The sequence below is a fragment of the Narcine bancroftii genome, chromosome 12 (genome assembly GCF_036971445.1).
Source record: "Narcine bancroftii isolate sNarBan1 chromosome 12, sNarBan1.hap1, whole genome shotgun sequence".
Classification (NCBI taxonomy): Eukaryota; Metazoa; Chordata; class Chondrichthyes; order Torpediniformes; family Narcinidae; genus Narcine; species Narcine bancroftii.
The window spans coordinates 52,648,410-52,936,767 of NC_091480.1; the positions used below are offsets into that span (position 1 = coordinate 52,648,410).

The 288,358-nt window shown below is 41.6% G+C and overlaps 3 protein-coding genes and 1 long non-coding RNA gene across 17 annotated transcripts; 2 read left to right on the plus strand and 2 right to left on the minus strand.

Moving 5' to 3' along the window:
* Positions 1–16,975: 16,975 nt before the first annotated feature.
* ikzf4 (IKAROS family zinc finger 4) lies at positions 16,976–162,833 on the minus strand. Of its 9 annotated transcripts, none has more exons than XM_069905500.1 (9): positions 162,271–162,516; positions 126,177–126,239; positions 84,968–85,022; positions 72,954–73,058; positions 56,655–56,915; positions 54,338–54,505; positions 36,508–36,657; positions 30,894–31,028; positions 16,976–29,927 (listed from the first exon to the last, which is right to left on the minus strand). In XM_069905500.1, the coding sequence occupies exons 3-9, from the start codon at positions 85,005–85,007 to the stop codon at positions 29,203–29,205; spliced, it is 1,584 nt and encodes a 527-aa protein (XP_069761601.1). In that variant the 5' UTR covers positions 85,008–85,022; positions 126,177–126,239; positions 162,271–162,516; the 3' UTR covers positions 16,976–29,202. The 9 variants fall into 9 exon arrangements, with proteins under 9 accessions (XP_069761601.1, XP_069761600.1, XP_069761599.1 ...); XM_069905499.1 differs by lacking the exon at positions 162,271–162,516 and adding an exon at positions 130,141–130,162; XM_069905498.1 differs by lacking the exons at positions 126,177–126,239; positions 162,271–162,516 and adding an exon at positions 162,747–162,833.
* LOC138746893 (uncharacterized) lies at positions 162,002–190,479 on the plus strand. Its single transcript, XM_069905508.1, has 2 exons — positions 162,002–162,095; positions 189,489–190,479. The coding sequence occupies exon 2, from the start codon at positions 189,516–189,518 to the stop codon at positions 190,329–190,331; it is 816 nt and encodes a 271-aa protein (XP_069761609.1). The 5' UTR covers positions 162,002–162,095; positions 189,489–189,515; the 3' UTR covers positions 190,332–190,479.
* A 26,680-nt stretch (positions 190,480–217,159) lies between these two features.
* suox (sulfite oxidase) lies at positions 217,160–237,480 on the minus strand. Of its 3 annotated transcripts, none has more exons than XM_069905532.1 (5): positions 237,415–237,480; positions 233,867–234,033; positions 233,720–233,781; positions 222,502–222,694; positions 217,160–220,321 (listed from the first exon to the last, which is right to left on the minus strand). In XM_069905532.1, exons 3-5 carry the CDS (start codon positions 233,776–233,778, stop codon positions 218,873–218,875), a joined length of 1,701 nt encoding a protein of 566 aa, XP_069761633.1. In that variant the 5' UTR covers positions 233,779–233,781; positions 233,867–234,033; positions 237,415–237,480; the 3' UTR covers positions 217,160–218,872. The 3 variants fall into 3 exon arrangements, with proteins under 3 accessions (XP_069761633.1, XP_069761632.1, XP_069761634.1); XM_069905531.1 differs by having other exon boundaries at positions 237,373–237,474; XM_069905533.1 differs by lacking the exons at positions 222,502–222,694; positions 233,720–233,781; positions 233,867–234,033; positions 237,415–237,480 and adding an exon at positions 221,933–221,986.
* Positions 237,481–237,515: 35 nt separating this feature from the next.
* On the plus strand, positions 237,516–249,952 carry LOC138747676 (uncharacterized). 4 transcript variants are annotated; one of them, XR_011347606.1, is made up of 3 exons: positions 237,516–237,603; positions 248,241–248,379; positions 249,520–249,952. It is a non-coding gene; the product is annotated as an uncharacterized lncRNA (long non-coding RNA). The 4 variants fall into 4 exon arrangements; XR_011347607.1 differs by having other exon boundaries at positions 237,539–237,689; XR_011347609.1 differs by lacking the exon at positions 237,516–237,603 and adding an exon at positions 240,476–240,580.
* The last annotated feature ends 38,406 nt before the right edge of the window (positions 249,953–288,358 follow it).

Below are 288,358 nucleotides of genomic sequence, written 5' to 3' on the forward strand. Positions count from 1 at the left end.
CTATGAATCTCTTTTAGCCCCTCCAGCTGAGCACCAGCAGCAGATCATGACAATGCGTCAGAGGGATCATTTAACCTGCCTAGTCTGTACTGGATCTCAAAATTATAAGTTGAGAATTCTATTCGCCAGCGTGCCATCTTATCGTTCTTGATTTTACTTTTGTGTTTAGTACTGAACATGTAGGCTACAGATTTCTGATCAGTGACAAGAGTAAATTTTCTGCCGGCTAGAAAGTGTCTCCAGTAGTGAACAGCTTCAATAATAACCTGGGCTTTTTTTTTAAATGGATATTTGGTGGTAAGTTGCTTTGAGGTCGATAGTGGAGTACACTTTGAATTGCGCTATCTGATTAACCATTTTATTGATGCGTGGCAGGGGGTAGGCATCCAGGTTAGTGAAACGGTTGATTGTCTGGCTGTAGTCAATAGCCAGTTGTTTCTTAGTGTGATTTTTCACAACCACCACCTGGGCTCGCCACGGACTCTTACTAGGTTCAATTACTCCCTCTTTAAGCAATCTCTGGGTCTCAGCTTTGATAAACTCACAATCCTCCTTGTTGTAAGGACGACGCTTAGTGGCAATCGGCCGACACTCGGGGGATAAATCACTGAAAAGGGAGGGAGCTTTGATCTTTAATGTGGGCACACCGCAGTAACTAGCGCAGTAACTAGTGTAGGTAGTGGCCCATCAAAATTTAACACTACACTGTTCATCTGAGATTGAATATCTAACCCCAGTACCACAGGGGCGCAGAGCTCCAGCATAATAAATAGCCACACATCAGTCAGGGAATGTCCCTGCAAATTTAAAGTAACTTTACACTTGTCTCATACAGTTTTTGTAAGTTCACTACAAGCCATCGATATCTTTCAGTTCGCTGGATATCTCCGCAAATTTAAGGATCTGGCAACTCTCTCGTGGATGTAGCTGTCAGCACTCCCCGAGTCTATTAGACAATCAAGAGTCTCACCATTCACCTCCCCCTTCATAGTCGACGGTTCCAGTCCATAACATCCCTCAAGCTTTGGAGTCAATTGAGCTATGACAGGGAATCTCACCTCGCCATCACGAAGTCGATTCAGCCTGCTCGTCTGAAGATTCCCCCTTTTCATAGTTGTCTTCTATTCCTACAGCTCCAGGACACATTTTCTTGGTGCTTCTCCTCTTCTTCTTATCAGTGGGAGTACTTTTCACCTTACACGCTTTAGCAAAGTGGCCGACTTTCCCACAATAGCTGCAGGTAGCAAATCAAGCCAGGCACTTCTGTCTGGAGTGCCAGCTATTATCACAGAAGTAGCATTTTTCAGTTCGCCTTTTTCTTTCCTTCGGGGTTCCAGCACTCCTGGATGTTTCCTTTTCGGTTTCTAGCATTTCACTGGAACGCATGGTACTTCTCAGTGTTTTGGCTAGAGTGAAGAAGTCAGGAAACTGACTAAAAGCTGTCCTGTTTGTGCAGAATGCAAACCACAATACTTCAAAGCTCCAGAGGCCACTCTCATCAAGGCAACCTGACCTTTTTGAGAGGATTAGCTTAGATTTTAAAGGGCCGTTACCTTCCAACATCAAAAATGTATATTTCCTTACTGTAATTGACGAATATTCCAGGTTTCCCTTTGCGATACCCTGCTCTGACGTTTCGTCAGCATCTGTCATTAAATGACTTGACAGAATTTCTCAGCATTTTTGGTTTTCCAAATTACATTCATTCCCAAAGGCTCACCATTCATGAGCGCTGAACTGCGGTGAGCCCTGCTACGAAAAGGAATTGCCACCAGCCGTACCACGAGCTACAACCCGCAGGGCAATGGGCAGGTTAAAAGGGCTAATGCTACAGTCTGGAAGACTGTTAATCTTGCTTTAAAAACACATGGTTACCCTGTAACCCGGTGGCAGGAGGTGCTGCCTGAGTCACTACATTCTATTCAGTCTGTTTAGGCCAGCCTGTTTATCTGAGCCTGGAACCATGCTGCTGAAGAGCCACGCTCGGGTGCGTAAAACAGACCCCCTAGTTCAACCAGTTCAGCTACTGCATACTAACCCCAACTATGCTCATGTTAGATTCCCAGATGGGAGTACTGACACTGTACCCCTAAGAGATCTGGCCTCACCTGGTTCGCCCCTTCCTCGCACCCCTATTCAGAGGAAGCCTGAGAGGTTGGACTCACCCCCCCCCCCAGCCTGTGACCCTTAGTAAGCTTTCAGATGGCCATGCTGAGACTCCACTGCCTCATGCTGGCGATTCTGGAGCGGGTCCAGAAGTCAGTCCTTCCCACACTACAGACTCAGGACCTGTACCAGTTCCCAAGGTTGCAAAGGAACCACCTGTTTTGAGACAAAGCACTAGAATTCGTAAACAACCTGATAGGCTGACATATTCATAAAACATCTCATAAAATATTTCAATTGCTTGCTGGATACTGGCATATTTTGGCTGTTAAGAGTATCTCAAGGCCAAACATGGTATCCATGTATCACTTGCTTCAGTCTTTCCTAGCAGCTGTCCTTTTGATTTCAACCCTTATTCTGCCAGGGGGAGACTGTGGTGAATGTCTGCAAAGCTGCCTGTCTCCCCCCTCTGGCGAGCCTTGCTGTACTAACATTGGCTGTGCATTATCTCTACTGTTAAGGACACTCCCCTTGGAATATAACTGTATACGCACCTATTGTCTTTCATTATTGTACCACGAGTTTCTGCTAATAAAAGCCATGATTATTGTTTGACCACATCGTCTTTGTCTACTTCATCAACTGGCACTTCATAAACCACCTGTAAAAATGTGTGAAGGTGTTTAAACCACCAGTGGAGTTTTCTCTCAATTGTGGCATGATAACATTCAGGTTTTGACTGACACTTGCATTACCATCTCCAGTAAGATGGTCTCTTGGCACCTACCCTGATACTTAATGGCGTTGCCATCATCAAATCCCCCATGATTAACACCCTGGAGGTTTCCATTGACTAACGACGTTACAAAACTAGCATCCTGCATTCGGCCACTTAATTCTTAATGCCATCACAGGCAGCAGACTTCACTCCATCGAGGACATCTACATGAGGTGGTATCTTAAAAACGCAGCCTCTATCCTCAAAGACCCCTACCACCCAGGCCATGCCCTCTTCACTGCTACCATCGGGGAAAAGGTACAGGAGCCTAAAGATGGGGACTCAGCGGCACAAGGACAGCTTCTTCCCCTCCGCCATCAGATTCCTGAATAATTAATGAACCAAAGACACCGCCTGACTTTGACTTTTGGTGCACTATTTTCATTTATTTTTGTCAGGTGGTTTATATGAATGTTTACCCTGTGAAGTTGCTGCAAAACACTGAATTTCATGACTTGTTCCTGACAATTAATCCTGATTCTAATTCCAGGCCTCCTTAAAATCCTCATCTGTCACAAGGCACATCAGGAGTACAAGGGAATAATCTTCATTTGCACCTCCAAATGCTCTCAAGGACCTGTTATCCAGGGCACAAGTAGCCTTCACCTCATCCACCACACTAAATATTCATTACCTCATCGACTAGTACCCATGCTCTACTCTCTGTACTATGTATAAAATGCACAAGAATTCAACAGGAACAGAAGAAATAGACACAGGACATCATGCCTGCTGTAATCAAGCTAGGTTTGGATCCATTTAGCCAGTTCACCTTGGATCCTATGTGCCTTCACATGTGGGATTTTTGCAAATGTCTTACTAAAGTCCATGTAGACAACGTCTACTTCCCTGCTTTCAATCTTCTTAGTTACCAGCTCAAAAATTTAATGAAGTTCGTGAGGCAGTGTTTCCCCAACACAAAGCCACCACCACCTTCCAAAAAATACTTAAATTCTATCCCTTGCCTGTCTCTCCACTGATGAGACTGATGCAAGACCCACCAGTCTATCGTTGCCTATCCCTGATGGCTTCCTTAAATAAAGGAACAACACTAGCCATCCACCAATCTTCTGGCACTTGACCTGTGGCTAACAAAGATCCAAACATCTTTGAAAATGCTCTAGCTATCTCTTCTCTTGTTTCCCAAAGCCACCTGGGGTAGACCTTATCTCAGGTTGCAATGGGGTAGATAGTGCAGTATAACTTCAAATCAAGTGATAAATTGCTCTATTAAGTTTGCCCCATTATAATATTCTGAAGTTTAGGTTGTATTCTGGCACAACACCAGAAAACATGGCCAATTTCTACAGAGGTGTGGTGGAAAATGCACTGACTGGCTGGATCATGGTCTGGTATGGAGGACACCAATACCCCTGAGCTCAAAGCCCTCCAAAAGGTAGTGGACACAGCCCAGGACATCACAGGCAAAACCTTCCCCACTATCAAGTACATCTACAGGGAATGAGAGGAGCAGCAATCATCAACGATCCACACCACACAGCACACACTCTGTTCTCGCTGCTGCCATCAGGAAAGAGGTGTAGGTGCCACAAGACTCACACCACCAGGTTCAGGAACAGCTGCTCCCCCTCCACCATCAGATTCCTCAACAACAAACTCAATCAGGGACTCTCACTTATGCACTTTATTTATTTTCTTTGTTCTCTCTGTATTGCACAGTCAGTTTGTTTACATTCGTTATCTGTTTACAGTTCTTTATTTGTTTACGTGTTTACACTGTGTACAGTTTATATTTTTTGCACTACCAATTAGTGGTAATTCTGCCACACCCACAGGATAAAGGAATCTCAGGGTCGTATGTGATGTCCTGTATGTACTCTGACAATAAATATGGAATCTGACATCTGACACTTAACAACACAAAATCTGGCATCTTTAGAAAGGATAGAGGGAGGTTTGTGGAGCCTTAAAACTATCATAAGCTTGCTAAGTAGAATTTATACTTTGAGTCACATCACCTAATTATCATCTGCAACTGTTCCACTGACACCTATTACTCCCTTGGCCTGCCCAAATTGTTATTATTTATATGTTTTGAGTGGAAGTGGAACATTTACCCACAGGCACAATCCAGTTCTAACCTGCAGTCCCAACTTGCACTCTTTCACTCAGCACTAGAACTTCCATCAGCTAAAGGCAACGAAGAACTGTGTGTTCTGTAGTGAACTGGGATTCACTAGAGGTGTCCTGCACTGACGATTGGTCCCGCCTCCCGGCCCCTCCTCCCTGGAGGCCCATATATAACCCTGGTTTCCCACCTAAACCTGAACTCCTCTGAAGCCTGTTCATGAACCCTACCTGTGTTGTAAGCTAATAAAAGCGTTAGTTCTCCCTCCAGTTGAGTGTGAGCTTTTATCTACACTACAATTTTATTATTTTACAAATAAGGATGGAGGTGTTGCTCAAGCTCAGTTTGCTGCTAATAGATCCCCAGTCCCCCGACGTGGCTGAGGAGTTAGCATATTGGCTAGATTGCTTCCAGGCCTACCTGAACGCAACCAGGGATGTTTTCCATACAGATGAGCTCTGGAAGTTGGCGCTCATCTCAAAGATAGGAACGAAAGGGTATGCAGTCGTCTGAGACTGTCTGATGCCGCCATCAAGGCACTGAAGGCCCGCGACATGAAGGCCCTGAATAAGGTCCTAGTGAGGCTCCGGCTCACTCTACGTTGCCAACGGCCTGGAGAGTCGATTGACGACAACCTGCTGGATCTGTGGATCCTGGCTAAGAAGTGCAGGTATGAGGCCGCTTCGGGCCATGTCCGGGAAGATGAACAGATCTGGGGCACTCTAGTCACAGGGGTCCGCTCGAGATACGTCAGGCAACGACTGCTCGAGTCAGGAAGGAAGGACCTCACTAGCCTCGTCAAGCTGGCCAAATCACTGGAACAGGCCAGTCTCAAGAATTACGACCTCGAGGCCAGCGACCTTGTGCTCTCGGGTGAGCACCTCCAAGGACCAGCTGCTCTTGCTACGGCAGCCCCCGCTTCCCACGACAGGGAGTGGTTTTTCTACAGCAAGGGACAGCACCCCCATGCCTGCTGCCCAGCCAAAGACTTGGTGTGCTCCAGCTGTAAGAAGAAGGGACATTGGGCGAGGGTCTGCCGCACGAAGGGAGGTCCAGGGAAGTCCACAGCCTCTACCACTGCTGGATCCAATTCCAGCCCCAAGCTGTTTGCCCGGACTCGCCCAAGATCACCTGCTGCACAACCCGCCACCTACGAAACACGAAAATGCCTGGTGGCCATCTTGCAGTGGCCCGATTTTGAATTCAGCGCCATCATCATCAGAGGAGGAAGAAGGGCAGCCATCAGATGGTGCCGACCACGAGGTCAACTCAGGACGGAGGGGCCCACTCGAGGGAAGAACATAGTGTCTCCGCCAACCCGGCATCGCTGGTCCTCGACTAGAATAGACTTCACCAGCTCAGCAACTTGATGGTGACGGTGAAGGTAAATGGACATTCGACCAAGTGCCTGATTGACACAGGCTCCACGGAAAGTTTCATAGACTCATGGACTATAACTTTAAAATGTACCCCTCTAATTACCGAATCTTCCTAGCGTCCCAGTCCCATTCGGCATGTGTACAGAAACATTGTATATTTCATCAGTCATTTGAAGGGGGATCATTTTGTAAATTTTGCATGTACATTTTAGATGAATTGTGTGCTCCAGTATTGTTGGGTCTGGACTTCACCTTAAAAGCATGACCTTGGAGCTTTCTGGTCCCCTTTCTGGGTAATGGTTTGGAACTGAGGACCCACTTGCAGCCTCTCCACGCTGAACATCAACCCCCCCCGCCTCTGTTTCCAAACCTGTTTGCCAACTGTAAGTCCATCGCCACCAAGAGCAGGAGGTACAGTGCAGCCGACAGGGAGTTTATAAAGACTGAGACCCAGCGCCTGCTGGAGGAGGGGATCATCAAACCCAGCACCAGCCCGTGGAGAGCACAAGTGGTGGAAGTAAAGGGGGAAAACAAGTCCAGGTTAGTGATTGACTATAGCCAAACAATTAACAGATACACACTCCTGGATGCATACCCCTTCCCTCACATTTCAGATACAGTGAATATCGCGCAGTATCGGGTCTATTCAACCATCAACCTGAAAGCTGCCAATCCGTTCTGAGGACCACCCGTACACAGCATTTGAGGCTAATGGTTGACTCTATCGGTTCCGGACGGTCCCTTACGGTATTACCAATGGGGTGTCTATTTTCCAGCGGCAGATGGACAGGATGGTGGACGAGTACAATGTCACAATCTGTGGCCACACTGTGGAAGGCCATATCGCCAATCTCCAGAGCTTTATCCACGTGGCAAGAGCCCTGAATCTCACTTACAATTCTGACAAAGGTGTATTCAGGACTACACGACTGTCTATCCTTGGCTACGTGATGGAGAATTGCCCTGACCCTGTTAGAGCTCCCCCTCCCAGGAACCACATAGGCTTTGAGGAGATGCCAGGTGTTTTTCTCATATTACACCCAGTGGGTCCCTCAATATGCCAAGAAGGTTCATCCCCTGTTAAAGGCCACCACTTTCCCCCTTTCGCCTGAAGCCCAGACGGCTTTTAATTACCTCCGAAGTTACATTGTGAAAACCGCCATACACGTGGTAGACGAGAATGTACATTTCCAAGTGGAAAGTGACGCTTCGGACGTAGCCCTGTCTGCTACTGTCAATCAGGCGGGCAGCTGGTTGCCTTTATCTCATGGACATTACAAGGCCACAAGCTCTGGAACCAGTCTGTGGAAAAGGAGGCTCAGGCCATTGTAGAAACCATAAAGCATTAGAGGTACTACCTGGCAGGTAGAAGATTTACGCTCCTCACGGACCAGCGCTTGGTCGCATTTATATTCAGCAGCGCCAAGAGGGGAAAAATCAAGAATGACAAAATTGCTAGGTGGAGGATCAAACTCTCCACCTAAAATTTTGACATCACTTAATGGCCAGGGGCCCTTAACGACTCTCCAGATGACTTGTCCAGGGGATGCTGTGCCTTCGCACACACCGGTCAACTGCGGACCATACACAATGAGCTCTGCCATCCAGGGGTCACCCACATGGCTCATTTTGTCAAGTCCCACAATTTGCCCTGCTCAATAGAAGACGTCAGGGAAATGACCAGGTCATGCCAGGCCTGTGCTGAGTGCAAGCCGCACTTTTATCGCCCCGCAAAAGCGCACATGATTAAATCATCCAGGCCCTTCAAATGGCTCAGAGTCGATTTTAAGGGACCTCTCCCCTCTATGAACAGGAACATCTACTTTCTATCGGTCATTAACGTGCACTCCTGCTTCTCATTCACCATCCCATGCCCAGACACGTTTGCCTCATCTGTTATGAAGGTCCAAGACTCTACTTTCACCCTGTTCGGGTATCTTGGCTATATTCATGAGCAACGAACTGCGTCAGTACCTGCTGGTGAGGGGCATCGTGTCCAGCAGGACAACCAGTTACAACCCCCAGGGGAACAGGCAGGTTGAAAAAGAGAATGCCACGATCTGGAAGGCTGTCAAACTTGTCCTGAAGAAAAGAGGCCTTCCAGACTTGCGCTGGCAGGATGTCCTCCCCATCGCGCTCTATTCAATTTGGACACTACACTGCACTGCGACCAATGCTACTCCTCATGAGCTCATGTTTACATTCGACAGAAGATCAGCATCAGGGACTACACTCCCATCCTGGCTCACTAGTCCTGGTCCAGTCCTCAAGAACCATGTGAGAAGCAAACCGATCCCCTGGTGAAATTGCTCGACGCCAACGTGGAGTACCTGAATGACAGGTAGGACACAGTCTCCATCAGGGACCTGGTACCCACCAGAACCGAGGATCTGTTGCCTCAGGTGCCCCATGAGCTACCAAGCTTTTTCTCCCCACTCCTGCTCATGGCCTCAGGGGACCCAGTTCAGGAGGAGAGTGAGCCCCACTCTATCATTGAACCGGAGCCCCAGCCCACTACCCTTCCATCACAGGCAGACTAGGAGACTCAAGGACCCCAAGGCCTCCCAGTGCTAAGGCGCTCCACCAGGATCTCCAGACCCCCGGACCGCCTGAATCAGTAAATAGTATTGTAAATATTTCTCTTCTGTGTTTATTACCGGCTTATGATCCTTGTTCTCTTCATTCACAGACCCTTAATTCTGAAGGGATGAATGTAGTGAACTGGGATTCACTAGAGGTGTCCTGTACTGATGACTGGTCCCGCCTCCCAGCCCCTCCCCCCGGGGGCCCGTATATAACCCTGGTTTCCCGCCTAAAACCTGAATCCCTCTGAAGCCTGTTCATGTTGTAAGCTAATAAAAGCGTTAGTTCTCCCTCCAGTCGAGTGTGAGCTTTTATCTATGCTACAGTTTCTCCTTCCTCAGCTGAGTAAGGGACATAGGCCAGCCAGCTTGATGACCAGAGATGAAGGAACCATGTTCCCAAACAGAATAAACAGAAACTCTGACTTGAAGTAGTATGTGACTAAACCAGTCTGTTGTGAGATTAAAGATAGCCAGTACCAAATCCATCTACCACAGGTTTTAAAAAAAGCTATGGATTGAAACAGGTTTAAATCTTAACACATTTTTTCCCCTTCAGTGGATTGACAGATTGTAAGAAAATAAAACTAGTTTCTAAACTTGCATAATCCATGCAAGATGTATATTTTCCATATAGTTAAACAAACATCTGCAGACACCGTGGTTGAGGTAAAAACACAACGCTGGAGAAACTCAGCAGGTCAAACAGTGTCCCTTATATAGCAATGGTAAAGATACAGAACCAACGTTTCGGGCTTGAGCCCTTCATCAAGGTATCATTTTGAGATTTCATAGAGAAAGGAACAAAAACCTCAGTTAAATTAATTTCAAATTGTTAAGCCTAATTAGGTGTGAATATTGTACAGTTTTACAAATCTCTTGTCTTAGTAGCTACATTGTTCAACTGGTAATGGAATGGTACATGGTCGATATTGTCCCAGTCTATGTGGTTTGAGCCAATTAGAGTTTGGGGAGCAGTAGGTTCAACAATCCAGACCCAAGAGACCAAACAATATCAAGCTTGAGTTTCTTCTTCTGAGAGCATTCCAATAATCCTTAAATAGAAAGGTTATATTTGCAAAAACTGGATAATGATCAGTTGGGAGAGATCCACAATGCAGCTGAGGCAAATGAAATGAATGAGAAGTTAGGTGAGCTATCAGAGAGCAGCAAGTGCCCAAACCATACATCATGATTATTGTAGAAACACAAACTGCTGGAGAAACTCAGCAGTGTCCTTTATGTAGTAAAGAGCTTGAGCCCTTCATTAAGGTACAGACAAAATGTGGGCAGGTGCCCGAATAAAAATGTGTGGGGGGGGGAGCAGGGGGAGGAGCACAGGCAGAAGGTAATAAGTGGAGAAGGGAGGGAGGGATTACTACAGAGTGATCAGCAGCAGGAACTATAGCCATTTCCCCAACTCCCTCATCTGAACCAATGGCTTTTCCCTGATTGCTACCTTGAGATCTGTTCATCCAGGAGGCAGAATTGAACCTGACTGCTGTCCAATCTGACTGGCACCAGGTGGATAATTGACCCATCATTCCATCAGGACATATATATATGTGTGCAATTATATTGTGCTTCTTTGAACAGACTATTTTTAGTTCTCAATATACTGCAACCTTTGAAAACCTTACTGGCCCACAAATCAGATAATTGTGTAAAAATAGTTCATTAATAATAATCTCTTCCTCATCCAAAGACCATAGTCAGTATGAATTTGAAACATCTCCTCCTCACTGACGATCAACACAGGCGCACTTGAAGGATATGTGTCTGGCCCACTCATTATACACCCATGACTGTGTGCCAGGCACAATTCCAATGCTTTCTGCATATTTGCCGACGACTCCGCACTTGTCTGCAGAACCACAAACGGTAATGAGGAAGTGTACAGAAGGGAGATAGATCAGCTCGTTGAATGGTGTAATGACAACAACCTTGTGTTCAACGTCAGCAAAAACAGCAAGATGATTGTGGACATCATAAGGAAGTCAGGGGAACACGGCCTAGTCCTCATCAAGGGCTCTACAGTGGAGAGGGTCAAGAACTTCAAATTTCTCGGTGTCAGTATCTCTGAAAATCTGTTCTGGAGCCTCTATGTTGATGCATGAAGATGGCTCACCAGCGGCTATATTCGGTGAGGTGTTTGAGGAGATTGGGTACGTCACTGAAGACTCTCGTAAACTTCTACAGGTGTACCATGGAGAACATTGTGGCTGGTTGTGCCACTGTCTGGTATGAAGGTGCCTATGCTCAGGACAGTAAAAAGCTCCAGAGGGTTGTTAACTTGACCTGCAGCCTCCTGGGCACCAGTCTTCACTCCATCGAGGTCATCTACAGGAGTATAAATGTAATTTATAGCAATTTTGCACCTGTGATGCTGCCGCAAAACAACGAATTTTGTGGCATACACATGACAACTAATTCTGATTCTCTGCAATAACTACTTTGGTGTTTTTCTTTTTAGTTAGAAGAGTACCAGGACTGTGTGGAAATGTCAAACTTAGATAACCATCATGACAAGTTGAAATCATCCACCACATCAATGAAGCATTTTGAACATTATGATCTGGTGTACCCAGGGACAGAAAAGATTCAGGGTACACACATCCACCTGCAATAACAAAGAGGCATTAGATAGTAACCAACCTTCATGCTGCAACATTTCAGTGTAAGCAATTTTAAATTTTAGCTGTTTGGGCTTTCAATTAACCTTTTCAAACATGAATAAAATCCTTTTCTGATCCACCATCACTTCTAAACCTCAATAACAACCCATCTGCTGGAAGGATCACAGCAGTTAAAAGTCTAGTATTTGAAAATTAAGGCAGGTTTGCTTTCATTACCTCTTTGATGGTGGAGAATGCAAGTCTTGAATAGTCATGACTCAAAGCTTGTTCCTTCCACAATCCTCTCCACCACGGACTTGATCCAACCCATTTAATCTCCTGAGGACTGAATCTGGGATCCTTCTGGTCTGTCATGGCTTAGCACTACAACATACCCAACCAAGTAACAAAACATATTTTGAATTATAAATGATGTTGCATAAAACATGAAGTTACAATGTCACTTACTCTATCCCCTTTTCTGGAGAATCACTGAAATGTGAGACAGTCTTAAAATTTATATAATTAGCTAAAACATTTAAATTTAGACATAGCATGGTAACAGACCCTTTCAGCCCATGAGCCCGTGCCGCCCAATTGCACCCAATCGACCTGAGCGTTTTGAAGGGTGGGAGGAAAATGGAGAACCTGAAGGAAACCCATGCAGACACGGGAGAACAAACAAACTCCTTACAGTCAGTTGCTGACACTGTAATCGCATTGCACAGCTATGCCACCCCAACTATTACTATATTAGCGAGAGCACATGAAAGGTGATCTGTAAATCTGAAATATTAAATATTAATTTGGTAAACTTGTCCTTGGAGAAAATTTCCACACAGTCCTGGTACTCTTCTAACTAAAAAGAAAAACACCAAAGTAGTTATTGCAGAGAATCAGAATTAGTTGTCATGTGTATGCCACAAAATTCGTTGTTTTGCGGCAGCATCACAGGTGCAAAATTGCTAATTTAAAATGTCTAAATTAGTGGTTCTCAACCTTTTTTTTTCCACTCACATCCCACTTTAAGTAATCCCTGTGCCATCGGTGCTCTGTGATTAGTAAGGGATTGCTTAAAGTGGGATGTGAGTGGGAAGGTTGAGAACCACTGCTCTGGACCCAATTGTTATTGAAATATTTTGCTTGAGAAAAATTGTTATTGGCCCATTTCCTTTGGAGTTATGAAACCATGCACATCATGAGTCAATTAGGGACGATTAAAACAGTGGGTTTCAAACTTTTTCTTTCCATTCATATCCCACCTTAAGCAATCCATATAACCATATAACCACTTACAGCACAGAACAGGCCAGTTCAGCCCTACTCGTCCATGCTGTAACAAATCCCCACCCTCCTAGTCCCACTGACCAGCACCCGGTCCATACCCCTCCTCTCCTCTCCATGTAACTATTCAGTCTATCCTTAAATGTAACCAATGATCCCGCCTCGACCACGTCTGCCGGAAGCTCATTCCACATCCCTACCACCTTTTGCGTAAAGAAATTTCCCCTCATGTTCCCCTTATAATTTTCCCCCTTCAATCTTAAACCATGTCCTCTAGTTTGAATCTCCCCCTTTCTTAATTGAAAAAGCCTATCCACATTTACTCTGTCTGTCCCTTTTAAAATCTTAAACACCTCTATCAAGTCCCCCCTCAATCTTCTACGTTCCAGAGAAAAAACCCCTAGTCTGCACAACCTTTCCCTGTAACTCAAACCTTGAAATCCTGTCAACATTCTTGTGAACCTTCTCTGTACTCTCTTTGTTTTGTTCATATCTTTCCTATAATTTGGTGACCAAAGCTGTACACAGTACTCCAAATTTGGCCTCACCAATGCCTTGTACAATTTCATCATAACCTCCCTACTCTTGAATTCAATACTCTGATTTATGAAGGCCAACATTCCAAATGCCTTCTTCACCACACCATCTACCTGAGTATCAGCCTTGAGGGTACTATTTACCATCACTCCTAAATCCCTTTGTTGCTCTGCACATCTCAATAATCTACCATTTAATGCTTATGACCTATTTACATTTGCTTTACAAAAGCTTTACTAAAGTCTAAATAGACAACATCCACAGCTTTCCCTTCATCAACCTTTTTTGTAACCCCCTCAAAAAACTCAATCAGGTTTGTCAAGCATGATCTACCCCTGACAAAACCATGCTGATTACTCCCTATCAATCCCTGTACCTCCAAATATTTGTAAATACCATCCCTCAGAACACTTTCCATCAGTTGATGGAATACCCACCACAGACGTCAGACTCACGGGCCTATAATTCCCAGGTTTACATTTGGACCCTTTCTTAAACAGCGGAACCTCATGCGCCACCCTCCAATCCTTTGGCACTACCCCCGTGACCAGTGACATCCTAAATATCTCTGTTAATGGCCCCACTATCTGTCCACAAGCCTCCCTGAGTGTCCTTGGGAATATTTTGTCCGGTCCCGGAGATTTATCCACCTTTATCTTTTTCAACACAGCCATCACTACCTCCTCGGTTATCCTTATATGCTTCATGACCTCCCCACTATTTTTCTTTACTTCAACTGGTTCAATATTTCTTACCCTAGTGAATACCGAGGCAAAGAAATCATTCAAAATTTCCCCCATTTCCTCTGACTTCTCACTCAGCCTACCCTCGCTATCTACAAGGGGTCCAATTTTATCCCTCACTAATCTTTTACTTTTAATGTACCTATAGAAACCCTTTGGATTTATTCTTACTCTGTCTGCCAAAGCCTCTTCGTGCTTTTTTTTGGCCTTTCTAATTTCTTTCTTAAGATTCCTTCTACACTCCTTGTAGTCCTCCTTCAAATTCTCAGCTCCCTGCTCTTTATACCTCTTGTACACCACCCTTTTTCTCCTAACCAAATTTCCAACATTCCTTGAAAACCAAGCCTCCCTATGACTGCCAGCCTTTCCTTTGATCCTCACTGGGACATATCTACTCTGTACCAGCAAAATTTCTTTTTTGAATATCTTCCATTTTTCATTTACATCCTTACCTGAAAATATCCTGTCCCACTCAATACTCCCCAAATCCCTTCTTATTCCTTTGAAATTTGCTCTTCTCCAATCCAGAACCTCAACTTTAGGCCCCTCCTTGCTCTTCCCTAAAACTACCCTTACTAATCTCAGAGCACCAATGGCATAGGGATTGCTTAAAGTGGGATGTGAGTGGAAAGTAAAAGGTTGAGAACCACTGATCTAAATAGACTTCCCCAAATCAGACACATTGGTTCAATACATACTTCAGACCCTTCAGCTTTGCTGCATTATCTCTCACATATGCAGTTAATAGTTTTATGCTCTACCCTCAAGCACTAGAGCAATTTACGACCCAAATTAATTTATTACTCTTCCTGTTAGGTATGTGACACTTCAATTCAGTCTCAGCTGAATGCAAAATGTTCTCAAGAGAATAGTCTTTGATTGCATTACAACCCAAGACTGCTAATGTCAATTTGCTGGAGTTGACGCCTTTTTTTATTTTCCTGTTGCATGGTGTAAGTCAACATATCAGAGGAATTAATGGGAAAATTGGCCAGATTTTTACAGACAGAATTTGGGTGTCAACATTCGTTCTCATCAAGGTGAAGGTCATCAATGGTGAAAGTGGAAATGATCTATTTTTGACATTGTCAGACAGCTCCGTGAAAACTAAGCGACTCTGGCTCTTGTTCAGTTCAATCCTTCAAGCAACTTGTTCATGTTAACTGCCAATTTTAAGGATAAAATGGTGGCATTTTGTGCTGTGGACTCAGCAAACACTAAACTGATGCTGAATAAACCATTTCTACATGGGGGGGAAAACATTTCACTTGAAATGCAGCCCAGCACATCAGTCCAAGTCTGCTCATTCACAACATCACCTGGAAACTCCTTTTTACCTCTGAGAGGCAAGCAAATGGAGTCCAATTATTGCTTCTTACCACAAGCATACATCGAAAATTGTTTAAAATATCAAATTAAATTCTGACTCAAAGTGATCAAAATATGAAATTGCACTGTCAAGCAATTTTAAGATTTTGCTAGAGCTTTCTCATTGTGCCCTTGGTGCAGTTATGTTTAGGTCAGATTCATTGGAACCACACCATATAATACCAACTACAGTGTCTCCCAGCATACGAGCATGAGTTTCAGTGGCAAGTCAGAAAATTTCCAGTTTAACTCATTTCCCCAGAATTATCTCAGATCAGTTGAGTGTGTATTGAAGAAGTGCTGCATAATTGGAGATGGCATCTTTCAGTTGAGTTGTTAAATTAACTGCTCTCTTATAGGCATTTTACCCTCTAAGGAATCTGCGGAGGTTTGGCGTGACATCGAAAACCGTGGCAAATTTCTAGAGGTGTGGTGGAAAGTGTGCTGACCGCCTGCATCACGGTCTGATGTGGGAGCACCAATACCCCTGAGCCCAGGACATCACAGGCAAAACCCTCCCTACCATCCAAAACATTTACAGGGAACGCTGCTATCAGAGAGCAGCAGTGATCATTAGGATTCTCGCTGCTGCTATCAGGAAAGAGGTGTAGGTGCCACAAAACTCGCACCACCAGGTTCAGGAACAGCTGCTACCCCTCCACCATCAGACTCCTCAACAACAAATTCAATCAGGGACTCATTTAAGGGCTCTTACTTTGCACATTATTTAATATTGAATATATATTTTCTGTATTGCACAGGTTGTTTGCATTTTTGTTTTACATTTCTCTCTTCTGAATACGTATTTTTTTTTCAGTATAGTTTTTTGTACTACTGATAAGTAGAAATTGTGCAGGACCCACTGGATAAAGAATCTCAGGGATGTATGTGATGTCACGTACGTACTCTGATAATAATTCTGAACTTTGAACACTAAAAAGTTTTACAGGTTACCCAGAGAGCAGAGAAATTCTCCTGTGTCCTGGCCAACATTCTTCCATAGACAAGTCAAAATCAACTTAACTAGTCATCTCATTTGCACTTTGTGCGCAACATGGTAACTGGGTTTGCCTACGAGTGAATGCACGCAAAGCATTTCAATGTATATGAGGCAGATTGAATGTTTCTGGGAGACATAATTAAGCACGTTATAAATGCAAGATATCCCTCAACCAAAATAAATGCGATAGTTTTTCATCTCATTGCTCTTTGTGGGCCCTTGTGCGCAGATTGACAGCCGCATTTGCCTTTGTACCAACAGTGATTAAATCACAAGAAGCGCAAGCTACTTTGTCACATCCTGAGATGTGAAAAGCACCATGAATGCAAGATTTTTATTAGATCAAGATAAAAAAAAACAGCAACACAAACTCCCTTGCATTTATGGTACAGACATGGATGGTTATCTGGCCAAATTCATAAAAAAATAAGGTGATCAGAGCTCCAAGTCGCAGGTAAAGTATAATTTTTAAAATAACACAACTTGTCAACGGATTCCTGAGTTTCTCAAGTTTATTTAAGTAGACCTTCAGCCATGACAGTACAAAACTTACAGTAGTTTTTCTCCAGTACACAAATATATATAATTATAATATAATACATGTACAAAGGCTCTGGAGCAGTTTTTAAGAGCAACATAATGCAATTCATATTGATCACAGGAGAAAAAAAATGTCAAGACAATAATGGTCTGTTATCGTACTTACACACGAACGTATACGAATAAGTCCATCAAGAAAACTACTGTAGAGAGGGACAGTGGAGTATTGCACTTGGAATTCCATACATTGTATAAAAACACACGATTTACGCATTTTAAACACGCTATGAGTCAGCTTTTTTTGAGGCAGCACATCTTTATTAAGATTACATTTTACTGTCCTCAGACCAATTAACAGTTTCAAACTAAACAAAATTTACATCTACAGGTTAAAAAACTGCTTGCAAAAAAATCAAATCAGCAAGGTATAACAACTGCGATTATTTATAATTGATAGTCAATCCAGAAGTCAGTTTATCATTAATGTCATATTCACATTTTCATGAGGTATATAAGAATATGTGCATGTTATTTTTTAAATTAAAAAATTGAAATCCAAGGACTGGGGCTTACCTCTATCCTCATCAGAAGTGGGCCTTTTCTTAGAATTGCTCTAAATAGCCAAAGACATGCAGTGTACTCCACTTCAGCAGGTTTCTAGTTTGCATACACAAAGTGTATAAGGTTTTAAAAATGTTTCCCTCCAAGCAACGGAATCTTCCTCTTTCGGCTGGTGAAGTATATCATTAACCACTCCACACAAACACACAGTGAAATTAAATGCAGAAAATAATGGCAATCTGCAGGCCAGTGAGCACCCAAATAGACTTACACCCAGATAGTACCATTGACTTCTTTCATTTGGTTGCCAGCATTCCCACGTTTTATTTTGAATCCATGCAGACTGCGCACAAGTGAACCAAAATGTCTCACATTCTCTCCACAGCAAATTAAAATGTTATCATTTATTTCAATGAAGTATTTTAACCAAAGGAATACACCTCAAGGCAAGCCTCAAAATCCGTGCACATTACTCCATAATTAACCAGTTGGATTTGCATTTTGTATTTATTGTAATATAAACTATAAGATCTTTCAGCATTCCTCAACTACCGGGTCTTCAATCCAGGAACATCACCTTGTGAATAACCATACATTACATCCTTAGCTGACCTCATTGATGAGATACAAAAAAACCCCAGCACCCTTCACTAATAGTGGGCATATTTAGAATATTGGCACAAACACTGCAAACAAAGGTTTGTGCTCATATACCGTAATTCACCTGCTAAAATGGGGATAGACTATCAAACACATACCACTTGCACCATTCAGCTCAAAATGCTAGCATATGACCAAAATGAAAGTGACAATAATATGTTGTCTACCAAGGTCTACCAAGACCTTCATTTGAAGGAGTCTTATCACTTATCATTAAAATCAGGTGACCAAACATTATTCAACTGTTCCATGCTCTCTATTTCAGACTGTAAAACTCCAAAATTGAGCACCGTCAAATCAACTACTACCACTATCCTAAACACAGAGGAAGACTGCTAATGGTGGAAAATACAAAACATATTTTTCGTTAATTTCCAACAATAGGAACTTGGAGAGCTAAAAAGATAACTTGGACAGTTATTTTTGAGCAAATTGTTCAGAATAACAAGGTGGTCCAATTCTGGACCTTTGGATGTAGGAAGTATTCTCAGCATGCAGGTCAGGAATAAATAAAAGTGGGAGCGATCACTAACTATGCCCCTGTAATACTGCTTCGGCATTTCTCCAGTATTCTTGCTGGGACACATCCTGGCCTGCACCTGCTGAAGGCCAAAGAATGCTATTTAAATGAGTCAGAATGGGTGTTCCTAGCCTTTGGGCTTAGTTCTCAATTGTAATACTTGGTGGGAACTTTAGCATAAGAGTACCTAGTAAAAGCTGATGCTAGCAAATGCCACTAATTTCAAATTAGTTCTAATTTTTTTTTGGTGCTGTGCTAATTTAATAGACCTTCATGAACAGGTAGAAGCCAGAAGCTCTGTGCACATCCAAAGGTCTTGAATTGGCCTGAAATATTCCCAGGCCACATAAATGATCTGGGAAAGGAAGTATTTGCAAGTGCAGGGTTCAAGAAGTGTGGTTTACATTTAACATCCAGAGAGGGAGAAAATAAATCCTAAAAGTTGTTAGTACAACTAAATTTAAATCTTTAGAAACTGGAAGGTAATAAAGCTGACAATCATTTGTGGATATTTTAAAGATCTTAATGCAAGTTCTTTTAGTGCTGAATAATTCAGCTGAATACCCCAGAAGAGTAAAGCTCTCATGGTTTCAAGTAGCAACATAGAATATTTGGGTAAACTGCAGTGGAGAAATGTTTAAAAACTTGCACAAAATCTGTGTTGCATCTTTTTGAAAGGTGACTTATCTCAGCAGACAGCAGAACGTATTGTACAATGGACTCAGATCCATTGGGAAGATCAAATGACCTCTAATGGGAAGCAGATCAAGGATTATAGTCCAAACCACAATGCACTGCATTCATTTAGATAGCAACTTTGAAAGGACAACAGTGAATAGGGGTGAATATTTTCAGAGACAGCAGAAGATCACTGGCAAGTATGTGGATATTTGACACAGTACGAGCCATAGACAATCTAATAGCATGCACTACAAATAAATCATATATTATTTTGGAACTCCCTACAAATAAATCATATATTATTTTGGAACTCCCAGACTCTCAAGATGAAAGATATCAGGAGCTGATATCACTTTTATATTAGATGTACCAAATGCTAAAACTGAGCTCTCCCAGAGGAGGTAAAACACCAAGATTCAGTTAGCCTGTCAGAATGACCCATTGCCTTATTGCACAGGTGCAACTATGTTCATTTTTTATATACTATGTACTTGGAAATTTGCACACAGCTTTATGCTACAGATCTGAGACACCTTCCATCAGAGTTAAGACTAACTAAATCCATTGCAAATAAAACCCTTTCAGCATGCTGAACAGCAAAACCTCTGTCTCTCATAGCCCTGTCTCGATTTCAATCCAGTCCTTAAAAGTGAAAATGCATTGAGTGTATCTGTGGCATTAACTTAACCTAAAATGTATTCAGATATTATGTAAGCCATCACAAGTGTGGAGTGCTTCTTTAAGAAAAAAATAGTCCAACAAGAGAGTCAAGTAAATCAGGCCCTTTTGATATCAACCAGGACAAAGCAGCAAATTTGACTGATATCCCAACACCCTAGATATTCACTTCTTCCACCAAGGCTGCAATGTGAACCATCTTTATAAGGCATTGCAGCAATGTGACATCTTCCAAACTCAAACTTGACTGTCCAAAAGAATGCAACAGGCACACGGGAACACCACCACCCACAGACACCTGGCCACATTGCACACCACCCTGACTTGGAAATATGTCGCCATAACTTGAATTATCACTGCCTCCAAATTCTAGGCCTCCTTGCTGAATCTATTTTTAAGAGTACATTCTCCAGCAGTTCAAGATGATCTTTTCAAGTCCAATTAGAGAAGGACATTAAAGGCTGGCTTGTTTGGGAACACCCACATTCTGGTATAGGCTTGATGGCATTAATTGCCTCGTTATATTCCATAAATATTTTTATGAATATAAAGCACCTTCCTGCTACATTTTGTTTCTCTAAATTGGCTTCCAATGTAATCATTATTTCCAGAGCAGATACATTAAGCTAGGGATACAGCCATTTTCTAATACTGCTTTCCCAGCAAAGGGAAGGCCAGATTGATTAAGGAAATAAATAAATGCTGCGATACTTTTAAATTTCAATTTACAAGGTTTCTCAACAATTCAGCTCTTTGACCCCTCTTCAATTTTACCTTCCCAATACAGAATTTTCCCAGTTGTAAAGTACTTTGGAACATATTTTCAATATTAAAAGCGCTTCAGAAAACACATACATTTTGTTTAGAGTCACAAATCAAAATGAGGTGTAAAATTAAGAGCAACTATAAAACATGGTTACATTTCAATGTATCCTAAAAAATAAAAAAATATTTGAAAATGCTTTATAAATGTTACAAATTATTTATTAAGAAAGGAAATTTTAAATAAAATCATTTTTGGTGTTTTTAGTCAAAAATGACAAATTCCAAGAATCAACTGACTATAGAGTGATCGATTATCAAGTTCTTTGAGTAATTCAGCCAAACAACCACTAATCACTGCACCAGCTTTAAATATTGACAAAGTGCTTTGGAAAGCTGATCGAAAAATGGTTCAAGTTGTTAGCTCTTGAGTGTGGGACTTGAAAAACGCTGATTACTTGAGAAATCAAATACTTTCTTGTACAAAACTACATCTTTTATACAAAGACCAGTGTTCCAATTATACACAGGCAGAACCACAAATTTATTTGTTTTGTAATGTTTTCTGGCCTACAATCAAGAGGCTAAATTAAAATTGGAGACAGTTATAATCATTTACTGCAACACCAGTACATGTATACAGAACATATAAATATGTATGTGTATTTTTATATATATAAAATACACACACACACACACACACACACACACACTTATGCAATGGTGGACATTATTTGCATTTCATGTTCAATCAACATAGGGTTACACTCAAGTCTCTATTAGGTCTTTCTCATCAACAATTCATACAAAAGGAATAATTTAACAAAAGGAATAATTTCATAAAAGGAAGTTTTGGGTACCGTAAAACAAATGGATGCCCTTTTTTGTTCTACAAGGAGCAGCCTCAGGCTTGATAATATACTATTGACCAAATCTAACAGCCATACAATTCAACATGAAATCAATGTTTTTAAACTCTTGAATCAAATAGTGAACATAGAATGTGTTCTGCAAAAATCACTATATCCACCTGTAAACAGTTAGCCGACATTCAAGGAAGGACCAGCAAACGTGATATAATCTCTATATTATCAATTATTTAAATAGGATGCAGTGGTCATTGGGTGTCAGCAATAAGATGAGTTGCCTTGTCTCTTTCAGCACTAACATAACAAAACTACTTTTTTCTGCCAGGTAAAAATGATTTTTTGGAAATACTAGATCATGGCAAAAGAAAATTACCAACGTTACTATTTTCAGTTCAGCTCTCATTGAATTTTTTGTCTATTAAGGTCTACAGTGATATCTACAAGTAACCTCCAATGATTCCTACCTCTTATACCTTTTCGATGTGCCCTTTAAACACATTTTGTTTTCAATTTCATTAAATTGAGCTTGAGGTTCCTGCTTTTCATTCTTCTTTTCCATAATGTAACACTGAGGAAAAGTCATTTCAGATACAAGTTAGGCTCTGTTTGCATCAAGATCCACAATTGGATCCAATTCACGCACAGGTCCATGACAAAATATACAGTGATCAAAAAACCACAGATGCTGGTGAAAAATTAACGACTCCTGGAAATGCTCAGCAGGTCCAGAAGCAGATGTGGAGGGAGAAACAAGAGTTAACCCTTCAAGTTGATAACCTTTCATCAGAACAAGATTATAGTGAAATAGTTCTGATGAAAGTCAGCCACCCTGTTTCTCTCTCCACTGGTGCTGCCCAACCATCTATGCTTTTCCAGAATCTTCAGTTTTCACTCAAGTATACAGATCAACAATTTGAACCAAATTTCTTGCCTGGTGTAAATAAAAAAAAAACCACAGCATTTGTTTCTGCAGTACTTATTTATCAGTCACAGGTCTTTGCCCTTCATGCTTCATTGGGCTGTTCTTCAAGATTATACACAAGTTCGAGCAGCAAGGCGTTGAAGAATGAACATGACGTGCCAACATTTCAGTCAAATACTGATAAAGGGAAAAGTTCTCAATTTCAGAAAGAATTTTGTTGCTGCGATTGGAAAATCTTACTCCCCTCAGTATTGACTATTTTACAAATTGGCCAGGAAGCTATATGGGGAAATTCCAGCTGCAGTAGCAACAATCACAAGGCAGTCACACACTGGTTGTTGATCTGTGGCTTTATACATATTTTATAATTTTTAAAAAATCTTTCCTCTTTTCTCCTCATACCAAGGTTTTTTTTGCCCTCTTCCAACCTTAAAGTTAATCCTTGTGGCTCCCAACCCAAACTGTTTTTTCGTGCCAGAAGAGACTTGGAAACTGAAAATGAGTTTTGATGCTGATGTGAGAATATCACTTTGTGTAGATTAAATGGTACGAACACCACACTTGCATCAGAATAGCATCAATCTGAACTCCTTCATGCTGCACACAGAGAGTGGGGCTGAGAAGGATGATTGGAAAAGAAAAAGTGTGCACCAAGCAATCTAAAATAATCAATGATACCATATCAATGGAAGCAATTTTAAAACCCCAAAGCTACCACACACGGGGAAGGGACGACAATACCTGAGGAATTTCAAACTATATTTTTGGTGACTTGCTCAGCATATTACACAATGCTCTTTGGAAAGATTAGGGATGAAAAATGATTCGGGATGAATTTTTGCAAGGCATACAAACACTTCCAGCAGTCAGATACCAAGATTTGTTGGTAACTACCTCATTGTGCAGCTTTTCCAAATTATCAATGGATCTGAAAACACTTGCATTTCAAATTTCCCACATCAGATTAAATCAGACTTCAAAAATAAAAAAAAACACTAAAACATGACATAACCACTACAACAGCTATAACAGAGAAAATGGAACCAAAGACAATAACTTTGCTGAGTCTGTACATTAGTGAACAACAATACAAGCTTCATTCTGTCATTACTGTCTTATAATTCACTTGCCAGTACTCATTACTCTACAATACATTAACAGATCACAACATATCAAATGGCCTTTTCAATGGGATTGGGGATTGGGGTGGAAGTTGGTAACTGCAGTGCTAAATAAAAACACAGCCAGGGAAGAACTAAGATCACAAGGAAATGTCAGCATAAAATGCATTCATTAAAAAAAAACTGCAAGAGCTGAACGACTCAAAATGTTGCTCTCTCTACCCATCTGAAACTTTGAGCTCAGTTTGGACAGAAAGGATTAAATTCATCAACAATCCCTGCTAATTTGAAGCTTTGTTTTTTTAAAACTCTAAAAACAATTGTACAAATTATAAATAAAATAAAGCTACAAGGAGGAAGCAAGTGACTAATTGGGAAGATCCTAGCTCACTATTTAGTCTTGGTTCCTGCAAACTTCCAAGATTTCCAATACACATTTCGTGAGAGATGTCCATGCTTAACAATGGCGATAGGCATTGAAAAAAGAGAACTAAAAATAATTACATGGGAATACATTTCTGAGCATTCTTGAAGGCAGTAAATGCCCCAAAGATGTCTCGCAATTAGGACTAATTGAGAGCACATTATTTTATTGGCTTGCTGTTTTTCATCTGCATCAGCATACAAATTGTCAATAGCAAAATAAACCTCAGAGGTGTATAGAAAAGTGAAATTTGGGAGTAGGTTGTGAAAATCAAAATGCCACATCTGCCAAAAATGAATCTTGATGTTAAACAGAGATTGAAATCTCCTTGTGCACAATTCAGTGGGATGTTTCACCTCATTGAAGGTTTTAACATTGCAGACCGAAGTGCTTCATCAAACCAACAGCTCAATTAATGACCAAATCTTATATTAATGAGTTCGGACTTTTTTTAAATTTCAAGTTTAATTCAAAATAAAATCCTCATGCAACTGTGAGGATGGCGGGGAGGAAAATGAAGAAAATTTTCTTGTACATTACTGATCACAAGGATAAATGGCTTTACAGTCATGCTCAAGGACATATATTCTCCATAGTCCAACTCCATTGTGTCCACACTGATGTACACACCATTCAGAACCAAGTCTTGTGCACTCAAATAGGTTAACTGGCTAGAATTTTACAAAGATCATCAAATTATCCTCAAGATAAAGCCAATTGAGGTCTTTACCCAAATGTTCAGAGTAGCAGTATGGGTGGTGATTTTAATTGCAAGATTCCTTGCTGTGTATTCAGATGTGCAAGACAGTAGAAATTTATTTAGAAAGTTGGGAGAAAGCTGCTGAAAGGTCACAGCAGTTACTAGAAATGTCAACAAAAAATCACGTTATTTTCACTGGAGACTAATTTATGCAGAAAAAATGTTGATCATCACAGAAGCCAAGATATATCCATTTTGGTGGAATGTTTTCAAAAAACACTTCGAACAAGGGTTTGTGCAACTTTGAACACTTTCAGTGCAGAAAAAATGAAATAGTGCTGCAGGTAAAAGTCTCATGATCAGAAATTTGTTCTTTTCAGAAAAACATATTCAACCATGTCCCTTTAATTAAAGAAGAATAGGATTGCATCTGCTCATCTCTGGTGTAGATAGTCACATCAGTGTGACTAGGTAGGGCCATATGCACCAACCAGATGAACAGTTTTTAATCCATAGTCCCAAATGGGATTGAAAAGTACACAAAGATTACAAATACAAAACATATTACAATGCTCTATAATTAAAGGCACAAAGGCTACATTTCAAGTTACGATTACCGTATTTTGAAAGTGCTTCAAGATTAAAAATAGATAAACTGCGAGTTAAACTTGAAAACGTTTCTTTTACATTACAGATGATATCAACTGAAAGTCATTTTATTGGATTACTAATGTCCCCCGACAATTAGGGAAAAATGCTAAATCTAATCTGGTTCAAATGTACTTTACCTGATTCGGACACTTTATGGACTGCTGGTTTGGTGTAGGTTTTTCTCCCCTTCGATCTGCTCAATGCCACAATAAATCATCATTTTGGAAGTGACATTTCAAGGTCAGTTTGAGTTACATTGCCTTGATAATATGCTCAGATACCAAACATTCAAATACATTGATTCTACATGGGCAGAAGTTTCCCCTTGTAGATACCTGACCATTCTTGCCTTTTGCAGTACAATTGCAGGCTTAGCGCAAAACTTAATTTGCAAGAACAGTACCATTAAGCGACAAGAGCAAGTACAAAAAAAAAGCGCAAATAAAAAAAGGAAGTGGGAAAGATGAATTTATGGTCTCAAGTACAAACATCTCCTATATTGCCGCCGCTGCCTTGGATTTCCTACAGTTCAAAGCAGCCTGCCATCTTAATTTCCACAAGCAGCAACTTTTATTTATTTTTAATTTCATTAAAATGTTGGTTCAGAAATAATGACATTTAAAGCTTGCTCCCTTCACGGCTAACTCAATTGATGCAGAACATTTAAACTATTTCTTCATTTCTGTACCCCACAGCTTAGACCAGCCATTCTCAATGGGGCCCTATGGGCCCCTTGGGGGACACAGCACACTGAAGTAAAAGTGTTATTTTCCTTTCACCTCATGTAACATAAATTTTTTTAATGCTTTATGTAGTTGGTAGGGCAAAGGTACAGAAGAAACCAAAATGTGACTGCTTCCCAGGGAAGGGGGCCCCATAAACTTTGAGCAGAGTCCCAAGGGGACCACAGCCAAAAAAAAAGGTTGAGAATGGCTGGCTTAGAGGACAGCAGTAACAGTGGCTTCAGCTCCCCATTGTAAATTTGCCCATTCCTTCAGAGACTAGAAACTCGGGAGTATACGGGGGTATAAATTTCTATTAATGCAGCAGGGTTCCTTAAAGTCGATTTTGCATAAGTGTACCTTGCACAATCTTAAAAACTTGCTTAAAGTAACTGGAACAAGCAAAAGAAAATTAATTATGACATTAGATCTACACTGATAGGAAGCTAATAAGCTGCTCTAACAGTGTGAAACTAATGCAGAAATATCTGCATTAAACTGATGTGCAAGACAATTTAAATAAACAAATTCAGAAAACAATTCTTGATGTGTCAGTTCAAAATAAATTAATTAAATAACTGACAATATGGGATTTAAAAAAGCACTAGAGTTGGACAACCCATTAAGCTCCCCATCAAAAGGTACAATCTACAATTTGCCCTGGCGTGCTTGAAACTGATGTCACAGTTTTCTTCTTTACAAAAGTCTATCAATTCCATAAAACCATTCTGAATAAACTCTCGCATATGGCTGTGCACATTCATCCAATATCCTTTACTAAAGACAAACAGAATGCAATATCCTTCCAGTTCTCTTCATTCTTAAACAAGTTTCTCAGTTCTTTTCCTCCCCACTGAGCCCAGCAAAGAAACATTTTCCCGCCTCTCACCTAACAATATTCATATCCAGTCACCTGACTGACAACTGGCTACTATTCACCTTTAATGTGGTTATATGCCAGATGGGACTTGAACCACAGGAGTGTGAAGTTTTTACAGAACAGAATATTAAAATTATAAATATGTATGCAGACACTATTTAAAAGTCAACATTTGGAGAAGTCCTTTTAATAGATAACATTAATTGCTTAAAATATATTAACCCTCTGCCTGTAAACCTTATTTGGTCCAAAGTAAAATATTTATTACATGATTAAAGTTTTAAAACTGCAGATTCCTAGATAAACACCCAGACTTCATCACAGCTTCTAGTATAAATGCTGCTCCAGTGTTGGTGCGCATGAACACAGATGACTGCCTCTTCTCACAGAGTAAGGAGGATTGCAGTGTTTCAGCCAAAAACTAAAGAAACTCAACAGGTACATGGTAGTTAATGGATTGGAATACTGACTTTGGAGAAGGTTTGAACTTCAGAAAGTATACACATTAGCTGTACTGTCAGGCCAAAAGTCAACATTTTATGCAAACAGGGCGCTGGTGCTTTCAAGCACGGAAAGTACTGAACAAGAGAAACTATCATGCACCAGCAAGACTGAGCATTTCAAATTTGTGTACACTTTCTAAGTGGTTGGCGACACTGTGACAACAAACAGCTTGGTGAGGGGATGGGGACTAAGAAAGTATTACTTCGCTATCACCATTAGCCACCAATTCAAAGCCTTTCATCAGCCAAGGTTGCATCATGGTAGTTATTAGATTGAATAGCTAGAACGAGGTAGTTTGGATTGCTTATGACACTAATTTCATAAATTGTTCAATTTCACCACAAAAGCTCCTCAAATTCCATTCTCATGCCCCATGGCTTAATTACCCTGTATGTTGTCAGGGTAGTCCGTGGCTCAGCATACAGGCTGGTCATTTGACACAGAACTAGATGGTGCATTGGTTCAACCCAGGTTTTGCTAAACTCACCACACTTTCAGGCAAGTGCATGTGAACCACATGAATTTGTAACCACAGCGACAAAGGAGGCACATTCACTACTACATGATTGGGCATCTTCAAACCGAAGCAGTTAAAATCTTGCTTTTTTTTAAAAAAAAGGGTTACTCTTGCTGACAAATTACCACTAAGCAAGTGCCCACCCCTCCCTCCTCAAAACGTTATTATAGAATCTGGATGGACACCCTAACTGTGTAACTGATAGCAAGTCACAATGGTTGGGGATTAATTCACAGTTTTTGAACTAGTTTTAAGAAAACAATTACAGGCATAATTTTTTTTCATCATTGAAAAAATGTCAAAATTGCCAAGATATTTAGATAGATCAACTCCTAACCTTAATGGTGTTTAAAAAAGGGCATTTATAAAACATCAAACTTCAAAGACAAATTCCACAAAGGCATAAACATAGGTAGTTCTCTTTGATGCAGGTCATTTGGATAAATTACTGCTACTTATCTAGGTTAAGAATTCATACGACACTAAAAAGGGTCAGTAGTTTCCACTGGATGATTCTCTTCTAAATTTACACAAGGTCTTTAGAATCAAAGAACAATTGAACACTTAATTATCTAGAAGGTTAAAATAGAGTTGAAGCCCATTAATTGGGGAGTTTTGATAGGAATTGAAGCCTCATTTTGAATTCATCCTATTACATAAAACCCAACTAACTGCCTTATATACATTTACATGTAAATCAGTGCTTGAAAAAAGTACCATAATTTGAATTTTCATTAACTGTAAAATTGGGCCCCTCGGAGTATGGATTTATTTCCTCCTCTGAAATTCAACTAAATAGTTTAAGCAAGCATATTTTTGTCAAAGATGCAACAAAAAAAAATTCCAAATGGAGGACACTTAGTTTTACTTGGAGCCGAATTTAACCCTCGTTTATTCTGTAGATTAATCCCTGAAAACAATTATCTTGTCCAACCCTAGTAAGAGCACCTCCTTCTTTAGATGAAGTCAGGGCAAGGGGAGTAGAAAAGTGTAGTCCATGTGGCCCTCTCTAACTCACTTTATGCTCTCCTCGGACAATGTGCGAGGAGAATTCGTACCGATCTTGGCTGTGGTGGCCGCAGATGTTGCACTCAAAAGGGTCTCTGAATCCATGGCAACCCATGTGTATGGTAAACATTACATGGTCAAGAAAGAGAACCCGGCAGTGGTTACAATTATAAGCCTTAACTTGTTCTCCATCTTCATTTAAGACTCTTAGGACCTCTTTGGCTGAGCTTTGAGCTGCTTTGGCAGATGATGGAGGCTCCTGTGCCTTGGGGTCCTCTTTGGAATATGCCGGGCTTTGCCTTGTGACATAGTTACTCGGGAAAGCATGGGCATTCCTGTCTTCATGGCTGCTTTCTGTATCAGTGGAATCATGACAACCATTGCTTGGAGACACTCCAAGCTCTACCAGTTGATTTTTTGCTCGAGAATTCAGATTTTCTGGCACGTCTTCATGACCTTCTGCTGCCTCTCGACTTCCCTGTGCCTCAGCTCGATTGTGGATGGGATGTACATTGGAGTAGACAGCACTGATCACAGGTGTGATCTCTGGCAAACAACTGGTCATGGGCAACCTTGGAGGCCTCATTGCTTCTGTTCCTAGATAGGACAGTGCACTGCCCAGATTCTGGTCCATGGGGTGAGGAGCCATCATCTCTACATCCTTCTCAAAACTGGAGTTCATCTCAAAGTGAACATCGGATAGGTTGAGGCGCATGTGTTTATCACCTGAAAAGAAAGGATTAGAGTTTAAAATCAGAAAGCACAGAAAATAATCTGCCAGGAAATCAAAAGGTAAATTTACAATCAACACTCTCCCACCCATCAGTTCTGTTGGATCCATATGCTTTAAACAAATGTCACAATTTGGGTAACATTATGGCATTAGCAAGTAGGCTGTACCATTATGTTCCTTCAGAAAACCAAATAGCTTTCAAGACTAAATGGTCTTGTCAGTAAATTGATCCTGTCAAAATTCAGGATCAAAAATTATCAAATCCTTGTTGGACTTTGTTTCACCAACACAATACAGGTATCTGCAAAAGTAAAGAACTTTGAAATGATTTTAAGAAGAATTAGTCTATTTCATAAATAGAGATAATATGGATGAGCCGGACTAAGATGAGACAATGGTCAGGGATTCAACTTTGAAATAGTTCTGGCATCAAAACTTAGAAATACAGTCTTAAAGCAATCAAGAAGATTTCACATTCCTACCTGCCAGTGACAGAAAACTTGAGAACAAACAGAATTCCTCCTGATTTACACAGTCACAAAATTCAAACTGGAGGTATGTTGGACAGTGGATGATTGAAACACCCTTTCATTTGGCTGCAGGGCATTAATAAGCGTTTATAATTTGATTTAAAATTATATTGCCCACAGAACAAAATCCAAATTTTTACTTTTGGAAAGCCCCAAACCAAATCTATGTGCATTGAGGTAAAGCGGAATACACTGAATGGGATTGTTTCTTTTGTACATTATAGTACTGCACAAGAAACTTCAAGATTCAGTTTGCTTTCTCTTGGGTGAAGTCCCTCTAAATTTAGCTGCAGGTATAGAAAGACATTTAGTGTTGCTGACAGGCAGGTATCCTGGAGGTTCAAGACATGCGGAAATAGTCGTACACACCCTAACCATCCACTGCCCTTCTGGGGTATTATAGGGAAAAGAATACATGTAAGCTCTTACCAACAAATTTCTGTGGTGTAGATCTCTTTCTTTTTGCAATGCTGTTAGCAAGCCTATCTATAAAAGAAGGCCTGTCAGGGGCTGGCTGAAGGATATGGTCAGGCATCACATCGATGTCACGGCTCTCCTCCCCTGCTGATGAGAGAAAGCACCCTAAAATCTGGTGATCAACTGATGCACATTGTACAGCCAGCATTGGGAAAAAAAAACAGTGGAACTTGCTTTAGCGATCATTTTATATTGCACAAGTGTTTAAGTTCCTGTTAAGGAATTCCACTTTGGCAACAAGAATAAATTAGAGCTCCATTACATTTTACGAGGCATTTTGCGCATTTGCGCCATAATTACGGAGACCAATGAACTGTCGACAATTCCATAGTTTTTCAGCTCCTAATTATAATTGTGCAAGGGTGTTGTACAAGCAAAATTCATTTTAGTTTTCTTTAGTGCAGCATATGAGATATGCAACATGAAGCCACATTGAAGTCACTCACAGCATTCACTCCAAATGACATGCATTCTCAATGCAGTTGCAGCTTATTGATTTATTCCATTTGAGTAGCGCCAGGTCTTATCTAGGTGCCATGTGAAATGTGCTTGGACCGCTTCAACCCAGGTTCAAGTAGCAATGAGCCCACAGCACAAAATTGTCCCTAATTCAACACTCATGGGCCATAATGATTGCTAGTGTGAAAAATGAAAACATTCCTACAGTTCAACTTTTGAAGCTTAAGTGCCAAAGAACAGAAAAGACTTGCTTGGGTGTGCTCAATGCCAATACTGGGAGGAAAATGGAAATTGCTCCACTTCCTTGTCCAAACATCTTTTACCTCGATGACAACTAAATTCATTTGAAACTTTTCAATGACAGTCGCAAGTCTGAACAAGAGGACAAACTTTTGTTTGCACTAAATATTTAAAAGCAAATTTCCCAGTCTCCATGGAGAACATTAAATTGGTAGAGATAGTGAAAATAACAGAAGTTCAGTGAAAGATTGGAACGCCCAATCCTTGTTGGTGTAACATCCTCAATTATTTGCTACCAGTGACTCGCCAAGGTCTTTCCAGTTTCTTAAAAGAGACAAGAGTTGCAAATTTGTATTGGCCATTCAAATTTTGAATTGATAGCACAAATTTATTAACACTATACAGATCAATAGTTTGGACTGTACTAAACTGAAATAAGTCACAGGCAATTTCAGATTTGGACTAATAGTCGGGGTTATCACAGCATTGCAGAGAAGGTAAGAGCAGTGGAAGAAGCCAATCAAAAAAATAGTAAGGAAATTCCTGGGGATTGTATTGTATCATGGATTTAAATTTTGATTGAGAACTAAAGACATGTCTTTGGGTAGTAAGCAATCTTCTTATTTTTCAAAGATTTATAGAGCTGTACAGCATGAAAACTGGCCCCTTGGCCCAATTTGCCCATGCTGACAAATGCTCATCTCATTTGCCTGTGTTTGACCAATATCTCTCTAACCTTCCCTATTCGTATGCAACATTGAAGGGACAAGTACAATTACCACCTCCTTTGGGAGCTTGCTCCATATGCCCACCATCCTTTTTGTGGAAAAACGTGTCTTTTATGTCCCCTTAAAATCTTTCCTCTCTCAACTATTCAGTATTTATCTATTAACTCTGTACTGCTCAGTGCATGAAGAAAACCAGTAACACATTAAATAACAGTAATGGAAATTTTGATCTAACGGCTTCAACATAGCTATGACATAAAATGTTCCTTCAAGCCAAACATTGGCCTCACTCATGCTGAAATGTGTTCTCCAATTGGGTGCAATTGGTGGATTGGCACCTATTTTGTTTTAATTCTCCCTCCAACCACTCTCTCCTGAAGTCACAGACTCGTGTTTGGACAAACTAGGTATCCTTTGCAAGTTCTGGAGAGCTTGCTCTCTCAAAGAAAAGATTCCATTTGGAAGCATGTTGACAAGGGCATCCTTCTGGTACCTCAGCCAAGTGGCTCCCCTACAGGGATAAACCCAGACTCTAAATTGATTAGGTTCATGATTGACTCTGTCATAGTTTCATCGCTGAGCACAGGATATCAACCAACAGTAGGGACCATAACTGGTACTTCCTGTTTCTAAACATGGGAATATTTAGCAGCCAACTGCTCTGGGAACATTATACAGCAAGAAGCTTCAAGGTTTAAATGATGCCATCAGATGCACATATTGCATGATATTTTAGCATCAGAGTGTGGTTGATGGTCAACTGGAAAAGTCAGAGAGCAGGGATATGGGCCGAATCACTGAAACATTATCTGGAATGAAGAAAACTATTTCTTAAAGGGCTACAATTTCAGAATGGGCAGACAATAAACAAAGTGATAACTCAATTCCATGAAAACCAGTGATCTACTCAATTTTCAAGCACAGAAATTAATTTAAAATACAACAATTTCAAAACTATATTTATGCAAACTGTCAAATATCAATATTCTGACACTTTGATTAATGAATAATGCAAACTTGGCAAAAAAAAATCCAATATGAAGCATCAGTGAAAGCCACAGGAATTCAGCTACAGTAAAATTCTTCCACTTACTAATAGTTTCACACAGTGCCACTACAAATATTCAAAAATTTATCAAAATTGAGCCAGTTTTCAAACTGTTTGTTAACAGAGATATTATGTGCATTGCACAAGTCTGCTGCAAATTGTCTTGAATATTTTTGTGCCTCCTCAATTTATTCAATTAATTCTAAAATGTCATTCTGGAATTTGAACTCTCGACCTCCCTCTAACTGTTTAAATTCATTACCACGATGCAACCACATCCCCAGGGTAATACTGCAAATAATAGTTTCTCATCTTGAATGTGGCATTGTTTAGCATACTCAACTTTTCACAAAACAATTACTTGTGCAGTGTCACATGGCCACTTTGCTCTTCCTTGTACCAGCCATATATTCTACACCTTGCTTAAAAGGATGAGAGACCAAATTAATGTATTCCCAAGCCTCCAATCTGCAAATAGCCAAAAGAGACAGTAGCCTTTCTGATCCAATGTCCCATCCTGTTGAGGACTTCTCCAACATTGCTGAAATTAGGAAAGTCTCATGTGGGTGTCACAGGAAAAAGATAAATTATCTACCTTGTACATTCTTCATGATTCGTCACATAATAGAATCCCTAACAGGCCATAGGACAGTGGTTCTCAACTTTTTTTCCCTACTCAAATGCCACCTTAAGTAATCCCTTACTAACCACAGAGCACCTATGGTGCAAGTGCTCTGTAGTTAGTAAGGGATTATTTAAGGTGGTATATGAGTGGAAAAACAGGTTGAGAACACTTCCATAGTGGCTTGCCCAATCATGATTAGTCCTCAAAATCACATGGTCTTTGATTGGGGCATCATTGAGAGCATGTGACATCCTGCCCTCACACTGTATAAAGATAATTCAGCTATTTTTGACCTACAAAAACCTACACACCCTTAATGAGACCCCAACCATGCAAAATATAATTGGTCAGAGGGAATGGTGATGTACAAAAAAATTGCACAATTCAAAGAATGAAGACTTTACAAAGAAGTTATTACCTCAACATTCAAGCAATCCTCACACAATATAGGAGTCATAGTAGCAATGTCTGAAAAAGGTCCCCACTACAAAGCTACATATTCTGCTGCCAAAAATAGATAAGAGAAAACCTGAATGTTTCCTAAATTTTACTATGTCTGGCAAATGTGCAAGGAACAATCTGCCAAGAAAAATCAATGAAGAAAAGCCCAAGTAACATGGTTTATAAGAAAGCAGCTTAAAACAATCAGCTTGAAAATGTTTCAATGGCAGTGCATGAACTTATAAGTTCTTAAGAGATACAATGGTCTGCGTCTCAATTGTTCTGATAGGAAATTTCTTGTCAACTCACTTCCTTTGATTTGTTTTCAAGAAAATGGATGACCCCAGTGATCCAATATTTGCCACCTCCAAGAGCATTGAGTCACCCATAAGGTTTAAGATGAATAGGCACATTTTCCTGCTTTGAAGGAGATGAATGAACAAGGCGAACCTTCACAAGAATCATGCTGGTGGTAATCAACAGCTATAGAAAGGTATCAATTACTTGCTGGGATGTCTCAATGAACTAATTGATCAAAAATGAATACACGGCAGGCTTGGGTGCTCCAGAAAGTATCTGAAAGAGTGATAAAAGCCAACTGATTCTTTACAGGTAACAGATCGATACCCAAGAAACTATTGATATAGGATTAATGAAAAACATGCATTCATATTGGTTAATCTAAAACCAGGAGGAATTTGTTCCAACCAATTAGAATTTGAGGAACTGACAGTTTTGTAAATTCCAAAATGTAGTTCTAAGGTCATTTAGCTACAAGTTATAGGTGCAAAAACCCAATATTGTGGCAAGGAAAGCATGAATTTCAGAGATAACTTATTTTGGAAACTGCCCTGAAGACAAGTTGGCATGCAGGTGATATAAATGTACAATCCAAGAAAAATAGCTGGTACAGACTGCAAATGAAGAAAGTAATGTTCGATAATTGGTACCAAAATCTTAGGTCGCTGAGTAACTTAAGCTGTTGATAAATAATGAATGTGTGGGAGGGCATCCAAGCTCGAAGAACTAATCAGAGCCCCAGTAAAATCAATGGCAAAATATGTTCTGCTGACTAAATCATTAGAGCCACTTAGAGTTACTATAGAATGGCTCTAGAAGGCTTAAATCAGTAGGAAATTGCTCAGCAGTTTTTCCAAGGTTCTGCCTTCTTTACAGTTTCATTCGAATCTGGTCTGAACAGCATCATACAATAAATGTTGAAAGTCAGATATGTTCTAATTTTTCCCCAAACTGATGTTAACATTAAAAAAAAATGAGATTGTGCACTAAACACTAACATTTAATGAAATATGGTTCGGGATTAAGCACTGTTCCCGAGACAATCCTAGGCATTCAGGTTCCCTACTTAATGCAGAGTTAGACATTTACACTGTGTCAGTACAAAATCAGTCAAATTAAATTTACTGGGATACTCTGGCTATGCATATTATAACTTGTCCTCGTGTTACCAGATTGGAGCCATTGATCTGAAACAAATCTCTATTAAAATTGTGCATTGACCAATCTATATATTACACTGACCACACTGCTTCCAATTCACCCCTTTGCTGATGTATTTTAATAGTTACCAACAAATTTTCACATAAATGTGCTACTAAATATATTGTTTGGTCATTGGGCCATCAGAGAGACACTGGGCCTTTATACAGTTTTGTCCGGCAAGGGGTCAAGGTTTGTCACCCAAGAGGTGGTCTTAATGATGCCATTAAATAAAGTTGTGTTTCTCAGAACAATTATATTAAAACAAAAGCAAGATTGAACAAGTTCTTGTGATATGTCAATGACACCTGAGTGATAAAAATGCACATTTTCAAACACAAATACACTGCAATGTATCCAAGTAATGGCTAATTCTGAAGGTATTGCTCTTGCTGACAAGATCGCTATGCAACAGTTTTATCCTTGTGATGCTGTTGGTTAATGGCCTCACTGTCCTTTTATAACTGACTCTCTAGGTACAGTTCTTGCTGCCTCAGGCTAACTGTGACATTGCTGGTTACAGACCTTGCTGAGTTGATGGCTGTAGGGGCTCAGCATTCAGGCTCTGCAGGTAATTGTGGCAACGTTCCTTGTGCTCTTCCAGCGAACTCTGCTGCTTATAACTCCGCCCACAGTAGTTACATTTATACGGCTTGCCGACAGTGGGGGAAGAGACTAGAAAGAAAGAAAAAAATTATCAGATGAGTATTGCCAAAAACTCCCACCGGATTTTCCCCCTCATCTCCGCACCAAGGGTAAGCACATGCTTTTGGGTCATCGGGGAGGGGGGCACACGGATCTAACCTGGGTCTCTGGAGTCACGGACCAGCACCTCTACCCACAGAGCATGTGATAGGTGCTACAGAAATGCACCTCTCTCAACCTGTAATGAAACCACCCTGGAGACTGGCCTGGAGGTTTTGCAAAAGAGACTCTTGGAGTTTGCCAAGAATTCAGCCACTGAAGTTGGAATTCAAGGGCCAAACTCATCGGGACCATTGCCTGAAGAGGGCGCACAAAATCAGTGAACCGGTGTGGACTCGAAAGGCCAACATGGCCTGTTTCCGCTTCGTAAATGGTTATATGGTTATATGGTTAATATTCAGTCATGCAAAAACAGATTTCAATCAGATGTTACATTGAATTGGATACCATGCAGGATCAAAACAGAAAATGCTGGAAATTCCAGAATGAACCCCTTCATTACGACGCTTTTGTTTTTTTTCCAGATTTGTAGTATGATCAGTTTTCACCTGAGATTGCCAACAGCAGTACACCTTGTCACCATAATGATCAGAAGTGTTCAGGGGAAAAAAGGCACCAGCTTTTTCTTCATGTTAATATTTTAATATTTCACAGGCTATTAACAAGTACTGTGTGAGAACAACTGAGATGTAACAGAACTGTAACGCTGCATGTAGAAAATGAGATGGAGTCGCACAAAAGTAACTCACAATCACAATAGCCGCAATCTTATTGAATGGAGGCGACTCAAAGAATCAATGGCCTCCTCCTGTTCCTAATTCACATTCCCAAAATGTTGGCTACCCTTTACTTCCTTTGGATGCTGCGTGAGCTGCTGAGTTTCTCCAACATGTTTGCATATTGCACCCAGTACCAACCCTGCAGCATAATACTGGTCACGGGCCCCAATCAGAAAAAAAAATCCATAGAACACTATGGCACAGTACAGGCCCTTCAGCCCTCGATGTTGCGCTGACCCATCCTAGAAGTATTAAACCCTCCCTACCCCGTAACCTTCTATTTTACTTCCATCTATGTGCCTGTCTAAGAGTCTCTTAAATGTCCCCAATGTTTCAGCCTCCACCACCATCCCAGGCAAGGCATCCCATGCACCCACAACTCTATGTGTAAAAAAAACTTACCCCGATATCTCCCTAAACTTTCCTCCCTTCACTTCACTGGTGTTTGCTGATCCTACCCTGGGAAGCAGATGCTGGCTGTCCACCCTATCTATGCCTCTCATAATCTTGTAGACCTCCATGAAGTCTCCTCTCATCCTTCTATGCTCCAAAGAGAAAAGTCCCAGCTCTGCTAATCTTGCCTCATAAGATTTGTTTCCCAATACAGGTAACTTCCTGGTAAATCTCCTGTGCACCCCCTCCATAGCTTCCACATCCTTCCTATAATGAGGTGACCAGAACTGAACACAATACCAAGTCTGGCCTTACCAAGGATTTGTAGAGTTCCAACATGACCTCTCGACTTCTGAATTAAATCCCCTATTAATAAATCCCAACATCCTATAGGCCTTCTTAACTATCCTATCAACCTGTGCAGCGACCTTGAGGCATGTATAGATTTGAACCCCAAGGTCCCTTTGTTCATCCACACCAATGGTTTTTCTTTCCACTCACATACCACTTTAAGTAATCCCTGGGCCATAGGATGGTAAGGGAGTGGGAAGGTTGAGAATCACTGCTTGAAACCCACTTGTTACTGAAATATTCTGCTTGAGAAAAATTGTCATTGCCCCATTTCCTTTGGCGTTATGAAACTGTGCACATAACAAGTCAATTAGGTATGATTAAAACAGTGGTTTAAAAACTTTTTCCACCCACATACCACTTTAAGCAATCCCTTACTATTCACAGAGCACTGATGGTATAGGGAATACTTAAGTGGTATGCAAGTGGAAAGAAAAAGGTTGAGAACCACTGATCCACACTCTTCAGTAACCTACCATTAACCCTATACTCAGCCTTCTGGTTTGTCCTTCCAAAATGCATCACCTCACACTTATCTGAATTTAAATCCATCTGCCACTTTTCTTCCCACTCTGCATCCTGTCTATATCCTCTTGTAACCTTCGACAACCTGTAACTCCATCCACAACTCCTCCAACCTTCGAGTCATCCACAAACTTATTGACCCATCCTTCCACCTCTTCACCCAGGTCATTTATAAAAATCACAAAGAGCAGGGGTCCCAGAACATATCCCTGCAGCACTCCACTCGTCACTGACCTCCAGGCAGAATACTTTTCGTCCATTACTACTCTCTGCTTTCTTCCAACAAGCCCATTTTTACCCACACAGCCAAGGTTCCACTGATCTCATGCCTCACGACTTTCTGAATGAGTCTCTCATGGGGGACCTAGCCAAATGCCTTACTAAAATCCACGTAGACCATATCTACCGCCCTACCTTCATCAATTCCTTTTGTTACCTTCTCAAAAATCTCAATTAAATTTGTGAGGCACAACCTTCCCTTCACAAAGACATGCTGACTATCCCTGAGTAGATTGTATTTCTCCAAATACTCATAGATCCTATCCTCTCCAATAGTTTAGACTCACTGGTCTATAATTCCCAAGATTCTCCCTTTTACCTTTTTTTAAACAAGGGGACTACATTTGCCGTTCTCCAATCCTCTGGCACCTCCGCTGCAGCCAAAGAGGATTCAAAGATCATAGTTACTGCCCCAGCTATCTCACTTCCCACAGCAGCCTGGGGTATATCACGTCTGGCCACAGGGACTTATCAATCACGATGTTTTTAAGAAGATCCACTTCCCTTATATTAATATTTTATTTATGTTTTTGAAATCACAATTAAATTATTAATAATAAATTGAAAAATCAATACATATGTGGTATATATCCCCTCCCTCCCCCCCAACACCACCCCTAAACCCCTAATAAAAAAAAGAGGAAAAAAAGAGAGTGATGTCAAAAATACATATATAACTTCCAATTCAATAACTGTGGAGCTGAAAATCACCACCAGAACAAGTCTTTGAGAGCTCCAAATCTTCAAACCAACATATTGTAAATATAGGCTCCATATTTTTAAAAAAATATTTTTTAAATTTATTACATAGATTACGTTATTTTTTTCAAGTGGAATTCAGCATGCCATCTCTGTATTCCTAAATCTACATCTGATTTCCAAGTAATGGCTACTCATTTCCTAGAAATAGCTAAAGCTAATTGTCAAAATTCAATTTGATACAGTCTTGATTTAAGACTAATCATTTTAATATTACCCAACAAATATAAAATCGGGTCAAGCGGGAGTTTTACCTTTAATATTTATTTCCAAGATTATTTTCACCTCTATCCAGAAAGGTTTAACCTTAGAACATTGCCAGGTAGAATGGAAAAAAAAATGAAGCTACTTCTTGATCACATCTAAAACATAAATCTGACAATGATGAATTAAATCTTTTCAATTTTTGAGGAATTAAATATAACTGATGTAAAAAAATTATATTGAACCAATCTATATCTTACATTAATAATTTTTGGTCATATTATCATTACATAACTGTTTCCAATCATTCTCATCTATTGATCGAAATCAACCTCCCATCTTAATCTTGATTTATGAATAACTAACTTAGGAGCTTTCCTTTAAAGTAATTTTTACATTTCTGAAATAAATTTATTCATATTACCCTTAGTAATAATAATTCTAACTCATTCTTTCTAGATAATCTTAAATTTTGACCTAATTTATCAATTTAAAAACCCATAACTTGAGAATAACAAAAAAAGTATTATTCTGAATATTAAACTTTTCCTTCATTCAGTGAAAAGTATTAAAATTACCAGCTTCAAAACAATCTTCTATTTTTTTTTTAAATCCCCATTTGGTTCCAAATCTTCAAAAATTGGTTATTCTAAGTAAAAGGGAAAAGTTTATTTTATAAAGGCATTTTATGTGAGATCAAACCTTTTCCACCTATCTCATAATCCATTTTATTCATAATTCAATTAAATGTTTCAATATAGCTATATCCTTAGTACCTATTAACAATTTTGAGTTTCATTTATAAATAAATTCTTGCATATATTTTTCATCTATTTTACTTAATTTTTTTTAGCCTAAGTTTAAGATTTCTCTAAATCAAGCATCCCATTAATAAACTTCAATTGAGCTGCTTTATAATAATTTTCAAAATGTGGAAGTTGTAAACCTCCTAATTTACACTTCCAGGTTAACTTTACTAAACAAACTCTAGCTATCTTCCCTTTCCATAAAAAATTCCTAATAATTGAATTCAAATCTTTTTTAAAAATTCTGAGGTATACTACAAGGAATAGATTGAAAAATCCTTGGAAAAATATTCATTTTAATACAATTTACTCTACCCATTTATGGGTAAATCATTCCATCTATTTAAATCATCCTTAATTTTATTAAATAATGGTAAATAATTCAACTTAAGTCCTTTCTTAAGCTCCTTCCTGGCTACCATATACTTCTAATGAGCCCTTCTTGTTCCCTGCTAATGCAGTGGTTGTCAACCTTTTTCTTTCCACTCACATCCCACTTTAAGTAATTCCTATGCCATTGGTGCTCTGTGATTAGTAAGGGATTGCTTAAGGTGGGATGTGAGTGGGAAGGGAAGGTTGAGAATCACTGCTTGAAACCCAATTGCTACTGAAATATTTTGCTTGAGAAAAATTGCTATTGGCCCATTTCCTTTGGAGTTATGAAACTGTGCACATAACAAGTCAATTAGGAACGATTAAAAGAGTGGGTTTCAAACTTTTTCTTTTCACCCACATACCACCATAAGCAATCCCTTATTTATCACAGAGCACTGATGGTATAGGGAATACTTAGAGGTATGTGAGTGGAAAGAAAAAGGTCGAGAACCACTGATCTAATGTATGCTTCCTTCTTCTTCTTGACTAGTTGTCTGACCTGTTTCTTCAGAATGGTTCCCTTTTCCTACCATCTTTTCCTTGTCCCAGTGGGACAAACCCATCTTGAACCTGCACAAGTGGTCTCTAAAGTTCTTCGACATTACCTCTGTGCTTTCACCCTTGAACATCAGTTTCCAATTTATTCTCACTATTTCCTACCTCGTCCCTTCATAATTAGCCCTTCCCCAGTTTAGCACTATCCTAGTTTGACTGTTTCTATCTTTTTCTGCAACTATGTTGAAGGGAGTTGTGGTCACTCTCACCAAAATGCTCCCCCACCGAGAGGTCCACCACCTGACCAGATTCATTCCCCAGAATCAGATCTAGTACGGCCTCTCCACATACTGTGTCAGGAATCCTTCTTGTAAACACCTGACAAATTCAGTCCCATCTATCCCTCTTTCAGTCAGTAGGTCAACTCTTCCTCACTTGTGAATTCTTGTATTAGAGAATTTTAAATCACCCATAAATACAACCCTATATTTCCTGCACCATTCCAAAATCTGACTGCTTATCTGCTCCTCAGGGTCCCGAGGTCTATTTGGGCCATCTAGCCAACTCCCAGCCAACTGATAGCTCCCTTCCTATTTCTGACTTCCACCTACACTGTCTCAGTGGACACTCCCTCTGCAGTGTCCTCCCTTTCTATAGCCGTAATACTAACCCTGACCAGTAATGCTCTTTCCTCACCCCCACCCCCGCCCTTTCTACCTCCCATCCTATTATTTTAAAAACACCTTAACTCAGGTACCTTCCTCCTGCCATGTTTCAGTAATGGCCACATCATTGTAGTTCCATGTACTGATCCAAGCTCTAAGTTCATTCCCTATATTCCTGATATGCCTAGCGTTGAAATAGACACATTTCAACCCCTCTAAGTGGCTACCTTTATGTTTTGTCCCCTGCCTGTCCTTTCTCACCAACTCAGAGCACACAGCATCATACTTGTGTCCTTCTACCCTAATCTCTGGCCTCACATTCTGATGCCCACCCCCCTGCCAAATTAGTTTAAACCCTCCCCAACAGCTCTAGCAAACCTGCCCACCAGGATATTGGTACCCCTCCAGTTCAGGTTCAGCCCGTCCTTTTTGTACAGGTCAGACCTTCTCCAGAAGAGATCCCAAAGATCCACAAATCTGAACCCCTGCCCCTTGCATCAACTCTTCAGCCACAACGTCCTGCAACTTTTCTTGCGCTTGGCATAGGCAGCAATCCTAACACTGACACCAAATACATTTCTCCTTGAACCCATTGGACTGGTCAACTCTTCCTCACTTGTGAATTCTTGTATATGGATCATCAACATTTATCATTGATTACATTTTGGTTTTTTTCTGAGCATATTGACATTAACCTCTCTGGCCAGTAAAAGCAGCAACTCATACCAAAATGGCAAATTAAATAGAAAATTGTGGGATGCAATAATTACTTTAAAAAAAGGATGCATTAACAAAGCAGCTTTTAGAAACCTACCATCCCAAAGCACTTTGCAGCCAATTTGCACAGGGCAAGGACCAACAATTAAGAATGAGATGACTGTCACATTATCTGTTTCAGTGACAGTTGAGGAATAAATAATCGCCAGCAAACTGGGTGATCTCTCACTGTTGGGCATACCCGAGCTCCTCTGCTCTGGTGCATCTTAAATTCTTATGGCTAGATCAGTACCAGCTACTGATAGTTAGATAGGTTTGAAAATATTTGAGGTCAGTTTCCTCAGGATTAGATCCAGATTTATACCACCATATTAACCATATAACCATTTACAGCACGGAAACAGGCCATGTCGGCCCTTCAAGTCCGTACCGGTTCACTTGAACAACTCCACTAACTCCACTAACATCTTTTTCTTTTCAATGCCACAAACGAGCCTGCAGCTGACGTGGACTTTTTACCCCCTCCATAAATCTTCGTCCGCGAAGCCAAGCCAAAGATTTTTATTGAAATTGAGGTTCCACATTGAAAAATAGAGTATACAAGAAAACATGTTAAAAGTTTTTTAAAAATAGTACATTACCCTTAGATCATACCAGTTCATCCAAGGTAGCCACATTTTCAATTAAACAAATTATATTACAGTAATATTTTATTATTTCATTATTAAAAAAGATCTAAACCCACTACCAAAAACGAAGCTGCTTGGCAAGGAAGTCTTGCTTCTTTTGAACAAATACTCTTTTTTTTGTTATTTACAGATTAGAGATTTTTTTGTGATATCAATTACATACCCTATGAGCACTGATTAGAACTTAATAGATGTAATTTTTAATTTACAACCTATTTATAATAGTTCAATATCTAACATTATGGCATGTTGTTGAGAATAAGAGAGGCTTCTTGAAATAACTTTTAAAAAGCGTGGGAACAGGATCTTCAGCTTTTAATCTCTGAAGAAACTTGGAATGCAATTTTAAAATTGGTTGTCATTCATCTTTAAGGTTTAACCTTAACCAAATACTTTGAGGATGGGATAACTTTGAAGTCACATAGTTTCACCTAATAGCCTGAATATGCCTGGGATTGTCTGATCTCAGAAGCTAAGCAGACACAGGATTGGTCAGTACTGGGAGGGGAGACAGCCTGGGAACACCAGGTGGTGTAAGTTTCTGTGAGGGGTGCTGGACAAGTGGTGAGTCTCTGTCTGCCTCATGGTAGACAAAAGTTAAAGAACTTCATGTATCCTACATTCTAAATGTATTACGTGACAATAATGGAACCTTTACCTTTTTACCTTTAATGTGCATGATAGCTCATTTTTCTCTAATATTAGTTGCTTTTTTTTGAAGTCCAATCAGATCAGAATTTTGAAGATCCGTTCATAATCTAAAGATTATTCTCCAATGAAGTTGGAAACTAGGAAACTCTTTCTCTAGCTAGGCCTCGGTTTATGCTCTCAGCAAAGGAAACAAAATGTAATTTCATGGTTGTGCATTAAAGTAAATACAGAAAAGTAATACAGTAAATTCAAGTGATTTTAGTGCATTTAGAAACCTTGCTGCCACCAATATGTACATTTTCAAGGACCATGCTTGTGGTTCCCCAAGTCACACATCAAGAAACTTAAATACCTTTCCCCCTTATCAGGGCCAGAACTTCTCTGTCTTGGTCTTACCTTGACAGTTGACAGTTCCATTCATCGACCACAATGTATTGTCCAATCTTTTCCAACCACTCATGAGAATACTTTTGGTAATCATGTACCATCAATGTTCACACATAGCTTTCACAGCCAAAGAACAAGAATCCATTTCCCCTACTATCCTGAACAGGTATCCACATTTGACAGCCCTTCACCCACATGACAGAGATCAACACCAGAATTGCCAGCACTTAACATATCTTTCTCACTTTTAACAAACCCTGGTATCTCCTACTCTGCTTCTTCACATCTCACAACTTCTTCCAGTGTACTTGAACAAGTTGCAATTTTTTTTCACTGGTTTAACAGCATCATTAGTGCTCCCACATCTAATTCACCAGTCATCAAAACACTAGGAACAACTTCCGGATTACCAATCAACAAGTCCTCTATCATGTGTAATTCCTGCAAATGTCCTCCAGTGGCCAGCATCACCTGCCTCAACTCTCCTGATCTCTTGAAAAAATAGACCAAAATAATTACATTTAGCAAATAACATTGAATAGGAACCAAAGCAACTGATTTGATTTCCACACAAATAACCACAAGGTTTAACTATTGTCCAAAATGACCAATAAAACAAGTTAATTTTTTCATACACCATGCCATCTTTTAACACACCAAGCTCATACAGCACCGGAGATGCAGACCCAAAGAGCTGGGGTGGAGGGGGGGGTGGGGTAAAGAGAGACGCAATGCTCCTCTGCAGGGTCCAACTGCCTGGTCCAATTGCTCTTGTACAGGCTTCAAACAATCTATTAAAGGAGCCAATGCTGTTTCCATTTAAAATCCTGTACCTGTGTGGCCTGTGCCCAAGATGGCTATACCTGTGTGGCCTGTGCCCAAGATGGCTGTACCCGTGTGGCCTGTGCCCAAGATGGCGGCACCTATGCTGCCAGCAGTCTGGTGGGGTTGCAGACTTTGGGTGAGCAGCGGACTGGTGCAGGGCAAACGGGGAGAAACACCCCCCCCCCCCCCCCCCGCCGGTTGAGAAGGAGATGATCCTACAGGACAGTAACCATGGCAGCTGATCAACAAAGGGCTCAAGCAGCTGAAGGACCAGCACAGGGTGCTAGAGACCAGCTCATGGGAACAATGTATCAGAACCGGGATGCAAGAGAATGCTGAGAGCAAGAAAGGCTCTCGAAGGGCCTTGGGTGTTGAAGGCTTCCTGATCGTGTCAGAAACTTGGATCTGGAGCTCAGGGAGAACAGGAATCTATGCGGCCTCAGAGACTGCGGGAAGCAAATCCACAGACACTGGGAGTCTGAAGGGACTCTCTTTTGCTTCTCTTTCTCTTACTGTAAGGGGTACCGGGGCAATGCTCATGGCAAATCTTCGTATGCATTATGGAAAAGTAAAGGAATTTTTGTGTAATATTACATTTTCTATTTCATTACATGACAATAAAAAAATCCACAGGAGTGCCATTATTAAGATAAAATTGTTTGAAGATGACTGGTTATACTGATGAGTCATATTTTTAATAGTTTGTGAATGATACACAAGTAGAAAATAATTTATTTGAAATTTTGACATCAATAGGGGATTGTATTAGAGACTTCCCTACACCATTGCAATGTGCATTTGACTAACTCAAATGACAGGAGAAAGATCCCATCTGATGGACAAGCAGTTCAAATGAAAAGAGTCAGCCAGTTCAGACAAGATCTGAACACTGTCTGACTGATGTTTACCAATAGCTTGAGAGCAGGCACTGGAAATTACTTTGCATTATTTATTATCCTGTCTCGAGAGGTCTATAAACTCATTCACTATTACAGTTTACTCACTTAACAAACAACACGTTGTCAAATAACTGGATTTTTATAAAATCCCTGTCCAAAGGATGCTATTGACCATGCTTTGGAGTTGTTGGACAGACACTCTTGTTATTAGCCAGTACTCTAGAAAGAGGCTTTGTGTAGGTCAAGCACTTTCCTTTTTAACCCTGTGGACTCTGTGTCCCCATTTTCTGGGACTGGTTTTATATATATCCAACCACCAGCTGGTTGGTACTGGTGTTCATACTGTAGTCTCGAGTATATATAGTGAAAGGTTAAAAATGGCTGGAGTCCAAAGGGAAGACCCAATTAATCAACAATACATTGTGCAACAGGAATGTAACAAAATTATACTTTGTTGTACAAAGAGATGAAGCAGTTTATCCATAAATAAACACAAGTATTTTGTGCATCCTCTCAAATCTCTTCTGCTATTCAATAAGATCAACTCCATTTTATTGCCAGATTCCAATAATTCTAGATTACTAAGTATCTTAGTGTGTGTTGGAATACATTAAATGACCCAGAGCTCTGTGAGGCAGAGAATCCCAAAAATTTGCACCAAATGTCATTCAAAAGATGCATATGGTATAAATTTATCCTTGATGACTTTCACTGAAAAAGACAAACAGCAATTAAAAAAGTATACCTTCAAAATATAATACTACAGTATTGTGACAAATTTAGATTAAGATAGAACAACAATGAAACAAGCTCAAAGGTCCATTTACAAGTATTACTTCCCCAGAGGGTAAAACTGCTTTATACATTAGCCATAGAAATAAAATGCTCATTTGACATGTAGAGAGTGCAATCCACTCTTTCATTTTCATGTTGTGTTATTACTTGAAACATTGATTTCATCCATTCCATCCTTCCTACCACATTGGCTTGAAACAGTTTAAAAATGTCAAAACACACTGGAGAAATGCTGGAGGAACTCAGCCAGACTTGCAACGTCCATAGGAGGTAAAAATACATTATTGACATTTCGGGCTTGATCCTCTTATTCAAGGGTTGAATAAAAAGCAGGCAGGTGTCTCAATAAAGACCGAGAGAAAAGGGGGGAAGAAAAGAAAGGGGAGAGTCCAGACCAACATTTTTACATTTTGCAAGGTCCATTAGGTCTTGCTCAGTCACACTTCATTTTTTTTTAAATAGCAAACTACTTTGTGGTATTTCACTTAACGTAACCTACAAAAGTCTTTCATTTATTTTTAACCAGCATTGTTTCTAGAATCTGTAGATGTTTCAGATTTTCATTTGTTGACTGAAGAGTATTCCATCAAGTAATCAGTCAACCTTCCCTTTGTTTCATAATATAATAGGGTACAACAGCATGAGCAGTAAAGTGCTCTGTATTTTCATCTCAAAAGAACTCTTTGGGATACAGGATAATGGAAGCATGACCTAAGATACTTCAATTCGATCTTCTGCCCAGATGGTTATATTTAACATAGTGTACCCAATTCTATGTTATCTTGATTGTGCATTATGTTTAAACCTTAGCTGTGTCATTTTAAATAATATTAGGCCAGAGTAAAGGTTAATAAATTAGTTTGAATTATTTTCCCTTTTGTTTGAAAAATGACCTCCTGACGTGCACAGAGGATGCTGCGGGAATTGCAGTGGACATTGAGGGTGGCCAATACAGCTGCCAAGTGTGCTGGGGAAGGAATGGTCCCTTTGGAATTCCGAAAGGGGAGGAAACACATTTGGCAATGCTTTCATGCTGGATCTGGCAAAATGGCACAAGGTGAATGAATGTGTGGGAGCCATCAGTAAGGGAGGCTTTATGGACATGTTAGCCTTCTCACAATAGCTTTGAAGATCGTAGTCACAAGACTTCCATTTATTTCAATGGGAGAAGACAGATCCAGTACAAGCTTACCTGTCAAACTAACAATCTGAACAAGCATCCTTCCTTCAAAATAATTACAAATGTTCTTCATTTACTGTTACCATTCATTACGATGGAGTTACACAGATTTATATTGTAGCTCTGTTGGTCAGCAATATAACTAAGAAAAGGAATATATTTCAAGATCTTTACTGTCAGGCCAATAAGTTGTAAAATACAGGTTTGCGTGGCTGATAGTCATCTAATTCCAGATGCACAAAATCAAATGCTCACATTAACAGGAATGGATATTGTTCAAAGGCTCTAACTAAATTCAAGGCCAAATGAACAAATGAACATGGGATTGGTTATTAACAGCATATAATTTTTTAAATATCCTTTTGTTTACAATTTACAAACATTATTACAATCTCAACTCCTGTTACACTGCAATCATCAGCTCATTTTCAGTAGTTAAGAACACTGGAAAGAATAAGTTTCTATTTTCTTGGGGAAAATAATTTACAAAAAATGGTACATAAAAGTTTATCATGCACTGATTTCTTACATCTTCTGTTAAGAATATTTAATACCTGCAACATAATTATATACCTAGCTTGGCCTGTACACAAAGGAGTAAATGCACACAAGTTTCTGGAAGTTAGCAAAGAAGAATTGTCCACAGACTCCCCACTTATAGTTACTGTACTAAATTAATACATACATAAAAGGAATATAATGAGCAAACAATTTAATGAACTGAAATAAAGTAACATGAAAAGCAAATGCTTGCAAGATTCATTGATCATTTGCCACAGGTACTCAGTTAGCTATGAAGTGCTTCAGGATGTCATGGTCACGAAAGGCACCATGTAATCAAACCAAGTTCTGTTGTAATGTAAAAGAAGGAACATTTCAGTTCTAGAGGCAGTAGAGGTTCCGCAGAGCTCAATTCAAAGAAAATTTTTCATCAGCGTTGTGTTCACCTTTTCTAAAATATTTGGGTTTCCGTCATCCTCTATTCCACTATTATCACTTCCCACCCACAGTATTCAAGATCACGACAGCCCTTGTGTTAAAGGCTACCTTTTTGTAAAAGCATGGATTTGTAACCCAGCTGATTTTACCTTCTGAACTGCCACCCTGTACAACGTAACACATTATGATTACTTTTAAATTTAGGGGATTTTTTTCATCTGTTTTTACAGAAAAAATGGCATCTAAACAACTGACAAGAATGAAAATACACTATGTCAGTGCTGCATATCAGAAATGACTGGCACAAATCATTTGAGTTAGTACCAGAGCACATATTTATGTCATAAAACTTTGTAAAAAGATTCCAACTAGAATGTGCTTAGTTTAGTTTCCTTGCTTTTAAAAAAATGTACACGTTGATCTAAACTGAATGACAGCAGTTAGGGTAAAAAAAAATTGGGACAGAATGCACCATGCTGTTCAGCAGACCATCAGTTGATCTGTATTCTTAGGAATCCTATTCTATTTCAGTAATTCCAGAAGAAAAGGGAAACCAGAGATAAAGAAAAATAATTTTTCCCAGATAGTCAACAGCAATCTCACAAACCTCTGTGTTATCAAAGCCACAGTACAATCTGCATCCTTGATTGTAGCTGGCTACATTCCATGAACATATTTTCATGCTCTTTGTACCATTGTGCTCCATCTATCAATTTTCCATCTGTTAATTCTCCAACTGCGTATCCTCTTAGCCTTGAAATCATGCCTTCTGTTTCTTCTCAGGATATTTAATAAATCCCTTTTGCAAGGAGTACATCAATGTGCCATCAAGTGTGTTTGCCATGCTTATTAAGCTTATCTTCGACTCGATGTGAAGGACCAGGCATGGAACTTACTTATACCTTCACGTGAGTTTTATGTTCAAATCAAGATCCAACTTTGCCAATCACCTTGTAGTACACAACTAATACATCCCATCTTCTGTCCTGCAAGCATTGCAAATTATTTAAACATGTCCCCTGCAAGATTAGACAACTACCAAATTCTATCTTAAAATTAACATTTGCAGTTGACAATTGTTGCGTGGGTATGGTCAAAAACATGTCTGAGCTTCACTTTCAAACATCAATGTACAACCTGACCTGTTAGTACACACATCCAAGGAAGCCTCAAGTGTCTCTAAAACTAAAACCCACATCTCCTCCATTTCTGCACATCAGCCCTGGTCCCCTCGGCCCCTAGATGCCACAAGGACAAGTTGTCCTTACCTACCATTTCACCAGCCACCGCATCCACCACATCTTTCCCTCTCCACCTTTGGTAGGGACCGCTCATCTCTTCCCACTAATTGCCACCTTGGTAATACCCATGTCACCACAGGAACTACTACACTTGCGCCCACATTCAGGGCCCCAGACAGTCCTTCCAAGTAAAGCAACAATTCACATAAATTTGAAGGGGTCATATACTGCATCCAGTGTTCGCACTTCTCTTCATCGGAGAGACTGGACACAGCCTGGGAGACTGATTTGTTAACAACCTTCACCCTGTCTGATCTCCCAGTGGGCAGTTATTTCAATTCTGCAGTCCATTCCTGTGCTGACATGTCTGTCCATGGCCTCAATTACTGTCAAACTAAAGCCACTCGCAAATTCGAGGAACAACACCTAATATTCCAGCTGGGCACTCTCCAACCGAATGGCATCAACATCAGCCAATGGTTTCTGTAAGGTCACTCCCCCGTCTCCCTCTCTTCTCTATCCGCCCACCTACTTTCCTCCAATTCTCCATCCCCTTCCCTCTCCATTCAGAGAGCTATCACTTCGCAGATTTTTACTCTTGTGCCCTCCCATTCATATCCACCTATGACCTTCTGCCTGTGGGACTGTGCTCCTCCCCCTCCCCTGATCCCACCATTTTATTCAGGCTCCTGTCTGCTTCTTGCACCTACCTTGATGAAGGGCTCAGTGTTATGGGCCCAGAGGACCCCAAAACCCAGCAGCAAGATAATCGCCAAGACAAATGGTTACTTAAACAAAAGTTGTTTTCAATTATCTTTAAACATGAAAACAGAATCACACTTTAACTTATCATTTTTGACTTAACTTAACCCCCTTCTAATTCTAAGCACACGTATATGTAATGTATGTGTAAGTTTAGAAAAGTTCTTTGATTCAGAGTCCAATCTCACTTCTCAGTCCTCCAAGTTCACTGGTTGCAGGCAATTCTGTGGACAGAATTTAACATTTATGAATTTCACCAGGCTTTGGTGCTTAAAAGGTAAATGGGGTTCTTGTCAGTTTCCAGAGAGGGATGTGTTGTTCCAGGACACACACAAATGGATTCCTTCCGATCAGCTACTTCAGTGTCTTGCCGAAGAAACTTTCCCCATCAGGGTTTCCAGATGATAACCTCTTTCTTTCAGGTCTTTCATTATGCAGCCAGTCCTCTCCTCTTGTATGGACCACAGGGCTTTGATTAGGCTGAAGTAAGAACTCACAATCCGTCTTCCAAATGGGGTTTTCCACAAGCTTGCCAGCTTGTTCTGTTCCAGTCCCAGCTGCTGCTGCTGAACTTTAGAACTGAATTCTCTCTCTCTCACTCACTTACTCAGAGAATACCACATGACCCTCTTAGAACAACAAATTGCATTCAGACTGCGGCACTAGACCCAATCTTCTGAGTTTGTTCATCTGTTGCTTTCCAAAACAATAATCCATTACTCCACAGCATGTTCAATTAACACCAACTTGTCAAGTCCTTATAGGCATTCTTCAAAGTTTTTTCAAAGGCTGTCTGGCTTGAGCAGAGCTCTGGCATTTTAAATGAGATCTGTTTTGAAGTGTTTGTATGTGACCTACACTAAAAAAAACCTGCCACAATTTATCTCCTTTTAAAACATATCTATATACAATATAAAATATAACATAATCCGCCACACTCAGACCTGAAACATTGGCAATGTATCTTTACCTTTGCTACAGAAAAAGCGCTGCGTGACTTGCTGAGTTTATCCAGCATTTTTGTGTAAACCTCAAATGTCTCTGTACGATACAAAATTAGAGAGATAAGAATGTAAAGAGGCCTCAAGGGGATGTAAAGAACCCATGTTTATGGATGAGAATATAGCAGATGTTATATAATGAGGTAGTCTACTTTGATACACAAAGCAGAAAAGCAAAGAATTTTTTTTATTAATCAGAATCATGAAATTTGGTGTTCTGCGGCATCAATCATAATGCAAACATTTATATTATAACCATCTTACAAGATTACTATAAATTAAAAAAATAAAAATAATAGTGCTCAAAGATTAAGGCAACATCTTTAGTTCATTGATCATTCAGGAATCTGATGGCAGCAGGGTGGAAGCTGTCCTTGTGCCGCTGAGTGCTCGTCTTTAGGCTCCTGTACCTCCTTCCAGATGGTAGAAGTGAAGGGGGCGTGGCCTGGGTAGTGGATGGTCTTTGAGGATAGAGGTTGCTTTTATAAGACACCACCTCCCGTAGATATCCTCGATGGAGTGAAGACTGGTGCTCATGATGTTGCAGGCCGAGTTAACAAAACTCTGGAGTTTATTCTTGTCCTGAGAGTTGGTGCCTTCATTCCAGGCAGTGATGCAAACAGCCAGCATGCTCTCCACGGTACATCTGTACAAGTTTACGAGAGTCTTCAGTGATATATTGAATCTCCTCAAACACCTCACGAAGTATAGCCGCTGGTGAGCCTTCTTGTGATTGCATCAATATCAAGGCTCTAGGACAGTTCCTCAGAGATGTTGACACCCAGGAATTTTATGTTCTCGACCCTCTCCACTACTGAGCCCTTGTTGAAGACTGGGTCGTGTTCCCCTGACTTCCTCCTGAAGTCCACAATCATCTCCTTTGTTTTGCTGACAATGAGCACAAGGTTGTTGTCGCTACACCATTCAACGAGCTGATCTATCTCCCTCCTGTATGCTTCCTCATTACTGTTTGTGATGGTGACAGATCAGGAAACATTCATAACAAAAAACAAACAAACATGTAGATACATACAGCAAATGATTAGGAAGACAAATATTGTGCAGACAATTATTATAAGAGGAATTGAATACAGAAGATGTTGTAGCAAAATTATAAATGACCTTGGCAAGAGAACACCTGGAGCAATGTAGTCTTGGTCTCTGGCTAAAAATAAGCATATAGTTGCCAAAGGAAGACTGCAATAAAGGTTTATCAGACTGGTTCTATTGCTCATAGAAAGGATAGACTTCACTAGCGCAATATTTTGTAAAGCTGAGAAGACTGAGAAATCATCTCATTGAGACTTACATAATTCTTTCAAGATGGGTACTTGCTGGGGTGGGGTGGGGTGACTAGAGCAAGGGATACCTCATTTAGACCTGCATTCTTCACTCAGAGGGGTGGTTTGTGAATCTTTAGAATTCTCTACCCAAGTGCTTGAGTTTGTTTTCAGTAGGCTCAATAGATTTTTGGAATCTTAAGGCATCAGGGTATATAGTTGCAAGGTAGGAAAATTGAGCTGTGTTCGAAACATAGCTATCGTCTTGATAAGTGACAAGGCAGCTCAAAGGGCTAGATGGGCCATCCAGTTTTCAATTCTGATGTTCTATGGTTCTTACCTATTTGAGACTCAAACAGGAATATTAATGATTAAAAGCAAGATGTTCTTGAAGATTTTTAGAAACTGAAACATGCCCTGGATAAATAGATTTTTTTAAAAAAAACAAAATCTTTGCAGTATGCCACGGGCAGAGAACAGAAATTGAAAGCTGGAATATCCTGAATTCTTATACCTTACCCTCAGCAACGTTTCATTGTTTTTGAGGGGGTATTTACTCAACCTTGCTTTCAATCTTTGGAACAACTGTTGTACAAGGAGGTCAAAATTAAGTTCACTGCTCTCATGCTCTGATCAGGATTCTGCCCACTAACCTGCATGTGTTCGGAGGTGTCCACTGAGAGCATCTCTTCTCCGACAGGCATAATTACAGAAAGGACATTTAAAAGGCTTCTCCCCAGAGTGCAATTTGATGTGACGCAGGAGGTTTCCTTTTTGTGTGAATGAGGCACCACACTGGTTGCAGTGGAAGGGGCGTTCACCTGAGGAAGAAAGATAGGCCAAAAAGTCAAAGGGTGAAGCAGAGAAATAGGTTAAAAATGTCATCAGCAGCTTTTCAACACAAAATGTCTGCATTCAAATGAGATGAACTACGATAATGCTCAAAAACAAGGGATTTTCCACTTTCTGGAATTCAAGGTTATGTAATGCTGATGGTCGGAAATGTGAAATATGGAATGTCAAACTGAATACATGGCCATAGAAAACAAATAAATAATGTCTATTGAAAGCTCCTTTAACACGGCCAGTTGAACGTGAGTTGAACCTGTCAATCTACCGAGAATTTAGCAGTTCACCTGCAAGTGTAAATGCTCTGTACCCGGTAGGGTTGGGTGACAAATCAAGCTGGTACTGATACAATCCAGAAGGTTGTATCAGAGCCGAGACTCGGCTCCAATGTGATGGGCCAATGTCACCACTGGAGGTTGGGGCCCCCTGAGATCCGCATAGTGAGTATTTAATGGACCTGGGATTTCATGGACCTGGGACTTCATGGTCCAGTGTGAACAGTCCACGGTATTTCAAGATGGGTCGTTCACACGCTTATTTAGCGGGTTGGCAGTGTGAAAGGGGCACAAGATAACATCACGTCTCAGGGCATTCCACAATACTGCATTTACAATCAATTTCTTCGGAGAACAGATACTTGTGCAAATGCAGCAGCCATTTTTTTTTGCATAGTGAAGCTCCCACATACAGTTGAAAGGAGGAAGTGAGGAACAACAATTTGCTGGTCATTAAATAGTGCCACTAAATTCAACATCCACTTGCATCACCTTTAAAATGTGCAAGTGTGATGCTGAAGAGTATCACAGGAAGTCTCACCCAAAGAATGGCACTTCTGACAATCCACTTGGTGTTGTAATCTCGATTTTGTACTGAGGTGTTGGAGTCGGTTCAAATTGAGAACCATCCAAGGTGAGAATTTTGACAACTAAGCCAGGCTGACAATGAATCAAATAACCTCAGGAAAGACCAGATACAAGAAGGATTCAAACCTTCAGATTACTCATAAGCAAAGTTAGTTGATGCAGAAATCACATGATTGAAATTGCATTTTAACAACTTATTTCATCTTATCTATTACCAAAATTATTAGTTACATACTCAAGTTAATGTCAAGTTGAATAGTTGATCATGCTGTCAAATGTAACCTGGTTCTTAAAATGCTAATGCAACAGCACTTGAAAAATATACAAGGAACACAGTAAAAAAGTACAAGAACCAACTCAGCATTTGAACACTAGTATCATCAAAACTGACTGAAAATTCATGATTACAAATCTAAGAGATGCTCAATTCTAGCCTTTTCAAGTCAGTTACAAAAGGGAGAAATTGTCCACATGATCAAGAAAAAAAAATCTAACCCTCCAAGGACTGAACATTTTGTTTTCAGCTTTCTTGCCATACACAAGTTAAAAGTGAATAGAAAACAAATGTCATTAGCCATCTTCTGTGAACATCACATTCTGGTAATAAACAATTCCATTTTTTTCTAGAAACTTTTGTGCTCACGCTGAGGGACATCAATACTGGGAAAGAGATTTTGTTAAGAAAAAATAATTTGCATCTGGCAATCCCAGATCTGATGCAATATAGGTCAGACACACAATAAAACTTGCTCTGTCTCAATGCACCTCAACTAGAGAACCATTCCTGCTGTTGCAGTGCAATTATTTCCATTCACCATGCAAACCAACCACATGAGCCATCATTGAATAGAGTGCCAACTCTTTGTAGTTGTGTACTGCAAAACCAAATTCCTCCTAAACTAGTTACATTTTGCATGCTGCAGTTATGTTGCTGAAGTCCTCATTTGGGCCAAGAAAGAAAAAGTACAAACAGCAAGAACCAAAAAAAAGATGCTCCAAGAACATTTGCAGGAAGTTTTCCCAAAGGAAATATATCCAAGTTGAATTCTAATATCCTTAACAGGTTCAGATGCTCAAGCTGGGTGAACTCTACAATTTTCATCTGTCAGCTTCTACAAGCAAAGGTTCCGAGGGGCAGAAATAAACGGTCGTGGGAAAATAAATCATCAGCAAGTTCAAACAACTGCCACCAGAGACAAGAGACTTTAAATCCCCACTACACGTCACTCCATTTCCGTACTTGTGTAAGTATACTTACCAGTGTGGCTCCTCTTATGTACCATAAGAACATTCGGTCCGATGCAGACCATTCCGCATAGATCACACTTCAGTTTTCCATTAGGAAGGCGAATCCCTCCAGGAGAATGAGGTCCCTGCCCCGTGCCCTCACAGAATCTTAGCGGCTCCATCAAAGACTCATCCGCAATGACTGCTTCATCTTTATCACTAGCGCCATCCTCCTGTGCCAGTGGTTTCCCTGCCTCTTCATCGCTGTACATCTCAACCTTGATGGAGTTGGCTGCAAATGAACATCAGAAATGTCAGATGGAGCCATAAGATGAGAGGGCTAGCTAGACACCAGGTACAGGCGTTGTTCAAGATGGGCCAGGTGGCAACAAGTGTGCAGCAACCATAATTTGAGCACCCTCCTGGAGCATCTTTAGTTAAATTTATTTGCAAGTTTGAAGCAAGAGAGGACCTGGCACAATAGATGACTCGTGCTAAATCTCACTCAGATGATTGCTCACAGAAAATATGGGAAGAAAAGAAAATCTAATTCTACAGCACTGTTGTCCTTCAGCTTAAGAGCATAGAGTGAACACAAATAAAAACACAAATGCACAGCCATTTTAATGAACTGTGTAACTGCAATATTTTATTGACTTTGATGATAGCACAGTAGACCTGGAAATGAAGCAATAAATGGGACTAAGTACATCAAAGATCCAAAGAACAGAGTTTGGAAATGGATAAAATTGGACTGAAGTAACAAGTACCATCAAGAGAATAGGAGAGCAATAAGTTGAAAATGCCAGGCAAAAATTGTGACACAGTTACAACAGACACATTTTGAAAGGAAGTCATCGCTTGCTGAGATAAAGAACAAATTACCAAGAAAAAAAATGGAACTTCCTGCAACTGTCCTTTAACTTCACTTCCCCGTTTTCTCCTGTTCCCAACTGCTCACTAGTAAACACTGCCTCCTCCTAAAAGGCAGTAAATATGGAGCACAAACTTTCCCCAACAACCAAAGTAATAAACATAGATATAGAACATAGAACATTACAGCCCTTCAGCCCTCAATGTTGTGCCAAACAGAAAAAAAGTACTACCTTGTAACCCTCTATTTTTCTTCCATCCATGTGCCTGTCCACAAGTCTTTTAAATTCCCCTATTGTTCCAGCCTCCACCACCATCCCCTGGCAAGGCATTCCAGGCATCCACAACTCTCTGTGTAAAAACACTTACCCCTAACAACTCCCCTAAACCTCCCTCCCTTCACTTTGTGTTTGTGTGCCCAGGGAAAAAAAAAGCACTGGCTGTCCATCCACCCTTTCAGAATCTTGTAGACCTCCATTAAGTCTCCTCTCATCCTTCTGCACTCCAAAGAGAAAAGTCCCAGCTCTGCTAACCTTGCATCATAAGACTTGTTTTCCAATCCAGGTAACATCTTGGTAAATCTCCTCTGCACCCTCTCCATAGCTTCCACATTCTTCCTATAATGAGGTGACCAGAACTAAACACAATACTCTACGTCCAGTCTTTCCAGAGATTTGTAGTGTTCAATCATGACCTTTCAACTCTTGAACTCAATCCCCTATTAATGAAGCCCAACATCCCATAGGCCTTCTTAACTGTCCTATCAACCTGCACAGCGATCATGAGGGATGTATGATTTTGGATCCCAAAGTCCTTCTGTTCATCCACACAAATGAGCAAATATAACAAGTGAAATCATTTTTAAAACTTGCAATTTTCATGCTACCATCCAGCATTTGAGATGTATGGTTTATTTTATATAAACAAAACTATGCTGAAAATGTACATTTTGTTCCAGTCAAAGTAAAAGTAATTTGTTCCAGTCAAAGGGCTGGGAAATGAAATGTTTCCTCCTTTTTTTCTAGTCTGCATCAGGTACAGGTATTGAGAACAAATAAAATTTTTAAATGATCCCTGTACAGTGTCCCAAATTTGCATTAAAGTAACTTGTGCACATGGCGATTTCTGTAAGAATAGCTTGTAAAGTGGACCTATACCTCTCAAGAGATGGATAATATGTCTGAAAATCATTTCAGGGAGAACAGGTGGTGATGGTGGAGAGTAATTCTTTTACTTTCAGGGTTTGTGAAAAGCCATATCCTGGAGTTGGCAGCAAACAACTCACCCATGGGTGAGTGAAATTAGAGAAACAGACCATTTGGGAGATAATTCATAAGTATACCATTAAAGATTAATCTGTTCAGGATAACTTAACTCCACCTCCTCCCTCTACATTTGAGATCCTACCAAAGCTCATCTTTCAGCCAGATTAGCCAGTTCAGACAGAAGCCTTTATCTAAACTAGTCAGAATGCTGAGATTTAGAGAAAAGTAACATTCCCATTTCTTTACCACTACTTGTTATGGAACACTCATGATGAGCACTAGATTGGTCGAGACTGGGATTCAAATTCAACTTTTTGGACAGAAGCCCAGCTTCTACCATATTCAGTTCAATCTCAAGACCAATCACGTGACACAATTAGCACTGCATCAAGACCACAATAGAATTTAATACAAGACTTCCTTAAACTTACTGCTTTCTAACAAAGTAAAAAAAAACAAGCCAAGTTTAAAATAACCCAGATTTTAAAAATAAAACATTACCTGCAACTTGACATTTATTTTTCCTTAAAATTCGATGAAGATTCATAATTAGACTCAAGCAGCTTGAGTGCCAATGAGATAACAGGTAAATTTGAAACTAAAAACACAAAAAAATGCAGTTTCTTAAGAGTTCACATTGCTTTCCAGTTGTCTGGGCAAGAGTTTATCCAATTCAACTTGAGGGATTAAATTCACAAATGCATTCAGTTTAAAAGAAAAAGGCACTAGAACAAATTCAATCGTGTAGATGAAATGCATCCATGCGATTCATCATTGTGCTCGAGTCATAAGCCAAACTGACAGAATCAACAAACCTTCCCCACAGAAGGATTCCCACAATCCCTAGCCTTTCGGTTCTACGAATGCAAAATTAGTCTGAATAAAAAACAAAGACTTTCTACTTTATGTATTAAAATATCCAATTCAAAAACTGTCATGGCAACCAGTAGATTTGCCATGGTAGCAGACCACTCTGGTCCTGTAGTAAATGCCTGCTGAGAACCAACTGGAACTCTCGAAAATAACGAGCAAAAACAAACTGCCATTTAAAATGCAGGTCATATTTTCCATCTGTTTCTTTTTATCTATTTGTGTCTTTTCAATTTTCTCCTTTTGTGCATTTGCTGGGATACAGTTTTACTGCGGATGCAGTACCTTGCCCAGGTGTCTATTCATTTGAAAGCTTTGACGCAAGTGTTAGTAGCTTATTTATTCAAAGTTTTCATTCAAAGAAGATTCAAGGAGAGGGAGGAGGAAAGAAGAGGGGGGTGGTGGGAACAAAAATATTACAGCTGAGCTCAATCTGCCCTCAATATAAAGGAGCGTCCGGAGCTGGAATCATGACTGGTTTAATAATCCCTTCCCAGTCACAGAAGCACTGAAGCTCACATGACATCAGTTACATTAACATAATAAGACAAGTCAAATTAGGAGCAAAAGACAAACGACCGGAGAAACTCAGTGGGTCAGGCAGCTTCAATGGAGAGAAAGAGACAGTTGATGGTTCGAGTCAAAACTTTGCATTGGGACTGAGAATGTAAATAGGAGAGGGGTGAGGCAGGAAGTGGCAAACGAAAGATGGTTCTGGACCAGGAGGGTTTGATAGGCAGGTGGAGCCAAGTGTGAGAGGGAAGAGGAAGTGGGTGGGGGGGGGAATAGAAGAGAGGCAGTTCATGGAGACAAAGGGCTGCAGCTTACTGAATCTGATAAGGAAGCTGCAAGCCTTTTTAACTCCCCACCCCATATCATCCTATCTGCCTTGGGTTCCTCCACTGCCAGGGTGAAGTCAAATGCAAACTAGAGAAACAACACCTCATATTCTGCCTTGGTTATCTACAACCAGGCAGCATAATTATCCATTTCAGGTTACCTGCACCCCTACAATGCTTTTCCCTCACCTTTTGGTCCATCCAGGTCCTCTCCCTTCTTTCCAAACTCCCCCTTCCCCACGTAATGTTACCTAGTTTCCTTCCCTTCCCTAACCTGTCTCCATATGCCCACCATCTACACTCTCCTCATACTCTTCCTGTTGCTCCCATTGGACAACATCCCTCATTTGGTTCATTACCTTCCTTATCAAGATATCACAATCTGCAACTCTTTGTTGTCTCCACTTCAATCCCCATCTCCCATCTGTCACCATCTCCATATGCCCTTCAATCTCTCTTCACCTGGATCACTTGCCAGCTCCCAATTTACATTTGGCCCTTTATCACACTCTCAGTCCAGATGCAGGGTCCTGACTCAAAACATCAACCATTTCTTTCCCTCCACAGATGCTGCCTGAACTGAGTTCCTCCAGTGGATCATTTTTTGCTCCATATTTCATCATCTGCACTCTTGAATCAAATCTGAAACCTTCCATTCAGGAGCTTTGGAAGACATTCAAGCTGGTGGCACATCAATTAAGTTGGTTGCCCTCCCTTTGCTACTTCAACATCTTTCTAATTTCTGACATTATACACACGTCATTTTGATTTACACATCTCCTAACTTGAACAAGGCTGCTCTTAAGACAGCAAGGGCTCTATCATAATCCTGGGGCAACTGAGCTGGATATTTCCATTCTGCTCAAGCATCACTCAATGACACAGAATGTAATGCGAAAACTTTTATTGTTGTGCAGAGGAAAAGTGACAATAGGCCGATTTGACACAACACAAATAGGAGGAGAAGGAAACAATCTACTCTCTTGAGCCTCCTTTATCACTCATTAACATCAAGGCTGATCTTAATCCTCACCATCCTTTTCCAGCACCATCTCCATAAGCCACAATTCTCTTCATGCCGAGAAATCTATCGATCTTGGTTTTGAATGAACATAATGACCAAGTCCTCATAAGCCTGCGGAGCAGAGAATTCCAAAGGCTCCCGACTGTGTGAGTGGTGAAGAAATTTTTCATCTCGATCCTAAACAATCTTTATTTTCAAACTGTGTCCCTGGGCCTGGACTCCTCAGGCTGATGAACAATCTACCCTGCATTGAGACTGTCAAACATTTTTAGAATTTAGCACATTTCCACAAGATCTCTACCCATCCTTCTGAAGTCCCAGTCTATTTAATCTCTCCTCATATGGGCCAACCGATCATCCTTGGAATGGATACAGTGAACACTTGTTCTCAACTGATTCAGCTTTTCTATAGCACTTTGAACCTTTACACCCTCCTCTGAACTCTCAATCTCACCTACTTTAGTATCATCAGTAAACTTAGAAATACAAGTTTGTCGACCTCAGCTTAATCAACTTCTAAGTACTTCTAGTACGCTTTTTATAGTACTATTTCTTGGTTAGCACTTTTGTTCCTTATTCTCACTCACCCTTTGCTTCTTTTGTGCATTAATGGATTTTATTTTTGCAACTTATGCACTATTTTTTTCAATGTGCTCTCCCAGTGCCAACTCTTCCACTGTGCTTTCATAATATCTTTGGCTTAAAATTATGTACCAAGTTTCACATTGAACTGCATCATTTTCAATTTCAATGTAAATTTCAATCAGATTATAGTCACTCTCCCCCAAAGTCCCTTTGACAAAGTTATCTAATCAGGCCCTCTTATTGCATAAAATGAAATCGAAAATAGCTTTTTACCGAGATGGTTCCTCAACATAGTCCTCTAAACATGCATCTTGAATACATTCCAAGAATTCACCTTATCACAGAAAATTTGATTTATTCAGTTTATAATTCACCCTTAACTATAGTATTAACCCTGTTTGACACACTTCCAATTTCCTGATTTATGTTGTGCCTAACATTATAACTATTCTGTGGCCTATAAATAACTCTCCTAATGCTTCCTGCCCTTTGCTATTTCTTCACTCAATTTAAATTCATTCCAATTCTACAATATGATCTGTCTTGCCAAAATCATTTCTCAACACTGGACCAATCGCTCCCTGCTTCCCCAGTTTTTCTGCATCCCCTGGAATAATTTGTTCCAGTTTTGGTCACTTTGGTGCCCACGTTTCTGTTTGTTCTGCATCAACTCATTGCAAATGTTGTGAGTGCTCAGATACACAGCCTTCAATTTGGTAATTTTAACTCTTTTCATTGAACTTTACTTCTACTCTCCATTTCACCAACTTCATTTCTGACTTCCACTTCCTGTTTTGTCTCTCACCTTCCCAAATTCCCTTTGAAATAACCATTCTAACTGTCAAGCTGATTTAAATCCTTCCCAACAGCACCAGCAAACTCATCAGATGGTTCTAGTTTTTCCACACGATGACATGTTAGAAAATGCAATTTCAAGTAGTGGATTTGAATTTCTGCACCTTGCACTTAACTGTGGAAATTAAACACCTCAAACTATACCTACTATTGGAACAGAGCAAAGAAACCAAACTTAATTTCTTATGAAACTAACACACCAGAGTGTTTACATACTCGGATACACTTACTTTTTAAAACTACAGACCAAAACAACATTCAATAAATTAGTACAGAATGGTGTGGCTAAAATTACCTAACACCAAAGTGTCTAAACACCATTCTTACTACGTCCCAAGGCCACCATTAGATCAACCTTTTTCTTTCCACTCACATACCACTTTAAGTATTCCCTATGCCATTGGTGCTCTGATTAGTAAGGGATTACTTAAGATGGTGTGTGGGTGGGAATAAACCCACTGTTTTACTCGTCCCTAAATGACTTGTATATGCACTGTTTTATAACTCCAAAGGAAATGGGCCAATGACAATTTTTGTCAAGCAAAATACTTCAGTAACAATTGGGTCTAGAGCAGTAATTCTCAACCTTCCCTTCCCACTCACATACCACCTTAAGCAATCCCTTACTAATCACAGAGCACCGGTGGGATAGGGAGTACTTAAAGTGGTATGTGAGTGGAAAGAAAAAGGTTGAGAACCACTGCTGTAGATGGTCCCAACTTAATTAGCTTTGAACAAAAAAGGTACTACAGGTGAAGAAGAAAAGGCTCAGTCTAGCCTTTTAAAATAGTCCAAAAGCCCTCCCCAGATGTATTAAAAACCCATATGGACACTAATTTGCTGGGGCTCTCTCTCAAACATATATCATTTTGCCGTTTCAATTTTATTGGATGTGATTTTCCAGATCCCCTCCTTTTTCATACCATCTTGCGTGGCTCTGCTAGCTGAGCTCTGAATTCCGCAGTAAAGAACTTGCGACCAATAAATATCAAATATGGTGCAAACAAGTAATGGTAGTAATAGAAACCTGAGACAAGGTTAGCGTAATGCCATTACAGCACCAGCAACCAGGGTTCGAATCCAGTGCCGTCTTTGCGAAGGTTTGTTACGACATCGGAAACCCGGGGAAATTTCTACAGATGTGTGATGGAAAGTGTGCTGACCGGCTGCATCACGATCTGGTATGGGGATAGTAATACCCCTGAAAGTAAAGCCCTGCAAAAGGTAGTGGACACAGCCCAGGGCATCACAGGTAAGACCCTCCCCACCATCGAGAACATCTACAGGGAACGCTGCCATCAGAGAGCAGCAGCAATCATCAAGGATTTACACCTCCCACCACACACTCTGTTCCCACTGCTGCCATCAGGAAAGAGGTACAGATGCCACAAGACTCACACCACCAGGTTCAGGAACAGCTGCTCCCCCTTCACCATCAGACTCCTCAATGACAAACTCAATCAGGGACTCATTGAAGGACTCTTATTTTTGCACTTTATTGATTTTTTTTCTCTCTGCATTGCATAGTTTATTTACATTTCTTTATTTGTTTTACATGTGTACACTTTTTTACATGTGTTTTACATTTGCACTGCTAATAAATGGCAATTCTGTCTCACCCGCAAGAAAAAGAATCTCAGGGTTGTATGCATGCCATATACGTACTCTGACAATAAATCTGAAATCTGTAAGGAGCTTGTACATTCTTCCCATGTCCGCATGGGTTTCCTCCGTGTGCTCCAGTTTCATCCCACCATTCAAAACTTACTGGGGGTTTTCAGTCAATTGTAATTCTAATGGGTGTAATTGCCAATTTCGGCTTGTGAGCCAAAAGAGCCTGTTACCATGCTGTATGTCTAAATTTAAAATTAACTGCAAATGCTAGAAATCTTAAATGAAAACATAAAATGCTGGCCACACTCAATATTTTAGCAGTACCTCTTGGCAGGGGCAGGGAAGGAGTGTTAACATTTCAGGTTGAAGACTCCTTATTGGCACTAGGTCCCTAACTTAAAATGTTCACTCTGTTTCTCCTTCAACAGAAATGGCACAAACCTGCTGTGTGTAATCAATAAAATAGCTGTTTTTACATTGTAAATTGGAAAATTCCATAATTAGTTCATATGACAACATGTACCAAATCTCGGCATCTTTTTTCGTGAAATATTATCCAACTTATTTCACTGCAAGTGATCTTCCCGATCTTAATTCTGTCTTAACTTATTCTGTCTATTGCAATTTGACTCTTCATTGCCTGTACCTGTCAAATAATTGAGAACTCCACACTTCTTTAATTTAGGAGAGATATTACAAATTAACTCATTTTGTGACTGAATTATTTTAAGGGAGAAGCATTTGATCACTAAATTATTTACTTGGCCGCAAATTTGAAATCACATATTTTTGATGCAATTAGAAACTAATAATATAGATTGCAAACCCGAGAAAACATTCCAAGAACAGTATAATACTTGTGCCAGGACATAGATCATAGACATTACAGCATAGTAACAGCATATCATATTCCTACAAAGAAAACTAAACCCTTCCTACTTGGTAACCCTCTATTTTTCTGTCATTTATGTGCCTGTCTACGAGCCTCTTAAATGTCCCTAATGTTTCAGTCTCCACCACCACCAAGACATTCCAGGCACACTCAACTCGGTGTAAAAAAAACACCTCTGATGTCTCCCCTAAATTTTCCTCCCTTCACTTTGCACAGATGTCCTCTCACGTTTTCTATTCCTGCCCTGGGAAAAAGGCACTGGCTGTCCACCTCTCAGAATAGATGGAGGATTTCCCCCAAAATTGCTGCTAAATCCTGGCTTAGCATGCTCGAGTTTTGTAATACAACCACCAACCTGTTTTTGAACTTTTTACCCTCACTCTCCCTTCAAAATTATGAGCATATGCTGACTTGTTGCACCAAAATGTTGTCTTGAGCTGTTTGTAGGACCTGGACACGCAAGTACAGCTTTCACCCCAGTACAGTACAAAGGAAATGCTGAAAGGTCAGAGAAGGAAGCCTTTGGATAAACTGCTGAACTGTGATGGTCAAGGAAATGACAGGCTGGAAGTTTGCCATGTGCTTCAATTTGCTTTCTCAGCCATGGCAGCTTAATTGATCATTTGTTGCTGTGCAGATTGTCAATTCTCACTTTATGCAACCCACTTCATTAGTTGCCTGCATAAGAAATCAATGCACTTCAAAGAAACTAATTCTGTAGGAAACACATTTCCAAGAAATGTCAAATCATTACGTGATTGAATTTTCTCTTCCTTCACCGTGCTGTTTGGGAGTTTTCAGAGTATAGCAACACAAGTACCCAGCACTATTTTGTAAGTAATTTTACTTGGAATTGGGGAATTTGTAAGATGGGATACAAATACATATTGGTCCAAGCCCACATGTAACCAAATATAACAAATGTTATAAAACTCTCCCATATGCAAACCTCGTCTGCAAACATTGCCCTGGTTGTAGAACTTAAACAACTTGGACACGTAAAAAAAAGACACCACAGAAGTGTAATCAAGTGAAAAAAGTCTTGAGGCTCTTAAAGGATATGGGGGAGATGAAGTGGTGGAGGAAGATTAGGGACCGCTGAGTTTCTCCACCACTTTCTTACAGCAATGAAAGGATGCAGCAATAGGGAGGGAATCTTAAACTGGTTATGTTTGGAGACCTGTGCTAATACAGATAGTAGATGATGTAGATAGTGTGCATTTGAATGATGCACAAGCAGGGCTTGAATTCAAGCAGCTTTGGATGAACTTAGGTTTATGAGGAGTGAAAAATGGGAGCTTTGTAACAGTCATGTCTGGAGGTCAAATATCCAAATTAAGGTTTCAGTAGCAGATGGGTGAGGTTGGCAGAAATAGAGAATAGAGTTTGCCCACATTATTTCAGTGCACAATTTCAGATGTGAAAGACTCACAAAGAAACCGAGGACACTTGGGTCTAACAACAGCTTAAAGGACTATTGTTGATTAGCAGAAATATCCAAGCCAAATAAAAGATGTTGGCCTTCTGAATTCTATGGATTTTAAATTTGCCTGAAGTGCAAAGTCTCATTTTACTGAATCACACTTCAGGTAGCCATTTATGATTCCCTTCCTGACTTCTCTATTTTACACAGATAGGCAGTTTAATTCGTGAACTTCATTCTCTGCCCTGAATAATTGCTGCCTTGTTACACCCAGGTGCATAAGAATGATAATCTTGATTTAATTTCATTGTGCAGAATAACCTTCAAATAGTTTTCAGTTGACTCATCAACACCGTTAAAATACCATTTACCAGTCAGGAAGACTACAATCACTAACAACCAATTCATATAAGCCGCTTTCAGGTGGAATTGTCTGGAGAATGGGGCTCCGGAGCCGGCTGTAGGTGTCTGCGAAGGGACGTTTAGGTGCAGCGCTGAAGGCGGTGTTCTGCCACCTGAAAGGTCCAAAGCAGGGAGAGGTGCCGTGGAGCAAACGTCGGCTCCCGAGTCCGGGCAGGGGCAGCCATCTGACAGCTCGCCTCCCTGCTGCCTGACAGCCCCCTCCTCCGCCGGGGGACTGTCAGGCAGCGGGGAGTTTGGTCGCCAGCTGACTGTCATCACCCTGCCTCTGCTAGGCACCTGAAAGCTGGTGCTGCTGGCTGGGTTCTCCACTTTCAGGTGGCCACCCGACAGCCACATTGGGGTACAATAGGCAGCTTTACAATCAGGTATTCTGGCCATCTGAAAAGCGGCTATAGTTAAAAAGCTTATACCGTTGAAAATGTTTAACAAAGTGCATTTCCCCTAAAGCACTCCAATAAACATTCATTCAAGTTGATGGCAACATCAAAAAGGACAATATTTTGAGCACCCACTTATGGATTCTCAGTTCCTAAGCAATTGTGGCAACTTGGACACTGCTGTATTCTTCTGGTGGCTAGTTACTTGGGAACGTGTAGCACCATTATAGAATTCAGAAGTCATGGTACCACAGCATAGTAAAGTCAAATAAGATTCAATTGTAGAAGCACTCCAATCAACCCAAGTATCTCGATGCTTTACCAAGCAAGCTGGAATGAATATACTTTTAGACAACAGCTTATTGCAGGACTCATTTGTGAAGCCAAGTGGTCTATTGATGCTCACTGCCCTTGCCTACACAGCAATAATTTCCTTAATGCATCTTGAATGTGTTCTGGAAATTATTACCATGCAAAATGCAGCATTCGGCACTCAATGGAATCTGCTAAAGGACAAGAGACAGGAGTGAGCCATTCTGCCCATCAAGCCTACTTGCTGATTCACAAATTCAAATCATACAGCTCAGAAATAGAACCTTCAGCCAATCACTTTATGCAAACCAAGTATCTATTTATACTAATCCTATCTACCAACATTTGGCCCAAAATCTTCTTTGCCTTAGCAATTCAAGTACTCATTTAGATAGGAAAATGTGCAAGTAGTTGTCTTCACCACCCACTTAACCAGTACGTTCCAGAAATATTTTTTAATATATGTCACAGATCTTGCTCTAATCTTATTTTCTATCCTATCCATACACTTCAAAATTTTCAAACAGCTGAGTTCCTTGATCTGAATTTTTGTACTTGTCCAAGAGGCATCAAGCAAAGGTCATTGCCAACTGAATTGAAAGGAACAAAAAAAAAATGGATGAGCTGCTCAGGATAAGAATAAGCACACAATATTGAAGAGGCTTGCAATTTTCTGGGTTAGTACAATTTTTCTTTTAAAACAGGCATCTCTGATGGCAGCACACATTATCTGATGAGCAGTTATGTCAACCCTGATCAGGATGTCATAGATTAGGCTTCTGTTCTCCGCTTCATAGAAGATCAACTGGGTTGGAGAAATAAGGTTGTTATGCCTAATATCCACGTTCAAAGTGCACACAAGCATCAGGGGCGAACTCAAATCTGGAAAAACATACAGGAGGCCTCCCCTGTGGTTCAACTGCCTGATAACACGTGTAGGTCTCAAAGGATGGGGAGAGAAAAATCTTGCAGCTCCACGGAAACACGGGTCAGTAGTTTGCTTTAGTTTTTTTTTCTAAGCCCAGTAGCAACCTCTTCATGTAGACACAATAATCTTAAATAAGCATCTTTGACAGAACTAAGCAGCATGCAACCATGGAAGCACTAACATCACATCAAGTGCAACCTAAATGGTCATTTTTTTTCCTATATCCAAACAATATAATAAACAACAAATGTACTTTAAATTGTTTAAAGATGAGCTACCAAATATTGGTCAAGAACAAACAAATGGAAATATTAAGCAAATTATTTTAACTAAGTTTATTTGTCACATTATACCTGGTGAGGGATTCTTCTGTGAGCAGTCTAACAGATGAACTCTAACATTCATACAGCCATGTAAAGTAGAAGAAGAGCACAATTACAATGAAAGAAAGATCAATTAGTACAAAGCAAGAGTAGCACTGTTGTGGGGTTCAATCAGGAGACTTGTGGCTGCAAGGAGAGTTCGAAGTTCATATTTATTGTCAGAGTACATAAATGACAACACAATCAACCCTGAGATTCTTTTTCTTGCGAGCCAGGCAGAAGGAAACTGTCTTTTAGCTTGCTGGTGTATGATTTAACACACTTAAACATCCTCCCTGAAGGAGAAGAATGTGCACCCAGGATGTGATGGGTCCTTCAGTATGTTGGCTGCCATTCCAAGGCACCAGCAAATGAAGATGGAGTCCATTGAAGGGAGATGCATGATCTTTGATTTGCATTCACCACCCTCTACAGCTTCTTCCTATCTTAGCAGAGCAGTTTCCATTCCACGCTAATGATGCACCCAGCAAGTACACCTTTGATGGTGAATCTGTAGAAGTTGTTGAGAGACATGCTGAACTTCCTTAGTCTAAGATAAAGTATTGAGCTTTAACCCTTTGGACTCCATGTCCTGGTTTTCAAGGACTACCAACAAGCACATATTCTCTGCATCCCTGTTTTCAGGGTCTGGTTTTTTTACCCAACCACCAGCTAGTTAATACTAGAGCTTGTACTGTAGTTTACCCATGGACCCAGTCTGGAGTATATATTATGAAAGGTTAAAAATGACCAGAGTCCAAAGGGTTAATCAGAGTACACACCGGAGCAGACATGCTGGGTGGCCAGGTTCTCATCAAGACACCAAGGCAAATTCTCCTGGTTCACCTGAAACAAGTTCTACAAGGTCTTTTAAAGGCAGTTAAGACAGACAAAGCTGTGGTTGAACATCCTACCCTGCTCAAGTGTTGACATTGCAGAGGCTTGGATTTGAACAGGTTATGAATCCTCAATTTGAAGCTTGTCCATCAATCAACAACATTAATAGGCTGCTTCTGCAGGGTCTGGTTTCTGGGTTTGGATATAAATATCATGTTTTGAAGGGAATGGGTTTCACAATAATAAAAACCACTTTATTTAGAATAGATTGTTCCGAGATCTGGAATATACACAAAGGACTGGAAATATGAAAAACACAAGGAATGAATGTTTCCCCAAATTGTCTCACAAGGACTTGCTTGTACAAGGTGTAATGCACCTTGATAAGGCTTTGTTTTCAAATGATTTATGAATACTGAAAAACTTCATGTTGTACTCACAGGTGTTCGAATATATCATTACTTACAATGACAAGTCATGTCATTTCTACCTGTAAAATACATCCTGCTCAGCAATGAAAACACAGCAGCTTGGCAGTGATTTTAAAAAAAGGATCATGGATGCAAATCCTAAAATGTGGAAAACATACTGTAATAAACCAGTAAGAACCAATGCACTTGAATTTAATATTCCTTCACACCCCATCAATACATCTGAGGTAAAGACCTACAAACTTCCAAGGGACAGAAAAACTAAGGGGAAGATAATGATCTCATTGTATGCATGCCTAATTTGGAATTGTGTCATCAAGGTGGCCAATAATAATTTGTTAACATTTTGATGCAAAGTTGGTATGTTGACATTAAAAATAGCAGACACAGTGAAAACACCCAGAAGCAGAGTTCCAATCAAACCCAACTTTTTTTTAAAAACACAAATGTTACAGTATAGTAGAAACCTGTACTCCCCAATTTATCTATCAACCCCGTACATTTTTGGAGGATGGGAGGAAACCAGAGCACCTGAAGAAAACCCACGCAGGTCACGGGGAGAACGTATAAACTCCTTACAAACAGATTCAAACCTGGGTCACTGGCACTATGTTAACAGTGCGGCCCTGATTCGCTGTACATAACTGAAAATAAACCAGGTTGGTGCAGTCCACACAGATGAATGATGGTCAATAGCCATTTTGGTTGGATGACATGGTCATCCAAAGGCAGAATGGAAGATTACATTTGTCACAAATGCACTACTCTTCACTAGAATCTTTAATAGGAGACATTTTGGTACAAAAAAATCTGAAAGGAGAGATTCAAATGTACTACAATGGTCATGATGGTCTCAGATGAACACAGATTTAGGTTTGCAAGGTCAAAGGAGTCAAAACGACGATTTCAAGTGCAACAACTATTCATGGAATTTAACACCATAAAAGCTAGATCTTCAATATTCATGGAAGAAATTAGAAAATGAGGTTCACGAAATTAACAGTGAATAATAAAGATGTGAATAGTATTTACCCATTTGCCGATAAATCAGTCACCATGCAGATGCTAAGCTTGCAACCATGTTCTGAAATGTACTCAAGGCAAACTTGTTTGCCTAGTTCCAAAAGACTTGGAATAAAAGGCGAACAAGTATATTATTATATTTGAAAAGGAATAGATTACAACGTTTTGGTTAAACTACATCACTCAGAATGTAACTGAACTTCCAGCAATTTGTGGCAACAAATTAGGAAGCAAAACCAGGCAGAATAACAAGGAACAGCAAATCTTTTTCCCTCGAGCTCAAGGCATTCGATCTGAAGACTAATGGGATGCACAACAACCTCAGGCACCTCAGTCAACATGGCAGAAGTTAACTCATAATTACAATTTCCTACCAAATCACTGAATGATTTGTGACACCCCAATGTCTGGCTTTGCAAAGTGTTAATGTCAATCAAGTTTCAAGAAATTGCCATAAAATGTGGATTAAAACATACAGGAGAAAGTTAGGATGTGGAAAGGCAGAATCCTCTTAATAATGAGAATAACGTCCTCAATGTCCTGTCCCAATTCTCCAGCTCTGGAAGAGAGAATTAATTATGTAGTCTCACTCTTCCAGGTAGCAAATTGTTTGCAGTTTTTTTTGCATCTTCTCAAATTTTTTTCTCCAAAACCAAATCATTTTTTTCTGCAGCAAATGTGAATATTTCCTACTCTGCTTTCTCTTTCATCCATTATCCTTAAATTAAGATTGCTTGGCTAGTCCCATCATTCACCCAGGTTCGTGATCATAAAGGAACAACTTTAGTGCTCAACTTACATTTCTCAACTGCAAAAAATAAGGAGGATAAAGTCTGATTCACAGGGCACACCTCAATGTGTTCTTCTCCAACACATCCCACTCTTTCAGTCAGGAGGACCAGTGTCACAACCAAATGATTTGCCAAAAACATATGTTTAGAAATACAAATTCATCTTTCATTAATGGAAACAATGAAGAATGGTTTTAATGTCTTGGTTCAGGCTAGTTCATTTCTAACTGCTCTAAGTTAGAATTTCAACAGAATAATGTCACCCTCACCAGAGAGAATTTATCATATTTATAATGTGTATGGAAAAAAAACAACAAGAATTGCAGATTTTGTACAACTACGTAAAATTCCAAAGATTATACGAACAAAGATCCAACCTCCTGTGTGGAACTAATAATTTCAGCATTTCTTTAATACTTGTGAAGCAAGTGTGCTTCCTGCCAAATCAATATTGCATAAAAGTATCATCTATATTAAATGTAAGAAATAAACTAAAACCAGTTCTCTGTTCACCCTCAGCAATCAACTCTGGCATCTAACTGGGTAAGGATTAAACAAGTGAAACCAATGAATAATTTTAAAAAAACCAAAAAAGGTTTGACATACCACTCAGAGAACGGCTGGGTGAAGAGTGCTGACTGTTAGGTGTGCTCACTGTGGGACCCACCATTGCCCCAGGGAACTCTTTGTCCATTGAAGAGTCACCACTTCCTGCACGGCAAGAAAAAATGGTTTCTAAAGATTGTAATTTATTGCTCCAAACAAATTGAACATGGAAAATATTTGAAAAATAAAATTCAATGCAACACGGGTGATTTGCACTGGGAATTGCCATTTTAAAAAAAGGTTCAAATCATGTAAAGAAACAAGATGGCTAAACAAAATAGTACTAATTTAACACAGTTTCAAACTTAAACAGCCATTTTAGATATTTAGGGTTAATATCATTATTGCAAGAGGGTGATAATTCTACTGTTACCAGATAGAAGTCTGATGTGTGGCCAAGGCTCAAGATACATAATACCAAGATTCAACATAATTCAGATCTCAGTTCACTTGATACATTCTCTTTCCAATATTTATGTTGAATTTATATATGTGTGCTCGTACATAGGTAATAACAAGAATATATATCCAACAAAGTAAATGTCTATTAACAAATAACTGTCAACAACCTATGAATGAGACAAAAGTATAGAAAACTAAACCTATTCTAATAATCTACCCCTTCCCTTATGAAGTTATGATTAAACATACATGTTCCATTAATGCATGAAAGAAAGGACAACCAAACCGTAAAATGATATCCAATAATCTTATAAATTCTGAAAATAATTAAGGAAAGGACCCCATAAATTTAGAGAATTAAGGTTCATTACATTAGTACAGCATTAATTTTTTCCAGAGTCAAGCATGCTGTCACATTAGATAACTACTAAGTATGAGTAGGAGGGACAACATCCTTCCATCCCATCAGTATAGCTCTTCTGGCAATAAGAAGAGCAAAGGCAACTACATGGGATTGTAGCCCAGACAGATTTCAATCAGCTGATTTACTTAATAGGGCAAGAAAAGGATTAGGAGCCAAATTAAAATGAAGAACTAAAGACGAGGTACAGAAGATACTTTCTCAATAACTGGAAAGCAAGGAAAATGACCAAAACATATGACATCTATCACACTTTGAAGAAATATTAGAATAGAACTTAGCCAATTGAACTTTGGAGAAGTAAGCTCCATGTACTACTTTAAATTGCAATAATGAGTGTCGAGCACATAGAGAAGATGAATTAACTAATTTCAAAAGAAAATTCTTGTTGTCAATCTTGCTCCCATTGTTTCTTAGTCTTGTCTAGAGAATTACCACGAGACATCAATAATAACTCAGAGAACTGATAACAGCTTTTTAGTATTCGGTTCAAGATACCTTTTAAATGCATTGGTCAATTTCACTGCAGCATGAGGTGGAAATTTTTCCCTCATTAATAGATACATCTCAAAAATTGTTTTTTTTGCATTTGGAACCCACTGCATGCTCACCAACTTACTGGACAAATGCAGAAATCTTGCACATCAGTCAGCATTGATCCACACTGAATAATTGATCTTCTACATAGTATTATGTTTTTCCCAATTCTCATTCAGATTTCATTATCTTTACTTGCCAATCTTTAGCACCTGTTCAGTAAGAAAACCTAAATAGCCATCTTATCCTTTTGTAGACAAACTGTATTTTTGTGCCCTCTAAAACCATACATGGATAGCGGTGGTGGGTGGAGGGGGGAAACGGGGGTGGGGGCGGAAATCACAAATGGATTGCTTGTACTCTGCACCCTGAAAACTTCACTTCATTTTTTTAAGTTTCAACTTCCAGAACTGGCACCAACTACTCTCCATCTACAGTGAAGTGACCAAGCAGTATTTCAAGTTTAAAAAAAATCTAAGAGAATGTCCTATAACATTTTGCCATGCAAAACAAATTACTTTAGAAGAAGAAAGAAAACAGCTGTTAATTCTCACATGGAAGAACTTTCCTCATATATCAATTAAGTGTACAACCCAGCTGGAGAGAGACCAGTAGCTCAAACAACCTACCAACCTGATTCAGTAGTGAACACCTTCATTTAGAAATCATTTGCAAAAGGTCACATTTATTTTAAAACCAAGAAAAAGGCACAGAGAATTTTCAATCAAAGAACAAACATAAGCAAGACTCTAAAATAATGACAGAAAAGATCCTTCAACCCTTAGTCAAGCTAATAAATCTAGAAAGTGGCAGTTTTCTTAACTGTTATCTTAAAAACTATAAGTCCACCAATGGTTACAGGATGTTATGTCTTGCTTGAGTTTGATGAAAATTAGATTTAATGTTAAAGAGATCAAGGTTGAATTTGACAAGGTACGAGGTCCATTCATGGACTATGATCATGATTGGATGACTAGGGTGGGGGTGCTCTGGGGGTTTTCTATCCGATGTCCAAGAGCCAATACTCGATTCTTTACAATTTATTTGCGGGTGCTGGAGGGGTTACATCAGAATATTTTTCTTCCTTTTTTCTTTTTCTCTTTTCTATAACTAGAAGAGATTGGTCTATTTAGATAATCTCAATGTATATCTCAATATTATAGTATGAAGTAAATTTCTTATATTTCACTTTTTTTGAGAATTATATAAGACTGTGTGTAATTGATATGTGACTCATATTCTGTATTGCATTATATAAAAGCTATATAATGAATTAATAGCTAAACAATATATACATGTAATAATTTTCTCTATCAAATTAATAAAAATATTTTAAAAAGAAAACAGCTAAGTCCATAAATTCAACATCTGCCAAAACAAAATTGCCTTTAACAAATTTTCCACATTCATAAATTGACAGTTTGAAAATCTTCTTTCATTGGACGCGTAAATTTTAGCCAAAGTCTCAAAAATGCAGGATTTCTGTTTTCAATCTTAGGTAATAAAATATTTAATTTGAAGATGGAAGAGAAAGGTTGAAAATTATAGCTATTTATTTACTACAATGCCATCACTGATGACCAAGCCATTATCTTCATGCACTTCTTTACTGTCCAGTTAGTTCTGTTGGAACGAGTTTGCACATCCACTCTTAATTTCTACACATAACCAGAACAAACTCCATCTCTAGCCCCTTTTCCACTGGCATCCCAATTAAGTGTCCTGGGATAGGAAGCTCTTTGTGCTGTTTCCACTGGGCCACCCTTAACTGGGACACTAACTGCTTTTCCACTAAACACACATCCCCGAGGATCGAAGTGTTCTACCTTCAAATGGAAATGGGTGACTTTCTGCTCTCCCTTTTCCACTGATTTTATCAGCACACCAGCATCATGAGTAGGGGTAGAGGCGGTTAATCCCCAGCGTGAAATGACGTCATTTGACGCCACCATTCAGACGGTGTTCCTTTTCCACTGGACCCCGTTCCAGTAAATTCCCAGTTAATCCTGGGACAGGGCGCCAGCGGAAAAGGGGCTATTAGCTACTTTCTACCATTATAGGTGCACTTGGAGTTCACAAGCTTTTTTTTTATCTTCTATCCCTTAGTGCTGACATTATTTGATAATGAATTTATTATCATGTTATCATTCTTACTTGCTGCAGTCGAATGATATACTGTAAAATAGACTATAATAGTATAAATAATTGATAAATACATTGAGACAATAAATATAAAAAGTAGAATATTCAAAGTTATCCTCGTGCTAAAAAAATCATGACTTTGCAATCGTGCAGACTGTACTTTTCTGGTGTAACAAGGGGAGGTTCAAGAGCCTGATAGTTATTGGGAAGAAACTGTTTTTGAACCTTGAGGTGCTGGTCTTCAGGGTTCTGTACCTGCCCAAAGGTTGTAGTGAGAAGAGGTTGTAACCAGCGTGATGAAATCATTTATGATGTTGGCTGCCTTCTTGAGCCAGCACCTCACATAGAGGTCTTTAAAGGATTGGAGTTCAGAGCCTTCAATTGACTTGGCTCTGTATGGTACGTTCTGCAGCCTTCTGCATTTCTGGGAGTACAAAATATCAAACCAGGCTGTGATGTCACCAGTTAGTACTTTACAAAGTACACCAATAGTGCTTGATGGTGTATTGGATAACATGACAAATCTCAGACTCCTTAGAAAGTTGAGACATGGTGTGAATCTTGCAATGTAATTGCTATTTAATTTGTTAAAATTAAAAATACTGCATCAGAAATCTATATGCTGCAAGTTAAAATTGCAGTTAGGGGAAAGGAACAATAGACAATTGTCTGGTCCACTCTCACCTAGTCTCCAGATTGCTGTCAAAAGAGTCTGTCCACTTTTACAGGAGAGAAGGTAGAATGTATGAAATGGTTATGTATTCTAGAAGCATATCCATGGTCATGTTATCACAACATGATGTCTTCATGAAACAAAATTCCCTGCAAAGTTTCCAAAGACAGAACCTGAAGAAATTGAACTTTTTGCAGAACAAATGCTTTAGCCAAATGAGGAAACTGGAAAAGTATTTGGCAAAAGTCAAGCCAAAGCAAAATCTCATTTCCCTTATAAACCACGTGGTTTAACCTCCAAGTGGCTGGTGGTGGATCTTTCCTATTTTTCACTTCAGATGTTCTTCCTTTAGCCACAAGGCGGTGCTTAATAATAGCTCAATGCTTCAAACTTCCATAATCCTACGCCTGGAGCTCCAGTTTCCTGCTCAACATATCCAAACACGGCATTATTCAAAGTCGATACTTTCACCCTCTCACTACAAGAACTCCACATATTCTGCATAATTCTGTAACACAGTTTACATATACATTGAATAAACAAGGACTTCACATTTACCATTTATAAATGTTAAACTTTATTTAGTTAAAGTAACAGCAGCTCAAGTGATTCCCCTCATCTTCATGGGAAATCAGACAGCTGCATGATGACAGAAGCCAAGTAGAGTGGCAGCTGCCAAATTGTTAGCACCAGAATACATATGGCAATCTCGACTGCCAGTATTTATTACACTTGTACCTTTACATTTGATCATAAAATAGAACATGTCAGCACAGGCCCTTCAGCCCACAATATAATCCTTCCCCACCTCACACCCATTACCCTCTACTTTTTATATATCTATGTGCCTATCTCAGTGTTTTTTGACTGTCCCTGTTGTACCAGCCTCCACCACCATCGCTTGCAATGCATTCCAGGCATCCTCCACTCTCTGTGTAAACAAACTTTAATACAACTGGATGAAATTAAATATTAAAAAAACCTTAAAAATTCTATGATTCTGTTAAATTTGTGACTTGTCAATGAGTATTGAATTGGCCATGTTTTCTTATTCTGTTTGGAATTTTGACCACAAACTAGATTAAAACAGCCCCTCACAATGCCTATTACGGGAGTAATCATAGCTTAGTTCATCTATTCTTAATAGATTTCAACATAATAGGGCAATTAAGGGATTATGAGAAGAAGGCAGGTAGGTGGAGACGACCCTATCATCAGATCAGCCATGATCTCATTGAATAGCGGAGCAGGCTTGATGGGTCGATTGGCCTACTCCTGCTCCTATTTCTTATGTTCTCATATGGAATTCAAGATATTCACCTCCTGAATTTACAAATAAGTGTTAAAATACTAATTAAATCTTTAATTTATGAACATACATGGAATTTGTACACTTGATACACAGAAGAAATATTACTGGACACTGTACTTATATTAGTTCATAGACATCAAATTAAATTTATTTGCGTTCTCTTCAATTATATAATTTTGCATGCCTATCAAGGACAAGTTTCTCTAACTGAATACGAATTAATCCAGCCATTGGTGAAGTTAGGGGTTTAAATGGTTGGTCACAATAGAAGTGTCAATCTAAACAAAATATTTTCTCAAATTAATTGTCACATTCAGAAACAAGAGAGGACAAGGTTACAGGAGTTCAGAGAAATACAGTGGAATTCTCCGGAATTCAAGCAACCAGCAAAAAAAAGAGGAAAATAAATACATTTTAAAAATTAAAATAAATAAAAATTTAAATAAAAGTTTAAAATTGTAAAAGCAAATGTTCTCCGAAATAATACATAAACCTTTGGTGAAGATAGGAGCCAATATCCAGCCAGCGAAGAGCTTTATTTGTGGCTTTGCTTGTAGCAGCTGTTTGAATAAAATTGTGTGAAACAACAATGGGGGTCACCCAGGATGAAGAGCTGGTTGATGCCGCTCGCCGTTGGGGTGACTCTCTTAAAATGTCTCCTTATCCCTGCTTAGTAAGTCACCCCCGTCAGAGGCTTTATTTGTAAACTTGGGGGAGAGGGGGTTAATTATCTATAATTTTATTATTTGGCTTTCGGGTGGCTCCATGGAGGGGGAGGAACCTGGAGATGAAGCGACGGTTAAATGTTTTCAAAGAATGTGACTGAAAATAAAGTAAAATGTTTTACAGTTTATATATTCATGCAGGTGAAGTTTGTTCAGTATAAGTACAGTGTAGTGTTTTTGTCTTTCAAACTGTTTATTCTTAATGCAAGTGTATTGGTTAGGCATTGTAAGAGTAAGTCTCAAGCAACCGGAAAATACACTTATCTGGCATCTACCAATCCTCATAGGTGCCAGATACTGGAGGTACATTCCCTAACTTGCTACATAAAAAAAGTAAAAATTACAGAACATCTGCTTTGTTTAATTTGGATTGTGGGTCCAACATCCAGGAGCTTACTCCTTACATGGATATTGCAAAATTTCTTTTTGTACCTCCATGGCAACTTCTATTACCAAGATGTCCAAGTTTAAGACAGAGCTACTGAAAGCTGTTTCACAGCGCAAACACATCTACCGGATGTGGAAGTGCTAGAATGCAGCGTCTAAATATAAATAAAAGACCATTGTTAAAAGTCACAGGATGACTTGTGGAAGTGTTTTATTACATCATATGTCAAGTTCCTGCCATCTACATAACAGTATAATCAGCATCACAAATGCGCGAAATTCCCTCCGAAAGTCTCTTCACTATTATTTGTCAGCGAGCATTTCTCAGCTTTTAAAAAATTCCATAATCAAATGAAATCAACTCAGCCAAATACAGAAGGTTTGATGCTTGAAGGGAAATTTTGCAATGTAACTTGAGCATCAAGAAGAAAATAAATCAGGCCACACCACTGCCAGGTATTTTTATGCTTTTAGCAACTGATCTTCCTGGAAGTGGTTCTTCCAAGAAATGAAACTGAGCCAGCCTCTTCTGTGATGATGAGCAGACAAAGAATTATTGGAGGCACTCAATAGGTCAGACAGCATTCATGGTTAGACATGGTCAGTCAATGTTGACTCTGGACCCTTTATCAAGGCAAAAGGGAATGGGGTAAAACTGCATTTATAAAAGAGGAAAGAAGCTGGGGGTAGGTATATCACCCAGAGGTGATAGGTATAGAAAAGAAGGTGCGAGAAATGGAAAGACATGTGGAGGGAGAAACCATTGGGGGGGGGCTGAAGAAAAGTGGGGGGGAAATTAACTACACAAGAGGTGAAGAAGAGATAGGAACAGGGAAATCAGATGGGATTGGGGGGGGGGGGTTATCCAAAATTAGAAAAATCAATGTTTCTGCTATTGGGTTCAGGGCTGTCGAGGAGGAATGTGATGTGTTGTGGCCTCACAGAGTTGTCGCAGTTAAAATGGCTTTCTCAAACTTCCTGTCATCAACCATTCTTACTCGCCCAACCATTCTTGCAATGACATGACCTCATCCATCCCCAACATAAACTTCAGGAATGACTCATCCTGAACAGCATTAAACCTAACAGCATAAACATTGATTTTTCTAATTTTATGTTACCCAAACCCCTGTCTGACTCTACTATTTCTACCTCTTCTTCACCTACTGCTGTACTTAATTTCCCCTTCCCTCTCTATCCTTTCTTCCCTCCCCACCTCCCTCCCGTCTCTTCCCTTTCCACACCTTCTGTTCTATACCCTATCACCCTAGGCCCCACCTCAGCTTCTTTCCCCCTTTAAACAATTAATTTCACTTCCTTCCCTCTGGCCTTGATAAAGACCAAACAGACGAGTGGAATTAGGCCATTTGGCCCATCAGGTCTGCCCCACCATTCCATCCTGGCTCATTTACTATCTTTTTTTCCCCATTCCGCTACATTCTCCCTTCAACCCTTAATTCCCTTGCTAATTGAGAACTTATCTACCTCCATCTTAAATATACCTAATGACTTCGTCTCCACAGACTTTCGTGGCAGCAAATTCCATAGATTAAGAAATTCCTCCTCATTTGTTTGAAACGGATGCTTTTGTTTTTTGGTTCCAGACTCGCCCACCATCGTAAACAACCTCTCCACATCCACTCTAATAGATTTCAATGAGACCCCACTCCCCCATCCTTCTAAACACCAGCGAATCTGGTCCCAGCGCCAAATGCTCCTTATATAACCCTTTTTTTCTGGGGATCATTCTAGAGAACCTCCCAAAGGGTTCAGAACCAAAACATAGATTGATCAATTGTATCCATGGTCGCTGTCTCAGCTACAAATCTTTGTCGGCCCAAGATTCCAGCATCTGCAGATGCTGTTTCTCCTCAGTGATTATGCCTCCACTGATCACAAGGAAACAATCCCCAGCATCAAACGATACCAATTCAAAGCATTAAATTACTCAACCCTGCAATATGAAGAGCAAATACACAGCATTACAATTGCTTGATCTTTCTTTCACATATTTAAGAAACCAATTCTGTAATTCTTCAACAATAACCTTGCACTTAATGTCACCAAAATCCAAGGAGCTGACTGTTGAGTATAGGAAAGGAAAACCAGAGATACGACCCAGTTCTTGGGAGTCACAACCTTGGAGGATCTTTAGTGGGCCCAACACACTAATGGCACCATGAAGAAAGCACATCAGCACTTCTACTTCCTCAGGAGTTTGGGGATATTTGGTATGACACCACAAAACCTAGCAAATTTCTAAAGATGTGGTGGAAAGTGTGCTGATTGGCTGCATCACGATCTGGTATGGGGACACAAATACCTTGAGCATAAAGCCCTGGAAAAGGTAGTGGACACAGCCCAGAACATCTACAGGGAGCACTGCCATCAGCAATCAAGGATCCACACCACCCAGCACATACTCTGTTCTCACAGCTACTGTCAAGAAAGAAGTATAGGTGCCACAAGACTCGCACCACCAGGTTCAGGAACAGCTGCTCCCCTCCACCATCAGACTCCTCAATGACAAAGTCAATAAGGGACTCATTGAAGAACTCTTACTTTTGCACTTTATTTTTTTTCCCTCTCTGTATTGCACAGTTATGTATATTTGTTTACATGTGTACATTTTTTTTTGCCTTGCCAATAAGAAGTAATTCTGCCTGGCCCGCAGGAAGAAGAATCTCAGGGTTGTATGTGATGTCATGTACCTGTATGTACTCTGACAATAAATATGAAATTTTCAGGAAATGAGTTCCTATGAGCACCTAAAAAAATCATATTTTGCAAACACCTTACATTTTGTATTATTTCCCATTGTTAAAATGTCTTTGCATCCTGGTCAACATTCCTGAACAACATGCTGTAATGCATTACACAACTGAGAAATTTCATCAAAAAAAATTCAAAGAGGGCTTGGTGGTATCTTAAAAACAACTCATGGTGCCCACGAGTGTCACAAGGCAAAGATGTTCAGTTGAAATGGTAAAACTTCAGACCCTCAGAACTCACTGCTCGACTACCTACTGCTATTGTTCACTACTCATGTGGCGCTTGCATTTTTTTTTGTTGGTAATAAGATACCTGGCAACAATTTTTTTTAAAGTTGCAGTCTTTTCATAACTTCGACCTTATCTACCTCCATCTTAAATATACCTAATGACTTCGTCTCCACAGACTTTCGGAACCCTTGGGGGATAGTGTGTTCCGGATTTCGGAAAGCCTACCCAAATTGTGCTGCCGTATCCACCCCACCCCCTTCCAGTCACCCAGCCATCTCCCCCGACTGCAGTCCCTCGGCCTTCTCCCCCGCCAGGCAGTCTCCCCCGGCCGCCCGGCAGACTCCCCCAGACACCGGTCCCTCGGCCTCCGGTCCCTCGGCCGCCTCCACCAGCCACCCGGCAGACTCCCCCGGTCCCCCGGCCACCGGTCCCCCGGCTGCCTCCCCCGACCGCCAGGCAGACTCCCCGGGCTGCCTCCCCCAGCCGCCAGTCCCCACTTGCTGGATTTTGGAGCTTTCCGGATTTTAGATGTCCGGATAAAGGATCGTGTACCTGTCTTCATACTTTGAAGAAAATGCCAGAATATATGTTTACAGAGAGGAATTATCACAATTGAAGTATAAAAGCAAGCTTCATAGTTTTAATTTAATTACTTTGAAAAAAAAAGTTCAAAAATATTAGTTCCAAGGCAGGGACCGAAGTTAGGATTATAGGCTGGGAGCTGTTGGCCAACACTGTCACAATACAAAAATGTTACCTAGAGTGAATCAAGAAAGTCTGCAGACGCTGTGAATGTAGAAAATACACAGAAGTGCTGGAGGTACTCAGCAGGTCGAACAGCGTCCAGAGGAGGCAAAGATATATAACCCAACTTTTCGGGCCTGAGCCTTTTGTCAAGGTAGGATGTTTACCTTGTACAATAACTCCCCATAACTTAAGTTCCAGAAGGAATAAAATTCAGCGAGTGAAAATGAAAAAAAGTCACCACAATGTCTCACTGGTTTTAATCTGATCCATTTGGTTTAGGGGATCATTGAGAGATGGGAAATGTCAGGTATTATGTGCAAACTATTCACTTTTTTAAAAAACAAAGTACAGAAAGTTTAGAGATCATGTCTTTGGCTCATGCTTCAAGTTACAAAATGGAAAATGGTCAAAAAAATGGTTGGTAATGGGCTACGGTTCATCAATGCATGCAGTTTGACAAACAGAGGTTCAATTTCTGTGGCTCGAGTAGTGACAGAGGCAACGGAAATGAAGTGAGGCTGGCTTCCAGGAGTGCAAAGTAAAAATGCTCCAGTATCTCAGCGGGTCTCGCGGCATCTGAAGTTGGTTAAAGATATATATCTAATGTTTCAGGCCTGAGCCTTAGGCCAAAGCTCCTTGAAAAAGAGCTCAGGCTCTAAACGTTGGCTATACACCTTTACCTCCTACAGATACTGTGAGACTGGCTCAATTCCTCCAACATCTTTGTGTTTTTTTTTAACTACAATCACAGCATCTGCAGACTTTCGTGTTTTACTCCAGGAGTGCAAAGTGCTTGTTATCTCAAGTCTTCCACCATGGTAAAATTTCAGGGAAATATCAGGAAGCAGTGTGATTGCTTCAACCCTGAAAAGATGGGTCATATATTCACCTCCAGCAGAGCTCCAAGTCACTTGAAAGTATTAAAAGCACACACAACACTTGATTGCTATTTACTGGTTGTTAGTCATGGTGGTCAGTTATATAGCCCACTCATATTTCTTGGAGCACTTGTGTAAAAAAGCTCAGAAAATTAATGTGCTCCAGTTTTTGTGCATCTTTTCATTGTTACCCAGGAATAGCATTGGGGAATACAGCAAATTATCACTCAAAAATGTTACATCCTTCCCAAAGATGTCATCCTTCAGATCAATAGTTTCACAAAGAATCTTCTGGTGCAATGTCAAAATGGGAAGAGCAACTTTCGAGGTACCAGTAGACAATTCAGGTGAGGATATCGCACCTAAATTACATGTCACCCCCAATAAAAATCAACTTCCAATACGGATCACTGCATGAAGAATAAGCAAAAGCCTTGTGCCACGTGTCAACTCATAGCTCTGTATATGAGATGTCAGTTATAGTGGAGGAGTCAAGATCATACATTAAGTGATCAGGAACAGATGTCCTGCCGATTTTATATTCCTTGTGATTGTATCATCGCCAAATTTTCTGGTTAAGTCAATCTAATGAGACCAGCCCTATGCAAAAAACAAATTTAACTTTAAAACAGAAACATACCTTGTGGTATGACAAAAGGGCATGGAATCATCCCAAAATATACTGTGTGGAAAGTTATAGACAAAGCAAATTGCTTCGTGATAAAGTTGGATAATATTGAAGTCAAAATATTTTGACACTTGGAAAAATGAGCGCTGTTTTCCCTTACCAGAAATGTAGCCGCGACCATTGCAATCTTCTATGTCCATTTTCAAAGTGCTGTGCTGGAAAGCAAAACAAAAAGGTTTTAAATCCATGCTTCACATTGAAAGAATCTTTCAAATTGTCATCCCTAAAATGTTACAGAATTAGAATGCCCAGTTGAACTCCTGTTCGTTGTACCAAATTCCTATGTGGATGAGCTGTTAGAATTTCATTTGGTGGATAAGTACAAATAATAGATCTATCTTCTCAACCAATACAAGAATAGTAGAGAATATTTGGGAAATGCATTGAACAATTTATCAAGATTCATGGAATATTATTGAAAAATGGCCATGAGGAGGAGTCACGTGATGGAGTAGTGGCCGGACGGTGAACTCCAGCCCTCTCCAGAAAAGTCAGGAAAAACAAAGGAAAACACAAAGGCACAGAAATAAAAGTTACAGAAAAGTGAGTATAAAGGTGGAAAGAAGATGGCGACAAAAAAAGAAAAATCGAAAGCAACGGTAAGAAGAGAGGAAGAGAAGACAAAAGAGGAAAAAGGTGAAGGCCTTACCTGTCCGAAGAGGCCCGCTGCGGAGAGAGAAACCCGCTCCCTCAGGTCGGTAAATAATGGACTACAAAAATGGCTCGCAGAGCCGAGTAAAAGTGCGCAACCGCGCATGCGCGAGGAATCGCGCATGCGCGATGCGAATGAAAAAAAACACACCGACGGGAGGGGGGACCAGCTGGGGAGTCAATCTCCACAGCCGGCAACGACAGCTGCAGAACACCTGCAGCAAGAAGAGACCACAGAAGACAATAGAAACAAGAAAGAAGAGAAGGAAAGGGCACAAAAGAAACAACAGATGGCCAACCCAGAGGAAGAAGAAGAGAAAGAGGAAGAGTACAGTGAAATAGAAGAAGAAAAGAAAGGCAAGATAAAGGATATACTTTCTCTTATTAAAGGATACATGGAGTCATTTAAAGAATGGCAAACACAGGAATTTAAGGATTTAAGAAAAAGAATAAACAACACAGAAGAGAAAATGAATAAAATAGAGATGACCTTAACAGAAATGGGAAAGAAAATGGACAAGATGGAAGAGCGGGCAGTAGCAGCAGAAATGGAGGTAGAAGACTTAAAAAAGAAATTGGAGGAATCTAATAAAAAAACTAAAGAGACACAAGAACTACTAGCTCAAAAAATAGATACAATGGAAAATTATAACAGAAGAAATAACAAAGATAGTGGGCCTTAAGGAAGATGAAGAAGGCAAGAATATGAGGGAGTTTATAAAAGAGTGGATCCCTAAGACCCTAGGATGTCCAGAACTACAGCAAGAAATGGAAATAGAAAGGGCACATAGAGTATTGGCCTCTAAACCACAACCACAACAAAAACCAAGATCTATTGTAGTAAAATTCCTAAGATATACTACAAGAGAAAAGGTACTGGAGAAGACAATGGAAAAAGTAAGAGAGGGCAACAAACCACTGGAGTATAAAGGGCAAAAAATCTTCATTTATCCAGATATAAGTTTTGAACTCCTAAAGAAGAGAAAAGAGTTCAATACAGCAAAGGCGATTTTATGGAAGAAAGGGTATAAATTTATACTAAAGCATCCAGCGGTATTGAAAATATTTATTCCAGGACAACAAAACAGACTATTCTCGGATCCAGAAGAAGCACGAAAATTTGCAGAACAATTACAAAAATAGACTGAGGGAGGAAGACGGGTAATGAGAGTTAAAATGATCACGATTGATATGTATGTGGGTAAAGACAAAAATAGACTGAGGGATGAAGACGGGTAATGAGAGTAAAAATGATCACGATTGATATGTATGCGGGTAAAGAGGTATAAGAGTGAATAGAGACAATGTGCATACGTGAATGTATCTGTACTTAGAGGAAAATATAGATAGTATAGACAAGAATTAATAAGGGAAGGTAATGGAATAGAGAGAATAAGGAGGGAATTAAAAGAGTGACCTTTGTGACATATGAAAAGTGAAATCTTTTCTGGGGGGGGGCGGGGTGAGGGAAATCAGTTGACGCTTGCGAGTGGATTCGCTAATCCAAATGGAGAGGGGAGATGTGGTTGTCCGACAAGGGATAAAGGACAACTCAGGAGGGGAAGGGGAGATTGGGGATAAATAAGATAGAAATAGGAGAATAAGGAAAATGTTGGATGTTGTAGGAATGTTGTCTTATAAAGAGTTGAAAATAAGAAAACAGAAATGGAAAAGGAGGAAAGGTAATGATGGAAAAACGGAAAGAGAAGATAAACAAAATATAAAAGGGCTACGCTGAACTATATGACTTTAAATATTAATGGAATACATAACCAAATTAAAAGGAAGAAACTACTAAATTTAAATGAATAAATGTATTCCATTAGAAAAAATAACATATAGGTTAAGAAATAATATTGAAATATTCGAACAAGTATAGGAGCCTTACATTAAATACAATAGCGAAAACCTACCGGGGACAAACATTACCTAAGTTGATGGAAGGAGAAGGAAAGAAAAGAATGGACTCAGTAGAATTTCTGGTGTATTTTTGTTGAATGACAACATTGTCTGACTGGCTTAATGCAACCTAGATTGTATACCTAAAATGGATGAGGGGGGGGGGGGGGTGGGGGGTGGCTTGGGAGGAGGTGGGGGAGAGAAAAAGTCACTGTATATGTGTGAAAAAGAAATAGTGTATATCATGGCTAATGTGATTTATGGTGTGAAAAATAAAAAATTTTTAAAAAAAAATAATAATAAAAAAACAAAATGGCCATGTAAACCCATTGTCAAAAGAAAAAAAAACTTTTGTTCAAGAGATTCATCTGTTTATGCAATGAATTGGGACAAAAAAACTTGGGCTGCAAGTTATACAAGCATCATTCTTGTTGGCAATTGAAAGCCTCATCACAATATTTTAGTAAAATAACAGAAATAGTGCTTTAAAATTTTCAAAATTTATAATAGTGTCCATTGTCAAAAATCAACCAGTACAGACAGCCCAAAAATCTGATTCTCAGATGGGTATGTGATTCATTTGAATTCCAATAAAACGGTTAATTGGCATGTCATTTTTTTAAAAAAAAACAAGCATTATCATTCATTCGAGCTTGAGTTAAATCTACTCAACACAGATGATTCTAAAAAGTCAGAAAAAAAGACAACAAAAAATTCTTCATTTCAAGCAACTAAAAACTTACAGAATATTTTATACTTGCATTATAATTTACAGAGAAAGGTTGAGACCACTGAAATTTATGAAAATGAAAACAACTAGTTCACTTGAATCATTCTATCCCATTGGTGAAAGGAAACAAATGAGCCACTAGAGTTCCAGATTGAGATCAAGCAAATGTGCCAGGTATACCTTTAACGTGTACTTTAAAAAGTATATCCTGTTAAACACAGTATATCTCGGCAGACAGATTAAACCAGGTGAGGGTAGCCGATGGGACTTCGACCCTCAATGAGGTAGGGGATCTATCTATCCCAGTCTGTGGTCTGGCCCTGGCGGGTTGAGTGGAAGAGACTGATTAATGGTCCATCTATCAAGAAGGCAGGCCCAGGAGGCATTGTGGCGTGCTTAGAGCATGACAAGACACTTAAACGTTCTAGTCATCCACTGCAGCAAAAGAGGTTTCCAGCCGTTACGGTTGTCCGTACCACTGGATTAAGGTCTCTTCTGCCGAGAGAGTGGGATCGCCCCTGTGCAATGGCTGTTCCACTTAAAGCTCCATCATGCACAGGTTACTGTTGTGCGATTCAGCTCAGATCACTGCACAATAGCATGTCTTCTTCGAATCGAAGGACTACCAATAATAACAATAATATTTCTTTTTCTTTGGCTTGGCTTCGCGGACGAAGATTTATGGAGGGGGTAAATGTCCACGTCAGCTGCAGGCTCGTTTGTGGCTGACAAGTCCGATGAAGGACAGGCAGACACGGTTGCAGGGGAAAATTGGTTGGTTGGGGTTGGGTGTTTCCTCCTTTGCCTTTTGTCACCTCACTGAACCATCTCCAATATTAAGCACACTAAAACAGCTTGTTGAATAAAAAGAGATTAAATGTTTTTCAACAAAGTTACCTGGTGCTTAATCATTTAATTATTCAATTAAGTTGGTGTATCTGACTTCATCAAATAGAAAAAAAAAATCAGTAAAGATAACACATTTAAAATTTATCGACCTGAAATAAATGTCTTAATCAGTTACAAAACTCATTGTGGAAATGAGTAATTTTCCCCAAAAAACTGCAGATGAGTAAAAACAGAAAATGTTGGAAACTCTCAGCAGGTCTGGTCACGTCTGTGGAAAGAGAAACCAAGTTTGTTTCACATGAAAGGTCTGACTGAGGGTCTTTGACCTGATATACTAATTCAGTAGTAAAACACGAAAGTCTGCAGACACCATGGTTGAAGTAAAAACACAATGCTGGAGAAACTTTATCTTGGCTATAAAGTACACTGTTTGATGAGCTGTTTCTCTAGCACTGTGATTTTACTAATTCTGTTTCTCTTTCTTTAGAGGCTGTTGGGCATGTTGAGTGTTTATCACAGTTTATTTTTATTACTTATTTTTCAAAATTTAAATGATCTGAATAGCGTCAAGGAGAATGCTTTAAAATTGAAATAGCAAGTTTTGCACTTGTAATGCACATTAATGCTGCTGCAAAACAACAAATTTTGTGACATATGTTCATGGCAATAAATTATAATTCTGATTCTTCTGATCTGCTTTTTGAGGAGAGTGCTTTATTAGAAGTGGTTCAAAAAGCATACTCTTTAAACACGTGAGGAAAAAAAACGATCAACATATTGTGACTCTTTCAGAGAAAAATTCAGAGTATTCCCATTTAAAATTAACCATTTCTAACAGTAAACCACATTGCAGAAATATTGACAAAGAGAATATTTTCAGGAAGTGGACTTTGCACCTTAAATGTTGGGGGATTGGCAGGGGGGGAGGGAGAAGTTGCACTTCCTTTTGCCTCATGTAGTGTAGTGCAAAGTTTACCCACTGCTTGTTAGCCTAAACCTGGATAGTATACAAGTCCTGTCCAGATATGGACTGAGAGAGGCCATTTCACATTCAGTTTGAACACAAAGTCAGTGAATAGCTCCACTCTTGACGATGTTGGAAAGATGGTCATTGGATCAGGCAACTGAGAACATTTGTGTTAAAGATATTTCCTTGAAAAACTAAGAACATAGGAAGTAGGAACAGGAGTAGGCCAAAAATGGCCCATCGAGCCTGCTCGCCATTCAATCATGGCTGATCTAATTTATGACCTAACTCCACCTACCTGCCTTCTCCCCATATCCCCTAATTCCTCTATCATGTATAAATTTATCTAACCAAATTTTAAATATGTTTAATGAAGCAGCCTCAACCATTTCCCTGGTTAGAGAATTCCAAACATTCACTACTCTCTGGGAAAAACTATTTTGCCTCATCTCTATCCTAAATCTACTCCCCTGAATCTTGAGACTGTGTCTTCTTGTTTTAGTTTCCCCGGCCGCTCAAAAAACCTTCCTACATCTATCCTATCCATACCCTTCATAATCCTATATGTTTCTATAAGATCTCCTCTCATTCTTCTGAACTTGAGCGAATACAATCCGAGATGATTTGATCTTTCATCATAAGTCAACCCCTTCATCCCAGGGATCAACCGAGTCAACCTCCTCTGGACCGTCTCCAAAACCAGTATATCCTTCCTCAAATATGGAGACCAGAACTGGACACAGTATTCCAGGTGCAGTCTCACCAGTACCTTATACAGTTGCAACATTACCTCCCTACTCCTGAATTCAATTCCTCTAGCGATGAAGGCCAACATTCCATTTGCCTTCTTAATAACCTGCTGCACCTGCAACCTAACTTTTTGCGATTCATGCACAAGCACTCCCAAGTCCCTCTGCACAACAGCATGCTGTAGTTTTTCACCCTTTGAATAATATTCAGCTCTTTTATTTTTCTTGCCAAAGTGGATAACCTCACACTTACTAACATTGTACTCCATCAGCCAGACCTTTGCCTACTCATCCAGCTTAACTATATCCCTCTGCAGACTCTCCACATCCTCATTACAATTTGCTCTTCCACTCAATTTGGTGTCATCCGCAAACTTGGCTACACCACATTTTGTCCCCTCCTCCAAGTCATCAATGTAAATGATGAACAGTTGTGGGCCTAACACTGACCCCTGCGGCACCCCACTTAACACTCTCTGCCAACTTGAAAAACTCCCATTTATCCCGACTCTCTGCCTTCTGTCAGACAACCAATTTTCAATCCAGGCCAATATACTTCCCCAGACTCCACTTTCCTGTAACTTACTGAGAAGTCTCTTGTGCGGCACCTTATCAAACGCTTTCTGGAAATCCAAATATACAACATCAACCTGTTCCCCTCTATCCACCACACCCATTATATCCTCAAAGAATCCTAACAAGTTTGTCAAACAAGATCTTCCCTTTCTAAAACCATGCTGCGTCTGGCTGATTGAAAAAGTTCCAAAAGTTTCACTATTTCATCTTTAATGATGGCTTCAAGCATTTTTCCAACTACAGACGTCAAGCTAATTGGCCGATAATTTCCAGTCTTCTGCCTACATCCCTTTTTAAAAAGTGGCGTGACATTTGTTGTCTTCCAGTCTGCCGGCACCTGCCCAGAATCCAAGGAATTTTGGTATATGACCACCAATGCATCAACTATAACTTCTGGCATTTCCTTCAGAACCCTTGGATGCATATCATCAGGACCAGGTGATTTGTCTGGCTTTAGTCCCATTAGTTTCTCCATCACTACTTCCTTTGTAACAACTATTTTATCAAGGCCCTCCCCAACATTCGCATCCTTAACTCCGCACTTGGGCATGCTGAACGTGTCTTCCACCGTAAAGACTGACACAAAATATTTGTTCAATGCCTCGGCCATTTCCTCATTTTTTTGCTACCAGTTTTCCTTTCTCATCCTCCAAGGGTCCTATATTAGCTCTGGCCACCCTCTTCCGTTTTATATATTTATAAAATTTTTTGCTTTGTTTTTATATTTTGTGCAATTTACTTTCATAATCCTTTTTCCCATTTCTTATTACCTGCTTTGTAACCCCTTGTTGTCTCTTAAAGTTATCCCAATCTTCCAGTTTCCCACTGCTCTTTGCAGCTTTGTACAAATGCGCCTTCAATTTTATACTCTCCTTTATTTCCTTTGTTAACCACAGTTGATTTTTCCCTCCCTTGCTGCCCTTTTTCCTGACTGGTATATATTTTTGTTGAGCATTACAAAATATTTCTTTGAAAATCTTCCACTGTTCCTCAACTGTTTCATCAATTAGCCTGTGCTCCCAGTCCACTCTGCCCAATTCCTCCCTCATCCTATGGTAGTCACGCCTGTTTAAGCATAATATATTAGTTTTAGATCTAACTATTTCTCCTTCCATCTGAATGAGAAATTCAATCATACTATGATCGCTATTTCCCAGATGATCTCTGACTATTACATCATTTATTCTACCTACCTCATTGCACAACACTAGATCCAGGAGAGCATTTTCTCTTGTTGGTTCCTTAACATGCTGCTCAAGAAAGTTATCGCGGATGCATTCTATGAAGTCCTCTTCCAGACTCCCACGACCAACTTGATTTTCCCAAGCTATGTGGAAGTTAAAGTCCCCATGACTACTGCTGTATCATTATTACATGCCTCACTTATCTCTCTATTTATTTCCTGTGCCTCTAAACTATTGTTATTTGGTGGGCGATAGATAACACACACCAATAATTTTTTCCCTTTGTTATTCTTTATCTCTACCCATTATGCTCTTTATATCTTGTATCATCCCTCACTACTGCCTGGAGCTCATCTTTGATTAAGAGTGTAATTCCACATCCCTTACCATCCTGTCTATCTCCTTGCACCACCTGATACCCTTGAAAGTTTAATTCCCATTTAGGGTCACCTTGTAGCCATGTTTCCGTGATGGCTACCAAATCATAGGCATGGGTACCGATTTGCGCCTCAAGTTCACTAACCTTATTTCTAATACTGCGGGCCTCATGCCCTGTGATTGAGAGAATTGGCCTTTGACAACAAGCCACCTAATTTGATCAATATAACTCAAGCCACAAAATGTTTTACCATTAAACTACATTTACCCCATTTTTGCTGGGGTGCCTTGGTACATGAAAGCTGCCTTGATGTCAAGAGCTGTCACTCTTAACTTCTCTGTAATATTCAGCTCATTCGCACTTGAGGGAATGCTATCGACTAGCACATTCCAGGTTGCAGGGGTATGTGCTGATGGATGCACTGCAGCCAATGCAAGGGCGCTGTGGGGAAGGACCACAGTCTAGAGTCCTCCTGCTACCAGGCATTGAGGGCCTGACACTGAGGGAAGCTCCTCAAACAACAGGGGGGGGGGGTTTTGGGTGAGAAGAAGCGACAAAGTGTCACAGTGATGGTAATGGTGCCACAGTGAAGGCATTGGTGTAAACAGAATCAAATGTAACAATGCAGTGACAGGAATGAATGGATGTGAAAGCAAGGGTAGGAACGGACTCTGAATGGTTTTTCCTTTGTAAATAATTTATTGTGAATAATATCTATTTTTGGAAAATAAAACTTTTAATAAAGATTCTTGAAGAAACCAAAATGAGCTGCTGTGATCAGGTGAGTTATCAGATGTTGCAATGATTCCATTTCATTTGAGACGGCTGACAGTATGCTAATTGGCAGCCATTAAATAATTAAAAATGTTTCAGCATCATTCAGTTTACATTCATGGAGCAGCTTATTCAGTATCATTTCCCTACAAATCATATTTCCTCAAGTGCCTACCAATTCTTTTCTTGGAAGTCTTGATTAGATGTTTCCATCACCCTTACAGCTGCACAAACACATTCCCATACATTCACCACACCTTTACCCATCACTTTGTTTATGTGTTCTAAAACCATCTGTGAATAGAAATTGCTTCTCTCTAACCCAAGCCTTTCAGGATCTTGTGTACCTTCATCAAAATTCCTCCCAACCTCCTTTGCTCTAAGACCAACTTTCGCCTTTCCAGCCTAACAGTGTGGCTGAAATCCAACATAGCTCAAACTTAAATGATTCAGACGATAATTCACTCTTAGCTTTGAGTTGCTTTTGCAAGTGTTGAAACCAATACTCAACAAGATAAAAGCAAAACAACCAATGTGCATTGAAGATATCAGAAAAGAAACACTCTGCATGGGTTGGCTGATAACTTAGAGAATCTACAGCCATAAAATCTGGTCTGGCCTCACCTCAAGCACAACATCAGCAAGAATCACAGTGTCCTATTCAAAAATAAAGCAAATCAGTGTATACATTGGTTATCACAGTCATATTCTATTAGGGGCATGCTGAATCCAGAAGCACATCTCTGCCGAAGCAACCTACAGTAGAAGTTGAAAGGGCTTCTTGGGAAAAACACAAAGAAATGCTGGAGAAATTCAGCCGGTCTCACAGCATCCATAGGAGGCAAAGATATATTACCGAAGTTTCAGACCTGAGCCCTTCAAGGTATAAGCAAAGAAAAACAGGAAGGTGTCTGAATAAAGAATGGAGAAAGAAAGGGGGAGATGAATCCAGACCAATGGCCAATGGATATGGTAAGAGAAGAGATGAGAATTTATTTTGGCTCTGTGAAAGGAGACAGAGAGAGAGATGTCTGTACCTTGATGAAGGGCTCAAGCCTGAAATGTTGGTTATGTATCTTTATCTTTGCTACATAAAGTTCACTGTTTGACCTGCTGAGTTTCCCCAGCATTGTGTTTTTATTGTGGCTCCTGGAACTGGGTTTGATCTCAATTTCCAGTGATGTGTGCATGGCAGTGACAAGAGTCTCCATGTAACTGCATGGGTTTATCCCAGGACTTTGTTTTCTCCCACATCCCAAAGATGTGCTGGTTGGCAAGTTAATTGGCAACTATAAATTACCCATATGAATGAGATTGCTTGGGGGTCTGGCAAAAGCTCAAAGGGTTAAATGGCCCCTTTCTATGTAAGAAATTTGAAAATACTGTATCCTAGAAAAGGCGATTTTGTGCTGGGTAAATGATGCGTTAAATGGTGCAAATTTAATATGTTATTATCATGTAAATCAATCAGTAATTTGTGAGAAGAGGTTTAGACCATAAGACATAGGAGCAGAAACCGGCCATCAAGTCTGCCCTGCCATTCATTCATGAGTGATCCATTTTCCCAATCAGCACCACTGCCCGACCTTCTCCCCATAACCTTCGATGCCCTGGTTAATCCAGAACCTATCAATCTCTGCCTTAAATACATCCAATGACCCTGCCTCTACAACTGCCTGAGGCAACAAAATTCACAGATTCACCTCCCTCTGCCTGAAGAAATTCCTCTGCATCTCTGTTCCAAGTGGATGCCCTTCAATCCTGAAGGTGTGCCCTTTTGTCCTGGCCTCTCTCACCATGGGAAACAACCTTTCTACATCTGCTCTGTCCATGCCTTTCAATATTCAAAATGTTTCAATGAGATCCCCTCTCATTCTCCTAAATTCCAGCCCAAGAGCTGTCAAATGTTCCTAATATAACGATTTCATTCCCAAAGTTATCCTTGTGAACCTCCTCTCAAACCTCTCCAACGCTAACACCTTTCTTAAATAAGGAGCTCAAAACTGCTCACCAGTGCCTTATAAATCCTCAAAAATCACATTCCTGCTCTTATATTCAATTCCTCTTGTTATGAACGCCAGCATTGCATTTGCCTTCTTCACCACCAACTCAACCTGCAAGTTTACTTTCAGGCTATCCTGTACGAAGTCTCCCAGGTCCTTTTGCATCTGGGAATTTTCAATTTTCTCCCCTTTTAAAAATCATCTGCCTGTTTATTTTTTCTACCAAAATGCATGACTGCACATTTTTTGACATTTGCCACTTCTCTGCCCGGTCTCCTCACCTGTCCAACTCCTTCTGCAGCCTTCGTTTCTTCAAAACTACCTGCTCCTCCACCTACCTTTGTATCATCTGCTTCACACCAGCATTTGCCTTATGAAAACAGCTTGAGGTAATCTACCCATGAGTTTCAAAAAATTGTTGAATTGCGCACTAATTCCCCATTAAACACTGTATAGAAAGCTCAGGGTAGCAATTAACAGCTTAAATCTTGTCATCAATAAAGGGATTTGTCATTATGCTGGAAAGGGTGCAGAAAAGACTCACAGGGACATTATTGATCTGGAGGGCTCAAGTTGAAAAGAAACTACCAGATAGACCATTTCCACTTGAACAAAGGAGGCTTGGGAGCCTTCTCATGTAAAGTCATGAGGAGCACAGATAAAGTGAATGGTCACAGTCATCCTCCCAGGTTAGGGAAATCTAAAACTAAAGGGTGTAGATTTCAGGTTGGAGGGGAAATATTTAAAAGGAATCCATGAGGCAACTTTTTCTACACCAAAGGTAGTGGGTATATGGAATAAACTTCAAGAGGAAGTGGTAGAAGCAAATGCAATTATAATGTTTAAGCAGGTATGTGGATAGGAAATGTTTGGAGGGATATGGGCCAAACACAGGTAAAGGGAGGGGCTGAGGCCGATAACTTGGGCAGCATGAACAAGTTGGGCCAAAGGGCCAGCTTCTATACTGTGTGACTTGTATTTGTCACACCACTGAACAGAGACTAAACATAAGAGTAGAAATATCAAATTGCTGTGCTTTTATTTTAAACATATTATTTTTCATTTCTCAATCAATGGATTCTCCTTTTATTAATTTCTTTCTGCACCCAATTTGATAAATTGAAGCAATGCCCTTCTCTATTGATCCTCTTTCTCTTTCAACTTTTCAATCTTATTTAACCATATGCCTTCACTTCCAGAAATGTGCAGTGCATGAAGTTTTCTATCTGAAGAATTGGGGAAGTGGAAGAGAACGTTTAACGAATGAGTTAGAGGTACACTTAAAATGTACTTTGAGCTGAAGTTTCACTCCAAAAATATCAGTACAATGTCAACAAAATCTCTCTAAAAGGGAGAGGAGTTAAGAAAATGAAGCATTTGGGCAATTTTTGGGCATTGCAACCAAATCAAATTTTACAAAGGAAAAGAAAAAAATGGCATGAAACACCATGGACAAAAAGCATGTTTGATCTGTACTATCAGAATATGAATAATAAATGCAAGAGGTTTTGATTTTAGGTGCAAAGCAAAACAAAAATGACTGGAATAATTGGTTTCATTAACATGGGAATTATCCAATGCCAACTCTTGACCTCAAATAAAATTGAAGGTACCTGTGCTTTTATATTTCACGCTGCTACAGTTGAGGTCACGGGGTTCCAAAACTGTGACCGATCTCACTTCATTTCCATTGCCGACATCAGCTTCCTTTCCCACAGGCAGAATGTTATAAATTTTTATGTGTGTCCATGAATCCATCATTGATTCAGGAACCCAGATTGAGTGGTGTAAGTGGATGCAAACACAAATGCTAGCAACCCAAATAAGGGTGGGGGGCGGGGGGGGGGGGAGGGGAAAGGGGGGTTGGCAAATGCTGGAGTGCCTTGACTGCTTCTCTGCTAATAAGGAAGGAGGGCTGGACTTGGATCACAAGTTTAGAATTGTCCAACTGAGGTATGATCTCAAAAAATGAAATGCTGGAGGAACTCGGTAGGTAAAGCAGCATCTATAGCATCATGAGTAGAAAAAATTGGCCAACTTTCATGTCGGAACTCAAAAAAGGGTCCTGAATCAAAACGTTCACTGACCACTTAGAATCATAGAACATCATAGCACAGACATAGGCCCTTCAGCCCTTCTAGCATGTGCCAGACCATTTTTCTGCCTCGTCACATTGATCTACACCCAGTGCATTGCCTTCCGTACCTCTCCCATCCACATATCAGTCCAAACTCTACTTGTTTGTCAAAATAAAGCCCGCATTCACTACTTCAGCTGGCAGCTCATTCCACACTCCCACCACTCTCCTTAAAATTTTTCCTATTCACCCTTAACTCATGTTCTCTGGTTTGTATCTCATCTATCCTCAATGAAAAAAATCCTACCTACATTTACTCTGCCTAACACCCTCATAATTTTTAAATACCTCTATCAAATCTCCCCTCATTCTGCTATGCTCCAGGGAATAAAGTCCTAACCTGTTTAACCTTTCCCTGTAACTCAGTTCCGGAAGTCCAGGCAACATCCCAGTAAATCTTTTTTGCACTCCTATTTGATTGATATCTTTCTTGTAGTTAGGTGACCAAAACAGCACACAAATATACCAAATTTGGCCTCACAAATGTCTTATAACATCCCAGCTCCTGTACTCAATACTTTGATTTATGAAGGCCAATATGCCAAAAGATCTTTTTACTACCCTACCCACCTGTGACGCCACTTTCAGGGAATTATGCATCTGCATTCCCATATCTATCTGTTCTGTCCTTTCTTGGTTTGTCCTTCCAAATGCAACACCTCACACTTTTCTGCATTAAATTCCATCTGCTATTTTTCAGCCCATTTTTCCAGCTGGTCTAGATCCCTCTGCAAGCTTTGAAAACCACCTTCGCTGTCCACAATGGCTCCAATCTTAGTGTCATCTGCAAACTTCCTGATCCAACTTACCACATTTCTACCCACCGACAGCCTGATTTGTTGAGATCCTCCACCATCTTATTGTTTGCTAAAAATTCCAATATCTGCAGCTTTTGTGTTTCTCTGATGCATAGTTACAATCATTATGTTGTCTCACATCATAGGAACCACAAGTTTATCAAGTTGATGTATACAGTGGTTCACAGAGCATGTCTCATTACTGGACAAAATTTTGTATACAAAGAAAAATCTAATGTACTGCTTGCCTCTATTTGTAACATGAAATTGATTGGTAAACCAATAAAGTTATTTCTGCCATTCATGCAATCACATTGAAAAATATTTGAAAATCTCAATTGAAAATCAAGGTTTCATGCATGCATTTCTTTGGTTTTAGTTTCCCCCACTCCAGCATCATTAGAGAGCAGAGACTATCTTTCAAATGAAATGTGAACCAGAGGCCCTATCTGGTACAGTACCATAAAAAAGATGAGCAGGTGTATTCCTGACTGAATACAGCTACAACCTCAGTGTACTGTAGTGGGAAGGGAAAGAGGGTAGATTTTTGAAAATGTAGAAACACAAATTTCATCTAAATAAGGGGAAAACATTTATATTTCTTTTAATTATAAATATTCTGCCTTGCACAGTCTGTTGAAGAAGTTTAAGTGTGGACTTTAAGCAAAGACTCTACAGGATTTGAATTTGAAACAGTCCATTGTTGAATTACATGACAATACACGCTACCCAAGCTTGTGTATGAATAAGACACTGGAGCGCCACATCTAAGCTACCAAGGCAGTTGCTTCATCTTCAGACCATGTTGTTATTATCCTGGAGAAGACAATAGATTTTCACTCTGGAAAATGTGCATACAAAATTGATTCATCCTCAAGCAGCATAAACAGTGATCGTGATTGATTAAAAAATGTTTATACCACAGTCCCAACAGCAGACATTGAATGATTTAGACAAGAGTTTTGCAGGTCTACAATAAATATACCTAACAAACTACTAATTGGTTACAAAATGTAAGATATTTGAAGCATTTTAACCAAGGTTACAACATTTGCAGTTGACAAAATTTAAATTCAATTGCCAACTTGCTAGAATATGCAAATTCAGCACAAATAAGTTAACAATTACTGTTAACTTGAAATGCTCCAATCCCTCAACTTTTAATTTCCAATTATTTTTAATAAAAGAGGCTTTTAATTAAGCAGAGTAACAGCAAAATTAAAAGGAATAATTTAAATCAGTGCCATTTAAAAAAATAAATAAAAACAAAATCAACCTACCAGGAATCATTTTTAAATTGAAATCACAGAGATAACAGAGATTGACGGTAACCGTTGAACTCTGACAGCATTGGAAGCTGTGGCTATTACAACTTAAGTAATAATTTCACAACAAAAATTGGTGAGGATGAGAAATTATTTTGTTGGTTAGTACTTGTTAAACTCATATTGAAAATAATTTTTCTGGATGATAATTTTAAAACATTTGACCAAATTATGGAATAAGCAAGAGTTTAGATTCAAAATTAACAAATTTCAGAGAAATGCAGGATGTAGCACACATCTTTCTGGAATTAAAAAACCATAAATGTAAGATTCAGAACTTACAGAGTTAGTATTCAGATTTGACATGATGTCCCTTTGCTGTTGTAGCATAGCACAATGGATACTTTGGAGTCTCTGTACAATGTGAGGCTGCTCGAAATGCAACAAGTGACTAAATAAAGGAGCTGAACTGTTACAACAATACTACGTAATTTGAAGGCCCTGTCTGACTCATTCCCTCTGCAGTTTTCAGGCTGAAAATTACATGGTGCAACTAGAACATATATTTTGCTCTAATTGAATTCAGTGGAAATGCTTTCACTATTTAAAAAAAAATCATAACATTAAAAGGACAAAAGAAACAATTAGAAATAAAAGTGCTAGATACTTAAAATATATATTTGCATCATTTGGCACTTTTGGCACCACATCATGCATCTTGCAAATTATGAAACATTATGATGAAACAGCCACTCAGTGCTACTTTCCAGGATCCGAAATGGAATTGTTCCCTTATCGATGACAACAATGACTTCACATCTTATCTCAAGACAGCAAAGGAAACCTGGTAGTTCTTAAAAATATATATGCACTAATCTGAACCTTTCCAATCAATAGGTAATATTCATCAATGGAATGATAGTAATTCTGTGACAATGTAATCATACTTTTCACAGAACCAGACGATCAACACTGGCACACCTCAAGGATGAATGCTTAGCCCACTGCTCTTGTCACTCCACATCCATGACTGTGTGTCCAGGCACAATTCAAATGCTATTTGCAAATTTGCCGATGATACCACGGTCGATGGCAGAATCACAAACAGCAATGAGGAAGCAAACAGGAGGGAGATAGATCAGCTCATTGAGTGGTGTCACAATCACTTTGCACTCAACATTAGCAAAACTAAAGAGATGTGGACTTCATGAGGGAGAAATTAGGAGAACATGAACCAGTCCTCATCAATGGGTCAGCAGTCAAGAGCTTCAAGTTCCTGGGTGTCAACATCTCTGAGGATCTGTCCTGCGGCCTCCATGTCGATACAATCATGAAGACAGCTCGCACACAATGATAATCAAAAAATTTGTAACAAACATGTATATTAAACTATAAGAAAAGGAGAATGAGGAAACAAATGGTAAAACTAAACAAAAATGGGAACAAGATCTAAACATAAAGAAAAAGAATGAAACATGGGAGAAGTTATGCTCCGGAACTATGAGAAATACAATAAACATGAGGTTACGTATGATACAATATAATTGGATACATAGGCTATACATTACTCCTCAAAAGTTAAATAAATGGGACCCAACAGTATCTGACAGATGTTTTCGCTGTAAAAAGGAAATGGGAACAACAATTCATGCAATTTGGACATGTGAGAAAGTGAAAAAATTTTGGGAAGATCTAAACCAGATATTAAATAAAATCACAAAAAGCAATATACCAAAAAACCCAGAGATCTTCCTCCTAAGTAACATAAAAAACAAAGAATTTGGACTCGATTTGGATGGAGCACAAAAAAGATTTGTTATGATAGCCCTAGCTGTAGCAGAAAAATGTATTATGTCAACCTGGAAATTAGAAGATAACTTGAGAATACAACAATGGTATATAGAAATGAATAAATGTATTCCATTAGAAAAAATAACCTATAATTTAAGAAATAACATTACAATATTTGAACAAATATGGAAGCCATACATGAAACACAATAGAGAAAACCTACCGTGGACATCTACCACCTAAAATGACAGAAGGAGAAGAGAATGAAAAGAACTGACTCAGTGGAATTTCTTGTTTATTTTTATTGAGTGACAACATTGTTTGACGGGTTTAATGTATCTTTAAATATTCTGAACTTTAAATAAATGGGAGGGGAGGTGAGGGAGGGAGGGAGGGGAGGATGGTTTATAGTGTGAAAAATAAAAAAAATTTAAAAAAAAACAGCTCGCCAGCTGCTATACTTTGTGAAGAGTTTGAGGAAATTTGGTACATCACCAAAGACACTTGCAAATTTCTACGGGTGTACCGTGGAGAGCGTTCTGGCTGGTTGCATCACTGTCTTGTACAGAGCTGCCAATGCACAGGACTGGAAAAGACTACAGAGAGTTGTGAACTTGGCCAGCGCCATCACAAGCACCAGTCTTCATTCCATCAAGGACATCCACAAGAAGCAGGGCCTCAAGAAAGCAACCTCTATCCTCGAAGACCCCACCTACCAGGCCAGGCCCTCTTTACTCTGCTACCATCAGGAAGGAAGTGCAGGAGCCTGAAGACAAGCATCCCATAGTACAGATATAGTTTCTTCCCTCCGACATCAGATTTCTGAATGAACAATAAACCTATAGCTATGAGCTCATTTTCTCTTTTGCACTAACTTTTTAAACTTAATTTATCTCTTGCACACAGTATAATTTATCTCCAAAAGTAATTCCATCTTCATCAGATTTTCCTTTTCTCAATATCCTCTTTATCAGCTTTCATCCTGTCCAGAGGGTTGACTTTCAGATTTGAGTGCATGAAGTCTGCTCACAGTTAAAAGGAAAAAACAAGTAGAGAATATACTTATGACTGTGTGGCTCGGTACGACAACACCACCAGTTAGAAATCTGCTGACAATACCACAGTAGTGGGCTGCATAAAAAAGGGGAAATGTGTTAGGATACAGGAGGGAGACTGAAAACTTGGCTGAATGGTGTACTAACAACAAACTCTTGCTCAATGTAACCAAAACCAAGGAGCTGATTGTGGACCTTAAGAAGGGAAAACCACAGGTGTACGATACAGTAATTGTTGGGGGATCAGAGGTGGAGAGGATGACCAAATTTAAATTCCTGGGAGTCACCATCTCAGAGGACCTTTCCTGGAACCAATACACTAAAGGCATCATGAAGAAAGCATGCCAGCACCTCTACTTCCTCAGGAGTTTGTGGGAGTTTGGTATGACATCAGAAAAATTGGCAAACTTATCATGTGTGGTGAAAAGTGTGCTGAGCATCACGGTCTGGCACGGGGACACCAATTCCCTGAGCATAAAGTCCTGCAAAAGATAGTGGACACAGCCCAGGACATGACAGGCCAACCCCTTCCCACCATTGAGAACATCTGGAGGGAACGCTGCCGTTGGAGAGCAGCAGCAATCATCAAGGATCCACTCCACCCAGAACACACTCTGTTCTCACTGCTGCCATCAGGAAAGAGGTGTAGATGCCACAAGACTCGCACCATCAGGTTCAGGAACACCTGCTCCCCCTCCACCATCAGACTACTCAACAACAAACTCAATCAGGGATTCACTTAAGGACTATTTCTTTGCACATCATTTACTTGAATATTTAGTTTCTCTGTATTGCAAAATTTGTTTATATTTCATTCTTTCTTCACATTTCTCTTTTGTATATGTATCTTTCTTTTTGAGTACAGTTTACAGTTACTGTTAAGTAGAAATTCTGCCTGGCCTGCAAGATAAAGAATCTCAGGGTTGTATGTGTATGTACTCAGATAATAAATTTGAACTTTGAAATTCAGAGGAATCCAAGTTTTTTTTTGGTTAGGGATACCAAGGAACTGGTTGAGAGGTGGATTTTTGAATTTGGTTCATTCATAAATGCCATATCTGCTCCAGCTTTTGGAAGGATCAGAGGACATCTACAATGCAAGACACTAAAAAAAAATTTAAGAAAATCTCTTGTTCATTCTGTGAAGCCAAATTTGTTTTTAAATTACTATAAAAGGTACATCTTTAAAACTGCAACTCTTTGGTTTCGCACAGTTTAAATGTCAGCCTCACCACACCATGTTCACTTCATTGTCATCGCATGACAATTTCTGACTGAGGGAAAGTTCCATTTGAAGTTTATTTTTGATCATTTAAAATTTGAATTTATTCTTCAATGAATATCAGATTAATAAAAATGTCAAAAATAATTTTTAGCAAAAGGTGAAAATTACAAACCAGAATATAAATTATACCACCGTTTTGTGTAAAAACATCACATACTTAAGTTGTGCTGCAGGATTACTTGCATATAAACATTCTTTCAAATAACATTAAGAAAAATTGCCAGATAATAAAGAAAACAAGTTATTCCAGTCATCGTGGCACATATGTTTACCATTAGATCAGTACTATTACTTACCGCAAATTCCTTTCAAGCTTTCAGAAGTATCAAAGTGAAGAGTCTGGCACTTCCCAATGAAGTCTGAGGCAGGTGTATATTTCTTTCAAAATTATGTGCACAGCACTGCCACAATGATGTGAAAAACTAAATAAACTATTTTAGTCACTTATTCTTTGCAAAGTTTCTGTTGAATTGAAACTGAATTACAGCCTTATGCTGGTGGCTGTGCATTAAGGTTCCAACTCACTTCTCAATGGTTTCCATTATACAGCTTCAAATCTGATGGCAATTTCTATTTAGACTGCATGGAACAAATTCCATTTACATTGTGTTCTGCAGAGATGAGACATTATCTCCATATGTCCTTACACAAACCCTTAATTGAAAAGAAAGAGGGGAAACATGGGCAAAGCACAATCAAATTGTTTTAGAAATGAGAGTTAACAAGAATAATTACCGGTGCATATTTTGGAATGGAGTTTCAGAGTCAAGGCACAAGAACTTAGGTTGGTACCCAAGTGTTTTTTTAAATTTTGACGAACAGCACAGTAACAGACCCTTCGGGCCCATGAACCTGTGCCCCTCGAAAACTCCAATTATCCGACAACCCCTGTACATTGAGCAACAAAGAATGTTCCTCAAAATCTGCATTGCTTTTGTAGCCTTGCAATAAATTCAGAAACCATAGGGAAAACAAATCTTGGAATGGTGATCCTGAATCCTTCCTTTAAATAAGTTGGATTGCAAGAATTATTTTCTTCCAAAACTATGCTGAGAAACAATAGTGCTGCCAAGTTGTTTTTACAATGAAGCATTCTATCAAAGCTGTCGAGTTACACCAGTAAATGAACCTATATCACTTAAATCCATCTATTACCATATGGCAAGGCAGACAGTACCTCCATAAAGAGATAATGCATTTTTTTTAAATAAAATTTTAAATTTAGACATACAGCATGATAACAGGCCCTTCCAACCCATGTGTCATGCCCTCCAAATGGAAGGAAACCAGAGTACCCGGGGAAAACCCATGCAGACACAGGGAGAACATGCAAATACCTTACAGACAGTGGCAGATTCGAATCCAAGTCGCTGGTACTGTAATAGTCTTGTGCTGACTGCTATGCTAACTATGCCGCCCTGAACAAAATTCCCCTAAACAATGGAATCAAAAACAAAATCGGAACTCATGAAAAATCTGTATTTGTACTACTTTGGACAGATTATTTTAAAATTCTCTGTATTTTGTGGGATAATAAAGAAATAATGCCTTGCAGGAATGTAAAGCTCACTCCATGGCTTACATAGGGTGGGGCAGACTACAATTGTCTATAAATCCCAGATGAGGAAGAAGAGAAATCATCTTTAATTCCCACCACTTCAGTTGACGAGCAGTCATGCTGTTGAATCGATACACAGATGATCAATGAGGTGGCCAAAACTTTTTCTGTTTATGCTTCCCAAATTAATGGTTATTCAGCAAGATACTGTTGGACTTTATGCCATCTTCAGAAGTTACAAAAAACAACTTTCCGTGGAACCTCCAAATATCAATACATCGAGAGAAAAGGACAGTTTAAAGTCACTTTCATGCTGGTGCACATCTGGAAGCCTGCCACCTGTGAAGTCAGGTAGCATTCCTGCTGTCATATTCAGTTCCTGCCGATTGTCGCAGACATGCAGACCCTGTTTTACATTTATCTACAAATGTGCTGCCAGTATACCACAATCAGATTTAACACGATAAAATAGAAGTCGGATTATAGATGCTTGGCTTCAAGATTCACTTCGAAGGCCAATACTGAAGGCTATAAAACAACATTTTACTGGCTGGATCTCCAGTGACATTGGCATATTCCTCTTGCTTCCAGTAAAGATGCAAAATACTTTTTGCAGCACTTAAAGCATTGAAAGAATAAAGCTTCCAAAAAAATCAACAAAATCTAGATCAACGATCAACAGTACTCAAACGATGGCCACATTTTAAGTCTGACTTTCAAGTTGTCTCAACCCAGACCGCAGGCTTGAATGGCATTTATATTTTCTGTTGTGCCAGAGATGGGGTTAAAATGGAATAAGAGTGAAACACGAAAGTCTGCAGACGCTGAGATTGTAGTAACCCTCACTTCTTCTTCCCTATCTTATTCCCTCTCATCCCTTCCCTCTGTCTCCTTTCACAGACCCAAAATCAATTCAAACTTTTCCTCCTATCATATCCAAGTAACTCCTTTTGTCTGTCTGGACTCCTCCCCCTGCCATTCTTCCCCCTTAATCTCTTGAGTTTAATTAAGATATCTGCCTGCTTTTTGCTTATACCTTGAGGAAGGGCTCAAGCTCAAAACATCAGTGATAGATTTTTCTCTCCTGTGGACCCTGCAAGACTGGCTGAGCTGCTCCAGCATTTCTGTGTGTGTTTTAGTAAAAGAATATAAAACATGTTTGATAACAAAAACAACTGCATATTTCAAGGACAGAATTTTCTCATTTGATGCCCTTTGGGATTTGGTGCGATCAGGTCCATGATGTAAACAGCAAGCTGAACAGATGGGGTTAATTACGAAGTGAAAAGGAGCAAAATTTCTACTAGGAACTTCAGGTTGTAACAAAAATAATTTCTGGAAATTTTTCCTTTTCTGTAAATCATAAAGAACACAAGACCACCATTTGGCTCAATCGTGCACAAACTGGCTCTTTGACAGAATTAACAAAAGAGATCCAGTATTACTTTATCCCCAGAGTCTGCATTTTTTCAAATATTTATCTAATTCCCTTTTTTGTATTTAACTGTTAAATCTTCTGATCTTTAAAGCACTGCATTCTCCCTTTCCCGGTCTTTTTAACAATTATCTTATTCTGAACCTACCTGCCAAAGCAGTTTACTCGCATAATTATAAACATCTCTTAAATCTTCTTGAACATTCTTTACTGTTAGACAGTAGCTTAGGTCTCTACAAACAATCAAATTGCTTCATTCATTTTATCAAATCTCATCTGTGAGGCTTTTAGTTCCTTATTAAAGTATCTTGTCCAGAACTGCACACAACATTCCATTCAAGGTATAACCAGCAATTTATGAGGGCTTAGTTTAACTTCTTTGCTTTTGCACTCATGTCTCTATGCCCAGGATCCCCTAAGATTTTTATTTTAAAAATTGTACATCTGAACCCACAGATTCCAAACCAGTAGAAAATTTTGAGAAGTTACAATCAAATCCAATAATTGGGCAGAAAGTAGTGAAAAGCTCATCAATTAAATTTAAGCAAAAAGGTTCAATCAATATAGAGGCTAAAACCTGGGTTTTCAGCAAAGCGCAGTGCATTTTTGAAATCATTTAAAAGGCTTGCAATTTTCATGATCTCAGCATCCAAAAATTGTCACAACTAATATTCCTTTGATATCTTGTAATAGGGAAATGTAGTGATCAATTAATGCAAAGCAATGTAACAGTCACACACCAATTAGATAACTGCCCAGAACTGTTATGGTGTATTGGTTAAAGAATTAAACTTTGGGCAAGTGATGCGATGGACTAACTAAATATATGCTTATAAAAGGGATTAGAATTGGGTTAGCTGTTAGGTTGCATGCATTTTACAGACAGAACAATGCCTTGCAAAGTTCGAAGGCAGGTGTAAACAGAAGGTTCTGTGCTTCAGCAACATGTGCAAGCACACTCAGAAGACTGGGCAGAATTCTAATATGGTAGCCTGAGTGTACTCTCTGTGGAAATCAGGAGTGGCGGCTAGTCTTCCCAATATGTTGAAGAGGAGAAGAACTCTGTGAGAAATACCTGGAAAGAAGAAAGTTTTTTCTGGAAGACACTCCTGTTTGGGGTGTCCAACAAGCAATAACCATCTCTCTGTAACCCTCCACAACTTTCCTGCCTGGTAATTCTTTTTTTTATAATTTTTTATTTTTCTCATTAAATATACACAGTGGTATTTTCTCCCTTTTTACCCCGCTAACCTCCCTCCCCCCTTCCCATCCCCCTCCAAAACCAATATACAATACAATATGTATATACATATACAATACAATAAAACCATAAAACAATGTCTTGCCTGGTAATTCTAAGTAAAGCACTGAAGTTTGCTTGAATATAATGACTGTTTGATTCTGTGCACAGGATTGAAGATTACTGGAAACTGTAGCCTTGGAAACGTGGACAGTGGAAGATTGGCCAGTAAAAAGGACTTTTTTGAAAACACATTACACACACTTGCGCTTAGATTAGGTTGGGGGGGGGGGCGGAGGGATTGTGTAAATACCTGAGCGTTGATAAATTAAGTGTTGATCTTGTTCTCTACTCAGAGAACTAAACTAATTTTGTTTGAGGAACCATTGCTTTGGTGTATTTCTATTGCTGCTGGTATATAGGGTTCACTGAACTCGTAACAGGCCACAACACAGAACTCTTCCACTCATCAGATCTTTTACACACAGTTCAAATCCTTGGTTACCAATCTCTCAATCACTAAGCAAATTCTAAAATATCATTCATAAGCAGAATCCACATTTTACATTCAACCTCAAAGACAGGTCTACTTTGCAAAAATGGGGTTTATTTTATTTAAGCCTAGTTTTCAAAACCTATCTCGTGGCGCTATTGGGTTAGAATCCCGCGCTGTCTGTAAGGAGATTGTACACTCTCCCTGTGTATCTTTCAAAACATACTGCATGTTGTAGGTCAATTGTGTGTAAATTCGGCGGCACAGGCTCGTGGGCCGAAATGGCCTGTTACTGTGCTGTATGTCTAAATTTATATTCTACATTCATTGTCCAATTCTACCTTGTTTTTTTGTGCAAGTTTATTTATAAGAAGGCATACAAAGACACAACATTTTTAGCTACCATCAATCTACAGGCTATTTCATGTCAAGCCTCCGCCTGGAGGCCGACTACAAAAGCGGATTGAAAACTTAAACTTACCTTCCAGTATCCCATTCATATAGAGAGGTGCCTCATAGCGGAGGTGGGGCCACCGGTGCCATAGCGTCACCTGTCATAAATATCTGTCATAAATAATCCTTGACATAGCTGGAACCACACTGTGTATCCCAGAACAGTTCCAGATGCTTGGAGGATTATGGGTAGGGAACACAGCCGCGTTTTGAGCAGCAGAGAGCGGCCTTGAAAGCCAAAGTGGCCCGGTGCAGCTATCCACAGCTCACACCGGCCATCCCCTGCTGCCCTGATGGCTCCCACCCACAGCCCCTGCCTTGAAGGGGTCATGGAGGGACAGGGAGATGGGTCGTGGGCTGACGGTATCATCAGCCCACCCCTAACCACCCGCTTGCAGCGGCTGTACATTCAGGTCAGGTGGTGGAGCGCAGCACTCCACTAATTATCCTTCCCTGAGAAGGGTTGGATTCGGCACCTCTGAGCCGGCCACGGCGCATTCAGAAAGGTACGTCTTTAGGCGTAAGGGCGAAGAATCTTCGCCTTTACAGATGGGTGTATTCCCTGCTTGAATTGTTTAGGTCTTTAAGAATATCGTTCATTACCCCCACTGTCAATGTGGGAATGGCAAAAGTGTAATAAGCTTATTCAAATGTAATTAGCCCATTCAAAAAACAGGCTCTCCTCCCCAATCCCAATTAAACCAATATTGTTAACTTCCATCACAATCAGAATTGCAAACTGGTCTCTTCTCTGACCACTTCTTTACATAGCTTATTTCTAGACAATTTTATTGATTATTTTAATAGAAGAGGTGCCAGTTAAAAAGGGATTTAATTATGAGGACTAAAGGTTTAAAAACAGAGCTCACTGTGAAGTTGGAATCGTTTCTCAGAAAGTGAGCAGAATATATAGGACTGCTGCTATGTGGACGTGCACACTTAAAAAACAAATGTAGATATCAGTAATTCTTTCTTTGGCTTGGCTTCGCTGACAAAGATTTATGGAAGGGTATGTCCATGTCTGCTGCAGGCTCGTTGGTGACTGACAAGTCCGATGCGGGACAGGCAGGCACGGTTGCAGCGGTTGCAAGGGAAAATTGGTGGGTTGGGGTTAGGTGTTGGGTTTTTTCTCCTTTGTCTTTTGTCAGTGAGGTGGGCTCTGTGAACTTCTTCAAAGGAGGTTGCTGCCCGCCGAACTGTGAGGCGCCAAGATGCATGGTTGGAGGCGATATCAGCCCACTGGCGGTGGTCAATGTGGCAGGCACCAAGAGATTTCTTTAAGCAGTCCTTGTACCTCTTCTTTGGTGCACCTCTGACTCGGTGGCCAGTGGAGAGCTCGCCATATAACACGATCTTGGGAAGGCGATGGTCCTCCATTCTGGAGACGTGACCCACCAGCGCAGCTGGGTCTTCAGCAGCGTGGACTCGATGCTGTCGGCCTCTGCCATCTCGAGTACTTCGATGTTGGTGATGATGTCACTCCAATGAATGTTGAGGATGGAGCGGAGACAGCGCTGATAGAAGCGTTCTAGGAGCCGTAGGTGATGCCGAACAGGAGCGTGGATATGACAACGGCTCTGTACACACTGATCTTTGTGTGTTTCTTCAGGTCGTTGTTTTTCCAGACTCTTTTGTGTAGTCTTCCAAAGGTGCTATTTGCCTTGGCGAGTCTGTTGTCTATCTCGTTGCCGATCCTTGCATCAGATGAAATGGTGCAGCCGAGGTAGGTAAACTGGTTGACCGTTTTGAGTTCTGTGTGCCCAATAGAGATGTGGGGGGGCTGGTAGTCATGGTGGGGAGCTGGCTGATGGAGGACCTCAGTTTTCTTCAGGCTGACTTCCAAGCCAAACATTTTGGCAGTTTCCGCAAAACAGGACCTCATGCGCTGGAGAGCTAGCTCTGAATGGGCAACTAAAGCGGCATCATCTGCAAAGAGTAGTTCACGGACAAGTTGCTCTTGTGTCTTGGTGTGAACTTTCAGGCGCCTCAGATTGAAGAGATTGCCATCCGTGCGGTACCGGATGTAAACAGCGTCTTCATTGTTGAGGTCTTTCATGGCTTGTTTCAACATCATGCTGAAGAAGAAAGTAAAGAGAGTTGGTGCGAGGACGCAGCCTTGCTTCACGCCCTTGTCGATGGAGAAGGGTTTGGAGAGCTCATTGCTGTATCTGACCCGACCTTGTTGGTTTTCGTGCAGTTGGATAACCATGTTGAGGAACTTGGGGGGGGCATCTGAGGCGCTCTAGTATTTGCCAAAGCCCTTTCCTGCCCACGGTATCGAAAGCTTTGGTGAGGTCAACAAAGGTGATGTTGAGTCCTTTGTTGACTTTTCTTGGAGCTATCTAAGGGCAAAGACCATGTCAGTAGTTCCTCTGTTTGCGCGAAAGCCACACTGTGATTCTGGGAGGACATTTCCATTAATAACCCTTCACAAAATGTCAAGATAATACTCACAGGGGGGAAAAAGGACATTCTTATTTAAAGAAACTAAATTTTTATATCAGAATTGATGTACCATCAATAATTCACAAAAGGTTGAATAGTGAAACAATCAGGCTTTTAATAGCTAAAGACTGGAACACTATTAAACAACCATCCACCTCCTTGACTGATCAGAGCAAAAGTAAAAGGGTGGCATGCAAGGGGTCCCTGGAGGCATGTCCAGTCAGTAGCAGCCAATCACGGTATAACAGTGGTTTACCACAAGAATAAACAATTTAGCCAGTGTAACGCTGGTCAATTTTACTGAGCACCTTCACTCTGCCCGTATCAATACAGGGATCACTCTGTGCCCCACTCCCGCACTGACAGGTCTGTCCATGGCCTTGTATTGCAAAATGAAGGTCACCCATAAATTGGAGGAGCAATGCTTAATTTTCTGTCAGGGCACTCTCCAACCAGATGGCATTAACATTGACTTCCCCAATTTCTGCTGGACCTCTCCCCTTTCATCTGTCTTCTTCCCTCCAGCTCTCCACTCCCTTCCCTCTCGATTTACAGAGCCTTCCCCCCTCCCTCCCTCCATTTGCTGCTGTGCCCTGCCTCCCTTCTCCACCTATTACCTCCTGCCTGTGGTACCATGCTCCTCCCCCTGCCCCTACCCCACCATTTTGTTCAGGCGCTTGCCGACATTTTGCCCATACCTTGATGAAGGGCTCAAGCCCGAAACATTGGTTCTGTATCTTTATCTTTGCTATATAAAGGGCACTGTTTGACCTGCTGAGATTCTCCAGCATTGTGTTTATACTTCAACCACGGTGTCTGCAGACTATTGTATTTTGGAGGTGTTCAAGATTTTAAAAGGGACAGAAAGAGTCAACGTGGATATGCTTTTTCAATTAAGAGTGGGGGATATTCAAACCAGAGGCCATGGTTTGAGATTGCAGGGGGAAAATTATAAGGGGAACATAAGGGGAAATTTCTTCATGCAAAGGGTGGTTGGGATGTGAAATAAGCTTCCAGCAGAGGTGGTTGAAGCAAGGACATTATTTACATTTAAGGAAAGACTGGATAATTACATGGAGGGGGGAGGATTGGAGGGGTTTGGCCCAGGTGCTGGTCAGTGGGACTAGGAGGGTGGGGATTTGTTCCGGCATGGACTAGAAGGGCCAAACTGGCCTGTTCTGTGCTGTATATGGTTATATGGTTATAATATGCGGGCTGCTTTATCAAGGCAGCAGAAAGTACAGATGGAGTCAATGGAAGGAAGAAAGGTTTGTGCAACAGTCTGAACTGTATTCACATCTCTGCAATTTCTCGCAAGTCTTGAGCAGCCCAGTTCTTCAATCACACAGTGATGCAATATGACACCATGCTTTCGATGGTGCATCTGTGAAAGTTGCTGATGGCCACAGTGAACATTTCAAATTTCCTCAGTCTTTGGATGAAGGAAAAGAGAGGTGCTGGTGTGCTTTGTTGACCATCACATTGACATGGTTGGACCAGGATAGGTCGGTGGTGATATTTACACCCAAGACATTAAAGCTGTCTGTTATCATCACCTCAGCACCATTTTTTTTTAAATTTTTTATTTTTCACACCATAAACCACATTAACCAAGATACATACATTTTTCTTTTCAAATATATACAGTGACATTTTCTCCACCCCCCCTCCTCCCATCCCACCCTCCCTACCTCCCCCCCATTCATTTAAAATACAAAATCTAAAATACATTAAACCAGTCAAACAATGTTGTCATTCAATAAAAATAAACAAGAAATTCCACTGAGTCAATGCTTTTCATTTCCTTCTCCTTTCGTTAATTTAGGTGGTAAATGTCCCCGGTAGGTTTTCTCTATTGTGTTTCATGTATGGCTCCCATATTTGTTCAAATATTTCAATATTATTTCTTAAACTATATGTTATTTTTTCTAATGGAATACATTTATTCATTTCTATATACCATTGTTGTATTCTCAAATTATCTTCCAATTTCCAGGTTGACATAATACATTTTTTTGCTACGGCTAGAGCTATCTTAACAAATCTATCTTTTTTGTGCACCATCCAAATCAAGTCCAAATTCTTTGTTTTTTATGTTACTTAGGAGGAAGATCTCTGGGTTTTTTGGTATATTGTTTTCTGTAATTTTATTGAATATCTGGTTTAGATCTTCCCAAAATTTTTCTACTTTCTCACATGTCCAGATTGCATGAATTGTTGTTCCCATTTCTTTTTTTACAACGAAAACATCTGTCAGATACTGTTGGGTCCAATTTATTTAACTTTTGAGGTGTAATGTATAGCCTGTGTATCCAGTTATACTGTATCATACGTAACCTCGTATTTATTGTATTTCTCATCGTTCCAGAGCATAACTTCTCCCATGTTTCCTTTTTCATCTTTATATTTAAATCTTGTTCCCATTTTTGTTTAGTTTTACCATTTGTTTCCTCATTCTCCTTTTCTTGCAGTTTAATATACATATTTCTTATAAATCGTTTGATTATCATTGTATCTGTAATCACATATTCAAGGTTACTTCCCTCTGGTAACCTCAAACTGCTTCCTAATTTGTCCTTCAAGTAGGATCTCAATTGGTAATATGCCAGCACTGTATCTTGAGTTATATTATATTTATCTTTCATTTGTTCAAAGGATAATAATCTATTTCCTGAAAAACAATTTTCTATTCTTTTGATCCCTTTTTTCTCCCATTCTCCCAAGGAAAGGTTATCTATTGTAAAAGGGAGTAACTGATTTTGCGTCATTATTAGTTTTGGTAATTGGTAATTTGTTTTATTCCTTTCTACATGAATCTTCTTCCAAATATTGAGCAGATGATGTAATACTGGAGAACTCCTACGTTGTACTAATTTTTCATCCCATTTATATAATATGTGTTCAGGTATCTTTTCCCCTATTTTATCTAGTTCTAATCTAGTCCAATCTGGCTTTTTCCTTGTTTGATAAAAATCTGATAGGTATCTTAATTGTGCGGCTCTATAATAATTTTTAAAGTTTGGCAGTTGTAAGCCTCCTTGTTTATACCATTGTGTTAATTTATCTAGTGCTATCCTCAGTTTCCCCCCCCATTTCCATAAAAATTTCCTTATTATTTTCTTCAACTCCTTGGAGAATTTCTCTGTCAAGTGTATTGGCAATGCCCGAAATAGGTATAATATCCTTGGGAAAATGTTCATTTTAATACAGTTTATCCTTCCTATTAGTGTTAATGGTAAATCTTTCCAATGCTCTAAATCGCCCTGTAATTTTTTCATTAGTGGATAATAATTGAGTTTATATAGATGGCCGAGATTTTTATTTATTTGTATACCTAGGTATCTTATTGCTTGCATTTGCCATCTGAATGGTGATTCCTTCTTAAATTTTGAGAAATCCGCATTATTCATTGGCATTGCTTCACTTTTATTTACGTTAATCTTGTAACCCGACACTTCTCCATATTCCTTCAATTTCTTATATAATTCTTTTATTGATAGTTCTGGTTCTGTTAAGTATACTATAACATCATCCACAAATAAACTGATTTTATATTCTTTGTCTTTTATTTTTATCCCTTTTATATTATTTTCTGTTCTTATCAATTCTGCTAGTGGTTCTATAGCTAACGCGAACAATAAGGGTGATAGTGGGCAACCCAGCCTTGTTGATCTGCTTAAGTTAAATTGCTTTGATATATATCCATTTACTGTCACTTTTGCCAATGGCCCCTTATATAATGCTTTAATCCAATTAATATACTTCTCTGGTAAACTGAATTTTTGCAATACTTTGAATAAATAATTCCATTCTACTCTGTCAAAGGCCTTCTCTGCGTCTAAAGCAATTGCTACTGTTGGCGCTTTACTCCCTTCTACTGCATGAATTAAGTTAATAAATTTACATATATTGTCTGTTGTCCGTCTTTTTTTAATAAATCCAGTTTGGTCTAGATTTACCATTTTAGGTACATAATCTGCTAATCTGTTTGCTAATAGTTTAGCTATTATCTGATAATCTGTGTTAAGTAATGATATTGGTCTATATGACGCTGGTGCGAGTGGATCTTTCCCTTCCTTTGGTATTACTGTAATTATTGCTGTTTTACATGAATCTGGTAAGCTTTGTGTTTTGTCAATCTGGTTGATTACTTCCAAGAGGGGAGGAATTAATAAATCTTTAAATGTTTTATAGAATTCTATTGGGAATCCATCCTCTCCTGATGTTTTATTATTTGGTAGTTTTTTTATTATCTCTTGTATTTCTACTATTTCAAATGGTTCTGTTAATTTATTTTGTTCCTCTATTTGTAATTTTGGTAGTTCAATTTTAGTTCCCCTAGTTCATAATATTTCTGTTTTGTCTTCATTATGTTCTTCTCCACCTTATATGTTTGTAGTGTTTCATATTTTATTTTTTTATCTGCCAATTCTCTTCTTTTAGTTGTATCTTCCTTCATTGCTAATTCTTTTTCTATATTTACTATTTCCCTTTCCAACTGCTCTGTTTCCTGATTATAGTCCTTCTTCATCTTGGTTACATAACTTATTATTTGCCCTCTAATGAACGCTTTCATTGCATCCCATAGTATAAACTTATCTTTCACTGATTCCGTATTTATTTCAAAGTACATTTTAATTTGTCTTTCAATTAATTCCCTAAAATCCTGCCTTTTAAGTAGCATGGAGTTTAATCTCCATCTATACATTCTTGGAGGGATGTCCTCTAACTCTATTGTCAATATCAAGGGTGAATGGTCCGATAATATTCTAGCTTTATATTCTGTTTTTATTACTCTATCTTGCATACGAGCTGATAACAGAAATAGGTCTATTCTTGAGTATGTTTTATGTCTACCCGAATAATATGAATATTCCTTTTCCTTTGGGTGTTGTTTCCTCCATATATCCAAAAGTTACACTTCTTGCATCGATTTAATTATAAATTTGGTTACTTTGTTCTTTCTGTTAATTTTTTTCCCAGTTTTATCCATATTTAAATCCAAATTAAGGTTGAAATCCCCTCCTATTAATATGTTCCCTTGCGTATCTGCTATCTTCAAAAAAATATCTTGCATAAACTTTTGATCTTCTTTGTTAGGTGAATATACATTGAGTAGATTCCAAAACTCTGAATATATCTGACATTTTATCATTACATATCTCCCTGCTGAATCTATTATTTCCTCTTCTATTTTAATTGGTACATTTTTACTGATTAATATAGCTACTCCTCTTGCTTTTGAATTATACGACGCTGCTGTTACATGTCCTACCCAATCTCTCTTTAATTTCTTGTGCTCCAATTCAGTTAAATGTGTTTCTTGCACACATGCTATATCAATTTTTTCTTTTTTCAGAAAATTTAGCAGTTTCTTCCTTTTGATTTGGTTATGTATTCCATTAATATTTAAAGTCATATAGTTCAACGTAGCCATTTCATACTTTGTTTATCTTCCCTTTCCATTTCTCCATCATCACCTTTCCTTCTTATCTATTTCTGCTTTCTTGTTTTGAACACTTTATAAGACAACATTTCTAAAACATCAAACATTTTCCTTGTTCTCCTATTTAAAACTTCTTTAACCCCATTCTCCCCTCCCCCTCCTGAGTTGCCCTTTATCCCTTGTCGGGCAACCACATCTCCCCTCTCCATTTGGATTTGCGAATTCACTCGCAAACGTCAACTGATTTTGCAGTGACCGTAACTCCTCCCCACCCAGCCCCCCCGGAAAAGATTTCAATTTTCATATATAACAACGGTCACTCTTTTAATTCCCTCCTATTCCCTCTATTCCTTTTCATTCCCTTATTAATTCTTATCTATACTCTATATATTTTCCTCTAAATACGGATACATTCATGTATACACATATATACATACACATCTGTATATATATATCTAAGATCCAGCTGCGCTGGGTGGTTCACGTCTCCAGAATGGAGGACCATCGCCTTCCCAAGATCCTGTTATATGGCGAGCTCTCCACTGGCCACCGTGACAGAGGTGCACCAAAGAAAAGGTACAAGGACTGCCTAAAGAAATCTCTTGGTGCCTGCCACATTGACCACCGCCAGTGGGTTGATATCGCCTCAAACCGTGCATCTTGGCGCCTCACAGTTTGGCGGGCAGCAACCTCCTTTGAAGAAGACCGCAGAGCCCACCTCACTGACAAAAGGCAAAGGAGGAAAAACCCAACACCCAACCCCAACCAACCAATTGTCCCCTGCAGCCGCTGCAACCGTGTCTGCCTGTCCCGCATCGGACTTGTCAGCCACAAACGAGCCTGCAGCTGACGTGGACTTTTACCCCCTCCATAAATCTTCGTCCGCGAAGCCAAGCCAAAGAAAAGAAGAAAGATATCCTTTTTTCCATAAGATCGTTTTTGCTGTATTGAACTCCTTCCTCTTCTTCAAGAGTTCAAAACTTATGTCTGGATAGAAAAAAATTTTTTGACCTTTGTATTCCAGTGGCTTTTTGTCTTCTCTTATTTTCTTCATTGCTTTCTCCGATATATTTTCTCTTGTTGTATATCTTAAGAATTTTACTAAAATGGATCTTGGTTTTTGCTGCGGTTGTGGTTTCGGGGCTAATGTTCTATGTTCCCTCTCTATTTCCATTTCTTCCTGTAATTCTGGTCTTCCTAGGACCCTGGGGATCCAATCTTTTATAAATTCTCTCATATTCTTGCCTTCTTCATCTTCCTTAAGGCCCACTATCTTTATATTATTTCTTCTATTATAGTTTTCCATTATATCTATCTTCTGAGCTAACAGCTCATGTGCCTCTTTATCTTTTTTATTAGATTCTTCAAATTTCTCTTTTAAGTCCTCTACTTTCATTTCTACAATTATTTCTCGTTTTTCCACATTATCCACTCTTTTTCCTATCTCTGATATGACCATTTCTATTTTATTCATTTTTTCTTCTGCACTCTTAATTCTTCTTTTTATCTCATTAAATTCTTGTAATTGCCATTCTTTCACTGATTCCATATATTCTTTAAAAAAAGATATCCATTGTCTTGCCTTTCTCTTCTTCTTCCATTTCTTTCTGTTCTTCTTCTTCTTCCTCTGGGTTGACCATCTGTTGTTTCCTTGTTTTCTTTTTACCCTCTTCTTTCTTGTTGTCGTTATTTTCTCTGTTCTGCACCTGTTGCTGTGTTGCAGGTGTCTCTCTCAGCTGTGGAGATCGACTCCGCAGCTGTTCCCCCCTTCCGTCAGTGTGTTTCTTTTCATGTGCACTTTTACTCGGCTCTTCGAGCCATTTTTTGTAGTTCCGAGCTCGGGACTTCCACTGACCTGAGGGAGCGGGCTTCTCTCTCCGCGGCGGGCCTCCTCTGACAGGTAAGGCCTTCACCTTCTTCTTCCGACATTCTTTCTTCTTCTCTTCTTCCTGTTGTTTTCAACTTTTCTCTCTTCGCTGCCATTTTCTTCTCACCTTTATTTTTACTTTGTTTTAATTTTTACTCTTGTACCTTTGTGTTTTGTGCGGTTTTTTTTAAACTTTTCCGGAGAGGGCTGGAATTCCCTGACCGGCCACTACTCCATCACATGACTCCCACCTCAGCACCATTGATGCCAGATGTCTGCAACCAGCTCTCTGAAAGTCTATAACTAGATATGACCAGATTCCTTTTATAGCCTTCAAAGCCTTTGACTTTTCAGTTAAGGCATCTTGGAAGACAGCAATATTCTCTTCAGTTTTCTAATCATGATTTCAGTTGTTACTTAGAGCAATGCCAAGGATTAGCAAATATTTCCTTATCTCCTATACAACATGTGAGAGATAATAGAATATAGGAAGTAAAGCTAGTATGAATGAAATAAGGAATAGACTAGATTAGAGGAAGTTAAGTCAGTGCTGAGTAGGGATGAATTCTGATAAGAGTGTGAGGAAGGGTTACGCAAGTATAATAGAATAAGGGTCTTATAGTGATAGAAAGAATTAGCAAGTTCTGCATATAGAATTAGTAAGTCCTGGGGGTTGAGATGTGTGAAGGACAAAGGCAGATTCATGAATAAGGACAATGACATGATGGGACCCAGACAGGATATCCCATGGTCTTTCAAGTTTACACTGCACATAGGCAGACAGAATTACCAAATGCCAAACCAATCCAGGAGGCAGAAGAATGTTAAGGGGGGGAGGGTACCTCTACACTGAAATGAACTGTATAAAAGTTGGGTGAGCCCCAGTATGTGTGTGTATTCCCAGGGTAAGGGGAAGCACCCAACTTTGAATTGTTGTACAATAAATGTTCTTTGTTCTCAATCTGTGAAGGTACTTCTGTTTTTCACACAACAGAAAGCAGATAAGCATGTGGCTCATTCGCCAAGACATACTTGAGGCCCTTTTATAGAAAAAAAGGCGAATGTAAAGACTTTACCTGCACTTACCTCCATAAAAGGTCCAAAGGCAGATGGACGGCTGGAATACACTCCAGCTTCCATCTGCCTAGTTGGGTACACTTTGAAATAGAGCTAAGTCGCTCCACCTCCTGAGTAAAAGGATTGCCGCTGAAAGCGGGTCCAAACAGGAAGGTAAGGTGACTGACCTTATACGACGCTGTCTCCCCGTTGCCCTGTCACAGAGTGGCTGGTGGAGCTGGCAGACTATGCTCTCTCATACTGCCCGCTCCCTCATGCCACCCCACCCCCACTCATGCTGCTCCCCGCCCCACTCCCTCACTCCGCCCGCTCCCTTAGACCGCTCCGCTCCCTAATGTCCACTCCCCCACTACATCACGCTGTCCATTCCCTGCTCCCTCACACCACTTGCTCCCCATTCCCCTGTTACCTCACACTCCACGCTCCCTCACGCTGCCTGCTTCCTCATACTGCTCCCTTGCATTACCTGTTCTCTCACGATGCCCGCTAACACCCACTTCCTCACGCCGTTCTTGCACCACCCGCTCCCTCACGCCACTCCCCTACTCCACTCCCTCACACCCGCTCCCACACACTGCTCTCCCCATCCTTCCCCCTTGCGCCACCCACCCCCTCACACTGTTCCCCCGCTGTCCCACACCTTCACACCAGCTGCTCCCTCGCACCACCCCTCTCCCTTGCTGCTCCCCTGCCCTGCTTCCTCACCCCGCCACCTCATGCCACTCCCCCGCCAGGCTCTCTCACATTGCCCGCTCCTGATGGGGCTGTAGCACAGACTAAGCTACACATCCTGCCCCCTTTTTCCCTGAGAAGCCGGCGCATAAAAGGTAAATTTGCCTCATTTTTAAACTTAAGCAGGTGATGAGCATAAAACCCCTTTTGGATGGGAATCCTTAAAAAAAGTTAAGACTAACATTTTCAACTCAGTTCCTTTGCTAGCTCATAATCAACCAAATGCTGCACTCCACTGTCAGACAATAGTGAACAAAATTCAGAATCAATATTTTTATTCTGCATGTATTACAAGCATTTTCCAGGCTGACCTTAGTTTTTGCTGGTGAAGGAGTGCAGGCCTTGAGGCTATTTACCCAAAAAATTTGGCCATAACAAAAGGTCTAGATTCATAGATTTAAACAGCATGGATCGAGGATCTACGGTCCAACTTTCTCATGGCATCCAAGGTGCTTTCCTGAGCATACTCCATTTGTTCCGTATCCATTTAAATCTTTCCTGTCCAAGTAGCTGTCCAAATGCCTTAAATGTTGTAATTGTAGCTACTTGTACAATTTTCTCTTGCAACTCATGCCAGAGGAAACTGCATGTTCTCTCCCCTCATTACAGCATTGTCTAACTCCAATGCTATCAGATCTGTTCACCTTCCACAAACTCATAGCTGAAGGGATGCTCACAATTGCTCTAGTTCACTTGTGAAAACTACATTTTCAATTCTTCCATATTTCACCAAATTTTGACAATTGTTAGAATTTTCATTATGTTGCGCATTTCCAAAATGGTAGGTGCTCCAACTAAGCCAGTCTGTGCCCTGGAGTGAATCTTTGTCAAAATTATTTATATTTCTCATAATGAGCACAAGCATTTGTTCTGTATGGTGAGAATTTGTGAAAATGAAAAATTCTCCCAAGTTCAAATTTGAAAACCTGTACTTTGGCCTTCACCTGGAATGGACCAAAAATATCAATTTTGGGAAAAAAGACCCTCATTTTCAATAATAGCACATCCAAATAAATATTTTAAAAAATACTTTCTTCTTGGTATGGTTCATATAATTTGCACAAGTAGAATTTATTCAAAATCAACAATCACCCTGATAGAGTCACAAGTACCAGAATTAAAACCTAATAATTACAAGGATTTGAGTGTGAAAGTATATAATTCAGGATTATGCACAAGCACAAAAAGATTCTCCAGAAAAGCAATGCAAAATTTCATACCAAGCAGGTACTGAAAATTAAGGAGCATTAAACCTTAAGACAACTGAACCACAAAACCATAGAACATTACAGCACAAAAACAGGTCATCCCACTGACCTACATCTGGACTGTATCACTCCATACCCCTCCCAATCATGTACCTGTCCAAATTCTTCTTAAATGTTAAAATTGAGCACTCATTCACCATGTCAGCTGGCAGCTTGTTCCACACTCCCACCACCCTCTGCTTTAAGAAGTTCCCCCTCACATTCCCCTTTCACCCTTAACCCATGTCCTCTAGTTTGTGTCTCACCTACCTTCAGTGGAAAAAGCCTGCTTGCATTTACTCTGTCTATCCCCAAAATAACTTTGTATACATCTCCCCTCATTCTTCTGCACTTCAGGGAATGCACATGAACTTCTTAAGTTTTCATTCCTTTGGCCAGAGTCTCAAAACACATAAACCTGTCCAAAATTCTTGCTTAACCACACAGAAAGGCTGAGGGGTCCAGCAACTGCAACAGCCCAAGCTTGATCCACATTTACGGTGCTATCTGTGGAGTTTAGACCACTCACGCTACGACTTTTAGGGTTTCCCTAAATATTCCATCCTCCTCCCACATCCCAAAGACATGGGTGGGAGGTTATATGGCTCATTGTGAATTACCAAGAGTGAAGATTGGTGGCAGGAGGAAGGGGTGGGGGGGGGGGGGGGGGGGTAGAATTGATGGACAGATGTGAAAGAATAGAGAAATATGTGAGGAAATGGGACTGCTCTGAAAGCGGGCATAAGAGGCCATCTAGCACATCCTCTTTTCCACAAGGAAATAAAAATGACAAAATTACATACATATGAATCATCACCAGAATTTTACAATTGCCTGAAAAAAATCAAGTAAATTATTCAACTTAGCAAATACAGAAATTAGTTTCTCAAGTCAGAAACATGATGACATGGGTGAGGAGAATTGAAGAGGGATGATGAAAATTTCAAAAAAATTTAAAACGGTGGTCACTACATTTTTACTAGAGGTAACGGTATAGCTTTGAAAACAATGAGTATTCTGATAGCTTCCAACCAAATCCTGAAAAAAGATGAAAGAACTCTCTTATGGACTTCAAGAGAGCTGAGTCACAGTTCAATTGACAGAATATGATCCATAAACTGTGTTTTTCTCACACACACACACACACTTTTAAATTTAGACATACAGCAAAATAACAAGCCCTTTTGACCAGAGTCCATGCTGCCCAATTACAGTACACCCAATCGCCCTACAACCTCCTTTTGGAGAGTGAGAGGAAACCAGAGCCCCCAGGGAAAACCCATGCAGACAAACTGTACAAACTCCTTACAGAGAGCACGGGTTTCGAACCCTGGTCATAGGCACTGTAACAGCATTGCGCTAACCGCTATGCTAACTGTGCCACCCAATTTGGCAAACAGTTGAGACCCACCAGCCTGTGCTCCTCCTGTTCCCCAACTCTTTTATTCAGGTATCCGCCTGGTTCTTGCTATTCCAGGTGGATTTTTTCTGCCCAAAACATTGACCGTCTATTGCTTTCTATGGATGCTGCTTACACACTGTGTGTGTATTGCTCCAGTATTCCAACATCAGCAGACTTTTGTTTATCACCCCCTTTCAGATAACCAGTGACAAGTCACTCTGAGTCAATAGTATGGGTAATTTCATACTAATAGCCTTTGATCTTTGGAATGTAAATCAGATCATCTTTGATGAACTTCTGCAATGAGTGGAGAAAGAACTTTTACACCATTGGCCCGAGATAAATTTAAAAGCAAGTCTGAGAGGTGAATGGTGACGCCCTCGCGAAGGCAACCATGCTCGCCCACCCATACACCTACCTGCATATGGCGCTCTCCGTCGATGCCTCTGCCACAGCCGTCGGTGCCATCCTGGAGCAGCAGGTGAATAGACAAGGGAAGCCGTTGGCATTCTTCAGCCGGCTTCTCCACCCACCAGAGCGCAAGTATAGCGCTTTTGACCGTGAGTTACTGGGCATGTACTTGGCGGTGCGGCATTTCCGTAATTTCTTGGAGGGGAGGACTTTTACCATTTTCACTGACCACAAACCCCTCACCCAGGCACTCGCGATGGCGAAGGACCCCTGGACGGCCCACCAGCAGTGTCACCTCTCTTTCGTGTCGGAGTTTACCACCGACATTCGGCACAAGGCGGGGAAGAACAACATGGTCACCAATGCACTTTCGCAACCGGCCATCTGCACTCTGACGCCCGGCCTCGACTTCGACCAGCTCGCCCAGGACCAGAAGTCTGACGAGGAGACGCGAGCCTTCAGGACTGCCATCATGGGGCTGCGGTTCCGAAACCTCCCGACTCTGAGCGGCGGAAGTACCGTCCTGTGCGATATCTCCATGGGCACCCTGCGGCCAATGGTTCCCCAGCAGTGGCGCAGGCAAGTCTTCCATCACAACCACGACCTTTCGCACCTGTCCATCAGGTCCACGGTTCGGATGGTGGCAGACCGGTTTGTCAGGGACGGACTGCGGAAGCAGATCACGGGCTGGGCCAGAACATGAACCCATTGCCAAATGTTCAAGGTACACAGGCAAACGAGGGCGCCCGTGCAAGAGTTCGAGCATGTCCGGAACAGTTCAGCCACATTCACGTGGACATAGTTGGGCCCTTCCCCATTTCCCGGGGCAACCGTTACCTATTCACGATGGTGGACCGCACCACTCGTCGGCCCGAGGTGATCCCAATGCCGGACACCTCCACGGACTCCTGCTCCCAAGCGCTGTTGTACTGTTGGGTCGCCCGGTTCAGCGTTCCGAATCACCTCACCAGCGATCGGGACACCCAGTTCACCTTTGCGCTCTGGGCACAGCTCGCCAAGAGGTTGGGGATCGAGCTACACCGCACCACGGCCTATCACCTGCAGGCCAATGGGCTAGTCAAGTGTCTGCACTGCCACCTTAAGTCGGCACTTATGGCCCGCCTCACTGGTCCCGACTGGGTGGACGAACTGCCTTGGGTGCTCCTGGGCATCCGCTCCACACCCAAGGAGGATCTGCAGGCGTCATCAGCTGAGCTGGTCTACGGCGCACTGCTGGCACTTCCTGGTGAGTTCATCAACGCGCCTCACAACCCCCAGCAGTCGCCACACGAGCTGCTTCCCCACCTCCGGGCCCGCTTGAACTCCTTCGCACCCCCACCGCCGCCCAGACATGGCACACGGCCATCTCACGTCCCCACCGAGCTGCTTTCCACAGAGTATGTTTTTATTCGGCGCGGCCCGCCCACGGCACCTCTGTAGAGGCCTTACAAGGTTGTCCAGTGTTCAGGGTCTACGTTCACACTGGACATCAGTGGCAGGCACGAACTGTTTACTGTAAATAGGCTGAAGCCAGTGAACCTTGACCCCACCGAACCAGTGATTGTGGCCCAGCCCAAGAAGCGAGGCCGTCCAGCTAAAAAGGCTATTGGTGCCGGTTCTGGGGAGGGGGGGGGGGCTGTGTGGCATGCAAACCGGCCCCACTTGTAATCCACGCAGCGGGGCAGCCGGCCAAAATGGCGCTGTCGGGGGGGTTTCCCCTTCTTCTCAGAACTGGGCTCAGAAGCCCGCGCTGGGGGACCACATGACACCCAGGTGATGTCAGCGCCCTCCAGCGTGGTTCTCAGCCGGTTCCAGGCTGGGAGTACAAGTCCAGACCAGCAGCCTAGAATAAATCAGTTCTGCACACTGAGCTCAACCCGTCTTGTTGTGTGTTCTTTCAGTAGCAGTGTAGCTACCGCTACAGTATGTGAATGGAAAGAAAAATTTTGAAAACCACTGGCCTCGATGGAAGATGAGATGTGTCAACTCAGAATAGAGAATTAAAGTGTCATGGAACAGGAGGCTCACATAGATTTTTGTCTTGCACCTCACTCCCCACATTAACTGCACCCCCCACCCTCTGCTTTCAAAAGTGTAAACCCTTCATTCTTCCATCTCTGAGGAAGGGTCCCTAGCTCAAGACATTAATGGATTTGTCCTTCCACAGACAGTGCTTGACTGGCTAAGTTCTTCATGCATTTGATTTTGTGTCATCTGCATTTTTATTTTCCATCTCACCACCAATTTTTCACCCGTTGCTAACAGCCAGAAGCAGACTTGGCCACAGATGTGTAATGTGAAGAGTCAATTTTACCTTTCATGTCATCTACTTTCTTCCCTCCATACCTACCCCCCCCACCCCCAAAAGTCTTAGCCCAATTTTAAAAAAACCCTTGGATACCACTCCTGTACCTGCTAAGATTCTTCTAGTGTCCGATGCAGAAGCAAAATAGCAGAACCTGAAATTTCAGTTACCTGAAATATAAAAGGAATACTTTACAGATCAGGCAATATCTGTGGAGAAACAAAAAGATCGAAGACCTTTCATTAGATCCAATACAAGAACATGAACTCCTTTTTTGTTACCCCCGAGACACTACCTGACCTGCTAAGTATTTCCCATCATTTCAAATTTGTTACAGTACTTCTCACGCAAGCAGAACAGAACGCGCAAGAGTAGCACAGCAGTTAACACTGCTGCCTCACAATATCCCAGGGACCAATTTGATCTTGGCTGAGTGGTGTTGGTGTTCAGCTTTCATGTTCCTCTCTCCTGCTCCCTTGTAACCCCCCCACCACCCCAATTGCAGAGTGGGTTTCCTTTGAATGTTTCAGTTACTGCCAACATTCTTGCAAGTTAAATGGTTACTGTAAATTACCACAGTGGAGATTAATAGCAAAAAAAATTGAAGGGGAATTGATAGGCATGTGCAAAAGAAAACAAGTTGCAGGGAAGGGAAATAAGGCAGAGGGGTAGGAGAAGAAAAATAGGATGATTGGTATTAGTCCTCTTGGACCCAGTAAGGACCTGATGGCCTCTACCTGGGTTGTTATAAGTGTGTTTGTTCAATGAGACCTCCCAGACCCTTCCTCCCTCCTAGATGACTCACGTTTAAAATCCAAAAACTTTTATATCACTTAAACTAATTCTGCGTTTACTTTTACTTAATCTTTCCTTCTGTACAATATCAACACATCACCTTGATTACTTGGTTTATAAAACTATGCATTGATTCATGAGCTCATCATCAGGAGAAAAAAAAATTGGAAGAAAAGCATTTTCCACATTTTCCTCTATGATTCTTGGCGGGGTGGGAAAGGGGAAAAGGAGAGGGAAGGAGGATTTTTTTTAATATAAAAGAAACACTCCTTTACCCAATAGCAATAAACTACAGGAGGCGTCTGCTGCACACAAAAACAGGAATCACCTTCACCAGTAAATCCCTACCCTTCAAGGAGTAAGTCCAATGTGTGACATAAATGTGGGCTATTGATTCACTTTGACATCACACAAGTGATGAAAAGAAATTGGCAGCTGAACAACACAAATTACAAATTCTGCTACTAAAAATACTTACAACAATGTACATTTAACAAATTTGATAGAAAGTTAAAAAGGCAAAAATTTGAATTCAAAGTCAGAATTGCCCTCTGCACACAGTCCATTTGAGTCAATCGGGAGGTCACATTTATTGGAGCAACACCGTCAAAATTGATATTCAGCTTCAGAGACTCAGAAATTAACATATCTTCAGATATCCAGTCAACTCTGCTCACAAAGTCAAAACATGAGCAGTCAACTACAAGGAAATTCATACCCATTTTCAAGGACCAAATTCTATTTTGCTCAATCATATTAATTCTTTATATTCCTGTCCCAGGCAAAATTCAATGTAAAATCCTGATCTAAGCAGACTCTTTCATTGTACTCCAGCCCTTCTGCCTTCCAAATGAACATTATCACCAATTTACTGACATAAGCAAATACATTGCAAGTTTTATTGCTTCTACGTCAATAGTTGTAGATATTGCCTGCAAAACAATTTCCACTTTGGTCTTCATGACCGTGTATCTATTTTTCACCAAAGCTATCCATGTACTCCATGTCAGTTCAAGGATAAAAAGCAAGAACTCAAGTCTCCAATTCTCACTTGCTATTTGAAATTACCTCTAATGTAGCTTTTACATGACAGCATAACTGTGAAAGGAAGCTCTTTGTAATAAAAATGATAAAGATCCAAAATAATAGATTTTGGTAGAATATTGTTGTTCGTCACTTGTTCTCAAGAAAGACCATAATACATAGTCTTTAGTTTCACTATGTGTACAAAGGTGTTTGATTGGACCAAGCTGGGCTCAAAAGTTCCCTTTACATAGGTTGACAGAGATGCTTCTTGATTTGAGATACTTTAAAAAAAATATTTTTATTGAGTTCAATACAAAAATCTCATATACATGTTGCATTACTATAACAAAAAACATAATATTTACATATTATATAACTGGTAAAAATACACTAATTAACAATTTCCAATTTTTGTTATTAATTATTAATATCGTTCAAATTAAAGAAAATGAAAATCACATAAAAAGCAATGTGCTCATAACTTAATATAGTATCAAATAATGTTTTAGTTTAAGACCATCATATATAAATGCTAAGTAATAAACTTAATTTTTTAAAAAACAAGAAAAAGAACAAAACTAATGCTAATCTTACCCTTCCCTCTAATCAAGGTTACATCTAAAAATAAACACAAGAAAAAAAAGGAACAACAAAACTGGATCGTATCGCTACCTCCAGAAGCCAGATGGAGCATTGCCGGAGCAGCCATCCCACCTAAAACTGCCAGCCATGATAATATTTTATGAATGGACTCCAGATCTTTTCAAACTTGAACTTTCTATCTTTGACATTGTATCTAATTTTTTTCCAAACTTAAAATATGCCATTACGTCATGTAGCCACTGTCAATGAGTTGGTGGAAGTTCATCTTTCCACTTCATTAAAACCCCTCATCTGACTATCAGCACACTCAAAGCTGAAACCTTCTCTTGAGATACTGACAAAGGTATAGTCGGATCGCGAATGAAGCCAAACAAGGCAATTAAAGGGCATGGATCTATTTTAGTCTTGAAAATCATTGATAAGGATTGAAAAATATTCTCCCAAAAGCTTCCCAATTTGGAACATTCCCAAAACATGTGAATTAATGAGGCCTCTAAAATTTTACACCTTTTACAATGAATCAACATCTGCATAAAAATGACATAATTTAAGTTTAGACATATGCATTCTGTGTACCACTTTAAATTGTAATAAACAATATCTAGCACAAAATGACGAATCATGATGGAATACCAGTCCTCATCCGAGAATGTTATATTAAGATCCCATTCCCAGTTCTTTTTAATCTTAACCATTGAGGTTGGTCTTAAATCCAATAAATTATTGTAAATACATGATATTAACCCACTGTGAATGAACTGCAAATCAAATAATAAGTTAACAATATTTGAATCTGCAATTCGAGGAAAGTCTTTTAGCTTAAATTGGACAAAATATCTAACTTGCAATATGTTAAAAAAAAGTTTAATGGGAAGCTTTCAACTGATAATTGTTGAAAAGATGCAAAATTCTTACAATTAAATAAATCTTTGTAACTTTTCTTTGGCTTGGCTTCGCGGACGAAGATTTATGGAGGGGGTAAATGTCCACGTCAGCTGCAGGCTCGTTTGTGGCTGACAAGTCCGATGCGGGACAGGCAGACACGGTTGCAGCGGTTGCAGGGGAAAATTGGTTGGTTGGGGTTGGGTGTTGGGTTTTTCCTCCTTTGTCTTTTGTCAGTGAGGTGGGCTCTGCGGTCTTCTTCAAAGGAGGTTGCTGCCCGCCGAACTGTGAGGCGCCAAGATGTACGGTTTGAGGCGATATCAGCCCACTGGCAGTGGTCAATGTGGCAGGCACCAAGAGATTTCTTTAGGCAGTCCTTGTACCTCTTCTTTGGTGCACCTCTGTCACGGTGGCCAGTGGAGAGCTCGCCATATAACACGATTGTAACTTTTAATACCTGCTCTATACCATTCCTTAAAACCTGCATCCAGAACAGAAGGTGGAAAGAAATGCTAATCTAGAATGGGACTCACCAGGGAAAAACTATTACAACCAAAACATTTTCTAAATTGATTCTATACTCTTAGCCTATTCCTCATTATCTGATTATGAGTCAGTTTAGAAAATGATAGAGGTAACAGAAAAATTAAAAGAACCAACTATTATGTTTTTCTAGAAAAATTCAGTTCCATTTCTATCCAAAGGGCAGCAACTCATTAGTTAATAAAATCAAAAGTTCTGAAGTGAAAGTCCTCCATTCCTTACCCTTTTCTGAAGATGGGTTTTATTTGTTCGTAGTTGTTTTCCCTGCCATATACAAGAAAAAAATAATCCAATCTAATGAATCGAAACACGATTTGTGAATAAAAATTGGTAAAACTTGAAAGAGATATAGAAATTTAGGTAAAATATTCATTTTAATCGCATTAATGCATCCAAACAGTGTAATCAAAAGTGGAGACCATCCAGATAGTGACACTTTAATCTGATTAAATAATGCTACTGTAACAATATTAATATTTGGGGAGAATTTATAAAATTTAGAGTAGGACACATACATACACACATTTTAAAACTGATCTTATTTGAAAGACTGAAGAATTCACATTGTAAGATCTCTGGAGAATGTAAGCACCTTTCACAAGTAGATGTTAATTGAACTGAGTCATAAAATGCTTGACCATTGTCTTGCTGGAGTCATGCTGTCTATCAGTACCCTTTCTGCAAAGTGTTCATGGAAAGGTCACTCCTGGATTTTGTTTATCTAACAACAGATGGGAGCAGAAGAACTCCTGTTGTTTTGCTCAGGAAGGTGGGAGTTTTGCAAGACATGAGTCACATGCTCTCTTTGGAGTTTCAGTCAGAAGAGAGAGAGAGAGTTGAGTTAACAACTCAGTCAGTCAGTCAGTCAGTGTGTGGGACACTGACAAGTAACTAAAAAGTGCAATCCAGGGAAAATTGTTTGAAACTGATGAAAGCAAGTTCCAGAGCAGTAGATGGCTGGAAGTGCTATCTGTCTGATGTTTCTCTTGAAATAGAGGAAGGAATGAAACTCTGTGGTAGCTTGAAGAAAGAGGTTACTATCAAGAAGACCCTGATGGGGCAAGTTTCATCAGCAAGACCCTGAGGTGACTAGTGGTGGTACCTCAATTGTGGAAATCCTGGAGCAACAAATATCTCTCTCTGCAAACCCTACAAGAACCTTCCCAAGCTTGCCTGGTGTTAAATTCTGTGGACAGTATGGTGATTGCCTGCAACCAGAGAACTTGGAAGAAGAAGTGAGATTGGACTGTGAACCAAAGAACTTTTCTTGAATTTGCGCTTAAAATTAGAAGGGGGTTAAAATTAGAAGGGGGTTAATTTGGGTTAATTAAGTATAGAGTTAAGTTAATGTTTGATTCTATTTTCATGTTTGAAGTTGATTAAAAATAACTTTTGTTTTGAAAACCACTTGTATTGGTGAATGTCTGTTGCTGCTGGGTCTTGGTGTCCTTTGGGCTCTTAACACTGCAAAATGTTCTTTCATAAACTTTTTAATGAGTTTTTGTAATTATAATTCCTAAATATTGTATTTGAGTTTCTCTTCAGATTTCAGGTTTATTGTCAGAGTACATAATGACATCATATACAACCCTGAGATTCTTTTCCCTGCAGGCAATTACCACTTATTGATAATGCAAAAATAATGATCTTCTTTCATCAGAATTATATATCTTCTTCGAAGGACCAGGGTGATGCTCACCACACAATCCTTTAATTTGATGAGAGTAAACCCCTGGTATGTGGAATTCAAGCATCCGGCAGCCTCAAGCAACTGGCAAAAAAAAAATCAAGGAAAATACATTTTAAAAATTTAAATAAATAAGAATAAAATAATGTAAAAATACCCAGGTTTAAAATTGTAAAAGTAAATGATCTCTGAAGTAACACATAAACCTTTGGTGAAGATGGGAGCAAATATCCAGCCAGCAGAGTGCCTTGGTCGTGCTTTGCTCGTAGCAGCTGTTTGAATAAAGTTGTTGGGGTGACTCTGTTAAAGTGTCTCGTCATAGAATAAGTTAATAAAATTATGATTGAGTGGTGGCACACATCCTCATGGCAAGCCGGATCCGCTTATATCGCCACGTGGCGGGGCAGCCATGGGGAAATGGCATCGTCAAAGGTTTCTCTCTGACTCCAGCATCCCTTCCAGCGCACACCCTGGGCAGCAATTATGATGTCACAGTGTACCAGGTAACTGAGCTCATGCTGCCCTTAAAGGGGCACGCTAAATCTGAATAAAAACTGTCATTAACAACCCTCAACATGGTGGCTGTGTTTCTTCCACTGCTCACACCCCCACAGTGGTGACCCCCGACGACCCCAGACGTTTTTCTGGAATCAAAACACCATGGATTCAGCAGAGGTTAACGCTGTCTCCATCAAGCTTCCCCATTTTTGGACCCACTGACCGAGAATGTTGTTCGGGCAGGCGGAAGCACAATTTCAACTCCACAACATCTCCTCAGACGCCACGATGTTCTATCATGTTGTGAGCGCTCTGGACCAAGATACGGCAGCGAGGGTAGACAACATCACCCACCACCCCCCGGCTACAGGCAAGTACACAGCTCTCAAAGACCTGCTGCTTGGAACTTTCGGGCTAACTTTCCATCAACGAGCTTCCAGGCTTCTTCACCTGGATGGGCTTGGGGACCGTAGTCCGTCGGCGCTGATGGATGAAATGCTGGCCCTGGCAAAAGACCACAAGCCTGGTTTTCTCTTCTGCCAGATATTCCTGGAAAAGATGCCAGAGGACATCCAGCTGCTCCTCACAGATGAAAACTTCTCAAACCCAAGGAGAGCAGCAGCCACCGTGCGGATACCCTCTGGTGCACGAAGAGGGAGAACGAGGCAGCCCTCAACCAGGAGGCACGACCAGGAGCTAGCCGACCGCAAGCCGTTCCCAAGACCAAGCCAGAGGAGGGCCAGTAAACCTGGTGTTTCTACCACCAGTGCTGGGGAGCGCAAGCCCGTAAGTGCCGCCAGCCCTGCGGGTTTCAGGGAAACGACCAGGCCAGCCGCCGTTGATGGCTGCGACGGCTGGCCACACAATCAGCCTCCTTCACGTGACAGACAGATCCACCGGCTGCCGATTCCTGGTGGACACGGGCTGAGCTCAGCGTCCTTTCCCCCACAGCATTAGAGACGCACCCGATCTCAAAGTCCAACCCTGTGGGCGGCCAACGGCTCCACTATCAGGACCTACGGCACCAGCAGGGCACAGATCCAGATCAGGAAGAAGTTCCACTGGAGGTTCATCCTAGCCTCCATGGGCACCGAAGGGGCCGACTTCCTTAAAGTTCACGACCTACTGGTTGACTTGAAGGGCAAAAGGCTGGTCAATGCCCGAACATTCCACTCGACCCAACTGGAGACAGCAGAAGCCCGTAGGCCCGAAATCGCCGCCGTAGCCAGGGACGAGTTCGACAAGAACCTCCACGAATTCCCTGCCATTTTAGAGCCACGGTTCAACGCTGCCCTGCCCCAACATGGGGTCTTCCACCACATCGCCACACAGGGGCCCCCGCTGCATGATAGACCCAGATGGCTGCCACCCAAGAATCTCCAGCAGGCAAAGGAGGAGTTCTCCAGGCTCCAAAAACTGGGAATCGTCTGGCGCTCGGACAGTGCCCGGGCATCGCCGCTCATTATGGTCCCGAAATTGTCCAGGGGCTGGAGACCGTGTGGTGGCTACCGTCGGTTGAACGACGCCACCACCCCCGACAGGTTTCCAGTGCCCCACATACAGGACTTCTCCGCCAACCTCCACGGCGCACGGATCTTCTCCAAAGTGGGCCTCATGCAAGGATACCATCAGATCCCGGTACATCCAGACGACATGGGTAAGATGGCCATTATCACCCTTTGGCCTCCAAATTCCTGCATATGCCCTTCGGCTAAAAAAAAAGGCAGCCCAAATGCGACTCATGGACATGGTTAGAAAAGACCTGGACTTTGTGTTCATTTACCTGGACGATATTCTCATTGCCAATCACAACCGCGACGAACACAAAGCCCACCTCTGCACACTCTTTGCCCGACTTTGGCCTCACGGTCAACGTGGCCAAATGCCAGTTCGGCAAGGAGTCCTCCAGTTCCTGGGGCACACCATTTCAGCGGCTGGGGCCGCACCGACGCCGGAGAAGGTACCGGCTGTTCAACGATTCCCCAAATCCTCCACCCTAAAAGGCCTCCAAGAGTTCGCAGGGATGGTGAACTTTTACCATCGTTTCATCCCCGGAGTCGCACGCACCATGCCCCCATTGTTCGCGCTCATGGCCACCAAAGAAAATACTTTATTGTGGTCAGAGGAGGCGGACAGGGCCTTCATCGCGACAAAGGAGGCTCTAGCCAGTGCCACGCTGCTGGTGCACCCGCGGCCGGAGGCACACACTGCGTTTTCCGTGGACGCCTCAGCTACGGCAGTAAGTGGGGGGGGGGTGTTCTTCAACAGTGGCTCGATGGACAATGGCACACGCTGACCTTTTTCAGCAAGCAGCTGTGCCTGCCGGAGCTCAAATACAGCGCTTTCGACTGGGAGCTCCTGGCGCTGTATTTAGCCATCCGCCATTTCCACTACTTCCTCGAGGGCAGGCCATTCACAGCCTTCATGGATCACAAGCCCTTCACTCAAGCACTGGCAATGGCCAAGAATCCGTGGTCCACCAGACAGCAGTACCACCTCTCGTACGTCTCTGAGTTCACGACAGATTTCCAACACAGGGCCGACAAGGAAAATGTAGTGGCAGATGCACTTTCCCGTCCAGCCATCAACACTTTCGCGCCTGGCCTGGATTACGAGCAACGGGGACCGCCATCTCGGGCCTCAAACTCAAGAATGTCCGGTTGCCCAGTAACCCAGACACATTGCTTTGCGACGTCTCAACAGGCCCAGTGGTCCCGCAGCACTGGAGGGCTGATCCATGACCCAGCAGTAAAGACAAGCGTGCAGATGGTCGTGGAGCGGTTTGTGTGGCCCAGGCTGAAGAAGGAGGTGGTGGAACTGGCCAGGAACTGTACCAGGTTCCAGATCTCCAAGGTCCAGCGACACACGTAAGCCCCCATCCAGAACTTCGACCCAGCGGTTCACAGATTCCAGCACATCCACATTGATGTCGTCGGGCCCCTGCCGGTGTCCAAGGAGGCTCGTTACCTCCTCAAGGTGGTGGATCGGGCCACAAGGTGGCCAGAGGCTGTCCCAATTAAGGAGGCATGCACGAGGACTCTGGTCAGCCAATGGATCGCCCGTTTCGGAGTCCCGGCGCACATCACTAGCGACAGAGGGGCGCAGTTCATGTCTGCCTTGTGGACTCAGATGGTGAAGCTCCTGGGGGTCAAGCTCCACCACACCACAGCATACCACCCGCAGTCCAACGGGTTGTTGGAGAAGTTCCACAGGCACCTGAAGGCATCGCTTATGGCCAGGCTCTGTGGACCAGACAGGGTGGATGAACTACCCTGGGTGCTCCTCGGGATTAGGACGGCACCCAAGGAGGACCTGCAGGCTTCAGCAGTGGAGATGGTCTATGGCGCACCACATTCCCTGCCGGGTGAGTTTTTCGGCCCAGACCCTAACACCACGACCACCGACAAAAACCTGCTGGTGGACCTACACAGGTGACTGGCTTCCCTAGCTCCCCCACCCCCAGCACGCCATGGCACCCGGCCGTTTCATCTCCCCAAAGAGCTGGACTCGGCCCAGTTTGTTTTCGTGCGGAGGAGACCACAAGGTGCATTGCTACAGCGACCATATGAGGGGCCATACAAAGTCTTGCACCGGTCCAGCAGAACCTTCACCCTGGACATTGGGGGGGAGGGGTGGGGGAGAGAGGAACTTTTTTTTTTAAACAGTGGACCGCTGAAGGCGGCCCATCTGGACTTATCACAGCCGGCGCAGACAGCTACGCCCAAGCGCTGGGGCCGGCCGCCAAAGCGACAGGACACATAGCCGGTTCTAGGAAAGTTGTGTGGCAGCGCACATCCTCATGGCGAACCGGCCTTGGTTGTATCACCACGTGGCGGGGCAGCCATGGGGAAATGGCGTCGTCAGAGGTTTCTCTCTGACTCCAGCATCCCTTCCAGCATGCACCCTGAGCAGCGATTATGTCGGCACAATGCACCAGGTGACTGAGCTCATCCTGCCCTTATAGGGGCGTGCTGAATGTGAATAAAAACTGTTGCTAACAACCCTCAACGTGGTGGCTGTGTTTCTTCCACTGCTCACACCGCCACAATGAAACATATCTTAAAAGGGTAAGATTGTGAAGTTTAGCTATTAGGCCACATTTCACAAACAAACCTCATTTGCCATGCGAGAGCTATGCAAGAGTAGAGTCCATGTCTGCAGTTGGCCTTGCAGAGACAATGGGAAGTGCTTGTGAGAGTTTTACAAGTAGGTGTTAATGGACCAGTATGTTTGAACAGTGTCCAGGCTCAAGAACTGAGAAATCTTTTGCTCCTAGAGTGGTGCCAGAGTTTTAAACTTCTGGTTAAAGTTTGTTGTCCTAGGAGGGGCCATGTGGTTTTGGCAAAGAGAGTGAAAACATCCATTTTTGTGGGCAGAGAGAGAGACAGAGAATTCTGCAGCAGTTTGTGGTGAAGGCTGCAAGACACCATTTCAAGATAGGTTTTGAGTTATGAGTTTAGCCTATTCTAAATCTCTGTAGTTAATTTCAGAGGTTGTGGCTGGTTATTATGCTTCTCCTGAAAAAGAACTCCTTGTAGTAACCTGGAAGAGGTTATCTTTGGGAAAAACCCAGGAGGGGGCAAGTTTCTTCGATAAGACACTTCAGTTGCTGATTGAAGGATATCAGTTTGTGTGTCCAACGAACAACGAATATCGCACTGAAACCAACAAAGAACTTCTTGAGTGGTAAGAATTTGAAGACCATAAATGTTAAATTCTGTGCTCAGTATGGAAGACTGCCTGATACCAGTGAAGTTGGAGAAATGAAAAGTGAATGATTGGACAGTGAAACAAAGAATTTTCCTGAACACATGAATATTACATACATGTGCACTTAGAATTAGTTACGTTGATAGTTTCTGTTGCTGCTGGTTTTTGAGTCCTTTGGGATCATGACAGACTCCTTATCCCCGTTAAGTAAGAGTCACCCCAGTCAGAGGCTTTATCTGTAAATTTGGAGGACAGGGGCTAATTATCTATAATGTTATTCTTTGTCTTTCGGGTGGCTCTGTGGAGGGGGAGGAACCTCCAGATGCAGCGACGGTTAAATGATTTCAAAGAATGTGACTGAAAATAAAGTACAGTACAATGCTTTAAGGTTTATGTATTCATGCAAGTGAAGTTTGTTTCATTGTATGTACAGTACAGTATTTTCGTCTTTTAAACTGTTTATTCTTAATCCAGGTGTATTAGTTAGGTATTGTAATGTCAGTTTAGTTGTAACTGAATTTTAACTAGAGTTAAAATTCCTTTGTAAGGGGAAAGTGTGACAGATTATGTTATATTTTATATTGTTTTAAAGGAAATAAAATGTGACAGGATTTTAGTTTCAATTCAACAGTTCAGCAGCAACAGCAGCAGCTGGGACTGGAACAGGACAAGCTGGAAAGCTTGTGGAAAAACCCCATTTGGAAGACAGTTTGAGTTCTTAGTTTAGCCTGGTCAAAGCCCTTGTGGTTCATGCAAGAGGAGAGGACTGGCTGCATAATGTTTCACTTGGAATAAGGGAAACAAAAAAGAACTCTGTGGTGACCTGAAAGAAAGAGGTTATCATCTGGAAAGCCCTGATGGGGCAAGTTTCTTCGGCAAGACACTGAAGTAATCAGTTGTGGGTGTCCGACGAGCAACAAGCCTTTCTCTGAAAACCGATAAGAACCTTCCTGTGTGGTAACCAAAGCACCAAAGCCTGGTGAACTTTATAAATGTTAAGTTCTGCGCACAGTAGAAGAATTGCCTGATACCGGTGAACTTGAAGTGAGTTTGGACTGCGAACCAAAGAACTTTTCTGAACACACATTATATACACGTGCACTTAGAATTAGAAAGAGGTCAAGTTAATAGTGTAATGTTAAAGTTTGATCCTCTTTTCATGTGTAAAGATAATTAAAAGCAACTTTTGTTTAAGCAACCATTTGTCTTGGTGAATTTCTATTGTTGCTGAGTTTTGGGGTCCTCTGGGCTCATAACAGGCTCAAGACTCAGTTAACAGAATTGAGCACCCAATTCTAAGTTATACAACACCCCAATGCAGAACCCAAACTAAATTGCCCTGTTAAATTTGAGCTCCCGTGTGTTCTCTTCGATGTATGCAAAAAACCCTGTCCCAATGTCCCATCCAATATTTAACCTTTAACTGACATAACTACAACAAATTACCTGGTCAATTTCACACTGCTGCTATGTTCTGCACAGGATATCTGCCCATTTCATATAAATTATGAGACTTCAAAACAACTCAATATCCTAGAAACCCCAAAGTCATTAAACAATAGGTAGAAACATAATCCAACCTCAATGAGCCACAGGCAAGACAAAAATTCCAAATTGCCTTTCTTATGTTTTCTTATCTCTCCTAATAATACCCTTGTAAAACAATGACACCCCTCACTTCTAGAGATCCTCGAAGTATATGTATTAACGTGAATGTCAGGGGAAAACAGCTGAGCTTGTACTTCAAAAGCCATTGGAAGTAAACAAGTCTGCAGATGCTGGAAAACTGAAGCAACACACAAAATGCTGGAGCATACGTGGAAAGCAATAGATAGTTGATGTTTCGGGTTGAAAACCCACTGAGTTTCTCCAACACAGTGTTATTGCAGAACCATTCTTTTGCTTGTCAACTTCAGGTCAGAATTTTTTTTTTTTTTTTAAAAAGGAGGGACGGACAAAAATAGGCTGGAAAAAGATGCACCTGTCAATTTCCATATTTAGCTCAAGAACACAAGATTTCGTCAAATTAATCATGTTTTCACCTTGAACACTTAGAGACCGTGAAGTGGGGGGCTAGGTTCCGGTTGCATTTTTACGCTGAGGAATAAAGGGCAGTGTCCATAAAAGCAGGTGATATCTGGAATATGACCAGATTAGCTCAAACCCTTGAGGCACCTGGGTGGCTGGTACAAACTGCAGTTGGCAAAATAGCTGTTTGTACTTTGTGTAGTTTGGACCTTCTGGTAGATAAATCTGCCTGACAGCCAGACAAGGAGCTGCATTACCTTTTCCCCAGATTCAGCTGGATTGCCCACTTTGAGTCAAGGCTCACCACGTCTCTGAAAGGCAGAACTAATGAAACTATAAGGCTAAAGGTCACAAAAGTACAAAGTTGTTGAACTATGTTAAGTTAGGGAACAAAATAGGTTGGCCTGTCTGTAACTATGCAAGGGAACTGTACCCAACATTTGCGATGTATTGCCTTGGAGTATTATTACCTTTATTAAGGCTATAACAAAAAGTCCAGATCTCTTGTGTCTGCCAAAGAAACTACTTCAAATTTGTTTGAGCAGAATACTCCATGTGAGCAATTTTCAAGCATTAGAAGTTTCTCTTTAACTTATTTTAAATTTTAAGTGTAAACCAGCACGTTAGTTCCTGAATTCAGGTGTTAATCTGACAAAACAAAATACTGAGTTACTTCAAAGTACATTTGAAACTGTATAGCGCTAGATTGAGAGGGTGGCCTGACAAATATGCTAAGATCTATGCATGGGAACTTTCTCATGTAGCTCCAGCAACTGGGTCAGCCTGTAAAGTTGCTGAAAATGACTCCTCTAAAGTATATTACAACAAGGCTCAAATGTAGTGCCCATGTAGAATGCATTTTTTTGGTTTGCTTTAACAGAGATTTGCACATCTGGATTCAGTTAACTCAATATATTTAACGTCAACAGAATTCCACTTATTCAACCATTCAATATTAATTTCAACAAAAAGATTTCCTGATCCAATCATATAATTTACACAATTTTCAAATTCAGCATCCTATGGGCAAATGACATACAAGTTCACCTCAACACCAAAATGCATGCAGTGTTAAATGTTCATCTGAAATTCCCTCCCATGGCTCCACCTCCACGAGACACTTTAGCAGAGCATTTCATATAACCCAAGTAACAATTCTTTACATGGAAAATTAAACAAGTATTGGTATAGGCAATGTGGCCATCAGCTTCACAAAAGTTCAATTCTGTTTTCACTCAATATACCACTTTTCTCCATCTTGAGATACAAAGATCAATTTCATCATCTCAAATGTCACTTCAATACTTACATGATAAAAAGAGGGAATTTAACTCTCCTGGTCCATACCAGCACGCAGCAGAGAAATACCATTAACAGCATAATCTCTCACATACCCATCAAACCCTCTTCCCCACCATTTTGTTTCTTTGCCACTTACATAGATAAAGAAGTTGGTTTCATAGACATAGTTGTCAATTAGCCTACCAGCATACTTTTGGGATGTGGAAAAAAATCCAGAGGAACCTTAACCCAGTCAAATGGAACAAAATGCAGCCTATATGCAGACAACATTCAAAATCAGGATCGAACCTGGGTTGCTAGAGCCAAGAGTAAAAAGGAATATGCATATTGCTGTGCCACCGTGCCATCCATATCAGTTAGTCATAGACAAGCTCTGGGAACGTAATCAGAATTCTCCAATCTGCATGGCTTTGTTACTTGCATACTTGCAACCTTGACCAACCAATGCAGATCAGTTAATCATCTTTGGATTTTATTGGAAGTGACTACAGCCAATTTTGCAATGTGCTTATTTAACTTAGAGTCAGATTGCACCCTTATTTACATCAGCAAATCTGTCCTTCATCTCAAAAACAGAATAGGCTCATGAAAATCTCCATCTATGATTATGGAAATAAGACAGCTGTATTTAGCACTCGGTTAGCATAAAAGTGGCATGGTTAGTGCCACAATTAGTGCAATGCTATTACAGCCCCAGAGATAACACAGACTTTAATTACAAGTCTGTGAGCAGCAGCAAGGTCAGCACTTTCCATTAATACACAAATGACAGAGAGAACTACCTTCTTGAAACACCACAATTCACATGAATGTACTGTCTCTGTATAGTTAGGTAGAGGGTTCCAGTGCTTTAGATGATGGAATGGCAATATAATTCAAAGTCAGGACTAGGAGGGAAACCTCCAGATGAACCACGTAGCTATTACCCTTGACCATCCAGTTTGTAGGGGTTGTGGGTTTGGAAGACATTGTCAAAGGAGCCCAATGCTGCTATAGACCATCTTGTAGATGATGGGCCAAGAGTAGAGAGAGAAAAGAGTGATGAATGGGGTGCAAATCAAGCTTCCTGCCGTTTCCCAGTTCACACGAAGCTTCTTGACTGTTGCTGGAGCCATGCTCAGCAAAGCACGTGGACACTTATAACACAGGTTGGCTATTAGGCTCATTAAGTCCATGCTGCCTCCCAGAGAAGCAATCCTACTTGTAGCATTCCTCTTTCATTATTTCCCCATCCCAGTACAACCTATTCTGCCTCACACATGCCCATCAATTCCTCTTTGATTCTTTTTGCCATTAACTTGCACCGGGGGTAATTTACATCAGCTAATTAATCTACTCGCACATGGGAAGAAAACCAGACCACCCATGGAAAGCCACATGGTCATAGAAACAATGTGTACACTCAATACAAACAATCATGATGGAATCCAGGTTCCTGAAGCAATGAAGAAACAGCACAACTGCCACCTAGAGCAGCTTGTATTACATTTGGACCAAGGGCTGTAAAAATTGGGAGTTCAGCAGACTTGTCAGCCAAATTGAGCATCAGTGAGAAAATTAATGGGAGAGTAAATGGTTCTTGACAACATCCCTCCCATGATCAAAATTAGATTGTTCAACAAGTACTTGGCTGGCTTGAAACACAATGTGCCAGAGGAATTCAGCACATCAGAGTGATCACCATTTTGAGCCAAAACCCTTTATCGCGGTTTCAGTACAACAGATTGGATTTAGCTTCAGATTCCAGCAACTGGAGTCTCCTGTGCCTCTCTGGTAATTGCTGGGTTGTTTATGTCCCACTGTTCACGATTTTCCACGGTGATAGGTAAATGCTAGTAATGCACTGTAACAACTTGGCTTGAGGCACAATTAGTTCTGAAGGCTGAGTCCCAACCCCACAACTGAGATGTTAGAAGAATGCAAAGTCCTAGGCCTTTTTCAATGCTCTCAGCCATATCACAGAAGAAAACACGTCAGCGCCTCAACTTCTTCAGGAATTTGTGGGGGCTTGGTGTGACACTGGAAACACTGGCAAATTTCTATAGATATGTGGTGGAAAGTGTGCTGCATCTCGTTCTGATATGGGAACACTAATATTCATAAACGCAAAGCCCTGCAAAAGGTAGTGGACACAGCCCAGGACATCACAGGCAAAACTCTCCTACTATCAAGAATATCTACAGGGAATGCTGCCATCAGAGAGCAGCAGCAATCATCAAGGATCCACGTCCCCCAGAACATGCTCTATTCTTGCTGCTGCCATCAGGAAAGAGGTGTACGAACCACAAGACTCGCACCATCAGGTTCAGGAACAGCTTGAAGCATTTGTGTTACAGGAGGTTGTCATGAGCCAATATATTTCATATCAAGACAACCTCCTGTAACAGTGGGGACCTTAGGAGAAGGCACAGATGTATCGTGAACTTGGTGTTTCTGGTAAATTTCCACAAATGCTTCAAGTGTTCTCACTGTCACATGTACGGAGTTGAGTTGAACAGAAGTTGCTATTTTATAAACTATCATCTTCTATACAAAACTGACTGAATCAGGGTTGGACAATTGGCTTGATGCCACTTTCAGAGCAAGTGAAATGCTGGCCTAGGAAATACAGCTGGTGGTCAATTCCCACCACTACTGCTGATGGCCCAGTACCTCAGGGATCCCTTTAGCATGACAACAATGTCACACTACACGGAGGGTGAACTTTGTGTGAAGAAAGGCCACCTAGCTAGGAATAAAAAAGATAACAAAGGTAGGATGAAGATTAGGGTAGAAGGTAAAAAAGAGAATATATGTCAGGGTCATTCTCTAAGATGCATATATTTTAATGCAAGAAGCATAGTTAACAAGGTAGATGATCTGAGAGCATGGATAGACACTTGGGGGTCACGATATTGTGGCAATTAGTGAGACCTGGCTACAGGAGGGGCAGGACTGACAACTTAATATTCCAGGATACATTTGTTTTAGATGTGATAGATCAGGGGGTAAAAAAGGAGGAGGAGTTGCTCTGCTTGTTAAGGAGGACATTACTGCCGTGAGGTGGCAGGATGGTATGGAGGGATCGACCAGTGAAGCTGTTTGGGTGGAATTGAGGGGTGGAGGAGGCAAGAGGGTGCTAATAGGGGTGTATTACAGACCACCAAATGGGCCAAGAAAATTAGAGGAACAAATTTGTAGGGAGATAATGTATATGTGTGAAAATCATAAGGTAGTGATCATGGGAGATTTTAACTTCCCACACATTGATTGGGATACCCATACGGTCAGAGGGCTGGATGGGCTGGAGTTCGTTAAATGTGTTCAGGATTGTTTTCTAAATCAGTTAGTAGAAGAACCGGTGTAATACTGGATCTCCTGTTAGGGAACGAGCTAGGTCAGGTAGCGGAAATTAATGTTTGAGAACCAATTGGGTCCAGTGATCATAATTCTGTTAGTTTTAGGGTAGTTTTAGGGAAGAGCAAGGAGAGGCCTAAAGTTGAGGTTCTGGATTGGAAAAGAGCAAATTTCAAAGGAATAAGAAGGGATTTGGGGAGTATTGAGTGGGACAGGATATTTTCAGGTAAGGATGTCAATGAAAAATGGAGGATATTCAAAAAAGAAATTTTGAGGGTACAGAGTAGTTATGTCCCAGTGTGGATCAAAGGAAAGGCTGGAAGTCATAGGGAGGCTTGGTTTTTGAGGAATATTGGAAATTTGGTTAGGAGAAAAAGGGAGGTGTACAAGAGGTATAAAGAGCAGGGAGCTGAGAAGTTGAAGGAGGACTACAAGGAGTGTAGAAGGAATCTTAAGAAAGAAATTAGAAAGGCCAAAAAAAGGCATGAACAGGCTTTGGCTGACAGAGTAAAAATAAATCCAAAGGGTTTCTATAGGTACATTAAAAGTAAAAGATTAGTGAGAGATAAAATTGAACCCCTTGTAGATAGCGAGGGTAGGCTGAGTGAGAAGTCTGAGGAAATGGGGGAAATTTTGAATGACTTCTTTGCCTCGGTATTCACTAGGGAAAAAAATGTTGAACCAGTTGAAGTAAAGAAAAATAGTGGGGAGGTCATGAAGCATATAAGGATAACCGAGGAGGTAGTGATGGCTGTGTTTAAAAAGATAAAGGTGGATAAATCTCCCGGACCGGACAAAATATTCCCTAGGACACTCAGGGAGGCTAGTGGACAGTTAGTGGGGCCATTAACAGAGATATTTAGGATGTCACTGGCCACAGGGGTGGTACCAAAGGATTGGAGGGTGGCGCATGTGGTTCCTCTGTTTAAGAAAGGGTCCAAATGCAAACCTGGGAATTATAGGCCTGTAAGTCTGACGTCTGTGGTGGGCAAGTTGATAGAAAGTGTTCTGAGGGATGCTATTTACAAATTTTTGGAGGTACAGGGATTGATAGGGAGTAATCAGCATGGTTTTGTCAGGGGTAGATCATGCTTTACAAACCTGATTGAGTTTTTCGAGGGGGTTACAAAAAAGGTTGATGAAGGGAAAGCTGTGGATGTTGTCTATTTGGACTTTAGTAAAGCTTTTGACAAAGTTCCCCACAGGAGGTTAGGAAAAAAGGTGGAGGCATTAGGTATAAATAAAGAGGTAGTGAAATGGATTCAGCAGTGGTTGGATGGGAGGTGTCAGAGAGTAGTGGTAGAAAATTGTTTGTCCAATTGGAGGCCGGTGACTAGTGAAGTTCCTCAGGGTTCGGTCCTGGGTCCACTATTATTTAATTATATATATTAACGATCTGGACGTAGGGGTGGAGAATTGGATAAGCAAGTTTGCGGATGACACAAAGATTGGTGGTGTTGTGGACAGTGAGGTAGATTACCGTAGATTAAAAGGTGATTTAGGAAGGCTGGAGGTGTGGGCTGAGAAATGGCTGATGGAATTTAATACAGATAAATGTGAGGTGCTACATTTTGGAAAGGCAAATTTAAATAGGTCATATACATTGAATGGTAGACAATTGAGGAGTGCAGAGCAACAAAGGGATTTAGGAGTTATGGTAAATAGTACCCTCAAGGCTGATACTCAGGTAGATGGTCTGGTGAAGAAGGCATTTGGAATGTTGGCCTTCATAAATCGGAGTATTGAATTCAAGAGTAGGGAGGTTATGATGAAATTGTACAAGGCATTGGTGAGGCCAAATTTGGAGTACTGTGTACAGTTTTGGTTACCAAATTATAGGAAAGATATAAACAAAATAGAGAGAGTGCAGAGAAGGTTCACGAGAATGTTGACAGGATTTCAGGGTCTGAGTTACAGGGAAAGGTTGTGCAGACTGGGGCTTTTTTCTCTGGAGCGTAGAAGATTGAGGGGGGACTTGATAGAGGTGTTTAAGATTTTAAAAGGGACAGACAGAGTAAATGTGGATAGGCTTTTTCAATTAAGAAAGGGGGAGATTCAAACTAGAGGACGTCATTTAAGATTGAAGGGGGAAAATTATAAGGGGAACATGAGGAAATTTCTTTACGCAGAGGGTGGTGGGGATGTGGAATGAGCTTCTGGCAGACGTGGTCGAGGCGGGATCATTGGTTATATTTAAGGAAAGACTGGATCGTTACATGGATAGGAGGGGACTAGAGGGGTATGGACTGGGTGCTGGTCTGTGGGACTAGGAGGGTGGGGATTTGCTACGGCATGGACTAGTAGGGCCGAACTGGCCTGTTCTGTGCTGTAAGTGGTTATATGGTTATATATCATTTTGGTTCCTTCACCACCTTGTGGGAACCCTGCCTGAAGTTACTTTAGCATGCAAAAGTCCTATATTCTTAATGATACACACTCTTCTACTTGGGTTCTACTAAGGCACTTCCTTAGGTTCGAGGATGACCTGCTTCCTTTTAATTTTTACAGGTTCTGAGATGGCTATGTTGCATACATGGGGCATACAGACTCTTACACAGATGCAATAGGAGGTGCCTGACAAAAAGGTAGGTGAGTGGGTAGTTTGACAGGTGGTGCATTCCTTCCTCTATTCTGTGTGCTCCCAATGCAATGCTCTCAATATCATACAGGAAGTTTTTTCCATTTTGATTAATTTTGGGCCAGGGATTCCCAACAGCGTGATTGACAATATGAAAGAAAAATAGCAAGATGATTTTGTGAATTTGCAGGGCCCTTCATAATGTTTGGGACAAAGACACTTTTTTTTAAAACCTTTATTTACCCCTGTTCTCCACAGTTTTAAATGTGTAATCAAACGATTCACATGTAATTAAAGTGCACATTCCAGATTTTATTCAAGGTTATTTGTGTACATTTTAGTTTGACCATGTAGAAATTACAGCATTTTTTTTTATATATACAGAGTCCCCTCATTTTAGGACACCATAATGTTTGGGACACTTGGCTTCACAGGTATTTGTGGTTATTCAGGGATGTTTAATTGCTTCACTGGTGCAAGGATAAGAGAGCTGGGCTTAGTTCTAAGCTTTTGAACACCTTTGGAGTCTGTAGTTGCATTTTTCTACACGAGGACCAGAGTTGTGCCAATAAAAGTCAAAGAAGCCATTATAAGGCTGAAAAACCTTAGGATTACCAAAATCAACGGTTTGGATCATCAAGAAGAAAGAGTTTACTGGTGAGCTCTGTAATCACAAAGGGACTGGTAGGCCAAAGAAGACTCCACTGCTGATGACAGAAGAATTCTCATCATAATGAAGATAAATCCCTAAACATCTGTCTGACAGATCCAAAACACTCTTCAGGAAGAAGATGTGGATGTGTTAAATACTACTATCTGCAGAAAACTTCATGAAGAAATACAGAGGCTACACAGCAAGATGCAAACCATTAGTTCACTACAGAAACAGGATGGCCAGATTACAGTTTGCCAAGACGTATTTAAAAGAGACTGCAGAATTCTGGAAAAAGGACTTGTGGACAGATGAGACCTGTATCAGAAGTGATGGCAAGAGCAAAGTGTGGAGGCATAAAAGAACTGCCCAAGATCCAAAGCATACCACCTCATCAGTTGAGCAGGCCTTCCATATGCTGAAGGGAAAATTTCAGGACACCAGCTGGAGCTGAAGATGGCTACAGTGGAGGCCTGGCAGTGCATCATCAGAGAAGATAATCAGCATCTAATGATTTCTATTAATCACAGACTTCAAGCTGTCATTGCATGCAAAGGATATGTAACAAAGTACTAAAGATGACTACTTTAATATACATACCATCTATATGTCCCAAATATTATGGCGTCCTGAAATGAGAGGTCTATGTATAAAAAAAGTGCTGTAATTTCTACATGGTCAAACCAAAATGTACACAAATATCCTTGAATAAAATCTAGAAGGTGTGCTTTAATCACATGTGAAATGCTTGATTACAAATTTAAAACTGTGGTGCACAGGGGTAAATAAAGGAAAAAAGTGTTTTAACCCAAACATTATGGAGAGCTCTGTAGTCAGTTGGTCAAAAAAAGGCAAGCAAAATTTAATGCCAATGAGGAAGGTGATGCATTTAGAGAGGTGTAACAAGAAACAGGAACAAAGGATACTGAGCCATGCGATGATCCTGAATGTATGTGCATGGAGCATTAAAATGGTACATCCTTGAGAAGGTCTTCAAAAATAAAGACACAATGATGCTTTATTAATGAGGAATATATTATTAGAGCAGGAATGTGATGCTGTGACCGTGTATAACTAAGTGGCAAAGTTAGTACAATACTATTACAGTGCCAATGACCCAACGTTCGAATACCCCACGGTCTGTAAGGAGTTTGTATATTCTCGCCGTGTCTGTGTGTGTTTCCTCTGGGTGCTCCAGTTTCCTCCCACCATTTAAAACCTGCTGGGGTTGTAGGCTACTTGGTGCATTTGGGGGGCATAGGGTCATGGGTCAGATGGGGGTATTAATGTGCTGTACGTCTAAAAAAAAAATGACTTTGCCCATCATTACAGAGTTCTAATCACTATGTTTCAGGAAGGTTTTGACTGAACCTTAAAAATATTGGCAGGACTAGAAAACTTTAGCCATGAGTAAAGATTGGACAAGCTAGGGATATTTTCTTTGAAAAGTGGTGAAGTGGAGATGTAACTGAGTACAAATTATGAAGAAATTATTCATTTCCCCCAAGTAGCACCTAAAACCAAATGGTATAGATTTAAAGAGATGATCAATAGCATAAATGGAGAAATGTGTAATTGTGAGAGATCAGTAACACTGATCTTTTTGCGAGATCAGTATCGCTGATCTAAAAGAGAAGTGAGGATTGTGAGAGATGAGTAAACTTGACATAAAAATATGAAAGATGGGGAAACTAGTACAGACACATGGAGTGATGGATTAAACCAGTATGAACAGGCTAAGCATGGAAATTAGGATGCAGGAAGCAGAGTAAGATAAGGATGTAAGATAAGAACCTTCTACAGGATCAGTGAGCCCACCTTATGAATAAGATAAGGAGAGGTAAGGAATAATAGAATGTAGGAAGTTGAGATAGTCTGGATGAGATAAGGGTCTCCTAGCCCTAGACAGAAGTACCAAGTTCTACATATATAATTAGTAAGCCATACACAGATTTATCAAGTTATGCATATTTATTAGTAAACCCCTAGACAGGATTAGCGAACTCTGCATATGAAGGGACTGTCTGAGAGTTGGAAAGGGTGTGAATGGGGACAAGGGCAAGGTTGTGAATAAGGACAATGGGGATAATGACATGAGAAGATACCGACAGGATACCCCCTGGTCCTCCAAGTCCACTGATACTGCACATAGGCAGGTAGGATTGCCTATGCCAAACCCATCCAGGGGGCAGAAGAATGTAAGGGGGAGGGTATTCTGATACTGAAATTCACTGTATAAAAGTTGGGTGAGCCCCAGTGTATGTGTGTATTCCCAGGGTAAGGGGAAGCACCCAACTTTGCATTGTTGTTATAATAAATGTTTTTTGTTCTCAATTTTTGTCTCGAGCAAATTCTGTTAAGGTATTTCTATTTCTAACATAATGAACCAAGAGTGGTAGAGGCAAAAAAATTCATCACTTCAAGAACTAAGACCTACATGGCATTGGAAACAGGTTTTCGGCTGGGTGGCTCTTTTACCATGGACTACGGCATCCTCCTGGTAGGAAGTTTTCTTTGAACTTTCTATTTCCCACGAAACCTTGATGAAGGGCTCAAGCCCAAAACGTTGGTTCTGTATCTTCACCTTAACTACATAAAGGCACTGTTTGACCTGGTGAGTTTCTCCAGCACTTGTGTGTTTTTTCACTACAATGGTCATGTTTATTACAAACAATAAAATAACACTGCTGAACATTTTGTATAGTAGTTAGTGCCACACAATTACAGTGCCAGTGATTGGGACCGGAATCTGGTGCTGTCTAGTTGGCATGTTCTCCCTATGCCTGCATGGGTTTCCTCTCATCCTCCAAAAATGTACTGGGTTAAGGGCCTGTTACCATGCTGTCACATCCCATATTCAAGTGAAAAACAGGATTCTGTGACAATTAACAGAGAAGCATAATTGGAGTGTTATTTTTGAAGTACAGGTTCTTTTTGAAGTACCTCTTCAAAGTACGGCGCTCTGTGATCCAGCAACTCCTGTGGTCCGGAACATTTTGAATCTGCCGCCATTAGTTTATGGATCTGCCACCAGACTGTTATCAGTGATAAGGTGCCAAAATCTGTTTACACTGCAGCCAAGTGTTTTATGATATAGTCCTGTTATATTCAGCTGGATTTTAGCCCTTTAGGATGTCATCCAAGAGACCAAGAGGTCCAGAAGATGATGCTAGTGCTAATAAGCATTCCCTTAAGGGTCAATTGCTGCTTTCTGGCATTTTCTGTGGCCCGGCAATGGCCAGGTCCCAATGTCAATGGATTAAAAAGGTACAACCTGTATATTGTATTGCAGCATATACCAGACATACAGCAATTCAAAAATTATGTCATAAAAGTAGCTCCTCAGGTAAATATCTTTTCTGGAACATTTTTACCCCCCAAAGACAATATTGGAGCAGAACAGAGTACAATTTAGATGACATTGTTAATAAATGTACAAATGAATCGCTGCACTTCACTGAGAAAATGGTGCTGAAACATCTCCAAATACAAATAAATATGCCCATTTTCCCAATCAAAGGGCAGCTTGGAGTTTAGTGGGTTGTATTATTTCCCATGCAGTTACAATGACAAACTCCAATGGACAACATCCTTTTTCATGCACCCTCATTATCATTGAATTCCAAAGAACCAAATCACTTCCATCCACTCAAAAGCTTCCATGATAAACAAATTCCAAAGTATCAAATAGATCCATTCATTGCTCATCTGAGTGAAGGACACAGGGCCAAATCTTTCAAATCATTTCTGTAATTTAGAGCTTCTAATCCAAGCAGCAAGCATTCCCAATTACTGGATCCAACCATTCATTGCACACAGCACTGAATATTCAGCACAGCAGTTATTTCTCAAAATACCATTCTTTGAAAATGAACGGGGAAAAGAATTCAATTCACTGGCATATTGCATTTTGGTTGTTTTTATACATTTTATTCTAAATTGCAAAAATATGTGATACACTTAAATGAAATGCTTACAAAGCAACAAAGATTGTAGAGAATGAAAGATAAAGGAAAGCAGAAAGTGGTAATTAAGCCATTCCATACAGGTTTTAAAAGCATGGTCTTGTAGAAAATAAAGAAGAGTGAAACACAAAACTCTGCAGATGTGGTGATTGTAGTAAAATGATGGAGGAGCTCAGCCAGTCTTGCTTATTCCATGAAGAAGGGCTCAGGTCTGAAACATCAGTGATATATCTTTAATCTCCTATGGACGCTGCAAGACCAGCTGAGTTCCTCCAGCATTTCTATGTGTTTTTAGGAAATAAGGAAATTATGGGAGTATGAATGAGCAAGTATGCAGACATATTTCTTGCTCTATCAGTCACTGCAATTTACAAAATATAAATGTGAAAAACACGATTCAACTTTGACCTCTGCACTTTCAAAAGCAAGATCATCTGTCTTTATTTTTCCAAGCAACATTCTAAGGTTACTTCACCAACATAACCCATCCTTCATAAATATACCCAAACAATACGTAAAACTTGGAAGTCTGCAAACACCATGGTTGAAGTAAAAACGCAATGCTGGAGAAACTCTGCTGGTCTTTCAACATTTTTTTCCCCTTGAAGAGCTCAAGCCTGAAATGTTGGTTCTGTATCTTTTTCTTCGCTACATAAAGTTAATTGTTTGACCTGCTGAGTTTCTCCAGCTTTGTGTTTTCACACCAAACAACAAGATACACAGCTTCTGCCAACATCACAACCTAGCTCAATTCAGTCCTTCATAAATATGCAACTTTCTATCAGGAACCAGAGTAGCAAAAATGCTGTTGCTGGAAATCTGAAATAGAGAGTGCTTGAGGCAGCATTAGTGGGGGGAAAAAAAAGTTGTCATTTGGTTCAAGGGTCCTTCATCAGAACTGGAAAAACAAGAAAACAAGTATGTTGAGTTCCAGAAGGGGAGGGGCGATGATAAGAAAGAATGTGCACAATAGACAGTACCTATCAAGAGGTAGTTAACTTTGTATCAAGGGACCAAGGTCAAAGCAGCACCACAGACGAAGTCAATTAGTTCAGAATAAACCAAGGATGGAATACCAGTGTAGCAATCGCCTCATTGGGGGTGATCCACAGCAGCACAGCTGTTACTGCTGCTGTCTTTTTTAAAAATATTTAATTTTTGATTTTTACAGGCTCAACAAACCATAAACAAATAAATTTGAGATAGAAACACACATGCAATTTATATATACCCACCATATATCTCAATGTACAAGTCAAGTTGTGAAACCAAACCCTAAAAATGTTCTCAAAAAGGGGGAGTTGACTTGTACGCCGGATATACTTTTGAGACCTTAAATTCACCAAAAAAAACCAGATTGACGTCAATTTGGCCTACGTCGATGCTGGAAGCACCTCCCCACCACCGGTGCCATCGCTCCCTGACACCACTGGGTGTCCTACCTGGGACCTTGGGGACTTCCTGCCTGGAAGTCGAAGTTCCTGATCCTACCAGGAGCACAATATTGCCTCTTCAGCTCTGTGGGCCATCGCCACTGCTGCCTGGTAGGCTGAGGTTTCTGCTTTCGCCTGGAGTATGATGTTGCCGCTCCAGCTCTGTGGGCCATCGCTTTTGGTGTCTGGTAGGCCGAGGTTTTTAAAAATTCCTTAATTTACAGCTTTGTTATGTGTGATTGGGGTGTTTTAGAATTTTTTTGGGTTGTTCCTGGGAGGCCCAGTCAGCCTGAAAAATGGGGGTCGACTTATACAATTGATGAAGCAATCAATAAACTTATTAATACAGAATCAATTAACTAGCTTTCTTCATAAAACACACACACACACCCCCACACCACACACCCCCACACAAAATAAGGTTTCCATGTTTTAACAAATGTGTCATAATTCTTTCTTGTATTGTAAGTGATCTTCGCTCGGGGAATTCAACTCTGCATTTCCATATTCCATCGTGAGATGGTTAACTGGGAGTCAGACTTCCATGTAACCACAATTCACTTCCTAGCTGCAGCTAAGACGACCTTCACAAAAGAAATTTGATATTTTGATAACTTAAAACTCATGTTGTCAATGTCTCCTAAAAGATACACATCTGGATATTGTGGAAAATCCACTTTTGTAACTTTCTTAATGTCCCCCAAATTCACCCAAAAAGGCCTGACCTTTGTACATAGCCTGGTGGAGTGGAGTTAAGTTCCAACCTCTACACCACATCTAAAGCACATTTCAGAAAAAACAGATTTTGATTTATGTAATTTTTGTGGTGAGGTATAACTGATGTAATAAATTATATTGCACCAATTTATATCTGGTATTAATGATTCCAGTCATACTGTTCATACATAGGTCTTGCCACCACTCTTCGTTAATTTTTGTATCTAAGTCTGACTCCCATCTCTCCCTAGGTCTATGCAAGTTCGGTTTCGGACTCTCACTTTGGAATATGTAATACATTCTAGGTATAAATTTATATACATTCCCCTGTCAAATTAGAATCTCTGTGTGGTTGCATCGAGGTAAAAATCATATGTGGTCCTAATTTTCCCCTTAAGAAAGATTTTAGTTGTAGATAACAGAAGAATGTTCTAGTAGACAAATCATATTGATTTCTTAATTGTTCAAATGTCAAACACCTTTGTATATAACAATCTTCAATATATATGGTCCCTTTCTGACACCAGATGTCCAGGATCTCATTACTCAATGTATTCTTCAGAGCTCCAACAATCAACTGCATGGCCCTCAGGTGAATCACCATTAAGGAAATGATGAAACGAATAATTCAAAGCCTCTCCCAGAAAACTCTGAACATCTTACAGCAATCAGTTTCAGTGGCACGTTTGCATCTGAGAATATTTGAAGGGAAAGAACTCTTCTTTCCCCAAAAGTCAACAACCAAGCCAGGATACCATTCTGTAAATGCCAGCAATTTGAATTTTTGGATCAGTAAATGTCAACAGATGAGATGACTACAGAACATATCAGCCAAGTTTCATCCTGTTCCAATCAGGAGGAAGCAACGATCTACAGCATGTCCACTAGTAGAAAGTGGAGATTAGCCATATTAAGAAGACAATGTTTCACTCTCATTTTGTTACATACAGATTCACTGAGTGTGATATACACTCAATTCCACAGCTTTCCCAAATGACTCAATTCATATAACATAGCACACAGGCGAGCCACATTGACGAAAAAGTCCCAGGTTACATTACTGATTAATGCTAAATACTCAGCTACAGAGGAATGCAAAATGAAGAGAATTTAAGAATGGTCAAAGGTAAAGTTAAGGAGGTACGAATCAAACAAGATCAGTCAAAGGCATACACAAAGTGACAAAATAAGAAGAACTTGGCAGTTCAAGAAAAGGTGCACAGGGAAGAAATTGAGTAAGGAAAGATCAGAAGATTTTAAGAGCAAGGATCTTAAATGCAACAATCTGGGAACTGGGAAGCCAGTGTAATCAATAATAAGCAACAAAGTGCCAAGTGTAGCAAAACTAAACAAGTACAGGTAGTCCTCAACTTACGACCGTAATTGGGACCGAAGGATTGATCCTAACTCGGATTGGACACAAATCAGATTCACCCCACCGCGCAAAGCTTAACGAGGTCTAAAAGCAATATTTTAGAAAGATTTTCAACAAATGAACCTTTAATGAAGAATCTCAACATATGTACAGTACCTTTAATAAAGATACTCAACATATGAACTTCTAGTAAATAATAAAGAATCTATGGTGCTCTTCAAACTTACAGATCCTCTTACAGCCTCACATATTCTCTGGTTCATGAATTTCATTTTTACCTCCAAAGTTATGGTTTTCCCCAGTCTCTTGGCAGATCTGTCAGCAAGGGATGCGTCTTTCCTCTTGCTTGCCATGTATCTAGCGCGCCGACAGAATGGTAACTGCGTATATGGCCCTACACAGTATAGCGCTATGTTGCGCATGTGCAGACACGTATTCTTTTTATAAATTTCGGTCATATGTGCAGGTGGACATAACTCGCATAGGTCAGAAGTCGAGGACTATCTGTATGGTTGCAAATTGGCAATGCACAGAATTTTCAAGATCAAGATTCAATTTATTATCATAGTAATAAAACAGTGTCATATTACATGAATTTTTTTTTGCCTGCTGCAAGGCAGACAGATTTGCCACTGGCAGGAATTGCCAAAGCGACTCTTACAGTCAGAGAGAGAGAGTGAAGAAAAAGAGAGTCCTCCCCAGAATGACCGAGTGTCCATGGATTCACCTCCAGCACATCCGCAGCCCCTGAGCCACACAGAGTCCAGTCCAAACCATTGTCTTCCATGTTTAGTAACACCATTGACAGCATATTACGGTATATGCTTCTACCCCCAAGAAACAAAGTTTAAAGAATGATTGCTCAGATAAAGGACAGTAAGCAATTCATCTGGAACTGTAATCTAAAATAGTCTTTTAATTTTGAATCAACTGCAACCATATTAATCTGTTATTTAAATACGATTCAAATCTATGATTCAGAAAATGATCATCACATCTGCTTCTGGTTATTAAGGAGTCTATTTGTATTCATTTCAATACACAGATAAGTTTAATTGATATTTCATACTTGAAGGATAAATTGTTATTAATGAACATTCAATGTATGTTGACCATGATTTTCCCATCTTACTATTTTTCTGCTCAACCAAATTATTCAGGAATAAAGGCAGGTTGGTCAAGTCTCAAGTAATATTCCTTCGGGAAAAGGGATGCGTCAAAATCTCAGGACAACCATTCTGGTCATAACAATTTTTGTGAATAACATACCTTAAAACAAATACAAACTCAGACAGCAAACACTGCTTTTATCCTATTAGATAGCTGTGTCTCAATACTTCAAGAATTTCAGCAACCATTTTAAGATCGTAGGGTGCAGACAATTACTAGTGGAGGAAAATGAAAAAGGTTAAAAGTGCACATGAGACCATAAAAAAAGTTTATAACCAAACAGGTCAGAATATTTTGTCACAAGAACAAAAGAAATTTCACACCAAAAACAACTGTGCTTTCAACTGCATCTTGGTGATTAACAAGCCCTACTTCTACTTCTGCCTTTAACTGTGTGCGCCACATGAGAATTTTCTTAATAAATCCTGTGCCTTGACAACTGCTCTTATTGAAGACATTGTCTAAAATGTATTCCCACTCCCAATATTTCAGTCTCTTTGGTTCAGGTTTCCATTTTTAACCTGGTTGCACCTTTGTGAAGTACCTGTGATATTTTACTGTATTAAAAGTGCTCTTCGAATGCAAGTTGGATGTTCATAAATTGAACTTTAGGATTCAGTTCAAGTTCCAATTTTATTCACACAGATAGCACAACATTGTTGAAAAATAAAAGCAAATAAAATAGTCTAAAAGGCAGTTATTCATGGAATTAAAACAGTGTCCAATAAACTGTTTTAACCAGATGATCGGCTTGCGATGATATGTTACATTTCAATTGGAAATTCGATATAAAATGATAATTATGTAATTATGCATTACAGCCTATTTAACAATTTACTAATTCAGACAAAAATATCAGACAAAAGCAATCTTTCATGCAACGAAGCTTCCACATATGCTGACATATAACATCATACCGCAAGTCCCATTGACCTGCACCCGTTCCATAACCCTTCAGACCTCTCCCATCCATGTCCCTACCCAATTTATTTTTAAAACTTAAGAGTGACCCCACATTTACCATGTCAGATGGCAGCTCGTTCCACACACGCACCACTCTCTGAGTAAGTTGCCCCTAATGTTCCCTCTAAATCTTTCCCCTTTAACCCTTAAGCCATGTCCTCTCATATTTATCTCTCCTAATCGAAGTGGAAAGAGTCTACTCGCATTTACTCTGTCTATACCCCTTATCATTTTGTAAACCTCTATCAAATCTTCTACGCTCCAAGGAATAAAGTCCCTGTTTAATCTTTCCCTGTAACTCAACTCCTGAAGACCCGGCAACATCCTAGTAGATCTTCTCTGCACTCTTTCAATCTTACTGATATCCTTCCTTTAGTTTGGCAACCAGAACTGCACACAATACTCCAAATTTGGCCTTATACAACCTCACCATAACATCCCAATTCCTGTACTCAATATTTTGATTTATGAAGGCCAAGATGCCAAAAGCTTTGTTCACAACCCTGTCTACCTGTGACACCACTTTCAGGGAATTATGTATCTGATTTCCCAGATCCTTTTGTTCCTCCGCACTCCTCAGTGCCCTACTATTTACTGTGCATGTTGTATCTTGGTTTGTCCTTCCAAAATGCAACATCTCACACTTGTCTGCACTAAATTCCACCTGCCATTTTATGGCCCATTTTTCCAGTTGGTTCAGATCCCTCTGCAAGCTTTGAAAATCTTCCTCGATGTCCACAACGTCTCCAATCATAGTGTCATCAGCAAACTTGCTGATCCAATTTACTATATGATCATCCAGATCATTGATATAGACAACAATCAACAGTGGTCCCAGCCCTAAATCCTGAGGCACACCACTAATATCACAGGCCTCCAGTCTGAGAAGTAACCATCCACTATCTCTCTCTGTCTTCTCCCATTCAGCCAATTTTGAATCCAGTTTATAACCTCTCTATGGATACCTAGTGCCTAAACCTTCTGAACTAGCCTCCAATGTGGGACCTTACTAAAAAGTCCAGGTAGACAACATCCACAGCCTACTATTTAGATGTTTGATCATCTACTTTCTTGATAATCTCCTCGAAAAATTCTATAAGGTTCATTAAACACGACCTACCACGCACAAAACCATCCTTAATCAGCACTTGGCTGTCCAAATACTTGTATACCTGATCTCTCAGAACACCCTCCAATAATTTACCCACTACTGTCATTAGGCTCACTGGCCTGTAATTTCCTGGTTTACTTTTGAAGCCTTTTTAAACAATGGAACAACATGAGCTACCTTCCAATCCTCTGGCACCTCACCGATGGCTAAGGACATTTTAAATATTTCTGCCAGGACCCCTGCAATTTATACACTAGCCTCCCTCAAAGTCTGAGGGAATATCTTGTCAGGCCCAGGGGATTTATCTACCTTTATTTGCTCTAAGGCAGCAAACACTTCCTCCTCTTTAATCTCTATATGTTCCATGCTTATTTCCCTTCCTTCCTTATACACTATGCCAGTTTCCTGAGTATATACTGATGCAAAAAAATTATTTAAGGTCTCCCCATCTCGTAAGAGTCCACATATAGACAACCACTCTGATCTTCTAGGGCACCAATTTTGCCCCTTACTATTCTTTTACTCTTAACATACTTGTAGAAGTCTTTCGGGTTTACCTTCACATTATCTGCCAAAACAACTTTATGTCTTCTTTTAGCCTTCTTAATTTCCTTCTTAAGTATTTTCTTACATTTTTTATTCTCTTCTAGTACCTCTCTCTTCTTCTTAACCAGTTTGCCAATATCCCTTGAAAACCAAGGTTCCCCATGCCTGTTAACTCTGCCTTTAATCCTGACAGGCACATGCAAACTCTGCACTCTCAAAAATTCGCCTTTGAAGGCAAATTCACTTACTGAACACATCTTTGGCAACTGGAATACCAAAATGGTAAACGGTCATCAAATTGCTGCTTCAACACAGAACACAGCAGACCACTGCCCCAAACTAACTAATTAAACTATAATATAAAATGGTTGTCAGTCCTTGATCTTAACTAAATGGAAATCATCTATAACCACCACTGTGGAAAATTTGTTCCACTGCTACCAACTTCATTCACCAATTAATTTCATCCCCACCAATTGACAAACCACCTTTGTGAGGAATCAAGTTCACCCAAGGCTTTTCAAAGCAGCAAAATGTTTCAGGAATATGATAATATTGTACACCAATTATTCCAAAATATCAGTGAAATTTTCTGCACTATGATCAAAGACCCTAGAGTGATAATAACATACCATCTTATGAAATTCCACGTAATTCCAGCAAGTTATATGACACTGCAATGAGCAGCTTCTACAAATCATGAAACAATGTTGTTACCAATTGTTGCTTTCACCATAGGACAATGCAAGCTTTGTAAAATTTAGCGATTTCTGTTCAACTTCCTAGCAGCCACACAAAAGAACAAGATACTTAGTTCCATTTAAAAGCTTTACTGTATTTTCCAGTACGAAATGTATTTTTGAACTCAGTACAAGAATATTTTAGAATCTTAGAAACAGACTGCACAAAAACAAGCCCTTCAGTCCATTGAGTCTGCACCGACCATCAACCATCCATTTATGTTAATGCACCATTAATCCCATTTAAAATAAATCCTCCCCACATTCCCATCAACTTCCCACAGATTGGCCTCCTGCGCACTTTGGGTAATTGACAGTGGCTGATTAGCCTGCATGACTCTGGGATGTGGGAGAAAACAAGACCACCCAGGGGAGACCCCTATGGTCATGGGAACTTCATTTAGATAGCACCCAAGGTCAGACCTGAACCTGGGTTTCAGACATTGTGAGGCAGCAGATTCATTAGCTACATCTTTCTTTAAGCATCTAAAATATTGCTGGTTGTGCTAATTTTACCATGGAATCCTTACACCAGATCTGATCTCAGTCAAAAGTAACAGAAGGTGATTGCATACGCATTAGGAGACAGATGTGGAAAGATGACAAAACATGAACAACCAGTTCTTTATCGCACCATATAGCAAGTGAGCTATATAGTTTCATTGACAGAAAATGGATGCAAATTTGGTACCTGCCTTAAAACACTTGCAATTATATAAATCATAACCAGATCAAATTTTTGAAAAAAAAACTTTTAAAAGAAATCTCACACTTGCAACTCAAAAAGGTGTCCTAAAACTAACAATTTTGAAGCACTTGGGAAAATAAGCCACCTTTTTCCTTTATTTGCCCCTATACTCGACAGTTTTAAATTTGTAATCATACGATACATGTGTAATTAAAGAGAACATTCCAGATTTTATTCAAGGTTATTTGTATACATTTTGGTTTGACCATGTAGAAATTACAGCACTTTTTATTCATAGTTCCCTCATTTCAGGGCACCATAATATTTGGGACATTTGGCTTCACGGATATTTGTGAGTACTCAGGTATGCTTCATTGGTGCAGGGATCAGGCTTGCTTCGAAGCTTTTGATCACCTTTGGAGCTTGTAGTTGTCATTTTTCAATGAGGACCAGAGTTGTGCCAAAGGAAGTAAAAGAAATCTTGAAGTCTTCTGCAGACAGTAGTCACACCTGTCTCCCGAAGAGTGTTTCTGATCTGTCAGACAGGCATTTGGGGATTTGTCTTCATTATGATGAGAATTCTTCTGTCATCAGCAGTGGAGACTTCCTCAGTCCCTTAGTGATTACAGAGCTCACCAGTATGCTCTATCTTCTTAATGATGTTCCGAACTGTTGATTTTGGTAATCCTAAAGTTTGGGCGATGTCTCTTACTGTTTCATTCTTGTTTTTCAGTCTCATAATTGTTTCTCTCCGACTTTCATTGACACATCTCTAGTCTTCATGTTGAAAGATGCCAACTAGACTCAAAAGGAGATTAAAAAAAACACTTTGAAGCAAGCCCAGCTCTCTTATCCCTGCACCAATGAAACAATTAAACATCCCTGAGTAACCACAAACACCTGTAAAGCCAAATGTCCCAAACATTATGGTGCCCTGAAATGTATAGAAAGTGCTGTAATTTCCACATGGTCAAACCAAAATGTATATAAATAATCTTGAATAAAATCTGGAATGTGCACTTTAATCTCATGAATTGTTTGATTACAAATTTAAAACTGTGGAGCACAAGGACAAATAAAGGAAAAAAGTATCTTTGACCAAAACATTATGGAGGACACTGTATATCATCAATAATACCCAATCATGGTTGCTATGATTTACCTAGCAAAACCCTAACAAATGACTAAATGCAAAATCATCATTCTTGCTTCCTTCTACCATTGTGAGCTAAAATTACAGCAATTAAAAAACTGAAGCTTATTAAAATAATGAACTTGCTGTTCATGCCACATTTTACATCTCTCCATTATTAAGGACTCATTTTGTAACAATCATTGAAATTGCATACAAATTCTGAACATTATTTTGTTTTATAATTAGGCTGCAACATGAAAGTTTCAGCTTTACAAGCTTTATTAAGAAATATCTGCTAACCAAGTATTACATTCATGTGACCGACACACCAGAGGTCTAAATATATGGAAAATGTGGTGGATGTAGATAACAAATCTTTGAGTTTGAGGAGATTTGGTATGTCACCAAAGATTCTCACAAATTTCTGGCTGGTCACATCACTCAAGACAAGAAAAAACTCCAGAAGGTTGTTAATTCCATTTGAGACATCATGGGCACCAGACATCACTCTATCGAGGTATCTTAACAGAGCAGCCCCCATCGTCAAAGACCCCCACCACCCAGGCCGTGCTCTTCACTCTGCTACCATCAGGAAAAAGGTACAGGAGCCTGAAGACGGGCATTCATTAGCACAAGGATGGCCTCTTCTCCTCTGCCATCAGATTCCTGAATGATCAATGAACCACAGATACTGCCTTACTTTGACTTTCTTGTCCTATTTTTATTTATTTTGTACAGTGGTTTATAGAAATGTTTGCACTGTGATGCTCCCGCAAAACAAATTTCATGACACAATAATAATAAATTCTGAACCACAGACACCCCCTTACTTTTTGCTTGCAACATTTGTATTTCTTTTGTAAGGTGGTTTATATAAAATGTTTGCACTGTGATGCTGTTGCAAAACAACAGATTTTGCTACACACTCATGACAAGAAATTCTGATTTTAATCTACATCTCCTGAATTTGGATTTTATTCCCCCACAATTGTACTGCCAACTGGCGAGGGTCAGCTGTCCGACAAAAGCCCTCACTCTGGGAAGCTGAACAAAAGGGGAAACAACACCTAAGTGAATCATCAAACAATTTTTACAATCCCATCTTATTTCTACCTTGGCAAAACAGTGTGCACTGCAGCTGGCTTTAACTTTTCTGAGGGTGACAACACACCTGCAGCACTGAAAAGCTACTGGTCTTCACCTGGGCTATGATTGGATTGCATTGGGGAGAGGAAATTAGCTTGCCACACCATGTCACTGAGCAGAGCCCAACTCCAGCAGACACACATCCCCTTTATTATGAGCCCATTGTAAACTCACTCGGATTGCCCCAGACATCCCGCCCCCTATCCCAGTGACTGACAGCCCCTCCGGCCAATGCGGGCGCGCACACTCCCCAGAGGCGCCAATGACCACAAAGGAGGGGCGGGACCTCCGGTAGCAGGTGCGGTTGACGAAGAAAAGCAGACAAATACCTCCAAAACCCCCATTTAGATTTGCGCATCGGCTCGTTGAGGAAAGGGGGGAGAGCAATGCAAACAAGGTAACAGAATTTGTTCTGAGTGCGGGACGCCCCCTTTCCCTCCCCTCAGAGAGATAATAAACCTTAGGCCCCAGGTTTCGTTGACTTGACAGCGCGACGCGCGCCGACATTTTAGGCTCCGTCGGCGTCAGAAACCAAACATCCGCTTTCTAATGGACGAAGCCGCAGCTTTTACCTCAGGAATTCGCTTTCACAGGTAACAGTGGCATTCCCTCTGCTCGGCTTCGAGCGCTTGAATTCCAGTCAGGGAACAACTTCCGCCATAACTTCCGAGCGCCAGGGCGGCGAGCGGAGAGACCAGCAACCGATTCATAGCACCACAGGCCAGCCAGTCGAGCGCCACCGCATCCACCCCGGCAGCCAGGCCAGCGAGCAGATCGTCGAGACCAGGATCGCCGTGGGCACCAACGCCAATGATCGGAATCCCTGCATCCTCAAAAGCATCTCTGATACTTCCAAATCTCTCCCCACCCCCACATTTAGTTAGTTTTGCCTGCAGTCAAAACACAAAGCTGGAGAAACTCAGCAGGACAAGTAGAAAAAATACATAACCAACGTTTTGGGCTTGAGCCCTTCATCAAGGCAATAACAGTGCAAAGACACACCAGTTGCTTCAAAAGATAAAGGCTCCATTATTGTCATGTAACATACATTAAATTCTTTAACTTTTGTCTACCGTGAGGAAGGCAGAGAGTAGCCACTTTGTCCAGCACCCCTCACAGAAACCTACACCACCTGGTGTTCCCAAGGACTGACCAATCCTGAGCCTGCTTAGCTTCTGAGATCAGACAATCCCAGGTGTATTCAGGCTATTAGTAGCATGAGTTCATTCAAAAGCCTGATAGAGACAGGAAAGAAAACTTGATTCAGATATTAGAGTGAGATACAAACCAGAGAATGTGGGTTGAGGGTGAAAGGGGAAAAGTTTAGGGCTGAAATGGTGAATGTGGGCTCAGTTTTAACATTTTAGAGGAATTTGGACAAGTCCATGGATGGGAGAGGTATGGAGAGCTATGGACAAGGTGGGACTAGGCAAAAAAATGGTTCAGCACAGACTAGAAGGGCCAAAGGGCCTGTTTCTGTGTTGTTCTGTGATGTCACATACATTTTTCTTGTGGGCCAGGGAGAATTACAGATTTCAGATTTATTGTCAGGGTACATACAGGGCCCTCCATAATGTTTGGGACAAAGACACTTTTTTTTCCCTTTATTTTCCCCTGTGCTCCACAGTTTTAAATTTGTAATCAAACAGTTCATGTGATTAAAGTGCTTGTTCCAGATTTTATTCAAGGTTATTTGTACACATTTTGGTTTGACCATGGAGAAATTGCAGCACTTTTTAATATAGCATTCCCCTATTTCAGGGCACCATAATGTTTGGGATATTTGGCTTCACAGGTGTTTGTGGTTACTCAGGGATGTTTAATTGCTTCATTGATGCAAGTATGAGAGAGCTAGGCTTAAGCTTTTTTAAAAATATTTTAAATTTATAGTTAAACAAGTATCAAGGATCACAGATACATAGAATAAGTAAAAGAAAATAATAATTTATTGTGTATGCACTTACGTGATGCTTTTCTCATTCTTTAATACCATCAGACTAACATGGCTACTGACATACAGATATATATGTGGAGGGGTGACATCATGACGTGGATGTCATGATGGACAGCAGGGTGGGCTTATACACAACACTCTTTCTTCCTCTGCCCCCCCCCCCCCCGTGCAATAAATATTGAATGGGCCCCTCTAACTACCATTACTACATCAGCCCATGACTACTAGTGCAAATTACAGTACATATAATGAGTGATTATAATACAGAAAGGAACAATAATAATTATGGAACAAAGTCCTCAAAGCACTCGGGTGGTCTTTCTCTCTTGGACTGCCTCGGCGTGGCATGCTAGATCTGTATTTGCTCAGGGCTGTTCTGGGTGGGACCCACCAATATTCAGGTCGACGGTGACAACCAGCATTCCCTGGCCTCCAGGGTTCCACATGCTGGGCTGCTTGTCTCTGCCCCTCTTTCACTCGGCCCAAGGGGTTGGATTGCCATGACAGGTCTGGTTCTACCTCCACAGGGTTGTGAGGTAGTTCGTGGACTTTGGTGTCAGACGATGCTCACAATTGATCAAGGTGTCGTTTCCACAGTCTGTCTCCCACTAGAACAGAGTATGAACAGGGTCTCAACTTTTGTAGGATCACCCCTTTGTATTGTCTTTGTATTGTCTGTAATCTTGTGCCAGTACTCTCTTTAAGTAAGGTTTGTGGCGATGTGAATTTTTCTAAATGGAGCCCTAGATCAGGGTGAACTGTGGATAGTCTTGTCCACAGGTTGCGGCCAAACATCATTTCTGCTGGGGTGTGTTTCTGTACCCCAATAGGAAATCTGCAATTCTGTAAGTCGAGGAGGTGTTTAGGAGCTTCTTGGTTTTCATCACCTTTTTGAATGTTGTGCACAAAGCGTTCTGCTTCCCCATTAGTACTTGGGTGATAGGGTGCTGACAAAATCTGTCTGATATTGTTGTCATACAAAAATCTCTTAAAAGGTTCTGATGTAAACTGGGGTCCATTATCCGTGACCAATTTGTGAGGTAATCCATATATGGTAAATGACCTGTCGACGTTCAATTGTAGAATCGGTTTTGGTGTTTTTCATATAGAAAACTACTGGCCATTCAGAATGTGCGTTCACCGCTATAAGGAAAGTTTCTCCCATGAATGGCCCCGCGAAGTGTACGTGAATCAGAAGCCAGGGTCTGGAAGGCCATTTCCATGTGCCTGCAGCATTTTTGGCTGCATTGTCTGACATATTTTGCATTCTCTCACTGTTGATTCAATGTCTCTATCTATTGATGGCCACCAAACATGCATCCAGGCCAGCGCTTTAATTCGTACCATTCCCGGATGATTGTGGTGCAGCTCTGATAATATAGTGTTTTGCCATTTGGCCGGGATAATTGTACTGGTGCCCCAAAGTAAACATCCTTCTTCAACTGATAGTTCATGGCAATGTGTGAAATAAGCTTTCAGCTCTTCTGGTATGACCTCAGATTTTGGCCATCCATTAAGGGTGAAGTATAAGAATTTGCTTAACGTTGCCTCCTTTCGGGTTTCTTTTCCCATCATTTGGGCTGTAATGGGCAGTTATTGCAGTTGTTCTTGATTGATGCCTCCTGCTTCTGCTGTCCATTTAATAATTTCTTTTTGTTCTGTTTCAGGTAGTGGTAACCGTGATCAGGCATTGCATGGCTGTTGAGTGTTCCCAGTTTATGTTTTACCTTGTAGTTGTATGTGGCTAGTAGCTTGGCTCATCTTTGAATTCTGGCTGCAGCTAATATTGGTATCCCTTTGTGGGGGCCCAGAATTAAACTTAGAGGTTTGTTGTTAGTGATTAGGGTGAAAGTCCTTCCATAGAGATATTGGTGGAATGTTTTTACACCAAAAATTATTGCTAATCCAGTTGTGCATAATTGTGTTCGCTTGCAGTTAATGTCTGCGAAGCATATACCACTGGTTGCTCACCTTTCATCTGTGATTTGGGACAATCCTGCTCCCAGTCCTACTGGTGAAGGATCAACGGCTAAAGTCACTTCCTTGTTTGGGTCGTAGTGGATCAGAGCCTCAGTTGTTGATGTTAATATTTCCTTTAGTCAATTGACTGTATTTTTAGTTTCCATATTCCAGTACCATTTTTGATCTTTCTTGAGTAAGCAGTTTAGGGGGCTGTATAGTGTAGACATGTTAGGGATATGTTTCTGATAGTGATTTATGAGCCCTAGAAAGGACTGTAATTCCGACTTGTTGGTTGGATATGGGGCTTTGCGAACGGCTTCTGTGGCCGCCGGATCCGTTTGTACCCCCATTTTGTCAATTGTGAATCCCAAGTATGTTACTGAGGGCAGCATGAAGACAACTTATCCTGTTGTAATCATATGTTGACCTGTTGTAGTCTGCTTGGGACCTTTTTGAAGGTTTTGTAAGTGTTCTTTGTCGTTTTGGCCCGTGATGATGATATCATCAAGGTAACATCCCACTGGTATTCCGTGTAGTAATTTGTCCATTCTAGCTTGAAAAATCACAGGTACTGCTGAAATTCCATATGGGATGCATGTATAGGCAAACATTCCCAGGTGGGTATTGATTGTCACATATTGTTTTGATTCTTTGTCCAACTTTATTTGTTGGTATGCCTGTGACAAATCTAGTTTTGTGAACTTTTGCCCTCCATTTCGTGCTTGGAATAGTTCTGCTTTGGGCATGGCGTGTTCTGGTGCTTTTAGTGCCTGGTTGATGGTGACTTTGTAATCGCTGAAAAAATGCGAATCTCACCATTTGCTTTATGTTCAGGTACGCTGGACAATCACTGTATTCTATTGGTTCTAATATGCCTTCATCTTTTAGTCTATTTAACTCAGCTTCAATTTTTTCTCTCATTGTAAATGGAACTGTTCTGGCTTTGATGAACTTTGGTTCCACATTCTCTTTTAATTTCAGTTTGGCTTGAACTCCTTTGATTTTTCCCAATATGTGAAATAAGTTGGAAAACCACTGCATGGTCATTGAGGATCTGGTTGAGTTCTGGCTGGGTGTTGTCTTCATGGTTTATTGAACCGATTTCCAGCCACTCTAGGGGAATGTATTGTTGCCAGTTTCTTCCAAAAAGTGCTGGTCCCTGGATATCCACGATATAGAGAGATAGTGTTTTTGGTTGTTGTTGCTTGTATTGTACCTTAACCGTACATTTTCCAAATCCTTTGACTTTGTCTCCAGTAACAGATTTCAGTATTACTCCAATTGTTTTCACCGAAAGGTGTGGTAGCAAGCATTGCTTTAAATATAATGGCATTAGAGACACTTCAGCCCCTGTGTTGAGCTCCATTTTCAGAGGTTCATTGTTTATTTTCAGTTGGATATAAATCGCTGTGTTTTTTTGGTTTATCTTTCAGATATGTAGGACTGCAGCTGTTGTTTTGTCCTCTTCAGAGTTGTTACCATGGTTGTTGTCAAGATTGCTCCCTCTCCCTGCTAACGTTCTGACCTCGACTGGGTGGTTATCAGCATTTTGAGTCCAACTGCGTTTTACTGTTTCTTTAATTGGACATCTCACTTTGATATGTCCCTTTTTATTGCAGCAGTGACATTTGGAATTTTTGAAGAAAACAGTTTTCTGAGCGATGGTTCGATTTCCCGCAATGGAAGCACTATTAGTGGGAAAAACTCCCAACCATTTCTGAGCTGAAGGCAGTTCTATAAGCGATTTCGAGAGTTACTTCATCATCACTTGCTAGTAATTTTTGCTTTGCTTGGTGATCTGTCAACCCCATCACCAATCTGTCTTGGACAGTTTACACAACGCTGCCAGGTATTCACTTACTGCCTCCCCTGGCATTTGTTTCCTTTCATAGAATCGATGCCTTTCTGCCATAACAGGTGGTCTGGGGCTTAAGTGGTTCCCCAGTGCTGTGCATAGCTCGGTGTATGTCTTCGTTCTTGGGTCCTCCGGGAACAGCAAAGTTTTAACAAGATCAAATGTTTTGCTACCCATTATACTGAAGAATAGGGCATGTTTTCGGTTTACCAGGGCTTCAATAATATTATGGGCTTTGCAGTAGTTCTACATAATTACCCCAACTTTCATCTGCTTTGTTGAATTCTCTGAACTTTCCCTCCACCATCTTGGCACGCTTTCGCTTTGATCTTTTGGCGGGAATTCCTTTTGATTCCTTCCTTCCCCTGGTTGGTGGATGGGGCACGTGTAGGTTTAATTTTGTTCCTTGTCACCACTGTTGTGTATGCACATACACAATTAGAACTCGGAGATGTGGTGCTTTCTCATTTCTTAATACCATCAGACTAACATGGCTGGTGACATACAGAGATATACATATATGGAGGGGTGACTTGGGTGTCATGATGGACAGCAGGGTGAGCTTATACACAACATCATTTATACAGGTTGTCCATTTTTCCAACTAATCCCATCCCTCCTCTTTCCCCCTCCCCCCCCCAAAATGAGTCCCCAAGATAGAAGAAGGAAAATAGAAGAGAAAGAAAGAGAAATTGAATAAAGAAAAAGAATTATGAAAGAAAAAGGAGCTATTGGGATCTGGAGTCCAGAAAGTTTAGCTCTTCTTCTCACTTGGATTTCAAATATGGGAAAGAACAGGAGCGTAAAGACTCGAGAACAGAATAGTGTTAATATTCAGTGCTGTATTATGCAAATATGGTTGCCTTACCTACAAAAACATATATTTCTTTCGTAAATTGTAAGTGATTTTCTCCAGAGGAACACAGCTTCTAAGCTTTTGATCACCTTTGGAGTTTGTAGTTGCCATTTTTCAACATGAGGACCAGAGTTGTGCCAAAGAAATTCAACGAAGCTATTATGAGGCTGACAAACAAGAACAAAACAGTAAGAGACATCACCCAAATCTTAATATTACCAAAATCAACAGTTCGGAACATCATTACGAAGAAAGAACGTACTAGTGAGCTCAGTAATCGCAGAGAGACTAGTATTCCAAGAAAGACTCCACTGCTGATGACAGAAGAATCTCATCATAATGAAGAAAAATTCCTAAACACTTGTACGACAGATCAAAAACACTCTTCGTGAAGTAGCTGTGGATGCGTCAATGTCTACTGTCCGCAGAAGACTTCATGAACAGAAATACAGAGGCTACACTGCAAGATGCAAACCATTAGTTCACCACAGAAACAGGATGGTCAAATTACAGTTTGCCAAGAAGTATTTAAAAGAGACTGCAGAATTCTGGGAAAAGGTCTTGTGGACAGATGTCTGGGAAAAGGTCTTGTGGACAGACGTTTCACTGGTATCAGAGTGATGGCAAGAGCAAAGTGTGGAGGTGTAAAGGAACTGCCCAAGATCCAAAGCATACCACCTCATTTGTGAAACATGGTGGTGGGGTGTTGGCGCACTTGATGAATGTAACTGCTGAGGGCCAGTAGCAAAATGAATTCTGAGGTGTATGTTTGCTCAGATTCAAGCAAATGCCTCCAAACGCATTGGATGGAGCTTCATCCTACAACAAGACAATTATCCCAAATGGACTACTAAAGCAACAAAGGAGTTTTTCAAAGCTAAAAACTGGAAAATTCTCAAATGGCCAAGTCAGTCACCCGATCTAAATCAAATTGAGTAGATCTTCCATATGCTGAAGAGAAAACATCAGGGGACAATCCCCCAAAACAAGCAAGACCTGAAGACGGCTGCAGTAGAGGCCTGGCAGAGCATCAACAGAGAAAATATTCAGCACCTGGTGATGTCTATGGATCACAGAGTTCAGTCATTGCATGTAGGGGATATGCAACAAAGTACTAAACATGACTAATAGACATACTATTGCTATGTCCCAAATATTATGGTTCCCTGAAATGAGGGACGATGTATAGAAAGTGCTGTCATTTCTACATGGTCAAACCAAAATGTACACAAATAACCTTGAATAAAATTATTAACCTTGAATAATAATAATGCGAATTGTTAGATTACAAATTTAAAACTGTGGAGCATAGGGTAAAATAAAGGACAAAAGTATCATAGAACACTACTGTGCAGTACAGGCCCTTCGGCCCTCTATGTTGTGCTGACCCACATATTCGTTAATAAAAAGTACTAAACTCTCCCTACCTCTTTTTCTTCCATCCATGTACCTGTCTACAAATCTCTTAAATGCCTCCAATGTCTCACCCTCCATCACCACCACCCCATAGCAATTCATTTCAGGCACCCACAACCCTCTGTGTAAAAAAAAAACTTACCCCTGATGTGGTTTCCCATAAACTTCCCTCCCTTCACGTTGTACACATGTTTACTTATCCTACCCTGGGAAACAGGTGTTGGCTGTCCACCCGATCTATGCCTCTCATAATCTTGTAGTCCTCTATCAAGTCTCCTCTCATCCTTCTACACTTCAAAGAGAAAAATCTCAGCTCTACTAACCTTGCCTCATAAGATTTACTTTCCAATCCAGGCAACATCCTAGTGTGACAGAATATAGATATGTTTTGGGGAGATAAATTGGGGAGTGGTTTGTTAGTGGAGGTCACATACAAACACTTTAAAAAAGATTTTATTTAAAATACTGGAGCACTGCTAATACTAGACATGTTGGGGCCTCAGAGCCTTTGCAAAAGCTTTGGAGAGTGCCCATTAGACTTTACTAATGAATTGTTATTTACAAAAAGGCAACAGATGAAAGAGTTCATCACAGCCACATGTTGTGTGGAAGGGAACTTGCTGTTCCAATAGGATCATGTGTTTTTGCAAGCAGAGAGAGTAAAACAGGCTTTCTGTGTGAGTGTGAGAGAGAGAGAGAGAGAGGGAGACACAGAGATCAGTTCTACAGTGATTCAGTCAGCAACAACAGCTTTGTTATGTATGTGTGCCCTCCATGTTTGGGAGAAAGTTTGCAGATGATACGAAGGTTGGAGGAGTTGTGGATGGTGCTAAAGGTTGTCAGTTGTCTTAGATTCCCTTTCTTGAGGAAACAGACTGTCACTATTCACCTTATCTATGCCCCTTATGGTTGTAATACGCCTCAACAAGATTCCCTCTCAATTTCAAAGACAAAATTAATTGTATAAACGTTTGGAGCACCAACTAAACATTTAGATACTTTAGGAAGGAGACTGTGATTGGGAAGTGGGCAAGAGAAAACACTGTAATCTGGGTCAGGCATAGTGCAGATTGGCCTTGAGGTGAATCAGTTGCCATAAGTGTAGTTCAGTAAAAATCTGAGTCCACGATGATCAAATTGCAGCCAGTTTTGGTCAAAGTGGAATGAAAGTAACATTTTATCATGTCTTTTAAAATCAAACCTCCAAAAAACAAACTGAAAGTATTCAGTTGGTCAGGCAGCATGTATGGAGGTGGGGAGTCAATGTATCAGGTCGGGACAGTGCATCAGGGCTGCTGCAGGGTGTTGGCAATGTAACTAATTCAGTGAACCCCATATACCAGCAGCAATAGAAATACACCAAAGCAAAATTAGTTTAATTCTCTGAGTAGAGAACAAGATCAACACTTAATTTATCAACACTCAGATATTTACACAATCCCTCCCCCTCCCCCCGACCTAATCTAAGTGCGTGTGTTTTCAAAAAAATGTTTTCAAGAAAGTCCTTATTACTGGCCAATTTTCCACTGTCCGCGTTTCCAAGGCTATAGTTTCCAGTAATCTTCAATCCTGTGCACAGAATCAAACAGTCATTACATTCAAGGAAACCTCAGTGCTTTACTTAGAATTACCAGGCAGGAAAGTTGTGGAGGGTTACAGAGAGATGGTTGTTGCTTGTTGGACACCCCAAACAGGAGTGTCTTCCAGAAGAAACTTGTTTTGTTTCCAGGTTCTTCTCAGAGAATTCTTCTCCCCTTCCCCACACCAGGAAGACTAGCTTCCACACCTGATTCCCACAGAGAGTACACTCAGGCTACCATATTAGAACTCTGCCCAGTCTTGGAAAAGGAAGCCTTTTTAGCAGCTCCTCTTCTGTCCAACCTTTTCCCAGACAGCCTTCTGCTAATTTCCTCTCTCGTTTTCTGCCCCTCGCCTCCTAATGTTTCAGGCACTATTATTTTTTGGTTTCAGTTTGCAAATGTTGCGATTCCCAGGCTTTACAAAATGCACATGCAAATGTTTCAGTTTCTGGGGTGTGCTTGCACATGTTACTAAAGCCCAGAACCTTCTGTTTGCACCTGCCCTTGGACTTTGCAAGGCATTGTTCTGTCTGTAAAATGCATGCAACCTAACAGCTAACCCGATTCTAATCCATTTTATAAGCATATATTTAACCCATTGCGTCAGAGCACAAAATGTCAACTGTCCCTCTGCTTCCACACATCCTCCCTGACATATTGCATTCTTTCAGCAGATTGTTTTCTGCTTTTATAACCCTAACTAAACCCTTCAAGAAAGTTGCCTTGAGATCATATAGGAGCAGAAGTAGGCTCGCTGAGTCTGCTCCACCATTCCATCATGAGCTGATCCATTCTCCCGCTCAGCCCCACTCCCTGGCCATCTCCCCATAACCTTTGATACCCTGACTATTCAGATACCTATCAATTTCTGCCTTAAATACACCCAATGCCTGGCCTCCATCACTGCCCATGACAGCAAATTCCAGAAGTTCACCGCTAACTGGCTAAAGAAGTCCCTTCGTATTCCTTTTTTAAATGGGCACCTTTCAATTCTGACTTTTTCTGACTCTTCTACCATGGGAAACAATTTTACCACATCTACTCTGTCCTGGGCAGCAAGGTTAGCGTAGCAATTACTGCAACACTATTACAGTGCCAGCAACGGGACTAGTGTTTGAATCCCGCGTTGTCTGTAAGAAGTTTGTCCATTCTCCCCATGTATGCGTGGGTTTTCTCTGGGTGCTACAGTTTTCGCCCACTGTTCAAAGGTTGAAGGTTAATTGGGTGGCATGAGCTCATGGGCCGAAACTACCAGTTACAGAGTTATATGTCTGAATTTAAATTTAAGGTCATTCAGCATTCAAAATGCTTCTATGAAGATCCCTTCATTCTACTGGAATCCAAGGAGTACAGTCCAAGAGCCATTAGACATTCCTCATATACTAATTCCTTCATTCCAGCCATCATTCTTGTGAATGTTCTCTGAACCCTCTCCAATGCCACATCCTTTCTTAAATGTATAGCACCTTTGATGACCCAAGACATCACAAAGAGCTATACATCAAGAAGAGGTGGACAAAGTGAGCAAATTTAAGTTCTTGGGTGTCACTTTTTCGGAGGATCTTTCCTGGGCTCAACACACTAATATCATCGTGAAGAAAACACGTCACCTCCTCTACTTCCTCAGGAGTTTGCGGAAGTTTGGTATGACATCAGAAACCCAAGCAAATATTACAGATGTGTGATGAAAAGTGTGCTGATCGGCTGCATCACAGTCTGGTATGGGGACACCAATACCCCTGAACTGAAAGCCCTCCAAAAGGTAATGGACACAGCCCAGGACATCACAGGCAAAACCCTCCCCACCATCGAGAACATCTACGGGGAATGTTGCTGTCACCTATAAACAGCAATAATGATTGGACAGAGACACAAGAGACTGCAGGTGCTGAAACTGAGGAAAAATAACCATACTGCTGGAGGAACTCTGCAGGTGAAGTGGGCCAAAGGAATCATTGATGTTTCACTGACACTCAGGTATTTTGACAATTAAATATTGTCATCAGGATCCTGAGGAGCACTCCCATGGCTTTCTTCAGAATAATCACATGGGATCTTTTACATTCCCCTGAGAAGCTAGACAGTATCCCCATTCAATGTTAAGTTAATTCCTGGCTACTGTATGATTCTCATAAAATACCTGAAATATGATGCAAGGTCCACAACATGATGGGATAGAGAAGATATTTCTTGGGGGCGTGGCATGATGGCATTGGGAGAAGACGAGGAAAACATCTCCCCTGGCAGAACTTCATAAAACCCGTATAAAGTCTCAAAGTTACCTTAAAAACTGTTGAATGTATTGCTGAAGTATTTTACTGGCAACAATGAGAAAAACTAAGACTCAAACTGCGGGAAAAAAACCAGCTGCTAAACAACTAAGTACAACGGGGGAATCTCGGCCTACCTTACCAACGCAGCCTGCCAACTCGATTTCTCTTCAACCTCGACTGTATTGCTAGTCCAGTGGTAAGGTGTATACAATATCAGCACTGACTTTGCGTGTGGTCGCGCAAGATGGCGCCAATGTGTGACGTTGATCCACTCCTGACCAGGAAGATCAATTTCGCTCATGCGCACATCACCCAAAATGGCTCAGGCTGCGGGGGACCCGATCACCCTTGGCCCAATGATTCTGGGCTGATGGGAGTATCTATACTCGTAGTCAGGCTGAAGTGGCCTTTATACTGTTGGAGGAAGAAGAGGATATTGTTCGAGTGGAGGAGAAAGAAGAACAATATCAGATGGAAGAGGAAGCAGCAATATTTCAGGGTAGGCCAATGGTGAGGCAGATTCCTAAGTTTAAGTCTGACCCTCACCAGTCAGATTTGCCTTCCACTATTGATCTAGCTTTGCAAATAAGTCAAGGATTTTCAATTATGATAGATCAATTTGCAGAAATAAAGGGGGAAATGGCTTCAATTAAAATAGATGTGGCAAAATGTTAGAAAGCTGTTGATAAGGTTCAGGACAAATTTAAGAATATTGAAGAAGAATTTATTGACTGTAAAGATGATGTTGATCATTGCAAAGGGAAGGTGGGACAGATGGAGGATTCATTTACTGGTTGGGAAATTCAGAAGACTAATTTGGGTTCTTTTCAAAATTTTATTTAATTGTTTGCATCATTACAGGAAAAAAATGAATAAAACATTAGTCAAATATCCATAGCTAATTATACAAAAAAAAGTACTTTTATATTTTTCTTCACATCACCCCTCCCACCCAAAAGTAAGAAAAGGAAAGAAAAGAAAGAAATGCCTACCATTTTTATACAATAATATTAGCATAGACAATAATTAATTGTTATTAAAAATTACTAATTAAGAGGAGTAAATAAGATAGAAGAGGTGGATGGAAAATTATCCATAAAATCCATATATGGTTTCCAAATACTATAAAAATTTTCAACTTGATTCCTTAAACTATACGTAATTTTTTTCAAAGATATACAATTTTGCAACTCATTATACCATCTACTTAATAACACTTCTCTATCATCTTTCCATGATATCGCTAGACATTTCTTTGCAGTTGCTATTGCAAATCTTAAATTTTTCTTGATATTTGTCCAATTTCAATTTTATATTCTTTTCATAGATATCCCCAAGTAAAAATATTCTTGGATCCTTTGGTATCTTTATCTTCATAATTTGTCCTAATAATAAACTCAGTTCATTCCAAAACCTTTCCAATTTTTCACACTGAATGCACATCGAAAACACTTATTTGAATAATTAGGATTAAATGCATTTAACTTATGTGGAGTTTAATACAATTGATGAAGAAAATAATATTGAACCATTTGAAATCTAACATTTACGGTATTTGTGATACTTTCATAACATAATTTTGACCAAATCTCCTCCTAAATTTGTATATTTAAATCTTTCTCCCATTGGATTTTTGATTTATATAAATCTTTTTTCTTGCAGTCTTTTGTAATTTTATATACATATTAGTAACACATTTCTTAACAACAAATGTATCTGTTATTATATCTTCAAATTGACTTTGTTTAGGGAGTCTCAAATCTGTTCCCAGTCTCTTTTTCAAATACATTTTAATTGATAATATACAAAAATTATATTATTATGTATATTGTATTTATCTTTTAATTGATCAAAAGTTAAGAAAAAAGATCCTAAGAAACAATCTTTTATTCTTTGTAAACCTTCACTATACGAATTATCAAATAAAGAATTATTCAAAGTCAAAGGAAGAAGATGATTTTGTTTTAACAACATTTTTGGTAATTGATCATTTTTAATTCCTCTCTCAATATGAATTCTGTTCCATATGTTTAAAATATGCTTCAATATGGAAAAATCTTTAGTTCCTTTAAACAACTCACTATTCCATTTATAGAGAATTAACTCCAGAATAGTTTCACCAATTTTATTCATTTCTATTCGAATCCAAGCTGGTTTTTCACCCCATAGATAACAGGAGGACAAAAACCTCAATTGAGCTGCTTTAAAATAATTCTTAAAATTTGGTAGACTTAGTCCACCCTGATCAAATTTCCACATTAATTTTTCTAAACCAATTCTAGACATCTTACCTTTCCAAAGGAATTCACATATTATTTTATTTAAGTTTCAAAAGTAAAACTCTGGCACTTGAATGGGCAATGATTTGAAACAAATATTGTATTCTTGGAGAAATATTCATTTTAATACAATTCAATCATCCTATTAATGTTATTGGTAAATCTTTCCATCTTTTCAAATCCTCTTCTAATTTTTTTAATAATGCCAAATAATTTAGTTTAAACAAATTATTTGTATTTATACTAATTTAAATTCCTAAGTATTTAATTGCTCCATTTTGCCATTTAAATTTTGTCAATCTTTTACATTGAGAGTGATCCATATCACCATAGGCATTACTTCACTTTTATCAACATTCACTTTATATCTCAATACTAACCCATCCTCTTAATCTCTCATTCAATTTAGTTAAAGATATTTCTGGTCTCATTAAATATACTATGATCTCATCAGCAAATAAACTAATTTTATGTTCTTTATTACCTACTTCAAATCCTTTAATTTCATTATCAGTTCTAATTACTAATTGCTAATCCTAATTACTAAGTTCTAATTGCTAATCCAAACTAAAATGGTGATAATGGAGAACCTTGTCTAGAAGATCTTTCAAGCAAAATGGATTGTGAGATTTGCTTATTCGTAATCACTTTTGCTTTTGGTTGATCATACAATGCCTTTATCCAGTTTATAAAAGTATTTGGAATCCCAAAACATTAAGTGTCACAAATGAAAAATCCCATTCCAATCAATCAAATGCTTTCTCTGCATCTAATGCTACTGCTGCCCCGGGAATCTTCCTATTTTGTGCTATATTTACCAAACTTAAAAATTTAACTTATTTTATGCTGTTCTATTTTTAATAAAACTACTTTGATCTAAATTTATTAATTTTGGCAAAAATTCAATTAGCTAACAATTTTGATACAATTTTATAGTCTGTATTCAATAATGATATGAAGAAAGCTGTAAGCAATCTTTCCCTTTTTTGGAATTACAGTTATTAATGCTGTTTTAAAAGATTCAGATCAATCATAAACCTCTTTCATTTGACCTAATACCTCCATCAATACAGGTATTAATAGCTCCTTAAGCTCTTTATAAAATTCTGGTGGGATACCGTTTTCACCTGGTGCCTTAATATTCTGTAGAAACATTAAAGTCTCATAAACTTCTTTTTCTGATCTGTCGGGTAGAAACTGTCGAATATGCTCTCTCCTCCTAAAACTTATATCATTTCATTATATATCCCCAACTGCAATCTTTCCACTTTCTCTCTCTCTTCAAATATCTCCCAGTTCTCATCTCATTTTCCCAGGCAACGAATCTGCAAACACTTTCGCTTCATTGGGTTTTACCCCCAGGAACAAAAACTTTTAATACTTCTGGTTACCTTAAAATAAAAATGTAACCTTCTTTCCATTGCATACTTTTAACTATTAAATTCTTTTCTTTTTTCAACAAATAAAAACTTATATCAGGTAAAAGAAAATATTATCATTGTAAACCAATGGCGATTGTCTCCCCTTCGCTTGCTTCGCAGCCATCTCCAAAATGTACACCCTCACTTCATATCGAAGTTACTTGACCAGAATCGAACATGGCTTCTGATCTGGCTGTGGCTTAGGTCGTAATGCTCGATGAGCTCTTTCTATCTCAATATCTCCTTGAAATTCAGTTATCCCCAAAATTTGCAGAATCCAATGTTGTAAAAATCTCTTTCTTGCCCTTTTTATATTATTTCCTCTATTAAATTTTTTGCGTTAATTGTTCTTTAGTTGCAGCCGCCTCAGCTCAAATCTTCTTAATTTGCTCTTTAACATGTTGAATTTCAAATTCATTACCTTTAATTTTTACGTCCATCTCTTCAGATTTTTGTTCCATTTGAAACCTTCTTCGTAGAACCCTTATTTTCAATTTATACTCTCATTACATTTTTTAACTTCCATTGTTAACTGTAACAAAGTTTGCTGGAAAGAATCTGTGTTCAACATACATTTCTTCTTCCTGCTCCTCTTCTTGATCACTAGAGCTGGAGGCTCCCTGAGCTATTTTTAAAATTGCCTCCATTTCTTTTTGTGCTCTGCGCATGCGTTTCTTCTCGTGCATGCGCGATGTCACTTCCTCACCTGCGGCAGTCAGCTCCACGGGCACTTGCCTTCCGGAGAGCTCCAGGATCCTTCTTCGAGGTCGGCCTCTCTTCTTTATCAGATTGTTTTTCTTGTTCAAGTTCTTGAAAAGTAACAGTCGGTTTATCTTTCTTAGGAGGCATTGTTTATTGTTCTGAAGGTCTCTTTTCTTGCAGTCAGTTCAGGCTTCTTAATTCATTTCCTGCATTCGCACGTGGACTCCTTCCCGGCTGATCTTGGTGTTGGTGCGTCAATGATGAACACGGTGAAAGGTATCACCAGGATATGGTGCCGTGGAAAAGCGGTATCAGGGCAACTGGAATCCATCAACGTCGGCCGACTATTGTTGGACATTGACACGAGAGGCATCAAATGCTGAGTACAAACGAAAATCAGCGGTAAAACATTTTTAGGTCAGTTGAACTAATGCAATGATGCGATTAAACATGTTAAATTCAATAAAAATTAATTTAATGTTTCTCCAACTTCCAATGTGATGCAGCAGATTTGAAATGATCTTTGTGTTCAGCTTGAACACAATCTATCATAATCCCCAATTTCTTTACAGGAAGCAAACCTTTGTTGTCATCATATGTTGTCCAGTGTAATTGTCAAATTCCACTTGCCAGGCAATGGCGATCTCCAGTAACATGGTCTCTCGGCACCTCCCCTTGCAGAGTGTGCTGGTGTCTGGAAATGTGAAAATATTTTGGGCGCAGCAACTTCCAGAAATATTTTAGGTGATTACCAGAGCTCTTTCAGGATGGAGGATTCTGGTTCCACAGCAGCCACAAGTAAATTCACCAATTGGCAAACTGCCCTCCGAGCTTCTCCTCACGAAAATCTCCTGTGACAGAGTATATAGATAAGCTTTTGGGAGATAAATTGGGGCAGGGTTTGTTAGTGTAGGTCACAAACAAACACTTTAAAACAGATCTTATTTGAAATACTGGAGCTCTGCTCATACGAGACATATTGGCCCCACAGCCTTTGCAAAAGCTTTGGAGAGTGCCCAAGAGACTTCACTAATGGTTTGTTGTTTACAAAAAGGCAACAGATGAAAGAGCTTGTCAGAGCCACAGGTTGTCTGGAGGGGAACGTGCTGTTCTAAGAGGGTCAGGTGGTTTTGCAAGCAGAGAGAGTCAAATGGGTTTTTCTGTGTGTGTGTGTGTGTGTGTGTGTGAGAGAGAGAGAGAGAGAGAGAGATCAGTTTTACAGTCAGCAGCAGCAGCTGGGACTGGAACAGGATACGCTAGCAAGCTTGTGGAAAAACCCCATTTGGAAGATGGGTTGTGAGTTCTTAATTCAGCCTGGTCAAAGCCCTTGTGGTTCATGCAAGAGGAGAGGACTGGCTGTTTAATGTTTCACTTGGAATAAGAGAAACAAGAAGGAACTCTGTGGAAAACCCTGAGGGGGCATGTTTCTTTGGCAAGACACTGAAGTGGTTGGAATGTCCAGTGGACAACGAATCTCTCTCTGAAAATCAACAAGAACCTTCCTGAGCAGTAACCATTTACCTTTCAAGCATCAAAACCTGGTGAACTTCATATATATTAAATTCTGTGCAGAGTGTAAGAATTGCCTGCAACCAGTGAACTTGGAGGAATGAGAAGTGAGATTGGATTGTGATCCAAAGAACTTTTCTGAAATTACACACACATTACATAAACGCGATCTTAGGATTAGAAGGGGGTTAAGTTAGGTTAGTGTGAACCTGTTTTCATGTTTAAAAATAATTAAAATCAAATTTTGTTTAAGTAACCATTTGTCTTGGGGTCCTTTGGGCTCGTAAAATTTTATGGGGTCTCGTCCTTTCAGATTGAACATTTGAATTTTTGTGAGTTATTAGTTAATTGTTTTTTCACGTTAATTTAAAGCTTGTGTGTGGAAAACAGCAGCAATGGGTGTTGATACATTTTTGTCCCAACCATCATCTGCAGAGCTGCAGAGCAAGAGAAAAGAGAAACTGATGGTTATTTCTAAGGCATTAAAATTGACTGAGATCAAAGATTGGATGAGGAAAATACAAATACAGAAAATTATAGTGAAATATTATATCGGTGAGGGAAAATAAGTTGAGAAAGATAATTTTCCAGAGGATAGATCTGTTAAATTGCAATAGGAATTGGAGAAATTGAGGGTGGAAGAGGAAAGAGTGAAATGGAGGGTGTTGGAGGCTGAGAAATAGAGACAATATGAGGCAGACAAAACTGAAAACAAAGAGAAGTGGCTGAAAAACAGAGGAAATATGAGGCAGAGGAAGCTGAAAAATGGAGGGATAATGATGAAAGACAAAGAAAATATGACTTGGAAAAGATTGAAAGAGACAGACAGTTTCAATTAGAAAAGTTAAAAACTGAGATGGAGGGAAGTAAGAGAATTGACGCTGTAACTCCTGGGGAGAGGATTTTGACTAGTTCCTCCTTTTGATGAGGGAGATACATATTTTCAGCTTTTTGAAAAGGTTGCTGAGAGCTCAAGATGGCCAAAAGAAAAATGGCCTCTTATGCTCCAAAGTGTATTGAAAGGAAAAGCACAAATTGCATACTTGACTACAGAGAAAGTGGTAAATTATGATCCTGTTAAGAAAGCTTATGAGTTGGTTCCAGAAGCATATAGACAAAAATTTAGGGGTTTGGTGAAAACATGGAATCAATCTTATATGGAATTTGCTCTGAAGAAATCTTTATGTTTTGACTGTTGGTGCGCCTCAAAAGGAATAAATAATGATTTTGACAGATTGAGAGAATTAATATTAATTGATGAAATTAAAAGGTGTGAGATTAAATTATATCTGGATGAGAGAGACGTGGGGACGTGGCGGTAAACGGCTAGACTAGTGGACAAATTTGCCCTAATTCACAACAATACATTTCAAAATAGTAGGCATGTTCAGAGAGTTAATGTGGAACAGATTAATAAGCCCGTTCAGAAGGTTAATGTGGAGCAGAATAGTGAGCCTAGAGAGAGTATTGAGAAAAGATGAAGGTAAGGTGGGAAAGGACAGAACTAATGGATTTCTATGTCATTTTTGTAAGAAACCTAGTCATGTTATTGCGAATTGTCTCGTATTGAAAAAGAGATGAGAAAAGTTGGTTTTACCCGAAGCATGTATTCAAACAGTTGAATTTAAGGAGAGCAGATGTTCCAAACCTGGTAAAGGTGTCATGGATGTTTTCAACCTTTTGTGTCAGAGGGCTTAGTTTCAGTAAAGGAGGGAGAATCACAGGTTCCAGTTAAAATTCTTAGAGATACTGGGGCTGCTCAGTCACTGTTGTTGGAAAATGTTTCAACTCTTGATCAGAAGACTGACACAGTGGAGACAACTTTAATTAAAGGTGTTGGAGGTGAGGTAGAGTCAATATCTCTTCACAACATTGTGCTGAATTCAGAATTAGTTAAAGGACCTATTGTAGTATGAGTAATTTCAAAGTTACCCATGCAGGGAGTCTCATTTTTATTAGGGAATGATTTGGCAGAGGATAAAGTTGGGTCAGTTTTGAGATTAAAAAATTGGCCTAGTAAGGATGAGGTTGAAGGGGATCATGAGATATATCCTGCGTGTGCAGTAACAAGGTCCATGTCTAAGAAATTATTGATAGATGAAGATCCAGTTGACAGAGATATGCCAAGTGATTCTGAAATGGTTTTGAAAGAGAAGGGTAATTGTGAGAGTAAGGATTTCTCTTTGTCTTAGGAACATAGGAAGTAGGAACAGGAGTAGGCCAAAAATGGCCCATCAAGCCTGCTCCGCCATTCAATACGATCATGGCTGATCTAATTTATGACCTAACTCCACCTACCTGCCTTCTCCCCATATCCCCTAATTCCTCTATCATGTCAAGGTAAGAGTTAATGTAAAATAAACATTTTCACTGCAAAAAAGTGTGTAATGCATTAAATTATATTTAAAAATGAACATTATCAGAAAAATACAGTATACAAATGAAAGCAGTTATTTTAATCAAATGTTATTTTAGTTATTTTTAGTTTATTCATGAAATATTTTCATATAAAATACAAAGTACGAAAAAACCAAATATTTATTCGTTCCTTTTTGCAACTGATGCACCTGCTGCGTGGTCGCTTGTTGCCTCTGTACATCTGTGGCACTTACGCACGTAGGCACACAGAAGCCCGCCAAATTTCAAAAGTTTGAGATTTTTCAAAAAGTCCAAATTCTCAAGTGATCTGGATTTCTGAACTTTTACTGTAGTCCATTTGCAAATGTGAGGGCAGAGGGGAATAAGCGTTTAGTGCTCATCTTTAGGCTCCTGTACCTCCTTCTCCAGTGGTAACAGTGAGAAGAAGGCATGGCGTGGGTGGTGGGGGTCTTTGAAGATAGAGGCTGCTTTCTTAAGACACTACATCTTGTAGATGTCCTCAGTGGAGCCCTTCAGAGAAGCAAATCTGTATTTCTCACCCACTCTTTGCTATGTGTGACCCCAGCTCCACCAGCATGGTTAGCTTTTTACTGGCATCTATAATAGCTCAGATGATTACTTGTAAATGAGCAAATAAATGCTGGCCTTACCAGGGATGCCCACATCTCATAAAAGAATGAATTATTTTTTAAAAAATCTCAATACTGAGTGAGATCTAAGTGGAAGGGGAGGTTTGTTTTCAACCACTCAACAAATAGCCCTAATTCATAAATTATATAAATATACCCAGTGATCACAATCAGAATTTATTGTCATGAACAAGTCATGAAATTTGGTGTTTTGCAGCAGAATCATAGTGCAAATATATATATTATAATTATCTTACAACATTACTATAAAAATAATAGAGCACAAAAAGTAAGGCAGTATCTGTGGTTCATTCATTAGTTAGGAATTTGATGGCAGCGGGGGAGAAGCTGTCCTTGTGCCACTGAGTGCTCGTCTTTAGGCTCCTGTACCTTTTCCCCGATGGTAGCAGAGTAAAGAGAGCATAGCCTGGGTGGTGAGGGTATTTGAGGATAGAGGCTGCTTTTTTAAGTCACCGGCTCATGTAGATATCCTCGGTGGAGTGAAGCCTGGTGCCTGTGATGTTGCAGGCCAAGTTAACAACCCTCTGGAGTTTATTCTTGTCCTGATAGATGGCACCTTCATACCAGGCAGTGATGCAACCAGCCAGAATGCTCTCCATGGTACACCTGTAGATGTTTACAAGAGTCTTTGGTGACATACCAAATCTCCTCAAACACCTCACAAAGAATAGCCGCTGGTGAGCCTTCTTCGTGATTGCATCAATATGGAGGCTCCAGGACAGATCCTCGGAGATGTTGATACCCAGGAATTTGAAGTTCTTGACCCTCTCCACAACTGAGCCCTCGATGAGGACTGGGTCGTGTTCCGCTGACTTCCTCCTGAAGTCCACAATCATCTCCTTGGTTTTGCTGACATTGAGTGCACGGTTGTCGTTGTTAAACCATTCAATAGCTGATCTATCTCCTTCCTGTTCACTTCCTCATTGCCGTTTGTGATTCTGCCAACAAATGTTGTGTCATTAGCAAACTTGTAGAATAGCTTTGGAATTGTGCCTGGCCACACAGTCTGGTTATTTGCACTGCACCAAAAACACTCGAGTTATGCCAATTCTCAAATGGATTCAAATGGTTTACTTTAATAAAGATCCTGATGTTCAGAAACATGTGCTGAGACTTGCAACAATGCTGATCTCACACTTAAACCTCTTCAGGAGTGATACAGCAACTGGAAAAGTTGCACATGATTATAACCAAGTGTTCAAACCATGAATGCAATGGTTACAGGCAGTTCTATGTGAAACACAAGAGTCTGCAGACGCTGTGATTGTAGTAAAAACACACCGAAATGCTGGAGGAACTCAGCCGGTCTCACAGCATTCCATGAAAAGCAAAGATATATTGCTGTCGTTTGGGGCCTGAGCCTTTCTTCAAGGAATGAGCCAGAAGCAGGAAATCTCTGAATTCAGGCCGTGCCGGCTAGGGGAGGGATCCAGACCAGCAAAAGGGGTCAATTGGATATGATAAGGGGAGGGGTGGGAATTTATCATGTCTGTGAAAGGAGACAGGGAAGGGGAAGACAGAGCTGGGGGAAGGTGACGGGGAAAGAAGTGAAACTGGAGAAGTTGATATTAATACTATCTGGTTAGAGGGCCTCCAGACAGTAGATGAGGTGTTGTTCCTCTAATTTACGGGTGGTCTCAACTGGCCGTGCATGAGACCATGGGCAGACATGTCAGAAAGGGAATGGGATGGGGAATTGAAGTGGGTGGCCACTAGGAGATCCCATTTTTTTTGTCCTTTAAACTTTATTATTAATGCAGGTGTATTAGTAAGTCTCAAACAAATGGAAAATACACTTATCTGGCATCTACCCATCCCCATAGATGCCGGATGCCAGGGGTATTATTCTACTTAGTCAAATATATTGTGTGGGAATATTATGCACAGACAAATTTCACTCAGATACAGGCACATTTTACATTATATAGACATTCAGATACGGAGCATACCACATGAGCTATGGGGAACACTTGGTCATTGACTGTTACTTCAGGCAGAAAGACCAACGGGTTTTGGGCATACCTCTTTCACAGTTGACTGCTTTTCAGCCACAATTGCAGTGAGAATGGCCCACTGTGTTATTCAGCTGTTGAGGGTGAACCACGGCAGATACCAATTCCTCTCTCTTCAAAACCTCCACAGGTGGTCTCGACAGGAGGAGGAGGAGAGGGAGGTGAGAGATGTGACTCTGCTGTACCCTCAAGTACAGCTTGTGGTGGCCCTGAGGTTTGAAGAAGGACACATAATCATGCCCCGTACTTTGTGGTCAATAATGACCAATTATGTAAAATGTTGTTTATATTTGTTTACATACATTTTCCTATGTAATATTTTCTTTGAAATGAAGTATTTAAATTTGTATAGAAAGAAACAAGAAGAAAATAAAGCAAATTATATCCTCATAGAAGACATAATGGCTTTAAATTTCTAATTTGACTTCAAAGAGCAACCCAATTATTTTAAACAGTTGCGCAGACCCATTTTCCACTTCTCAAAAGCTGTGGCAGCTGCAGGATCAGTAAGTTAAAACAAGAAAACACAGCAGCTCAAAATTAGATGCACATGTAGAGACTGCAAAGTTCTTCTTTTAGAAATGATTTGTAAAGCACCAGCTGCAAACATTGTAAGAGCTTTATTCAGCTGCACCTTGTCCTCCAAAACCATAATTTTTCCTCTGAACAAAGACACTTGTCACAATGTGGAAAAGAGTGAAGACATAGTTAAAAGTGAGGGGGGGGGGGGCACAAGTAAGATGTAAATGTTTATCTTCAAGACTTTTGAACAAGAAAACTTCCCAGTGGTTCTCAACCTTTTTCTTCCCACTCACATCCCACTTTAAGTAATCCTTCTACTCTGTGATTAGAAGGGATTGCTTAAGGTGGGATGAGCATGTGAAGGGAAGTTTGAGAATCACTGCTCTAGAACCAGTTGTTACTGAAATATTTTGTTTGAGCAAAATTGTCATTGGCTCATTTCCTTTGGAGTTCTGAAACCGTGCACATCACGAGTCAATGAAGGACGATTAAAACACATTCATGCTCACAGAGCACCTATGGCCCAGGGATTACTTAAAGTGGGATGTGAGAGGAAAGAAAAAGGTTGAGAACCACTGCGAGATTCTCTGGACATTTAGATTAGACCACAAAGAAGCTGAAAAAATAATTAAAAAAAAATAAATCTGCAAGATAATTATGGTATGTGGTTTTCAAGATAATTATAATATGTTCTTTCTTATATTTAGGAATACTAGAGCCATTCATCTTCAGTAAAAATGTATCTATATTTCAGAGGACATGTACTGAATTATATCTTTGCACTCTCAGTTCATTTCTCTTTCATATATCACTGAATAAAACAGGAATAAATCCACTTCCATGGCCATTTTTCTCAACTCCTCCCCCCCCCCCCCCCCCCCCATCGACAGTGACAAGATTGTGGAAGGACTAATGTCCCACATCCCCTTCCCCTGAATAGCCTAGATTCAAGCATGAACCATTTACAGGAGTCTCACTTCTGCTCAATCCCATCCTCATCTTTCCCCAGGGCTATCTCCAACCTCACCACCTCTGGTCCCACAGCCTCCAGCATAATTGTTTCTTATCCCCGCAATTCCTGGCTCTACCTCCGACCCAAGATTACCTCCTGCCCGTGGGACCGTGCTCCTCCCCACCACCATTTTGTTAGGGTGCCTACCAGTATTTTTCTCATACTTTGATGAAGGACTCAAGCCCAAAACGTCAGTTCTATATCTTTATCTTTGCTACATAAAGGACACTGTTTGACCTGCTGAGTTTCTCCAGCCTCACGTTTTTACTTCGATCAAAACATGTAGACCTTCATGTTTTATTCCTGTCCTAATCATCCTCTTTTTTTTGAATATTTGACATTAATTTTCAAAGACTTGTAAAATTCCAGCAAACAATATCTTTTTTAACATTCATGCTCCATACAGAGTCTGTATTTATCCTACCCCCCCCCCCCCCATGCTCATACAACTGAAAATACAGTCAATTAAATTACACCATTACAAATTCTGGTGGAATCGAAAAAACAATCAGAGAGGCTAAGTGACAAAGGGTAAGAAATTAAGAAGTTAAATTAAAAAGAAATTTAAAAACTCAAAACAAAACTGAAAGAAATCTTTCACTTGTGTCATGTCCCACTTCTTTGATCACATTCATTTCCCTGGGATGGATTGCTACAGTACCCCTATTGCAAAGTTGGGGGTGGGGGGGGTGTGGATGCTTATCAATCTGTGTGCCAATATATTTGAGGTAAGGTTGCCACACTAACAAATGTGTCGTGTTTCTTCCTTCGATTGTATTTGATTTTCTCCATAGGAATGCAACTCTGCATTTCCATATTCCATTGTGTAATATTTAGATGGGAGTTGGACTTCTATGTGACCACCATACACTTCCTGGCCTCCACCAAGGCAACCTTCACGAACAGAATTTGATCTTTGATCAATCTAAAACTCAAATCCCCAATGTTTCCCAGAAGGTACAACTCTGGATCCTGTGGGAAAATCCACTTCTGTAGCCGCGCGCACTATATGAAAAAAGACATTCACACGAGTGTAGTCATGTATTGGGGGCTGAAGCCCGACTTTTATACAGTTCATGTTCCTGCCGTTTTGCCCCTTTATTGACATAATGGCCCACATAACAAAAGCGGGTTTCCTGCACACAGGTACATTCCCACATAACAATCCCTTCTTCCCACACGCTGACCCTGTCTGTTGGCTGTGCAGTGGGGCCAGCATCATTTTGGGGTAGCTGGCCCTTACACTGCCCAAGCTGTTTGTCCACCTGTTCACTTGCTGGGGCCCGCGCCGCTGCGCAGTCTGCTGGCTTTTGGTTACGTTGTTAGGTTAAAAGGAGGGGCAAAAGGTTTGAGAGAGCCATGGTTTTCAAGGAATATTGGAAACTTGGTTCAAAGAAAAAGGGAGGCGTACATTAGATATAAGAAGCATGGAGTTAAGGAGATGTTTGAAAGATACATTGAATGTAAGAGGAATCTTAAGAGAGGAATTAGGAAAGCTAAAAGAAGGTACGAGGAAACTATGACAAGCAGGGTGAAAACTAATCCAAAAGAGTTCTACAAATATGTTAATGGTAAAAGGAAAGCTAGAGACAAAATTGGTCCCTTAGAAAATCAGAGCGGAAAACTGTGTGTGGAGCCTAGAGAAATGGGGGAGATATTGAAAAGTTTCTTTTCTTCGGTATTCACTAAGGAGAAGGATATTGGGAGATGTGAGATAAAAAAAAGCAAATTGGGTAAATATGGGGAATATAGAGATTACAAAAGGTGTAGTTTTAGGGCTTTTGAAGAATATAAAGGTGGATAAGTCTCTGGGACCAGACGGGATCTTCCCCAGGACATTGAGAGAAGTGAAGGAGGAAAAAGCAGAGGCTCTGGCGGTAATTTTCCAAATGTCATTAGATATGGGGATAGTGCCGGAGGATTGGCGCATTGCGCATGTGGTTCCGTTATTTAAAAAAGGTTCAAGGAGGAAGCCTGGCAACTATCGGCCTGTAAGTTTGACGTCTGTGGTAGGTAAATTAATGGAGAAAATTCTTAGAGATAGTACTTATAAACATCTGGATAGACAGGGTCTGATCAGGAGCACTCAACATGGATTTGTGGGAGGAAGGTCATGTTTGACCAATCTGATTGAATTTTTTGAAGAGGTGACTAGGAATGTGGATGAGGGTAGCGCTGTGGATGTTGTCTATATGGACTTCAGTAAGGCCTTCGATAAGGTACCACATGGAAGGTTAGTTAGGAAGGTGCAGTCTTTAGGTATAAATTTTGAGATAGTCAAATGGATTGAACATTGGCTGAAAGGGAGAGGCCAGAGAGTGGTAGTGGATAATTGTCTGTCAGGTTGGAGGCCGGTGACCAGTGGTGTGCCTCAAGGATCTGTATTGGGCCCATTGTTGTTCGTTATATACATTAATGATCTAGATGATGGGGTGGTAAATTGGATTAGTAAATATGCAGACGATACTAAGATAGGTGGAATAGTGGATAATGAAGAAGGTTTTCAAGGATTGCAGAGGGATTTGGGCTGCTTAGAAAAATGGGCTGAAAAATGGCAGATGGAATTTAATGCTGATAAGTGTGAGGTGCTTCATTTTGGTAAGAAGAATCAGAATAGGACATACGTGGTAAATGGGAGAGCATTGATGAATACAGAAGAGCAGAAAGATTTAGGAGTACATCGTTCCCTGAAGGTAGAAACTCACGTGAATAGGGTAGTGAAGAAGGCTTTTAGTATGCTGTCCTTTATCAATCATTGCATGGAATATAGGAGTTGGGAGGTGATGTTGAGATTGTATAAGACGTTGGTGCGGCCTAATTTGGAGTTCTGTGTGCAGTTCTGGTCGCCTAATTATAGGAAGGATATAAACAGAGTGGAGAGATTGCAGAGAAGGTTTACCAGAATGTTACCTGGGTTTAAGCATCTAGAGTATAGGGAGAGATTGGACAGATTAGGTCTTTATTCTTTGGAGCATAGAAGGTTGAGAGGGGATTTGATAGAAGTATTTAAGATTATGAAAGGGATAGACAGAGTGGATGTGGATAGACTATTTCTGTTAAGAGGAGGAAAGATTAAAACAAGAGGACATGAGTTAAGAATTAAGGGGCAGAGGTTTAGAGGTAACATGAGGGGGAACTTCTTTACTCAGAGAGTGGTAGCCGTGTGGAATGAGCTTCCGGGAGAAATAGTGGCGGCGGAGTCAATCGTATTATTTAAGAAAAGGTTGGACAAGTATATGGATGAGAAGAAGATGGAGGGTTATGGGCATTGTGCAGGGAGGTGGGACTAGAAAGGGGTGTTTGGTTCGGTGCGGACTAGAAGGGCCTAATGGCCTGTTTCCGTGCTGTAATTGTTATGTTATGAGATATGGATTGCCTGTTACGCTATACTCTGACAATGGTCCACAGTTCATTTCAGAGACATTTGCTGAATACATGAGGACCACAGGTATCCACCATCATAAAGTAACTCCTAAATGGCCGCAAGCCAATGGGGAAGTTGAGAGACAAAATCAGTCCATGGAAAAACGATTACGGATTGCTCATGCAGAAGGACAGAACTGGAGAGAAGCATTGCTATCCTATATAGCTGTTTATTGGGCAACGCCTCATGCAACCACAGGAAAAAGTCCAGCAGAAGTACTTTTTGGGAGGAAAATCCGCACAAAAATGCCCGAAATAAAGGAAATCAGGGATGACCAGGAGATGAGGGACCACGATGCTGAAAAGAAGGGAGCAGCAAAGCTGTATGCAGACTCGAGGTGTGGGGCCAGGTACTCAGCCATCAGGCCTGGAGATAATGTTCTTGTGAGGCAAGAGAGTGGTGGTAAGCTAGACACACCTTATTACCATCAACCCTACACGGTTGTATCCAGAAGCGGCAGTATGATGACAGTCAAGTCTCCTGCTGGAGTCCTGTACAAAAGAAACGTGTCTGGTGTAAAAAAGTACCAATCCAGAGCGACACCGAGTGAAGTGGTTGGAAGTCCAATACGAGATGCTCAACCTGAGGGACCAGATGATGTTCCAGAGGTAGTTACCAGCATTCCCGATGAAGTGGCCAGAGTACCAGAAACACCAGAGGCCGCAGCGAGCAGGGTGAACAACCAAGTTGCGACAGTAGCATTGCAGGAAGGCCGAGATGGGACAGGAAACCACCTAAGCGATATGAAGATTTTGTGCCATATTTTTAATTGTGCCCGCATTATCAAGAAAGTGAAAGTTTGTGATAGTTGGAATGAGTTTCAATGAAGCGCAGAAATGTTACTCACTAAGGAAGAGAAATGATAATGGGAACATTTGGACAGTGATTTGATCAATACATCATAAAGTACATGTATGAGTGCTATATGAATTGCATTTTTGTTTAGTCGACTATTTGGTATTAAATGAAAAAAAACAAAAGCATTGGTATTTAAACATGTGAGGTGTATAAATTTAAATGTTTACATTTTGCATATGAGGTGAGCATTGTATTAGTATAATTACAGAAGAACAGTTGAGCTATTGTATTACATTTGGTTATAACATGTTTATGTTACATTTTGTGAAGAGGGAATTTGAAGTTTTGTTGGTTCAGAAGGCAGAAAAATGTTATTGATAGTGTTAAAGTGTTTACATTTAAACATAAAGATATAAAGTTTATTTCTGGTGAAAGAAGGGATGTCATGATAATGAATATGCATGATATGTATTAACCTGACCGGAAGTCAGATGGTATGCACTGGAGGTGGAAGGTGCAGGATGATGAAATAAGGGAAGCAGGAAAATAAAGACACTGAGATGTTCAACTGGTAAAGCATGTGGTGATGGTGTTACTAATTTCACATTTCGGGCCACAAATGCGACACTAACCATCAGTTGGGAACAGAAAACCTGTACAATGCTCCCCTCCTCAGTGCAGGTTTATCATAGCCAGAGCTGCTACGTTCTACTTTCTAAGAAATTTGACAAGATTTGGCATGTTGTCAAATGCTCCAGGGTCGGCGCCAGAATGTGTGTTAGAGGGGGGCATTAGTGTAACTTGGGGGGGGGGGGAGGGCACAATCTGCCAGTCATAGACTCACTCAGTGGGTGGATGGGGGTGCTGGTAGAGTACCTGCCGAACAGACATAAACCATAAACCACAGGGCCTACCTGCCGAACCAGACGTGCAACTCCTCCGTCCCCTCCAACGGTAACAGTTGAAAGCGCTGCTTTTATTGTGTCGAGAACCACTAGCATGCGGCAAGCATACTAGTGATGCTTGACACATGCTCATGACGGGGGCGGGAGGCGGCTCTAACAGCGAGCGATGGGGAGCACAGCACCTTGCTTGCAAAATCCCCTGAAATACTCTCTCAAACTTCTGCAGGTATAATGACTGGTTATGTTCTGGTTTGGTTTGGAAACTTGAGTACCCATCCAAGAATGCCGATGGCTACAGAAGGGTGCATACCTAGCCAAGTCCATCACAGGCTCTGACCTCAAGAAGGCACCCAGTGTCATGAAGGACCCCCAACTTCTTCTCACTGCTACTTTCGGACAGAAGGTACAGAAAAAGTCTAGTACCACTAGGTTCAAAAAAGGCTTTTGAACTTTCCCTTACTACCCTGATTATAAATTGCACTACATAAATGCCCATCTGCACTATGACTAGAGAACACTGTTTCATCAGGTTGTACTTGTGCAATCAGATGACATTAATTTTGATTTGAAACACCACTGTTTTTTTCTTGCATTACTGTAACTGCAAATATTTATTATCTATTTATTATGCTGAAGATCCAGCTGCGCTGGATGGGTCACGTCTCCAGAATGGAGGACCATCGCCTTCCCAAGATCCTGTTATATGGCGAGCTCTCCACTGGCCACCGTGACAGAGGTGCACCAAAGAAAAGGTACAAGGACTGCCTAAAGAAATCTCTTGGTGCCTGCCACATTGACCACCGCCAGTGGGCTGATAATGCCTCAAACCGTGCATCTTGGCGCCTCACAGTTTGGCGGGCAGCAACCTCCTTTGAAGAAGACCGCAGAGCCCACCTCACTGACAAAAGGCAAAGGAGGAAAAACCCAACACCCAACCCCAACCAACCAATTTTCCCTTGCAACCGCTGCAATCGTGTCTGCCTGTCCCGCATCGGACTTGTCAGCCACAAACGAGCCTGCAGCTGACGTGGACTTTTTACCCCCTCCATAAATCTTCGTCCGCGAAGCCAAGCCAAAGAGAAGAAAGAGATTTATTATGGTAATTCAATGTACATTATTGGATTTGCTTTTATGAAGTACCTGTTTGGCTGCACTGTATGGTTCACAATAGGAGATAGTGGTGCATTTCTCCCATTGTGACCAATAGCCACTTCTGTTTGCTCTCTATGCTTCTGAGGACAAGGCCACATCCCCATGTAACCTGCCAAGAGCCACCATCCAAACCAACACACAAAGAATGGCTAGAATGACTGCTCTGATTAAGAGATGAGTATAGGGTGGAGTGCTCATTTTTTAGGTGCCGGAGATCACCAAAAATTTAGGCAGGGGTGGCCGATGCGTCAAAATAAACAAGGAGGTCTTGCAAGGTGGCTGCCCTGTTGTATTTGAGTGTGAACGGTAGGACGAGGAAGGAGGATGAGTGTACTGGTTGTGAAAGAAACAGGTTCCTTGCATGTCCAGAATAGGACTCAGCAGTGGGTTTGGGGGTGGGGGCCATGAGGCCAACCTTGCCTATAATATTTGGCCGCTGTTAAAATTTCCCACTTGTTTATTTTGCCTTATTTTACAGAGGTGCCAGAGCGGTGGTCCGGTGAGCTCCTGCAGCACTGCACCCTGAGTATATTGTCATATTCACAAGTACAATGTACAATGTAATTCTACACCAGACATTCTCAATGGGGGCACATTTAAGTAAAAGCTTTATTTTCCTTTCACCTCACATAACATCAAGTAAAAACACAGAGCTGGACAAACTCAGCAGGTGTCCTTTTTGTAGCAAAAATAAAGACACATTATACTGGATAACAATATTTTCAAAAGGTTTGCTTCCTGAAAAAATATTGGGGATGATGATAGACGACTTCAAGCTGAAGACAAAGATCATTTCAGATTTGCTGTATCACATAGGAATTTGGAGAAACATTAAATGAACTTTTATTTGCCACTGATTTTCGTTTGTACTCAGCATCTGATGCCTCTTGTGTCAGTGTCCAACAATGGTCAGCTGGTTTTGACGTATTCCAGTTGCCCTGATACTGCTTTTCCACGGTCACCATGTTTCCTGGTGAAATCGTCACTGACGGCACCAAGATCAGCCGGGAAGGAGACAACGTGCGAATGCAGGAAATGAATTTTCAACGACATGTTGCACTTCATGGCTTTGTCTGCTTGAAGTGGACTTAAAATATGACAGGAAATCACAAAAATAGGCTATATCTAAAAAATTGGTACGTGATAGGAAATTTTTTAAGTGATTTTTGAGATCAGCAAGCCAAAATCCAGGCTGCCCATTCAAATGCCTGCCGACATTTTGCTCATGATGAAGCACTCAAGCACGAAACATTGATGATGTACCTTTATCTTTGCTCTATAAAGTACATTATTTGACCAGTTGAGTTTCTCCAGCATTGTGTTTTTACTTCAACCACGGTGCCTACAGACTTCTGTGTTTTACTTCACATAACATAAATGGTTTTTATGTTTTTCATGTAGTTGGGAGGAGACAAGTGTGGAAGAAACCAAAACTTGACTGCTTCACAGGGAAGGGGGCCCATAAACTTTGAGGAGAGTTCTGGGTGGGCGTGGTGGGGGGTGTGTAGCTGAAAAAAATGTTGAGAATGACTGATTCAGACATCCATTTCAATTAAGCTCACATTACCATCCTAAAGAATTGCACTGTTTAATAATCCCCAATTTTGCACCAATCTTCTAATACAGCGTAAAATTTGACTTTATTGTAAATGGAGAGTCAAAACGCAAACAGGAAGACAGAACTCTAACACGGTAAATGTCAGCATCGTATACTCCATATTGACCTTTTGCAGTTCATAGTATTTCCAGTAAAATCATTAACCAAAGGGTTTACAGAGGAAGAGTTTCATCAAGATTAGAAAATAAATTTCTTGTACAAATCCAACCACAGTGCTCTAATAAGTCTTAAAAAAAACCCAGAAATCAGCCTACCCTACTGTGACCAGCTTCTCCACATTGAAGCACGACAGTTGATGGAAATGGAAGAAGAAAAACAATCATTTTCTTATTGCACAAAAAATCACTACTGCAGACTCACCATCAGTGATTAATGCAGTGTTTAGCCAGTTTCTTTCTTTTTGTGAAATGTTCTGTTTTACGGGGAAGACCTGGCTTTATGGAAAAGTAATTACAGGGAGTCAGTGTTCTTGACTTTTAATATGTACTAATATGGAGGAAGTGAACTGCTATTGTCACCAAAATAAAGCGCCCCACTCTCTTAAGAATACATGCAATGGAGATAAGGAGAAATAATTAGTCAGGCAGAAAACCAAATGCTATTTTTTCCCCAAACTTACTGAACATGCCCTTGAAAAGTAATGCTGAACTACTGTAGTCTCCAAGGTGAGGATGAATTTTCTGGGCCATTTTGTTGTGAGCTGCAAGTACAGAGGCTAGACCAGGTAAAGGTGGCCTTCTCTACGTTGGAGAGACTGGGTGCACACTGGAAGATTGCTTTGTTGAGCACCTTTGCTCTGTCCGCATCGGTGACATGACAGGGATCTCCATGTGGCCGACCACTTCAGTTCTGATCCTCATTCCTGCACTGACATGTCTGTAAATTGGAGGAGCAATACTTAATTTTCCATCTGGCCACTCTCCAACTGGACAGCATTAATGTTGACTTCTCCAGATTCCGCTAGCCCACTCCCTGTACTCCCTCCCTTCCCCATCCCTCCTTCTCCTTCCCTCCAGCTCTCCATCCCCTTCCCTCTCCATTCACAGAGCCATCCCCCCTCCCCCTTTTTGCTGCTGTGCCCTCCCTCCCTTCTCCACCTATTACCTCCTGCCTGTGGGACTGTGCTCCTCCCCCTGCCCCTCCCTCACCATTTTGTTTGGGCACCTGCTGACATTTTGCCCGAACCTTGATGAAGGGCTCAAGCTGAAACGTGGGTTATGTATATTTATCTTTGCTACATAAAGAACACTGTTCTCCAGAATTGTGTACTTACTTCAATCACAGTGTCTGCAGACTTTTGTGTTTTACCAGGTAAAGACTGCAAATTTCCTCCCCACAAAAGATTCTGACACAATCCAGTGGCTTTATTTCATCATTACTGATGCTAGCAACATCTTGATGCTAACCTTTGAATTCCACAATTAATTGAGTTTAACTTTGTCCCACTGAGATTCAAACTCAGAATGCCACATCGTTCATCCAAATCTCAGGATTATTAATGGACCACTGTGACTCTCAATCCTTCATATGCAGGGGGAGATTTGGGTTCATAATCCATCCTTCATCTTGGTGGAGGGGGAAATACTTGGCCAGTTAAGAGCATGAGAACCAGGAGGAGTGGGCCCACTGAGCTGACCCCACCGTTCATCAAAATGATGGCTGATGCACTTCCATTTTCCTGCACTGTTCACAGAATCCTCATTGTATTTAATGTGTAGAAATACAGGTTGTACCTCTCTTATCCGGTGCTCTGTGGTCCAGCAACTCCTGTAGCCCGGCAGGGTTGAATCTGCCGTCGTTAGTAGAAGCTCCTTACAGACAGTGAGGGACTCAAACCCCAGGCCCGATTGCTGGCACTGTAAAGGTTGAATCTACTGCAATCAAGTCTGGGGTTCGAGTCCCATGCTGTATGTAAGGAGTTTGTAATAACGGCGGCAGATTCAACCTTTACAATGATCGGGACCGGGGTTTGAGTCCTGCGCTATCAGAGTTTATACTAGCATCCTGATCGCTGGCTTTGTGCTAACCGCACCGCTAACCGTGCCACTCCACAGTGTTATTTCCAGTTTTAAGCTTTGTTTTATCTCTAATATGTTTACATAGGAGGTTCCCTTCTGAATCAATTTCTGTTTTCCGGCATTTTCTGTGGTTCAGCAACGGCCAGGTCCTAACATTGAGGCACAACCATATATTGATCTCTGTTTTATGTGAACTCAGTGACTTGAGTCTACACAGCCCTCTGGAGGTAGAAAATTCTCGATTCATCACTGTCTGAGTGAAAACAATTTCTCCATATTTCAGTCCTAGAAAGTCCATCCCTTATTCTCAGACTCTGTCCTCTGGTCCTTCTCTCCTTAGCCAGGGATCACGATGTTCCTGCATTCAGCCTGCCAAGCCTTTTAAACATCGTTGTAATTTTCAGGTTTATTTCTTCTCATTCTTATAAACTTGGAAGAAAACAGTCCCAGTCTACTCAAATCTCTCCTCAATAGCAAACCTACCATTCTCAGGACCAACTTATTTGCTGCATTTTAAGTCAAGTTTATTGTTATGAGCCCAGAAGACCCCAAAACCCAGCAGCAATAGATATTCACCAAGACAAACGGTTACTTAAACAAAAGTTGCTTTTAATTATCTTTAAACATTAAAATGGAATCAAACTCTAACTTATCACTATTAACTTAACTAACCTAATTAACCCCTTTCTAATTCTAAGCACATGTGCATGTAATGTGTTTGTAAATTCAGAAAAGTTCTTTGGTTCACAGTCCAATCTCACTTCTCATTCCTCCAAGTTCACTGGTTCCAGGCAATTCTTATACTGTGCATAGAATTTAACATTTATGAAGTTCACCAGGCTTTGGTGCTTGAAAGGTAAATGTTTACCACTCAGGAAGGATCTTGTCAGTTTTCAGAGAGAGATTTGTTGTATGCTGGACACAAACTCATTCCTTTAGATCAGCCACTTCACTGTCTTGCTGAAGAAACTTGCCCCATCAGGGTTTTCCAGATGATAACCTCTTTCTTTCAGGTCACCACAGAGTTCCTTCTTGTTTCCCTTATTTCAAGTGAAACATTATGCAGCCAGTCCTCTCATCTTGTATGAACCACAAGGGATTTGACAAGGCTGAACTAAGCACTCACAATCAGGCTTCCAAATGGGGTTTTCCACAAGCTTTCCAGCTTGTCCTGTTCCAGTCCCAGCTGCTGCTGCTGACTGTAAAACTGCAGAAATTATCTCCCTCAGAGAAAAAAAATGCTTGCAAAAACCACATGACCCTCCTAGAACAGCAAGCTGCACTGTGGCTCTGAACTACTCCTCCAATCTCTTTCATTTGTTGCTTTTCAAAACAACAATCCATTTGTGAAGTCTCTTAGGCACTTTCCAAAGTTTTTCCAAAGGCCGCCAGGAGCTGCCCTGTCTGGCTTGAGCAGAGCTCCAGTATTTTAAATGAGATCTGTTTTGAAGTGTTTGTATGTGAACCTACACTAAAAAACCTACCCAAATTTATCTCCCAAAAGAAAATCTATATACAATACAAGCACATCTGTCACATTATTGTCATCTGATTGAACAAGTACAACCTGATGAAACAGCGTTCTCTGCTTCTTGGTGTAAAAACACACAGACACACAACCAGACACAACACACCGACAGACACACAATACACATGCAGGGCAAGTATTCACATATACAAATAAATATTGTTTCATGAATATGAGAGTCTCAGGTGGTCAGTCTGAGCTGTTCCTTTGGTCGTTCACCATTCTCACTGCCTGTGGGAAGAAGCTGTTCCTCAGCCTGGTGGTGCTGGCTCTGATCTTCCTGTATCTCTTCCCTGATGGGAGCAGCTCAAAGATCCCAGTAGGTCACGATGATGGGGGGGGGAGGGAGACACCAGTGCTGCTCTTATGGTCCTGTGGATTGACCTCTGATCCATTCCTCTGCAGCAACTGTACCACACTGTGATGCAGCCAGCCAGGACGCTCTCGATAGAGATCCAATAGAAGGTTGACATGACATTGGCCAGTAGCCTTGCCCACTTCAATCTTCTCAGGAGGTGCAGTCGCTGTTGCACCTTCCTGACCAGTGAGGAGATGTTGTGTGTCCACGATAGGTCATTAGTTACCAGTAGGTGAACTCCAAAGAACTTTGACAAGTATATTCTTTCCTCAAGCAAAGAGACCAAAACTCTACATAACGCTCTAGCTACAGTCTCATCAAGGCCCAATACAATTACAATAATAATCCCTCTGTCGAGATCTTTCAGAAAAAAAGGTTAACATACCATTTCCCCTCTTAATTACCTGTTGTATCTGGACATTGGCTTCAATCACAAGCACACCTCAGCCTTGTAAGACACCCATTACCACCTAATCTCCCACCATTCAACAAACACACTCTTACGAGCACCAAAGTGAATGCTCATTTTATCCATATCTCCTCAAAGCCTCTTTGCTTCCTCTGCCATATTTGTGAGTCTACTATATTCACCATCATCAAGAAACTTGGACAATCTACACAATCACTGAAGTCCAAGCCCTGTGGTAATCCACTGATCACAGCCTGACAGCCTGAATGTGATCTGTTTATTCCCACTCTTTGCTTTCTATCTGATAACCAATTCTCATTCCATGCAAATATATTACTCTTCAGACACAGATTCCAGGTTTCTTGTCAGAGTTACATACATGACATTACATGAGATTCTTTTCCTGTAGGCCATTTACTGGAAGAGCAAAAAAAAATCTGTACACAATGCACACATGTGCATGAGCCTAAAGACGGGCACTCAGTGGCACAAGGACAGCTTCTTCCCTACTGCCATCAGATTCCTGAATGGACAATGAACCAAAGACACTGCCTCACTTTTCGTGCACGAGTATTGTTATTTTTTAGTAATGTAAGATGTTTCCAATCTGAATGCTTGCACTACGATGCTGCCACAAAACACTGAATTTCATGACTTGTTCATGACAATAAATCATGATTCTGATATGTAAACAAATAAAGAAATGTAAACAAACTGACTGTGCAAGACAGAGAGAGAGAAAAAAAATCAATAAAGTGCACATCAGAGTCCTTAAATGAGTCTCTGATTGAGTTTGTCATTGAGGAGTCTGATGGTGGAGGGGGAGCAGCTGTTCCTGAACCTGGTGGTGTGAGTCTTGTGGCACCTACACCTCTTTCCTGATGGCAGCAGTGAGAACAGAGCGTGTGCTGGGTGGGGTGGATCCTTGATGATCAAACTCAAATGTGGGAACACAAATAACTTCCAAAATTCAAATCAACCAGTTCTCTTTCATCTATTCTACCAGTCACATCCTCAAAGAACTCCAGTAGATTAGTCAAACATAAATTCCCCTTTGTAAATCCTTTGTGATTCTGCTCGATCCTATTAGTATTTCAACATGTGGGTGTTAATACATCCTACATTATATATTCCAGCATTTTACTTGCTGCTGACATTAGTTCTGTTTTCCCTCTCCCTCCTTCCTTAAATAATGTCACGTTTACTGCCCTCTAATCCACAGTAAAAATTCCAGACATTACAGAACTTTAGAAGATGATAACCAGAGTATTCGTTATCTAAGGCTTGCTGTTTCAAAACCCTGGGAGGTAAATAATTAGCTCCTTCAGACTTATCAGTTTTCAAGCTAATAAAATTCTCCAGTGCTATTTTTTTGACATACATCTTGTTCTTTCAGTTGTACTTTGGTTATTGCACTCTTCCCTCTCGAACTGCTGCTCCAGAAACAAGCTGGAGGATCCAGCAGATGCAGAGTCAAAGGAGAGTGGCAGTGCCAGAGGTGGGGTTCTTCAGGTGAGATGTTAAACAGAGGCCTCACCTGTCTGAGCAGGTGGACGTGAAAAATCCCACGGTGATATTTTGAAAGAGGAGGAGTGAGTTGCCCCAGTGCATACAACCACACTGCTGTTTGTGGAAGCTTACTGTGTACACTGAGACCACCCGTAAGCAGCCAACCACTTCAATTCCACGCTCCACTCCCACACTGACATGTCCATCCATGGCTTTAAGTACTATCCCATTTAAGACAACCTGCAGATTGGAGGAACAACACCTGATTTTCTGTTCAGGTTTTCTCCAGCCAGATGGCATTAACATCGACCTCCTGGTTTCTGCTAACCTGCTCTCCATTCCCCTGTCTCCTTTCACTCCCTTCCACTCTCCATCCCTCCTCCCCATTTGCTGTGGTGCCCTCCCTCCCTTCTCCACCTATTACCTCCTGCCTATGGAACCGTGCTCCTCTCCCCACCTTTTTATTCGGGGACCTGTCGACAATTTGTCCGTACCTTGATGAAGGGCTCAAGCCCAAAACGTTGGTTCTGTATCTTTATCTTTGCTACGTAAAGGACACTGTTTGACCTGCTGAGTTTCCCCAGAGTTATGTTTTTACTTCAGACACGGTGTCTGCAGACGTTCGTGTTTTACTTGTGCTTACATTGACTGGCAGAGTTCCTATGTTACAACAATGACTTCACTGCAGAGGCTGTCAGGTGCTTTGGGAATCTTTGGGTTGTGAAACGTTGGACAGAAATTAAATGACTAATGTTCTCTCTTTATTCTGAACATAACTGGAAGAGCCACCAAGTGAGGAACAGCTTCTTCCCACGGGCAGTGAGAATGCTGAATGACCAAAGGAACTGCTCACACTAACCCTCCGAGACTCTTATATTCACAAAACAACATGTGGAGCCAGCAAAGATATTAAGACTGGTGGGTATAGAGTTTAAGCTGATTAAAGCCTGTAGTACAGTCTTCTCGTGTTTTGTGTCTGCTTGCTGCACCACAGCGCACCACAGACATAGAGCAGGGTAACAGGCCCTTCCGTCCCACGAGCCCGTGCTGCCCAATTTACACCCCATTAACTTACAACCCCCAATGCATTTCAAACGGTGGGAGCAAGCCAGAGCCCCTGGGGAAGACCCACACAGACATAGGGAGAATGTACAAACTCCTTACAGACAGCGCAGGATTTGAGCCCCGGTCCCCATTGCTGGTGCTGTAAAGACGTTGCACTGACTGCTTCGCCAACTGCGCCACCCTTTATTTATTTATTTGCCTTCATGAATACATGTCCTGCATATGTATTGTTTGTCTGTATGTGTGTTATGTCTGGGCGTGTGTCTGCATGTTTTGCACTAAGGTCCGAGAATGCTGTTTCATCGGGTTGTACTTGTGTGACTTGTCTTTACCTTCTGTCTTCACATTAGGGCATTTTTTACATTCACAAGGCCCTTTCAAATTGCCATGTAAAATGGGGTTAACTGGGCAATTTGCTTAGTTGACGACCCAGGTACACGGCTACTTGAAAGGGTCCAACCAGGTCCCCAAACCCACCTCTGAAGTAGGCATCTCAGGCATCCTCCTCCGGCGGTTTGAAAGGGGAAATAGTCGACCCAGTTGCTCTGGTGACGTCAACACTTGCTTGCATGCGTCACAGGGGAACCTCTGGCTGAAGTACCACTGCTGCGAACGGGAAGGAGTGGTTCCTGCCATGATCGGGGTGGTGGGGGTGCCTGCGATCTGCCACTGCAGCAAACGGGGAGGGGGGGGTGGAGTGGATGCTGTTGCAAGTGTGGGGGGGGGGGGGTGCTGTGGTGCGCTATTGGACAAAAGCAAACACACAACACCTAAAGTCTGTACAACAGGCTTTATTCGACATAAACGTCCACAGAGCAAGCTATGAGGAGAGCTGCTGTAAACTCTGAGAGTGTCTTCGAAGGGCTTATATCCTGGAGGGTTGGGGAGGCCGGAAGTCGCTGCGGGGGCAATTGCGTCACCCGGCAATCGCATGTGGCGGGGATCGTGGGGGAGGGGGGGGAGGTCATAGAGGGCCACTGAGCTGCCGGCAGGCTTTGAGAGGCATACCTTGCCAAAGTGGCCTCCTTTCTTGCCACATCTCGAACAGTACTGGTTTTTAGCTGGGCAGTTTTGACACGATCGACAATCAGACCCACACTGGGACCCACAGTACTTACAAAGGTGCTGGGCGCCTGTAGCAGCAATATTTTCTTCCCCAGCCAGATCTAGGGCCACAGTGACCGAATGTGCTGACCACACGGAGGCCTGAGGAAACCTGGAGTCGAAGGCTTAGGTGTGCAGGGCTGCTGCCTCCAGGGTTCAGATTACCTCCACTGTTTTGGCCAGGGAGTAGATATTGTCCTCCAGCAGCTTCTGCCTGATGGTCCTCGCGCATAGCCCTCAGACATAGGCATCTCTGTTCAGCCTCTCGACCTCCCTTTAGTTTACCCCGGGTTCTGCCAGACAAGGTCGGGCCAACTCACACAGGGCTCCCAGGTAGGATTTGGCCATCTCCCCAGGCACAGATACTTAGGAGGTACCTTGTAAAACATTCATGGGAGGTTCATCCGAGTACCTGGTGCAGTCTTTGAGAACCTGGAAGGCTCAGGGACCCAGATTTGATCAGCGTAAGATGAGCCTCTTTCGATCAGAGTCCAGGATGTCGTCAGCCTCGATGATTGCTTCGACCATGTGCTTCTAGATCTCGAAGCATGTTTGTGCTTCCGGGTGGCACAGGTTGATTTAGAGGCTCCTGGCACTCAGGAGCTTTTCCATAGCAGCTTTAAGAATTTATGTCAAATAAATTGTGGTGCACTATCAGACAGAAGCAAACACACAAAACCTAAAGACTTTACAACAGGCTTTATTCGACATAAACTTCCACAGAGCCAGCTGTGAGGATAGCTGCTGTAAACTCTGAGAGTGTCTTCAAAGGGCTGGCTCAGGCTTATATCCCAGAGGGTGATTGACACCTGACTGGATGGGGCTTGGACTATTCAGGTCGGCTGATTGACAGCCGACCAGGTAATGTCTTGTCCCAATGCTCTTCTGCAGATACTGAGGTTGCCCCCTTCAGAAGGCCAGTGGAGTACCACCACAGAGGCACTCCGGTTCACGGTGACAGTTTAATGCAGGAGTGCGGGAGCAATGGCCATCTTCCTTACCCATAATCCCCCACATTGCTGGAACTGCTCTGGTGCTGGCAAAACCCCCTGTGCTCTTAAATCTCTCTTGCCTTGATTCCATCACAGACCTTTCCTGAGGGACATCGAGAGAAGCAGCATGGAAGCAGGCCCTTTGTTTCATTGTCTGCAACCACTATTTACCCACCTTAAGGTGACACCTCTCCTGAGCAGTACCTGCATTCTCTGATTTCATTTCAGACGTTCAGCATCTCCTTGTGCCGCTGAGTGCCCGTCTTTAGGCTCCTGTACCTTTTCCCTGATGGTAGCAGAGTGAAGAGGGCCTGGCCTGGGTGGTGGGGGTCTTTGAGGATAGAGGATGCTTTTTTAAGATACTGCCTCATGTTGATGTCCTCGATGGAGTGAAGCCTGGTGCCTGTGATGTCGCAGGCTGAGTTAATAAACCTCTGGAGTTTATTCTTGTCCTGAGAGTTGGTGCCTTCATACCAGGCAGTGATGCAACCAGCCAGAATGCTCTCCAGTTTACAAGAGTCTTCAGTGATGTACCAAATATCCTCAAATTCCTCACAAAGTATAGCCGGTGTTGAGCCTTCTTTGTGATTGCATTAATGTGGATGCTCCAGGACAGATCCTTAGAGATGTTGACACCTAGGAATTTGAAGCTCTTGACCCTCTCCACTACTGAGTGCTCATGCTCTCCTGACTGTTTATTTCTACAAACAAGAGAACTGCTGTATTTTGTAAAAGGCACTGAAGGCCAGAGAGATTAATTTACGCACCAACAAAAGTACAACATTGGCATGCATCTAACATTTTATTTTGTTGCAAATTCCTGGTTTCAGTGTTTCTTTCAAGGCAAATCACTGGATATTCCCTGACTAGGTCGAGCACACAATTCTCTGTCCTCACAGACTCTTTGAATCCGTGAGCAATGGAGGGGCATTGTCATGAGTGGCAACAAATGTCTGTACATTTTCTTCATCAACGTGGAGCCAACCTAAAAACTTAAAAGTGGGTCAGAAAGAATGATGTCTGCACACAATGAGATCACACATGGACATAGGATGATTTCCCCATAAACTTGTGGCAATGAGATCACAAACCTGTAAAATACCTCCTGTCAGTTTATCACAAGATTTAAAAAAAGTCCACATTTAAAAATAATTAATGATTTAATCTTTTTATACAATGAATAAAAATCAGCTTTTCTTTAAAAAAAAATCTAAAATGAGGATAGCAGCAGGCTGCAAAGGAACTTTTGCCAATGTTCTGCATGAAACGAATCTGCGGCCAACCAGCAAGCAAAACAGCAAGGCCAATAAATATCTTTTCAGGATATTCGTAGACTGCCAACTCCAGAAGAGGGAAACAAGAAATTTACACATCCTGGGGTCTTGAGCTGGAAGAACTCAGCAGGTCACACAGCATCCACATAAAACCAAAAGCAGTTGACATGTTGGGGAAGACTCCCTGAAGGCACTCCTGAAGAAGGGCTCCAGGCCGAAACATCTTTTCTTTTTAAAATATTTTATTGATTTTAATAAAGAACTTGTACAAACAAAAAAAAGGTACAATTCAATAAGATGGTATGCTACGGACAGTTACACAAACTAAAGAAGACATTCTGTATGTCACTAACATACATAAATTGTAAATCATATCCAAAATTCATATCCTAAACAGTATATACTCTTTTTGGAAAATAAACTCTAATAATATTTTTTAAAAGTGGAAAGAAGAAAATAGAGGAGTGTCGTCACATGAGGCAGGCAGCAAGCGAAAGAACCACGCAGAGTCAAAAGTAACTGACTGTAATAGACCTCTCACGTACACTTGGAACCTGATGATGCTTGCAACTCCCGGGACCTTTATGACATCAGCCGCTAGGCTGTGGGCTTGCCCCGCACCTGGAGCTCTCTCAGTCGGATCTGCCACAGACTTGCCCCCAGCTCCATGAGCCAGTTTGCTTGTCGCGTGGGCGAGCCACTACAGGAGAAGAACTCAAGCCCCTTACCGAACCACGTTGCCAGATGTGATATATGACTGGTATTAAAAGAAAAACCAAGGTTAAAAAAAATTAATACAAGGAACATTGGAAAGATAGAAGTCAAACAATTAATTACATTGGAGTAAAATTATAAAGTAAGACAGTGAGTCATAAAGGATCCCCATAACTTATTAATTACTGATTATTAATTGAATAACAAATCTTTTCCACATTCAAACAGGACATGATGTCACACATCCACTGATCATGAGTAGGTTGGGCAGCATCCTTCCATTCAGGGTCAGCACGAGGACATATGTTAGAGGGGGGCTAGTGCAGTGGGGGGGGAGTGCTAGCCAGGACCTACTTGTTGATGGGGGGAGGTGCTGGCTATCGTTAACACCATCCGCTCGCTTCTCTGATGTGATACACAAGGACGATCCTTTTATTGTGTCAAGTGTCACTGACACTAGTGACACAGCTGGGGGCGAGTGGAGTGTCGCTAGCATGCTAGTGAGATACTAGTGATACGGGAAGGAATGGGGCCGGGTCTGATGGCCAGGGATGGCCGCAACCACATTGGGGGCACAGCACCTCATCTGGCGAGGAGGGGGCAATGCCAGTGGGTGGCTCCCCTTGACGCCAACTCTGCTCCCATTTAAGTAAATCGCACGCCTCACCAAAAGAGAGGCAAAAGAAATGGAGCGACTCTGAACCAGAGATAAAGAAGAATTGCTCCCTCCTGCCTGAAACAAAACATTTCTGCTGCATGACCTGTCAAACAGGGCTCCAGAAGAATAGTGCACGCTAATTGCATCCTTATATCTTCCCACTGCAATCAGCAATCTCTTCTCAGCAGATTTTCACTTTATTGGTGTTGATTGGATTGGTGCAATTTGTCTCAGTTTAGTGTTAATTATAATGGATATTTAAATCGGGAGCATCAGAAAAATCTGACTTCCTTTCAGAACAGTGAAAAACGTTACGTGCTTTGCTGAGCACCTTTGCTCTGTCTGCACCAGTGACAGGGACCTCCCAGTGGCCAATCAATGCAATTGTGCGAAACACTCCCATACTCACAAGTCAAGTCATGTCACCTTTATTTATCGTTCATACCATGCTCACACGGTAAAGACGAGATCCTACCAGGATCACGAAACACATTTACAGGTTAAAATATAGGTTAAAATAGAAGTTTAACACTTAAAAATATTAAATATTAGGATGTTTCCTGTAAGAGTCCCCAGTACCAAGGTTCTCTATGCACAATTCAGGAGCCTGATGGCCTGGGGGAAAAGCTGTCGCCCAATCTGGACGTAAGGGCCCGAAGTGCTGCGGTACCTCCTACCAGATGACAGAGGGGTGTGTGGAGTCCTTCACAATGTTTATTGCCTTTCACCTGCGTCGAGTGTTGTCAATGTCCCTCATGGTAGGAAGGGAGCCCCCAATGATCTTCGTTGATTTCACTATCCTTTGCAGGGTCTTGTGGTCTGAGGTGGTCCAGCTTCCAAACCAGGCAGTGATGCAGTTGCACAGGATGCTCTTGATACATCCTCTGTAGAATGTAGTGAGGATGGAGGGTGGGAGATGAACTTTCCTCAGCCTTCGCAGGAAGTAGAGGTGCTGCTGGATTTTCTTGGCTATGGAGCTGGTGTTAAGGGACCAGGTGAGATTCTCTGCCAAGTGCACTCCAAGAAACTTGATAATCACGATGACCTCAACAGTGGAGCCGTCAATGGTCAGCAGAGTGTAGTTCTCCCCTGGGCCTTCCTGAAGTCGACAACTATCTCTTGTTTTATTAACATTCAGATACAGGTTGTTGGCTCTGCCCCGGTCCATTAGGGACTGTACCTAATCTCTGTACACTGATTTGTCATTCTTACTGATCAGGCCCACCACGGTAACGTCATTGGCGACTTGATGTGGTTCGAGCTGTGTTTAGCTGCACACTCGTGGGTCAGCAGAGTGAATAGCAGGGGCGACCACTGTATCTGCAGGAAGATCACTGGAGGACAGTCAATCAGTCGACCTGAATGGACCAAACCCCTCCCAGGATATAAGCCACATCTGGCTCCTCTCGAGGTTAGTCACTCAGGAGCAAGGCACAGCTGGCCACAGCAGAGACTTTAAGCTGAATAAAGCCTGTTGTTTCAGTCTTTTAATCTTGTGTCTGCTTCCTGTCCCTATAGTTCATCACAATTTATTCACCTTAAAATTTAACCTGCTGTGGAGAAGCTCCTAAGCGCCGGGAGCCTCAAAATCTGGAGGCACATGATTGAGACACTCATCAAGGCACACCCCAATGTCCTAGACTCCGACAGGAGGAAACTCGTACTGCTCCGCTTGGTCGGGTCCCCGAGCCTTCCAGGCCCTCAAGGACTGCTCTGAATACTCGGAAGCAATGGACACCTTGGAGGCGATGTACAAGCCCCCAACGAACGCAGTGTACGCCAGGTACCTCCTGAGTATTCATGCCCAACAGCCAGGAGAGACAGCCGAATCGTACCTGGGAGCCCTGCGTGAGCTGGTCCGGCTGTGTCTGGGAGAACCTGGGGTAAGCGTCAAGGAGATCGAGAGGTTGGTCAACAGTGCCTGGGTTCGAGAACTGTCCGACCGAAGCTGCTAGAGGACAATATCTACTCCCTGTGAAGGTAGTCCGATCCCTGCAAGCAGCAGCCCTCCACACTGAAGCCTTCAACTCCCGACTCCCTCCGGCCTCCTTGTGGACAGCCCAGACTGCAGCTGTGACCCAATTACCGAGAACGGGCCCACTAAATTAGCTGGTTAACCCACAGGGAAATAGCGGTGTGAAAAGAGACAGGCACATGCATGAAAGAAAAGCAGAGGGTTATGAGGTTGGGAAGGTTTTGATTGTTGAGTAGGTTTGTGGAGATCACCACAACATCATGGGCCGACGGGCCTGTACTGTAATGTGCTATGTTGAGACAGTTTCTCCTCATGGCAAAAGCAGAAGGGTTGCAGATGTATGCAGGGATAGCATTCTTGAGAAAGGCCTGGGGAGAGAAAGAAATGCAAACACATTGAAATTATGGAATTACAGGCACCTGTGAGTCTTGAAGGGGGGGGGGGGGGGGGGTCAAAGTGTGCTGGGTGTGGTTGTGGAATGAAATGCATGGAGCAAAGATCTCTAGAGATGATCTTATTCCAGAATGTAGATTAGATTTATGGGAAACTAGATCGCAACTGGATTTGGCATAGCTTTGGTTCCGATAAAACAACCATAGGAGAACAAATAAAAATAAACTGTAGATCTTGTATTCTTGCATTGTCATTGTTAAGCAACTTCCTTCAGCCATCCAAAGATTATTTCTTTGCCGGTTTCACATGCTCATCCTTGAGCATTTACATCCAGCCAGTTTCATTGAAATCAGGCAAGAATTAAATGGTGAGAGAAACACGATCAGCTGCAGACATGTGATTGTAGTAAACACTCCAAAATGCTGGAGGGTCTCAGCCGGTCTATTCAGCATCTATAGGATTTACATAGATATATTGTTGACGTTTCAGGCCCAATATCTTTTACAAAGGGGGAAAAAAAATCAGAAAAAGGCAGAAGCAGAATGAAATGCTGCCCTGTCACTTGGGAAGTTCCGAAAGGAAATAAGCACTTGGGCTGCTGGGAAAAACAGCTTTTGAAGATGCAATGGATATAAGATTTTGTTTACCCATCATCTTGAGTGACATCCCATAGAATGACTGAAAATGGTGTACCTATCTAATGCTCCACAAAATGGACATGTTCCTTCGTGAATGATTGTCAATAGAAAGTGTGCTTGTGGAGAGATTGTGGATTGTAGAAGGTTGGGAAGAAAGTTATTTAATTAAATGGGTAGATTCAAGTCATCACCTGTCAAGATTGCTTGACTAAAGTCCCAGAGAAAGCATAATCTGAATGCAAGGCTTTTAATTGTACACAGGGTTGAATTCTTCTTTCTGAAGTTGGACTGAAAGGTTCATTTTCAAAACTGAATTCACCACCTGAACGCATTCTGGATTCTATTGTATTTGTCACACCACCGCTGCTCTGCAGGGTCCTACTGCCTTGATCTGATGCCAACGGCTCCGTACAACTTTAAACGGTCTGTTAAAGGAGTCAATAGTGTTTTTTAAAAATCGTGCAACCACAGGGTCTGTGCCCAAGATGGTGGTGCCTGCGCTCAACAGCAAACAACAAAGGAGCAGTGGACCGGTACGGGGAACCAGAAATGGGGAGAACACTTCTCGATGAGAAACACAGGAGATGACCCTACAGGATGGTGAGCACGACAGTGGACCAGCAGCTAAAGGACCCACACAGGCTGTGAGCAACTTGAATTCTAAAGGACCCAACAGGCCTCAGGCTGCTTTATGGGCTGAGGGAGACTGACTCATGGGAATCAGGATTTGAGAGGGTGCTGAGGGCAGGAAGGGTCTCAGGTACTGAAGGCTTCCTCATTGCTTTGAAGGCTCAGTCCGAAGCTCAGGCGACCGATGGTTTGAACAGGAGTCTGTGCGGCTGCTGAGGCTGCGGGAGGGCTGGAGGTGAATCCACGGACACTTGGTGACTCTGAAGGGACTCTCTTTTGGTCCTCTTTCTCCTACTGTTATGGGCACCATAACATGCTCATGGTGACTCTTTGCCTTATGGCAGTGAAAAGTTGAAGTATATCATGTATATAACATTTTTCATGTATCGTGACAATAAATGGAACCTTTGAACCTTTTGGTACACTGTATCCATGCTAACCATAAAGAACATCCCATTCTTTTCCTCTTGGATCCTCATTGGTTGCCTTCCTGATATTTATCCTGCCACACACCTTGAAGAATGGGATGAGATACAGTGAGTCTTTAGAATTTTCTGACCAAGAAGGATGTTTTGTGTTCAAATCAGAGTGTGATACATTTCTGAATCGTTAAAGAATCGTTAAATATCTTGATATTAGTAAGACTGAAAGAGTGCAGAGGAAATTTACAAGGATGTTGCCTGGACTTGAAGAACTGAGTAAACACACTGAAATGCTGGAGGAACTTAGCTGGTCTATTCAACATCTGTAGGAGACAAAGATATATCGCTGACGTTTCAGGCCTGAGTCCTTATTCAAGGAAAAAAAAAACAGAAAAGGCTTTTATTCCTATAAAAAGAAAACTGAACTCGATCACTTCATATTTACCATGGACATCCAATCCCTATACACCTCCATTCCCCATGGAAGGCCTTCATTTCTATAAAAAGGGCTCTTTCTGATTTCTCCTTGGAGAAGGGCTCAGGTTCTGAAACATAAGCAACATATCTGAACAGACCGGCCGAGTTCCACCAGCATTTTGGTGTGTTTACTACAATCACAGCATCTGCAGCCAATCACATTTCACTCCTTTGAAGAACTGAGTTACAGGTTAGATTTTTTTGGTAGGAACATATGGGTGCTGAGGGCAGGAAGGGCCTTGGGTGTTGAAGGCTTCCTAATCATACAACATCAAGGGCCAAAGGGCCTGGACCGTGCTGTAACATTTTATGTTAGGACTTTATTCTATGGAGTGTTGAAGAATGAGGGGAGATTTGATGGAGGTAAAAAATTTGATGGGAATAGAGGGAGAATAAATGCAAGCAGGCCTTTTCCACTGAGGTTAGGAGATTTAAAAACCAGAGGACATGGGCTAAGGGGGAAAGGGGAAAAGTTTAAAGGGAAAATTAGGAAGGACTTCTTCACACAGAGAATGCACCGGTGGGAGTGTGGAACGAGCTACCAGCTGAAGTGGTGAATGTGGGCTCAATTTTGACATTTAAGAAAAATTTGGACAGGTACCTGGATGGGAGGGATGCAGGTCAGTGGGACTAGGCAGAATAATTAGTTTGGTACAGACTAGAAGGGCCAAAGTGCCCAATTCTGTGCTATAGTGTTGTATGGTTCTATGGATTTAGGGATAGAGTAGAAAAATGTGCCAATGTAGGAGATCAGCCATGTTCTGCTAAGAGAAGGCCAAAGGGAGAAGTGCCACTAATATTCTTGAGAATTAATGATTCATGTTGGGATCCAAGAAAGTACATTTCACCCAGAAAAATGTGTGTGTGGGGGGGGGGGGGGGGGGTTGGAATCCAAAAAGCACTGGATGGTGGAGACAGAGAATCTCGCAACATTGAATTATCTACATGAGCACTTGTTGCTCCATGGTTGTCATGTACAAAACATGTTTTCTTTTGTTTGGCCTGTAAGAGAGGGGCCAGCAGTCCAGTGCCCCTATCGAGAAACAAAGGACAATCCCTTCTTGAGACAGTGTGTGGTTCCTGACACCTCCTCTGAAGCTGCTGCCTCCAGCACACTTGTAACCTCCATTGTCACACAACATCCTACCCGGTCCAACAGTTAGCATCCAAGTCACCTTCCTTGGTCCTTAACACGGCACTTGCAACTTCGAACTGGGTGTGAGCAAATGGTATCTGTATTGATGGGTAATGAACATGGGTAATGAAGAATCTGTTTCCATGCTGGATGACTCGAAAAGCCTTGACATTTAGTCAAGATATCTGAAAATGCTTAAATCCAGTGATTCTCCACCTTTTTTTGGCCAAGCCGCACCCCGCGCAAGGACTCTGCTCAAAGTTTTTGGGCCCCCTTGTGAAGTTGATAGCTTCAGTTGGTTTCCTCCGTACTTCTCGCTTATGCCCCCCCCCCCCTAGAGAATGGCTGCTTTGAACAATCTTGCATCCACAATAAAGTCAGGCTATTAAACACAAGGGGGAGGGGGGACTTCATTTTTCATGATTAAAATCCAGAGAAAACTACAACATAGAACCAGGCCCTTTGGCCTATCTAGTACATGCTATCTATTATTCAAATGATCTTTTGGCCAGAAGTGACAGGTGGGGGGGGGGGGTGGGTAAACATAGCAGGTTTCCAGGCAGGTATATTAGAATGCTGTGCAAGTAGTGGAGAGGAGTCGTACATTATTCCCACCATTTGTGTTTGAGCAGAGAAGGGAACTAAGTTCAGGACGTCCTTGAATTGTCACACTGCAGTTGTGGTGGGGGTCAAATCTGTAGTACAGACTAAATGGAAGAGGCTTTTGTGGCAACCGACCTTCCGTGATGTGTTTATCTACCATGTGAGCCTGGGGTCAAAGTGCAGCCTAGAAGCAGACATGGATGAAAGGATAAAAGATGAGCCAGTGGTTCACAAAATCCTGGATCTCACCATCACACAGGCAAGTTAAGACCTATAGCTCTTCAAGCCTGGCCCATACAGCTGATGGATGGAACACCAACTCGTGTATAACTTTGTGGGCTGGTTGAAAACAAGATTAAAAAAGGTGGGGTATTGGAAACTTAACATTCCTCTGGAATATCCTCAAGCTTTTAAAACCTCTCCAACACACTAGGACTCGGTGTACCTTATCCACTTAGCTTTTATTTGATCTAGATCATTGTCCTAGCTTGCTTTGGAAGGGTTTCAGCAAAATAATTACTGTCCACATCGGCTTTTTGAGCTAAAAGTAGGTTTTGAGCTAGACTTGCTGCACAAGACTACCCCAGTCTCGTACTTGCCACTGAGAGCTCCAATAATCCTTTACCAACCATCTTACTGACCAGTGGAGTGATGCTGTTAAGTGCACTACTAAACAACACTGTCTTGGTCATTTAAAATTCAGCCAATTCATTTAAAGTAATGGCAAAATACTGTCAATTACCCACCATGAATCAAACGATCCCAGCTGGTGTAACGTACATAACTTGGATGTCAGTTCTTTTACTTTACTTTTCCGATGCCACATCAGATTGAAGTTACTGAAAAAATTTTATGTTTAAATCCCTTTCAGAAGAGTTTAATAGCAACGATTTATGATTTGATCCTGAAAAAAACATCCAGTGATATCTGATAAAATTAAGAATGAATGGGCAAGAGAACTTTGCCTATAGAGACATAGGGAAAAAATTCTCCAATTCTTCAATATGTGCTCGACACTCTCTGATACAATTTAAGGTGGTTCATAGGGCCTATTTGTCCATGGACAAGTTCATTTTCACTCCATATAAACCCTATCTGTGGCAGATGTCATTCTGAAGTGGCTTCCCTGACCCATACGTTTTGGTCCTGCCCTTCCCTGAAAAAATATAGGAAAGATATTTTTGATATTATTTCAGCAGTTTTGCTCATGGACTTACAACCTCGTCCTATGACTGCACGTTTCGGACAACCAGTTTTGGACTCTGGCCACTGATTTGTTTCCGCTTGTCGTGTGATTGCATTTACTTTTAATAGCCAGGAGATCCATTCTAGTCAAATGGAAAGACCCTAAACCACCAACAACGTTTCAGTGGGTTTCCCAAACTAGAGCATGTTTAAATTTAGAAAAAAAATGTGTTTATTGGCCTTAAACTTAATAAAAATATTGAAAAAGAGAGTAGATGAATCTCCCATTACAATTTACTGCTAACTTATGCAAGTATAACAGAGAAATAAAGTTGGACCTGTGTAATGCACATGTTAGGATTAGGTCTGAATATACTCATGTAGGAGTTTTTAAGACCATTTTTTTAGGGTAAAATTCAGGGGGTTGACTATTACATGCATACAGTACTACTTTTGACAGTGGAAAGTATCTGCATTGTTCTGGGCGTCGGGAGCTTGGAGCCATAAAATAGGGGGTGTCGTCTTGCACAGGATATATGGAAAATACCAGATTTGGGGGCCAAAAATAGATGGGGGTGTCAACTTTTACATGAGTATATACAATATATATTTTAATTCAAATAGCTGTGGCTTTGTGTTGTAGCTAGTGAAACAGTTTAACTTTCTTCAATGTAGAGTTTTAATAACGTAAAGTCATACAATCCTTGAGAAATTTCATAAAGATTTCTTTAAATTGAAAACATTATCTGATACAGTCATCTTGTACACACACACCCAGTTCCAACCTCAAATTTTGATGACGTTCTTCCGAGTTCTGCCCCAGCTATTTATAGTCTTGGCCTCCACACCTCTTGTACTTAAATAGAAATTCCACATCACCTCATTATTAGAGTTGCCAGCAAGCTTTTTTTTCTACAACTTCAAGTTCAACCTAGTTTTTAATTCTGTTCTCACATCCCACAACATTCCTCGGACTCACTGGCCATTTCATCAATAATATTTCTCCAACACAAGGAGGGGATGAAGACTTTCCTGGTCTTCACAACACAAACTCTGGGATAGAAAATAGTCCTGGGCAGTTCCACAAAACAGTTACTTGATACAAGCTGTCTCCATTCAACCCTGCTGCAACACCCCCACCCCCCCAAACTGAGACCCTTTAGTGTCTCTGATAGCAAATTCATTCCCCTGCAAGGCCAATGATACAGGCAATCTGTCATGTAGGCCTGTAATCTATTCAAATCAAACAAAGCCATCTCATTCTAGTATTACACCATTTTAATTATTTCCTAGAATTAGATTTTGAATCTTTCCACACATTTGGTTGTCAAAACATAATCTGAAACGTCCTCAAATCCTGAAAAAGCAGGCTGGAGAAATCATATGGAATTGGTTTCGTAAACAAGGCAGTTGCCTTTAACTACTTATACACATTTATCCAATACAAGAGGCACCTGATTTGGCACCAAATCAGGCAGCAGGTTCCAAGCTCAACAGAAGTGCAGGTCTCTGCTACCCTCAGACGTCAGGTTGATTCGAATGTACTCTGATCAACAGTTCCGCACGCCTGCCAGTGATAGTACTCCCTTGCCATAACAATGCCTTCGATTCTAACTTCAGCATATTCCCTGTTTTTATTATCTACTTGACCAAGAATATCTCAAGGTCACAACAGATCAAATTTACAATGTTTCATCTATCCATAAACCTTTAAGGCAAATTTAATTAATCTCCTCACCCACTGAACCAAAAATACCTTTCTTGTAAGCATAATGGGTAAAGAATACCATCTCACAAAAGTGCTTATGTCTCAAATGCATTGCCAACTCAAGTTCCAGGAAACAAATTCATCAGCTGAACAGAAGCAAAAAGCCTCAAACTCTTCCATCACTGTGCCCCAGATAAACAGCAAACCACAAACAAATCCCTTAAGCACGGAGCTACACCCTAACAAGGTCCCAATTTAAACACAGCTACAAATAATGTGTTAAACAGGAACATCTGCAGAGGCATCGATAGTCAGTTAAAGGGAACCAATATCTTGGGCTTGAGCCTTTCGTCAAGGTATGAGCAAAAAGCAGGCAAGCGCCTGAATCAAAAGGTGGGGGGAGGAAGGGGCAGGGGCAGGCACAGTAGGCCATTTTGGCCCATGAGCCTGTGCCGGCCAATTAACCTAGAACCCACCAGCATGTTTTGAATGGTGGGAGGAAACCCATGCAGACATGAGAACGGTCAAACTCCTTAGACAACATGGGATTCGAACCCCGGTTCTGATTACTGGAGCTGCAACACTAGTCATGCCATCCAGGTAGAATATAGGTGGGAGGGGAGAAGAGAGTTGAGATGGGATGGGGGAGGGTTTAGCTCTTTGAATGGAGAGGGAAGTGTGGTAGGAGGAAATGAGTGTGTGTGTGTCTTAGGGGAAGAGACTGAAGAGAAGCTGGAGAAGTTAATGTTATCTGGTTGGAGAGGGTCCAGACAGAATATTCGGTGTTGTTCATCCAATTTCCATGCCACCACAGCTTGTGTTATATGGCGAGCTCAGAGGTGCACCAAAGAAAAGGTACAAGGACTGCCTAAAGAAATCTCTTGGTGCCTGCCACATTGACCACCGCCAGTGGGCTGATAACGCCTCAAACCGTGCATCTTGGCGCCTCACAGTTTGGCGGGCAGCAACCTCCTTTGAAGAAGACCGCAGAGCCCACCTCACTGACAAAAGGCAAAGGAGGAAAAACCCAACACCCAACCCCAATCAACCAATTTTCCCCTGCAACCGCTGCAATCGTGTCTGCCTGTCCCGCATCGGACTTGTCAGCCACAAACGAGCCTGCAGCTGACGTGGACATTTTACCCCCTCCATAAATCTTCGTCCGCGAAGCCAAGCCAAAGAAAACAGCTTGGCAGTGCACAAGGTCATGGAAGTGTGAGAATGGTGCGTGGAATTAAAATGGTTGGCCACTGTGAAGTCCCTGTCATTGCAACAGATAGTGCGCACATGCTCAATGAAGTGATCTCCAACTCTGTGTCCAGTGTCTCTGATGTAGAAGAGATCACAACAGGAGCAATGGATGCAGATAACCCCTGCAGATTCACAAGTGAGATGTCACTTCACTTGGATGAACACAAATGGAGTTAAGGGTAGAGGTCTAAGGGCAAGTGTGGCATGTACTAGGGTATGTACTGGTGACTGGTGTAGTCGACGTCATTGTATGCCTTACCAACTCCCACAGTTACCTCAAATACACCTCTTCACACCCTGTCCCCTGAAAGAATTCTATTCTCTCAATTCCACCATTGGATGTGCTCTCAGGACAAGGACTTCCATGCCAGATCATCAGAGATGTCCTCCTTCTTCAAACAACATGGCCTTCCCTTACACGCAAACTGATCAAAAACAAATATGTACAAGGCAACATTAAGAAACGAGGATTTTACAATGATGCACACTGCAAGTGAAACAAATTAATCACTTAAATTTTAACACTAATGACAAAGCTGCTGAGGAAGGTTTATTCTTGTACCAGTCACCAACCATTATTTTGTCTTCTACCAGTACTCAACCTCTCCTCTCTGCATTAAAATGTAAGCCATTTTATATGTCCCACTCGTTCCTATTTTGAGGCTTTCATTCTTTAAATTATAAAGGTATCCAAGTGAAGTACTGGATACATTCGAACAGTGGGTTGCAGACACACCCTGAATGCTTATTTCAGTCCCATCATCAGAATGAAATTGCCAAATGGAACTTGGGGGCTTAACCAATGACAATACAGTAATTACACCAAGGCCTGGGCTTTGCCGGGACATCTTACCCATGCACCTGAATCCTCACAACCAAACAAATCCTCCAAATCAAGAGAAGAAACTGCAGGAAAGAGGATATTCTTGCATGGAATCTACCCTTAACAAAAGTAACACGTTCACGTTTTCAGCTCAGCTTCATACTTCGAACAATTGTTGGGTGTAATCTTTTTAGGGGTCATTTCTTTTCCAACACCCCCAATAGAATATTTTGTTCTCTACAACTCAAAAAGAGCTAGACATTGCATATTTGTCACTTTCTCCAAGAGAATAATCTTCACAGTAGGGCAAGAAGAATGGACATTCTGGAAATTTTTATTTTCATTCACAAAATAAGCAAGCAAGCTACTAGCTCTTCAGACTTCTAATGAAGTGGCTCCATAAGCAGGTATAATTTTGCATTCATCACAATTGGAAACTCTGGATTTATGAACTGATTCACCCAAGGCTGCCAGTAAGCAAGAAGATTCAGAATTAGGAAATAGCAATCAATGAACAAGAAAATCGATAGAGGACCGAATATGAAAGCAAATCAACTCTTCTAATCTTCTACAACTATGTAAATAGGATTTATCAAGTATCAAAAATAGAAATGAGATAAAAAGTTTAGGGGCTGTGATCTCAGATTAAGGGGCCAAACAATTAGGATGGGATGAGCAGAACTTTCTTCTGAAGAAGGATTGTAAATCTTTGGAATTCTCAAAGGCTGTGAATGCTCAGGTGATTGAGTGTATTAAAGTGCCATGGTCAATAGATCTTGATACAATAATCATGGAAGGAAAAAAAAGGGCCAAAATTGTAGTTCGGGTAAAGGAATGGACTTGATCTTATTGAATGGTAGAACAAGTCTCGGGGCCATATGGGAATTTGGGCACCCTGGAGGTCTTATGTCCGTACCAACCTTTGTGACTATAAATATGATCAATCCAACACAGCTGAACTTCCAGTAGAGAGGGTATAATGAGGGTACAGATTTAAGATAATACACAAGAGAGAACTGCACTGTGTTATTTTTTGCATATATTCGCTTGAGAATGAATCCCTACTCTTCATTCAGATAACCTTTGGAAAAGGTTTATCAAATTGAAGTAATTCAAATTGAACTAACTAAATACTGAAAAACACAAATGGGGTGGCCTTGAATTTAGACCAAACATGCTTCATGGGTGCCTCAAAACACTTAAAGAATGAAGAACAGGTATAGAATATTTTATCTGAAACCCTTTGGCCCAGAAACATTTTGAAATTTTTTTGGATAATAGAATGAGAGTAACAGTGTGTGTTGAGTAATTGTGCTGATTTCAGATTCACACAAAACAAAGCCACTCTCCAACTAAAAGGGTCTCTGGACTGGGGTGGTGTTTGCGGCGGCCGGACGTATGATGAATCAGGCAGCCGTATACAACGAATGAGAGGCACTGGACTCTTTTTTCCACTGGCACCTATAAAGTAAGGATTCCCTAGGATTCCATTAATTACCAACATGGGATATTCAAATGCAAATTGAGTGTGGGCTGCGTTATGTTTGGCACCAAACACAAGCTTTGGTGTGCAGACGACATCCATGGAAAAAATGTTCGGTTTTTAAAATTTCGGATAAAAGATTTTGTACCTGTACTTTTGAATGATAATTTTGTAATTCAAGAAATGAGACAATCGGTGCAAATCAAACTCCCAGAAAATAACAATGCCATACTAATCAGTTTTTAAAAAAAAAAATTCATGCTGATGGTGGGATAAATACAGACCAGGATACAAGGGATAACTCAACTGTTCCTCTTGAAAGAGTTCGACAGAACTATTCCATTCACCCAAGGAGAGCAGTTTAAGAGTCCCTGTGAACTGTTCAAATGGCACTGTCAACACTGCACTGAAGTGCCAAACTGAACTTCATACCAGCCTTTGAAATGGGACATGATCCCACAATCTTCCAAAGCACTTCCAAGTAAGCCTTGCTGATACCGTGCCCAATTCTTTCAATGCTATGGATTCAGAAATAGTTTCTAATCACTTAGATTTGATTGTAACTTTCACTCGACTCCAAGAATTGTTGAGGACCCCTCTTAAATTCCAGATGGGAGCAACAGTGTCTGGCTGCACATTGTACTGGTTATCCACTGCTTTGCAAATTATCTCCATGTTTTTCTGGTCTTTTGGCAGGGGCACAGTGAGCTGCCACAATTTCCAGGCCCAAGCTTGCCCCTCATTTGGCTTCACCTCACTTAAGTCAGCCACACGCCATGTTTGTCCCCCATCCAGTGAGACATCCACCCGGATCACTTCTCGGCCACCTCCACTCCATGCGTAGCCTTTCACTGTAATCTCATTCATATCTGAGTTGAGGTGTTCATCATTGGAAGGTGCTGTGATGACAGATTGGATAGGGAGTTCTTGGATTGCTGGAGCAGAGTTGAAATCAACATTGTCCCAGTCCACAGAAGGAGAAAATCCCTTATAGTCATTCACTTGCCAATGGCTCTTGCTTTCTTCTTTACTTACAACAATCTTGTTCAACCACTTCACATTACGTGCTCCTACCACTCCTGGGACAATGACACGCAGTGGAAAGCCATGATCCCTGGGTAAAGGTTCATTGTTCATTTCGTAGGCAAGAAGCACATCACCATCTTTGGCGAGCGCCTTACGAATAGGAATAGAGGCCCCATAGGGTGATCCAGTTATATCTTTATCAAGTCCCTCAAACTGCACATGTTTCGCATCGATGTCCTCTGGGAGTCCTGCATACTTAAGGACATCAGAAAGTTTAGCCCCTGCCCATTTCGCATTACCAATCGCTGCCAACCCCCAATTTAGTCCCTTCACTTGACGCACTCCATTCATTTCAGAGCGCCGATTCCCAGCACACTGCAATGTAGCAGTTATCGTATGCTTTGGAAACTTGGTTTGAATGTCACGGAGGGTCAGTTGGACAGACTTCAGCCCCTCTCCCTCAATATTCAAACGGAATTGTTTTGGATCAACTTCTGGGACAGGCAGGTGGTTTCGTATGAAGAAAATTTCATTTGGAGTAAGATAATTTTCAGATAAAATCTGTACTGGTGGCTCTGCATTAAATGGCTTCAAACTATTCACCTTCAAAGCTGGATGTCTCAATGGCTCTTTCCTATAAGGGTCAGTCACATCACAAGTTTCCTGTACATCTTCTGGCCTCAGTTCTCCAATTTTGTATTCTTCAAGAATCTCGAAAACATGCTTTTGTTTATGGACGGCATACATTGACCAAAATGGTTCAAGGGCCCCACCAGCAGCCAGCAAAATCTTATCACCTCCAGGATGCAGCTCCACAAAATTGGTAATATCATACACATCAGATTTGTAGGTGACCCAGATTCCACTTTCCACAGTTTTATGCTTGGCTACTTCTTGCCTGGTGTAAACTGGATAAGATGTTTGAGCCTTATTCTTAAGCAATGTTTCTGGTTTTGGCTCTGCTTCCTGCATCAAAAAAGACAAAATAAGAAGTCATTTTTCTTTCATGAACAAATAAAATATTGTCACCCAATCTTCAGGATGTGAATTGGAATAATGCGACTGATTGAAACATTTAGATGCGAGTGAAAAAAAGAAAATGTCAGCTCGCTCCCTTTCTTGCTTGGTTCCAGACACCAATTGGAGTTGGGGATTTACAGCATAGGAACAAGCCTGTTAGCTGCTTATCCATGCCAACCAAGTTGTCTCCCCAAGCTAGTTGCATTTGCCTGGTTTGGCCAATATTCCTGAACCTTTCCTATCCATGTAGCTGTCTAATTGTTTTTTTTAAATGTTGTTAAAATTGTCCCCACCTCTACCACTTCCTGTGGCAGCTCATTCCACACACCCACTACTCTCTGTGTGGAAAAAGGTGTCCCTCGGGTCCCTTTCAAATCTCTCCCCTTCATGTTAAACCTGAGCTCTCTCATTATCCTTCAGCTGCAAGTACTGTGAAAAGGAGTTGTCAGCTTGGGAGCCTTAAAGATGCACATCCGAGCCTGCACACGTGTGTAAAATCTGTGGCAAAGTCTTCTCCAGTTCATGGTTAGACTTTCCTCCCTGGGGGGGAAAAAAAGACTACAGCTATTTACCTTATCCACGCCCCTCATGATTTTATATTCTCCAATAAAGACCTTCTCAGCCTCCTGCACTCCAGAGGGAAAGGTCCCAGCCCTTACATCCTCATGGATCTTTTCTACATCCTTTCCAGCTTAATGACATTTTCCCAATAGCTGGGCAACCAAAACTGTGCATAATACTCTGTGTGGTCTCACCAACATCTTGTACAGTTGTATCATAATGTCCAAGCTCCTGTACTCAATGCCCTGACTGACAAAGACAAGTGTGCCAAAGACATTCTTCACCACTGTTGACTTGTGACGCCACTTTCATGGAACTACTTAACTGTACTTCGAGATCTCTCTGTTCTATAACATTCTCCAGGGCCCAAACATTTATTGTGCAATTTCTATTCTAATTTAGCCCAACAAAATCCAAAAAGCTTTAAACCAACGACAAGATCAAACATCGAGGGTAAGTGCAGAATTGTCCTCAACCACATTCACCACCTAATTACAAGACACAATGCAGAAAAAGGAACTGTACAAGTCAAAAAAAGGGAAAAAGAATTAAATATAAAAATTCATGATGAGGCCTGGTTAAGATTATGCCAGGAGAGTACAATTAATGTTAGATATCAAATTATACAATATAATTTTTTACACCAATTATACTACACTCTGTATAAAATACATGAACTTAATTCAAATTGTTCTGACAAATGTTTCAGATGTAACAAAGAAACAGGAACCTTATTACATGCAGTTTAGTTTTGTGAAAAAGTAAGAAAAATTTGGGAAGATTTGAATATATTATTGGGACAAATTATGAAGACACAGATTACAAAAGATCCCAGAATATTTTTGCTTGGTGATTTATATGATATTGATACTAAATTGAAGTTAGACAAATATCAACGAAAATTTTTGAGTGCACGGAAATGTACGGCAGTAACATGGAAGTCAGATAATTTTACATAGTTGGATAGATGGCAAATAGAAATTAAAAATTGTTTACCATTGGAAATTTTTATATGATTTGTAAACCATATATGGATTTCATCAGTAAGAGTCCATCCACGTCGTCCACAACACCCACTCCTCCCAATTAATATGTAGAGGATAGAATAATATGTTAGGAATATATGAATAGTGAATGATAAATAAATTCAGATGTTTTCTCTTTTTTCTCTCTTTTGCTTTGGGGGAGGGGGATAAAAAGAAAATTATATATCATTTTTATTATTGTATTGTAATATGATGAAGAATTATATATATGCATTGATGCAAATGAAAAATAAAATTTTCAAAAAACAAAACCACATTCACCACCTCTATGTATTCGACTTCCAAGCTCCATCCACAAAAAATTGTTATGGAATGAGGCAAGTTCCACCCTCACAGAAAAATCCATCCCGAGAGGCATGTACCTTCAGCGAAAGAATCAGGTGAGAATTGGCAGGAGCAGATACAGCCTATAAGATCAAAAACCCAGTCTCTTTAACAACTTTCTTTAAAACTATTCCCAAAAATATATTAATTCAACAAACCTGCTGATAAAGAAACAATGTATATTTTTCTACATACCTGTTTTCGATATAAACCATAAGCTAGGATCGCGCTTGTACCAGTCATGAGCCCCAGAACCAGATGCCTCCATGATGCATTATGGAACTGGTAGTTTGTATCTTGTTCTTGGTCAGCAATCGTATTCTTCCATCTCACTGAGCTGCACATTGAGCGCATTTCTGGGAGGACTGTGGTGGTCTTTCTCCACACTCTGAAAAGGAAGCGTTAAATAATACATATCGAATAGCACACATCCCAAAAACAAATGTTCATCACAACAGGTAGCTTCTATGCTCCATGGGACTGCAGGCTCCTGTTTCTGCACAAATGATCATAATGACTGCCATTCATGAGCATGAAGAAAACAAAGCAACCTAATCACTGTAAAAGACTATAAAACAAGAGGAGAAATAGTCTGTTCAGCCCAATGAGTCTGCCCCACTATTTAATCAGGAGCTGATCCATTTTCCCTCTCAGCCCCAGTCCTCAGCCTTCTCCCTATAAACTTTGATGCCCTGGCTAATCATAAAACATCACAGCACAGAAACAGGCCCTTTGGCCCTTCTAGTCTGTGCTGAACCATTTTTTTTGTCTAGTTCCACTGTCCTGTACCCAGTCCATAGCCCTCCATACCCCTCCCTTCCATGTACCAGTCCAAATTCTTCTTACATGTTAAAATTGAGCCCACATTTACCACCTCAGCTGGCAGCTCGTTCCACACTGCCATCACTCTGTGTGAAGAAGTTCCCCCTAAACTTTTCCCCTTTCATTCTTAATTCATGCCCTCTGGTTTGTGTCTTATCTACCCTCAGTGGAAAAAGGCAATCTACATTTACTCTGTCTATCCCCCTCAATTTTAAATACCTCTATCAAATCTCCCCTCATTCTGCTATGCTCCAGGGAATAAAGTTCTAACCTGTTTAACCTTTCCCTGTAACTCAGTTCCTGAAATCCGGGTAACATCTCAGTAAATCTTCTCTGCACTCTTTCTATCTTATTGATATCTTTCCTGTAGTTAGGTGACCAAAACTGCACACAATACTCCAAATTTGGATCACTAATGTCTTATAGGTTACCATAACATCCCAACTCCTATACTCAATATCTTGATTTATGAAGGCCAATATGCCAAAATATCTCTTTACCACCCCATCCACCTGTGACACCACTTTCAAGGAATTATGTATCTGTATTCCCAGATCCCTCTGTTCTCCCACACTCCTCAGTGCCCAACCATTTACCATGTATGTCCTTTCTTGATCTGCCCTTCCAAAATGCAACACTGCACACTTGTCTGCATTAAATTCCATCTGTCATTTTTCAGCCCATCTTTCCAGCTGGTCCAGCTTTGAAAACATTTTTTGCTGTCCACGCCTCCAATCTTGGTGTCAGCTACAAACTTGCTGAGCCAATCATCATCCAGATCATTGATAGAGATGACAAACAGCAATGGTCCCAGCACCGATCCCTGAGGCACACCACTAGCCACATGCCTCCAGTCTGAGAAGCAATCATCCACCACTACTCTCTGGCTTCTCCCCTCCAGCCATTGTCGAATCCAGTTCACTACTTCACCATGAATACCCAGCATCTGAACCTTCCTGACTAACCTCCCATGTGGGACCTTGTCAAAGGCCTTTCTAAAGTCCATATAGATAACATCCACAGCCTTTCCTTCATCAACTTTCCTGACAACCTCCAAGATTGGTTAAACACGATCTACCACGCACAAAGCCATGCTGACTATCCCTAATCAATTTCTGGCTATCCAAATAATTGTGTATGTGAGCTCTTAGAACACCTTCCAATAATTCACCTACTACTGACGTCGGGCTCACCAGCCTATAATTTGCAGGTTTACTTTTGGAGCCTTTTTTAAACAACAGAACAATGTGAGCTACCCTCCAATCCTCCGGCACCTCACCCGTGGCTAAGGACGTTTTAAATATTTCTACCAGAGCCCCTGCAATTTCTTCACTAGCCTCCCTCAAGTTCTGAGGGAATATCTTGTCAGGACCTGGGGATTTATCCACCCTTATTTGCTTTAAGACAGCAAACAGTTCCTCATCTTTAATCTGTACAGTTTCCACTGCTTGTTTTCCTTATTTTCCACGACTTTGTGCCCGTTTCCTGAGCAAATACTAATGGGAAAAAAAGCATCTAAGACCATACAAAGCCGACTACTTTGATCTTCAAGGGGACCAATTTTGTCCCCGAGTATCCTTTTGCTCCCAATGTACCTGTAGAAACCCTTAGGATTTTCCTTCACATTGTTTACCAAAGCAGCCTTGTGTCTTCTTTCAGCCGTCCTGATTTCCTTCTTGAGGTTTTTCCTGCATTTTTTCCAAATACCTCAAGTACCTAATTTGGTCCATGCTGCCTATATCTGTTATACACCTCTCTCTTCTTCCGAACCAGATCACCAAGGTTCCCTATACCTGCTAACCTTGCCTTTGATCCTGACAGGAACATAAACTCTGTACTGTGAAAATTTCACCTTTGAAGATCCTCTACTTATCTCGCACATCCTTGCTTGAAAACAACTTATCCCAATCGACGCATTCCAGATCCTTTCTCATTTCCTCAAAATTGGCCTTTCTCCAATTTAGAATCTCAACCTGAGGCCCAGGCCTATCTTCTCCATAATTAACATGAAGCTAATGGCTTTATGATTACTGGATCCAATATGTTCCCCTACCTATACTTCTGTCACCTGTCCTGTCTTGTTCCCTAATAGGAGACCCAGTATTGCACTCTCTCTAGTTGGTACCTCTATATATTGATTTAGAAAACTTTCCTGAACACACTTGACAAACTCCAAGTCATCCAGCCCTTTTACAGGATGGGAGTCCCTATTAATAATTGGAAAGTTAAAATCCCCTACTATCACAACCTTGTGTTTCCTCCAGCTATCTGCTATCTCTCCTCAGATTTGCTCCTCCAATTCTCATTGACTACATACCGTTCCTGTTCCTCAGCTCAACCCACTTAGCCTCAGTAGATGAGGTCTCTGGTCCGTCCTGAGCACAGCTGTGATATTTTCCCTGACGAGGAATGCCAGTCCTCCTCCTCTCAGTCCCCCACCCATTCTATCCCATCTAAAGTAACAGAAGCGTGGAACATTGAGCTGCCAGTCCTGACCCTTCTGCAACCAAGTTTCACTGATGGCCACAATGTCATAATTCCACGTGCCAATCCATGCTTTAAGCTCATCTGCCTTTCCTACAATACTCCTTGCTTTCAAACAGATGCACCTGGTAACATTTCCATCACATTCAACCCATTGACTTCTAACTGTGCATGCAATTTTCGCAGAATCTTTTCCCTCCTCCACTCCTCTATCTGCTCTGTCACTCTGGTTCCCCTCCCCCTACTTTCCAGAGCAGCACTAGCAAACCTTCCCACAAGGATATTAGTCCCCTCCAGTTCAGATGTAAACCGTCCTGTCAGAACAGGTCCCACCTTCCCTGGAAGAGAGCCCGATGATCCTGAATCTTTCTCTCCTGCACCACATCATTAGCCACACGTTAAGCTGCGTTATCCTCCTATTTCTAACCTCACCAGCATATGGTAAGGGTAGAAATCCTGAGACCACAACATATCAATCCCTGTCTTAAATACACCCAATGACCTGGCCTCCACAACCGTCTAGGTTTATAAACAGGTCATGGGTTAAATTGAGCTGTCAATTCATGGTCACTTCCTAATGAACATCGAGTGAAAAATACTATTAAAAAAGTTGGTCAAAATTTTTCAATTTACTGCCCAACTCCCAGTAGGTACCTGCTCCTAACTGCTGAGGGCACACAAATTCAAGAGACTTCCAAGCAGGCCAATGTAAATAATTAAGATGCGACACTGCTTTGAGGATTTCAATATTACTTTCAACTACCATTAACTGGAGTCCATACATTTTATGTCAAGTCTGGTGAACTGTATTCTGCTGCACAAATTATCACTCTTATTGGTCTACTTGTAATAATCAACACACTGGTGTTACTCAACATTTCAGTTCTTGTTCCAAATGCAAGTTACTTTTAAAATACCTTGAACAATGAAATACTGCGGGGAAATCTTCAAAGGGTAATGCTGTAGCATGCTACAGCACCAGCAACCCTGGTTTGAATTTGTCTTGCTCGTGACCTGTCTGGATTTCCTCCCTTTCCACAGATGTACAGGGTTTGTAGGTTTATTGGTGCATTAGGGCAGCACAAGATCATGGGTCAGAAGGGCCCACATTTTGGGAATGAGGTGGTATTGATTTTAAAAAAGTGGAAAAGGTTAGTTTTGGGTATTGCAGGGAAGCTCGTCCTGACGCAGTAAGGTTCAACAATACATCTGCTTTATTCAAACAGTACATGGTAAAAAGGGCTTTGGGGCAGTCCCACAGCAAAAACAGTTAATCTGTTACAACACCTACACACAGGTTAAGCCAAACAAGTTTGATACAAGCAGCTTCACACTCTCACACACACATATAGGTTAAGGTTACTGGCTTGCACCCAGCCTTGGAATCCTGACCAAAGAAAGGGGCTAAGCGACAAAGGAGTGTGTTCAAACCCTCACCTGCCCAGGAGTAACAACCGGTGGGCAGGGGATTCTGATTCCTGATGAGGTGCCCTAACTGGCTACCTACAGGGACGAAACACAGCCTCTAACCCCAAGTAAACAGAGGACTGTGGCTACAATGCCGATATCTACTGGGTTGTCAGTGATATCCTAGTTGGTCTCCGGATGGCACCCACCATGGCGACAACAGGATCTGACCACGTGGTAAAAAGGATGAACTATGGTGTGCTAAGATTTAAATATTCCGCTCTGCTGAGCAGGGTCTGTGATGTACGGGGCCAGCCAATGACAGTGTGTGCTCCAACTGGTGGGCAGGCACACACCTGATTGGCAGGCTGGAGAGGTTGAGGTGATGGACAGTTCTGTATGGCTTCTGATATCAGAATATGGTTACCTTGCCAATGTAACATTGATAAACTTTTCAAATTGTACTTTGATTTTGGAAACTGTTGAGACACATATACACAAGGCAATTGCTACAGAAACCATTACTTCAGAAGACGTTAATTAGCTGATGACTGTGATGACATGCTTGGCCTGTGCAGCAGGGCATCGTCTTATGCCTTAAACTTCCTTGTCATTCTGTCCAAGACCTCAAAATAGCTGGTGTGCAACAGGCACCGAACGTTGAAAAAACATGCATGGATGTCTCCCTTTCTAAGAACTGAAGTGGAAGTTTTTCCAATAGTTACAACTTACCCCCCAAAATTGAATGAACTGAAACTAGTTTTAATTAACGTCAACATACAAGAGCAAGAAGAGAACATTTTGAAGTACAACTCAAAAATATCTTGTAAAAGAGACTTCATCCAAAAACATTTCTTAATTGTTGACTGAGAAAATTCATTTGCTGAAGAGAGCAAAAACACGTTGATTGCAAGTTTCCAGTTTTATGGCCACCTCTTTATCAAAGCAGTGAAATATGGTTTTGTTATCAGCTTTAACTTCATTTTATCCCTGTCATTTCTTGTCTGAATGGAGAATGAGTTCCTGCAGAATAGAAAGATTAGATATCAAGCAGCGATAAATAGATTAGAAAAGATCACAGCAAACAACTGAGTTTTTTTTCCAGACTCTGGTCATTCACACTGGGTGCCTTTTTAGACTGCGTGCAACAGTCCTGGGGGTTGGACATGCAGTGCATTGGATGACCGTCCACAAATTTTTCTGGTACGCTTCACACTGCAGGCTTCCTCCAAAAAGTTGTCGGGGTCCTGCAGGATAAATCGCGGGGCAGGAATTGACTCCAAATTCCTGCATATTCCTTTTTAGACTGGCCATGTAGCAGCAAACTTCCCTGCAGGCTAAAAACCACATCTGCTGGCTGTCACAGTGTTCCCAGTCTATCCCATTTCCCTGGAACCTATTCTCTCACTGGGCACCTGGGGAGTTTTGTGTGCATTGATTGTTGCAAGTGACAAGGCAGGCTGAGAAAAGTTTTAGAAACAGACCTGACCCTGAGTTTTAAAAATCAAGGATCATTTACAGAACAGGGAAGTAGTGAATGAATCTTTACAGACTAGTTTGAACAGTTGGAATACTGAGCCCACTTCTGGATGTTTGATCTTTTGAAATTTGTGAAGGCCCCAGCAAGGATGCACAAGAGAGTTACTGGAATAATTTCCCTAGAGGGACTTCAGGGAAAGTATTCACAATTCATGTGATTGCTATTTATGTAAATAGTTATTCTCCGTTTGGCAGTACAATTGGTACAACAATATGACAGCGCCAGCAATCCCTGTTGGAATCAGGCACTGTCTGAAAAGACAGTTATTTACAGCACAGCAGAAGCCAATTCCGACCATTTAAACCCACAGCACCCAATTACACCCAAATTAAATGAGTACCCTGGCCACACTTTGAAGGATGGGAGGACACCAGAGTGCCCACCACAGATCTTGCAGTATCTTGCAGATACAGGGAGAACGCAAAAACCCCTCAAAAAGCACTGGATCTCAAGTTAAAAATTATGTTGGAGAAACTCAGCGGGTCAAACAGCAAAGATAAAGTGACAGATTATGTTGTATTTGTTTTATATACAGTTATGTTTTGGGAAGATAAATTGGGGGAGGGTATTTAGTGTAGGTCACATACATTTTAAAATAGATCTTATCTAAAATACTGGAGCTCTGCTAATGCTAGCCTTTGCAAAAGCTTTGGAGAGTGCACAAGAGACTTCACTAATGTAACCTCACAAAAGGCAACAGATGAAAGAACTTGTCGGAGCCGCAGGCTGTCTGGAGTGGATCCTGCTGTTCTAAGAGGGTCATGTGGTTTTGTAAGTAGAGAGAGTAAAACAGGCTTTCTCTCTGTGAAAGAGAAACAGAGTGTAGTTCTGCAGTTTTACAGTCAGCAGCAGCAGGTGGGACTGGAACAGGGCAAGCTTGTGGAAAACCCCATTTGGAAGATGGGTTGTGAGTGCTTGGTTCAGCCTGGTCAAAGCCTTTGTGGTTCATGTAAGAGAGGACTGGCTGTCTAATGTTGTGTCTAGCTATCATGAATTTGGAACTGTTAGTGCTGGTTCTGCCCATTCCAACCCCCCCACCAGTATACTGCTACAAAGTAACCATTTGTCTTGGTGAATATCTTTTGCTGCTGGGTTTTTGGGTCCTCTGGGCTCGTAACAGTACATACATAACCAACGTTTCGGGCTTGAGCCATTCATTAAGGTATGGAAAAATGTCGCAGGGGTCCCAATTAAAGGGTAGGGGGACATGGTCAAAAAGGCAGGAGGTGATAGGTGGAGAAGGGAGGGGACAGCAGCAATCAAGGAGAGGAGGGATGGCTGGTTGAACAGAGAGGGAAGGGGATGGAGAGCTGACAGGGGGGAGAGGAGGGGGAAAGGAGAGCAGGTTAGTAGAAACCAGAAAAGTCGATGCTGATGCCCAGACAGAAAATCAGGTTTTGTTCCTCCAATGTGGTCTTGGTGGGACAGTGCACAAGGGTATGGACAGACTTGAGTATGGGAGTGCGACACAGAACTGAAATGGTTGGCTACTGGGAGGACTCTGTCACTGGTGCGGATGGAGCAAAGTTTCTCAGCAAAGTGATTTCCCAGTCTGTGCTCAGTCTATTCTGTATCTTTATCTTTGCTATAAAAAGGACATTGTTTGACCTTCTGAGTTTCTCTAGCCTTGTGTTGAAACTTCAACCAGTGTTTTACTCCAGATCTCGAGCTTTATTTTAAAATTAAATCGAGATATACAGCACAGTAACAGGCCCTTCTGGCCCTCCAGGCCCGTGCCATCCATTTACAGCAAATTAACCTACATCCCCGTTATGTTTTGAATGGTGGGAGGAAACTGGAGCCCCCGGGGAAAACACTCGCAGACACGGGGAGAACATACAAACTCCTTACAGACAGCACAGGATTCGAATGCCAGTCAATCCCTGGCGCTGTACAGCATTGTGCTAACTGCTATGCCAATTGTGACGCCCTCAAGTGCAAGTTTATTATCTGACTGTACATGTGCATTCTTCCCCCATGTCTGTGTAGGATTCCTCCGGGTGCTCCGGTTCTCTCCCACATTCCAGAGGCAGACCACCCAACCTTCCCTCCCACTGTGTAGGTTAATTGGTGTTTCGGCTCACGGGCCTGTTACCATCTCCAAATTAAAGAATTCTTTTTTAAAAAAAAACATTCTAGGCTTGCAGAATCTCCTGCATTCTGCTTGCGAATTGCCACCATTGACATGTTACATCCAACGTTGTGCAGAGAATGTGCCTTGCTCTTGCCCCCGCCCCCCCCCCCCCCCCGCCCGTCACTGCAACACTACTGTGTACATAGCCCCACCTGTGCCTCCGCCCTCCTTCCTGGAACCCACCTGTCTGCAGCCGGCTCTCGAAGCAGATCTCAAACATGTCGTAGTCGTCTGTGGTGAAGGCAAACTTATTTGACGGTATACAAGACCCACAGGTAGACAAGGACCACTCCACCCCCCCCCCCCCTTTTTAGCAGGGAATATTAAGATTTTTGTTAGTGTATTTACAGGTAAATGTCTCTCAATTCCTTGACCCACCTGTAAAACACTTCAAAATAAAGCAGTTTAATTTCACACAACACATCAGAATCGTAGTTTTCACTTTTAATCCCACTTTAATACTACATGGAGCCTCTCCCAGCAACAAACACTGCACTCCCTCTGCACCCTCACAGTGGACAACTGCAGCTCCTTCCTCTCTGCCACAGCACTGTCCATGCAACCAGACACGACACACACCACCTGGCGTAACTACCCAGGCCCGGATCAGGTCACCGTTTCTCCCTGGCATGTTCAGCACCCAGTGCCCGCCAAACACAGGGTCTGCCAGGAAACTGTGGCCAGTGAACAGGAAGGCCAATTCTCTGTGTAACAGCTCACTATCCCCCAGTGTGGGTGGCGGGAGAAATTTCAACTTCACATACAAAACCCAAGGGATATTTTTGAGCCAATTTTTGAGGAAAGAAAGTGGATCCTGTTTGCCATCAAAAACAGAAGTTCTTGTTTACATGCATAATAACACATCTTTCCTCTTCATATAAAATACAAATAAAAGTATCTACATTCTGTGGCCATTCCACCAGTTGCATCTATAACTTCTGGCTTCATGAAGTTGTTCAAGTTCATTCAGAGCATCCGCAAGATTCAGAAATCTGTGAAGAGGTTACTTTCCTGTTCTTTCTTTTCCTGTTTATCAGCAAGTTTGCGAACAGTCACCAGGAGCAGTTGATGTTGCAGTTCCTCAACATTACGATGCTGAGAAATCACTTCAGAGGAACTGCTTATGTCAGCAGAACCAACTCCATTTTCACATAAAGTATGATTTCCTCGTGCATCTTCTGTTTCCATCAAAAGCCCCCTATTCTGCTGTGAGAGATCTGACACTTGTATCTCTAATTCTCCCCGTTGAGTAATGAAGCACGTTTATTCACCTCATGTATATTTTTGTAAACGGCAAATTTCCTTCATGGCATCTTCTAATTTAGCTGAGAGATTTGCCACAGATTTTTGCACAAGTTCATATTCTTCACGCTGGTGCTTCAGAGGCAAAGCTTTCATCTCCACTTCTTTCACAATCTCATCCAAATTCACTTTCTTATTTTCCTATTTAGCCAATAGCAATTTATCCATTACCAACTCTGTGAGCTTCATTCCAGGCTTCACCATCTTGGCCGCAGTGGGCGACAAAGTGTGATAGTGTGGCGGCTCCTTTAAGCTTTGTACTTGAAAGAAGATGGTTTGCATTTTCCAATTCCTTATCATGAAACTCCAAGTTGTTTTCTTAAGAGTTCAGATTCTTGCATCAATATACTCATATCCTCTAATGCAGCCATTCTTTCTTTTAGATGCAGCTGAAGTCACTCATTAGACTATTGTGACAGAATATAGATATATTTTTCGGAGATAAATTGGGGCAAGGTTTGTTAGTGTAGGTCACATATAAACACTTTAAAACAAATCTCATTTAAAATACTGGAGCTCTGCTCATGATGGACATGTCAGGGCCAACAGCCTTTGCAAAAGCTTTGGAGAGTGCCCAAATTTACAAAAAGGCAACAGATGAAAGAACTTGTCCGAGCCACAGATTGTCTGAAGGAGAGCTTACTGTTCTAAAAAGGTCACGTGGTTTTGCAAGCAGAGAGTCAAACAGGCTTTCTCTTTGTGAGAGAGAGATCCATTCTACAATGTTAACAGTCGTCAGCAGCAGCTGGGACTGGAAAAGGACAGGCTGGCAAGCTTGTGGAAAACCCCATTTGGAAGACAGGTTGTGAGTGCTTAGTTCAGCCTGGTTAAAGCGCCTTTGGTTACTGGAACAGGACAGGCTGGCAAGCTTGTGGAAAACCCCATTTGGAAGACAGGTTGTGAGTGCTTAGTTCAGCCTGGTCAAAGCCCTTTAGGTTCATGCAAGTGGAGTACTGACTGCCTAATGTTTCACTTGAAATAAGAGAAACAAGGAACACTGTGGTGACCTGAAAGAAAGAGTTTATCATCTGGAGAACCCTGAGGGGGCAAGTTTCTTCAGCAAGATCCTGAAGTGGCTGATGGAAGTAAATCAGTTGTGGGTGTCCAGCGAACAACAAACCTCTCTCTGAAAACAAGAACCTTCCTGAGTGGTAACCATTTTACTCTTCAAGCACCAAAGCCTGGTAAACTTTATAAATGTTAAATTCTGTGCACAGTATAAGAATTGCCTGCAACCGGTGAACTTGGAGGAATGAGAAGTGGGATTGGACTGTGAACCAAATAACTTTTCTGAACTTACACACACATTACATACACTTCCACTTAGAATTAGAAGGGGGTTAAGTTAGGTAAGTTATGTCAATAGTTATAAGATAAAGTGTGATTCTGTTTTCATGTTTAAAGATAATTATAAGTAATTTTTTTAAGTAACCTTATTGTGTACTGAACTAGACCCCACATCTGCAGACTTCTTGTTTACCTGCAACAGTACAAGAAGATAGTACTTTGCTGAAATGTTGCCACATCTAATACTGTGGCACTCTATCAAGTCTCACATTTATCTGGTGCAGGACTTAAATCCACATCCTTTCAACTCAGAACTTCAACCAACTGAGCCAGAGTTGACACTAATTTCTCAGCAAAGCTTGGAAAAGAAGGGCCCCATTAATGAGTAGTTTTAGAACTACAAATTGAAGTTGTGCTGTCAATAAAATGACAATTACCTGGTTTGTATGCGCCAGATGCCCAGACCAGACCGTGTACACTTAAAAAACAGCATCATTACCTGAAGAGAATAAAAATTCAAATTTAATCAGTTTTTTTTTTAATCCCAAATTAGCTTTTATTTTAAAACCTCTGTAACTACTCACTTCAATAAGAGAGCCACAAACAGGAAAATTAGTGGAGTGGACCTGATCTCCTAGTTTGTTTATTTGCGCAGTTTAAAATGCATTTGAGAGTAACAATTTTCAAGCTGGAAGCCAGAATTCACCGTACCCAAACTGGAACTTGGTTAAATGCTTCAAACAAGGCAAATCTGTAACAAATGAAGAATAATTAATGTATGTGTGAGCTCCTGAAGGGAGTGGAGATGGCAGGTTCATTCCAATTATGTTTTTAATCCAATAGTAGACTTGCAAGACATAAATTAGCAATTTTACAATACAACATTAGAGAGGAGACAAGTATGTGAAATTTGATCATGTTAACTTATAAACACAAGCATGTCCACAAGTTTTCATTCCACGATTAACATATCTAAATTCTCACTCCATCTTATGCACAATTAGCATCCTCTGCTTCAAAAAAGATTTACATCCTTGAATTAAACAAGAAAATCTGCAGATGCTCATGCAGCAGGGATAGGAAGTAAAAGCAATCAATGTTGTTTGGGCCTGAGCCCTTTGCTGAGAATCTGGAAAAACAGGTCGACGCCTGAATGAAAAGATGGAAGAGGGCAGAAACAGAAACACAGGTTAAACGTTGATTGCCGTTTACTTCCTATGGATGTGATGTGACCTGAGTTTCTCCAGCATGTTTGTATAGTGCATAACTCCTTGAAGACAAGTTGATAATCTCTTCTGTTGTGTGAAAATCTACTTATGTTCTTCTATTACATGATTCTTGCATGATTCTGTACAAGCTAAGTGATATGACCTATTTCTAATGTAATCTAATGTGCATTATTCGCACAAGATTAATCCATAATAATCTTTATATCAATGTCCAATTTCATTAGGCCAGACTTGACTTTCTCTTTAGTAATGGAAACGACACTGGATAGCAAAATTGAGTTCCCAACCTTCCCTTAATTTGGTGACAAATCAGTTAAAGCAGTGGTTTTCAAATTTTTTCCCCCCACTCACATCCCTCTGCCATCGGTGCTCTGTGATGAGTAAGGGATTGCTTAAGGTGCGATGTGAGTGGGAAGGGAAGGTTGAGAACCACTGCTCTAGACCCAATTGTTACTGAAATATTTGGCTTGAGGAAAATTGTTGTTGGCCCATTTCCTTTGGAGTTCTGAAACCGTGCACATCACGAGTCAATTAGGGACGATTAAATCAGAGGTCTTCAAACTTTTTCTTCCCATGCACGTACCACCTTAAGAAATCCCTTACTAATCAGAGCACCGATGGCATAGGGAATACTTAAAGTGGGATGTGAGTGGAAAGAAAAAGGTTGAGAATCACTTACACAAAGAATGAAGTTGCCGAAACTGAAAGCTTTTATTTGCAAGATATGGACTGCATCCCTGTGTTGGTTGCTCACATTAACCCAGACTTGAACTGGGGATAGGCTTGTGGCATAGGGAAGGTTCACCAGGTGGATTTCAAAGAGAGAGCGAGTCACCTGGAACTATACTTGCTGAAACTTAGCAGAATCAGAAGGTATTTTGTGGAGCCATAAAATAACTAAAGAGGGAGATAAGATAAAGAGAGGAAAGTGGTTTCCATTGGTAGGCGTGACTAGAACTTGAAACAGCCCCAAGATTCAGGGGAGAAGATTTTGGATGGAGATGTGGAGGATTGCTTATCCCAGAGCATAGTGTATCTGTGGATGCAAGATCACATCCATGCACCAGGTACACATGCTGGTACGATTCCTCCACCTGGTCCATTTCCCTTGCTTCACCGTTTGATCAAAATAATTATTTTTAAAAGGACAATCTTATTTTAAACACACAGACACAAATAATACATTTTAAGGATTGAAGAAAAACATCTGCTGGAGAAGGAAAAATATTAATATTGACAAAGCACCTTGCAAATTTATTTGATTATTTTTAAATCTGCAGGAAACACTGGGGCATAGAGAGCTGGCTTCTAATAACCCTACAGATAACACTTCAAATAATTTGACTCGGAAATGCTTTGGAACCTCCGGCATCGAAGATGCAGTATTTTCTCTCACTGTTTTCTCCAACAGTCAAATGAACATGTACTATTTTTAGGTGGGGAATGAGATAAAAAGAACCAGAGCAGTGTAGAAAATGGGGAGGGAGACAAATGGAGCGGGGAGGTCGAGAGTGGGGCGGGCAGGTCGAGAGTGGGGCGGGGAGGTCGAGAGTGGGGCGGGCAGGTCGAGAGTGGGGCGGGCAGGTCGAGAGTGGGGCGGGCAGGTCGAGAGTGGGGCGGGCAGGTCGAGAGTGGGGCGGGCAGGTCGAGAGTGGGGCGGGCAGGTCGAGAGTGGGGCGGGCAGGTCGAGAGTGGGGCGGGCAGGTCGAGAGTGGGGCGGGCAGGTCGAGAGTGGGGCGGGGAGGTCGAGAGTGGGGCGGGGAGGTCGAGAGTGGGGCGGGGAGGTCGAGAGTGGGGCGGGGAGGTCGAGAGTGGGGCGGGGAGGTCGAGAGTGGGGCGGGGAGGTCGAGAGTGGGGCGGGGAGGTCGAGAGTGGGGCGGGGAGGTCGAGAGTGGGGCGGGGAGGTCGAGAGTGGGGCGGGGAGGTCGAGAGTGGGGCGGGGAGGTCGAGAGTGGGGCGGGGAGGTCGAGAGTGGGGCGGGGAGGTCGAGAGTGGGGCGGGGAGGTCGAGAGTGGGGCGGGGAGGTCGAGAGTGGGGCGGGGAGGTCGAGAGTGGGGCGGGGAGGTCGAGAGTGGGGCGGGGAGGTCGAGAGTGGGGCGGGGAGGTCGAGAGTGGGGCGGGGAGGTCGAGAGTGGGGCGGGGAGGTCGAGAGTGGGGCGGGGAGGTCGAGTGTGGGGCGGGGAGGTCGAGAGTGGGGCGGGGAGGTCGAGAGTGGGGCGGGGAGGTCGAGAGTGGGGCGGGGAGGTCGAGAGTGGGGCGGGGAGGTCGAGAGTGGGGCGGGGAGGTCGAGAGTGGGGCGGGGAGGTCGAGAGTGGGGCGGGGAGGTCGAGAGTGGGGCGGGGAGGTCGAGAGTGGGGCGGGGAGGTCGAGAGTGGGGCGGGGAGGTCGAGAGTGGGGCGGGGAGGTCGAGAGTGGGGCGGGGAGGGAGACAAATGGAGGGGATAGAAAGTGGGGAGGGAGACAAATAGAGGAGGTAGAAAGTGGGGAGGGACACAAATGGAAGGCGTAGAAAGTGGGATCAAAGCAAAGTGCTTTTACTTCCAATGCCAAGAAAAAGGATGTATTCACCCCCTCACCCCAACCTCAACGCCTTCACCCCCCCCCCCCAAGAAATAATGCAAAATTCCGTTGTCCACGCTGAGGAAGGCAGCAGTGGACAGGATGAAGCTCCGAGTTGCAAGGTGATGATTGAGGGCATTCCCTGCGAATGTTGAGGGCGAATTGTCCAGTGCCCGGTTAGGGTGGGCAACGTTCCCCCACTCTCCCCTTCCCCCTCGTGGCGCCAGTAAAAGAACCGGCCCTGCCCCCCGGTCCCCCTCCAGCCCCACACACGCCCTGAGGACCCACTCTCTCTCACTCACATCCCATCCCATCCAAGAAGCCGCCACAGTTTGCGAACGAACCGGCCGCCAGTGCTGCACCTCCCGGCGTCTGCCCCATCTCCGAACCTGGCTCGCTGGGGGCGCTCTGCGCACGCGCGATGTCGGAGCCGTCCCGCCGCCGGTGACGAGAGCGGGCACCGCCCCCTCCTCCACCTCCCTGTCTCATCCCGGGACTGCGCGACGTGGCGGGTCAGGGAACTCGTACCTGAGGTAACACACACATGGGGAGTAGAGGTTGGCCATTCGGCCGCTCCAGGCTGTGCTCACCAGTTAACAAGATAATTATCGGGCAAGAGGTACTTCTCCAGGACAGCCTTAAACTCTCTCTCGCCTCCATCTGATTCTCTTTCCTGGACTAACTTTTCTTCCCCCCTCCCCCCAAAACAGAATCCCTTTACCTCAGTGGTTTTCAAACTGCCCCGTTAAACGCATCAGTGCTCTGATGCACTGTAAGGGATTGCTTATGGTGGGACGTGAGTGGGAAGGGAAAGTTGAGAATCACTGCTCTAGACCCAATGTTACTGAAATATTTTGCTTGAGAAAAATTATCGTTGGCCCATTTCCTTTGGAGTTATGAAACCGTGCACATAATGAGTCAATGAGGGACAATTAAAACAGAGGCTTTCAAACTTTTTCTTTCCACCCACAAGCAATCCCTTACTCATCACAGAGCACCAATGGCATAGGGATTACTTAAAGTGGGATGTGAGTGGAAAGAAAAAGGTTGAGAACCATTGCTTAGCCTCTTTTCCACTGGCGCCATGTCCCAGGAATTAACTGGAAATTTACAGGGTCCAGTGGAAAAGGAACACTGCACGTCGGCGTCAAATGACGTCTTCACGCCAGGGATTAACCACCTCTACCCCTCTACTCATATCCCTGGCGTTTGCTGACAAAACCAGTGGAAAAAGGGACCCTTACATTCCTAGACAGAAAAGACCATTTTTTTACTTGATTACATTTCACCACGTGATGAGGCTGTCTGGGTCCTTAGTGGCTCTTCCTCTTCTCAATTAGAAGTGCAATCCAGATTATAGTATTTGCAGTGTGCAGTTTTAAAAGATCAGACTCAAAAAAAAAACAATGTAAATAAAATATCTGCAAACTGGGGTGACAGAGAAATGTAAGAGCTACTCTGAGGCTCTTACATGCTGTCGGGCAAGATTTCACAGGCACCATTAAAGACGGCAGGTTGTATGAAAGGATAGCTTCAAAGCTCAGGGAAATTGGGGTATAACATGGACAAGACTCAGGTAATCAATAAATTCAAGACACTTAGGAGGAGGTTCCGTCAGGTCATGAACCACAGTGAGAGGAATAGGAATGACCGATTGGACTGGCCTTATTAACCAGGCTAAGAGTATATGAGATACCAGCAAGCAAGCTCTCCCTGGTAGCCAACATACAGCCTATTCATGGGGCTGCTGCACAAACTCTAGAATGCAGTTTGCAACCAGAGGTTGAGGAAGAGGAGGAGATGGCGTGACCCGATGCCCCCAGTAGCTTATCTGCCTCAGATGCATCTTCACTTCCCTATAATGCACCCTCTTCCTCTACCTCATCCACACAATGGTCCAGAAAAGAGGCACCTTGTCTGCTGCTGCATCAGAGGTTGGTATGAATCACTTTTCATCTGTTCATCATTGCTTATATATTTAATGATCTATGGACATGACATGGCATGTAAATCTCATATGTGTTGCACTTGTAATCCAGGAACCAAAGGGAGGAGGAAACGCAAGAAGCTTACAAAAATAACAGGAGGCCGCAACCGAGCTCAGAGAACTCCTACGCGAACTGGACCTGGTGGACCAGGAATGGGAACGGAATCGTAGGGAGAAGCAGATGGAAATGATGCAGGCAGACAGTCAGGAACGTGAAGCCGAAAAGCAACAGCGCCAGGAAAACGATGAAGGACTATCACACCTGATCAATGAGATTAGGCTGGAGACACAGGCCCAAACAGGCATGATGAAGAACCTGGCATTATCAATCCATCTGATTGCCCATGTAGAGCCTTGGCCCTTCACCAGCCAGTCTCCTTCCACCATTGGCCATCCTCCTGCATCCTCCCTCCAACCAGCTGCCTCCTCCCTTGCGCCACATGCCTCATTCCATTGCTCTCCATCTTCTCAGCACCATCAGCCATCCCCATACAATTTTTCTCCACCAACTGCCTTCTTCAGCCTGTCCCCTTCCAAATTCCCTCTTCCTTCCACACCACCATCACCCTGCACCTGTGCACCCCACCTACATGTCCACTGCCATGACCCCTTCAGGAAGGGAATGCCAGACACAGGGTGGTGACGAAGATTCTGCGGCTGACTCCCTCATTTCCCATTTCCACTCCTCTTATATCCAATTTCTGGAGGAAGAGGATGAGAATGCAAAGCGAGTAATTACACATGAGTCACAGGACAATCAGAAATTGATTTCCAAAGTCGAAAAGTTTACATTTGTTAATGGCTGTAATCGTCGATGAGCCGTGAGAAACGCTACGCTAGTTTATTTTTGAGTTAAAAATGTGACTAAACACTCTTAGAATTTAAAGTGGCACTTTATTATGCTAGAGACAAATGTTCATGCGGACCACTGGTGTTTAACTGACTTATTTTTTTATTTTAAAAAAGCTCTGCCTTTAATGACATTTTAAGTGAATGTTTACAGATGTTATATAATAAAGTTGTTGTTGCACTACTTTCTTAGATGAGCAATAAACTCTTTTGACATTTTGCAGCCATGCCTCAGTTGTCTTCCTTACATCCGCTCAAGACAGTCATAATAGACTCAGGTACAGCCTGGTGACCCTGGCCTGTTGGACCCCTGGCGGAAGGAGTCTTCCACTCTTTCAGGAAGTGTTCTTTGTTGATCTCACAAATGTTATGCAAGACCCAGCAGGCAACAATAACCTCTGACACAGTGACTGAGGAATGATAATTCTGCTCTGTCTGAGTAGAAGCCCATTGACAACACTCAGCTCAGCTCTGATGTTGTAGTATGGCTGATGTTCACCTCTACGCCATCCTTCATTCAGATTCTTGATGACTTTCTGTAGAACTATGTACTTTTCTGTTTCAGCTATGATCTGTCAGATACGATCAGTGATAAGATTCGCATCTATCTTTGCGGAACTCTCATTGTTTGCCTCACTCTGCGCCGTTGACTGGATGATGTATCAGCTAACACAGTAAGTTTCCCTGGTGTATCACCAATTCAAAGCCATAATGTTGTAGCTTCATCATCAGTCTTTGGATTCTCAGTAACATTTCACTGAGATTTTTATTGATTATCGCTATTACTGGCTTGTGGTCTGTCTCTGCCTTGAATGTTGGTCGACCATGCACATAACTGTGGAATTTCTCGAGTCCATAGACCAGACCTTGACATTCTTGATCTGTGAATATCGACCTTCAGATGTGGTAATTGTCTTTGATGTGTATGCAACTGGCCTCCAATATTCTCCCACAACCTGAAGCAGGACAGCACCTACTCCATTTTTTGACGCATCCATTGATATTTCTGTCTTTCTAGATGCATCAAAGAGCGTCAAAAGCATTGGTTCTGTAGTTAGAATGGTCTTCAGTCATCCCCATTCTTTTTCATGGTTGTCTGTCCACTTGAATTCACATTTGTTCTGTAACATCTTAGGTACATTGCTTTAGAAGACAGGTTTGGAATGAATTTACCAATGAAATTGATAATTTCCAGCACACTCAATATGCCCTTTTTGTTAGTGGGTCTGGGTATCTCTAAAATTGCTTTCACCTTGCTTTTGTCTGGCTCTCCACCTGCCTCTGACAGTTTATATCCCAGAAAGGTGATTTCCTTCACACCAAACTGACATTTGTCTCTGTTTAACTTCAATCCATACTTCTGGATATGTTGTAGCACTTTGATGAGCCTCTCATTGTGTTGCTCCTGTGTGGATCTTCCGTGTACACACGTACCCCATTTATGCCTGCTTTGATATGGTCCATTGTCCTGTGGAACACATCTGGAGCTGAGGAAGTTCAAAAAGGCATCCTCAGACAGGAGTATCGGCCAAACGGTGTATTAAATGTACAGTAATTTGTGCTCTCTTCATGTAGTTTTATTTGCCAGAAGGCCTGGGATCCATCCAATTTTGGTGCAAAACTTTGCACCAGCCATCTCACTTGTAATTTCATCCCTGGTTGGAATCTGATAATGTTTCCTCTATATTGGCATTCAAGTCTTTTGGGTCCATGCACACACGTAGGTCAGCGTTCTTCTTTTGGACACACACCATTGAATTCACACATTCTGTGGGCTCCTCCACTTTTTTTCTGACTTAGTGCCGTCATTGTCAAGTTCCTGCTTGAGTTTTTCTGTTAGTGGCGCTGGAACCCACCTCGGGGCCTGCATTACTGGATGTGCATCCTCTTTTAACTGTATCTTATAGGTACAACTCCAAATTGATCCAATATTTCCTCTAGGCTGTCCCGTGTATTGTTGCTGTTAATGTGTTACACCCTCTTGAACGCTTAGGTTTTCACATATTTTGTCACCAAGCAATAATTCATTTCCATCTGGGACTACTGCGACCCTGAGGTGATGCTCTTTATCTTTAACTTTCACCTTGAGTTTACATGCACCTTTCGTGTCAATGCTTTGAGCAGTATAGAATTTGCGGCTTTATCTTTATTGCCCCTCATGCTCAGAGATCAAATTGATCTTTGCTCCTGTGACCAGCTTGAAAGGAACATTTGTTCCATTTGTATACCTTGACACAGTCCATTTATCCTACTCAACACTATTCACTTTGAGCACTACCATGCCCACGAAAAGTGTATCACTAAGAGCACTTCTGTTTAGTTTTCCTTTGGAAAAACATTGCATAGTGACTCTGCCCTTTGCACTTATTACAGACTTTCCCATAAGCTGGGCATCATTTTGGAACACCTTTAGTGCAACATCTTTTACAATTGAATGTCCCTCATTTTGTTGGTTCCTGTGTCTCATTTGTTGTTTGTATGTGTGACGGCTGACTGTGTGGTGTTTCGCCTGAGATAAGGGAAACAGAAAAGGAACTCTGTGGTGACCTGAAAGAAAGAGGTTATCATCTGGAAAACCCTGATGGGGCAAGTTTCTTCAGCAAGACACTGAAGTGGCTGATTGGAAGGAATCATTTTGTGTCCAACAAACAACAAATCTCTCTGAAAACTGACAAGAACCTTCCTGAGTGGTAACCATTTACCTTTCAAGCACTAAAGCTTGGTGAAGAGAGGCAGCACTGTCCAAGCACCTCTCATGGAATATCCCCAATGCTAGCATAGAAGGTGGCCTGGCTGAAGAGGTTTGCTCATTTTATAAAAAAGATCACCCATGGTTCGTGTGCCGTGGCCGAGCAAGCTGGGACGTGGCAGCGAGGTCCTTGGGTCGTAGGTTTTATATCGGAGTGGCCTTCTCCTATGCAGGTTTCTTACCCGGGCTGGAGGGGTCTGCCTCCCCTCCTAGGTCGGTCCATACTGCCCAGACCGGACCGAGGCCGCCGCAGCTCTCCCTGTGCCCGGACTGGGGCCGCCGCCTCCAACTCTCTGCCCGGATCGGGGCCTCCGCCTGCCTCACTCGACCGAGGCCGGGGCCGCCGTCTCCCCCTTGCTCCTGCCCGGATCGGGGCCGCCGCCGCCTACCCTTCGCCCGGACCGGGGCCGGGGCCACTGCTGCTTTCCCTGTGCCCGGACTGGGGCATGGGTGTAACCATGGGTGTAAAGGGTGGGGCCAGTACTGCGCACACTGCACTCCACCTAAAAGCTCCTTTGCGCAGGCCCGAGGACAGGTCCACGTCCTCCCCCTCCACGTCCTCCCCCTCAAAAGATGCTCACAAACTCAAGCTAGCATGCTGGAACATCAGAACCATGCTAGACAAGGCTGACAGCCACCGACCTGAACGTCAGTCTGCCCTCATTGCACATGAACTCCTCAGACTTGACATCGACATAGCCGCTCTCAGTGAAGTCCGCCTGGCAGATGTAGGCAGCCTCCAAGAACGCGGCGCGGGCTACACACTCTACTGGTCTGGCAAGCCTTCGGATGAACGACGCCTATCTGGTGTAGGCTTCATGGTCAAGAGCTTCATTGCCTCCAAACTCGAAAACCTTCCGACAGGCCTCTCGGACCGAATCATGTCCATGCGACTCCCCCTTCAAAACAAGCGTCGCATCACCCTCATCAGTGTCTATGCTCCAACCCTCCAGGCGGAACCAGCAGAAAAGGACAAGTTCTACACCGACCTGCGCAACCTCATCCAACGCACCCCTACAGCCGACAAGGTTGTCATCCTGGGCGACTTCAACGCTCGTGTCGGCAAAGACTCAGAAACCTGGCCAGGAATCCTGGGCAAGCATGGCGTCAGCAAGTGCAACGACAATGGGCGCCTCCTGCTGGAGCTCTGCGCAGAACAGCGGCTTGTCATTACAAACACCCTTTTTCAGCAGAGGGACAGCCTTAAGACCACCTGGATGCATCCCCGATCCAAACACTGGCACCTCCTGGACTACATCCTGGTGCGAGAAAGTGACAAACGAGATGTGCTCCACACCAGGGTCATGCCTAGCGCGGAATGCCACACTGACCACCGGCTGGTTCGCTGCAAGCTCAACCTTCACTTCAAGCCAAAGCCCAGGAACAGTAAAGCCCCCAGAAAGAGGTTCAATGTTGGAAACCTGCAGTCAGACGAAGCGAGAGGAGACTTCCAGGCAAACCTCAAAGCAAAGCTCGACGATGCAACCCGCCTCACGGACCCGTCCCCTGAAACCCTCTGGGATCAGTTGAAGACTACCATACTGCAATCCACTGAAGAGGTACTGGGCTTCTCCTCCAGGAAAAACAAGGACTGGTTTGACGAAAACAGCCAGGAAATCCAGGAGCTGCTGGCAAAGAAGCGAGCTGCCCACCAGGCTCACCTTACAAAGCCGTCCTGTCCAGAGAAGAAACAAGCCTTCCGTCGCGCATGCAGCCATCTTCAGCGCAAACTCCGGGAAATCCAAAATGAGTGGTGGACTAGCCTCGCCAAACGAACCCAGCTCAGCGCGGACATTGGCGACTTCAGGGGTTTCTACGAGGCTCTAAAGGCTGTGTACGGCCCCTCACCCCAAGTCCAAAGCCCGCTGCGCAGCTCAGACGGCAAAGTCCTCCTCAGCGACAAGATCTCCATCCTCAACCGATGGTCAGAACACTTCCAATCTCTTTTCAGTGCCAACCGCTCAGTCCAAGATTCCGCCCTGCTCCAGCTCCCTCAACAGTCCCTAAGGCTAGAGCTGATTGAGGTCCTCACCCTGGATGAGACATATAAGGCAATCGAACAACTGAAAAGTGGCAAAGCAGCAGGTATGGATGGAATCCCCCCAGAGGTCTGGAAGGCTGGCGGCAAAACTCTGCATGCCAAACTGCATGAGTTTTTCAAGCTTTGTTGGGACCAAGGAAAACTGCCTCAGGATCTTCGTGATGCCACCATCATCACCCTGTACAAAAACAAAGGCGAGAAATCAGACTGCTCAAACTACAGGGGAATCACGTTGCTCTCCATTGCAGGCAAAATCTTCGCTAGGATTCTACTAAATAGAATAATACCTAGTGTCGCCGAGAATATTCTCCCAGAATCACAGTGCGGCTTTCGCGCAAACAGAGGAACTACTGACATGGTCTTTGCCCTCAGACAGCTCCAAGAAAAGTGCAGAGAACAAAACAAAGGACTCTACATCACCTTTGTTGACCTCACCAAAGCCTTCGACACCGTGAGCAGGAAAGGGCTTTGGCAAATACTAGAGCGCATCGGATGTCCCCCAAAGTTCCTCAACATGATTATCCAACTGCACGAAAACCAACAAGGTCGGGAGAGATACAGCAATGAGCTCTCTGAACCCTTCTCCATTAACAATGGCGTGAAGCAAGGCTGTGTTCTCGCACCAACCCTCTTTTCAATCTTCTTCAGCATGATGCTGAACCAAGCCATGAAAGACCCCAACAATGAAGACGCTGTTTACATCCGGTACCGCACGGATGGCTGTCTCTTCAATCTGAGGCGCCTGCAAGCTCACACCAAGACACAAGAGAAACTTGTCCGTGAACTACTCTTTGCAGACGATGCCGCTTTAGTTGCCCATTCAGAGCCAGCTCTTCAGCGCTTGACGTCCTGCTTTGCGGAAACTGCCAAAATGTTTGGCCTGGAAGTCAGCCTGAAGAAAACTGAGGTCCTCCATCAGCCAGCTCCCCACCATGACTACCAGCCCCCCCACATCTCCATCGGGCACACAAAACTCAAAATGGTCAACCAGTTTACCTATCTCGGCTGCACCATTTCATCAGATGCAAGGATCGACAATGAGATAGACAACAGACTCGCCAAGGCAAATAGCGCCTTTGGAAGACTACACAAAAGAGTCTGGAAAAACAACCAACTGAAAAACCTCACAAAGATAAGCGTATACAGAGCCGTTGTCATACCCACACTCCTGTTCGGCTCCGAATCATGGGTCCTCTACCGACATCTCCTACGGCTCCTAGAACGCTTCCACCAGCGTTGTCTCCGCTCCATCCTCAACATCCATTGGAGCGCTTTCATCCCTAACGTCGAAGTACTCGAGATGGCAGAGGTCGACAGCATCGAGTCCACGCTGCTGAAGATCCAGCTGCGCTGGGTGGGTCACGTCTCCAGAATGGAGGACCATCGCCTTCCCAAGATCCTGTTATATGGCGAGCTCTCCACTGGCCACCGTGACAGAGGTGCACCAAAGAAAAGGTACAAGGACTGCCTAAAGAAATCTCTTGGTGCCTGCCACATTGACCACCGCCAGTGGGCTGATATCGCCTCAAACCGTGCATCTTGGCGCCTCACAGTTTGGCGGGCAGCAACCTCCTTTGAAGAAGTCCGCAGAGCCCACCTCATTGACAAGAGGCAAAGGAGGAAAAACCCAACACCCAACCCCAACCAACCAATTTTCCCCTGCAGCCGCTGCAACCGTGTCTGCCTGTCCCGCATCGGACTTGTCAGCCACAAACGAGCCTGCAGCTGACGTGGACTTTTACCCCCTCCATAAATCTTCGTCCGCGAAGCCAAGCCAAAGAAAAGAAGAAAAAAGATCATCTGGTTGCACAAGTTTAACCTGATGAAACAGTGTTCTCCGGTCCTTAGTGCAAAACACGCAGATGCACAACCAGACAAGTATACATAGATAAAAATAAATAAATACATATTCTTTGATAAACATGAGCGTCTCAGATGGTTAGTGTGAGCTGTTCCATGGGTCGTTCAGCATTCTCACTGCCCATGGTGTAACAAAATTAATATTTGGGGAGAATTTATAAGAGTTAGAGTAGGTCACATACATACACTCATTTTTAAACTGATCTTATTTGAAAGAACTGAAGAATTCACATTGCAGGATCTCTGTTGAATGTGCACCTTTCACAAGTAGGTGTTAATTGAACTGAGTCATAAAATCACTGACCATTGTCTTGCTGGAGTCATGCTGTCTATCAGTACCCTTTCTGCAAAGTGCTCATGGAAAGGTCACACCTGGATTTTGTTTATCTAAAAAACCATGGGAGCAGAAGAAAGAACTCCTGTTGTTTTGCTCAGGAAGGTGGGGGTTTTGCAAGTCACATGCTCTTTTTGGAGTTTGAGTTGGAAAAGAGAGAGAGAGTTGAGTTCACAGCTCAGTCAGTCAGTCAGTGTGTGGGACACTGACAAGTAACTGAAAAGTGCAATCCAGGGAAAATTGTTTGAAACTGATGAAAGCAAGTTCCAGAGCAGTAGATGGCTGGAAGTGCTATCTGTCTGATGTTTCTCTTGAAATAGAGGAAGGAATGGAACTCTGTGGTAGCTTGAAGAAAGAGGTTACCACCTAGAAGACCCTGATGGGGCAAGTTTCATCACCGAGACCCTGAGATAACTAGTGGTGGTACTTCAGTTGTGGAAATCCTGGAGCAAAAAAATCTCTCTGCAAACTCTACAAGAACCTTCTTGAGCGTTAAACATTTACCTTTCAAGCACCAAGCCTGGTGAACTTTATACCTGTTAAATTCTGTGCACAGTATGGTGATTGCCTGCAACCAGAGAACATGGAAGAAGGAGAAGTGAGATTGGACTGTGAACCAAAGAACTTTTCTTGAATTTACACACATATTACATACAGAATGTATGTAATTCTATGCTTAGAATTAGAAGGGGGTTAATTAAGTATAGAGTTAATTTAATGTTTGATTCTATTTTCATGTTTAAAGTTGATTAAAAAATAACTTTTGTCTTGGTGAATGTCTGTTGCTGTTGGGTTTTGGGGTCCTTTGGGCTCATAACAGTGGGAAGAAGCTGTTCCTCAGCCTGGTGGTGCTGGCTCTGATATTCCTGTATCTCTTTCCTGATGGAAGCAGCTGGATGGAAGGGGTCCTCAATGGTTTGGTGCGCCCTCTTCAGACAGTGATCCCAGTAGATCACGCCGATGGGGGGAGGGAGACTCCAGTGATCCTCTCTGCCACTCTTATGGTCCTCCAATCCAATTGTCTGTAGCAGCTGTAACGCACTATGATGCAGCCGGCCAGAACACTCTCAATAGAGCTCTTGTGGAAGATTTACATGATGGTGGCCTTGCCTGATTCAGTCTTCTCAGGACGCTTTCCTGTCAAATGAGAAGCTGGGTGTCCACCATAGGTCACTAGTCCAAGGAACTTGGTGCTCTCCACTCTCTCCGCTTCTAAGTTATTGATGTGTAGTGGAGAGTGGTCATTCATGGTCCTCCTGAAGTCCACAATCATCTCCTTGTGTCTTGTCCGCCTTGAGACTCAGGTTGTTACTCTCACACCATCTCACAAGATTTTCTATCTCTTTGTAGTGTGACTCATCGTTGTTGCTGATGAGGCCAACGGCTGTTGTGTGAGCTTCAAACTTGACGACCTTGTTGGAGCTGAATCTGGTGATGCAGTCGTGGGTCAGTCGTGTGAACAGGAGTGGGGCGAGCACACAGCCCTAAGGTATACCTGTGCTCAGTGTGATGGTGCTTGAACAGAGATGGGTGTTTAATCCCAGCTTCTCCACCAGCCTCTGAGGAATGATCGTATTAAACTCCAAGCTGAAGTCAATGAACAGCAGCCTGGCGTATTAGGTGATGGTCTGCAGATGGGTCGGGGTGGAGTGAAGGAACTTCATCAGTGGAACTGTTCTGTCTGAAAGTGAATTGAAATGAGTCCAGCATCTCTGGGAGGTGTACTTTAATGCATTCCATCACCAAACGTCATAATGGTGGAGGTCAGTGCCATAGGGCTGTAGTCATTGAGGCATGTTATTGACACCCTCTTGGGTACCGCAATGCTGGTGGCTGTCTTGAAACCCGCAGGGATGATGGACTGCTGCAGTGACATATTTGCACACCACCAATTCCAGCCACTGAATCCCAAATCACTAATGACCTTATGATGTCTCTCCAAGGCCGGAGGTAGGTGGTTGATGTACATTTGGCTAATTGGAAGACATCAGCTTTGTCAAATTGGAGCAAATTATGAGTGGAGAGGGACTGTAACCAAACACAGCGAGAATGAATTCCATATTCAGCGTGGATCATGTGCAAGAGGCAAACTTTGTTGCAATTTTGTTAACAAAAATTGACTTGCTGTTTGAAAAAGAACTTGCACCATTTTGGTCCTGGCAGAAATCCCGCCTTTTATCCAGCACCACTGAGAATGATTTCTGTGAATCATTCAGAAGTGATCCCTGTTTATCAGATTCCAAATGTCATCTAATCAACATTCTAGTTCTGATGGATGGTAGTTTAGAATTTAAGAATAGATAATATAATTGAGAATTATTTTCACAAATCACCCAAGTCATTTAGGGATATTCTGAGGCAGGGGTTTAAGTATCTTGTCTGGGGACTGTCCCTGGAAATCAAGCGTGTGTAGTCACCCTCGTGAAGAATATCTGTAAAACGCTAATAGTTCTGTTACCAGACTAGTGATCCAGAGAAGCGTATTGCAATCAGGTTGAACTTTGAATCCATTTTTTTGAATAAGTGGAGATGATTCAGCTCCTTGAGCCCATTGCATGATTATTTGAGATGTGAATGTGTCAAAAAATGGGACCTGACCCAAACGTTGACTGTCCTTTTCTCTTCACAGGTGTTGCCTGACCCACTGGATCCCTCCAGCTTCTCATTGTTTGCTCAATGTTCCAGTATCTGCAGTTCTTGAGTTTCTCTACTGATCCAAAGGTTTGGCCAAATAATTGGGAAGAAACCAATCCAGATTATGGTGTCTGAAACTACAAAATTAATGGTTTAAAATAAAACTATAGTTTACTTTTAGGGAAGGAAATGTGCTGAGTTTACCTTCTAAGCCTTGCAAACAAAGATATCTTAATTGTGGTGGGGCTGGGTGGGAATGTTCACACTTTATGCAAAACATTAATTTGTTCATGAGCTGTTTTTTTCAATTCACTGGGACCCTCAGCCTTTTGTCATCTGAAATCTGTATAAGCTTCATTAAGATAAACCGGCAACAGCGGTGCTTAAAAAATGTGACTACTGATTAATAAAGCCAATCATTAACTTTGCTTTATTTGGTCAATCACAAATGGGCATATGCTGGAGATTACAGTTCAGTGATTACCACTTAATAACTAAAAACAGAAGTTTCAGTTCATTTTCTCCTCTCTTACACCTCCCTCGAAGCTCTTGATTCACACTGGAATTTTCTAGTCACTGGTCAGGTTAAACACCTGTCCAAGTGATCCCAATCGTATTTTCAAGCAGCATACAGATATCACTGGCTAACTTTTATTTCATATTCCAGCTCTAAAGCACCACCCCAACTGAACAGAGTGAAACACAAAAGTCTGCAGATGCTGTGATTACAGTAAAATCACACAGAAATGCTGGAGGAATTCAGCCGGACTTGCAGCGTCCATAGGAGGGTAAAGATACATTACTGACTTTTTGGGCCTGAGCCCTTCTTTTGGGGCCCCAAACAGTCCTTACAAGTGAAGCAACACTTCATTTGTGAATCTGCAGGAGTCACCTACTGCATCTGGTGCTCCCGCTGTGGTCTCCTCGACATCAGCGAGACTGGGAGATCCCTTTGTTGAGCACCTTGGCCCTGTCCGCCACAATAGTGTGGGTCTCCCAGTGACCACCCATTTCAACTCCCTGCCCAATTCCCTTGCTGATATGCTTGTCTGCTAGATGGAGATCACCCACAAATTGGAGGGCCAACACCTTATCTTCCGTCTGGGCACCCACCAAGCAAATAGCGTTAACATCATCTCCAATTTTCATTAACAACCCCCCTTCTTCCCCCTGTCACCTTTTTCCCAGCCCCCCTCTCTCTCATCCCTTTTCCCTCTGTCTCCTTTCACAGAGACAAAATCAATTCTCACCTTTCCCCTTATCCAATGGATACATCTTGTTGGCCTGGACTCCTCCCCCCAGCCAATCTTTATTCTTATGCTTTCCTGTTGTTTTCTGCTTATACCTTGAAGAAGGGGCTCAGGCCTGAAAAGTCGTTCTATATCTTTAGCCCCTATGGACGCTGCGAGACCGACTGAGTTCTGTGTGCTTTTACTTCCTCAACTGAAACCAGTTGATTTATCATAAACAGGGATATATGTAGAACGTTTATTACCCTGTGGTGTTTTTATTTTAATCACAGAGCCATCAGAATAGAGGAATTTGTGACCCAACTTTAGCTACCTGCCTTTTCCCCTTATCCCCTTAGTTAAATTTTTTTACCTCCCTATTCATATATAGTTCCTGCCCCCCCCCCCCCCCCCCACCAGAAACAGACTCACCAAACGGAAATACTTTCTTTGTTTTGACAACTTTTGAGAAGTTCTTAATATGAGTTTTCTGGTTCCATCAATAATATTCTGACAAAAAAAGGGTTGCTATTATAAGGCTCCAACGTTGGCAACTAATATTTTTGGGTCTCTGCTGGAAGCTTTTAAATTTTTTTCATGCCTATTATGAAAGTGCTTCACCTTTAGTTCAGTTCTCTGTGTTCCTTTGTGATGTTACTCCAGCTTGAAGATTTTTATTTCTCCTAAAACGGCTTTAAATCCAAAGTCATTTGATTCTTGCTGGATGCAGGTATGGATCTGTTCCAGTTTGCCTATCATAGCAACAGGTCTATGGCCAATGCCATCTCACTGGCTCTACAGAAAGCCCTGGAACACCTACACAGTAAAGATGCATTCATTAGGATGCTCTTTATCGACTACAGTTCAGCATTTAACACCATCATCCCCTCAAAACTGATCAGCAAACTCCAAGACCTGGGACTCAACACCCCACTGTGTAATTGGATCATGGATTTCCTCACCTCCAGACCAGAATCAGTGAGGATTAGTAAGAACGTCTCCTTCACTATCTCCATCAGTACTGGAGCACCACAGGGCAGTGTTCTTCGCTCCCTGCTCTACTCACTTTATATCTATGACTATGTGGCTTGGTACGACATTAACACCATCTGGAAATTTGCTGACGATACTATGGTAGTGGGTTGTATAAAGGAAGGGGATGAGTCATGATACAGGAGGGAGATTTAAAACTTGGCTGAATGGTGCACAAACAACAACCTTGCACTCAATGTCAACAAAACCAAGGACCTGATTGTTGGCTTCAGGAATGGAAAACCAGAGGTATATGATCCAGTGATCATTGGGGGATCCGAGATGGAGAGGGTGAGCAAATTTAAGTTCTTGGGAGTCACTATCTCGGAGGATCTTTCCCGGACCCAACACACTAATGGCATCGTGAAGAAAGCATGTCAGTGCCTCTACTTCCTCAGAAGTTTGGTACGACATCGGAAACCCTGGCAAATTTCCATAGATGTGTGGTGTAAAGTGTGCTGACTAGCTGCATTATGGTCTGGTATGGGGGACACCAATACCCCTGAGCATAAAGCCCTGCAAAAGGTAGTGGACACAGCCCAGGACATCACAGACAAAACCCTCCTTACCTTCGAGAATATCTACAGGGAACACTGCCGTCAGAGAGCAGCAGCAATCATCAAGGATCCACACCACCCAGCACACATTCTGTTCTCACTGCTGCCATCAGGAATGAGGTGTAGGTGCCACAAGACTCGTACCACCAGGTTCAGGAACAGCTGCTCCCCCTCCACCATCAGACTCCTCAACGACAAACTCAATCAGAGACTCATTTAAGGACTCTCACATGTGAACGTTATTGATTTTTAAAATTCTCTCTGTATTGCAAAGTCAGTTTGTTTACATTTATTATCTGTTTACAGCTCTTTTATTTGTTTACATCAATGGTTTTCAAATTTCCCCATGAACTCACATTCCACTGTAAGTAATCCCTATGCCATAAGTGCTCTGTGATTAGTAAAGGGATTGCTTAAGGTGGGATGTGAATGGGAAGGGAAGGTTGAGAATCACTTCTCCAGACCCAATTGTTACTGTAATACTTTGCTTGAGAAAAATTGTCATTGGCCTATTTCCTTTGTAGTTCTGAAACAGTGCACATCATGAATCAATGAGGGACGATTAAATCAGTAGTTTACAAACTTTTTCTTCCCAATCCCTTATTAATCATAGAGCACCGATGGCATAGGTTGAATGGGAGTTTGGGGGCTGTTTGAAAACCACTTGTTTACTTGTGTATGTTGAGTACAATTTTTTATTGCACTCCCAATAAGTGGTAATTCTGCCTGACCCGCAGGAAAAAGAATCTCAGGGTTTTATGTGATGTCCTGTGTGTTCTCTGACAAGAAATCTGAAAGTGGAAGTAGCTAAATTCAGATTGGTCAAGAATGGTGCAACAGGCTCAAGAAGCTGAATCGTCTCCTCTTATTCCAATGGTGAATTCAAAGTTCAGTCCTTGTGGGCTTTATTTGTATTCTAAAAAATAGATGTCCTTTCATTCCTTGCTTTTTCTTCCTCCACCATTTCTTGCCAAGGAACTTCAACAGAAAAATAAATTAAAATGGTCGCATATCTGGGTGCTGCAAAAACACAAGTGCTCCTCATTGTGGTGTATCTTTTGTATGTTAAGAAGTAATCTTTTGTAAAGTGCACCTTATTTTCCCCAAAGTTCTCAGTTCCCCTTGGCTTTGAGTCAGAAGGTCATGGATTTGAACTCAACTTCAGCACAACCTAGTGTGGCACCTCCTTGCATTGCTGTGAAGATGCTGCACTCTCACAGTAAGTATCATTTGATAAGATGAAGAACCAATTTTTCATCTTCTTTGGCCTTCTGCCTCTTCTGCCTCTTCCTCCTATCACCTCCCAGCTTCTTACCTTTTTCACCCCCCTCATTTCTTCCCCCTCTCATCTCAATTCACCAGCCTGTGCTCCTCCCCCTCCCACCTCAGCCTTTTATTCAGCTACCTGCCAGTTTCTTGCTATTCCTGAAGAAGCCCAAAATGTTGACTCTCTTCTGCCTTCCATGGATCCTGCCAGTTCCTCCAGCATTTTGTGTGCTTCTTGTTCATTTACTTATTCATCTAAGTAAACAATCCCATATGGTATCATTTGGAGTCAAACAGAAGTATTTCCCCTTCGTCCAAAACTGGCCATTTGTTCATTTATTGTTTCTTGAACTTGTTCTTCATAAATTGGCACTTTGAAGAAATTTATTTTTTGCAAGTCATCTTGGAACATCTCTACCCATGGATGCTGTCTGACCTGCTGAGTTCCAAAACATTTTGACATCCCAAAGCATTTACAGCCAATGAAGTACTTTTAATGTAGTATGTAAAATTATCGACAATTTGCATACAAGATTTTCCAAATAGTAATGGGATAATGACCAGCTCATCTGCTCTTGTGATATATAAAAAAATACTGAAAACATCCAGCAGGTCAGGTGGCATCTGTGGAGAGAGAGAGAAAAAGAGTTTGTATTTCAGATTGCTGACCTTTCATTACAACTAGAGCTATTTATAAATCGGGCACGTGTGATGCGGTGGAGTCAAAGAGGAACCGGCCAGCGGTGGTGCAGGTTGAAAGAGGATATCAAAGGCTTGTTGGTTTGGATGAATTGTGAAAAGGAGATAGCTGGAATCAAAGGAGAGAGATACAGAAAGGAGGAACAATTGTCCCATTGCTGTTGTTAGGCACTGACTGTGTGCAATTTACCTACCATGTTCCTAACACTTCAAAAGAGTGGAAGAGGACCAAGTTCCTTGGAGTTCAGTTCACTATTGTGACCTATCATGGATATTGGGATCACAAATGGGGTGCAGACCACACTGGATGACACCAAATTGACTGTCTATAAAATTTTTGTGCAGCGTTTCAGCAGAAATGTATTACTTTTTATAAAGGTATCCCTGTTGTTAGTTATAGCAACAAAAACATTTCTTGTAAGCCCAGTTTATATGTAGCAGTAGACCTACGAGACTAAAACTCAATGCTCATTTACTTTTTGAGCCTTCTAATGCACTCTGGTCAGAGCTGTCATTATTACTCAATGACAATGACACTTCGAATCACATGGTTTCGTCTGCACGCGCTACAAGGACTGTGCTGTTGTTCTCATTGCTGCTGGGGTTTTTATAGTCACTGCTTTGGTTAAATTTTCTGGTGTTTTAACTACAATATTGTGGTGATTGGTATATGTTAACCTATATCAATAACTTTTTTTGAGAATGAAGTCGTAATTAAAGGAAAAGGAGAATAATCATAAAAGGTTTCTGCTCAGTTACTAATAATGTTGTAACGAATAATGCTGTAATTCAATGTAGAAAGGTTTTACAAAACAATTTTGTTGTTAGTATTCATATAATTGAAGAAATATTAAATTTAAGCAATTTACAATTATATCACATATTATTCTGTTATTTTTATTTCAAATTCTGTTGTTTTCTTACCGAATTTTCACTTTAACCACACACAGAGCTCTGTGTATGATTTTGTAATTTTAATTCTGCTCACTGTTTATCTCACTACTTTGCCATTACATTCAGTGATGGACAGGAATTATGATTTACAAGTAACATTAGTACAAAAAAACATCAAGGAATCTGGATGGTCTGGCGGTCCATGGTGGAGGGGGGAATGGGGGGGGGGGGTGACACCATGAGTCACTGTACTGGGTGACATCAACCTTAGTGATGCCACAGATTGTGAACACACATCTCCTCACTGGTCAGGAAGGCACAGCAGTGACTGCACTTCCTGAGAAGACTGAAGTGGGCAAGGCCACTGACCCCCATTATGTCAACCTTCTACAGGATCTCTATCGAGAGCGTCCCAGCCGGCTGCATCACAATGTGGAACAGTTGCTGCAGAGAAATGGATCAGAGGTCAATCCACAGGACCATAAGGGTGACAGAGAGGATCACTAGGCTTTTCCTCCCCTCTCATCGACATGACCTACCAGGATCTTTGAAGAGGGCTCACAAAATCATTGAGGACCCCTTCCCCCCTGCACACAGTACCTTTCAGCTACACCTGTTGGGGAAGAGATACAGGAGCATCAGGCTGAGGAACAATTTCTTCCCACAGGCAGTGAGAATGCTGAACTGATCATACAATTCTTTCGAGACTCCACTATTTATTTAACTATTTATTTATTTAACATCATTTATTTTTATATATGTGCTACATATAAATCGCTTGTAAATAGTTGTGCTACGTCGGTTCCTTGTCAATACTTAAGAGTAGGTTAGATTTGGCCCTTGTGGGTAAGGGGATCAAGGGGTATGGGGAGAAAGCAGGAACCGGGTACTGATCAGCTATGATCATATTGAATGGTGGTGTAGGCTTGAAGGGCCAAATGGCACATATTTTTCTTTGTTTCTATGTTTGTTCCTATGTCTATATGTGTGTTTGCATGTTTTTATACAGAGGATCGAAGAACTCTGTTTCAACCAGTTGCACTGATACAATTGGACAATAATAATAAACTTGAACTTGTCATTGGCTATAAAGCACACTGGGATGTCACAGGAATGCAGATGACATAAATACTGTTGGTGCTGTACAGATGTCAATTCCCAACCCTGTAACAGTCATTTTCTCTGTGATCTCCACCCAGATGCTTTCTCCAGAATTTAAAAACAGACATTTTCTCACTTTTCCAGGTCATCAATTGGAAAGTTAACCTTGTTTTGTGCTTCACCGATGTGACCTGACTTGTCAAGTATTTCCACCATTGTCTATTTCAGATTTCCAGCATCTGCAATATTTTGCTTTCACCATTAATGGTGGTATTTGGCCAACATTCACATTGAAGGTATTATCCTCTGCATTTAATATATCACAGCACAGGGATGGCACATTCACAAGGCTATGCGGTTCACAAATTCAACAGTATCTAATTCTACTGTAAATTAGGAGGCAGAAATAGGATCAATATGTGTCTTTCAGAAACATTGGTGACAAATAGATAGTCAGCATACAATTATAAAGAGGACTGAAAAAACATGCCAATATGCCAGAGGGAAAATAACACAAATGGAGAAAGTTAATAGATGAAATAAATCATCATGTTTATGATGGAGTCCTTAATCTAAATACATGTTATCTCCACCTGCAGCCGCAATATGGTCACAAAGATATTGGAGTACAGCAACATATTTATTACTCAAATACAACTAACTTCATAACTGCCAAGTAATAGCAAATGAGAACACTCATCTTTAGTGTGTATGTTTGTATCCAAAATGAAAATATACTCTTATCACAGAGATTTCAAATGGACAGAGAAAAACCCGCAGAAGCTAAAAGCACACAGTAAATGCTGGAGGAACTCAGCAGGAGTTGCAGCGTCCAAAGCAGGTAAAGATCTACAAGTGGCGTTTCATATTTTTTATCTCCTGCAGACGCTGCGGGACCAGCTGAGCTCCTCCAGCACTTCTGTGTTTTTATTACAGTCACAGAGTGTGCCAACCAAAATAACTATTTGCTTCTGTAAACTTCCTTTATTATCTCGAAGCATAGTGAGTTATAAACATGCAGACAGGTCCCTAGTTGGTGTTTGCAAGATTCGTCGGCATCATTATTCTGCAGGTCAGCTATTGCTGTTGATCATCAACACAGGCATCCCGAGGTTGCATGCTGAGTCCACTCCCCTATTCCTGCTGAAGATCGGAGATGGAGAACCTGGTTGGGTGGTGCCAGAACAACAATCTTGCTCTCAACATCTGCAAGACCAGGGAACTTATTTCGGAGGGCAAGGTTGAGGGACCATGTACCTCTCTGCATTGATGGGACAGAGATGGGGAGGGTAAGTGCCTTCAAGTTCCTTGGTGTCGACAGATTGGAAGACTTCTCCTGGAGCCTTCACACCAAGGCAAATATGAAGAAGGCACATCGACGCTTCTATTTTCTCAGGCATCTGAGGAGTATTGCCATAACATTGGATATTTTATCAAACATATTCAACAAATGTACCTTGAACAGTTTATCACAGCCTGGCCCGAGAACACAGATGGCTGCAGAAAGGAATAAACATTATCAAGTCCATCATGTGCTCCAACCTTTCATCCATTGAAGATATCAAAGTGAAATACCGACTCAAGAAGGCACTTCTCAGTTCAGGAACAGTGTTTTTTCTCCCCATTAGCTACTAGGCTCTTGAACCTCACCCTAATGTGCTGACCATAAACTACTCCAGCACCATCAAGACACTCTAATGCACCATTTCATTCAACAAAGCTTTTGTTTCTTGCACTGACCATAACTATAAATATTATCTAACTTTGATATTTATTATCTCTTTCTGTACTGGGGTAATTTAATGTATTGTAGTTTGGATTTTTTAAGTTGTTTGGCTGCAGAAAGTAAGAATTTTGGTATATTTGTGCACTGTGTGTGACAATAAAATTGTGATCATACTATCATTCAGTGGGTTGTATTCTTGCTTTGGATTCTGAAATGTTATGAGCCCAGAGGACCCATAAACCCAGCAGCAATAGATAATCACCAAGACAAATGGTTACTTAAACAAAAGTTGCTTTTAATTATCTTTAAACATGAAGACAGGATCAAACTTTAACTTATCACTATTGACTTAACTAACCTAACTTAACCCCCTTCTAATTCTAAGTGCACATGTATGTAGTGTGTGTGTAAGTTTAGAAAAGTTATTTTCTCACTTCTTATTCTTCCAAGTTTACTGGTTGCAGGCAATTCTTATACTGTGCAAATAATTTAACATTTATAAAGTTCACCAGGCTTTGGTGCTTGAAAAGTAAATGGTTACTGCTCAGGAAGGTTCTTGTCAGTTTTCAGAGAGAGATTTGTTGAACTGATTCCTTTAGATCAGCCACGTCAGTGTCTTGCTGAAGAAACTTGCCCCATCAGGGTTTTCCAGATGATAAACTCTTTCTTTTAGGCTATCACAGAGTTCCTTTTTGTTTCCCTTATTTCAAGTGAAACATTAGGCAGCCAGTCCTCTCCTTTTGCACGAACCACAAGGGCTTTGACCAGGCTGAACTAAGCACTCACAACCCTTCTTCCAAATGGGGTTTTCCACAAGCTTGCCAGCTTGTTCTGTTCCAGTCCCAGCTGCTGCTGCTGACTGTAAAACTGCAGAACTGATCTCTCTCTGCTTGCAAAAACCACACAACCCTCCTAGAACAGCAAGCTGCACTCCAGACAGCCTGTGACTCTGAACTACTCCTCCAATCTCTTTCATCTGTTGCTTTTCAAAACAACAATCCATTAGTGAAGTCTCTTGGTCACTTTCCAAAGATTTTGCAAAGGCCCCCAGGAGCTGCCCTGTCTGGCTTGAGCAGAGCTCTAGTATTTTAAATGAGATCTGTTTTGAAGTGTTTGTATATGACCTACACAAAAAAACTTGCCCCAATTTATCTCCCAAATACAGATCTATATACAATACAAACACAACATAATCTGTCACAGAAGGTTCATGCAACATTCCAAAGACTTAAGTACAAACATGTAGATTGTCACTTCATTACAACACTGAGGGACTGAGAGTCCATCTTTCAGCACAGTCTGGTTCTGCCAGTTCTTCAAAGTAGACATTTTAAAAAAAAATTTCGTGGAACTGTTTCAGGGAAATGCTGATGAGTTATTCGGCCATGTTGCATCTAATATTTTCCTCTTAATCAACACCTTTAGAACAATTTACTTTTGTTGTTAGGGACGTTACTATACTCAAATTCCTCCTGCATTTGATGTTAAGTGCTTTTGGACATCCTGAGGTCACACAGCCTTTTGCTTCTATTCAATTCTTATATTCCTTGTTGTTCAAAGACAGTCTTTACAATTATTGGGTTTTGAAAACAAGGAAAGCAGAAGCCAACGTGAAACCAGATTCATTTTCTGGATCATGGATGGTTCACTGTAATGTCCATTTTCTAAAGACACTGCTCAAAGACTGCGCTTTTCCAACAAGGAAAATATGCTTTTAAGTCCACTCATTTTTCGGATTTTCATTTCCGTTTCTTACCATCTAGATCACGACTGCATAGAAACAGCGCCTTCGACCCTGTTTGTCTGTGTCTAATGATGATGGAACGACAATAGCATCTCTTCATGATTACCTTGCATATTATTGTCAGTCATTTACGAGGATAAGGTTGAAAAGAACAAGAATTATAATCATAAAGTTCACAGATTATTCATGTGTGATTTTGGCGAGCTTCAATATTATGCTGCGATTTGTTTTTGCTTCCTGACGTTAATTGTATTTGTATATGATTAAGTAGATTTAATTGCTCTCCTTGCAGGTAATATTTACCATCAGAAGTGATACACATCCCCAATAAATCAGATTGCCATTAATTAGAAGTTAATTATTAAACCTGGCCATGCTAGCCTGCTTTTAGCTTTGACATGGACAAATATTTCAATCCATAAGTTTGCCCAGCTTTAAAGTTCAGTTTGGTTAATGGAAACTATTGTCTAACCATTAACATGGAAGTAAGTAAGAGGGTAAAAAAAAATCAAATAATATCAAAAGTCTACCTAAGAAAATGTCGGTAGTTTTCTCTCTTTCAAATAGAAATTCAAATTATATTGATTCTTTTTAAGGGGTACATCTTTAAAAACATTTCACCACAGGATATGGATATCTGGCAGGGCCAGAATTTATTCCTTGAACTGAATTGCTCACTATGTCATTTCAGAATCAAAGTTTATTGTCAGGAACAAGTCACGAAATTCGTTGTTTTGCAGCAGCTTCACAGAGCAAACATTCATATAAACCACCTTACAGAAATAAATAACAATATGCACAAAAAGTTGAAGTAAGGCGATGTCTTTTGTTCATTGATTATTCAGGAATCTGATGGCAGCAGGGAAGAAGCTGTCCTTGTGCTGCTGAGTGCTCGTCTTTAGGCTCCTGTACCTTTTCCCTGATGGTAGCAGAGTGAAGAGGGCACGGCCTCAGTGTTGGGTCTTTGAGGATAGAGGCTGCTTTTTTAAGACACCGCCTCATGTCGATGTCCTCGATGGAGTAAAGTCTGGTGCCCAACATTTTGCAGGCTGAGTTAACAACCCTCTGGAGTTTATTCTTCTCCTGAGATTTGGCACCTCCATACCAAGCAGTGGTGCAACCAGCCAGAATGCTCTCCACAGTACACCTGTAGAAGTTTACGAGAGTCTTCGGTGACATACCCAATCTCCTCAAACACCTCACAAAGTATAGCCACTGGCTATTTGTGATTGCATCAATGTGGAGGCTCCAGGACAGATCCTTTGAGATGTTGACAGCCAGGAATTTGAAGCTCTTGACCCCCTTGCAGTGAACTGGGATTCACTGGTAGTGTGTTGTGCTGATGGCTGGCCCTGCCTCCTGGCTCCACCCCCATCTACTCACATATAACCCTGGTTTCCTGCCTAAACCCAGAACCCTTCTGAAGACTACTGTTGAACCCTAAACTCATTTCTCCAGTTGTGCGAACATTTATTCACGCTACAATTTTATTAGCTTATTCCCTAATGATGGAAGTGCTACTCAAGCCTGGAATGGTGTTGATAGACCCTCTGTCCCCCGACATGGCTGAGGAGTTCATATACTGGGCTAGACTGCTTCCAGGCCTACCTGAACACGACCGGAGACGTCTTCCACACTCAGGAGGTCCACACTCATTTTGAGGGTAGGAGCAAAAGGGTATGCAGTTATCAGGGACTGCACTACATATGATGCTGACATCGAGGCGTTGAAAGCTCGGTACCTGAAGTCGCAGAATGAGGTCCTAGCGGGGTACTGACTCGCTCTACATTGCAAATGGCCAGGAGAGACCATCGATGACTACCTGCTGGATCTGTAGACACTTGCCAAGAAGTGCAGCTATGAAGTGGCTACAGCCCGCATTCGTGAGGAAGAACAGATCCAGGACACTGTAGTCGCAGGGGTCTGCTCGAGGTACATGAGGCAGCAACTGCTCGAGTCGGGTAAGTGCAAGCCGCACTTCTACTGCCCTGCAAAGGTGCTCCTGATCAAGGCATCCAGGCCCTTCAAACGGCTCAGTGTCGATTTTAAGGGACCTCTTCCCTCCACGAACGGGAACACTTTCTTCTTCTCTGTCATTGATGAGTACTCCTGCTTCCCATTCACCATTCCATGCCCAGACACGTCCTCTTCATTAGTCGTAAAGGCCCTAGATTTTCGCCCTGTTCAGGCATCCCATAGCGACTGGGGCTCGTCCTTTATGAGAGACGAGCTACGTCAGAACCTGCTGGTGAGGGGCATCATGTCCAGCAGGACTACTAGCTACAACCCCTGGGGGAACTGGCAGGTTAAAAAGGAGAATGCCACGGTCTGGAAGGCTGTTAAACTGGCCCTAAAGTCAAAAGGCCTTCCAGACTCATGTTGGGAGGAAGTCCTCCCCATGGTGCTCCATTCCATCCAGTTGCTACTATGTACCGACCAATGTTACTCTTCACGAACTCCTATACATTTTTGAGAGAAGGTCAGCATCGAGAACTACACTCCCAACCTGGCTCACCACTCCTGGTCCAGTCCTTCTCAGGAAGCACGTGAGGAGAAGCAAGACCGACCCCCTGGTGAAAGGATGAAACTCCTCCACGCCAATCCCACGTACGCCTTTGTGGAGTACCCAGATGGCAGGGAGGATACTATCTCCATTAGGGACCTGGCACCTGCTGGAACAGAGGGACCGTGGCCTTAGGTGCTCTGCAAGCCACGGAGCTTATTCTTGCCACCCCCACTCAGGGCCCCAGGGAATCTGATTCAGGAGGAAAGAGCATCCCCCTCCACCATTGAGCCGGAGACCCAGCCCGCCTCTCCTTCCTCTCAAGGGGACCAGGAGACCCATGGTGTCCAAGGCTCCCCTGTGTTAAGGTGCTCCACCAGGATCTTCAGACTGCTTAAGTTTGTAAATGTGTAAATAACTGTATATTTTTTTTAACCATTTGTTTCTGAACCCATCTTCTCTGTCTTCATTCACAGACCCTAAATTCTACAGGAAGGGGTGAATGCAGTGAACTGGGATTCACTGGTAGGGTGTTGTGCTGATGGCTGGGCCCTGCCTCCCGGCTCCACCCCCATCTGCTCACATATAACCCTGGTTTCCTGCCTAAACCCAGAACCCTTCTGAAGACTACTGTGAACCCCTACCCATAGTTATAAGCTAATAAAAGCTTTTGTTTTCCCTCCAGTCATGAGAGCTTTTATTCATGCTACATCCCTCTACTACTGAGCCCTCGATGAGGACTGGATCATGTTCCCCTGACTTCCACCTGAAGTCCACAATCATCTCCTTGGTTTTGCTGACGTTGAGTGCAAGATTGTTGTCACTACACGATTCAACAAGCTGATCTATCTCCCTCCTGTACGCTTCCTCATTGCTGTTTGTGATTCTGCCAAATCAGCAAATTTGTAGATAGCATTGGAGTTTTGCCTGGCCACAAAGTCATGGGTCTATAATGAATACAGCAGTGGGCTAAGCACACATCCTTGAGGAGTGCCTGTGTTAATGATCAGTGAGGAGGAGACGTTGTTTCTAATTCACTCTGACTGTGGTTGTCCAACGAGAAAGTCATGGATCCAGTTACAGGGGTGGGGGGGGGGGGTTACAGAGGCCCAGGGTTTGTAGTTTCTTGACCAGCACTGAGGGAATAATGGTATTGAAGGTCGAGCTGTAGTCGATGAAGAGCAGTCATATGTATGAATTGCTGTTTTCGAGGTGATCCAGAGCTGAGTGGAGAGCCAGCGATATTGCATCTGCTCTGGAGCGATTGTGACGATAGGTGAATTGCAGTGGGTCCAGATCTTTGCTTGGGTATGTGTTAATTCTGGCTATAACCAGCCTCTCAAAACATTTCACCATTGTAGAGGTTATTGCTACTGGACGGTAGCTGTTTTTTTTTTAAATTTTTTATTTTTCACACCATAAATCACATTAACCATGGTACACACTTTTTACTTTTCACACATATACAGTGCCATTTTCTCCCCCCCTCCCCTCCTCCCATCCCACCCTCCCTACCTCCCCCCTCCCGTCCATTTAAGGTATACATTCTAGGATACATTAAACCAGTCAGACAATGTTGTCATTCAATAAAAATACACCAGAAATTCAACTGAGTCCATTCTTTTCATTTCCTTTTCCTTCCGTTAACTTAGGTAATGACTGTCCCCAGTAGGTTTTCGCTATTGTATTTAATGTAAGGCTCCCAAATTTGTTCGAATATTTCAATATTATTTCTTAAGCTATATGTTATTTTTTCCAATGGAATACATTTATTCATTTCTATATACCATTGTTGTATTTTCAAATTATCTTCCAATTTCCAGGTTGACATAATACATTTTTTTGCTACGGCTAGAGCTATCTTAACAAATCTTTTTTGGGCATCCTCCAAATCAATTCCAAATTCTTTGTTTTTTATGTTACTTAGGAGGAAGATCTCTGGATTCTTTGGTATATTGTTTTCTGTTATTTTATTTAATATCTGATTTAGTTCTTCCCAAAATTTTTTTACTTTCTCACATGTCCAGATTGCATGAATTGTTGTTCCCATTTCTTTTTTACATCGAAAACATCTATCAGATACTGTTGGGTCCCATTTATTTAACTTTTGAGGTGTAATGTATAGCCTGTGTATCCAGTTATATTGTATCATCCGTAACCTCGTATTTATTGTATTTCTCATCGTTCCGGAGCATAACTTCTCCCATGTTTCCTTTTTTATCTTTATATTTAAATCTTGTTCCCATTTTTGTTTAGTTTTACCATTTGTTTCCTCATTCTCCTTTTCTTGCAGTTTAATATACATATTTGTTATAAATCTTTTGATTAACATTGTATCTGTAATCACATATTCAAAGTTACTTCCCTCTGGCAAACTCAAGCTGCTTCCTAATTTATCCTTCAAGTAGGATCTCAATTGGTAATATGCCAACACTGTATCTTGAGTTATATTGTACTTATCTTTCATTTGTTCAAAGGATAAGAATCTATTTCCTGAAAAACAATTTTCTATTCTTTTAATCCTTTTTTTTTCCCATTCTCTAAAGGAAAGGTTATCTATTGTAAAAGGGAGTAACTTGTTTTGCGTCAATATTAGTTTTGGTAATTGATAATTTGTTTTATTTCTTTCTACATGAATCTTCTTCCAAATATTGAGGAGATGATGTAATACTGGAGAACTTCTATGTTGTACCAATTTTTCATCCCATTTATATAATATGTGTTCAGGTATCTTTTCCCCTATTTTATCTAATTCTAATCTCGTCCAATCTGGCTTTTCCCTTGTTTGATAAAAATCTGATAGGTATCTTAATTGTGCGGCTCTATAATAATTTTTAAAATTTGGCAGTTGTAAGCCTCCTTGTTTATACCATTCTGTTAATTTATCTAGTGCTATCCTCGGTTTCCCCCCTCTCCATAAAAATTTCCTTATTATTTTCTTTAACTCCTTGAAGAATTTCTCTGTCAGTTGTATTGGCAATGCCTGAAATAAGTATAATATCCTTGGAAAAATGTTCATTTTAATACAGTTTATCCTTCCTATTAGTGTTAGTGGTAAATCTTTCCAATGCTCTAAATCGTCCTGTAATTTTTTCATTAGTGGATAATAATTGAGTTTATATAGTTGGCCGAGATTTTTGTTTATTTGTACACCTAGGTATCTTATTGCTTGCATTTGCCATCTAAATGGTGATTCCTTCTTAAATTTTGAGAAATCCGCATTATTCATAGGCATTGCTTCACTTTTATTTACGTTTATCTTGTAACCCGACACTTCTCCATATTCCTTCAATTTCTTATATAATTCTTTTATTAATAGTTCTGGTTCTGTTAAGTACACTATAACATCATCCGCAAATAAACTGATTTTATATTCCTTGTCTTTTATTTTTATTCCTTTTATATTATTATCTGTTTTTATCAATTCTGCTAGTGGTTCTATAGCTAACGCAAACAATAAAGGTGATAGTGGGCATCCCTGCCATGTTGACCTGCTTAAGTTAAATTGCTTTGATACATGTCCATTTACTGTCACTTTCGCTAACGGTCCCTTATATAATGCTTTAATCCAATTAATATACTTCTCCGGTAAACTGAATTTTTGCAATACTTTGAACAAATAATTCCATTCTACTCTGTCAAAGCCCTTCTCTGCGTCTAAAGCAACTGCTACTGTAGGTGCTTTATTCCCTTCTACTGCATGAATTAAGTTAATAAATTTACAAATATTGTCTGTTGTGCGTCTTTTTTTGATAAATCCAGTTTGGTCTAAATTTACCATTTTCGGTACATACTCTGCTAATCTGTTTGCTAATAGTTTAGCTATTATCTTATAATCTGTGTTAAGTAAAGATATTGGTCTATATGACGCTGGTGAGAGTGGATCTTTCCCTTGCTTTAGTATTACTGTAATTATTGCTGTTTTACATGAATCTGGTAAGCTTTGTGTTTTATCAATCTGGTTGATTACTTCCAGGAGGGGCGGAATTAATAAGTCTTTAAATGTTTTGTAGAATTCTATTGGGAATCCATCCTCTCCTGGTGTCTTATTATTTGGTAATTTTTTTATTATCTCTTGTATTTCTACTATTCCAAATGGCTCTGTTAATTTATTTTGTTCCTCTATTTGTAGTTTTGGTAGTTCAATTTTAGTCAGAAATTCATCCATTTTCCCTTCTTTCCCTTCGTTTTCAGTTCGGTATAATTGTTCATAGAATTCTCTAAAGTTTTCCTTAATTTCTTTTGGATTATATGTAATTTGTTTATCTTTTTTCCTTGATGCCAATACCATTTTCTTAGCTTGTTCTGTCTTAAGCTGCCATGCTAGGATTTTGTGCGTTTTTTCACCTAGTTCATAATATTTCTGTTTTGTCTTCATTATATTCTTCTCCACCTTGTATGTTTGTAGTGTTTCATATTTTATTTTTTATCCGCCAATTCTCTTCTTTTAGTTGTATCTTCCTTCATTGCTAATTCTTTTTCTATATTTACTATTTCCCTTTCCAACAGCTCTGTTTCCTGATTATAGTCCTTCTTCATCTTGGTTACATAACTTATTATTTGCCCTCTAATGAATGCTTTCATTGCATCCCATAGTATAAACTTATCTTCCACTGATTCCGTATTTATTTCAAAATACATTTTTATTTGTTTTTCAATAAATTCTCTAAAATCCTGCCTTTTAAGTAACATGGGGTTTAATCTCCATCTATACATTCTTGGAGGGATGTCTTCTAACATTACTGTCAATATTAAGGGTGAATGGTCCGATAGTATTCTAGCTTTATATTCTGTTTTTCTTACTCTATCTTGAATACGAGCTGATAACAAAAATAGGTCTATTCTTGAGTATGTTTTATGTCTAGCCGAGTAATATGAATATTCCTTTTCCTTTGGGTGTTGTTTCCTCCATATATCCAAAAGTTGCATTTCTTCCATCGATTTAATTATAAATTTGGTTACTTTGTTCTTTCTGTTAATTTTTTCCCCAGTTTTGTCCATATTTGAATCCAAATTCAGGTTGAAGTCTCCTCCTATTAATATCTGCTACCTTCAAAAAGATATCTTGCATAAACTTTTGATCTTCTTCGTTAGGTGAATATACATTGAGTAGATTCCAAAACTCCGAATATATCTGACATTTTATCATTACATATCTCCATGCTGGATCTATTATTTCCTCTTCTATTTTAAATGGCACATTTTTACTAATTAATATAGCTACTCCTCTTGCTTTTGAATTATACGATGCTGCTGTTACCTGTCCTACCCAATCTCTCTTTAATTTCTTGTGCTCCAATTCAGTTAAATGTGTTTCTTGCACAAATGCTATATCAATTTTTTCTTTTTTCAGTAAATTTAGCAGTTTCTTCCTTTTAATTTGGTTATGTATTCCATTAATATTTAAAGTCATATAGTTCAACGTAGCCATTTTATACTTTGTTTATCTTCCCTTTCCGTTTCTCCATCATTACCTTTCCTTCTTATCCATTTCTGTTTTCTTGTTTTGAACCCTTTATAAGACAACATTCCTAAAACATCAAACATTTTCCTTATTCTTCTATTTAAAACTTCTTTAACCCCATTCTCCCCTCCCCCTCCTGAGTTGCCCTTTATCCCTTGTCGGGCAACCACATCTCCCCTCTACATTTGGATTTGCGAATTCACTCGCAAGCGTCAGCTGATTTTGCAGTGACCGCAACTCCTCCCCACCCAGCCCCCCCCAGAAAAGATTTCACTTTTCATATGTAACAAAGGTCACTCTTTTAGTTCCCTCCTTATTCCCTCTATTCCATTTCCTTCCCTCATTAATTCTTGTCTATACTATCTATATTTTCCTCTAAATATGGATACATTCATGTATGCACATTATACATATACACACATATACCTCTTTACCCACATACATATAAATCGTGGTCATTTTTACTCTTATTACATATCTTCATCTCTCTGGTTGTTTTGTAGTTGTTCTGCAAATTTCCTTGCTTCCTCTGGATCCGAGAATAGTTTTTTTTCCCCATAAGATCGTTTTCGATGTATTGAACTCCTTTCTCTTCTTCAGGAGTTCAAAACTTATGTGTCTTTTTAGTTTTCAGTCTTTTGTACTCTCGTTACACGTCTTCATCCCTCAGTCTATTTTGTAATTGTTCTGCAAATTTTCGTGCTTCCTCTGGATCCGAGAATAGTCTGTTTTGTTGTCCTGGAATAAATATTTTCAATACCGCTGGATGCTTTAGTATAAATTTATACCCTTTCTTCCATAAAATCGCCTTTGCTGTATTGAACTCCTTTCTCTTCTTCAGGAGTTCAAAACTTATATCTGGATAAATGAAGATTTTTTGCCCTTTGTACTCCAGTGGCTTGTTGCCCTCTCTTACTTTTTCCATTGTCTTCTCCAGTACCTTTTCTCTTGTGGTATATCTTAGGAATTTTACTAAAATAGATCTTGGCCTTTGTTGTGGTTGTGGTTTAAAGGCCAATGCTCTATGTGCCCTTTCTATTTCCATATCTTGCTGTAGTTCTGGACATCCTAGGATCCTGGGGATCCAATCTTTTATAAACTCTCTCATATTCTTGCCTTCTTCATCTTCCTTAAGGCCCACTATCTTTATGTTATTTCTTCTGTTATAATTTTCCATTATATCTATTTTCTGAGCTAACAGTTCTTGTGTCTCTATAACTTTTTTATTAGATTCCTCTAATTTCTTTTTTAAGTCCTCTACCTCCATTTCTACTGCTGCTTCCCGCTCTTCCATCTTGTCCATTTTCTTTCCCATTTCTGTTAAGGTCATATCTATTTTATTCATTTTCTCTTCAGTATTGTTTATTCTTCTTCTTAAATCATTAAATTCTTGCGCTTGCCATTCTTTAAATGATTCCATGTATTCTTTAATAAGAGAAAGTATATCCTTTATCTTGCCTTTCCCTTCTTCTTCTATTTCACTTCCTCTTCCTCTTCTTCTTCCTCTGGGTTGGCCATCTGTTGTTTCTTTGTTGCCCTTTTCTTCTCTTCTTTCTTGTTTTCGTTGTCTTCTCTGTTCTCCTCTTGCTGCAGGTGTTCTGCAGCTGTCATTGCCGGCTGTGGAGATCGACTCCCCAGCTGGTCGGTGTGTTTTTTTGCATGCGCATCGCGCACTTTTACTCGGCTCAGCGAACCATTTTTGTAGTCCACTTTTTACCGACCTGAGGGAGCGGGTTTCTCTCTCCACCGCGGGCCTCTTCGAGCAGGTAAGGCCTTCTCCTTCTTCTTCCATTGTCTTCTCTTCCTCTCTTCTTACCGTTGATTTCGATTTTTCTTTTTTCGTCGCCATCTTCTTTCCACCTTTATACTCACTTTTCTTTAATTTTTATTTTTGTGCCTTTGTGTTTTCCTTTGTTTTTCCCGACTTTTCTGGAGAGGGCTGGAGTTCACCGTCCGGCCACTACTCCATCACGTGACTCCTCCCTGGACGGTAGCTGTTGAGGCAGCTCACGCTACTCTTCTTGGGTACCGGGATGATCGATGCCCTTTTGAAGCAGGTGGGAACCTCTGACTGCCAAAATGGGAGGTTGAAAATGTCCGTGAACACTCTGGCTAGTTGGTTGGCACATTTCAGAGGGCAGTTCAGAGCTAACGAGTGACTGAGTGTCTGGGGTCATGTGTGTCAGACGGGGTAAAAGTGGCAGATTCCCTCCCCCGAAGGAACCACATAGATTCTATGTACTAAACAAGTTCAGCAATAGGTTTTCAACATTTTTGAAAAATGAGCTTTTTCAGCTTTGAAATGCTTTTTGATCATCTGAGACAGTCACGAACATTCAAAGTTTTTGATAAGTTTTGCAACTAGCGGAACAAACGGGCGGTAAATTCTTTCTTGGGTGTTTTTGTCACCCCACATACAAACATGAGGGGATTTTCCACCACACAGCCACTGACCATCAAAGAAATTGTGACAACAATGGCAGATTTCCTTTCCTGAAGGCACAAATAAAAGTCTTTTTTACAACTGAATGTTTTCATGATGACAATATCAGATAAGTTCCATCACCCCACATCCCCCCACCTCCCACACCCCCCTCAGTTTGTTTATCCAACTACTTTTTAATTCCTCAGTACTATGGTGGAATGTGAACTTGTGTCCAGGTCCTCAATCTTGTCTCTGGATTATATAACATCAGATCCCATTTGGAGGACAAATATCTGGAGGAGGCTAATTAAATATGTTCCAAATCAGCAAAGTCCTGAGGCAGCAGGGCACGGAAGAGAGCCCCTGTATAGGGAATGTTTAGTCTAGAATACTTATCTGAAAAAGCCTAGCCCATAATTTCCTAACAACAAAGAGCCACCCACATTTAATTGTAATCTATCTAGATTTAAACTTTGCTGATACCTTGGTGTCACTCTGATTTGAAGTATTGGCCTTAACCTTTAATGATACAGAGTGGTGTGGTGGGAAGACTTTGCACATTCAAGATTCCTTTATTGTCATGTCATAAAACAGATGAAATATTGCACAAAATTGCATTTAGCCGGCTGTCAGGTAGACAAAGATTTGGCATCAGCAGAAATTTCCCAGTATCTCATATAGTCAGAGAAAGAGAAGCAAAAGTGAGTCCATGGATTCGCCTCCAGTCACACAGACGTCAGTCCAAACCATCAACAACCTGAGCTCCAGATCTGAACCTCCACCACACTCAGGAAGCCTTCAGCGCCCAAGGCCCCTCAGGAGCCCCTCCCGCCCTCAGCACCCTCTTGCATCGCAGAACCCATTCAACCAGTGTCCAGCAGACTGGTGTCCCGCAGCCTGTGAGGTTTCCACGTCCTGACTCACTGACAGTCCACCACCCGTGATGTGCTCCTCCAATCATTGGAAGTGGAGTAGGGGCCACACAAGTTCTCACAACAAAATGCCCAAGAAAACGGTAGCTGTCAAAACTATTAACAAACATTACACAGTGGATGGTGGCTACATGGAATGAGCTGCCAGAGAAAGTAGTAGAAGCAGGGACACATTGTGACATTTAAAAGACACTTGGATAGGGGCATGCATAAGGAAGGTTTAGAGCACGGGTGGCCAACTTTTTAATTTAGACATACAGCACGGTAACAGGCTATTTTGGCCCACGAGTCCGTACCGGGGGTGTAGGTTAATTGGGCGGCATGGATTCATGGGGTGAAATGGCCTGTTACCATGCTGTATGTCTAAATTAAAAATTAAAAGGTTGGTCACCCCTGGCTTTAGAGGGATATGGGCCAAATTCAAGCAAATGGGACTGGTTTGGTCAGCACAGACAAGTTAGGCCAAAGAGCCTGTTTCCGTGCCGTAGAACTTTGTGATCCTGAATGTCTCCGACATTAAATAAACATTCAAAGCTAACACAATAACATTAAAACAAACTAATACACTTAAAACATGCAACTAAACATAATTAGTTTAAAAAAGCAAGTTATATAACACCATAGTCACACATTGCCATGGCTCTCCATTCAGATAAAAGCCGTTCCTGTACTTGGCTTGACCTGGCGTGGGACCGAGAGTGGGGAAAGAATGGTTTGCCATTTCCACCTGAATTATGAACATAGTGATCTTTCCCATAAATCTGAGCCAATGCAAAAGCTGCTGTGTTTTCTGAATTCAATCATTCCCTTTTTTTGGTTTAGTTTCTGCAGTATCCCCTGTTTAAACAATCTGGTGAAAATTGGAGAGAAACATTTCTAGTTTTGGCACCTCAAAACAATTGTTTTGAATTGTTCAGGTGAATCAGTATGATTGCTGTACTTGATCACCATTGGTGAAGACTTTGTTCCAAAATTGGGAAGGATGCTTAATGAAGATGAATCAGGCTTTGATGACAGCATTCCCACAGCTGGGCAGCTGGCCAAAGCTCACTAATAATAAATGGGTTGCTGCAAAGTGCCCAAATCTCCCTAAAAACCTTTTCTCCATCGTGACTCAGCATCTGAAGAACAAAATTAGAAGCAACCATTTAATTGCAATTTAAGACTCTGTGGTTGAAGTAAAAACACAAATGCTGGAGAAACTCTGCAGGTCAGTGTCCTTTATGTAGCAAAGGTAAAGATGCAGAACCAACGTTTTGGACTTGAGCCCTTCATCAAGGTGTGAGCAATGTGTTGGCAGGCATCCAAAGTTCATCAAGGTATGAGTAACATTTCACTACATAAAGGGCACTGTTCGGCCTGTGGAGTTTCTCCAGCATCGTATTTTTACTTCAATCATGGTGACTGCAGACTTTTGTGTTTCATTCTTACATTTTGTCTATACCTTGTTCAAGGGCTGAAGCCTGAAACGTTGGTTATGTACTTTCAACTTTGCTATATAAAATGCACTGTTTGTCCTGCTGAGTTTCTCCAGCATTGTGTTTTTACTATTGCAATTTAAGTGCTATATAAAAAAAATTCTTCCTCAAACAGGCTCCAACAGCACGGAGGCTTGCTGTGAAATTGTGCTGTTTAATCTACTTTCCTTTCATCATAGAAGCAAAAGCAATCTTTTAATGGCTTTACGTATTCCAATGAGAGCTGTAAGTTTTAATGAATATTGTTCAGAGATATTCTCTCTACCTGTAGTTATAACTTCAAGAATATTATAGTCTTTTAATAATAGTTATTTAAAGACTCTTACTGTTTTTTACATTCACATTTCTTTACATGTGCGCATTGGAAACAAGTAAGGAAATATAAACACCCACAGGAAAAAGAATCTCAGGGTTGTATGGACTCTGACAAGAAATCTGAAATCACTTGAAAGTTGATTGCATTTTCAGCCTCTATAATGCTGATCTGAAATTATCCCCTTCACGCTTGCCAATTCCTACTCTCATTGTTGACCCGTCCCCAACAAATCACGAGCTTGATGTACAGCATAAATCGGAGTATTGAATTCAAGAGTAGGGAGGTTATGATGAAATTGTACAAGGCATTGGTGAGGCCAAATTTGGAGTACTGTGTACAGTTTTGGTCACCAAATTATAGGAAAGATATAAACAAAATAGAGAGAGTGCAGAGAAGGTTCACAAGAATGTTGACAGGATTTCAAGGTTTGAATTATAGGGAAGGTTGTGCAGACTAGGGCTTTTTTCTCTGGAGCGTAGAAGATTGAGGGGGGACTTGATAGAGGTGTTTAAGATTTTAAAAGGGACAGACAGAGTAAATGTGGATAGGCTTTTTCAATTAAGAGTGGGGGAGATTCAAACTAGAGGGCATAGTTTAGGATTGAAGGGGGAAAATTATAAGGGGAACATGAGGGGAAATTTCTTTACGCAAAGGGTGGTGGGGATATGGAATGAGCTTCCGGCAGACGTAGTTGAGGTGGGATCATTGGTTACATTTAAGGAAAGACTGGATAGTTACATGGAGAGGAGAGGACTGGAGGGGTATGGACCGGGTGCTGGTCAGTGGGACTAGGAGGGTGGGAATTTGTTACGGCATGGACTAGCCTGTTCTGTGCTGTAAGTGGTTATATGGTTATATGGTTATTTCCCCAAGCCACCCTGGGCTAGTTCAGGGTTTCTGGTTGAAGTGACGAACTGTATTTTACCTACAGGGATGGGGAAAACTGAAAGACCAAAAGCAACAGATCAAGGTAAAAATCTGTCAACAAATTCCAAATTGAAAAATTTTGAATGCTTCGTTATCAGGAACAGAAACATAACAGTAAACTTGCTACAACAACTTACATTTATAGAACATCTCCAAATAAAGAGAGAAGGAAATGTTGGGAAGATAGTGTAGAAATTGGAGTCTCTTGATCTCCACCCTATCACAGGTCTTCACTATCATTTGCTCCAAACAATGTTGGAGCAATTAAAATCAGGATTGAGTAACAGCCAAAACTAAAGGCAACATACAGGAGACTCCAGATACCAGAATCTAACGCTATAAACAATTTGCCCAAGAAACTCAACGAGAGAAAAAGAACAGTTGATATTTCCTGCCAAAACACTTTGACTGAGGATGCATAGAAGAGCTGGAGCAAAGAAGACAGGGCAGGAGGGGTTGGACAGGGTTCCATGTAGGATTGGTGAACCAGGGAGAGGGGAAACATGATGAACGAAGGCAGCAGGTTGGCAGGTGCCAGAAAAAGGGAGAGAGGGTGTAAAACAGAGTGGGAGGTTAGAGGATTGGGAAACCTTCAAAAAACAACAGAAGGAAACTAAGAAAGTCATATGGGAGGGGAAAATGAAGGATGAGAGTAAATTGGCAAATAATATAAAAGGGGATAGCAAAACCTTCTTTAGTTATGTAAAGAGGAAGAAATTGATTAGGACCAAAATTGGGCCCTTAAAAACGGAAAAGGGTGAAACTATTACTGGAAACAAGGAGATGGCTGCAGAATTTAACAGATTCTTTGCATCTGTCTTCACCAAGGAGGATCCAGGTTATGATCAGATAGTGGGTATCAAGGGATGGTAAAATTTCCTGAGGAAATGGGGGTTCTGATGCATATCTAGATCCAGAAGCAGGTGGTTGTGGGTAAATTGTTAGGACGGAGGGCTGATAAGTCCCCAGGGCCTGATGGGCTGCATCCCAGGGTGCTTAGAGAGGTTGCTCTGGAAATTGTGGAGGCACTGGTCGACATTTTCCAAAGTTCCATAGATTTGGGGGACGTGCCTGTGGATTAGAGAGTGGTTGATGTAGTGCCACTTTTTAAGAAGGGAGGGAGAGAAAGCAGGAAATTATAAACCGGTCAGCCTGACATCAGTGGTGGGGAAGATATTGGAATCTATCATAAAAGGAAAAATAGCGGGACACGGGCAGAAATAATAGTATCAGTGCTAGTCAGCATGGATTCCTTAAGGAAAAATCATGCTTGACTAACCTGGAATTTTTCAAAGATGTGACAAGGAGGGTGGACTCAGGAGAGCCAGTGGATGTGTTGTACTTGGACTTCCAGAAAGCCTTTGATAAAGGTCCCGCACAGGAGGCTAGTTAGCAAAATCAAGGAGCATGGTATTGGGGATAGGGGGCTGTCATGGATAGAAAATTGATTAAGAAATAGGAAACAAAGGGTTGGGATAAACGGGTCATTTTCTGGATGGCAGGATGTGACGAATGGGGTACCACAAGGTCTTCAGTTGTTTATCATTTATGTAAATGATTTGGATGAAGGGATTAGTAACAACATGAGCAAATTTGCAGATGACACTAAACTGGGTGGCAGTGTAAAGTGCGAGGAGGATGTCAGGAAAATGCAGAGGGACTTCGACAGGTTGGGGGAGTGGTCAGAGGAATGGAAGATGAAGTTCAATGTGAGCAAATGTGAGGTTATCCATTTTGGAGGCAGTAATAAGTGATCAGAGTATTATTTAAATGGAGTCAAGCTAGGGAGTGGGGTAGTGCAAAAGGATCTGGGTGGACTTGTACACCAGTCACTAAAAGCTAGCATGCAGGTTCAGCAAGCTGTGAAGAGGGCAAATGGCATGTTGGCTTGCATAAAGAGGGGATTGGAGTATAGGAGCATTGATATCCTCCTGCAGGGAGTTATACAGGGCCCTGGTGAGACCTCACCTGGAATATTACATCCAGTTCTGGTCCCCAAATTTGAGGAAGGTCATACTCGCTATAGAGGGAGTGTAGTGTAGATGTACAAGGTTAGTTCCCGAGATGGCAGGATTGACATATGCTGAAAGACTGGGCTTATATGCAATGGAGTTTAGAAGGATGAGGGGAGACAAGATTGAGATATATAAGATTATCAAGGGGCTAGACAGCGTGTATTTGGATTACATGTTCCCAATCTTGGGAGAGACTAGGACTAGAGGGCATAGTTTAAGAATACAGGGAAGGCCCTTTAGGACAGAGATGAGGAGAAACTTTTTTACTCAGAGAAGTGTGGATCTGTGGAATGCTTTGCTGCAGAGGGTGGTAGGGGCAGATTCACTGGATATGTTCAAAAGGGAGTTAGATAAGGCTCTTGTGGGCAGGGGAGTTAAAGGTTATGAGGATAAAGCAGGGAATGGAAACTGATAGTGAGTGATCAGTCATGATCCGATAAATAGCGGTGCTGACTTGACGGGCCAATTGGCTTACTCCAGCACCTATTGTCTACTGTCTATTGTCGAGGGGTCAGCCACTTCACCCTGTCCAACTTATTTCCCCCCTCATAACCCCTTTTGTTTTTTTTTCCTCTCTCTCCTTTTAGGATCTGCCAATCCACTGCCTCTGTCTGCTGTGGTTTGCCTCTCTCTGGTTCACCATTCCTACATGGACCCCAGTCTCTCCCTCCCACTTGGTTCTCCTTATACCATTTTGGCTTCTCCATATTCCCAGTCTTGATAGGGTTCAGCCTGAAACGTCTACCATTCTATTTCCTCTGTTCATTGTTTGCACTCAGATAGTTAAGTATATTCCTTGTAAAGCCCATTAGTTTTTCACAACAGAAAACATTTGGTCATGTTCCCAGAGTTTGAGAAGGTTCTTTATTCTGCTAAACAGATGACAATAGTCATTAAATTGATATGAAATGCACATTTTGTTTTATTCATTCATGGAATGTGGGTGTAACTGGCAAGGCCAGCATTGATTGCCTATTCATAATTGCCTTTGAACTGGCCCATTTCATAGACCAATTAAGAGTCACAGAAACAGAACCTTTGGTCAAGCTAATCCCATTGGTCAACAGTTTTTAATTTAAAAAATTGAAATATACAGCACGGTGACAAGCCTTTTGGCTCATGACTCCATACCGGCCAATTTACACCCAATTAACCTACACCCCTGGTACGTTTGGAAGGGTGGGAGGAAACCGGAACCCCCAGGGGAAACCCACACAGACATGGGGAGGACGTACAGCGGTAGAACTCCCCTTGAAAGACCGTTTCACTTACCTGTGTGAACGTGGGATTGGGGGGTGGTGAAGGTACGGTTGATCTCCTCAAGGACTTCAGGCTACACCATTACCTATTGTCACACTTCCCAACCACACTTAACATTGTGTAGAGAATTTGTTTCTTCGGTTTAGTTTAATACTCGTCTTTTGGTTGAAATTAATTTTTTTGTTTTATTCTAAGGTGCCACAAAGGTAGTTTGAAACATGAACATGTTTGTGGTGTGCTTGGGAAATGGGTGAGCCTTCCAACATTTTGTAGATGGTTTCAACTTGCTGTTACTGGTTTTTCCCTATAAATGCCTGAAATGATGGCAATAAAACCTACTTCATGATCTTTATCAATGACAAGAGAAAGTGAAAGAAATGGCATTGGATATTCCCCCCCTACCCTTTCTCCTCCCTCAGTGGCACCTTTCCCTTATGTTATTTCAATTCAGTTTCTCTCCTATTGTGCTGAAGAAGCCATGGGCTCTGGCAGCTGAGCTGTGCCCAAACCAAACACTGAATGCCCACACATGCAATTTGAGATTTTGATCTCTTTTACACAGAGATCCCACTAAATTGGTGTGTCAACGACCCGTGTTTAAAGCCAAGTTGGATCGGAGTATTCACACTGAACCAAGAAAAGCCGCGTCAGTGCGACCTTTTACGTAGGGACCCAGCATCCCTGCGCAAAAGGAGGCAGGACCTGCAGTGTTACAGCGTCAGCGTCCCGGGAAGGCGGGAAAGCCTTTTACACTGAAGCTGATGCGAAATGTATCGGCTCTGATACTACCTACCTTGGAGGGTAAAATATTCTTTTAAAAAATTATCAGCTTGCTTCATTGGCGCCAATAAAGGGTTAATGAACTAGTAATAAGGTTGGAAATTTAATAGGAAACGCAAAGACGATAAATAATCTCTTGAGACAGGAGGCCCAGTGTTTGCAGGAGCTGGAATCTGAAGCCAAACATTATCTACTGGAGCATCAGTGGGAGAGAAAGAATGGTCACCATCTTGAGCCCAAACCCTTCATCATGACTGAGGAATGTTAGAACAGAAACAGTGCAAAGACTACAAGGTGGGAGGGTAAGGCAGGGGCCCTGCACACAAATGGCCCACCAGGCAGAGGTAAAACACAACAGAGAGGCAAGAAAACCAGCAGTTAAGTTAGAGGATGATGAAGTCACACAGGGTGGTGATTGGAAGACAAACGCTGCCTGAGGATTGGGAAGAGGGAGAGAATCAAGTGGGGAGATGGGGTGGGGTTGGGGGGGGGAGTGAAATAGAAGAATGTGCAACCAGTTTCTTAAGGACATATATTGACACCATTTCTTCTTCCTGACCTACAGTAAAATCAGATAATATTGAATGTCTTCTCTCCTCCTCTAGTTCCATCTTCATTGGATTTAGGAGCAGGGAGGTTCTGCTACATCTGTACAAGGTCCTGGTGAGATTGCATCTGGAGAACTGTGTGCAGTTCTGATCTCCTTACTTGAGGAAAGATATACTGGCTTTGGAGGCGATGCAGAGGAGGTTCACCAGGTTGATTCCAGAGTTGGGGGGTTAGTCTATGAGGAGAGATTGAGTTGTCTGGACTGGACTCGCTGGAATTTAGAAGAATGAGAGGGGATCTTGTAGAAATATATAAAATTATGAAAGGCATAGATAAGATAGAGGTAGACAAGTTGTTCCCATTGGTGGGGAGACCAGAACGAGGGGACATAGCCTCAAGATCAAGGGGAGTAGATTTAGGACAGAGATGAGGAGGGACTGCTTCTCCCAGAGGGTGGGGAATCTGTGGAATTCACTGCCCATTGAAACAGTGGTGATAACCTCAGTAAATATATTTAAGAAAAGGTTGGATTAATTTTTACATAGTCAGGGAATTAAAGGATATGGGGAAAAGGCAGGTGGGTGGAGATGAGCCCTTCATCAGATCAGCCATGATCTAATTGAATGGAGGAGCAGGCTCAATGAGCCGAATGGACGACTCCTGCTCCTATTTCTTCTGTTCCTCCATGGCTGGCAGGTCAGGCTGGACAGATCCTTCACTTCCAGAAGTGAAAAAAAATGAAAAAGGGAGGAGGGTAGAGACGAGCTAATATCCAAGATGGCAACTGACACAGACCGAGAAACAAATTTACGGTAAGTTGTTTAAAAATTGTCCGCTTTTGCTGTTTATTGTCCCCGTCTGTCCCCCACTGCAACTTTCCCATGGCAAAGTTTACACACAAGGAAGGCAAACTGGCCCCGCTTGTAAGCCACGCAGTGGGGCAGCCAGCCAAAATGGCACCATTTGGGGTTTCCATTCCTTCCAGCTTGGGACTCAGAGACCCGCACTTGGGGACCATGTGACGCCCGGATGACATCAGCGCCCTCCAGCGCGGTTCTCAGCCAGGTCCGTGCTGGGAGTATAAGTGCAGCCCAGCAGCCTGCAATAAACTAGTCTGCTCACTGAGCTCAACCCATCTGGTTGTGCGTGTTATTGCAGGAGCAGTGTAGCTGCCGCTACAATTGGTGACCCCAACTGGTTCAAACGTCTTTGAACCCATCATGAGTGAGCGTGGGATCAGTGCTATAGCTGTGAAACTGCCTGAATTCTGGGTTCAGGAGCTGGAGACCTGGTTCGGCCATGCGGAGGCCCAGTTTCACTTCCACCAGATTTCGTCCGACATGACCAAATTCTACCATGTGGTCGCTGCCCTCGACCAGGCCACTGTCAGACGAGTGCTGCACCTTGTTCAGCACCCACCCGCCAAGGACAAGCAAGTGCTTACCGGGTCCATATAACCATATAACCTTATACAGCACAGAACAGGCCAGTTTGGCCCTACTAGTCCATGCTGGAACAAATCACCACCCTCCGAGTCCCACTGACCAGCACCTGGTCCAGACCCCTCCAATCCTCTCCCCTTCATGTAATTATCCAGTCTTTCCTTAAATGTAAATAACGTCCTTGCTTCAACCACCTCTGCCGGAAGTCTATTCCACATCCCAACCACCCTTTGCATGAAGAAATTTCCCCTCATGTTCCCCTTATAATTCCCCCCCTGCAATCTCAAACCATGGCCTCTGGTTTGAATATCCCCCACTCTTAATTGAAAAAGCCTATCCACGTTGACTCTCTCTGTCCCTTTTAAAATCTTGAACACCTCCATCAAATCCCCGCAAATCGCTCCAGAGAATAAAGCCCCAGGCTGCTCAACCTTTCTCTGTAACTCAAACCCTGACATCCTGTCAACATTCTCATGAACCTTCTCTGCATGCTCTCTATTTTGTTTATATCCTTCCTATAATTCGGTGACCAAAACTGCACACAGTATTTCATCATAACATCCCAACTCTTGAATTCAATACTCCGATTTATGAAGGCCAACATTCCAAATGGCTTCTTCACCATTGAAGAAGTATCAACTTTGAGGGTACTATTTACCATAACTCCTAAATCCCTTTGTTGCTCTGCACTCCTCAATTGTCTACCATTCAATGTATATGACCTATTTAGATTTGCCTTTCCGAAATGCAACACTTCACACTTATCCATATTAAATTCCATCAGCCATTACTCAGCCCACTCCTCTAGCTTTCCTATATCTCTTTTAAAGCTACGGTAATCTTCCTCACTGTCCACAATACCACCAATCTTTGTATAATCTGCAAACTTACTTATCCAATTTACCACCCTTTCTTCCAGATCGTTAATATATATAACAAACAATAGTGGACCCAGGACTGATCCCTGAGGAACTCCACTAGTCACCGGCCTCCAATTTGACAAACAATTTTCTACCAGTACTCTCTGACACCTCCCATCCAACCATTGCTGAATCCATTTCACTACTTCCTTATTTATACCTAATGCCTCCACCTTTTTTCCTCACCTCCTGTGGGGAACTTTGTCAAAAGCTTTACTAAAATCTAAATAGACAACATCCACAGCCTTCCCTTCATCAATCTTTTTTGTAACCCCCTCAAAAAACTCTATAAGGTTTGTTAAGCTGACTACTACCTACCCTGTTCTTCCAAATATTTGTAAATGCCATCCCTCAGAACACTTTCAACTTACCCACCACAGATGTCAGACTCACAGGTCTATAATTTCCAGGCTTACATTTCAACCCTTTCTTAAACAGCGGAACAACATGAGCCACCCTCCAATCCACTGGCACTACCCCCGTGACCAGTGACATCTTAAATATCTCTGTTAATGGCCCCACTATCTGTACACTAGCCTCCCTGAGTGTCCTTGGGAATACTTTGTCCGGACCCAGAGATTTGTCCACCTTTATCTTTTTTAACACTGCCATCACTACCTCCTCGGTTATCCTTATATGATTCATGACCTCCCCACTATTTTTCTTTACTTCAATTGGGTACAATATTTTTTTCCCTAGTGAATACTGAGGAAAAGAAATCATTTAAAATTTCCCCCATCTCCTCTGACTTTTCACATAGCCTACCCTCCCTATTTACAAGGGATCCAATTCTATCCCTCACTAATCTTTTACTTTTAATGTACCTGTAGAAACCCTTTGGATTTATTCTTACTCTGCCTGCCAAAGTCTCTTCGTGCCTCTTTTTGGCCTTTCTAATTTCTTTCTTAAGATTTTTTCTACACTCCTTATAGTCCTCTTTCAATTTCTCATCACCCTGCTGTTTATACCTCTTGTACACCTCCCTCTTTCTCCTAACCAAATTTCTTATATTCCTCGAAAATCAAGGCTCCCAATGACTTCCAGCCTTTCCTTTGATCCTCACTGGGACATATCTACTCTGTATTCTCAAAATTTCTTCTTTGAATATTCTCCATTTTTCATTTACATCCTTTCCTGAAAAAATCATGTCCCACTCAATACTCTCCAAAGCCATTCTCAATCCTTCAAAATTTGCTTTTCTCCAATCCAGAACCTCAACTTTAGGCCCTTCTTTGCTCTTCCCTAAAACTACCCTAAAACTAATAGAGTTGTGATCACTAGACCCAATTTGTTCTCCAACATTAACCTCAGATACCTAACCTATCTCGTTCCTTAACAGGAGATCCAGCATTACACCGACCCGAGTTGGTTCCTCTACGTATTGATTAAGAAGACTATCTTGCACACATTTGATAATCTCTAGCCCATCCAGCCCTCTTACTGTATGGGTATCCCAATCAATGTGAGGGAAGTTAAAATCTCCCATGATCACTACCTTATGTTTATTACAGATATATGCTATCTCCTTACAAATTTGTTCTTCCAATTTTCTTGGCCCATTTGGTGGTCTATAATACACTCCTATTAGTACCCTCATGCCTCCTCCATCCCTCAATTCCACCCAAACAGCCTCACTGGACGATCCCTCCAAACCATCCTGCCACCTCACGGCAATAATGTCCTCCTTAACAAGCAGAGCAACTCCTCCCCCTTTTTTTTTATCCCCTGTTCTATCACATCTAAAACATTTGTATTCTGGAATGTTTAGTTGCCAGTCCTGACCCTCCTGTAACCAGGTCTCACTAATTGCCACAACATCATGATTCCAAGTGCCAATCCATGCTCTAAGCTAATCTACCTTGTTCACTATGCTTCTTGCATTAAAGTACACGCATTTCAGAGAATGACCCTCACATATATTCCGTATTCTACCTTTTACCTTAACCTCCATCCTTCTTTTGTTATATTTATCATTCTTAACTAGGTGGCCATGCACCCTAGACACTGCTCTCAAACTCTACTCCCTACCCCCCTGCCAAACTAGTTTAAACCCTCCCCCATAGCTCTAACAAATCTGCTTGCCAGGATATTGGTCCCCCTCCAGTTCAAGTGGAGTCCGTCCCTTTTGTACAGGTCCGACTTTCCCCAGAAGAGATCCCAATGATCCAAAAATCTTATCCCCTGTCCCCTGCACCACCTCTTTAGCCACGCATTCATCCTTCACATCTTCCTATTACTACCCTCTCTAGCTCTTGGCACCGGCAGCAATCCAGAGATTACTACCATAGAGGTCCTGTTTTTTAACTTCCTGCCTAATTCTACGTATTCCTGTTTCAGGACCTCATCCCCACTTCTAAGTCATTGGTCTCCACATGGACCATGACTTCTGGCTCTGGCTGCTCACCTTCTCCTTGCAGAATTCTGTGAACTCGATCAGAGACATCCCTGACCCTAGCACGAGGGAGGCAACAGACCAACCTGGATCCCCGATCTCATCCAACAAACCTCCTATCTGTCCCTCTGACAAGTGAGTCCCCAACCACAATTACCCTGTTCTTATTCCTCCTTCCCTTCTGAGCCTCAGGGGCAGCCCCTGTGCCAGAGACCTGACCCCCACGACTCGTCCCTGATAGGCTGTTCCCCCCAGCAGTATCCAATGCCGAATACATGTTGCTGAGAGCACTTCCACAGGGATACTCTGCACTGGCACTCTCCCTCCTTTCCTTACAGTCACCCAATTCCCTGACTCTTGCCTTCTAGGGGTGACTGTCTCCCTGTAACTCCTCTCTATCACTGCCTCTGTTTCCCATGATCCTCAGTTCATCCAATTGCAACTCAAGCTCCCTAACACGGTCGCTCATGAGTTGCAATTGGATGCACCTTTTGCAGGTGTAGTCGTGAGGAACAGCTGTGCTATCTCTGACTTCCCACATCCCACAATTGGAGCATTTGACTACCCCAGCTGACTCCATTACCTCCCTTCTCAATGTATATAGGTTATTTAAAAGAAAAACTAAACAAATAATACTAAAAGACTAACCAAAAAGGACACCTTACCACACAGGGAGCTCCTTCTTACCAAAATCCCTCGAGCCAAAGTCTCAAGTCTCCACTCCTTCACTGCCCCACTCCTCACTGGCCGCTCCCTCCCCTTTCACTCCTTTTATTGGCCCCTTGACCAATTTAACCCCATCACTTTCACTAAGCTCCTCCTCCTCCGACTCCCAGACGAACCAAGTATGCCCAAGCCCCGGTAAGCCCCCGACTTAAATAGCTTACCTTCTCATCACTTTCACCAAGTCCCTCGGACTATCCAGACATCAGCGTCCCGCTCGGGTGCTGCACCTCGATGCCCTGGGGTCAGGACCCCAATGGAACTGATGGACGAGATGCTCGCGCTCATGGGTGAGCATACCAACTGCCCACTTTTCTAGCACATCTTCCTCGAACATAAGCCCGGGGACATCCGCCCGCTGCTGGTTCATGAGAGCTTCCAGGGAGTTTCCAGGGAAACGACTAGACTGGCCGCTGTTAATGGCTGCGGCGGCTGGTCAAGGACACAGCCTTCTCTACCTGCGGGACTCAGTCAGCGGCTGGTGGTTCCTCATTGACATTGGAGCCCAGATCAGCATCATACCAGCCACGGCCATCGAATCCAGGAACAGACCTCGTGGACCTCCCTCCATGCGGCCAATGCAACAACAATCCAGACATATGGAGACAAAGCAGTCCACTTCCAGATCGGCCAACAGTATTTCTCGTGGAGGTTCACCGACTCGTCCCTCCTGACTGCCATCTTAGGTGCAGACTTCCTCCTCGCACACGGGCTTTTGGTGGACATTCAAGGTGGACGCCCGTATCTTCCAGGACATTCGCCTCGATGCCTCCCGCTCGGAGCAACCGCAGATGGCCACGATCAGCATGCCCAGAGATGAGTTCCAGCAGATCCTGGATGAGTTTCCAACACTCCTCAAACCACAGTACTCCGCTGCATCGCCGCACCATGGGGTGTTCCACCACATCCCCACCCAGGACCCGCCGGTTCACGCCAAGGCATGCCGGCTCCCACCTGACAAGCTCCAGGTAGCGAAGGAGGAGTTTTCGCACCTGTTGGAGCTGGGGATCATTCGGTGGTCCGACAGCCCATGGGCCTCATTGCTCCGCCCGGTCCCGAAAGCCTCCAGTGGCTGCATCCCTGCGGAGACTATCGACGGCTCAATGAGGCAACCGTTCCTGACCGTTACCCCATCCCTCACATCCAGGACTTTAAGGCCAACCTGCACGGCATGAGGTTCTTCTCCAAGGTTGACCTGGTGTGCAGATATCACCAGATCCCGGTGCACCCTGAGGACATACCCAAGACGGCCATCATCACCCCCTTTGGCCTGTTCGAATTCCTGCGCATACTGTTCGGGCTCAAGAACGCTGCTCAGACCTTCCAGCACCTCATGGACTCAGTGGGCAGGGACTTGGATTTCATCTTTATTTATTTGGACGACATCCTTGTCGCCAGCAAGGACCGGGCGCAACAAGGCCCACCTACATGCCATTTTCTCCCAGCTGGCGGACTTTGGCCTTTACCATCAACCCGGCCAAGTGCCAGTTCAGGAAAGAGCCCATGCAGTTCCTGGGCCCTAACATCATGGCTGAAGGAGCCACGCCTGCTGCTGCGAAGGTTGCTGCCATCAGGGAGTTCCCATGCCCGAACAGCCTCAAGGGGCTGCAGGAGTTTGCAGGTATGGTCAACTTTTACAACTGCTTCATCCCGGGAGCTGGCGCATCATGCAGCCACTGTTTGCACTCATTCGCAGCCAAGTGCAAGACTCTCGCTGGGAACCCAGAAGCCTGCACCGCGTTCGAGGCTACCAAGGACACCCTCGCGAAGGCCGCCATGCTCGCCCACCCGCACACCGACCTGCATATGGCACTCTCTGTTGATGCCTCTGCCACAGCCGTCGGTGTCGTCCTGGAGCAGTAGGTGAATGGGCATTGGAACCCACCGGCATTTTTCAGCTGCCTGCTCCGCCCGCTGGAACGCAAGTATAGTGCCTTCGACCGGGTGCCTGTACCTGGTGGTGCGGCATTTCCGCTATTTTTTTGGAGGGGAGGACTTTTACCATGTTCACCAACCACAAACCTCTCATCCAGGCACTCGCGATGGCAAAGGATCCATGGTCAGCCCGCCGACAGCGTCACCTCTCCTTCGTGTCGGAGTTTACCACCAACATTCGGCACAAGGCGGGGAAGGTCAATGTGGTTGCCGATGCACTCTCACAACCGGCCATCTTCACGCTGATGCCCGGCCTTGACTTCGACCAGCTCGCCCAGGACCAGGAAGCTGATGAGGAGACGAGGGCCTTCAAGACCGCCATCACCAGCCTGCAGTTCCGAGACCTCCTGACTCCGAGCGGCGAAGGCACCATCCTGTGCGATATCTCTTTGGGCACCCCACGGCTAATGGTTCCACAGGAGTGGCGCAGGCAGGTCTTCAGTCACATCCACGACCTTACACATCTGTCCATCAGGTCCACGGTCCAGATGGTGGCAGAATGGATCGTATGGCATGGGCTGCGGAAGCAGATCGCAGGCTGGGCCAGAACATACACCCATTGCCAGATATCCAAGGTGTACAGGCAGACCAGGGCACCCGTACAGGATTTCGAGCACGTCCGGGAACGGTTCAGCCACATTCACGTGGACATCGTCGGGCCCTTACCCGTTTCCTGGGGCAACCGTTACCTGTTTATGGTGGTGGACTGTACCACTCACTGGCCTGAGGTGATCCCAATGCCAGACGCCTCCACCGACTCCTGCTCCTGAGCCCTGTTGCATGGTTGGGTCACCCAGTTCGGCGTCCCGGCTCACCTCATCAGTGATCGGGGCGCCCAGTTCACATCTGCGCTCTGGGCACAGCTCGCCAACAGGTTAGGGATACAGCTACACCATACCACGGCCTACCACCCGCAGGCCAATGGACTGGTTGAACGTCTGCACCACCACTTTAAGTCGGTGCTCATGGCCCGCCTCACCGGTCCCAACTGGACGGATGAACTGCCTTGGGTGCTCCTGGGCATCCACTCCATTCCCAAGGAAGATCTGCAGGCATCATCAGCTGAGCTGGTCTACGGTGCGCCGTTGGCACAACCTGGTGAGTTCGTCAACACACCACACAATCCCCAGCGGTCACCGCATGAACTACTTCCTCATCTCAGGGCACATTTGGACTCCTTCGAACCCCCACCACCACCCAGACATGGCACCCACCCGACTCACATTCCTGGTGAGCTGCTTTCCGTGGAGTTCGTTTTTGTTCGGCGGGGCCCGACCGTGGCACCTCTGCAGTGACCATACGAGGGCTCATACAGGGTTATACAGCGTTCTGGCTCGATGTTCACACTGGACTTGGGGGCAGGCATGAGCTGTTTACCATGGACAGGCTGAAGCCAGTGCACCTCAATCTCACCAAGCCCGTGGTCTTTGCCCTGCCCAAGAAGCGAGGCCGCCCGGCAAAAAAGGACATTGACGCCAGTTCTGGGGGGGAGCTGTGTGGCGGCTCACTACAAGGCAGGCGAACTGGCCCCGCTTGTAAGCCACGCGATGAGGCAGCCGGCCAAAATGGCGCCGTCGGGGGTTTCCCTTCCTTCCAGCTCAGGGCTCAGAAACCCGCACTTGGGGACCACGTGACGCCTGGATGACGTCAGCGCCCTCCAGCGCGGTTTTCAGCCAGGTCCGGGCTGGGAGTATAAGTGCAGCCCAGCAGCCTGCAATAAACTAGTCTACTCACAGAGCTCAACCCGTCTGGTTGTGTGTTATTGCAGGAGCAGTGTAGCCTTCATTTTCATCTTTTCTTCCTGCACTCACGCAAAAACTTAGGTAATTTTTATCCCACAATGCACTGCCGTTTCACACTTGCATGACTGTAACGCCGACGTCTGCAGGTGCCGGGGATTGTACTCGGGGTCGAGGCCATCAATCCCCGGCAGGAGATGATGTCATCTGATGCTGGAGTTGAGCTGATATTGCTTTCACACTAGACACTTTAAAGGCTAATTGGCTGTTAATTCCTGGGATCACTTGAAAGTGTGAGAGGGGCTAGTTTCAGTCACCCATCTATGATATTGACTGTTTGTTTTCCACACCTCCCCAACCCCCCCCCCCTCCTCTGGAATGGAGGATGTGTATTGCCTGACTCTGTAGTTTACCACATCTACATTCTTTTATCTATGTTCCCACTCTCTAATTGCTCCCATTCAATTTTGTCCAGATAATCTTGTTCACATTATATCTCCATGTTTTGCCTGTTTCTACCAGAGGCATCTGCCCTCCCCCACCCAATTCTGATGAAGGAGCTTCACATCGAAATATTAAGCACATTTTAAAATGACATTGTTGTGTTTGCATGGTTCATGGACATTTTCTGCAACATGGACTAACTTTAGAACATAGAAATAAAGGTACATGCACATTACTTATGTGGAACCCGTAACAAATTGACACAGTTTGCATGACGGGCATCCTATTTCCAGTACCCTGTCTAGTTAGCGGGATAGCTTTATCGAGGTAAAATGTATTTGA

Coding starts and splice junctions, on each gene's coding strand:
- LOC138746893 (XM_069905508.1), top strand. CDS start 189,516: ATGAGGACCACAGGTATCCACCATCATAAAGTAACTCCTAAATGGCCG.
- suox (XM_069905532.1), bottom strand. CDS start 233,778: ATGATGCTGTTTTTTAAGTGTACACGGTCTGGTCTGGGCATCTGGCGC. Junction 222,695..233,719: donor ATCTGGCGCATACAAACCAG/GTAATTGTCATT, acceptor CTTCCTTTTCAG/AGTGTGGAGAAAGACCACCA. Junction 220,322..222,501: donor ATGGTTTATATCGAAAACAG/GTATGTAGAAAA, acceptor TTTTTGATGCAG/GAAGCAGAGCCAAAACCAGA.
- ikzf4 (XM_069905495.1), bottom strand. CDS start 100,217: ATGCTACAACAGCAAAGGGACATCATGTCAAATCTGAATACTAACTCT. Junction 73,059..84,967: donor TGGTCGCGGCTACATTTCTG/GTAAGGGAAAAC, acceptor CTTGCCGTGCAG/GAAGTGGTGACTCTTCAATG. Junction 56,916..72,953: donor ACCCAGCCGTTCTCTGAGTG/GTATGTCAAACC, acceptor GTTCATTTGCAG/CCAACTCCATCAAGGTTGAG.